We start from the raw sequence: 287,500 nt of genomic DNA on the forward strand, positions 1-287,500 counted from the left end.
TACACTATCAGTGACTGCTTTTAAAACAATACACCTACAAATTACACCAAATTTGTGCACTGTACAAAATACTAAACATTCTAACAGCTGGTTACACTTGAGATACCTTGGCTAACCACCTGGAAATAACAACCAAATCTGTTACAACAACTGAACATTGCCACAACTCATCAAAATCACAAATTAATTATACACATCAATATCTATCATACATCAATACACACTGCAAACATATGGTATGGCACTAACCTAGATATTATCCAATATGGTACTGAAATACACTCAAATACTATATTAGCATATATACTAATATACATTAATATTAGAATATACATTAATATTATAGAATATACATTACAAATATTTATATACACTAAAAGAAACTTAATTGAAAGTAAAAAAAAATCATAAAAAAATGCATTTTGTAGTTACCTACTTGTAATTACTGTACCTAGGTTATAGATAGAGGAAGAGAGCTATGTTCGTGGTGTTTTGTCTTCTTTATATACTTTATCAACTGCAATCTTAAAATTATCAGTAGATTTGGCACAGAACTTTCTCCTAAAGGTTTCCCATATTACAAATGCTCTATTACTGAAGACAAGGTTCTGACAAATGCAGCCCATGATGTGTATAAGTTAGGTTGTTGCAACAGCTGTTTAAGCAACAGCTCACCCTTTCTTAAACTTTACCCCAAAAAACACCCATTATTTTCCCTGTCTAACAGGAATAGATCAAATTGATAAAGAGGAATTCCTGAAACCAGCAACTTCACGAACAAGAGGACACGGATTCAAGCTAAGAAAACAGAGGTGCCGAGAAAAATATTAGAAAATTTTCTTTTGCAAATAGTGGTAGATGGCTGGAACAAACTTAAGCGAGGTAATGGTGGAGGTCAAAACCGTCAGTAGTTTCAAAGCGTTATACGACAAAGAGTACTGGGAAGATGAGCGTAGCTCTCATCCTGTAACTACTACACTAAGGTAATTACACTGCTTTTCAACTCCAAAACTGCTGTTTCAAATTTCAGCCACTGGATTTTCTCTAACTTGCAATTTTGTTTACAACTTGAAAAAAAAGGTTTGGGTCTGATGCTTTTTTACACAATCCCATTTTAAAGATTTTGCTTCTTTGCCCTCTTGGTATATTTTCCCGCTTGTTTGTATCTGATACATTTGGCGGGTTGGATGTTTCCTAAAATGTCTCCAGGCTTTTCCAGTGTGTCCTGTTTAATATAATGTGTTTCCATCTTTAGTAATCTTTGCATTGATTTGATATTATGTATGCAAAATGTGCATACATAATACTGGACATTAATTATCTGCAGCTCTCAATTCCACTTAACATCTCTAAAGTATTACTTTAATTCTGTATTCATTCCCATCTTGTAATTCAATTAACATTCTCCTTTCTACCTACTTTCATACCGACATGTTGAACAACATACTGTACTTTAATTACTCTTAGAACACAGACATACTTCTCAAATATTTCCTCTTCCTTGTGATGACTAGGGTCATCTCATGCGGGTCATCCTGCCTGCCTTGCTCTTAGGGCAACCCTTGGCCAATGGTGATACCATCAATGTGGTGGGACCTATCTCCTCCAACATAAAGAGGAGATAGGTTCAAACAAATCTCCTGTCTCCTCTTGCAGATTAAATCTGCAAGAGGAGATAGAGTCAAACAAAAGGAACAAAGCTATATTAGAAAGTTCAGTTGCAAACAGTAGTAGATGTGTGGAACAGTTTGAGAGAGGGGGTTGGTGGAGGCCAAAATCGTCGGTAGTTTAAAAGTGTCATGCGACAGAGAGTACTGGGAAGATGGAACACCACGAGCATGGCTCTCATCCCGTAATTACAATTAGGTAATTACTTAAGTAATTACACACCATTTGTGAATTCTTCATAGGACCTTAGTGACTTTGTTACTTTCACAATGTTGCAAATTTCTGTTAACTGCAAACACAAACACCCTCTTGTACAAGTGACAGTGCCCTATTTACTCCTATAGTAATTTAAAATGTCATATTTCCTAATAATAACTCATTATATTACTTCTTCATAAACTATTAAGACATAAGATTCATTAACTGGATAATAGAATGCTTAAAGAATATTTGTCAACAAACTATTTTCAATGTACTAATGCAATATTATGATTAAATCACATCTGCTGACAACCTATTAGATATGAATTCCAAAACAAACAAAACACCACATGAATATTCCTGCTATGCTTCCTACATTTAACTATTCTAAAATCGCAACACTTAAAAAAGCAAAAATACTAACGATGAATGTAATGAAAATGCTTCTTTCTATATGCAGGCGATGAGTCACAATAACGTGGCTGAAGTATGTTGACCAGACCACACACTAGAAGGTGAAGGGACGACGACGTTTCGGTCCGTCCTGGACCATTCTCAAGTCGACTGTGATGAGGAGGTAGGGTCAGGCAATAAATAGGCAAGAGAGAGCTGAGGAGGAAAGTCAGGTGTAGGGGATAGTAGTAATGAGAACTGCAGAAGGCCTATTGGCCCATACGAGGCAGCTCCCATTATAACCACCGAAGGAGATAGTAATAGGAATAAGAAGAGGAATGCAAGGGAGCGTAGGAGAAGACAATGAACAGAAAAAGGGATTAGAGAGAAAGAAAAGGAAAGAGAAAGAAAGAAAATGGAAGGGGGAAAGCTTATGTTAAGTCACGTTTGTTAGAAAGATTAGAGCATTTGAGTATATACTGTGAAAGGGAAGAGTCCACAGCAACAAAGCCAGGACTCCAGTTCATGTTGGGTACATTGTGTATAAGAGCCGATTCTACAAGACGGCGTCTGTGTAGAGTAGAGGCAGGAAAGATTATTTTGGAGGAAGACCAATCAATGGGATGATTAGAATCCCTCACATGGCAGAAGAGAGCATTGTTAGTGTCTGCAGACTTAACACTTCTCTTGTGTTCTTTAAGTCTGTCATTCAGTGTACGGCCAGTTTCGCCAAAGTATTGGAGAGGACAAGATGAACAGGAAATAGAGTAGACACCAGCAGCATTAGAAGCAGGAGGAGCAGTGTGAACTAGATTGCTACGAAGTGTGTTAGTTTGTCGAAAGGCGAGTTTAATGTCAAGAGGACGAAAGGTATTGGTAAAAGTTTTGAGTTCAGATATGAAGGGAAGGCATAGTACAGTGCTACTAGTGTTGGAAGCAGGTTTAGGATGAAAGAAATTTCGTTTAGCTTGAGAGTAGGCACAGTTGATGAAATGCAAAGGATAACCAAGGCGAGAGAATGATTTGTAGATAAAGGCAATTTCAGAATCAAGAAACTGAGGGTCGCTGATGCGTAGAGCGCGGAGGAAGAGAGAGACGAGGACACTTTTCTTAACAGAAGGAGGATGGTAGGAAAAGAAGTGAATGTACATGCCACTATGCATGGGTTTACGATAGACAGAGAAAGAGAACCCAGACACAGAGCTGTGAACATGCACATCAAGAAAAGGAAGGAGGGAATTAGATTCCCACTCAACTTTGAAATGGATAGAAGGAGCCAGATTGTTAAGAGAGGCGAGGAAAGACTGGAAAAGATTAAGGTCATGAGGCCATAAAGCGACGAAACGTCGTCGTCCCTTCAACTTCTATTGTGTGGTCTGGTCAACATGCTTCTTTCTAGTTTGGCCTTGGTGGCTTCCCTGTAGCTAGCTTACTTAGCACACGCGAGCCATATCAGTCTCGGGAGAACTTAATGGTCGACCAGAGACTGGAGCCAGAACCTGCTTCTCTCACAGAAGCTCAGGGACCAAGAGATTGTTCTGATCACCCTCACCAAGGAAACTGGTAAAGCAATAGCTGGCAGAGGGCAAACAGCCCAAACTTGATGGCCCTGACAGTGGCAGAACCAGAACAATGCCTGGAGCCAAACTCTGACCAAGGAGAATATCATGCAGGTAAAGTTTAAGATCCCACACAACCGCTCAACCAACTGGTCAGTAACCCGGGGCCAGTCCAACACCAGATTGAGGTAGTATTGCAGGGAAACAGAGCCACAGACGGCAGAGAAAGGGAAGCTACCGGGAATCCCAAACAAGAAACCCTAACTACAACACCAGGTGAACTTGAGCAAAAGCAGTCATGCAAAAAGTTGGAAAGGGAAAGAAGCTCTTCAAATTCAAGAAGTCAAGAATGTACCATAGGTCCACCAAGTCTCAAGTGAGGATCAGGAAACACCAGGGCAACCACTTTAGAATGAGGGGGGGTCAACTCGACCACACCAGAGACCAATCGAGTCACAATGACCACAGAGTTGAGGTGAGGACACCTGACCCAAGTCCCTGGAACCTCAAGAGAAAGTAGGTTGAAGTGGATCAATGCCACAAGAGACCTTGGGATACTACTTGTATAGCCTATGAATCGTGGGACACAGAATTGACAAAGCGGGTCAAACGTTACCTTGATAGTGGTGTCAAAGGGAGACCGTGAAAGGCCAGGAGAAAAAAGAAAACAGAGGAAGGACCAAAGTCTGGGAATCAGGCTCCACCAAAGGGCTACAGTATCTCAAATAATCACAGGCAAGGCCCTAACACAAAAATGAGTAGAGACCAAGATGAAACAAAAAGCCTGGGCGAGCACAGCCCGCCAAAACGTGTGATGGGCAAGGGAAGTAGGTAATAGGGCAACAACACCAGGCATCAATGCAAAAATAATCAGGCCGCTCCAGAGCTGATCAGAGATCGGCTCAACCACAGCAATGAAGTGAAAATGGCACCAACTGAGGACAGAACCCATGGAAACTCTGCAACCAAGGCTTCAGAAACCCAATACACCTGCCAGTGGGATAAAGTCCACCACTCACTCCACAAGCACCTGGATATGATAAAGAGCCATGCCAAATTTCCAAAGAAATCAGGGGGTTTTCCACAAGCCATGAAAAACATGAATCCCACAATGCAACCACAAGGCTGAAGCTGACCTGAACCCAATAAGAGGCTGGATCCTTTAGGGAGGAGAAGTCCAGTACCCAAAGAAGAAATTGAAAAAAGTGACTGAACAAGGTGGAAGACAGGAAGAAGGAATTCTCCTGAAACAAGATACAGTACATATAAGGACACAAATGGTACTAGTACACAGAGGGAATCCAGGGAGAAGCTGAGAAAGCACAATTAAACAGAGGGAGAATATATAATATACCTCAAATGAGCTGAAAAACTCCCTGCAGAGGGAACCAGATACTTGGGAAGGTTGAAGGGCACCCAGAGACCTACCTCGGGCTCCTCCCCCAGCAACAGAAGTCTGAAATGAAAACCCTGGCATAGAGCCCAGCTCCACACATGCTGCTTGAACAGACAGGAAGGCATCCCACAAACACTACAATTATCCAAGTCAAATACACTCCCCCAGAGAAAAAGAAAGGCTCATATATCTGCTGCAAAGCAACAGTTCAACTTTCCTTGGGGTCTTCTTCTCCATGGATCACGGCTATCTCTGGAGAAAGCCGAACTACACATACAGCTAAACGCAGCCTGGCCTCCAAAACCCTTAAAAAGACATTGGAAGAAGCAGCAGCTAACAGAGCACAAGTGGAAACACCAACCATTCCAACTCCAAACATGAAAACTACGTGGCTACTACTTGAGCACAAGCCACAACACAAAAACTGATAATCGAACTTGAAGCGGCCACTGCCCGAGGAGCCTCAGGCAGTGGCCTGAGGATCATATTACAAAGGCTTCACACTACAAAAAAAATATGAGGGTGAATCCACACATCACTGGTCTTAGGGTAGAGGGTAAAACCTACCCAACAGTAGCAGTGAGACAGTAAAAAATTGCTTTTTGGTTTGTAGCAAAACCGACGGACATACCTCAAACCTGCAAGTAACAAGTACGGGTCCACCAAGCTGATCCATAATGAACCCCATCAAAGACCCCCCAGGGCCTAAAGGTAAAGATCAAACAGGACACCCAGACACTACGGACTCTCTACCTCCCTACCTGTTGACTACCTGTTGAAGATTCCGTGGATCAATGTCCCCATGGTCTGGTCTCTGACCAGGCCTCCTGGTTGCTGGTCTGATCCACCAGGCTGGTTGATGTAGCTGCTTGCAGCCTGACATTTGATTCACACCCTGGTTGATCAGTTCTCACCAAAAGAACTGACACCTAAAGCAGCCTTCAGGATAAACATGGCTATGAAGGGTATCAGTGGCATTCAGTTAAATACAAGTATGCGAATCTTAGTGCACCCCTTAATTAGTAACTGCAGAACTCCTCCAACCACAGAACCTTTACAGAGGCATCAAAAACCCTTGCATTATTCAGGGTGAGGCACCCTACACTGTAGTATGGTCTCTCAGAGATAAACTCCTTAACCCAATAGAGAAGTCACACTGTTAGGAGAGGGACAATGAGGAACAAGTATCCACTGGGTACTTGTTCATGGAAGAAGGGAAGGGATGCCCTAATCATCTACAGATTGAGGTAAATCATACACCAAGTTCACACAACAAGTGAGGTATGGAAACATGCATATAGAGCAAACACTAAACTTGGAAACAATATGCAAAGCAATTGGCCCCCACAGTACAGAGTTCCAAAGATAGCCTCACTATCTGGAAAAGCTGGGATATACTAAAGCTGACAATTCAAGGAGCAGTCCACACATTGGGGACATCAGTGACATGACTGACCTCTGTTGACATGGGGGAGCTAGAGCTCCTGGTGGTACTGCCATCAGGCAATGGCTTGCTGGAACTAGGGGGTTCAAGCCAAGTGCAAAATTGTTTGCTGGGTCATTTTTCTTCTTTCTGAGAACCTTGCAGTTCAATCCATCCTTGCCAATGTTTATGAGGATAGGTTCATAATGCCTAACCACATCTTTATGAATGAAAAACGTTTAACATACAAATCACAACTAATGACATTAGAACATATCTTGAGGGGTGTTTCGATGGTGATGACCTCAGTTCGAATTGCACCTCTATAAATGCTTCACAAAGTACAGTACTACAATCATAAATAATTGCCAACATCACCTATACACAAAAGCTAACCTTCAACTAAATATGCACAATATGCTAAACAGTACAATATAAATTTATATTTGAGAAAATTCATATTTTGAATGAACATGTTAAATTGATGAATGTGTCTTTGGGGTCGGCCGCAGTATGGCATGAACTTCTTGTGCAGTTGTCTGTTTTGTTGAGCTTACTTTCTGGATATTTCCCATGGTGGCAGTGATTGTAATAACCATGTGCTCCCTGAGCCTCTTGTGAGGGAGCCAGGTTCTGGCTCTATTCTCTGGGAAGCCATTAAGAATTTCTAAGGCTGGGTCGACTGGTGACGACCGGGCCGCGGGGACGCTAAGCCCCGGAAGCACCTCAAGGTAACCTCAAGGTGACATGACACGTGTAATTACTTAATGTGGAGCAAGTTACAGTGAGCCACCATTCGGCTACAGGAGCCACCATTCGGCTACAGTGAGCCACCATTCGGCTACAAGAGCCACCATTCGGCTACAGGAGCCACTGTTCGGCTACAGTGAGCCACCATTTGGCTACAGTGAGCCACCATTCGGCTACAGGAGCCACCATTCGGCTACAGGAGCCACCATTCGGCTACAGGAGCCACTGTTCGGCTACAGTGAGCCACCATTTGGCTACAGGAGCCACCATTCGGCTACAGTGAGCCACCATTCGGCTACAGTGAGCCACCATTCGGCTACAGGAGCCACCATTTGTTATCATTGCACATTTAATTATAACAGCCAGCCATCTGATAAACAACTACTTGATTTTTAATTCATGAAAGCATTCAAACTTTTAATAAAGAAATTAATAAAAGCTAATCTTTACTTTCTTCAGTGAGCCAGTAAAATACACTTGGTTGATACTCTGTATAGCGGATACAAATACTGTATTCAGTTTATTGATTTAAGTAGCCTATCACCTATTCTCACACTCATAATAATTATTGTAAGAAAATCTAATTTTCTATAACTCACGTTTAGATACACTGAGATATGGTAAGACACTTTGATTCACATAATTTATATTTCTAATATTCTGCAAGACATTTTCTGTTTTCACAATTCTAAAATATTTCCAAACATAATATATGAGATTTAAATCAAGTGCACAAAATAAAGCTCTTCAAGGCTACATACAGATTATATGTAACTTTTCAAAACCCTGAAATTATATTACTATTATAATGTATAATGAACAGTTGTAGAGGAGATACAGGGTAACATGCCATGCATATCTAACTAGCTGCACTTACACACTGATTGTCTCAGTCACCTCCTTAACACGTCTTTACACGTATATAAGTATTTGGTACTTCATAAGGCTGTTCTGAAGTTGTATTACAGTTTATACCTATCCTTCCTCTACAGATCTCCAGTACAATTGCATCAAATGAAATCTACAATACTTTATCTTAATACTGTACAGTATTAACATTTCTCCTGTGACATTTTCAGAGGTTAAATTATAATAACTTTCCTGTTCTAATGAAAGCTACATGTAATATACTACAGACAAGTGAACTACAGTTTTAACATGTGGTTATATTTTGAAAGTACAGTAGTATATTATTTTCCACCAATGCACAATACAATGGAGAAATAGGCAGATATGAAAGATGTAGTAATATCTTTGGTCAAATGTAATTTCATTATTAATTAGTAATTTTCTAAAGACAGCTATGGGAGTTCTGAGGACAGACAGAAACAAGCAGCTATAAAAGTTCTAGTAATATCTTTGGTCAAATGTAATGTCATTATTAATTAGTCATTTTCTTCATAAAAAATGCAAAAGTGAGTACATAAGCACTGGTACTGTAATTAACAAACGAAAGTACTGTACTAAGGCTACAGTATATAGCACCTTCTGTGTTACAGCATATTTAAGAGTTCATAAATATTATTTAGCAAACTAATACAATTGCAGAAAAACTTAAGATGATCCATGTCTGATTTATCAATGATTTCACTGAAACATATGTGACTCAAAGGAGCAGTAGAAAAGAAATTTTTTGTTCATCCTGAAAAATTTGAACATTCTATGAGTAGGTGACCAACAGCAGAACACTGCGGTTCTGACAGTAAGGTGCCCAAAAGTTAATCATGTGTGACTAATATGAAACCTAGCCAGAAACATTTCCTCCCTTCCTGTTTCAGTGTCAGGAGGGAGACCACAGGAAGATGTCACATTTGACAGCACATATGTTATTTGCAGAAGCTTACTTTCTATCTTACCAACAGATGTGGATTCCATTAAGAATGACAGGGTTAGAGACGAGAAAGGTATTCTCTTCTGGGAGATGGGACAGCCTTGAGCAGCTTCTTTAGCAATGATGTCAACCAGGTTATTCCATCAAAATGGGATGAAACTGAAAGAGACCATCCACAAGCATAAACAAAAAGCTGTTGTGTGTGAAAAGTGCAGTCATACCCTGAGAAGTCAGAAGATGAGCTATACTCAGAGTACTGCCCCAGAAAGGAAGAGAGTAAATTGATCTCCTGCCCTCCCCTCCCCCCTCCCCCCCCCCCCAAATCATACAAAAATCAGCTAGAGAGTAGTTGGAGTGCAGCCAGATCATAGAGCCCCAAGGAAGACAAATGAGCAGCAGAACATGCCAAACCATTGCCAACCTACAAATCATGCCTCCGCCTAACAGGACCCAATCAACATCCCTGAGCCACTTGGTGAGCACTGGTCAAAAAACTCCAGCCTGGATCTAAGGTGTCTATTAACAGTGCAAGCACAGGAGAAAGACACTATAGAACCAAATTCCAAAAATCCCAAAAAGGAAACTGGCAACAGAGAAACTACAACTGCCAAAGGGATCCACACCTGAGGGGGTCCCCAGTGGCAAAAGGGGTTTCCTCCAGTATCAATACAGCAACTGCAGCCAAACCCGGTCTAGTGGGTAAACCACACAGTTTAAATTAAGGCAGCCACACAACCGCTCGAGCTGCCAACAAGAGATCCGAGTGCTCCTCAAGCCAAAATAATGTAAGAAAACAACCACACTAAGACTACCAACCTTGAGTCCCAGACCAGACCCAGTTGCAAACGAATTGCAATGGAACCAACTGGAGCTTCTGCCAACTGACCAGGAACCCAAACCTCACCAATTGGGAAAGAAATATGATCCCTGACCCACAGACAGGCAGGCTGGCTGGGAGCTAGTCATTGAGTTAGGCCAAGAAGCTGATCCCCAACAGATAAAGCCGCGACATCATGACCAGCATCAATCTGCAAAACATTCTGACCACCAAGTTCAAATTAAAGGGAAGGACCCTAAAGCTGTAATCAAGATGTCCTTTACGAGAACCTAGCCAGTTCCTGAACCCCAGATGAATTGGGATACCTCAATACACATCTTAAAGGTCCAGAAACACCAACCCATCCTGCAGAACCAAACTGCTCTTACTGAATATGGTCTCACAAATGGACAAAGAGGGAATGAAGCTGTTTAAAATTACGAGGTTGAGAATAATTTGAAGATCTAGTAAGTCCCACTTTGAGACCGGGAATAAATCTAACACCTGCCACAAGGAGAGTGTCAGCTCAACCACCTCCACATTCAATTGACCCACAATGCCCTTGTGGCACAGCACAGTAAATGGTTGAGTCCAGACCCCAAGACATCAAAAAAGGGATTGAAGACCACTCCCACTGAAGGACCTTCGACACCAGATGAAACGACAAGGCACCACAAGTCTAAGCATGGGAGAAAGCCCTCAACTGTCCCCACACTGTACCGTTAAAGGGGCAAGTTGCAAAAGAACCAGCACAAAGCACGTCATTGACCAGCTGCCTCCTGGAAAGACCAAGAACTGCTCCTCTGAGAAGAGGAAGCCAGGATTGAAATCAGCATTACAACCTAAAAGACCAGGCACCACAAAACCTCTACCTCGACCAAAAGGAACCAAGGCCCAAACCTCCAAAGACCACTAGCGTGCTAAAGAACAGAACCCAACCGTGGATATACCTGCATCAAAGCCTGAAAAGCAATAGCCACAGCAAAGAGATTCCAGGAAACCACCTCCTCCAGAACCAGAAGAGAAGTGGATTGGAGGGAAAGAAAGACCAAGCCAACTCCAAAACATGGAAAAAAACAGCCTCCTTACACATCAAATGAGTGTCAGAGAAATCCAAACAAATTCACACACAACATACACTATAACACTAAATAAAGCTTCACTAGCCATTTATTTGGTTGAAGTTGCCAGTATCACAGGCTAGGGAAACTAAACTCACCCAGGAAGTATGACAAAATGGTATAGGAGAAAATGTACACAATGGTTTCATAGCCATGTCATAAGATACATATAAAGTGTGCCATATAAAATGTTGCAGAAACAATGTACAAACCATTCATTTCATTATTACCTAACAAATTCCCGCCATACACGTAATCACAATAAAAAAATATTAATACCTGTATTAAAAAACATCGATCACAATAAACCAAATAAACATTTAGTCTTGTAAATGAACTAATACTAATATTATGCACACATGTCAATACACAATGATGACTGCTTTAATAATTGTCTAAGTAATACGTTTACTGTAAGAAAATACAAATTTGACTGAAGATCTTTAAATATATGCTATACCATTTTCAGTCTGAGGCCTTCTGACCATGTTTCAATATTTGTATTATTCTTAATTTTAAAGACTGGGGTATATTCTGTCAAGAACAAGACCTTCATTAACTGACTTCTTAAATGTCCTTCTAGCTGAGCGAGAGCATTGTCGAGACCATATGGTCACTCATCCAGTTACTGGTAAGATCCAAGAGCATTTAACTTGACTGAACACGGTAATGCCCAAACGATGAGTCACAATAACATGGCTGAAGATATGACAACCGAACCACACACCAAAAGATGAAGAGACGACGACATTTCGGTCCATCCTGGACCATTATTAAGTCACAATCGACTTAATAATGGTCCAGGATGGACCGAAACTTTGTTGTCTCTTCATCTTCTGGTGTCCAGGTTTGGTCATCAAGGTAATGCCTACATCATCTACAGCATGCTCAGTTTCACTATCATAATATTAAACTGCATTCACATCAATTTGGCACAATTGGGAAATACTGCATGTAAGACAGGATGCTAAAAAACCAAGATTAAACACATCCTTTCCTAGAGATGTCTTAACTAAGTACACTTAGTAGTCTCCTAGAAAACATAAGTTTCACTTAGCCTTTTTTCTCCCCCCATGTCTCTTACTTTTCATCACTCACATGTACTTGACTCGTTGATAAACACTCTACATGCTGGTGTAATTGTTACACTAAAATATAAAGTGCTTTAAATTCTGCCATCCAGGATTATTCCCCAGACAGCCGGGTGTGGAAAACCCACTTGTGTCAAGCTTGGAGCACAAGGCTACTATCCCCAGACAGCCGGGTGTGGAAAACCCACTTGTGTCAAGCTTGGAGCACAAGGCTACTATCTCCAGACAGCCGGGTGTGGAAAACCCACTTGTGTCAAGCTTGGAGCACAAGGCTACTATGGTCATCAGCATCAAATAATGTCATTAATTTGCTAAATTTTAGATCCATTTTGAAATAATTTGAATGGCCATTTGTCTACATGTAACAATAATTAGTAAAATGCAAACTTTTGTGAACATATTGCACTTAATTCAAAATTAATTCACAAAATAACATACACTGATAATACCAATAATAATAAATAATATATAATAATAATTAGATAATAATAATACAATAATAATAGTTTTGTTGTATGTTGTAATCAAATGTTATGCCTACAATAAGATTTACATACACAAAATAATTATGCTGTTAAATAGGGATTGAAAATATATATAAATATATATAAATATATATAAATAAATAAATATATATATATATATATGTCGTACCTAATAGCCAGAACGCACTTCTCAGCCTACTATTCAAGGCCCGATTTGCCTAATAAGCCAAGTTTTCATGAATTAATGTTTTTTCGTCTACCTAACCTACCTAACCTAACCTAACCTAGCTTTTTTTGGCTACCTAACCTAACCTTACCTATAAATATAGGTTAGGTTAGGTTAGGTAGGGTTGGTTAGGTTCGGTCATATATCTACGTTAATTTTAACTCCAATAAAAAAAAATTGACCTCATACATAGAGAAAAGGGTTGCTTTAGCATTTCATAAGAAAAAAATTATAGTAAATATATTAATTCAGGAAAACTTGGCTTATTAGGCAAATCGGGCCTTGAATAGTAGGCTGAGAAGTGAGTTCTGGCTACTAGGTACGACATATATATATATATATATATATATATATATATATATATATATATATATATATATATATATATTATATATATATATATATATATATATATATATATATATATATATATATATATATATATATATATATATATATATATATATATATATATATGTATGTCGTACCTAGCAGCCAGAACGCACTTCTCAGCCTACTATGCAAGGCCCACTTTGCCTAATAAGCCAAGTTTTCATGAATTAATTGTTTTTTGACTACCTAACCTACCTAACCTAACATAACCTAACTTTTTCGGCTACCTAACCTAACCTATAAAGATAGGTTAGGTTAGGTTAGGTAGGGTTGGTTAGGTTCGGTCATATGTCGACATTAATTTTAACTCCAATAAAAAGAAATTGACCTCATACATAATGAAATGGGTAGCTTTATCATTTCATAAGAAAAAAATTAGAGAAAATATATTAATTCAGGAAAACTTGGCTTATTAGGCAAATCAGGCCTTGCATAGTAGTCCGAGAAGTGCGTTCTGGCTACTAGGTACGACATATATATATATATATACATATATATATATGTCGTACCTAGTAGCCAGAACGCACTTCTGAGCCTACTATGCAAGGCCCGATTTGCCTAATAAGCCAAGTTTTCATGAATTAATTGTTTTTCGGCTACCTAACCTACCTAACCTAACCTAACCTAACTTTTTCGGCTACCTAACCTAACCTATAAAGATAGGTTAGGTTAGGTTAGGTTAGGTAGGGTTGGTTAGGTTCGGTCATATATCAACGTTAATTTTAACTCCAATAAATAAAAAATGACCTCATACATAATGAAATGGGTAGCTTTATCATTTCATAAGAAAAAAAATTATAGAAAATATATTATTTCAGGAAAACTTGGCTTATTAGGCAAATCGGGCCTTGCATAGTAGGCTGAGAAGTGCGTATATGTGTATATATGTCGTACCTAGTAGCCAGAACGCACTTCTCAGCCTACTATGCAAGGCCCGATTTGCCTAATAAGCCAAGTTTTCATGAATTAATATATTTTCTCTAATTTTTTTCTTATGAAATGATAAAGCTACCCATTTCATTATGTATGAGGTCAATTTTTTTTATTGGAGTTAAAATTAACGTAGATATATGACCGAACTTAACCAACCCTACCTAACCTAACCTATCTTTATAGGTTAGCTTAGGTAGCCGAAAATGTTAGGTTAGGTAGGTTATGTAGTCGAAAAAGCATTAGTTCATAAAAACTTGGCTTATTAGGCAAATCAGGCCTTGCATAGTAGGCTGAGAAGTGCATTCTGGCTACTAGGTACGACATATATTATATATATATATATATATATATATATATATATATATATATATATATATATATATATATATATATATATATATATATATATATATATATATTTATATATATATATACATATTTATATATATAGGTCATCAGGCCTCTCTTTTTTGGTGCCTCCCTCTGTGCTCTCAAAAAGAAGGACGAAGGAATCAGGCCAATCGCTGTTGGCAACACTCTCCGACGCCTGATTGCCAAGGCTGCTACGAGGGTTGTCAGCCAGCAAGCGGCTGAATTGCTGAAACCAATCCAGCTAGGATTTGGAATCCCCCAAGGCTGTGGGGGATTCCAAAGGAAAAAGCTTCTCAGAACTGTAAGAGGGGTAGAAGCTTTTGTCACGTGGGTCAAGGATTTGCAAAACATCGGAAGGGGTCCTCTCCACGGGGGCAAGGATGGAACAACACGAGGAGAAATACTGGCAACATGAAACGAGACAACCATACAGAAAAAGAGAGTTGATGAATGGGAACAGGATAATGATCAAAGCACAACATAAGCATGAGTGAAGATGTTGTAAAGAACCGTGCGAGGTAGCGATGTCAGAAACAATCACGACGATCCTGTAGAGACAGGACGCCAAGAGTAACCTCACAAGGGTTTCTAGCTGCCCTTCAACCCTGCCTGGTCTCTTATCCTTCTGCAGTGAATTTTTTGCTTAGGAAAGAGGATCTTACCTATTCTCTGTTGATGTTTGAGCTTGATTCCTTGGTTTCTCCTTTCCAGGAGCACTTCAAGTCCTGTTTGAGTCCTTGGATGCATCTTATTCCAGGTTTACATCATCCCGTTACCTCCCTTTTTCGGCAAGGTTGGACCCGTTTCAGCTCCTCTTGAGGGATCAGGACCAGTTTCCTTGACAGACTCGACATCTTTTGAATTCAGGTCGGCTTTGGTATTTTGGTTGCGTTATGAGGCTCCTCATTTTTCCTTATTTGTGGAAAACCCAGTTTGTCTTGGGGACTTCACCCATGTCAAATTTGGCATGAGACATATCTTTTGTTTTGATGTCAGGCAAATACAAAATGCCCTATCTCATTAAATATATTGTTTAGTAAGACTGGAAATTATTGAAATTCATGCAATTACTTTTTTTTTGAGATATATACAAAAGTTGTTACATTCTTGTACAGCCACTAGTGCGCGTAGCGTTTCAGGCAGGTCCCTGGAATACGATCCCCGCCGCATAGAATCGTTGTTACAACCAAGTACACATTTTACTGTTGAAACTTTTCACTGTGGTCTCCCATTAGGCAGTCACCCCCATGCTTCCACTTGTCACACAACTGAATAATCACCAACTTCCCTCTCCCATCATTTTACCTTTGTGTTTGTGTGTCTTTCTCTGACTCCTCCACGTTTGCTGTTTACATTGGTTTATGTCTGTCTCCTATTTTTTGCCTCCATATGTTATCAGACAAATTGTTAATCAAGACATTCATCCCTTCTTGTATATTTCATTACATTACAAATGCTCTTACAGTATACATGAATTTTGTGGTGGTGCATTTAACCCAATAACAATGACTTATTTTCTCTCTCCTCTTTTATTGTTCCTATTTTTCTATAATACAACATTTATTAATTATTTAACAAACCAGTATGTGTTAATATGCTGTACTAGGCATAATATATAATAGGCATTAACGGAGGCCTGGTTGGTCTCTACCAGGCCTCCTTCAGGTGGTGAAAACTTTGCAGATAACTTATACCTGTCACTCAAAGCACTGAAGTAAACACCAAAGACCTCCCTTCACAAGAGACAACACTGTGTTGAATGAGTAGCTCCTCAAACCCGAAGAAACTCGGCACTAAGCAAAGCATTGTCTATAATTATTTACCAACATTTCCTGGTTTACTTCATCTGTCAAATTATATTGGTACAACTTTTTATTGAAAGACCTGAGCAATATTATAAGATAATTTGTTAACTAGTAGATATTGTATTTCTCATATGAATCCAGCATTACATGTGCATCAGTTTAAACTATCATTACAGTACTCCCAGGTAAATCCTCAGTTACTAATGAGGCACATTATAAGTCACACGCATTTTGCTGGACACTAAATAAAATATACAGTATAAATACTGATAAAGAAAATTCTTTAATACCATGGAATAGTAACAATGTACATATTAAACGAACATTTGGCACTGACTAGCAATATAAGATGAGAGCCATAATTATCCCTACACCTACTTTCTATTGATCAAGATTAGAAAGTGATATAAAGAGTCATTATACATGTGATAAGTCTAAATGCCACACCTACAATATAGATACATTTGGCCAGTAATCAGAACGTTCTACTGCCCATTATCAAGTAGCATGTCGAAACATACGCAAAATTAAGGCAGACTACCTACTAATAAAAAAATTAATTAAATATTATTGTTATACAGTATTATTCACATGACTATAATAAAAAACAATAAAAATCTATGTCCTTGAACAATCATTTAAATACCAGTAAATTACAAAACTGTAGATGTATACTGTAAACAAAAACCTACCACTGATATGTAACAAAATGCCTTGGTGTCGTTGACCACTCAGTAGCTACCAATGCTACAACCTGGGAGCAGCCAAGTCTTGTCTTGGGGAACACACCAGGACTCTCTAAGACCTACAAACACTTATCTTGAGCCTAGGGATCAGAGCCTGGAGATCGTTGACCAGAGTGGTCTGGTCAACAATCAGAGATTGCTAAAGAACCAAGCCGAAGACCCAGTGCTGCAAAATCACCACCCAGATAGCAGCCCCTGGCAATCCTGGATTTTCAGCCAATCAGAGAAGCCATTCACACTCCACCATATAACACAATCTCCCAATTCCCATGGAGGAGAGAACAGAGTAAAGATGGGACATTACCGAGCTACCCACCAAAAGGAGCCTTCATTACACTCAATGTTGGAATTTTGGAAATGAATCTTCAGGATTTTCCTGATGTAATCTTATCACAGATCTTCAGCAGAGAAGCCAACCAAACTGAAAAAGAAGTAACCCCTAAAGAAAACAGAAATGACAAACAGGGTTGACCTACAGGAGGAAACGACAAAGGGACAGGCCAAGGAGCCAAAGAGCAGAAAATCAGAGCCAAGGAACTGCACCAGGAAGGAAGTTCAGAAGCCCTCCAACCCCCAAAACACAACAGCCAGAAAACTAAAAAACATCCTTATGGAAAACATCTAACAGAAAATGGCAGAGACCACATCTGAAACAAGAGGCCAGAACGACCATCAGCGAAATACAACCCAAAGACTGGAGACCCATCCGGTTCAGCAACCACCTGCCAGCAAGACTGAAAACCACCATGGTTTTCAGTCCAGGACTATCCCCCTCATACACACAATAACATCTAACACAACACACCTCCACCCATATTAACATGACCCAGTACTAATAGGATCTACAAGGCCCATAGGCCACTGGGCTAACATGGCTCATCAACCTTGTCATCAACCCTATATCAACAGGACCTACACGTCCACTGACACCCAGTTCAGAACACCCCAGCATCAACCAAACCAACATGACATGAGACCAGGCATCAACCAAGCCAACATAACATGGCACCCAGCATCAACTAGACCAACAGGGCTTAATGTCAGCCAAGAAAACTATGTCTTAATCTGCTCTGACAATCATGACACAAGACAGGCCACCAAGCAATTCCCATCAACATGCCTCACAGAGGGACCCAAAAACCCATGTACTCTATGAGGAAGCAGCTCATAAAGAAGGCAACCCAAATCCTGCAAAGATGATAGCCTGTGAGTGGCAGGAAACCAGAAAGCATGGAAGACAACACTGGCTACAGCAGCTGGAGCAATCTGGCAACACAGGACACATGTAAGGTGGATAGCACAGAATTCACACATGATGCAAAACAAGGAACAAATCCAAGCCCCACATCAAACTATTCTTCCAAGGAAAGTTAACACCACTCAGAAGTTGAATGCTGACAGAGGACTCAGTACAGCCAAGATGGAAGTGAGTACTGCTCAGTACTCACTTTCCCCTTCAGAGCAGGAGAGACTGCTGAAATAGAGGGAATACAGAGAACATATACGGTATACATAGACGCGATAAAGCACCGAAACTATTGGGATCGTCTCAAAGCTCTCCAAATGTATTCACTAGAAAGGAGACGAGAGATATGAAATAATATAAACATGGAAAATACTGGAGGGCCAGGTCCCAAATCTACACAGTAAAATAACAACATACTGGAGTGAACGATATGGAAGAAAATGCAGAATAGAACCAGTGAAGAGCAGAGGTGCCATAGGCACAATCAGAGAACACTGTATAAACATCAGAGGTTCACGGTTGTTCAACATCCTCCCAGCGAGCATAAGAAATATTGCCGGAACAACCGTGGACATCTTCAAGAGAAAACTAGATAATTTTCTTCAAGAAGTGCCTAACCAAATGGGCTGTGGTTGATATGTGGGCCTGCGAGTCTTTCCCAGCAACAGCCTGGTGGACTAAGCTCTCACAAGTCAAGCCTGCCCACAGGCTGGGTTTTGGGAGTAGAAAAGCTCCCAGAACCCCATCAAGCAGGTATGCCCCGGTTGTGCACCATACTTGTGAATGGCTTGGCTTGTTGGCAGAGATCCTAGGTTGCCTGGACTGCCATTTGGTGTTGGGCAAGTGTACCTAGGTGGCAAATTTCAATAACAATGATTATTTGTGTTGTTCCCTCTTAACCTCTTTGAGTAGGTCAAATTATCAGAAAAACCATATTAACCTTTATGAAGACAAAATCTTACAACAAAAATTGGATCATAGATTAAGTATACAGATTAAGTAATGTAAAAAAACTACATTTCATGTGTAATACTAGTTGACATTAAAACACTTGCAAGACCCAAAAATATAACACAGTTCATATTACATACATTTATCTTTCCTTTGTTGTTATTCTGTACTTGAATTTCAATAAACTAATAATTTAAATGAAAATTAAAAATAAATACATAGCACTGAATGATTCCAAATGCCTTAGCTAAATAATATACTCCTGATTAAAATAAACACTACAGATGAAAACTTGATTAATAATAAAAGCCTTACCTTCATATTAAATAAAATACACTGTATGTAACTAATTGCCATAACTGGCAATCCATTAAGTATACCAATAATGCTACCAACAATAAAAATGGTAGTACCTGTGGTAATAGTAATAATAATACTATATAACAATACGTACATAATAATAATATACACTTGGACAGGTTGGCACCAAATATAAAATCATGCTGGGCTACAACAAATATAAACAATTATACACAGGACAACTTTCCAAGATGTCAGGGACCCCTGCACAAGGCAGTTTCTGTTTGACACCAATGAAGCTTATTTTGAGTCTGTTTAAAGCTTTATTTCATTCTTAGTTTTATGGGGTGAAATATGTGCAAACACTATTTCTACATCTATTTTCAGTATCTACAATTACAATTACATTCCAATTCTCTGTACATTTGGCTTTACGATTCTCGTCTCATCCCCGATACATCTGATTCACTCTCTATTTGCCACAGTGATGTTAACTTTTGTCTTCACAACTGCTGTTATTTCTTTAAGCAAGCACTTAGCAGCTGCTTCATTCTACACAGTAGCTCCGCTAACAATGACACACATGGTATAGGCGTTAGTGCTGATGCTCCATATTTGGCTGTAGAGATCAAACTAACTAGATGACGATGAGTGTGAGAAGAACCAACTTTACTTGAAGTCTCACACTTGAGTGAGAGAAGTGGAGTAACATGATGATGATGATGATGTCATATACCTGAGAGTGAGGAGAACTGAAGTAATTTGATGTTGAAGCACTGTAGCTTGCATGTAAGGAGAACTGTAGCCAAGTGATTGTGAAACATTATACACACGGTGTATGTATGTATGTGTGTGTATATTATATATATATATATATATATATATATATATATATATATATATATATATATATATATATATATATATATATACACACACACACACTGCCATCACTATATGATGCAAAATACACTGTACAAAAAAATATTAGGAACAATATACAAGTCAATATGAATATTATTGTAATAATCAAAATCATGCTCACAAATATCGAACAAATGATTTAAATGTATCAAATGTGTTCCCCTCAAGTTGCACTTCATGGAGAGAAACTTCCATGTAAGGGGCACGTACTTACACCATAGTACACAGCATATCACTCAAAGCCGCACACAAATAACTACAATACTGCGTGTTCACTCCATGATCATTAGGCTATCTCTCTCATATATCTAAATACTGTGCTGTATTATGTATTTTGTAAATATTAATGCACAATATAGTGGAAGTATTTCCAGGGAAATAAGACTAAGACTACATAATGCTGCAGCATCAGCTGATACCGAAAGATTTCCTCGTGAAACTACCACAGTAGAGATTACTGTATTCACTTACCTAAGAACAAAGAAGAGTTGAATGATCAGATTTTACATTGACAACATCTGACAACATACATATTTTTGCTAAGCAAATTTATAAAACAAAATTATGGCCACATAACTTTCTTCGTAAAAACTGGCTATTTGATTGTACTTTCAGAAACATATATCACTAACTTACACACCATCTAGGCAGCATTTGGTTGGAGCCCATCATACTTTATTCTGCCATCTACATGAAGGTGAAAGGCATCCATGAGACAGATTTCTACATATGGAAACCCATCAAAAGCTGCTATAATCGGGGAAATGCAAGAACATTATTTTATGGGCAGCATTAAACAAAATGCTCATAAATATTACTGAAGTAGGTACAAAATTGTACACTTGTATCCTAATTAGCTGGAATCAGACATCTCCAGCTACCAGCAAAGTTACTGATCTAATCTGTTACTTCGCCTCAGTTGAGGATTTTTTCTCCTGCGCTGTACTTTAGCTGGTCCCTCGGCCTCATCATCACTGTCCTCATCTTCCGGAGTGCTGAGTGTTACAGTCTTACGGGGAAGAGACTGAATATACGAAGACACCCGACAGTCAGTTTCCGTGTCTTCATCAAAAGAATCTTCCTGTGAAAGAAATAATTCTCAGCTTTAGTTAACTACTTCATTAATACATATTAGCATTCCACACACCCCCAGTCTGCCAGCCTTTTAAATTCTCAAGTACTCGAGATTGAGATGTAACAATCAACTCTATACAGTGCAACATCGGTTATTTAGATCAATTGGTACCTCTGGACATTCAAAAAAACTGAAATTCTGGACAAGTGACATTGGGACTACCAGGCTGGTTGTGAGGAAGCTTCATCTCTCTCACTACACCAGCACTGCTGAATAATCTATACCATTTCACAACTTTTTTATTCTCACATAAGTAAATATTTTATTCCATCCATATTTCATGTTATTTACTAATAGAATAGCTTCAATATGATACTTTGATCAAGAGAAATGATGTTCATATTGAACTATATGGTTAACTTACATGATTCAAATTTCAAGTTATTTATACCTCCTGGCATTACAAGATCATGTAATGTATTGTGTATATGTCTACCTTTATTCATAAAAAAGTGAGTAAGGATTAATTAAATAGAAATATTGAAGGGAGTACAGCTGCAGCAGTAAGAGTGATGGAATATTGGTTTGTAGTTGGCACCTTTTACCCCTCATTCTCATGCCATACCCCCATCACTCCTCACTAAGGATATTGTGACGATAATCTCCTACAAGAGATTGAGCCTGCTCTTCCCTCCAAAATTACGTCTTCACAACTATATAAAAGACTATGGAAGAAATGTCCAACAACGCCAACAACACCAGCACCAGCAAGGCTTGCCAGGGTGAGCAGAAACGTATGCAGCCCGCCACCTGTTCGGACCCAAATCACCAAACTACCCGTTGATCGCTACGGCTCCGCTGATTGGTCGCCGGTCTGGCTGCACCTGCACTCGCCCCCAATACTACCTGATGTCTGGGGTCGCCCCAACATCAGTCCTCAGAATGTTCCGTGCTTTCGTAGCCAGCACTCCTCCCAGCTAGACGTTAGCGTGTACTGAGAGAGGTGGTGGCTTTAAGCCAATATTCCAGCACCTCCCACTTACCTTTTGTGTTGCACTTCTTATTATTTTGCCTTAACGTAACTTTCATTGTGTCATTTAAGTATTCTTATTATTTTGATTCATTGATTTTATTATACATATTTGTTTGTCCATATTTTCATGTTTTGATTTATTTAACGTAATTAAAATTTCATTGTTAAAGTTTTACTTGTGTTTTGTGTGTCTTCTCCTTACCTTACCACAGACGAAGTTCCAGTTTTTCTATTTTTTTTTATAACTATGTGACGAGGCCATACCCCTAGCCTTAAACAGCCGAACACCAACGCGTTACCGTCACAAGTTATATGGGGGCCTGTCCTAGGAGCTTCACTCAGGTACTGGTGCCAAGTGGTAATTTATGGTAAGCGTATTTAACTCTGTTAACGTAGCTTTACTATTTTTCATTCAATTTCATTTTTTATAAGGTGCGGTGTATTGTGCATTACGAGAGTAACATATAGTGAAGGTGAGACAACTTTGGATTACGTGGTGACTGTAGGCCTCAGTCATACTCTTAATTGGTCATCTCTCCCTCCTTGTTATTACTCGTATTTACCATCTATGTCCCTTGAATATTTCTCATTCTGACAGATCATCATATTGGTACCCTGGTACTGTGGTCTGCCCCGGGTCAAGAGTACCCAATCTTCTGCAATCTGACTGTAGGAGGACAAAGAGGGCCATAGTTCCTCTAGCTCGAACTTTAGTTGCTGAATTGGGACCTCAGCAGCAGTTCTCGTCACCAGTTGACACCTCGCACCCCTACACGTCAGTCAGAGATGATGATACATACAACGGTAGGGAATTAGCTTATTTTTTCAGAGCACAAAAGTTCGCTAATTCTGTAAGTATCATATTAAATTCAGTGGGAAAAACTTGCTTTATGTCCTATAGAGACTTGGCAAGGTATGCCTACATCCTTGGACTACCAATTTTACTTTTGAAGCATTTAACTGTTTCATTTGTTTTCGAAACTTTGTTTCATTTGTTAGTAGGATTTTCTTGCCCTTATTCTCTTACATGAGTACCGGGTACAAGATTTCCTGCGCCCTTGATTTAATTTAATCATTTAATATCTTTCACTTAACGTTAATTGTTAAAGATCACACAGGATAGGTGCCAGTTGCCACGTTGTCCTGTTTCTGACATTTCATTATTGAACATTCGTGTACCTTTATTTGCTAATTTCACCATGTTTCGTCTCCAAACTTTCCGTGCAAATCCAGCAGGTGAAATAGGGACTTTGAGTCGTGCCAAGAGGACTGAACTACAAACTCTTGCACATGAGTATCAACTAGAAGTTCCCTACCAAGCCAACAAAAATGACCTACACAACCTGTTGCTGGATTACTATTTAGAGCAAGGTAAGATAGACTCTGAAACTCATGAAACTTACTATATTGCAGAGAAAACTGACTTGGCTACGATGAAACTTAAACTAGAGCTGGCCAAGATTGAACGTGAGCAGCAAAGAGAAGCAGCTGCCATACGAAGGGAAGAGCACGAACGCGAAGCTGCTTTGAGGAGAGACGAACAAGAACGTGAAGCTGCCTTGAGGAGAGACGAACAAGAACGCGAAGCTGCCTTGAGGAGAGAAGAACACGAACGCGAGGTCGCATTACTCCGTGAACGTGAAAGAGTACAGCTTGAAACCAAACAACGCGAGTTGGAAATACAACGCGAACATGACAAGCAACAAGCGACTCTGGCTCTAGAGTGTCGTCAACGCGAAATCTCCTTGGAAACTTCACACTTCACCCAACGCCAGCAAGCTACTGCCAATCTTCCCGTCAGTTTTAATATATCACATGCAAGTAAGTTAATGCCATCCTTTGTAGAAGCAGAAGTTGATGTTTTTTTCACCACCTTTGAAACCCTTGCTAATCAACTCAGTTGGCCTGTCAACCAATGGGCCACACTTCTCAGAGTCCATCTTACAGGTAGAGCTGCAGTCACACTCAGTACTTTGGCGTCTGAGAATGACTACTACACTCTGAAACAAGCAGTGTTAGACGCCTACCTACTCTCTACTGAAAGTTATAGAAGGAAATTCCGTGACCACCTGAAGGCAAGTACCACTACCTTCCTCGAGTTTGCTAACACGAAACGGAGGTATTTCATGAAATGGCTGGAAGCAGCACATGTCTCTACTTTTACAGAACTCGTGAACCTGATGCTTGTTGAAGAATTCTTGAGACGTGTGCCGCCTCCTGTCCGCCTCTACTTAGCAGATAAAGAAGAAACCGACTACCTGAAGTGTGCTAAGTCGGCTGACACTTACAGCCTCATCCACCGGCTGACACCTGAACCATCCTCCAGTAAGAAGTCGTGGTACAGTTACGAGAAGGTGAGCCCCGATCAAGCTGGTTCACAACTGTACTGCAAATATTGTAGACTCTATGGACATACCATAGACAAGTGTGGTAAGTCTCAATACAAGGGAACCACTGACCAACAACGACCCAAACCAACTCCTCCTAAGTCCGGTAAGCCTGTGATGAATGTTGGTGTTGATGTTAATGATCTTTCTCTTTTCAGTAACCACCTGTATACTGGAACTGTCTCTGCCAACGGTTCAAATCCGGAGGGACGTTTCAAATTGAAGATCTTGAGGGACACAGCGGCTCTACAATCGATCATCTTGAAGTCGGCTGTGCCCAACATAGTCTACACCGGGGAAACGGTCTTCATCACTGACCTCACTGCTACTACTCCATACCCTCTCGCCAGAGTCCACCTGGATTGTCCCTACGTGAACGGGGAAGTCCAAGTCGCCGTCAGGGAAAAGCCTTTTCCCATGCCTGGAGTGCAACTTCTCCTAGGCAACGACTTGGCAGAAGACCTGCAACCGACCAACCTGATCGTCATGGACAAACCCCAGGTGTGTAACTCTGTGCCAAGTAACCCTATTCTTGAGTATGTTCCAGCAGAGGTTCAAGAGAGTGATGAAGTTTCTCCTCCGGTTCTCGTGACCACCCGTGCACAAGCCGCACGTCCACAGCCAGCCGACTCTACTGCTACCGCTGTCCCTCAAGACCCTCAGAAACTACCCCCGCATCTGACCAAGTTGGAGTTCCGTAAGTTGCAGAGGGAAGATCTTACTTTAACACCATTGTTTTTCCAGGCTGAGACTCAACCCGACAGTATTCCTGGGTTCTTCCTAGAGAACGACTTGCTCTACCGCAGATATAGACCCAGTAAACTGAAGGAGGAGGACGATTGGGCCAACACCGAACAACTTGTGATTCCCACCAGCCTGCGGCCCACTATTCTACACCTGGCCCACGGAGCATTCTCCCACTACGGCTTCAACAAGACTTACCATGGGATTCGTCAAGACTACTACTGGCCAGGTATGGTAAACAACGTCAAACAGTACGTAAAACAGTGTCATACATGTCAGATGGCAGGCAAACCGAACGTCTCCATTCCCAGAGCACCACTGATTCCCATACAGGTGCCTGCGGAACCTTTCCACAGACTCATAATAGACTGTGTTGGTCCTTTACCTCGGACCAGTTCAGGTAACGCCTACATCCTAACCATCCTGTGTCCTACCACCAGATTTCCCATAGCAGTTCCAGTGAAGAACATCACGGCTGCTACGGTTATCAAACATCTATTGAAGATCTTCACTCAATACGGATTTCCCAGGGAGATTCAAAGTGACTGTGGCACCAACTTCACCAGTGATCTCTTCAAAAGAACACTGGAGGAGTTCAACATCAAACAGGTATTGTCCAGCCCCTATCATCCTGCTTCACAGGGTTCTCTTGAACGTAGTCATCAGACCATCAAAGCACTCTTGAAAAAGTTTTGTAGTGAAACCTCAAAGGATTGGGATAAGCAGATTGACCTAATAATGTGTATTTTCAGAAGTCTCCCCAATGAGTCCCTAGGAGTATCTCCTTATGAGATGCTCTACGGCCGTAAGTGCCGTACTCCCCTTAAGGCTTTCAAAGACTCTCTCAGAGATGCCACCTTCAGTGAGCATCAGAATGTGCCCCAGTTTCTTCAAAACCTTCAGCACATTCTAGAGAGAGTCCACCGCTTTGCCCATGATAATCTATTGAAAGCCCAGGTGAGAATGAAGACTCATTACGACCAGACCAGCAAAGTAAGAAAATTCAAGCCGGGAGACTTCGTCCTTGCTTATTTCCCTATCCCAGGTTCACCTTTACAAAACAGATTTTCAGGACCCTACTGCGTCAAAGAGTGCAGGAATAATAATAATTATGTGATAGAGACTCCAGATAGGCGGCGGAAGACCCAGCTGTGCCACGTCAACCTCCTGAAGCAATATAATGGTACTCCTCCCACTGTCTTGATTAATTGTTCTACCTTCACAGAACCCTACATCCACAGTGAGACCATCCCGGCTTCTTCTCCCGAAAGCACTGACAAGGAGTCGGCGCTTTCTAATTCCAAAATCCTTAATGATCTTCCCAAATGCTTTCAGGATAATAATCGTGCTCCTATGCCCTCTTCTAATTCCACTCTCACCTCGTCAGATAAGCCCTTCATCCTCCATGTCGACGCCAATGGTACCGACGTGGGTGGTGTCGTGATGCAGCAACGAGGCGAGAAGAATACACCTGTCAGCGACTACTGCTACAAGGATCTACGGAACAATTGGCAAGGAGCTACTCTTCCTCATCCTAAAGCTTCAGCACTTCACTCCACACCTGAAAAGTGCTCGGTCCACCATCAATACGGACCACACCACCCTACACCTCCTGCAGCACGCCCACTTCTCATCTCAACGTCTTCTACTATGGGCTTGCTAACTGCAGAAATTCAACCTGGAGACACGCTATACCAAGAGTCTGACAACATCTTAGTCCATGATCTCTCCAGAGTTTATGAAGTAGAAGCGACTCCATCCATTACTCCACCACATAACGACGTACTTCTTCCAGAACCGCAGGCTTCGGGGGAGAGTTGTGACGATAATCTCCTACAAGAGATTGAGCCTGCTCTTCCCTCCAAAATTACGTCTTCACAACTATATAAAAGACTATGGAAGAAATGTCCAACAACGCCAACAACACCAGCACCAGCAAGGCTTGCCAGGGTGAGCAGAAACGTATGCAGCCCGCCACCTGTTCGGACCCAAATCACCAAACTACCCGTTGATCGCTACGGCTCCGCTGATTGGTCGCCGGTCTGGCTGCACCTGCACTCGCCCCCAATACTACCTGATGTCTGGGGTCGCCCCAACATCAGTCCTCAGAATGTTCCGTGCTTTCGTAGCCAGCACTCCTCCCAGCTAGACGTTAGCGTGTACTGAGAGAGGTGGTGGCTTTAAGCCAATATTCCAGCACCTCCCACTTACCTTTTGTGTTGCACTTCTTATTATTTTGCCTTAACGTAACTTTCATTGTGTCATTTAAGTATTCTTATTATTTTGATTCATTGATTTTATTATACATATTTGTTTGTCCATATTTTCATGTTTTGATTTATTTAACGTAATTAAAATTTCATTGTTAAAGTTTTACTTGTGTTTTGTGTGTCTTCTCCTTACCTTACCACAGACGAAGTTCCAGTTTTTCTATTTTTTTTTATAACTATGTGACGAGGCCATACCCCTAGCCTTAAACAGCCGAACACCAACGCGTTACCGTCACAATATACAGCACCCTTTCGGGACCGAAGAGCCAAAGCTCAACCCCCGCAAGCACAACCATGCGAGTACAATACAGTACTGCTCATCATATATTCAAACAATTACATGTTATTTATCATCCTTGCCTTAATGAGCATTATATTTCTCCAATCTACTTCATTATTTAGGAAGGCATAGTGCTTATTTACCCAGAGATGTAAATACTGTAGTGTACCTATTAGTGTGAAGGAGAAAAGCTGCACACAAAAATCTTTTTCTCTCAATATATTATGCATGATGCAATTTTTTTGTTGGGGACAGACAACCTGCGTGTGTATATATAAGTCAAGCTTACATTGAGGTCCCCCAAGATCGAACTACTGACCTTTCCTGGGAGGCAACCCCACAACAGTAAATTATTAAATTCTGGGGTACCTACTTACTGCTAAGTGAACAGTGGTATTAGGTGAAAGGAAACGTGCCCAACCATTTCTGTCTCGCCCAGGATTTGAACCCGGGATCACGGACTGTGAGTCAAGAATGAATCCATTTGTGTACTTATGATATTTTTTTATTTATGTTATAATAGTGAGCTTCCACTGTTTCAAAGAGTGCGCCAAATTCTGGTCCTGGTTCCTGGTAGACTCAGGTGGGTCTCAGAGGTTTTATGGAATTCCATAAATCAGAAAAATCCATAAATCAGAAATCCATATCAGAAAAAAATACATTCAAGTGTAAACTATTCAAGTGTATCTCTATAAATTACTGTATAAAGAATATGTAATTTAGGCAAGTTCTTAATCCAGTAAATAAATCTATATTTCAGAGTGAAAGTTAATGCAAGTTATTTGCTTCAGAGCAGATGTAATGAGCAAGGCTTTAGGATAAAGTTCTGCATGATCCACTAGTCACTTGTAACAATTATTATAGGAGGCAAATTGGTAATTTGCCTCCTTAACCCATGTTGTATCATGGTATCATTTATCCCAAAGTTTTGTGGGATTTTTAAAATTGCATATTTAAACACTATAACATGTTTTATATACAATACAGTACATCTAATATGCTGTTAAATAGATCTTTCCTCAAAACACAATATACACACTAATAAAAATCCCTAAGATGTGAGTTAATCTAAAATATTTGGAGATAAATTATTACTTAGTTGTTTGTGGAAAATTCGTTAGATTAACAAGATTACATGCTTCTTACCAAGATTTCTACAGTCATTAAAACAAAACAGAATCCTTCTATATACAGTAGGGGAAAAGCAAATCATAAAACATAAAAAATGTTGAGTGAAACTCTAGCTTGTCACTTGTCACTTACCCTTGACGACCCTAGCATTTCTGCAGCCTCTTCAGAAGGAATAATAAGATTACGTCAGATTTACCAAGATTAGTTATAAACACACAACAATTAATTATATGAGCCTTAATATAAAACTCAATTATTTCTTCCAAATATTAAAATATTAATAGAATTTTATTCAAAAGCAAGTACAGTATTGCAACAAAGGTAATACACCTATTGGAGCCAATCATCCAGGGAAGCTCAACTGAGCAAGTCCGCCTTCAAGCACTGATAGCTCTTTTTCTAAACTCTGGTGGCCATGCCTCTTAACACTTTCGCGCCCCCTTCGATGGTAAAAAAAAAAAGCGGTATGTGCGCGCGGCGTTTTTGCTGCGTAAGCGTAAAAACAATAATGTGTATACTCTTTTTACTCTCCTTACCTTAGTTCTTGAGCTACGTATTTCATTTTGGTACCAACGTGTTCGCAATAAAATTCTCTAGAAGAACATCAGTAAAAAATGTCACGAAACGTATAGGGATACCAGCACCAAATAAATAACTACGAAGATGACTCGCCGTGAGCGCCCAACAGCAACAAAATGTTTTTACTCTTGGGATTGTTATCACCTCCACACTTCTCCTACAGCGTTAATTTTGGTATCAATGGACTCGCAATGAAATTCCCAACACGGTGATATGAATATAAGTGTAGAATAATGATTGCGGCCCACCCGCAAGAGTGTGGGAAGTGGTGAAATTGTTACCCGGTATCGGTGACGGGACGATGCACGGCGCTTTGAAAGTTTATACTTATTTCACTCTCATGACATTAATTTTCTATGTACGTCATTCATTTTTGTGTCAATGTGTTCGCAATAGAATGTTCTATGAGCCCGTAGGTAAAAAAGATCAACAAAGCGTAAGATAGAATAGCGCCAAATATAAAACAACGCTGGAACATATTAGTGAGCGTCAAACACACACGAAATGTTTTTACTTTTGTTATGTTTGTCAAGTTTATACTTGTTGCACACAGTTATTTTTGGTTGTACATTGATCGGAATAAAATTCCCTAAACAGACATATGCATATAATACATGATATGGGGGAAGCATTACCAGTATAAACGGCTAAAGTCACCCACCTGCAACCCGTTTGGGACATAATACCATTTGATCGAAGTGGTCCACACCTTTCATGAACTTATTGTACCATGCAGCCTAGTGGTGAGAAAGAGAGCCTCATGGCGCGCAGTTTGAAACAAACCCAAAGTAAATCGGATAAAAATTGAATTTTATACAAATATTTTAAAAGAGGACATAACTTTATGTCCACCATGCGGGAGCGGTTAGCGAAACAGGACTCCTCGGTGCGTCCTGATCCAGCGAAAGTGTTAACAATCTTATTTTCTCCACCTCAACAATGCCTCTTCAGAAATAAATGGTACTGTATTGTTATGTTTCCCATGTACCTTCTCCTGTCTCTACCTCTACCTACTTTCTCACCTGGTATAATTGACCTGGTAAACATGCATCCCTTCTCACATGGTTATAATGTAAGAGAAATTTAGAAAGAAATGTACTATACAGTACTGCATTCATTCATTAAAATTTGCAGAATTTAGAATCTCATATATACAGTAATAACTGGAGAGATTAAATCAAACAAAGGAGCCTGCAATTTTGTTACAAATAAATATACAATGGCACCTCAAAAATCCAGACTGCACTGAAGACCAAACCACACACCAAGAGATGAGAAGACGACAACATTTCGCTCCGTCCAGCACCATTATCAAGTCCATTGTCAATTTGATAATGTCCAAGACGGACTGAAACGTTATTGTCTCCTCATCTTCTGGTGTTTGGTTTGGTCATCATATCTTCAGCCACATTATTGTGACTCATCGTCTGCAGACTACAGTACATTGTCCCAACCCCCATCCCAATTCATGACTAATCCAGATTTCAGAATACTTACTGTAAATTGCCATTTTTAGTTTTTAAATAATAAAAAATTAATTCTTATAGAAAATGATGCAACACATGTTTATGAACATTAAGATATGCAAATGATATATAAACAATCATTTCTTTATATCATAATCATATGATATACAATACTGTACTTTCCTTACCCTAAGGGTAACAAATTTAATGGCCAATAACAGTACTGTTCAGTACTTGTACACTGCTGTTCCTTGATGGTTCAAAGCTCTCTGCTGATCTAAACATTTAGTTTTTGACTTATGTATTGCTCTTTGTACCATCCATGGGTAGCCTCTTTTGGTGTCTCACTTGTGAATTTCATCATGGCAACAGTATGAGGTTTCTTGGCGCTCCTTCCATCTTTTTTTCTCTCTCTCTCCAAGTTGTTTGTTCTCGGTTTCTGTATCTGTGGTCCTATCATTTTTGTTTTTGATGTTTGTGGATAATCTCCTCATGCTAAATATTGTCGCCGCATCTCATTCAGCCCTGGTGGAGTCGTCGGTGTTTGGTGTTGACGTTTCCTTCACACCGTTTCACTAGTTATCTCGGATACTTTTTCACCTCCAACCTGGTCATGCTCCTGAGCCCTCTTGGTCACTGGACATGGTTTTAGTTTTCCCTCCTCTCCTCTGCTTAGTTTTCTGGCACCCCTTTGGTCTGGGTTTGTTTCTTTGAGGCTTTGTTTCTGTTGTCCCTTGGTTGACAGGTTTGAGCCCTTTCCAGTTGGGTCCTTTGGTAATTGATGCTTAGTTGGCTGGTGGTCTAGGAGTGCATCATTTATTATGTCCGGTTGCTGGCTGTCAGCGTTACCTCTATGCCACTAGAAATGTACAGGAAGATGCTCTGTTGGTCTTTGGTCCCTTGCTCTAGGGTGTATTTGTCCCAAGTTGTCAACGGTATCTTATCATTTAGCCAGCCTGCAGTGTACTATACCCTTACACCCATCATGTTCTTAAGTCTGCAACTTTCTTTGTGTTTTTGTCTAATATATATTGGACAGATTTTCAAGCTCAAGGGTTCAACAGGTTACTGATGCCTCGTTATCCATGGTGGACTTGTATGGCCTCAGAGCTGTTACCTCGTCACTAATGCCCCTTTTTTGGAGAGTTATTTTCTGCAGCTCTTCTCTACCCCTGTTGAGAGTACCCTTTTTTGTTTTCCCCATGGTGACATAGCACTAAGGACCCATCAGAGGAACCCTTGCAGAAAACCAGTGTCGAATGTAATGAAATACCTTTTTCTGGTGGGTCCTTAGTGATTCCTTGTGTTCCTTCCCATTCCTAAGTCAGAGGCTTCAGTTTTCTAACTTATTGGCTATATCACTCAAGCTGAACAAGGAGGAAGGTGTGCAGTCTTCTGGTGGTGCACAGTAGGAACTAACATGAGAATAGCTTTATCACCACTGAATCTTGGGACTTCACTCTCCTGCTTTCTATAGCCAGGTTTTTGCTTCTGGTCCCCATTAGGCTTATATAGATCTCACAAGGGTTTAACATAGATTAAATTGGGTGGAGCTTGCCAGGTAGCAAGCACCAAGGACCCACTGCAAAAGACCTCCCAGTAACACCAAATTGAGGAAAATCTGGATTTCATGCAAATTTGGATCGGGTCCAGAAAGATATGATTTAAACTTTGAACATACCACTACTATACCCAAAATACCGAATGAGAGGGAACAGAAGAGATTCCGTAATTAGAGTAGACCTTCAAAATAAAAGGAATGTAGTGTGCCACTGTGCATTGATGATATATTAGATCATACAAACACACAAGTTGACATAATTGCATTTGAGATTTGTAATTATAATGATAAAGTGATAATCATAAATGCCTACAGTCCACCAGCAAGTAATACACAGACAGGAGGAGCTAATTGACAAATGAGAAGGCCTCATAGCAATCATGAGAAAGATTATAGTAAGAGCAGATACAGCTAAATTATGATTGTTGGTATTTGGTGACTTCAACTGGAAATCAATAGACTGGGAAGACTATGAAGCAAGAACAGAGGACTTTTGGACTGGCAAATTCGTAAACCTTATCCTGGAGACATTCGTTGATAAACACTGGATGTTTCTACACTGCTGGATTTGATATTCGCCAAGAAAGAACACATTTAACATTCAGTACATTCCTCCAGTAAAGTACATATTTTATTTCCTAAAGGACATGGTAAGAGCAACCATGTCCTTTAGGAAATAAAATATGTAATGCATTCCCGCCAAACACACACCGAAACTACAACGTTGGTACAACGTTCGAACAAGTTTTAACACCTCCTAACCAGTTATAACAACCAATATAGCAAGTTGTAACAACGTTCTAATACGTCATAAACACGTTAAACCAAGATGTAACAACTTTATTACATGTTGTAACAAGCGGAAAATAGAGACACTTTCGGTTTGTGTTTCCAGGGTTACAAGCTAGAAGAGAATGAGGAATATGAAGTAACTGAAAAACTTGATTTCAGGAGAGGACACTATGCAAGACTTGGCAAGTTCTTTAATGATTTTGATTGGAAAGACTTGTTCTTAGACAAGGAAGTAAATGAGATATATGCCAAGTTTAGCAAGATATTTGATGAAGGCACAACAACAATTGATCCCAAAACACACTTAGGTAATTACAGCCTTAAGAGGCACATCAACAAACTTGGAAAGGTGCAAAACTTACAACTAAATGGCTCCCGGAACTGAAAGACAAGAGTTACAAGGAAAGGTTAGACGCATTAAACATACCAAAGATGGAAGATAGGAGAAAAAAGTGATATGATCACTACTTACAAAAGAGTAACAGGGATTGACAAAATTGACAATGAAGAATTTTTGAAAGTTGGAACTTCAAGAAGACACAGGTTCAAACTAAAGAAACAAAGCTCCCGAAAACATTACAAAGTTCACATTGGGAAAGTGAATTTGGAAAATAACATAGTTCTTGTATAAAAAAAAACAAGAAAAACAGATAACCCACTGAACTAGTATCATGGCCACTAGAAAAGACAATCAAATTAGAATGAGTGGAATATCTGGAAATAAATAACAATAAGAAGGTCAATGCATCTGTGTGCAAGTTGGTGCACACAGGAGTAGTATTAGCATGGAAGAAAACCCTTCCGTATATGTCGGAGGATGAGAGCAGCAATTAAGAGGCAATGAATCAGACAGGATTAATGTCATTTGCATAATTCCACAAGGCTCAGTACTAGTGCCAGCAATATTCCTAGTTTACATTAATAACCTACTTGAAGGAATACAGTTAAATGAACATATTTTCAGATGATGCTTAGCTACTGTGAAGAATAAATCCCCTAAATGACTGTCATACCCTTCAAAATTACCTATGCAAAATTACCACATGGAATTTACATAGTAAATGGAACTTAATGTGGATAAATACGTGTAATGGAATGCAGGATATGTGAAATCAGGCTACAATCAGCTTTTGAATTAGCAAAAACATCCTACAAAATTTTACTTTACAAAAAGAGACTAAAGATCTTTGACTATCTTGGATAGTACTATCCAAGATAGAGACTATCTATCTTGGAGACTATCTTGGATAGTACAAATTGTTGCCAGAGGGCCACATTAAGGGCTGCACTAGCCAATTACTCAATTGCCTTTAAACTAATGAAGAGGAATGGTTAAGCTAAATTCATGACATCTGTGAGACCTAAGCTAAAATATGCCACTGTCGTGTGGTGTCTACAACCCCTAAAAAAACAAAATAGAAATATCCAAAGGCATGCTACTAAATGGCTCCTGGACTGAAACAAAAAATAAAGAGCTAAATATAACATAATTGGTTGACAGAAGCAGAAGGGAGTTATAATCACTACATACAAAATTATGTCGAATACTGAAAGAGATAAGGAGGACTTTTTAAAACTTTCAAAACTACATAAAAACAAGACAACATTGGCACACGCAGGCGATGAGTCACAACAACGTGGCTGAAGTATGTTAACCAGACCACACACTAGAAAGAGACGACGACGTTTTGGTCCGTCCTGGACCATTCTCAAGTCGATTGTGAAAATCGACTTGAGAATGGTCCAGGACAGACCAAAACGTCGTCGTCCCTTCACTTTCTAGTGTGTGGCCTGGTCAACATTGGCACACATTCCAAAATCAAAAGTGGCAAAAATGTATAAATCTTCTCTTTTGCAGACGAGGTAGTAGACAGATGGAAAAACAATTAAAAATGTGATGTAAGCCAGCATCATTGGGAGCTTCAAAAGTATATTACAAGAAACTACAAAATAAGAAAGACAAACTAAGTTTGTAACTACACACATGCATCTGTACGTAGTTACCCAAATTTAGGCACAGGGATGAGAGCTTGGCTATAGAGATGCAAGCAAATGTGAAACCAAAGACCGCATATTACATAAACAAATACTTCAGAAAATTATTTACTTACCATGCTGACTTGGCGTTTCCGTTGCCACCTATGGTGTGTGACGCATAAATACACACACATCACTGATCCAGCTGCTTGAACCAACACCCACGCAATGATATTTCGGATCTGAGTGTGCTGAAAAATATCTGCTCCAAACTTGATACAGATCAGAGATTCAGTGCACATGCACAGAGCATACACCCAGCACTGTGTTCCTACACGCTTACACCTGGGGTCAGTCACGTAGCTGTAGTATTGCCTGTATGTATAAGAAAATCAAATTAATTGCATTACCTTGCAACAAAATTACTAAGATTAGCAATTATCAATTACATTTACTGTACTTCATTAAAACTCAAAACTATATATACAGCATATCTTTAGAATTCAAGAAAGCAGTCAATACGAAGTCTATGATGTTTTGAGCTCGATACCATACATTTAAGACCAATTTTTTTATTTTCCACATAAATGAAAACAATTTTTTTTTTTATCCATAAAAACAGGATACATGTTCAACATTGTTACCCATATTTTGCACATTCATCTTGTGCATATTTCAATTTTGTTCTCATGAAGGTAATGAACAATTTCTTTAATATTTCGCCAGCCATATTCAAAAGCGATTCTGGGGATGGAAAGCATCGAATAAGCTGCTCGCAGAATGTTTTTTATGCGGTCCTTAAGTGACAGTTTTCTATCTAGGACTGCTCCTAGATCTCTTTACCAGCATTCTTTAAAGACTTTTCACATAATTTGTATGTTGCATGTGACCTATTTTCTCCTATTCCTCATTCTATAATGTGGCAATGCCTCCAGGATGAGGTTTACAAATCTGCCAACAATAGTAATTTATTTTTATCTTTATTTTCCTCTACTATAGTCTCTCTCATGATCATTATGAGGTCCCCCTTGTTTGTTATCAGGTCCTCCTTTGTCCATGTGTTGCTTGCTAGTCAACTGAAGGCATTTATGATTATCAGTTTATCATCCCGATTCTAAACCTGGAGTGCCATTATGTCAACTTCTCGTGGGTTGGCAATTATAAATTCTCTTCCCTACAGGTGTTTTTTTCACCAACACAACCCCTACCCTTTCTCTAATTTTACTGTCATCTCCAAATTGAGTAGCTTTTCAGGAATATGTCCTCATTTAAAATATTTTCTTCAAGTTTCATCTGTCAGTGCAACTGTATCTGGCATCTTAAACTGAATTGTACCATTTAGTTCCATGCATCTGTGTAATTACCTAAGTGTAGTTACAGGGTTGAGAGCTTGAGTTACTCATTGTATCCCATCTTCCCAGCACCCTTTGTCTTAAATGCTTTGAAACTACTGATGGCTTTGGCCTCCACAACTTTTTCACTTAACTTGTTCTAACCATCTACCACTCTGATTGCAAAAGAACACTTTCTAATATTTTGGGGGCACCTTTGTTTCCTTAGTGTGAATCTATATCCTTTTGCCAGTTTCAGGAATTCCTTCTATCTTGAAATCCCAATTATGTAATAATACTACACTTACACCCACATTCTTAAAGGCACTCATATCTCAATCTTTCAAACATGCACACTAATGACTTATTTTATATTGTTAATGCTTTAGACTACAGTATGTTTATGTTTTGTGAATGTTAGTGAACATCGGCCTACAGGTTGTCAAGGACCGTAACTTATCCGTTAATCTTTGTAATAAGAATTCCAACAAATTTATCAATCTAGGCAGCGAGTAGCCAAGTTACCCAAAGATATGGATAAATAAGAGATTTGAATTACTGTGTGGTCAGTATATTGAATTACAGAAATTTAGGGTACAGTAGTTATTTATGTTTATATTAAATTTTGAAGTGTGAGGGTGAATTAAAGTTCTGCAGGCTGATAATGGAATATCAAAGCTTAGCATGGATAATCCTACCTAATCTTTTGGACAATCACATTATCAGCAGTAAGTTAGGAACCTATATACCCCTACTTCTTCTTGTTTTAGATTCAGCTTCTCGGAACAAAAGTTTTTAGTATAGGCTATGGTGAGCCCGTAGTGAACTTACCTGGCACAGGAGCAGGGCTGTAACTGATATATACCCTACTTTCATGTGTTTTATAAAGTTTTGTGTAACAGTATACTGTATTACTGCATCATTGTGAGCAATCTGGACTTCAGTACAGTATGTGCTGAACTTGTGGCTCGGAAATGGAAGGAGCATTAGACATTTATGTTTAAATATTTGTATTGGCTTGCAACAGGTGTTGAGAATTGTTGTTATTCTTTGTAATCATAGCTGGTGGCTGAGTGGTGCAGAGAGATGTCTCAACTGGCTTCCCTTCTCAAATATGTAGCAGTCCATTAGCAAAGATCCCTGCCATGTTAAGGGAGCAAGTCAACAGAGCCTGTCATGTTTTGTGGTCTGGGTGAACCATGTGGGGACATTACTCAGGGAGATACTTAATAGCCTCAGCTCACAAGTGTATCAGAAAAATGTAAACATTTGCACCTAAGCATCTAAAGTTTATAAAACATTTGATCTAGTATGCACAGGCACACTTACCTTATTGTTGGTGCAGATGTAGCTCCAAGCAAGAATATCCTCACAAAAACAAGTGGATGGCTTGGAGGCATTTGAAATATGTGCTTGAGAAAGAAGGTATTAAGCTCTGCAAGTTGCCAGAAAACCACAAGCTGTGATACTGCCAAAAAACGCATGTAAGTGCAAGCAGGATCTAACCATCTCATGGCTGTCCATGATTCAGGGGTGAACTGCAGCACAGCTCGCTTCAGCTTGCCAGTCGTGGTCTGAATGTCCCTGTAACATTAACTACATGTTATTACATTTCCAGAAAAAATACAGGCATATGCATGACTCTTAAATATAATTCAAATTATTTTAAAATTGAATACTAGTCAACTATAAATATTACTAACAGAATTTAATTACCAGTAGCTACCAACATACATAAAAAATATGGCATAGAAAATACAGTAGATTCTTGGTCTAATGGCATATCAGATACAGTATATCACTATGACGTGCTGAAATATGCCACAGTTTGTTTCCTTAGGCTTAGAATTCTACATTTCTCAGTATTGCACTGCAAATTTTAATCCATTGTTAAAGACTGTTTAAATTCTTGTGTAACATTCCTGCCCTAACCAAACCCAAACCCCTCATGGCTGGCATCACTGGTTGAGGAAAGAAAACACAGGCCAACCACCAGGGAAGGGAACAGAGGCTCACAAAAGGAGTGGAAAACAAGCCAGAGAACATGCAACATGGGTGATACAAAACACAATCACGAAACATAAATGGAAGAAAATTAAGCAATGGCCTCTTGGGGAACAATTATTCCAGCACCACTTGGTTGAAAAAAGTTGCAGTTCAGCTGTTCCTGAAGAACAGTGTAGAACTGCAGTTCACTTGAACCGCCATCAAATGATGGCCAGACATATCGGGGTTAGGTATAATGTTGTTTGCCCATAGCATAATAAATTGCCTTGTTTGCTTCAAGATCTTTTCCTTCTTTCTGACAGGCACATGTTTTGTTTCACCTAACCTTCATGGTTGGTTTATTCCGTTTTGGGTAGATCTCTGCTCCCCCAAGTTCCCTCGCCTAGTTGAGCACCAGATTCTGGTCCTGGTTCTGGTGGGCCCGAGAGCATCTCAAGAGGCCTGGTGTCATTCATGCCTAAGGCTTGGCTATAACAGTGTGCACGTTTCACGAAGCCACACAGGAGGCCCTGTAGGAACTTCAGAGAGAGAGAAATCTTCCCAGAGTGAAATATCTAAGAAATTCGTAAAACAGAGAACGGAATGATGCAGTGGAGATTGTCTGAGGCTGCACTATATAGGTAATCAATTGTATACTGTTATATAATAATTATCCCAGCATACAACACGTGTGTTGTATATATTGTCATCATTAATACAATCATGTATCCTTATCTAGAGGACTAGCACACATAAATGTTACCATTTCTCATTATTTCCTTCAAGCTAGCATGCATCCTCCTAGAAAACTTGAAGGTTTCTAAGATCCATGACATGTTGAAAAGCTAAAAATGAAGCAAATGATCTTACTTGATACTTTCCCAATTGTAGTACCGCATCTCCATTAAGTGGCATATCTGCATGCCACACCATATCCCAAAACCATTACACAGAAGAACATCCAGAATGACAGCATCCCACCAACATTCCATAAAGTTTGGCAGCAGATGTGAGAATGCAGTCTGTGAGAAATAAGGTACATATACATAAGCAAATTAACAACAAAATTCCACATCTTCATGTATTTTTTCCAACCTATGCATTTTAACTTGTAATATTTCACATTCTATAGAAACCTTCTTTGAAGAGATGCCCAAGAAAATGTAAGCCACCATGGATGCCCATGCTGTATTTGCCTTGTATTCCCCAAGGAAGATTACTTCATGTACTCCTCTTCCTGATTCCAATATACTTAATATTAACCCATCACTAACCCCTTTCTTCACCCTTATATTCTCCACAACCTTATCATTCATTGTTGTCTTAAGACTGCCTAAAGTATCACAAAATATTGCTCATAAATATTCTTGACTTGAACAAAACTTCTTCACGTTAACTTCATATTTATCTAAATAACTATCATTTAGTTTCTACATATGAATATCATTGCTTAACTCTTCTATATAGGATGCACTTTCTTTCATTCAAAAATACAGAAAAAACAAGGTCATAAGTACTTGCAATTTGTTATCTGCTTGCAATTCAGGCTTTTAAATGCTTCAGGGAGGCAAATCTTCATACATGAATTATTAGAATAAGATTTCCTAAAATAAATAGGCTTTGAGTGTACTGTACTGTATATGAAATGTACATTTCAAAGTAACCTCACTTCGTTGTCCCGTCAGGCATAATTTCACTTTCAATTGTGGAGCAAACTGTGCAGTCAGGAAGAGCAACATTTAAGATACTGTCACAAGAACTTTTCAGACATCCCCAGTCATACAGGTACTAGGCAGCACTGGAGGAAATCACCAGCCAAAGTGAACTACAGAAAAATCCAGTCATATACATAAAGAGCCTTTACAAGCCCATCTTGGAAACCTTGAGATCACACTACAGGTTGGCTAGTACCTCATCCACAACATGGTCCACCACACCAATTTCATTACAGTGTTTCTGATCAAAGAAACTGTATACAAGGAAGGCCACAAAGAAGGAATAGACTGTGGGTAACCAAGCAAGTCTGCTCAATGCAATTTTAACATACTCTTAAAGACTATTTTTGGAGCTATCCCGCTTGGTAACCTGTAAAGTAAACTTGGCCCGGTACCAAGCTGTAAAACATGCATTTAAACCTCTGGCTAAAATGTGATAAAAACTTTTGGAACAAGTAACTGCTGAGAAGACTTTAAGAGTTGTACACTACTAAAGGTTATTTGCACACACGCACACACAAACACACACAGATTTGGACTGACTGAGTTTTACCACTTTTCGGATGATTTAAGACACTCTTGCCTTTGTACACAAATATTGCATTGAAGGAAGAGGTTGTTGAAGTCAATTCTACCCACAACTATAAAGATAAAACTCATTGCCGAGGTCCTTCATGTTGCATTATGCAGCAGGCTGTAGATTTCCAAAGTGCTGTGCAAAACTGCCCAACATTCAGAACACACAGCAATAAGAGGTCATCATTCTGCTGCTCCTGACTGAATTACAAGCAGAAGTCCAACTGCCAAAGCAAGAGCTTTGAGTGTTCCATTACTTAAGGGTTGTCCTACTTTTGACAACAAAAGAAAAAAGGATACCATGATGCCGAGCCAAGAAATGACTTGGTGATAAACTAAACAGCATTCAACCATAGAAAATGGTGAGTAATATGCATCCAGTGTCCAGTTTCAATCATGAACATCCAAGGTTAAGGTACCAAGTACCTGAAGATCATGAAAGATTGGTACATACTCCCTGAGCAAGCCACTGCTGAACCAGTGAAAAAGCCAAACTAGCAAAAACCCAAAGAATACACATACATAAAAAACACATACTTGATACTTGTAAAACTTGATATACATATATATAAAAGTGTAATATAGAACAGCATGGACCTAATGTACCCCTGTACAATGTTCCAATGATGAACAATCCACTTAATTCCAGTTGTCTGGCTGCTGAGTGCACAATAGAGAGTAAGGAACAAATGTGAGGTGGATTGGTGAGGCCGACCATGTTGTGCCTTAAGTGTTGCCATATGATGGTGGAAGAGTAAGCCTGACGAGCCAAACAGTAGCCTGCTAACTCAGGGTTGACAAGGAATGCTTGGAAAGTCCTTTTATGCATATACTTTAAGCTTTCCAAAGCTTGTTTTAGCTGGATGATTTGTTATAGTGCTTTTAAATACTGTACTGTATCAGCAGCCTATGACCCTGCAGGACTGTTCAAATAGTTCTCTATGGCACATGTATTTTAAATGTCCCTTCTTGACTGCACAATTCACTTCTCCATTGACTGTGGAATCTTACTTTAAGGACAACCAAATGGGTTATCTCATATGTTTAACTGCAGATTTGAAAATATTAATTGTACATTTTCAGTGTATTCTTATTCTTTTTATATTCAATAAGATTAACTCCTTCAACAACACAAAAGTGAAAAACAGGCACATTTACCTCGGTGATCTCCCACATGACTGAGATAGTCCACAAGATGCCATAGTGCCGTACGAGCAGTGTCTTCATGGTCCACCCTGCGAAGTGTGCAAAGCAGAAAAAGTCTATGCTCTCCCACAGTCGCGCAAAGGTAAGATCATCACATTTCTCTCCCCATTCACCCTGTTCGGAAGGGGGTGGGAGTTTGGTGTAAAGGAAGGTTCGGAAAGGGTGTGTGATGTAACATGCTTTGCTAACAGTGCTAAAGATACATTTCTTTGCTTAAAATTCATGCAACTGTGTGCAAAATTAGCTTATGATATTGACAGATGGCTCTCAAAGATTAGTAAGTGAAAATAAAAATAACACTTTGAATAATCTTACATACAATCCCAAAAAAGAAAGATCCTTATGTGCTTCCCAATCCTTAGCCATTCACACCAAAAGCAACTAAATACAGAAAAGCATTGATAATTATTATGGCCCTTATAAACTCCTTGAGTGCAATGTGAACCAGGATGATAAAACAGACATTCACTATCTATACAAAAGATCATAATGAAAAATTCATCAACCAGATGAGAAATAGAGGGGCTGGCTTACCTTTGAGCAAGGCAACTAGGAAGCAAAGCCCCTTTGGCAAAGATTTATAATTTTTGCATTTAAACAAACTGCATTTCCAATACTTTAAAAATTTTAAATAACATTCAGTCTGATTTACTTGACACTCAATCTGAAAATCATTTTATCCTGCCATTTTTATTGGCAATAGGTTCTTAAAGACTACTTTAAACTGAGACTAGTTTTCTAAGTAGGCAAGAAGGAAAAGAAATGCTCCAGCTCAATACAACCAACAACTTTTTTTCAATCAATTTTTATTAAATGAGTCACAGTTGTATTAGGAATATCCAGAAAGCATTACAAGTACTGTAACATTAGTAACTTTTGAAGTTTTTGGTTACAAATTTATTCAATATTCAATATTTTGGGGATGAGGAGAAATAGTTGAAAGTCAAAATAAAAAAAAAAGTCACGAAAATTTTCATATAAATTATTTATAAAAGAAAGTTATTTATATTGTGAATAGGAGTTGTGTACCCCCATTCATTATTAGGTACACTTAACATTTATTAATAAATTTAACATTAGTTTTGCCTCATGTAAACTTCCTGGGTAAACCACAGATATGCTGTAGACAATGCCATAGACATCACATTTGCCAATGTCTGAATGTAATTAAAATACTTTTCCTTGTCATGGCCACATGACATTCAAACAATAAATTTTGGTTAAAATTCAGCATTGAATGTAATGAAATGCCTCTTTCATGTGGGCCACTCAGCAGCTCCTTGATGCTTCAACGTGCAAGCAACCAAGCCAGAGCCCACGAGATCACCGCAAGCAGAGATCACAGTACCAAGCATAGAGCAAACAAAAGCACCAGAGCAAGCAGCTGCTTGCAAAATTTGTAACCTTGTGCTGCCATTTGTTGGCATTCATGTGTGTATCTAGGCAGTGTTCTCATGGTAGAAATTATTGTTGGCATCGTTTTCATCTGGGTAACAAATTTCTCCAAACAGTTGCTCATTTTGCAATGTTTTCACTTCCTGGCAAATCTCTTGCTTGGTTCTGTGATTATCTTTTATTCCTAGGCTCTCTTTCATCTAAATCTGATTCAGGTCTTGGTAATCAGTTAAAAACATAAGAACATAAGAATGAAGGTAACTGCAGAAGGCCTATTGGCTCATACTAGGCAGCACCTATTTATATCCATGTAGTTGGTGCCGATAGGTCATGAAGTACTGGGGTATACCCCAAGGCATGGCTGCTGCTGCGTTGTAGTATTGGGGACCTGCTGACAGGGCCTTCTCAGAAAACTGATAAACCTTGATATAACAAACTTGAAAATTTGAGAAGGGTCAAGTCCCAATTACTGTACCCCATTTTACAGGGGTTACACTTGTATGTTTATGCTATTGTAATGCATGAAGTACAGTACTGTATAATAATTTTTTTAATCAATGGAAGAGAAATCCATTTAGGAAATTTTACAAGGCAATATCATACCCACCTTATCCATATCAATGGTGAAGTTTTTCAGCTCAGGAAAGAACCACTCAAACATACTTCGAACAGTTCTGTAGTCCTGATAAAAAATTAATACAGTATAGTAAAGTACAAGTGACTATAAATCCTGTAATCCTAAACAAATGGGGTATCAGTGAAAAGAATAATCAAAGAAAAAATTGAACCAAAAAGAGAAATTCAGTTATAGAGTACTGTATACAGGTATTATTAAAAAAATTCACTCAACTACAGAAAAGTAAAATTAACAGTTTTCCTTAAATTAAATTTTAACAATTCATGTAATATGAGTACTGTATTGTGTACGGCAAAAATAGAGAATTGAATAAAATGGAATGGCTCTTTTTCGGTGGCCTTTTAGTAGCTCACTAGCAAATGTAGAACATACTGGATACACTAGGCTCCTGTGACTATCTCAACCCACTGGGGATATGGGCCTTTGCAAATCCCCCTGCCTCCTTTACAGGGCAGGGAGCATATAGGTAACAGATCAACCCAGTTCTGAGGTAATCCCCAATTAAAGCATCAAAAATAGGTCACACAACATAACCTCCCTACTAGAATTATTTGGCGAATTAACCAAACTACGAAACAAATCTCTACCACCAGGTGGCAGCCGGAGAATTCCGAAGCAAAGCTAACCTCAGAGTCAATGCACACAGAGGCAGGGACCGAGAAGAACCAGTAAAAGCAATACAAATGGACACTGATTGCCAAGACCTGCCAGAGACAAATGTGCTAAAGGCCCAACCAAACCACAATTAACTCTCAATGTTGGAAGTCTGCCAAAAATGCAGGAACCACACTCCACATCCAGTATGATGACAACTGGAGACAAACCCCAGTCCAGATGTGACGTGCATGTCTTCAGCTCGAACCACTGAGAAGAGGATGCCGCAAAACTTGACTGTAAAGTGCCTTAAGAAGAAAAGTAGCAAAAGCAAGATTTTCCTCCTCAGAGCTTTTCGTACTCACTATGTGCACTATCTGAGCCAATGAAGCACTGACCACTACAGAAAGTGACAACATTTTCAAGATACACCACACAGGCAAAGTTGAGACATCTCAACACTCAAGCTGCCAATAGAAAAGTAGGCACTTGCCCAACACCAGACAGAAATGAGTGGCCAGATGCAGCAAGGTTAACTCTTACATGAAGAGGGAGGCACTCCTGGCATTCCACAACAACCCCTACCAAGACAGAGACTGAGCTGGTTCCATTGGCAATTTTCATGATTGACAAGGGAAAACAAAGCAGGCTAGGGAAGGGAACTATCAGGAGAAAGCACCACGCCATTATGACTATATACAATTGAAAGACCACACTTCTGACTAGCAGACAAGAACACCAACTGGTAACCCATATCAACTAGTAGTCAAGATGGAGCAGAACTCAGATACCTTGGAACTGTGGGCTCAATAAATGACCACTTGAGTTTGGGAAATGTTTTGGGTGCACAAGTCGAGTCAAATTGATAAGAGCCCAAAATTGGTCTATCCATCAAAATGGAAAGAGCCTATCCAATTGAAATCCCAGCCATTACCCTAACTTCCAGATGGATGAGCACATGTCAATAGGCAACTTTCAGTTCCAGAAAAATAAGCCAAAACTAACTCAACACCACCTGGCAAATCAAAGGAACGGTGGTTGTATGAAATGTCAGACAAGGTATGTGCCTGTTGAGCCTCTACAGATCTCATACTAGGCATCACAGACCACCTTCTTGGAACAAGAAACAAGCAGAACACCACCTGAAGAGAGGTTACTGCTATAAACACCTTGTCCAACAAATCTTGAGTGTTAGGAAGAGAAAAAATGAATGGGTAGGATACCAAGGCACCTGGGGAAGAGTGTGAATGCAACCAGACCCAGGTGAGACCATATGTAGACAACACAAAATAGCCCAGACATCATGGTTCAAACTTTCTGGAAGGTGCCCAAATATCCCCTAAAAATATCATTGCTGGGGCTTGCCATAAAAGAACTGCCTGGATGGAATCCCAATTCCACCAGCCATCTTTCTTACCCAGACAAAGGCGAAGGGCAAGGGCTAGCACTCACGCAAGCCACTGAGGCACAAGCACCATTACCTTGTCCAGGAACTTGAGACAGCCCAGAATGACAACACCCTGAGAAGCAGGCTGAACAGGTTTCAACCAAATCACCTGGTGAAAAGGTTAGAAGAATACACCTATAATAGTCCAAGTCACCCACAATCCACCTCCTCAGAAAAGAGCAGCAGAAAAGGGAGAGGCCAGCAAGAGGGAAAGTAATAATAGCTTAGAAACTGTCCAAGAGAGCATGCCTGCAGCCACAATGAGCACACAGCTGCCCGCCACACAGATAGTACCAATATACCATACATCTAAAACTGCCATACTATGTGATTGTGTCATCATAGTAACTAACATTACACTGAGCATTGTCCTGGTAGTGATACGAGAGTAATTAACATTTGTATAGTATATATATATAGTATAGTATATAATTAACATTATACATGTCCTAAGTGTGCTAGTGATGTAAGTCAAGTGAAGCTACTGAAGGATCTACCCAAAAATTAAACAATATAAGAAAAATGTGCACTTTTGTCAAGGATTAATTTGAATTTCATTTCTCTAGTTGAATTTATACAAAAAAATTATTACTTTATATTTTTAATTACAATTACTGTATTAACATTATAGTCTGCTGTATAACGTGTATCTTACCTGGAAAATTATGAAGAGCAGCAGGAGCATATACAGTATTGAGAGACCAAACACAACACGCCAGACAGCAGGATGTGGTCGAGTGAAAGGCCCATTTGGAAATGCCATGATGCTAATGATGAGGAAAAAGAAAACCATGGCTCCCAGCCCATACTGGATATTTGACTGGATGCTCTCATTTTCATCCCTAGAAGAAACAATTAATTTTAATGGATTTATTTTGAACATTACGACTAAAAGCCCATCAGTCCACAGAACTTTAAGGGAAAACTTAATTCTAATTATTAAAATAGATTTTTATATAGAATAATGGGGTTCTGTATTTAAATTTTGTCTATTACGATACTGCTATAGTAAAATATTTTCATATCATTGTAAAAATTAACATCCTCAAGAACAAATCTTTCAGCATTTAAATAAAAGGATAAGGTTATCCTGTAAAGCAACCTATCATTATATCAAATTTATGCAGAATATTATGAAAGGCATTATAAATGTTATGAAGGCTTATTTTACAGAGCAGGATAAAGTTCTTGTTAAGGTTAATGCATGAAAGTTGCAGAAATATAAATGATATGAACCCTAATTACACAAGTTTTGAGCAAGCAAGAATGAACAGTAACAAAAATCAAGTGTTAAAGTAATGAATTGCCCCCCTCCCCCCTGGTGAGCTCCTAGAAACTACCCAGAGCGCTGTTAAAGCCAAAACTTCAGGAACCGCACCAGACCTTGACACCCATACTCACCTACCGAAAGCCAGGACAAGAACTGTCTCTTTCTACAAACTGAGGACAGCTTCAAGATCAAAAATTTACCAAAAACTGAGAAAACCAATGAAAAACTTTAGGAAAACAAGTAAAAAAATTGAACAATAAAACAACCCAGCTGGTCCAGCACTTCGTGCAGGAACTTGCAGAGTTTCCACTTGAAAACTTCCACCTGTGATATGGCAATATTTCTTATAATGTATTTGATAGACAGGAAGTTGAAGAGCTACAGACCTCTGGTATTCATACAGTGCTTCTCTGATTGTGCTTAGCAAAATTGAAAAATTTTAATAGATACATTGTAAGAAAATTTGAAGAAAATTAGTAGGATTATCAATAGGTACATTGTAGCATAATTTGAGGATTATTTCTAGGTCTATTGTAGTAAAATTTGCATTCAATATAACAACGATGATATAAGATGATAGCAGTGATTACACTGGTAAAGTTGTATGGCTGAGGCACATATATCGGGGGGAGTGGGTAGCACAAGATACAGTGTGGGTTGGAAGCACTAGGTAGGAAACTGAGGATGAAATTAGGTATTTTTTTGTTTTACTGTTGAATAAGGCATAGGTTGGACAGCTTTTTAATTCCATAGGGAGTGAATTCCTGACTAGGTCCCTATATTTGCATAGTGTGTTTACACAGATTTAGTTTGACTCTGGGGATATCAGATATTTATTTCTGGTGTGGTGATTATGGGTTCTATTACATCTGTCAAGGAAGAGTTTCACATCAGGATTTGCATTTAGGAACAAAGTTTTATACATGTAAATGGTACAAGAGAATGTGTGGAGTGAGTTTATGTTTAGCATGTTTAGGGATTTAAACAGAGGGGCTGTGTGTTGTCTGAAGACAGTTTGTTATTGTTCAGATAGCAGATTTTTACTGAGTGATGATGGACTTGAAGTAGTTTTCAGAGGTGAGCCCCATGCACAGACACCATATGTAAGATAGGGATAGATTAGTGCATAGTATAATGAGCTCTGCTCTCCTCTAAGAGAGCAGAGTTTGGAACATAATACAATGTACAGTATCTGATTTTAGAAAGTATTCTAATCGTTTTTTAGACTTTTTGGTTTAAATAGGTTTTTGAGACGTATTTATGACTAGGTGAGCCAGAGGAATTAGGTGAAAGGAAACATGCCCAGTTATCTCTGTCCCACCTGGGAACTGAACCCGGGATTCCAGACTGTAAGTAGAGACCGAAGCCAACTGTACTACACGACCATTTCATCGTTCACTGGCATGAACCGTAATCGAGATATGGACAAATTGACCAGTGTGTAGCGTGATGACAAAACAATATCAAACTACAGTAGCAAAATATACTTCCAAATCTTATTCTTCCAAGAAGTTTAGAAAAGCTTGGCTAGCTCAATATTGAGGTTTAGGGACGAGAGAACCCGTCAGGTAAATACGGGAAAACTGTGGACTTAAACCGTAGATTCATCTGCAGCTTTTTGAACTGCAATTCATACTACACACTTCCATCATCATATAATTAATAGTATCTATTAAACTGTAGGCCTCACGGCAAAATAAAGGAGTCAAATAGACCACATGCAAGCATTTGTAGGCAAGGTTTGAAGACACCGAACCTCACCTGGTAAAAGCAAAATAAATCAAGCTGGAAATAATAACGATAAGCAAAGTGATGCTGTGCGGCTTGTAGAAGAACTCTAGAGATATGTCGTCCACGGGCCGCTCGTTAATTGAGATAAATCGGTCAGAAGCGTCCGAGCCAGAAGAGTAGGTCCTCCTCCGCGTAGCCATGGCTCCTGTTTACAGTGTCCGGGTAGGAAGCTTCTACGGAGGACCTCCTGCACCTGCCCTCTCCTTCCTAACTCACGCCAATCAACACAGGCATTCATAGTCTTAATTTTATTATTCATTTAAATTTTGTATTAAAATAATTTTTTTTTCAAAATTGCGGATTTGAGATTTTAGGGGACAGATATCTCCGTGCGAGTTTCCTCCATGACCTTGGCGCGCTGGTGGGCAGCAGACGACCTATAGCGACACTTCCTTCAATTTCCCCTTCTTCAGTCACCTTCCCCCCTCCTTCAGTCACCTTCCCTTCCTTCAGTCACCTTCCCCCCTCCTTCAGTCACCTTCCCTTCCTTCAGTCAGCTCTCCCCTCCTTCAGTCAGCTCTCCCCTCCTTCAGTCACCTTCCCCCTCCTTCAGTCACCTTCCCCCTCCTTCAGTCACCATCCCCCTCCTTCAGTCACCTTCCCCCTCCTTCAATCACCTTCCCTTTCTTCAGTCAGCTCTCCCCTCCTTCAGCCACCTTCCCCCTCCTTCAGTCACCTTCCCCCTCCTTCAGTCACCTTCCCCCTCCTTCAGTCACCTTTCCCTCCTTCAGTCACCTTCCCTTTCTTCAGTCAGCTCTCCCCTCCTTCAGTCAGCTTCCCCTCCTTCAGTCACCTTCCCTTCCTTCAATCAGCTCTCCCCTCCTTCAGTCACCTTCCCTCTCCTTCAGTCAGCTCTCCCCTCCTTCAGTCACCTTCCCCCTCCTTCAGTCAGCTCTCCCCTCCTTCAGTCACCTTCCCCCTTCTTCAGTCAGCTCTCCCCTCCTTCAGTCACCTTCCCCCTCCTTCAGTCAGCTCTCCCCTCCTTCAGTCACCTTCCCCCTCCTTCAGTCAGCTCTCCCCTCCTTCAGTCACCTTCCCCCTTCTTCAGTCAGCTCTCCCCTCCTTCAGTCACCTTCCCCCTCCTTCAGTCAGCTCTCCCCTCCTTCAGTCACCTTCCCCCTCCTTCAGTCAGCTCTCCCCTCCTTCAGTCACCTTCCCCCTCCTTCAGTCAGCTCTCCCCTCCTTCAGTCACCTCCCCCCTCCTTCAGTCACCTTCCCCCCTCCTTCAGTCACCTTCCCTTCCTTCAGTCAGCTCTCCCTCTCCTTCAGTCAGCTCTCCCCTCCTTCAGTCACCTTCCCCCTCCTTTAGTCAGCTCTCCCCTCCTTCAGTCACCTTCCCCCTCCTTTAGTCAGCTCTCCCCTCCTTCAGTCACCTTCCCCCTCCTTCAGTCACTCTCCCTTCAGTCAGCTCTCCCCTCCTTCAGTCAGCTCTCCCCTCCTTCAGTCGCCTTCCCCCTCCTTCAGTCACTTTCCCCTCCTTCAGTCACCTTCCCCTCCTTCAGTCACCTTCCCCTCCTTCAGTCGCCTTCCCTCTACTTCAGTCACCTTCCTCTCCTTCAGTCACCTTCCTCTTCAGTCACCTTCCTCTCCTTCAGTCACCTTCCCCCTCCTTCGGTCACTTTCCTCTCCTTCAGTCACCTTCCCTTCCTTCAGTCACCTTCCCTTCCTTCAGTCACCTTCCCTTCCTTCAGTCACCTTCCTCTCCCTCGGTCACCTTCCTCTCCTTCAGTCACTTTCCTCTCCTTCAGTCACTTCCCCTCCTTCAGTCACCTTCCCCTCCTTCAATCACCTTCCCCCTCCTTCAGTCACTTTGCTCTCCTTCAGTCACTTTGCTCTCCTTCAGTCACTTTCCTCTCCTTCAGTCACTTTCCTCTCCTTCAATCACTTTCCTCTCCTTCAGTCACCTTCCCCCTCCTTCAGGTACCTTCCCCTCCCCTTCTTCAGTCACCTTCCCCCTCCTTCAGTCACCTCCCCCCTCCTTCAGTCACCTTCTCCCTCCTTCAGTCACCTTCTCCCTCCTTCAGTGACCTTCCTCTCCTTCGGTCACCATTCACCTTCCCCCTCCTTCAGTCACCTTCCTCTCCTTCGGTTACCTTCCCCCTCCTTCAGTCACTTTCCTCTCCTTCAGTCACTTTCCTCTCCTTCAGTCACTTTCCTCTCCTTCAGTCACTTTCCTCTCCTTCAGTCGCTTTCCTCTCCTTCAGTCACCTTCCCCCTCCTTCATTCACCTTCCCCCCTCCTTCAGTCACCTTCCCCCTCCTTCAGCCACCTCCCCCCCTCCTTCGGTCACCTTCCCCCTCCTTCAGTCACCTTCCCTCTCCTTCAGTCACCTTCCTTGTGAGTTATACTCACAAGGAGTTATACTCACAAGGGTAAGTACAACTAGGTGAGTACATTATAAACCTCTGCGACTGGTGTTTACATCTAAAATGTGTTCGAGTGACCAAAGATTAAACTTATTCCAGATTTTAGCTGTAAACCCCGCCACTCTCCACCAGAGGAATGGTGTAGTTCTCTTGAGGAATATTTGCTTATATAGACGTTAATGAATGGGTAGAGAGGGAGAGGAAGGGAGAGAGGAAGAGAGGAAAGGAGAGAGGGAGATGATGGCGTGTCCGGACGAGTCCTCAGTACCAGACTCAGCTGCCGACGCTGTCAGCCTCGGTGCCAAGACCTGGCCTTTCAAATCATGGTGCACACTAAACTGAAAGTCTGTGAGTAAAATGCTTTTCCCACGAGAAAGGTGACACAGTAGAGGCACTGATGACTAACTACAGGCATGAAGTCTTGAGCAATGACTCTGGTGTCCCCGTGTCCAGGGCAGTCGTGGTGTTGGGCAGGATGTCATTCCAGTAACCTGTTACAAGCTGACAGTCGTGGTGTTAGGCAGGATGTCACTCCTGTAACCTGTTACAAGCTGACAGTCGTGGTGTTGGGCAGGATGTCACTCCTGTAACCTGTTACAAGCTGACAGTCGTGGTGTTGGGCAGTATGTCACTCCTGTAACCTGTTACAAGCTGACAGTCTTGGTGTAGGGCAGGATGTCACTCCTGTAATCTGTTACAAGCTGACAGTCGTGGTGTTGGGCAGGATGTCACTCCTGTAACCTGTTACAAGCTGACAGTCGTGGTGTTGGGCAGGATGTCACTCCTGTAACCTGTTACAAGCTGACAGTCGTGGTGTTGGGCAGGATGTCACTCCTGTAACCTGTTACAAGCTGACAGTCTTGGTGTTGGGCAGGATGTCACTCCTGTAATCTGTTACAAGCTGACAGTCGTGGTGTTGGGCAGGATGTCACTCCTGTAACCTGTTACAAGCTGACAGTCTTGGTGTTGGGCAGGATGTCACTCCTGTAACCTGTTACAAGCTGACAGTCTTGGTGTTGGGCAGGATGTCACTCCTGTAACCTGTTACAAGCTGACAGTCGTGGTGTTGGGCAGGATGTCACTCCTGTAACCTGTTACAAGCTGACAGTCGTGGTGTTGGGCAGGATGTCACTCCTGTAATCTGTTACAAGCTGACAGTCGTGGTGTTGGGCAGGATGTCACTCCTGTAACCTGTTACAAGCTGACAGTCTTGGTGTTGGGCAGGATGTCACTCCTGTAACCTGTTACAAGCTGACAGTCTTGGTGTTGGGCAGGATGTCACTCCTGTAACCTGTTACAAGCTGACAGTCGTGGTGTTGGGCAGGATGTCACTCCTTTAATCTGTTACAAGCTGACAGTCGTGGTGTTGGGCAGGATGTCACTCCTGTAACCTGTTACAATGTGACAGTCATGGTGTTGGGCAGGATGTCACTCCTGTAACCTGTTACAAGCTGACAGTCGTGGTGTTGGGCAGGATGTCTCTCCTGTAACCTGTTACAATGTGACAGTCGTGGTGTTAGGCAGGAAGTCACTCGTGTAACCTGTTACAATGCGACAGTCGTGGTGTTAGGCAGGATTTCTCTCCTGTAACCTGTTACAATGTGACAGTCTTGACATTAGGTAGAATGACATTCCTACTATTACCTATTACAAGATAACATTCTTGACACTAGACAAAATGACATTTGTGCTTTGAGCTTTTACAAGGTGACATTGCTGGCATTAGGCAGAATGACACTCCTACTATGACATTACAGTATGACAGCTCTGATATTAGGCAGTACAGTATAGCACTCCTACTATGACCTATTTCAAGGTGGCATTAGGTAGTGTGGCACTCAAACTACGATACTACAAGGTGCAGCCCTGACATTAGGCAGCATAACACTCATATTATGACCTATTGCACTACAAGGTGACACCATTGACATTAGACAGTGTGATACCCCTCAAAAAAAGTGTGTTGCTGCCCATTCGTATTTTAGTAAAGCATACCACTGATAATTACTTCCTAGTTACCTGACCATATACTGCACTAGAAGCATAGACATTATCACAGGACCTGGACACATCCATCACTATCTGATCAAGTGAGACTACTAATGCTGGCATCAAATTTTCTGCACATGCATTAAATATAGTACGTACTGTAGTATCCAAAGAAAGATTAACGAAAACCTCTTAAGTAGCAAAAGTTCAACCATAAACACAGGAAAATATATATGACTAGGACAAATCCTTACTGTGTGGTAGGACAGGGGTCAATCACAGAAAAAAAACATTCTACTACCTGTATTGTATCAATTTAATACAAGAAATATTTTCTAGTACAGAAAAGGTAACAATAGTACTCTAGCTGTAAAATTTTTGAACGAATATGGTTGATACTTGTCAAGTTGGTCCAGATTTTATGTATTGTGTATGCAGTATTACAAAAAAAAATCATCCAAGAACAAAACAACTCTCTTACCAGGAGTGGTTGAGAGCCTCATGACCAATTACCAATTACCAAATTGGTGGAACCAATTACCGCGTAACGTTGTGGAAGTGGGATCCCTCGATTGTTTCAAGCATGGGTTGGACATGTATATGAGTGGGATTAGGTGGTTATAAATAGGAGCTGCCTCGTATGGGCCAATAGGCCTTCTGCAGTTACCTTTGTTCTTATATATTCTAACACTACTGCAAACTAGTAAAAACAGTGTTTTTAGTGTTCCTGCATTGTGAACACTAAAAATTTGTGGCTCTCAGATGGAAAAAACCATATCCCACCAAATTATACTCAGAGACATGTCACAACTTCAGAAAATTCTCTAGAAATTATACAAAATGTTACTTCAACACTAGCAGATATAATTGTTGTCAGTACAATCTCCTGAAACAAAGAAAAGTTCTGAGAGAAGAAACTTTGATTATAGGAATCAACTCCTGATGTCTTTAACAAGGAAGATGTGTGGAGATACTTCACACATTGGTTACTGATTACACTGTTCAACTTGCTGTACTGTACTGTACCTGTACTGTATATAATATTTTGTTTATTGTTCATTTGAGAGTACAGTACGGTGTGTATTTATAAAACTATATTTATCGTCTGAATTATTATTATTCCTGTAGCCCGGTGAATCTCTAATATGTTGATTGCATGTACAGGTAATTAATTACAATGCTGGAAATCTATCACCATAGAGACTTAAGTTGTAATGACTCTATATAGTGTGTGCAGTAATGTTTACATTGCCTTTAATTATTCATATGTACAAAATAATGTCTGTACTGTAATGGAAAATTGAAGGAAATTCATTGAAGCTTTGTTATTTATTTAATGCTTAAAAAATTTTAAGGTGTGGTGGTGGCTGGGATTGGTTGGTGCGTTCTGCTGGTATATGTCATGTCATCTCTGAAATGGCATCCTGGAGACATTACTAACAGTCATCGGCATTCTTCACAGGCTAGCCAAGTAGACAATGTTCCTCTGGCTAGGGCAGCCAAAAGTCATGTAAGTGCTTGAAGGATATTAAATATTATTACATATGCTGAACATTGTGAGATTGATTACTTGTTTTATTTTAACTTTTTAATTAAAATATAATGCAATTTCACACAAAAGTGTAATTTGTATTGTTTGAGATTTATATTGTTACTTTACTACTACATGTAAATTATATTTGAACTGAAACAGCTTGGCATTCTTTTAAGGTACTGCTTGGTGAACTCATTGAGGCAGCCAAAATTAACAGTGGAAATCAGTCCAAAGTGAAAACAGTGCATAACACACTACCAATAATCAGTAGCAATGTTAGCAGCGCGCAAAACTCAGGTTAGTGTTGGAGTTTTCATATGTAGTGATGCACCAAGAGTTCTCTTTATTTTCCTTTTCATGGTAATACTCATTGCTTGTCAGTATTATAAATAATTAATAAGTATTGTAATAATAATAATAACAATATTTTATAAAATATACTGGGGATATGATTACAGTAGTTTCTTAATAGGTTCAGTATTTGTATAATTTATAAAGCCACTAATTACACACAGTGGATCGGGCATTTTAGTGTGTGTCCGAGTGACCTAATTCGTTCCTGAAATTCATGCCTGCCATATGTCATGCCTAGAATTTAAATCCAGACATGACAGGATGGATCTCATTGTAGCTTTTAAAATACTGTACTGAAAAATTTGGAGAATGTTGATCCAGACAAGTTTTTCTAAATGTCAACTGCTGGCTGTTGAAGCCGTAAATGCTAAAACTCTGTTAAATTTAAAATTCGGGTGGAAAAAAATCATCAGAGGCAAATGGGGGGACCTTTGATAAGCGGCCAGCTTCCTGTCTTCATTGAGGCCACTATAGTGTTAGTGGCAGTCAGGTAAATTCAGGTAAACTAAACTTTTTATATGCAATGAACAAAATTCTTTGACTGTCTTTGTTTTTAGGTAAAGCTGTGAATATTGTAATCTCTGGAGATGCTGAGACGTTAGTTGGTGTTACTACAGCTATGAATAGTATTGTATCAAACACAAAATCATCTGTCCATTTCTACATTACACTGCCAAAGATTGTCATTCCGGACTTCAGGTTAGTTGTTGAGTAATTTTTAATTTTGTTACTTTTTCATGTTAACTTCTGAGATGGACCTGTCAGTAGCTCTCCATACTTAACTCTAGTCCACCAAGCTTTTGCCAAATGCCTTCCAAGACCTACGTGTCACCTACTGGGAGCCAGGACCACAATCTGGATTAACATGTATTCTAGGGAAGTAGATCAGAGATCAACCACAAAACTGAGTACAACTCACCAGCAAGTATTGGTATAACGAAACTAGGGACTACTTGAAGGCATCATTACATAAACTGTAAAGTATGTTTACACATACAAGTTTGGGTGATGAGACTCAAACAGTTTAGTGGGTTTTTATATATAATATAATCTTGGTTACAGCAGTCAGTTGTTGGCACTGTAATGGCATGTTGTGATAGTTGAGACGAGGCCTGGAGCAGGAAACAGAGAGCTTGAGTGAGAACTGGGTAGAGAGCTCTGATGTGATGTGAGAGCGTAGAGCGTGGAACTTGAATACGGGATGAGAGCACGGAAGCTCGATGCAGCCAGAATCTGACTGTCTGCTCTATGACAATTGTCACATAATTTCCAAGCATAGCGGAGGAAACTGCCTCTTCCTTCTTACCTTCGTTATTCATTATTCTACATACCGCATATTACAACCGATATGGTGTTCAATCCAGACGAATGTTTGGACACCACCACCAGTACACCCTCCACCCCGCCCGAGAGCTCCAGGCAGGTGTTCAGCTTCCAGACTCATTGGTTCCTTGTTATGTCTATGAACTACCAGTTACGCCCTGGCTCCTTGTTCAAAGCCTCGATGACAAAGGGTGTGACGTCACCATTAGGGGTATAAATACCCATGACCTCGGTCACCTCCTCAGTCTCTCATCAGGTGCTCGGGAAATAAACATTACTGCCTCTGCACAACACTTGCCTCCTGCTTCTTCATGTGCAGGTTTTAGTTTTTGTGTAAATACTTTCAGTGTCACCCGTATTTTTGTGTTTAAGTAAGTTTATACATGTGTTATTATTACTTCTCTTGTGTGCTAGCTAAGTGTGTTCAATCAGGGTTTTTTTGGTATCTTTCTTGTTATTTGTTCATTTTGATATTACAATAAATTGTCTTAATTTTTCATCTGAGTATTTTTTCACTCCTGTGCAATTTTCACATTGCAAAGGCCAATGTGTGTGTTTTTTGTTTTTTTTTGTAATGGGAAGTGTGTACCATAATCTATCAGCCTGGTACAGCCGCTGTACCGTTATCATGTCGCACAAGGCTGTAGTGTCTTGAGAGAGGAGGAATTAGACTCGAAGAGTATTGCATTCTTGCTGGTGGATGTTACATGGTGTTGGAGATCTGTGGTATCTTTCAAGTATCTGTACTGAACCACTCTTGGAGTTAAACTAACTCTGATCTGCTGTGAGTGGCTTATATTACAAGCTTCTCCTCATCTTGGCAAATTGATCAACACTTACTAGGTTACCTGTTGGCTGGCCTGATTGATCCAATATCCTTGGGAAAGAGATATTACTTGTAATTAGTATATATAGGATTAGTGTAGAACTTTCTAACTTAAGGATAGGTTAAGTAGAATTAACAAGAACATGTAATTTCTTACCTTGAATTAATGAGAATTTGGAGCAAGTATATTACTTCTTAATATACCCTGTAGTTGCCACAAAACAATTCAGATGGTTGTTGCCATGGAGAAAGTTACCCTGACTGATGCGTTTGACCATCATCTGATGGCAGCCCAGATTACCTGAAGTCTTACAGTCCAGCCTTCAAGTTTGATACCACCAGTGTAAAATAGCCTCAATTTGGAGCTGCCTGTGCAAAATCCCCATAACCCTACAGGAAAGAAGGAAATAGGGCAGGAATGGGGAGTCACTGGGGGACCACCAAAAAATGGGTGTTCCTGAAGTTATAATGGTGCCTAAATTAAGGAAGCCAGCTTTTCAAACAAAATGAGAAAAAGCCGATTGGGCTGACCAATTGGAAAAGAAGGGGTACCAGAGCAAAGAATGACAGCTGTGCATCAAGAATGATGACCAAAAAACAACAAAGAATGAGAGGCCATTATCAGGATATTTCCAGAATCCTGGAATTAAGATATTCACTCCACCACAACAATTGTTTGCCTTGTTAACCTATTGGTGCCTAATTTCCTTCGAGCAATTGTTTATTGGTTGAACCTATGCTTTCCCCAAATTTGTAACTAATCCCTAATCTATTGTTCTCCTTGCCTCGTAGAGTGAACCAAATTCTGATCCTGGCTTCTATGTATCAGAGGCCTGATGTGCTGGGGTATTGCTTGGTGGACCCAGAGTTAAGCTCAGGGAACCACTGTTGGGCCTACCAGAAAAGTGCATTTCCTTATAGTCATTGCTTAATTTTTTATCATTAAGTTAATAAATGCTTATGAAAGATTTCTCTTCCAGTTTGATAGGCTACATTATAGTCCTAATAGAGGGACTTGCTCAGAAATTTATCTATATAATAGTTATCTGGTCTATTGCACTCTTTACGTTGAATTTGAATTACATAGTTTTCATGGCCATTATTAACAAATAAGCCTATTTTAATTTCATATGCATGTTTTTATTCATTCTAGTTAAAGATCCTTTAATCTATGTGTATTATTCTTATTGCAAAAATCTTGCTTCATTAAAGGAAATGGGTGCTACAGACAGTGTTGCACAGAGTCAACTACACCGTCCGCCCACATGTGCCTCAAATACCTAAGAAAAAGCCACACTTTGCCAAAATATACCTCAAGTCAATCTTCCCAGAGTTGGATGGAAGATTTATATATCTTGATACTGATGTAATTATCCAAGGTAAGGGTTCTTAGTTAAATTATGTAGAAATTTATATACATATTTAAATGTCTGACTGATACAATTGAATAATTTATGTATTGCTTCATCATGGTAAGTAATTTTTAAAACAAGGCATGAAACTAGGAAAAGTATGTAGCATCGTCTCTCACTGGATATTCTTGAAGGTGCTAAATATCACTCGGGATGCCCAAGAACAAAAGGACATAAGGCAAGATACATGAAAAGTATCGGCTTTACCAAGGATTCTATTTAAGGACAAGCGACCCGGAGAGGCATTGTAGTTCAGACAATAAACAGCAGGTCATTGTTCCATTAAGTACCCATGAGTTAAGTGTATGTGAGCTTGCATCAATGCCTCTTTCTCACATGGTAATGGTTAGATATAAAATCCCAGCCCACACTGTATGCATAGCTAAATGACTTAACTTCAAAAAGATCAAACAGGAAACCTCTGATAAAGGAAAACCTTAAGGTCAGGGGAGGTTTAACACTTTCGCGCTCTCGGCGCTCAAAAAAAAACAATACCCCAGATGCTTTCGGCACTTCGCGCGCCTACGCGGTAAGACCGAAAAAGTGTACACTCTTTTGACTGTCCTGACAATAATTGAAGGCGCACGTATTTAAATTTGGTATCACTGTGTTCGCAATGAAATTGTCTATAAGAGCATACCTATAAAATGCCGCCCAAGCATAAGGAGTATCAACACCAAATAAAAAACTATGCAGATCACTCGCCGAGAGCGCCAAACAGCAACAAAATGTTTCCACTCTCTTAATGGTTGCGAAGCCTACAGTTGTCCTACATCGCTAATTTTGGTATCATTGGAATCGCAATAAAATTCTCTACACGGACATATGCATATGAATGTTTAATATAGGTAATTGCCCACCCGCAAGAGTGTGTGAAGTGGAGAGTAGTTAGCCGCGAGCGCACTGGCGAAAACACAGGGGGGAAATCATGCTTGAAAAGTTTATACGTTTCCTGACCCTACTTTTCTATGTACGTATTTCTTTTTTATACCAATGTGTTCGCAATAAAATTTTCTATAAGATGAAATGTATAACATTTGTGCAAAGCATGTGTAAGAGAAGTGCCAAATATAGAACCACGTCGCTCAGTATGCGTTCGCGGCAGAAACGAACGCATTGTTTTCGTTCGTTTGATGTTTGTCATGTTTATACTTGTTGAAACATTTTATAATTTGTATGACAGTGATCGCAGTAAAATTCCCTACACAGACATATACATAACACATACAAATATTTCCCACGTGTTGGATATATCAACGACTAAAGGGAACCCACTGCCACACGCTCGCCACACCCCCAAACATACTTTCTGTATTTTTTTTTTACTCATAGAAGTTTATGTGATATAATATTCATTCTGGTACCAAAAAATTCGCAAATAAATTCTCTACAAAACGTATATAATCTGAGAGTATCCCCATCCATTTCGGTTAAAAAATGGAATTTATAGAAATATTTTTTCGATGGACGAGAAAAGTAGGCTGTTATGCGGAATCGTAAGAAAAAACGGCGACGAGTTCTCTAATCTAAAGCGCGAAAGTGTTAAAAACATGATTTCAGAACCAACAGTGGACAGTCAACCGAAGAAACTGATTTAGTGCCTTCAGCCAGATCTAGCCTAGAGGATATAAAGCACAATCAAAATTGAAAGGGTCCAGAAGGTGTAATAAGGCTGTCTCCAGATGGTAAATTTTGTCCTCACACTTTTCTATCTTATTCATTTCTGAGAAAGTTAGATTCAACATGTGTCTTTCCTGCCACCCAGCCCACTTGCTTTCTGCATGTGTGTGGTAGGCTCTTGGGTATTTGGTCTCCTAGATGAGGTATTGGTGATGGTACGTACATCAGTGGTCACCATGGATGTGACTTCTCTCCTCAACCCTTCTTGCTTTTGGGACAGGGAAGCCTCTATCTAGTGCTGGATTATATTGTTGAGCTGACTCTTGCTACTACTTCGTTCTTTAATGGTTAAGCCATGTGATAGGGGGACATTTGCACTCATTGGGAGCTTGGTCATGAGGATGCTTGGGCTTATTGTGTAGTCACCCAGGGTCTTCATTGGGTTTGGTGCCTTGCTCCTCTGCAGGTGTCCCCAAGAGCTGTGCTGCCTTCTACTCCACTATTCTACACCTGCTTCCATGAAATGTTGCGTATGATCATTATATCCACTACTTGTTCTTTGTAGATCATATCCTGTTTGACCCTGATGGCCAAGAAAAATACTCCCTGGCTTTTGTGGGTTCATAACTCATTGAAGATCAACACTTACATCCCCCCTCTCCTTCATTTCGGGTGATCGCTGTGTCCGTTGCTCACTGTGTTGGGTCAGTATTGGCTAGTTTCCATGGATCTCTGGGACACTCATTAGTTTGTTTCTATCCTTCTGAGGTTCAGCGATTGACTTGGGTTTCGGGTTGGTTGCACTTCGTACCACTCTTAGGTTCATTCCCTTAGTCTCTGTTTGATACCCAGAACATTTACCAGAATAAGCTGTGTGTTTTCTGGACACACACTCCTCGAGTTAATCTCTGATACCCAGACTCCCCTTGCCTCAAAGAAAGAGCCACATTCTGGTCTTGGTTCCTAGTGTTTAATGGTGGGTCTCAGAGGTTTGGTGTGATTTCCTAAGGCTTGGCAGTACCAGCACTTTAGCTTGGAAAGTAAATATGCACACATATACAACTTTTCATTACATTCGACTTGATTTTCACACCAGCAAATTCCTGTTCATTATTAGTCCAGTAATGCAGATGTATTTAATAAAGTATACTGTATCCATTTAGATGCCATAAATTATCAGCTTTAAAATTCATTTAGAGTTCATAGCAAAATTTTACATAGCATGCTTAGGTGATGTTTATCCTAGCCACTAAACCTTACCCTTAATATTTCAGGAGATGTAAGAGAGCTGATTGATGTGGCTATAAAAAGTTCTCATTTAGGCGCTTTCGCCGATGACTGTCAATTAGGCTCTAAACGGTTCAATTTAGCTAAACCTCGATATTCAACACACATCAACCTACAGCATCACAAGCTTAAAGGTGTGAAGATTAAGCCCAAAGCCTGTACCTTCAATACCGATGTCTTTGTGGGAGACATGACTGCTTGGAAAGCTTCTAATATTTCTAATCTGTTAATGGACTGGGTTAACAGTAGCAAAAGGTAAGTTGCTTTTCATTGTTATTAGAAATGTTCTGTGATACTATTAATAATAGGAAGTAGTTTATTACTAACAGTGGATATAATTGTAGTATTCAAGTTTTAATAATGCTCTGCACATGTACCTCATTTTATGCTGCCCTCTGCTATCCTAATTCATTGTTGCACTATTTCCCACAAAAATTTGTCTAAAAAACACTACTTACTTTATCCCTCCGGATGTGCATCCCATCATATGATGGGGGTAGCTTAATATGCTCAGACTACGCATCCCATCATATGAAGCATTAAGGAACGGCATCAGATTTAAAAGTCTTGCACATACATGGGGGCTTACAGTTGCTTTCTCAAGCCTCCAGTAACAATCCCCCATATTGAAAAAAAAATAAAAATAATAAATCTGAGTTCTTCGTTTTCCTTCTAGGAACTTAGTAAAAACATTAGGACCATATTTGGCAACATCACGATCCAGTGTCTGAATGTGCATGGCAGCCATACATCTGTATACTGTATATGTATATATATGTGTGTATATTTATACAAATATATCCTGTACATACGGTACTGTAATTGAAATCTAGTGGGATCAGAAATCATTGCATTGAACGACCGAGAATTGAAAGGGCAGGCAGACTTTCAAGCACAGTTACGTGAATACACAAACGTACATATACCCACAACCTTATCCCCAGTCCCTATTCAGCTTATAGAAACCTGGTTTAGAAAACCTGTCTAAAAACTACTTCTGTGGAATACACCAAATCTCCCAGCACTCTGTTGTGCAGTAGTTACCCCGTGGCATCTTCACCTGCTCCTCTCCCCGGCACCAACAACCTGGGTTGTTGAACCCGTGCAGTGTGGCACAGTTGGGCACCAGTCTTTCACTGTTTGTTCCTCTGCACCAGTCTTTCACTGTTTGTTCCTCTGCACCAGTCTTTCACTGTTTGTTCCTCTGCACCAGTCTTTCACTGTTTGTTCCTCTGCACCACTCATTCACGGTTTGTTCCTCTGCACTACTCTTTCATTGTTTATTCCTCTTTCACTGTTTGTTCCTCTTTCACTGTGTATTCCTCTGCACCACTTTTTCACTGTTCACTGTGCATATATGTGCATTAAATGTTATATTCACTCACTGAGTTAGTAGACATATATTTGTTACTAACTACTAACTTACACAATCCCCGTTGAACAGTGGTAAAGCACTCGCCTGGCGCTTCACAAGCGCTTTGGCCTGGGTTCGTATCCTGGCTGGGGAGGATTGACCAATCCTTAACTATAGCCTCTGTTCACCCAGCAGTGAATGGGTACCTGCTTGTTAAACGATTTTATGATTCGTATTCTGGGGAAAATTAGGATTAAGGACCTGCCCGAAATGCTATGTGTGCTAATGGCTTTACAATAATGTAAGAACTCTTGTACTGTATATATAAATAAATATAAAAAACTAGACATTTTGCTTGAACTAATTATATTTTATTTTTCATGTAATGAGCTTTAAGGGCAAAGCCTTCATTTTATTTGTCCACAGCGACCCCATCTACGGATTGGAACCAGAAGTAAACGAGGCTGAGGCAGCAATACTGATAGTCATGTACAACCGTGTCTCCCCGCTTCCACAACCCTGGCATGTAGGGGACCTAGGTAAGGTAGTTGTTGTCTCACTACCAACAAACATCCTTTTCTGTTGAGAAATAATACTCATATCAATGTTTTGGTACACAAATCTTTTACTAAATAGCTATCATAAATATATCATTGTGAAGCTATATGATGTTAAATTAAGAACTATAAGTTTTATTAGGTCTGTTTCTCGGGAAGCCCCTTGTGGCTCTCTGAATTTATATACAAAGATGGTTCCCATCAACCATGTCATATCAGCCATGTAGTTCTTAGGCCTACCAGGGAACAGAGCCAAAACCTGAACTCCTCAGAGGCACCAAAAGTGGTGACATTTCACCACTTCGCCGTGGAAGGCATCCAGAAAGTCAGCTACATAGTCGAAACAAACCAATGTTGGCATCAAAGTGACCAAAGCCTCACAACCCACCTAATGAACTCCCCCAGCCATGTAAACAAACTATTGAATCTCTTGAAACTAGTATGGCCTTTGCCCCACCTTCCCTACTCATTTGGGAGAAGGGGCTCACCACCTCCAGGGTCTAAGCTGTCAGTTCTTACACTCATGCATTTGGGGTCATTTGACTGCTGTTGTAGTTCCAGGGTTGCCTCTCTTCTCTGCAGGCTCCACTGTTCAGCTAAGTGGTTTTGGTGTTTGCCAAGGTTGGCTTTTCCTGTACACTGCGGTGCAGCATGAGCCTGGCTTGTAGAATGCTTGGAGCTGCATGTGCTCAAGGTTACCTTCCCTATGTGCTGTCTAGCATAGCCCTTGCATTGCCAGTGTTGTCTTTTGAGTGTTTGTGAGTCGTTTCATTAGAGGTCTTCCTCTCTTATGGTGGCCCTTGCCCAAGGTGAAGTCTTGTGACTTCTGTCTTAACCCTGGCTGGGTGTAACTTTGGCCGTGTAACCCCGGCTGTGTCCGCTTACTTTTAGGTCCAGTGTAGCATCTCCAGTGCCTGGGTGTCCTGCTTCATTTACCCTTCAAGCCCTGGTAATCCCCTGAGGGTTAGGTAGTCAGGTGGATATTTCCTCTGAACCTGCTTTCGCCTTGTGCGAGTTAGCGGGTTGCTCATTGTCTGTGTCACAAGACAACGATCACTTGTTCTGCCTCTGCCATGCTGCCTGTTGGATTGGAGACACCTTCAATCCTGAATCTTGCTGGGTCTCCTGATGATGTTAGGGCATATCAGGCAACTTCCACTTTGTGAATTCCCTTTGCTCAATTACAGCGGTCTAGGCTATGTGCCCAGGTGGATGCCTCAGAGCTGTCCAGTTAGATGTTTAGGGTCCTAGAATTGGAGTTGTTGGTGAACTCCACCTTGGCTCTGTCTTCACCTCCTCTTCCTTTCTTTTCAGGTAAGGTTCACCCTTCTGATCTTTTCCCTATGCTTCCAGCCCCAAAACAGTGGAGGGTTTCCAGGTCAGGGCAGGGTTTAGCTCAGGATGTGACTTGGTTAGCTCTTCCAAATCAGGTGAATAGGCAGTTTATCTGGCTATTCCTGTTGAGGCTTCGGGGTTTTCTTTCTAGCTAGCCATCCCCCCCCATCCTCTATCCCCACCCTTCTTTTGAAGCTTCTCCCCTGTACTACTCTTAACTATGGCAGTGGGAATGGGTGCTGGCTCCACCTCAGGGCCCTCAAGTGTGACTTCTGGGGCTTGGGATCTGATGTGGGCCCATGGGTCCTGTTCAACTCCAAGTGGTTCCTTGTTCCCTCCGAGACTAGGTCCTGGCTCTCATGTCCGCCTTCCTCTTCTCTCCTCTCCTTTTCTCTTTCCTGAGAAAGTTGTGTCCCAATTTTTCTTCTGCGGCTGCTGTTTGTAGGCCTATTTTGGACCTTCTTTGTTCTCGGGGATCTCATTCTCATCCTTGAAGGACAGTTGGGTAGAGCTGAGGCATTGCCTGTTATGGGTTGAGGTAGGCCTTCTATGGAGCCAGATTCCAGGTCACAAACACTTCACCTACCCTGTGCTCCTCCATCTGGTTTGTGCTATGCTTGCTCCTCACAGAAGGCACTAGTTTCTCGTGGTTTGCGACAGTCCATTCACAGTTCGTCCCCATCATGGGGCAGTGGGGGTGTACTTACCTAGTTGTACTTTCCTAGATGTGCTTGTGGGAGTTGAGCTCTGGCTCTTTGGTCCCGCCTCTCAACCGTCAATCAACTGGTGTACAGGTTCCTGAGCCTATTGGGCTCTATCATATCTACACTTGAAACTGTGTATGAAGTCTGGCTCCACCACATCACTTCCTAATGCATTCCAGTTGTCTACTACTCTGACACTGAAAAAATTCTTTCTAATGTCTCTATGGCTCATTTGGGCACTCAATTTCCACCTGTGTCCCCTAATGCATGTGCCCCTTGTGTTAAATAGTCTGTCTTTATCTACCCTATCAATTCCTCTGAGAATCTTGTTTTTGGTGATCATGTCCACATACACCAAATGTCCACATGTTTCCACATACAGGAAACAGATGTGTGTGGGGGTGGGGGTGGCTCACCCAGTTTGCCGATTCCTGTTCCTATGATTTGTAACCTTTTTGGGTAATTTCATGCAGCCTGTAGTGGAGTTGGTCAGTTGGTTCGGCCTCTGGTGTGGTCGAACCAACTCTGTCGCATGGGTGGGTTTCCTGTCTTTTCGTGATTCTGAAATGGGACTCGGCGGATTTCCAGTTCATCTTCAACCTTTTTAGGCTGAACCAGTTCATCCCTTGCCCCATGTTCTGGATAACCACCTTGTTCCAGGTTATTCTTGTATTAGATGAAGACTCTTAGATGATCTCCCTGGACCTCCAGAATTCCTATTGGCATGTCCATATACAGTATATCCGAGGTTCAAGAATTGGCTAGGTTTTGTGGTGGGGCGGCAAACTTACCACTTTCAGATTCTTCCGTTTGGGCACAATCAGGCTCCACATGTGTTTACGCACTTGAGTCGTGTTGACTCATCTTCGGTTGCTGGGCGTTTTGTGTTTAGCCTACCTCAATGACTGGTGTGGATTCCCAGTTGATCTGCACATCTGTTAGCCAGGAATCTGGTTCTTCCCCAGCTTGTCGAGTTTAGATTCCTGGTGATCTGGCAGAAGTCCAAGTTGGTTCCATCCCAGGTTTGGACCTGGCTGGGTCTCATGGGAGACTTTTGGTCGACTTCACTTTCCCTTCTTTGGGCAGCCTTGACCTGGCTGCAGCACTGCCTCTTGTTGGTGTTGAGTCACCCCTAGGTGACTCAATGGTTGCTCAAGGGGTTGTGCAGGAGCCTGAACTTTACCCGCATAGTATTTCCTCTAAGCAAAGTGTGGCTTCGGCAGTTGTTATGGTATCTCCGGTTCAGTCCCTATTGGGTGCAGGTTCCTTTAAATCTTTGCTGACTGCTTCACCACCGGCTTCCTCTTGGGCTTTTCAGGATTTGGTTCCATAGCACCTTCCTCTGCCCATGCTCAACGTCTTCACGGATGCCCCAGCTCTGGGTTGGGGCTCTGTGAACAATGCTCATCAAACCAGCCAGGGTCATTACTCTCCTCACATTTGTCAGGCTTAAAGTATGGTGTCAAAGTTTGCATCCAGCTCTGATTGACATTAATGACTTTAAAACTTTTGAAAGCTATATCTGGTCTCTGGTTATCTAGTACAGTGGTACCTCCCATAACGAATTTAATCCGTTCCATGTTCGTCATGTGAAACGGACGTCATACAAAACGAGTGTCCCCCATGTAACCAGTGTGATGCACTGTGTTTATTGTGAAATATCCCTAGTGTGCATGACATCAAATGTTCCCCAAAATATAATTTTTCTTTGTAAAATGATAAATTACCGTCCCTGAACATGTCTATGTAAAAATAATTACCAAATTCCACTTACTTTGGCTGTGAGGGCGTGGACAAGGTGCGCTGTGACGTCATCAGGGGCTGGTCGCCCGTGTGTGAAGCTCCCAGACACGGTCGCGCAGGCCATTCAAGCACCGCGTGTTGCCACAAATATATTTTCAAATATTTTTCCTATGCATTTCCAATGCGGTTTTATTTGTTTCTTTTATCGTATATGATGCATATTTGTGACCTTTACAATATGTATACAGTAGAATGTTCATAATTTTCCATGAAACTGTGATACATGTGTCAGTAATGTGTCCACAATAAATGTTTGTCACAATATTACGTGGTAAAAATGCACTAATATTACAATATGTACAGTTTCACATACTATTTACACAGTAACACACTGTATTACACACTCAGTACTTTGGAGGTGCGTAATAGTCAACGAAGTAGTCCATGGTACACAGCGCGACTTTGCTCTCCTTGCACCAGCTACAGATAGATTTTTGTTTCCTGTTTCATCGTTCTGTGTGCTTGCAAATAATGCACTCGCGTGCACCCTTGGCTTTAGTACTTGTAGGTGGTATGTAGCCAAGCTTGTAAAGCATAAGGTAGTATTGAAACGATTATAGGAAAAGCTCAATTTGTAAGGTAGTCTTGAAAAGATCGCTTTGTAAGGTCCCACACAGGAAGAGATTCAGCTAGCCTCAAAGAGTGTCCATCAGTCAGGAAGAGATTCAGCTAGCCTCAAAGAGTGTCCATCAGTCAGGAAAAGATTCAGGTATTCTTAAAAATATCAATGAACACCACCACCATGGAAGCCGCTAACACTGTTCATCTGATTCAGATTCAGATTCAGATTCAGATGTTTATTCAGGTAAGGTATATACATACAAGTGATGTTACATTAATGGATTGATATATAGATAGAGCTAGTACATACAATGCCTAAAGCCACTATTACGCAATGCGTTTCGGGCAAGAAAAACATTAATATCTAGAACTTAATACTAATTGAGCATAAAGAATAAAAAGTGTTGAGAACAAATACAAATAAAGATAAAAAAAGGGGGAACATGACTGAAAAAGCAGCACAAATACAATAGGTTGACAAACAGTGTTGATTAAAAAAAAAGAAAATAACAGACATGGGTTGACAATAGAGGAGTGAGGTAGATTACAGGGAATTTATTAGGTAGTGTTTAGTTTTTATCTTAAACTGGTTGAGAGAGGTACAGTCTTTAACATGGTTGGGAAGGTCATTCCACATTCTGGGCCCCTTGATTTGCAGAGCATTTCTAGTTTGATTAAGACGTACTCTAGGAATATCAAAACTGTATTTATTTCTGGTGTGGTGATCATGGGTTCTGTTACAACCTTCTATGAAGCTTTTAAGATCAGGATTGGCATTATAGTTTAGCGTTTTATATATGTATAATACACATGAGAGAATGTGCAGTGACTTAATATCTAACATATTCAGAGATTTGAGTAGGGGTACCGAGTGATGTCTGGGGCCAGAGTTGGATATTGTTCTAATAGCAGCTTTGTGTTGGGTAATTAGAGGACGTAAGTGATTTTGGGTAGTAGAACCCCAAGCACAAATACCATAGTTGAGATAAGGATAGATAAGGGAGTAATAGAGAGTCACCAGGGCAGGGCGTGGTACATAATATCTGATCTTAGAAAGAATGCCCACAGTTTTTGAAACTTTTTTTGATATATTTAGAATGTGTCCCTGGAAATTCAGCTTGTGGTCAATGAGAATGCCAAGGAATTTGCCATCTAATTTGTTACAAATTTGGGTATTGTTTATTTTGAGATTTATATGACTAGAGGATTTATTGCCAAACAGAATATAGAAAGTTTTGTCAATGTTAAGGGTGAGTTTGTTGGCAGTTAGCCAAAGATGGACTTTATTTAGCTCAGTATTTACTGTGGCATTTAGAGCAAGAGGGTCAGGACTGGAGTAAATGAAGGTTGTGTCGTCAGCAAGTAGAATTGGTTTGAGGTGTTGGGAGGCATTTGGAAGGTCATTAATGTAAATGAGAAAGAGGAGAGGGCCAAGTATGCTGCCCTGAGGAACACCAAGGGTGCCCTGAGGGTGGGAGAAATTGTATTATTCACAGAAACATATTGGAGCCTGTCAGTAAGGTAGGACTCGAGGTATTGTAGGGAGTGTCCTCTGACTCCATAATGATGTAATTTAAGAAGAAGGTTATGGTGGTTGACAGTATCAAAAGCTTTACGCAGGTCCACAAATAACCCAACAGGGAACTCCTTTTTATCAAGAGCTGTATGAATCGAGTTAAGCATACTAATAAGTGCATCGTTAGTGCTTTTTTTGGGTCTGAAGCCATATTGGCAAGGGCTAAGTATATTGAGTTTGGCTAGATATGAGTAAAGCTGCTTATATATAAGTTTTTCAAAAATTTTTGACAAGTTTGGCAGGATTGATATAGGTCTGTAGTTGTTAACATCTGTGAGGTCACCACATTTGTGGACAGGCGTTACTCTCGCTTTTTTTAGAATATCTGGAAAGGTTTGGAGTTCAAGTGACTTGTTGAAGAGCAAAGCAATAGCAGGGGCTAAAGATCTGGAGGCTTTTTTGTAAATTAAAGTTGGTATCTCCTCAAGGGCACCAGACTTGGTTTTAAGGGAAAGGATTATCTCATTGACGTCAGTGGAGTTAATAGGCTTTAGGTACAGAGACTGTGGATAGTTACCTGTAAGATAGTCCTTAATGTCAGTACTGGAAGATGGAATATCATTTGCAAGGGATGAACCAATGGAAGAGAAGAACCTATTGAACTCAATAGCAGAATCAGAGGCTGAAAGCTGACCATCGTTATTAGACAGGAGAGTCGGTTTGTTATTTAAAGATTTCTTTGATCCCAATATTTGTGAAATTGTGCTCCAAGTTTGCTTAATGTTGCTCTTTATTTGAGTAAATTTATCTTCGTAGTATTTAGTTTTGGCTCGTCTAATTATCTTAGATAGCAATAATGAGTAATTCTTTGAGAATTCTTTGGAGACAATTCCTAACCTATACTTCTTCTCAAGGTCGTGTTTTTTGTTAATGGATTTCAGTATTCCCTTTGTAAGCCAAGGATTGTTAAGCCTTTTGCTTGTGACTTGTTTTGTAAGCCTAGGACAGTGGGTGTTATAAAGGCTAAGAGTTGTTTGTAGAAAAGATTGCACTGCTAGGTTGATGTCCCCTATGTTACCTAACTCGGACTCCCAGTTGACATTATCAGCAGCAGTTATAAAATTGTTTATAGCAGTTTCATTGTGCAGCCTAAAGCTTAACTCCCTTGTTTCTAGAGGTGGTTTGCTAATGTTAGTTAAGAGAAATGTGGGGTAGTGGTCTGTAGTGCTATCGGTGATTATGCCTGAAGTAAGCGGAGAGGTTATGTTGGTCCAGATGTGATCTAGAGTCGTGGCAGTGCTATCAGTGATTCTAGTAGGTCTAGTGATTAAGGGTATGAGGAAGCAGGAATTCATACAGTTGAGGAAGCTAACAGCAGTAGGGTGTTCTGGCTCGCAGAGGTCAATATTAAATCTATGCTACTTGTATCAGATGCATCATCACTGAACGCAGAAAACGATTCATCTATGTATCATCTATATACATTAGAGATGGCAAGGGTGGGGCTCAGAGCTACACCTGGATACGCTCGCTGTATCGTCCTCATAGGTGCTGTATCACAGGCATCCGACTGTTGTGTTAAGCTCTTATTGCGCCTAGCTTCACCAATGTTATGACCCTTATGTTCTTCAAACAATAGGGTCTGAATTGCACTGACTGAGTACAGTCTTTCAACACCGTGTGGGACAGGTGTTTGAGAGCTAGAGGCATGTGTGCTACAAATGGTTGCTCACGCACTACTAACCCAGCCAGCAGCCCTTGTCTTTCATATTCGTTATAGCAAAAGGTTCGTTCAGTGTTTGTTGGGTAGGCTGCTCCATTATGACAATCTTTCTTTGTTTCAAATGTGTTCCATTTGTTTTGTATTTATCACTTACGTCTCAATAATGGAGCAGCCTACCCGACAAACACTGAACGAACCTTTATGACATTTGTCCATTTTTCAAATTGTTTCAACAGTTCTTTTATTTTTCGTTTTTTTTTTTTTTAAGAAACATGGAGCAGTCGACCTGTAGACCACCAAACGAACATTTTTGACATTTGTACTGGTTTTCAAAATTCTTCATATTTTTTATTATTTACGTTTTTTGTATGTAAGAAACATGGAGCAGCCTACCTGCCGACCACCGAACGAACCTTTTGCTATAAGACAAATGAAAAATAAATATTGAACACATTTGAAGAAAGGAAAATGTCATAATGGTTTATTCAGTGTATGTAAGGTAGGCTTCTCCATTATTGAGACGTAAATGACAAATAAAAAACAAATGGAACACATTTGAAACAAAGAAAGATTGTTATAATGGAGCAGCCTACCTGCCGAACACCGAACGAACTTTTTTGACATTTGTTGTATATCAGATATTTCATTTCTTTTTTCCTACAAAAACGTCAATGCTTTGCAACATCTCAGCAGTCACCCTTTTATATCCCAGCATCATTAGCATCTTTAAACAAGAACAACATAATTTATGTGCATCGTCGGAGGCGTCTAAGAATGTGCAAGCAGCAGCGGAACCCCACCATGTGGTGTTGACGTTACTCAAACCAGCGTTCGTCATACGGGACGATTTGACGCCGATCGGGCCGTTCGTTACCCAAAATATTCGTCTTTTGGGGCAATCGTTATGCGAGGTACCACTGTACATGCATAATTTGTTAGTTCCCCCTATGCCTTTGCACTATATTTTCCCAGGTTACTGCTAGATGAGCAATCATCTTGTTCTCTAAATTAGAGATGGGGAACTTAATGGTGAGCATACCTCAGTCCACCACTGAGGTAAAACCATCTGTTGTAACACCCATAAACATCAGACCACTTAACACCGTCCTCTAAACTATCCATGGCAACTTAAAAATTGCCTAGGATTATTCTGAACTAGAGTACCTGAACACCCATGAACCATCTCCAAAGGCTACCACTAAGTGGCTGCAGTGATGGATGACAAGGTTCAGAGAATTGATTACCTTAATTTGTATGCCTGGCACCCTTCAACCACAACACTTCTCTGAAGAAACCTATTACTTTCTGGGAGATCCCTTCAGTAGCTTTTCTCATTGATACATCACATTAATGTGATTTCTTTATGCAATGAGATACAGAATTCTTGACAAAATTCACAATCAACTTGATAATGGTCCAGGACGGACCGAAACATCGTCGTCTTCTCATCTTCTAGTGTGTGGTTTGGTCAACAGAATTTTTAACTGAACTGCACCATGGTAGAAATTTTATGAGAGTTTCTATTAAAAATTGTAAACATAGATTTAACTGGAATGTTGTATTTTCAGGAGTTACACCAGGAGCAAGATATTCAAAAGAGTTTATTAAAAAAGCCAAATTATTGCACTGGAATGGTCATTTCAAACCTTGGTCTCGTCGAGCTGCATTTATGGAGTCTTGGATTAAATATTACATTCCTGATCCTGATAAGAAATACAAGCCAGTCAAGATAAACACTTAGGACACCAAAGGATCATCAAAATGAGATTTGTTATGTTTCTATGTTATTGGTTGTAATAGTGCTTTACAGATATGTATGGTGAGATAGAGATAATTAATATGTTACTGTTAAATAATATATTATATATAATAGGATATTAATTTAAGGTCAAGTTAACATTTTAATAAATATCATATTTTCCAGCAGATAGGAAGCAGGTCTTGTAGTACAGTTGGCTTCATTCCTGACACAGAATCAGGGAGCCTGGTTCAGTTCCCAAATGGGATTGAAATGGTTTAGCATGGGGGGGGGGGAACCTCAATACAAGTCTAAAGTATATACGTTAAATGCACAGGTTTCCTGTCCCTGACAGAGAGAATTGTTATTACATTTTTCGGTCCACCACCAACTGAATACTGTATATTGTATCTAAGTGCACAAAATCCATGTTTTTCCTAACAACAACGCATGAAAATAGCTTTCAATAAATGTATGAAACAATGTAAACAACAAAAATTCCTTGTATGCTAGCGGCCTGAGAATATGTATGAAAGTACAGTAATATCTGTCTAAATATAATTTTTATTTTATTTTTCTTAGTATGAATGCAAGCATCATTAGATTTCCAGGTAAATGTAGTTTGGTTTGGCAGCTGTCAACATTTACTTACTCCAAGGCAGAGCTAAAACCAAAAACCAATATACAGTACCATATGAATTATACTCAGTTTTTAACCCTAAATGTATAATATGTCAGATATGAGAGTATGCAATTTTATCAGGACTTTCTAAACCAGAGAAGCAATTGTTTTTGCTCATGCCATATGTCATTGATGTTGTATCTGTCATCCTGCTTCCAGTCGGGTCAAATGTTTGTCTTTAATCCAGTTAGGTTCCAATCAGGTCGAATCTTTGTCTTTACTTTGTCGAATCTCAGAGTATCAGTGCATATTTCACCTCTACTTAACATTAAGGTATTGAATTTCAACGTTATACTATACTCTTGAAAATGATTTGGTTCATATTCACATTATAGTATGACCTCATTCTGAAGAGGAAGGAGTTTCTGGAAACTCCAGCTCGGAGCAAAGTTGGGTTACATTCCAAAGAAGTAAAATAGTCCATCTTTTTATACCTAATAAAACACTTACCTGTATAGTATATTGTTATTCAATTTGCCACTTTCTTGCTGAAATTGGGATACTGTATATATATTTTGAGATGCAGAGTGATTGGGTGGCACTGTGAGCTTGAATGTAATAAAAATAATCGGTAAAAATATAAATAATTGCGAAGAGTCATAAGGTCAGAGCATGGTATTAAGAAGTTTTTTCCAACAATCATTTTGGTTGTGCAAATCCAATATACAAAATAACAGGAGGGCACATCCACCTTCAAATAGTTTGAATTTTGTTGTTAAAAATGTAATTGCTAATATCTAAATTTGTTATTTGAATTCACAGAGCGAGAGAGAGTTTACTGTACAGGTATTAGAGATGCATATCGAAATTCTAGCCTCAATGCCAGCCTCTTAAAAACAAATTTCTACTTTAGTGTGAACTACATACATCGAAATGAATCTTGTAAACTAAAGTACAGTACTATAATGTTTACTTGTTTTATATGCTGCATATTGATCATGTGTTGCCATATGTCACCATGTTGTCTTTGAAACTTCCATTCCTTAACCTCAAACTGTGCACTCTATTTATATACAGGTCTGTCATATATAAGAAATTAAGAAATGTAAGAATTTTTTTTAATTATTTATTCTTTTGACATTGTTAATTAGTATCCAGGAAGCACAAAAATTCCAGTAACAACTCTCTACCTGTCGTGGTTTAGCTGTAATGGCCCAAAGAAGTTGCATTTTTTTGCTTAAAATGAGATAATGTGCCCCATGAGAATAGTTTTGTTGATTTATTCTTATTATTTCTCACTTTGTTTATATGAGTTTTTATTGCTAATATGTATTAATGTGTCAATAGTGGTGTTCTTTATAGATAACATATTATGTACAGTATCTGTGCATGGGGGTTCAACCACTGCAAATTACCTCAAGCCCACCATCACTTGGCAAAAATCCTCTATGAGAACTATAACAAACTCTGTCTTCAGACAACACACAGCCCCTCTGTTTAAGTCCCTTAACATGCTGAACATACACTCACACAACACATTCTCATGTGCTATTTACATGTACAAAACCTTGTTTATAAATGGTAATCTTGATCTGAAACTTTTCTGTGATAGGTGTAATAGAACCCATGAATACAACCCATGAATACCACTCCATAAATAAATATCTCTATGATATTCCCAGAATCAAACTAAATCTGTACAAACACGCCATGCAAATAAAAGGGCCCAGTCTTTGGAACTCACTTCCTGACGAATTAAAAAATTGTCCAACCTATGCCCTATTCAAAAGTAAAATAAAAAAGTACCTAATTTCATCCTCATAGTTTCCTACCTTGTGTTTCAAATACACTGTATCTTGTACTACCCACTTCCTCAATATTAGAACTGTACTTTAGACATATATCCTTACCAGTGTAATCACCTCTGTTAACTTACATTGTAGTTATTTGTTGATATAAAACCTTGCTGCAATGTACCTTTTCATCTTACCTGATATGTTAGATTAAAGGCCGGCCCGAAACGCTATGCGTGTTAGTGACTTTGCATGAATGTTCAAATAGAAATCTTATGTAATCTCACCAACCCATTGTACCTTCTTGTGAATAAATTATTGTTATATATATTTTCAAAGTTATAATAATAATATGTACAGTTACATGTCTATAAACATACGCACAACCAGCATCTATTCATACTAATGTCTATTCATTGCTGCATGATATATACCCTAAGGATGAGGTGAAGGTGAAACATCTCACTTATAGGTCCCTTGTATCTTGTCAATCTCCTGTTTGACAAGGAGATCGGGGGCAGTACATATGTTGTATGTTTCGTCTTGTTCTGGAAGTTGGCAAAGTGTAATTTGGTGCTAGTTGACTATTGGTACATGGCTTGGTTTGCTTGATGTATGGTACCTCAGCGATGTCCAGTCTTCTTTTGTCGCTGTATCTGTCGACTATCTTTCAAGACGCCTAACAGTGCACAAGCAGCAATACCCAATTAAGGAACATGTAATCTCTATACATAACCAAACCATCACCTGAGATATCCTGAGAAACTTATATACATTAATTAAATAAATTATATACATTTATACTGTATACATTATAAATATTATATATGTATACTGTATACATACCTATATCTCCAAATGTAGACATTTACTTATATATATTTTTAACATTACAGTAATGGTCACAAATTGCTCAGCTGAGTGTCCATTATGTCAGTTGAAATATACTAAAAATCTCAACAAAACAACTATGCAATGCAGAGGTCAGATGCCTTATCTCTACTAAGTATAGAAGTAGATGTGTTATGTAAGAGTTTTGAGGATCTGATCAAAGACTTTGCAAATAGAAAAAGTGGGAGAAACTTTACAAATACAGTATATATAAAGTGTAAGTATACAAAAATAAATATTATTTTCCATTTTGCTCTAAGTTTTGTTTCATTTTGTAAAGTGTGAAGTGGTTTGGATGAGTGTGGGTTTGGTGGAGAAGCAAAGAGTCTCTGGAATGTGAGAGGTCCAGCAGATATGTACAAAGTACATATGTACTATGTAATAGTAATAAATAAAATAATAAATGTTAGGTAAAAGTACATACATTCCATATGAGTAACAAACAGAATGTTGGCTTTCTAGATAGAGCTAGTACATAATACAGTATGCCTAAAGCCACTAATACACACAGCATTTTGGGCAATATGTGGGAAAAACGCTTAGATTAAAACTTAAAACTACTGTTCCTAATGTTCTTAGACACATCTACTGTTGAAGATGTATCTCTAACCTATTTGTAAGGAGATTTGGTCTACCAGATACTTTTTTTTTTTTTTTTTTTTTTTAGGTATAGTTGATGCGCTAAGTATCAAAAGAAGACACCAAGCCAGGAAGGCTATGTAGCACCAGCTGATGTTGTTGTTGACTTGTTGACCATGGAGGTTTGTGGTGGAATGTATGATGTGCATTGAGGTCTACAATAAAAATGGCAGGTTTCATTTTTATTTATTTTTTTAATTTATTTATACTGTATACACAAGACGGACACTTAATGGAGCGTTACCCTGCTCCTTATTGTCCTAACTGCATTGTCCCTCTTACAGATGTGCATATCCTTGTTGAGTATCTTGACTTCCAGGATGAGCGTGTGTCTTGCTTTTCGACCGTCCCTCGCAGTCACTTGTCCCTCAATAGAATTCTTGGTGAATTGGATACTTTTGATATCGTTCGCCTTATGCGTTTCTGTTCTCATACTGTATTGGCATCCTCAGTGATATTTAGCGCCCTCTGATTATTCCACACATTTGATGGTGCTGCATACGGATCCAGCGTCCGAACACAGAGAGCAGTGACGACCGCGCCATCTGTGGGTCAGCTCCCGATACCCCCTCCAAAAGGACGACGACACCTGGTGAGGACGCCGTGTACCAGCTACGAGGGCCAGTTTCCAGTCCCGTTCAGCACTCTACACCGCCGCCACTGACCTCTGGTGAGGTGGTGCTCAGACTACAACGCCATCTATGGAGTGGATATGTCGGGCGTTTGTGTCTGAGCCTGTAAGTGAGGTGTTTTAGTGTCCCTGTTATTGATGACGTGTCTGCTTCCAGAGTCGACCTGGGACTGCTGTGATGGAAGTTGAGGCAGCCAGTCTCCATACCTTGTACAGTACCTTGTTGCAGCCGTTGTGAAGTCGTCCCCCCGGAAGAACACTGTGGTGTGTTAGCCTGCCAGTGGAGTGGCAGTAAAAGGATTACCCGGGACCGACTGTTGGAGACGATTATCCACTGGGGTATTGAGGACAGGAGGGTGATTGGTGATATCACACGAGACTCCTGTCTAGGGTGTTTACCCTAATATCGTCCGTGGAGTGGCCTGACCAGCGTTGCGGGTCCGGAACCTGCCAGCAGACCGGCTGGATTTGTGGTTGACGGCCTCCACGGCGGTGCCCCCAGTGGACCTGTGTTTTGGCTGACCTGTGGCCAGGGTAGGCTCGGCATTCTCAGAGGACACGTTGTGAGGCCACGAAGAAAGCACCGAGGACTCAGCACCTAGCTTCTGGATCCAGAGTCTTCAGCAGAAGACTATATTGTGAATAATCCCCTTGTATAGTGTTAATACCCCTCCCCCTTGTGCACTTCTTGATTTTATATATTTAATTGGTGATGGTGATAATTATAATATTAAGTTCTTAACTTTCTTTCCCTACTCCCTTTAAGTTACTTGCGTCACGGATCACATCCCTTGATAGCCACTACTGGCTTGGGAACGGATATATATAACTTCCTCTAACAACATCAGAGTGAGAACCCCGTTGCGTCCCGAGAGGGCCGTAACAGTGAACAGGTGCATTAGGGTGAAAGAAACTCTATTTGTTTCCGCCTCCACCGGGGATCAAACCTGGACCCTTAGGATTGAGAACCCTGAGTGCTGTCAACTCAGCTGTCAGGCCCACAATACCTACCTGTCAGGTTTTATATACAATAAGATACATTGGGTTAGAGTACATAACAGTGGTGTTCTTACATTCTTGTAAAGGAATTCTTTCTTTCTTTCTCATTCTTTTATGAAACTCCCTCCCTAACTAATTGAAAAGCTGTCAAACTTTTGCCATGTTAAAAAATAAAACCAAAAAGTACCTAATTTCATCTTCATAGTTTCCTACCTAGTGCTTGAAACTTGCACTGTATCTAGTGCTACTCAATTCCCCAAATTATGTACCTATGCCATACAACTTTACCATTGTAATGATTGTTGTTATCTTATATCATGTTATACACATAATTTGCTACATTATATCTTGCAATATTCCTCAAATTATGCTAAAATGTACTTGTTGATAACCCTTAAATTTACTTTAATGTACCTACTTTTTTCTGTCAAATTTATTTATTTATTTATTTATTATTTATTTATTTATTTATGCATATACAAGAATGTACATAAGGAATGTGAGGATACAATTATGGTAATTACAGTCTTGTAAAGCCACTAGCACGCGCAGCGTTTCGGGCAGGTCCTTAATCTAAGAAAATTTTAAGGAGGTAAATACTTGCAAAATTTATAGACAAAAAAATGATAACAGATTACATGGAATGAAAAAAAAAAAAGATGAGAGAAAATTATAGGTACAGTATATTAAAGCACATAGGTAGCTATGATTGATTGCAATGACAGCTTAAAATGGTAGTTGACAACAAATTGGTAGGCACAATACAGCAGAAACAATATAAGATTGATTGCAATGACAGCTTGAATGGTAGTTGACAAAAATTGGTAGTCACAATACAGCATATGGCTAGCACATAAAAGAAGACAGCAATGAACACAATGATAAGGTTGTTTGATATTACATAAAAATTAGGAGATTGGGTACCACTAGGTACAGAGCAAATTTAAAGCTCAGTGTAGGAAACTAAATAGATGAAGTTAGGTACTTTTTGGTTTTGCTTTTAAATAAGGCAAAAGTTTTACAGTTTTTCAATTCACTAGGGAGTGAGTTCCATAGACTAGGTCCCTTAATTTGCATAGAGTGTTTACACAGATTAAGTTTGACCCTGGGGATATCAAAGAGATATTTATTTCTGGTGTGGTGATAATGGGTCCTATTACATCTGTCCAGGGAGAGTTTCAGAGCATGGTTTGCATTTAAGAACAGGGTTTTGTAAATGTAGTTGACACAAGAGAATGTGTGGAGGGAGTTAATATTTAGCAAGTTTAGAGATTTAAACAAGGGAGCTGAGTGTTGTCTGAAAGCAGAGTTAGTTATTATTCTGATAGCAGATTTTTGCTGTGTGATGATGGGCTTAAGGTGGTTTGCAGTGGTAGACCCCCATGCACAGATACCATAATTAAGATAGGGGTAGATTAGTGCATAATATAGTGAGAGGAGAGCAGAGTTAGGAACATAATATCTGATTTTGGAGAGTATACCAACTGTCTTAGAGACTTTCTTAGTTATGTGTTGAATGTGGGTGCTGAAGTTGAGTCTCTTGTCTAGGAATAGGCCAAGAAACTTGCCATCATTTTTATTACTGATGTTAATGTTGTCTATCTGTAGCTGAATTGCATTTGATGATTTGCTTCCAAATAAGATGTAGTAAGTCTTTTCGATGTTTAATGTTAGTTTGTTCGTTGACATCCATAAGTGGATTTTTTTTAATTCATTATTCACAACATTATTTAGTGTATGTGGGTTGAGGTTTGAGTAGATAAGGGTAGTATCGTCAGCAAACAATATAGGTTTGAGAATATTAGAGACATTAGGCAGATCGTTTACATATATAAGAAATAGAAGAGGTCCTAAGATGCTGCCCTGTGGCACTCCAACGGTAATTGGTAGAGTGGAAGAAGTTGTATCATTGATGGTTACATATTGGTGTCTGTCACTAAGATAGGATCGGATGTAGTCAAGGGCAAGGCCTCGGATTCCATAATGCTGGAGTTTAAGTAAGAGGTAGTTGTGATTAACAGTATCAAAGGCTTTTCTTAGGTCAATGAAGAGTCCAATCGGAAACTCATTTTTGTCAAGGGCTGAGTAGATAATGTCAAGGAGACTAATGATTGCATCATTGGTACTCTTTTGGGACCGGAAGCCAAACTGGCAGGGGCTGAGTATGTCGAATTTTACGAGGTAGGAATAGAGCTGTTTGTAAATATTTTTTTCAAATATTTTTGATAGAATGGGTAGATTTGATATTGGTCTATAATTGTTTATGTCCGCCGGATTGCCTCCTTTATGGACTGGCGTTACTCTTGCTTTTTTGAGGATATCAGGGAAGGTGTGACACTCTATAGATTTGTTGAACAGTAGTGCTATGGGTGGGGCAAGGGCATGGGAGGCTCTCTTGTACACAATGGACGGAATTTCACTGGTGTTCCCTGCCTTGGTTTTTAGAGAGTGTATGATGGACACAACATCTGCCGGGCTGATTGGTGAAAGGAGAAGAGAGTTTGGATAGCTGCCTGAGAGATATGTGTTAATATGTGTCTGAGTCTGTGGGATTTTACTGGCAAGATTAGCACCAACCGATGAAAAGAAACTATTAAATTCATTTGCCATTTCTAAATCAGTTGACGGTATATCCCCATCCTTGTAGAGTTTTATTTGGTTATGTGAGTGTTGTTTAGTTCCTAGGATACTAGAGATAGTTTTCCAAGTGTTTTTCATGTTGCCTTTTGCTTCATTGAATCTATTCACATAATATGCAAGTTTTGCCTTTCTTATGATACTGGTAAGCATTGATGAGTACCTTTTAGCTACTTCCTTTGAAACTAGGCCAATCCTAACTTTCTTTTCATATTCATGTTTCTTGTTGATTGAGTTGAGAATGCCACTTGTGAGCCATGGATTGTTTAATCTTTTGTCAGTTACTTGCTTTGTAAGAAGGGGACAATGAAGGTTGTAGAGGCTTAGAGTTTTGGAGAGGAAGAGGTTAGCTAATGAATTTATATCATGGGAATTATTGAATTCAGAATCCCAGTTAATATTGTGAAGTGCCTCTGTAAGATTGTCTAAAGCTGATTCACTGTGTAGCCTAAATGAAAGTTTCTTGCTTTTTGGTGGTGTTATGTCCATGTTCGCTATGAGAAAGGTAGGATAGTGGTCAGTTGTTCTGTCGTAGATTATACCAGATACAAGGGGAGCTGTTATGTTTGTCCATATGTGGTCCAAGGTAGTGGCTGATGTTTGAGTGACTCGGGTAGGTTTGGTGATAGTGGGGATTAGCATACAGGAGTTCATGCTGTTAAGGAAATAGTCAACTTGAGAGCAGTTTTGTTGACCCAGGTCAATATTAAAGTCTCCTCCCAGAATGATGTGGTTTTTGTTGAGATTGTTGTTTATAATAAGATTCCTTAGGTTGTCTGAGAAAGAAGCTATGTTAGTATTAGGAAATCTATAGATGGCTCCAATAGTCAAAGAGGATTTAAGGGATTTAATTGTAAACTGAGCAAAAGTATATTCACAGTAGTCATCTCTGTCACTAATAACACTGTTGCAGATAAATGTATCTCGGTAATATATAGCTGTGCCACCACCTTTTTTATTAGGCCTACAGTTATGAATGGCTTTATAACCAGCTAAGTTGTAGAGTTGGGTATAGTCTTTATTTAGCCAAGTTTCTGTTAAAATAATGAACGATAGGTTAGTACCTAGTGCTGTGAGTAGTGCATTTAAATCGTCAAAATGTTTACCAAGTGATCTAACATTTCTTATACAATGACTTTTTTATACTTAATTATAATGTATTTTTAGGCCTTCTTACAATGTAAGGAGTCATTTAAGTTTTTCATGCCCGAAACGCTTTGCGTAATAGTGGCTTTAGGCATTGTAATATACTAGCCCTATCTATAAATCCATCACTCTTTGTAAAATCTCTTGTATGTATGTACCTTACCTAAATAAACATTTGATTTGATGCACTTTTATACTTACAATGTATTTTTATACTTTTGTAGCGAGTAGATTATCCCAATAATATACTCGCTCCAAATGCATTGTTAATATTCCTGTCAACCTTTGGAGATGAATGTGGTGAGGCATTGCCCGGGCAACACGGTGAGGTGTTGCCAGAGCATATAAGCAGCAGAATAGCAAACATTAACAACGGGAGACATCTCCCGTCACGCTGGGTGCAGTCGCACCCAGTGCGCTCCACAGATCTCCAGTATCATCTATTGACACTGGTGATGGCTCAAAAGGGCCACCACTTACGAGCTATTCATGCCCGTGCCACCTTTTGGGTGGCTTCATCTTCATCTTAACACATTCACAAGGGACATCTCCCGTCACTTCGCACCTCCACAGATCTCCAGTATCAGCTCTTGATACTGGTAATGGCTTAAAAAGGCCACCACTTACGGGCTATTCATGCCCGTGCCACCTTTTGGGTGGCTTAATCTTCATCAATCATCAATCAATCAAACATTAACTAGTCTACTTTCAAGTGTGGTCTAGAGCAGACACTTGCGAGATACTGTACCGACTCTCAGTGCGCTCAACTCACACCAAAGTATCACCTGTGTACTTCTGTATATTCGACCAAATATATATATAGTATCTTAGTGTCTGTGTTTATTTGTCACCATACTTTACGTAACAATAGAACCGTTACACTTTACTACAATGTACCTGTAAACAGTTCAACCCGTTCTCGCAAATTTAATAAGTCAATATTGACTTATTAAATATGTGCGTAGGTGATATACTTAAATAATAGTTTCCCTTGAAAAGCTTCATAGAAAACACCGACCTTACCTAACCTACTTAGTATGTTAAGATAAGCATCTTATTGCTTCGTAATTACAATTATTACCTAACCTATACCTATAATAGTTTAAGTAACAATTGTAATTACGAAGCTATAAGATGCTTATTTTAACATACTAAGTAGGTTAGGTAAGGTCGGTGTTTTCTATGAAGCTTTTCAAGGGAAACTATTATGTTTAGTATGTCACCTATGCACGCAACTAATAAGTCAATATTGACTTATTAAATTTGCGAGAACGGGTTGAAACAGTTTTTTTTAATTTTGCTAGAAATTATCTTCTTAAAATTATATGTTAGATTAAGGACCTGCCCGAAACGTTATGCGTGCTAGTGGCTTTACAAATCAAATCAAATTTTACAAATTTTTACAAGACTGTAAAACTTCAATTCTTTGTACTCTCATAAACCAAATGTACCTTGTATATATATAAATAAATAAATATATAAATAAAGCCACTAACACGCATAGCGTTTCGGGCAGATGTTTTGGATGGCAGTGTCTGTGAGGTGTCTGATTTGAGAAATTAAGGCAGTTGATACAGTGAATACCGCTTTTGAGTTTAGGGTTTGCTACGGGTGGTGTGTTCGTTTTCTGTGGTGGTTGGTGAAGCTTGGCAGGTGGTGCAGGGCAGACTGTGGAGGATGCAATGTTGGAAGGCGTGTGAAATTATAGCCTGAATTTACCGGAGGGACACTAAAACACTAGTGACTCTCGATAAGGACAGAAAGCCAGCGGCTTGTCAAAGGTTCCCTAATGTGTCAGGATTTTTTTCAAGCTGGATTTTAAAATCTATCAGTATTTTGGCAATTACGTCTTCGGCGGGTAGATAGTTCCATGGGTTTATAACCCTGTTAGTGTCTGTCCAACATTGTGGCTTGTTGAAAATGAATGATGGTATTCAGTCCGTGAGCCCATAAAGTGCTTCTGTAACCCTTTCCACTACCACCCACAGGATGGGTATGGGGTGCATAATAAATGAACTAAACTAACTTGAGCTTGAAACCGTTGCTCTTAGTTTATGTTGTACCTGTATTTAACCTTTTTCAAGTTGTCTGGATCAACAGCCTCCAAATTGTTAAGTATTTTACAAGTTTCGATGAGATCCGCCGCCTTGTCATGCTTGGTTTGCAGCGTTGTTCAGATTCAGATTCAGATTCAGATGTTTATTCAGGTAAGGTATATACATACAAGTGATGTTACATTAATGGATTGATATATAGATAGAGCTAGTACATACAATGCCTAAAGCCACTATTACGCAATGCGTTTCGGGCAAGAAAAACATTAATATCTAGAACTTAATACTAATTGAGCATAAAGAATAAAGAATAGTTAGTCCTGTAGCCCTCAACCGTTCCTGTGATACGGGAGTTGACTTAGTTCTGGAATGATTTTTATTGCCCGGTGTTGAACTTTCTCCAAAGAAGTTATCTTTCCCAAGATGAGACTGAAGGTGTGACTAAAGGAGCAACGGTTTCAAGCTCAACAAGCCACAGTGTAGGACTGAGAACATGAGATGCTTTTTCACCCACAGGGTTATTAACCCTTGGAACTGCCTACCCGCCGAAGCCGTAAGTGCCAAAACTGTGCTGAGTTTTCAAATATACCTGGAAAAGATCAAGGCAAATGGGGGGAGGGACCTTCGAAAAGCCGCCGGCTTCCTGTCCTCGTGGAAGCCTCTAAGGTTTGTGGTCTCTAAGCCAAGTAAATCAGGTAAAACTACCTTCTTTTCTCTAGTCAATGGTTCGTTTGATTATTCTTAGGGTTATCTTTGTTTACTACGCCTCCCACTTGTTGTACAACTTTTAGTGAAAGATGGAGTCTGACTCCAAGATCCTTGTCTTCATCAGTCTGCTGCAAGGTACTGTTGTTAATTTGGTAGTTGAGACGTGGAATGTTATGCCCCACAAGCAAGGTCGTACATTTTTCAACATTCACCTTCAGTGTCGATCAGGGCGTTGATTCTGTCGAGGATATTGCAATCGTCGTTGCAATCGGAGATCCATGCGCTGATGTGTCTGGCAAACACAGTCCTGTCTGTCAGGTAGCGTCGTGGAGTGAGTGTGAGGCCGGCATCAAGCAGGGTGGTCGTGGAGGCGGCGAATAGCTTCTCTAAATCAAAAATCAAATCAAATGTTTATTCAGGTAAAAGTACATACATACAAGATGAGTTACAAACATAATGTTGGATGGATACATAGAGCTGGTACATACTGTGCCTGAAGCCCTAAAAATACGCACAGCGTTTCGGGCAAGGTGTGGATAAAAAAAAAAGGCTAAAACTTAAAAATATCCTCCAAATTGTTCAGTATTTTAAAGGTTTCGATGAGATCCGCTCTGTTTATTTTAGTTCATTTATTATGCACCCCATACCCATCTTGTGGGCGGTAGTGGAAAGGGTTACAGATGCACATAATGGGCTCAGGGACTGAACCCCACAATTCATTTAGCTAAGCAAGTTACAATCTAGATGAGCTAGTTACAACATTCAGTATAAGTTGTCACGTCATCAATGGGTTCGAGATCGACCACAAGTACAGTTTCTAAATTAAGCAACTGACATGAGGAGAGCTAATGTCACAATTGATATGTTTGTCCTGCACACCGCCCCCCATCCAGTGGGCAGCGGTGGATAGGTTGCAGTCACTTAGTTAAAATCTACAGTTAGCAAACTGGGGATATTTGGCCAAGATTTCTGGCAGCAGATCATTTTGAATGAAATGCCCTGTCATGCTTGGTTTGTTGTGTTGTTAGCCCTGTGGCCCTCAACCGTTCCTGATACGAGAGTTGACTAAGCTCTGGGATTAACGGCCTTCTATATATCCTATAATCTATGATGTTCTTCGTGGATTTATACCTTCTCCAGAGGTTCTGATTAGTTAATATAGCTCTTTTTACTGTCCGTGTTATCCGTCTGTATATGAGGGTTTTCTTTTCCTTCTTGGCACATATTTTTGAACGAGTTCAGTGATGACCTTTTTGACATTTTCCCATGATGCTTCCACGCCATGATCATCTTATAGCTCCCTATAGGAGATGTTTTGTAATTATTCTACCAGTCTCCGTGGTGTAGTGGTAAGACATTCGCCTGGCGTTCCGCGAGCGCTTTGTCATGGGTTCGTGTCCTGGCCGGGGAGGATTTACTGGGCGCAAATCCTTAACTGTAGCCTCTGTTTAACTCAACAGTAAAATGGGTACTTGGTTGTAACAACGATTCTTCGCGGCGGGGATCGTATTCCAGGGACCTGCCCGAAACGCTACGCGTACTAGTGGCTCTACAAAAATGTAACAACTCTTGTGTATATCTAAAAAAAAAAATCTCCCATTCTTTGATAGTTTCCTGAATGGTAATCTAGAAAGTCGTCATCCTGGATCGTTACATGGGTTGCTATAACTATAATCCATCTTAGAATATCGTGATCACGCGAAGAGGTGAGCTGCCGAGGCCGGGAGTAGAGAGCGTGAAAGAGGGCGAGAGCATAGAGCTCGAATGCGGGGTGAGAGCGGGTAGCTCAGATAACACCAGAATTGATGTCTTGTGATTCCCCATCCTTATAAACAAGGCCCAAGTCCATGCCATGTTTCAACTCATACCTCTTCTCTAATTACAGTTAACACTCCTTCCAACCTATGGACACTTCACATACTGCTCCTGTGCCAGGTAAGTCCACTACGGGCTCACCATAGCCCGTGCTACTTGGAGCTTGTTCCGAGTAGCTGAATCTATAACAACAACAACTTCCAACCTACTAGGTGAGGTGTGGTCCAATTAAATTAGCAATCGAGAAGCGAGTATATTTTTTTCGGGCTATTCGTGCCTGTGCCTCCTCTTGGGTGGCTAGGTAATCTTTATCAATCAACCAATCAAGTCAGTATAATTTCAGCAGTGGTTCAACACCCAATCACGGGAGACATCTCCCGTCACGCAGGGTGCAGTCGCACCTCCACAGATCTCAAGTATCATCTATTGATACTGGAAATAGCTCAAAAGGGCCACCACTTACGGGCTATTCACGCCCGTGCCACCTTTTGGGTGGCTTAATCTTCATCAATCAATCAATCAACACCCAATCGTTACTCTTGGGTGGCTTAATCTGTATCAATCAACAACCAATCATCAGTATAATTCCAACAGTGGTTCAGTAGAGACGCTTGAGAGTTGCCGGACATCTTCAACCTCAAGAATGTAGCACTCGACGCGTCCAGTTTCAACCGACCCCAAGACGCTTCAGCTTCCACACACAGTAGACAGCCAGACTCCGGACGCCTCGAACTCTCGTCCCGCTTCCAGCTTCCACACTCGTCCCTCATCCAGCTTCCACACTCTCGTCCCTCATCCAGCTTCCACGCTCTCGTAGAAAAGGCTTACGACACCACTTGGCGTTATCATATCCTATCTCAACTTCATTCTTTTGGCCTTCGTGGTCATCTCCCTCTCTTTCTCCGCAGCTTCCTCTCTCGTCGTTCCTTTCGGGTGCGCCTTGGTACCGCTCTCTCTCCCTCTTTTCAGCAATACGAAGGTGTGCCCCAGGGTAGTGTTCTGAGCACTACTCTTTTTCTGGTTGCCCTCAATGGTCTTCTTTCCTCTCTTCCTTCTGGTGTCTTCTCCGCTCTCTATGTCGATGATCTTACCCTTTGTTGTCAGGGTGATGATTCGCCTCTCCTTCAACGCCGGCTTCAACTTGCGATTGATGCCGTGTCGTCTTGGGCCACAGGTCATGGCTTCAAGTTCTCTACTTCTAAGACTTGTGCCATGACTTTTACGCGGAAACGGGTTGTTCTTCGTCCCTCTTTGTCACTTTATGGTCATCCCCTTGAATACAAAGATTCCGCGAAGCTTTTGGGGTTATTCCTTGACACTCGTTTGTCTTGGTCTCCCCATATCTCTTACCTCCGTGTTGAGTGCTCTAAGTCCCTTACCCTCCTTCGGGTCTTGTCCCATACTTCTTGGGGGGCAGATAGGCGCACTCTCCTTGCTTTACATTCCTCTCTCGTCCTGTCTAAGCTCGATTATGGTTGCCCTGCTTACTCGTCTGCTTCTCCTTCTACTCTTCGCCGTCTTGATGCTTTGCACCATGCTGGGTTGCGCCTCAGTTCTGGTGCCTTTCGTTCGACTCCCGTCCTTAGCTTGTATGTTGACACTGGCTTCCTGTCTCTCCAGGACCGCCGTGATCGCTACTGTCTTCGCTATCTTGCGCGGTCCTTGCAACATCCTTCCTCTCGTCTCTGTCGTGCTTTAACTTTTACCCCTCCTGCGGTTCCTGTTCCTCTTCACCACCTCCCTCTTTCTGTCCGGTTATCTCGCCTGCAGGATTCTCTTTCCGTTCGTATTTCTGATGTTTCTCCTCGTGTTGTTCCTTCTTTGCCCCCGTGGAGGGTCCCTCTTCCGCGGTTTTGTACATCCTTGACTCGTATCACTAAAGCTTTTACCCCTCCTACAGTTCTAAAACGCCTTTTCCTCGAGCACTTTTCTTCTCACTCCCGCTCCGTTTCTGTCTTCACCGATGGGTCTAAGTCAGCGGACGGTGTTGGCTACTCTGTTGTTTTTCCTGATCGCACTTATATGTGTCGCTTGCCTCCGGAGACTAGCATCTTTACAGCGGAACTTTATGCTATTCTCTATGCTCTTCGTCTCCTGCTTTCTCGTTGTCAGTCTTCCTTTGTGGTTGTTGTTGACTCTCGTAGTGCCCTCATGGCTCTCAGGTGCTTTAATCCAGTTCATCCGGTAGTTGTCGAGATCCAGCATTGGCTGTTTCTCGTTCACAGTAAATTTAAGTCGGTTGAGTTTTGTTGGGTTCCCAGCCATATTGGCGTGTCTTTCAATGAGCGTGCGGATGCTGCCGCTAAGGAAGCTGTCCGCTCTTGTCCCATCTCTCGTAAAGGCATTCCGTATTCCGACTTTTACCCGGTTATCCATTCCTCAGTCCTTACCCGTTGGCAGGCTTCTTGGTTGTCTGTTCCTGGTAACAAGCTACGTACTCTTAAATGTTGTGTTTCCTCGTGGCCGTCCTCCTTCCACCGTAACCGGCGGTGGGAAACAGCTCTAGCGAGGTTGCGTATTGGCCATACTCGCTTAACCCATGGTCACTTGATGGAGCGCCGCCCTGCTCCTTATTGTCCTAGTTGCATTGTCCCTCTTACGGTCGTGCATGTCCTTCTTGAATGTCCTGACTTCCAGGACGAGCGTGTGTCTTGCTTTCCGACCGCCCCTCGCGGTCACCTATCCCTCGATAGAATTCTTGGTGACTCGGATACTTTTGATATCGTTCGCCTTATGCGTTTTTGTTCTCGTATTGGCATCCTTGGTGATATTTAGCGCCCTCTGATTATTTTGCGTATTTGATGGTGCTACATAGCCTTCCCGGTTTGGTGCCTTCTTTTGATAATTACTTACTTCCACGCTCTCGTCCCACATCCAGCTTCCACGCTCTCGTCCCTCATCCAGCTTCCACACTCTCGTCCCACATCCAGCTTCCACACTCTCGTTCCACATCCAGCTTCCACGCTCTCGTCCCTCATCCAGCTTCCACACTCTCGTCCCACATCCAGCTTCCACACTCTCGTCCCACATCCAGCTTCCACACTCTCGTCCCACATCCAGCTTCCACACTCTCGTCCCACATCCAGCTTCCACACTCTCGTCCCTCATCCAGCTTCCACGCTCTCGTCCCTCATCCAGCTTCCACACTCTCGTCCGGCCTCGAGCTCCGCGACTCCGGCCTCACTCAGCTCTCTGCTCTGTTCCAGGCTCCGTCTCAACGTCGACGACACTATCAACAACCGACTGCTGTAACCAAGACTACCAAATAAATATGAAAAACCACTATAAACTCTGTGTATATGTAATCTACCCAACAGCGTAACATAATCGTACGTTACAAGGTCTTACAAACAGATCTACATGAACTCCAAAATGGTCAAAAGAATGTCAAATGCTTTTTAATAAAGATAAATGCAAGATGACCAGACCACACACTAGAAGGTAAAGGGACGACGACGTTGTCCCTTCGACTTGAAAATGGTCCACAATCGACTTGAGAATGGTCCAGGACGGACCGAAAAGTCGCCGTCCCTTCACCTTTTAGTGTGTGGTCTGGTCAACTTACTTTAGCCACGTTATTGTGACTCATCGGCTGCATAAATGCAAGACTTTGCGTATGGGGTCATAACAGTTCACATGTCAGCTTCCAAATTAAGAACAGGACAGTACCTTGCAACAGATTGATGAAGACAAGGACCTTGGAGTCAGAATTCACTACTCACTGAAAGTTGATCTCGAACCCATTGTTGATGTGACGACTTATACTGAATTTTGTACCTAGCTCATCAAGATTGTAACTTGCTTAGCTAAATGAATTGTGGGGTTCAGTCCCTGAGCCCATTATGTGCCTCTGTAACCCTTTCCACTACCGCCCACAAGATGGGTATGGGGTGCATAATAAATGAACTAAACTAACAACACTGCAAATGACAGAAATGTTTGGAGGATGTTGATCCATACGACTTCTTCATAAGGTCAGATGTAACACAAACAAGGAGCAACGATTTTAAGATCAACAAGCCACAACGTAGGACAGAAAACAGGAGATGCTTTTTCACCCACACGATTATAAACCCAAGGAACCGCCTACCCGCTTGCAAATGCCAAAACTCTGCTGAACTTTAAAATCCAGCTTGATAAAATCATCAAGACAAATGGGGGGACCTTTGACAAGCCGCCGGTTTCCTGCCCTCATCGAGGCCACTAGTGTGTTAGTGGTCCTCAGGTAAATACGTGGTATGTTACAGTAGCCATAAATTCTGGTAAATTTATAATTAAATAACAGCACGCTGATAGATTTCCACGTAGATTCTTTATTATTATCTATCAGCTACTATATTTAAATACAGTAAAACTCTTTTTATTACATATAAATATATTTAAAGATTCATTTGTTTTTGTTTTTCTCTGACGATAGTTAGGAAGCGTTCGACGTTGGGTCAGTGATTGACGCCATACTTTACTTAGGGGTTTTAACACCTCAAACAAATGGGGCAAATCAGTTTTTGATCAAAGTCACTTTAATATTGTGTAAGAAACACCAATTTTTAAATGATCAACGTTAAATAAAAGAGAAAAATATAATCAGAAGTAGACGCCGCCGCGTGTCTAGATAATTATTTTCCCAGGATGGTTACCTTTTCGTGCAGCCCTGTGCTTCTTGGCTATATTAAGGTACATATAACCCAATTAATTTATTATATAGTTGTAAATTATTATATTTAAATTAAACATATAAGTTAAAACATAACATCAGCTAATGGTTAATAAGACTTTTTAATGTCGTAGGGAGGTTATAAACCTATGGAACAGCCTACCCGCCAAAGTCGTAAATGCCCAAACGCTGCTGAATTTCAAAATCCAGGTTGACAAAAATCATCTGAGATCTTCATCAAGCCGCCGGCTTCCTGTCCTGATTGAGACCACTAGAGAATAGTGACCATGAGGTAAAATTCAGGTAAATATATATATATATATATATACCCAAAGTATACGCAGCAGTCCAGTATTTACAAATATTTTACTTACAAAAAATACGGATTAATATATAATCTCACTATATGTGTCAATATAATTAGGTGGAAATGAAAGGAATATTGAAATTGAATTGAAATTGAAATAAGTTTATTGAGGTAAAATACACACAAAGAGATGAGATAGCTCAAACTATTCTCACCCAGTTCAGTACAACGTGTTAATACATATATAAACACACATCACAAACAATAAACATATTGCCAAACATTCTGAGAGATAAATATATACATTTCCTAAAGGAATAAGAGTTGTGGGTGTAGTTCGTCCTGGGAGACGGAGGGTCGAGGAGTGTGGCGGCGGGTGTCTGGCCAAGAGCCTCCTGCTGCTGCTGCTCCACCTGTCACTGCCCGCGCCGCCATGGAGAATGATATCCTCGACTCCCTGGAGGACCTCGGGTAAGGTGGTGGCGGCGGGGGTGAGGGTAGCGAGGTGTTAGTGGTGTAGGCAAGGCAGGTATGGAAGCAGGTGTGTGGGCTTGGTGGGTGATGGTGGAGGAGGCGAGTGTGGGGGGCCATGCACCACACTGCCCCCCCCACCCCAACACACACACACATCTGCCACACACATGTGGCACACCTCTCAGGGCTTCCCACACCTGCTACCTCCACCTTCAAGCCCCAATATATATGTTGCACACTGACACATGTGGAAGGGTTGCATGCAGGCTGCAGAAATCGATACATTAAGCAATGTTTACCATGATAACATTTGAGGGTAAGACAGTGCTATGCCATGCACAAGGTAGCAACAGGCATTTGCTAAATATCAACTAATAGCTCATAATTATTTGTCTGAAGGTGTAATCAAGGAACATTGTCTTGTAAAACTTGTGTGAGGCTAATGATAGGAGCTCTCTGCACACTGGCATTGCTAGCAAGCAAAAGTTAATATATTTATCATTTCAACCCGGTGTGGAGGGTTCAGTGGTGTGTAGGCCTATGGGGATCTTAATGGAGTACTTTCCCAGTTGAATTATTCGTAGGTTCGTTGGAGAAGCAGCTGTAGAGGTTAGGAAGGCCATACCATAGTGTAGAGTATACTCTGGTAAACTAGGAGAGTATTGGGTACTCACTAGCTATGCTGAGGTGCAGTACGGCTTACAATCTAAGTAAACTTAAGTTGTACTAAGTTTACACAATTTTACGGGGAAAATGGCAACTTTCACAGAACTCTGATGTTGGGTCTGTAATCACTTTCTCTTTCATAGTTTGTGAGACTCTACACTTTGGAATCCTCAGTGATGTTTACTTGTGAAATACAGCAGTACAGTACTGTTTTGTTGGTTGTCTGCACTCTACTGTAATATTCCACTTGACATTTTTTAATTGTTCTTGATACAATGTAGTTGTTTCCAGTACAGTGGAACCTCGAGTGACGAGTGGCTCCAGTTATGAGCAAGCCACTCGTAGAAAATATGTCTTGACTGACGAGCTTTCGCTCGATTAACGAGCGTTCCCGCTGATTCTTGGACACCTCCGATGACAGTTTTGTTGTTGTTTCGCAAGACAAATTTTTCACATGACAAGCTCGGTGCCAGAACGGATTAAACTCGTTAATCGAGGTGCAACTGTATAACAAAGGTCATATTTAAATTATAGTCTTATTCTGCTTGCTTCTCATTGGGTGTCCAAGTGTAGTATTTTGTCATGTCCTCTTATAAAGGAGCCTTTATACACTTGGCCTTTATAAAGGAGCACACAGTACAGTATATGAGAACTACTTGGTCATATGAGCACCAAACATTTCATTAGCAGCGCTTTTTTTTTGTCACAGGGCAAATGCATCCCTTTAGCTTAAATTTAATCTCCAGTTAATTTAGAAAATCCACTGGAGCTCGAAGGTGACTCTAATTGACAGACTTCCTGTCAGTTTAGTAGAATCTCATGTTGTATAACTAATGAGACGAGAGTGGTTCAGTGGTAGAGGTTGCGGCTGGCAGTTTATTAGTTGCAGGGTCGAGTCGCCTGAGTGCTCCAGGTGATCTTCTCATTGATATATGTCACATTAGTGTGATTTCTTTCATTGCTGTTCAATAAAACTAAATTAAAGACCTATTTTGTACAGTATTTCACTAAAATTTATTATTTTGAGACCTTGCATGAACGTATGTAGATGTAGAATGAGTTAATGTTCATTGCTCTGGTTTTGTTTTAAGTTGTTTCATTCATTCAGGTATACTGGGGACATATCTGACGAAGCCAGCTTGAAGGCGGTGGTGGATGGGAGTGAGGGAGGACCGCACAATGTGGCTTACACTAAACTTGTCGCCTGGGTGACTGGTGAACTGCGCATCTTGGCCAACCTTGAAGAGATGGTTAATGCAACAACTTCTCCAGATGACCATTCAGCTTTCATCATGGAAGTTTCATCATTTCTTAAGGAGCTGAGTGAGCAATATATCTTTTCTGTTTGTACATTAGTTGATTTCTTTGAAGATTTTGTGCTTTTTTGTATTAAATATAGAAAGTAATGCAGTACGGTATTTAATATGGTTTCCTAATGTTGGGGAAAAGTTTTGAGAGGCTTAATCATAATGTTTAATCTTAATCTTGAGTTTGGTGATGGTCATAATTATCATTAACCTCTGTGCTGCGCGGCTTTTATTGTGACATTCTGGTGGTGCACAGAAATTGATGTGTTCCCCCAAATTTAGTTATTCTTATATAAACAAAAATTAAAATAAAAAAGCAACTTTGGCAGTGGTGACGTGGAGAAGATGAGATGTGACGTCACTGATAAGTGTTAGTCGTGCAGGAAGCTCCTAGAGGCAGTCGCGTGGGCGATTCAAGACTCGTGATTTGCCACAAATATATTTTCATTAATTTTTTAAATGCATTTTCAGTGCTTTCTAATTACTTTTTTTATCGTATCTGATGCACATTTGTGTTCTTTACAATATGTAAACAGTAGAACATTCATAATGTTCCAAGGAACTGTGATGTGTGTCACTAATGTCTACAAAAAATGTTATCGCAATATTGTTCAATATTCAATTTATTTACACTATGTGCACTCACACTATTTGCAGTCATACACTGTATTACACACTCAGTACTTCAGAAATGAGTGATAATCAAAGAAGCAATCCATGGTACACAGCATGACTTTGTACTCGATGCACCAGGTACACACAGATTTTCGCTTCCTGTTCTTTGTTCTGTGTGCATGCAAACAATGCACTCATGTACACCTTTGGCTTTAGTTCCTGAAGGTGGTATGTAGCCAAGCTTGTGAAGTGTAAGGTAGTCTTGAAAAGATCTAGGAAAAGATCAATGACAAAATTCTGCTCTGGTACAGAATACTGCTACACAATGACAGCCCCTTCCAAAGCTGGAGATATTGCTGACCTAGAGAGTGTGCAAAGATCCTTTACTGCTAGAATCCACTCGGTAAAACATCTAAACTATTGGGACCAACTAAAGGGCCTAAATCTGTATTCTCATGCGTGCAGGCGAGAAAGATACGTAATAATTTACACATGGAAATGTTTACACATGGAAATTAGTAGAGGGGCTGGTCCCACACAGAAATAACATCACATAAGACTAGAAGGCATGGCAGGATGTGCAAAATGCCTCCATTGAAGAGCAGGTGCAACAGGTACTCTTGAGAGAGAACTCTATCAACATCAGAGGCCTGAGACTGTTCAACACGCTTCCACTACACATAAGGGTCGGCCATAACTGGCCGACCCCTCACTGTGTTCAAGAGAGAACTTGATAAACACCTCCAAAGGATACCTGATCAACCCGGCTGTGACTCATACGTCAGGCTGTGACTCATACGTCAGGCTGTGAGCAGCCGCGTCCAACAGCCTGGTTGATCAGTCCAGCAACCAGGAGGCCTGGTCGACGACTGAGCCGCGGGGTCGCTAAGCCCTGAAAACACCAAGGTAACCAAGGTAAGGTACAAAGTACTGTAATCGTGGAATTTTTGTCTGATAATACTGAACACTTTTCACACGTAATTAATGATAATTTCTATCAACATTTGCAATGTTTTCAGTGTTGGCACCGTAGAAATATCAGAAACCTGTCTCATGACATGTACTTGTTGAACACTGGGCTTGGAACAGTGCAAAATTTGTTCCAATAATCCTGTATTACATGTTTTATGGAATGTTTCATAAACGGACACAAAGCTAAGAACACATACAATTCAGCCACAGTCGTGTCCTTCGATCGTGTCATACGTGAAGCAGGTAATAAGCCACCTGCAATAAGTTGCAGTTGCAATGCATACATGTTGGTTTCATCAACATGTTGCATGAATGGCTCATCAAAATAAGCCATAAAATATTCACTTTCACTTGTATCTTCACTTTTATATGGGAAAGTGTGTGCAACACCAACATCAGTACTGTCATCAAATTGTGGTTTGTGTGGTACAAAATTATCACAGTCCTCCCTCGAGTTCACCTGGTGCTCCTTGTACTGGCACCCACCACTGGCAAAGTAACACCACCATGGAAGCTGTTAACACTGTTCATCTATGCTACTGTATCAGAAACAACATCACTGAACCCAGAAAACGAGTCATCTATAGTATCACTTTTTGAAAAATTGGAGATGACACGGGTGGTGGTGATAATGGTGAGGGCGATGGCGTGGAGGCCCCAGCATTTCTGATGCTCGCCCTGTACTGGATATACTCGCTGTATTGTCCTCATTCATGCTGTATCACTTGTATCCAACACTGGTGTTAAGTCTTTATTGTGCCTTGCTTCATCAATATCACTACCCTTCTTCAAACCATAAGGTCTGATTTTCATTATTAGATAGTGATCTTGCGACACCGCATCCGACAGGGGATTGGGAGTCGGAGGCATGTGCACCAGTCATGGTTACTCACTCAGAACTGAGCCAACCCATGGCCCTGGGGCATGCTGGAATTTTTTTTTCGAGATGGCTGCCGCTCACTGAAGGTCTTGGGCGTCCATCTTGTACCCAACCTAACACCCGCGTTTTGAATCTTAGGATACCCTAACATAGCTCCTGAGTCGGGTGGCGCACCTCCATACCCTGTGTTGTGTCGAATGGCACAGTGCTGTTTGTGGCACAGTGGCACTAGGCCTTATAAATTTTAATTTCTAGCATATCCTGGAAGTTCTTAAAAGGCTTGTGTTATATAACAGGCAGAATGATAAACATTAGGTTTAATTGCATATCCTAGGGTATATCTGTGTAGCATTGTGTCACAGCAGCTTCCATTGTGAAGGGAAACATTGGGTTAAATTGAATTATCCTTACCCAAATCCACTCATACCACTTCTTTGAAGTGGTAGAGTGGATTGAAGCACCTGTAGGGTATTGAATATCTGCTGATGTTGGTGGAAGGTTCAACACAGATGCTCTATTGTGGCATATCTAGGGAAAATAGTATAAAGCAAGCTCTTGAAACAACCACTTGGGCTGGATGGTAGAGTGACGGTCTTGCTTCATGCAGGTCAGTGTTCAATCCCGACCGTCCAAGTGGTTGGGCACCATTCCTTTCCCCACATCCCATCTCAAATCCTTATCCTGATCCCTACCAAGTGCTATATAGTTGTATTGGCTTGGTGCTTTCTCCTAATAATTCTCTCCCCTCCGAAATTGCCTCCGTCCAAACAGTTGACATTGATCTCTGATAACGTTACCATAAAATAAGCTCAAAAGTACCAGTCAAGTTCATTTATCTTTTAATTGACAAATTATGACACTAGAAAAATTACAACTGCACCCCTCCCTGTTTTCACCGATTCAAATTGGTCTGTGATGTGGTCAAAGTCAGTGTTTCTGTTTCTTCTTCTACACTTAGCAAGGTCACAGGGTCTGCCTTGACCCATGGAGGCTGGCTCTTAAATACAAAAGTATTAGTTTTAACTTACTGAATGATTCTCACAACTGGTGATGGAAACTGTGATGATTAGCATTATATGAATAGCAATGTGAAGATTAGGAAAGTCGCTCGTCTCCATGCTGAACAATAAATTCGAGAAACATTTCAGATCCTGATATTTTCACATTGGCCTGACTTGATAGTAATTTTCTACAATCCATAATTAAGTCATTTATCTGCTGTCTATCAACATCAGAGCTGTACAGTTTGTCCAATTTTTCACACCTTGGATCATTATTGTCAGCGGTGGTGCTGAAACACATTACTGTATTTGTATTATATGTAGTTAAAGGAAATACATCCTTAAGCATATAATAATAATGTAATCAAAGTCAGATCATACATCTGAAGAAAACTTATTTTCACAATGAGGATAGCTTGTCTAACTTTAATAGAAAGTGCTCAGCTGTGCCTCCTTCATATGGTGCCATACTTGCCATACCCTAGATACCCCACTGGCTCTGTGCTTTGTACAGAACTTGGCATTTTTAAGTACGAACACAGTTTCTTTATGTTGGTTTACCCCCCCCCCCCCCAAAAAAAAAAAATATATAAAACTTGTTTTGTACAATTATGGTAATTATGATCTATTCATGAGAGAATGTCTCTTTCTGCACATATATATACTTATACCAGTACTGTATAGTCATATATAATTATAGAACCACATAACTATTAAAGTATTATAATAATTTTCAGAGTACAACATTTTTCTGTTGTATCAAGGTTATAACAGTGTTATTCAGTCCCATTGAGTAGAGCAATCATATGAAGCCATTTTATGTAAACAAAAATATAAATATTCAACAATAAATACTAGCCCAAACTTGAAAGTATTAAACATTTGTGTACAGGTACACCTCTAGCCACTCATGACCTGGTTCACTCTTTTGTTTAGTGCTTTGGATATAAATGTTAAAGTGGTATACTGTACGGTATATTGAATGCAAATGCACTTTTCAGATTGTCCTCACAGCCAGTTAACCGAAGGTGCCATGAGTCAACGTCTGAGCAATGCAAAGTCGAGACTACTATTGCTGGATTTTATTTTAGCTGAACTAATGGCTGCACGCATGATATCTGCTGCAAAACCTGATCAGGGCATGACAGTAGAGATGGTAAGTCTGCAATTTGTCATCAAATTTCCCAGTTAATCTTTTATTTGGGCAAAGATAATGTTCAGTGTATTACTTATAATGTCATGATTAATCAGTGTTCTTAATGACAAAACCCAGGAAGAATTGTGAGCTGAAATGTTTCTTTTGCCGCCTGTTTGCCTATACAGAGATGAAGTGTATAAAGCTTTTCACATGCCGTAATGTGAATTTCTCCTAACTGCTCTGTATGACTTGTGTATGTCAGGCCCTTGGTCACTTGGTTAGTTTTTTATCTGCTGTCTTGGGAGGGCATAATTCCAGTAATACATACATGTTTGCATTGTGATTTACAAATACATTTAATTTTTTTTGTTAGGAATTTACTTTTATTTATTCATCTTATTGTCTTATGATGATTATAGGACCCTGTTATTTACCATAGAATTTCTCCTGTGTCCATGTGTTGCATATTTATTTAGTTTACATATAATTACTTTTGTTTCAGCGTGAGAGCGAGCAGGCACGTGACCTAAAATCGTTGCTTATTTCTCTGGGTTTCCCAAAACCTCCAGCCAATATTACACCACAGCAACTCTTTGTAAAGGTAGAGCAAAAGGTAAGGGCTTTTTTTTTTTTTATTAGATAGTATTGGAAATCAGTTCAGCACTTTAATTTTAAGATAATATATTTTTGTACTCCTACCATGGCCAGTGTTAATTTTCCTAAGTTACAGTATATTAGTTGGTTCAGGGCTTTTCTGAATGCAGTTTACTTACACTTAATAAAGTGTAAGTAAAGTGTAAATACTCTTGAGTACTTTGTAATAATTATAACTTTTACTCAGGCAAAATACCTTTTGCTTGAAGTTGGGTTGCCAACTCTTATACCTGTGGAACTGGTAGAGAAGTAGAAAGGCCACATGGCTTTGGGGTTGCAAAACATGAGTTCATTGTTGCTCAGTCAATCTCTTTGGATTTTAGTGCCTGGTCTTGGTTGCTCTGGATGCCTTTTTCTTTTCTCCCATACAATAGAAACTGGATGCCTCCTCTGGATGCATTTCCAGCTCCATGTTCGTGGCCTGGTTTAACTTTTCCTTGAGCTGGTTTTCATTGTCTTGTTTTCCTTTTATTATGGCTCGGTGGGACTCATTACCTGTTGCAAAACTGGAACTGTGCACATTCACTGAATCTGTCCTCCTTTATGTGTGGGTCATCTTCCATTTCCTGGCTGTAGTGTTAAGTTCCAGCTTCATCCTGGCTGGCAGGCAATATTTTGTTTTCTTAGAGTAGGTGCTGGCTTAGTGTCACCTGCAGGCTTGGATTGTAGGAGGACGTCCTAATCTTTCTGATGTTTCTCAGGACACCTTTGTGATTGCAACAGTGTATGTTTGATCATTCCTTGCACTGAGCAGTGTTATTACCAAAGTGTAGTTACAAGATGAGAGCTATGCTCGTGGTGCCCCATCTTCCCAGCACTCCCATCTGGGAGTTCTCCCCAAGCCTGACCCCGGGGCCAGGCTTGACTTATGAGAGCTTGATCCAACAGGCTGTTGTATGGAGTAGCCTACAGGCCCACATATCCACCACAGCCCGGTTGGCCTGGCACCTCTTGTAGAAGTGGTCAAGGACTCCAGTGCCAGATTTGGGCAAAGTTGGTGTTCGTGCTTCTTCAACTCCTGGATGTGATAGAAAAGGCATCAACTCCTGGATGTCGCCAATTTCAGGTCTCGTGGTCTGGAGGCTGGCCAGCCGTTTTGTGGTATGCCCCAATGCCAATGTTTTTGTGAAGACCTGCCAACCACCTATTCCAAGTTTGCCAAATGGTTTCCATGCTTCTCTTGCTTATTTTCCTGGGTCTCTAGGCTTTCTTTTGGCATGTTCATTTCCTTCTTGTATTCAGGGTTTGGTGTTGGTGATATACTTCTTATACCACCTTTGGGCTCTGCCATTTTTGTTTTCCTTTGGTGCTCAGCTTTTCTCAAGACTGTCTTCTTTGGTCCTCTGATGTCTTCACCTTCAGAGAACCATATTAAGGCCTACCTTGGGGTTCTAGGTCTTTCCTAATTGGCTTCCTTGTTGTTTTTGGTCTACTGAAGGATATATTAACTGAAGGACATTTCAATTAATACTTTCAAAGGTCTTAAATTAGCAGGCCAGCCTACCTTTTCTATGGTCTTCCATATTGCAGCTACAACTCTGGACTCTAGATGGTGGTAGGGTGGTTTCTCCATTTCCATTAGGATTTTGTGAACATTTTGGGTAGCATTACCTTCACCTGTGTGGTGTTTCTGCTGGACCGTGGTTTGCAAAGGACAATTTCCCAGCTTTCTCCAGTGGAAGTTCTTTCAGCACTGCTTGGGCTGTGTGGTGCATGCCCCATTTTGTTTGAGGTGGATTGTGTCCCATCATCATTCTTTTCCTTTTTATGGGCTCTCATTTCCGTGGTAACCTTTGCCATCAGCACTTGAGCTGTTTCCGGTTGTGTCCTCCCTAAACTAAGGCATTTCCTCTGGCTCTGTCTGCACTGCTCATTGTTGATGGACTCACGGCCAGCAGTATCCACCCTTCCAGGTGTAGTATTTGGAGCTGTCTTGATAGCATTTCAGTGTATGTATCTTTTACAGTGCTTTGCTCTGCCCCTGCCATTCTGAAACCACTTGTAAGAGGGAGAGAGGGGGGATTAACTTTCTCTCCCTGTGGAGCTGGTCTCGAACGTCGACCTTATTTCTAGGTCGACTTCTTATGCTGGCTGTTTTCTTTTGAGACGTGTTGATCGTTGTCTCAGTCAGTCTCATTCTGTTACAACAGTGTGGGAGACAGATGGGATCCTCCTCTGGCTTTATGGGGCCATTAAACCATTTTCAGTGTGGTCTGCTTGTCTCCACCCAGTGTGGCTTTCAGTTTGTGTTGCTGCTGTTTATGGATTGTGGGCCATTTATGGTGTTCATTTTACTTGGCTTAGGGTTTGGCGGCATGCCTAGCCTCGATGGTTCGTGATTCTGCCAGTCAGAATCTGGCTTATCTCTTATCTCCTGTGTTAGTGGATGGCAAGCTTCATGGTGCCATATTGGCATCTGTTTGCTGTACCGTGTTTGCCCCTTATTGTGGCATCATTTTCCATCTATGGTGCCATGGCTGTTAGTACTCTTGTTTATCACTTTGTAGTTGATCTCTGATCTCTTTGCTTCTCTCCTGTTAAGCCAGATTTTGGCCCCGAGTCCTGGTAAGCAGTGAATGGATCAGAGACCTGGTGTGTTACACTCTGGCTTGTTGATGAAATCGGGCCTAAGCACGGTGAATCACTGGGTGCTCACCAGAAAAGCGTGTTCCATTATATTCAATGCATAATTTTTTTTATACATCACTAGATTTGTTAGATTTTGTATTAAAATTTAGAAAGTGCAGGTCTCAGAATTGTATCATATAGTAAATGTACAGAAGGGAAGGGAAGGAGGTAATATTTTTTTTATTTTTTTTTTTTATTTTTCATAATATTGCTGTATTGTGTGAGACAGACAGACTTGATGCTTCCCCAAATCAGCTGTGATTAAAACATTCCAGTTTTCTTTTCTTTACAGGTGAATGATGTTAAAAGTAAAGCTAATGCTTCTTTGATTGGTAAACCACTTTTCACTGGTGTCCTGTCAGACAAACAATGGAAGATGCTGGAAGAGATGCAAAAGGAAATGCAGAATGAATATCGAATGCGAAGAGAAATGATGATTAAGCGTCTGGATGTCACCATACAATCATTTCAGGTAAAATTTCACAAGTGATTTGCTTGTAAAATACGTGCATGCATTTTGTGTATTTTGTTGTAAAGAAAAACTCATTGAAAGTAATGAATTACTCTTTTCTGGGAGGCTTGAGTAGTTCCTAGTGAATATCCATGTGTTTCCTGTGATACCACATGGATATTCACAAAAAATATTAGGCATTTGGACTTGCAAAGACCTACCAAATACTGTGATCAGAATCCAGTGTGCTCATATGAGGTGAGGGAAGCATGAGTATCTGAGATCAGTTGTATAACTGAGTAAAACCAAAAGCAAAATTGTGTATCTTGATGAAAAATGGAAAGGATGGAAACAAAGAGAAGCAATAGTCTGCCAAATATCAATAAACCATGCCTTAGTATCTAGGTGCACCCTCAGCACCTCCAAATGTTGACCAGATCACACACTAGAAGGTGAAGGGACGATGACATTTCACAATCGACTTGAGAATGGTCCAGGACGGAGCGAAACGTCGTTGTCGTCCCTTCACCTTCTTGTGTGTGGTATTTCAACATACTTCAGCCACGTTATTGTTACTCATCGCCTGCACCACCAAATGACAGATGGCCTTGGAACAAGGCACGAAGGAAAAGGGGCTGACAAACAGTGCAACAGCTTGGGAAGCATGAGTAACATGCAAATAACACTTCTTGTCAGACATAGGAAAGTAATCATGATGCAATCCCGACTGGTCAAACCAAGGATCCACCACTAAGGACCAATGGGAAAACTTGCTTAGCCATTTTATTAGGACCTTTCCTTATAGTCCTCCCACCATTATCTCTCCACTCGCATGTCTCATTCTTGTTTGAAAAAGGACAAAGAAGGCATGAAATTAGTACTGTATATATGATTTCCAGAAGCAACCAGAAAGCCACCTCTAAAAATGAATTCTTTGCTTAAGGGGGGGGTGGTAGTGGGAGGACTAAAAGGAAAGGACCTAATAAAAGGGCTAAGCAAGATCTAGAGAAATGGGGGCTGGCTGAAATGATAAAAGGCCCTGGATAGCTTAAGTGTGAAAAGAAACATCCAGTTCAAAAGCAAGAAAGCAGCTCCTCCAAGGCCATATGGCTGGAGATGACAGTTGGGCATGACACTCCACAGAATGCCAAGACAAAGTATATGATGACTGACAAACGGTAAGAGAAATGAAATACCAGAAAGACTTGTGGTGCTACCAAAGGAGGACCCAAATGTGACACTGAAAGAGCTGTCACCTGAACCACATGGAAGTTACCATTACAAACAGCTCAAAACTCCAGACACAACGGTAGGTGGATTGACTGGAACTTTTCAGGCAAGTCAACTGGGAGAGGCAGAGTCAGGGAACAGAAGAAGAGGGAGATACTGTATACTAAATAATTGGGTAAATATTTGTTGAGATAGTGAGCAGAAATGAGTACAGATGACCACGATGCTCTCCAACTGTATTCATGCTGTTCTGGAGGATTTGCCGAGGTATTTGTAGTATGGTTGTCAGTGATACTGTGTGGTCTTTAAGATTTGATCAGTGTTAAATACTGTTCCATGCCTATACTGTGCCCCTAATTTTTCTCGAGCTACTGCATCTCTACCCAGTTAATGGAAAATGGTGGTGATGGTGATTGCTTTATATTGTAAAGTCATAAAAGGGTAGTATTTACAGTACATCAAAAGATTTGTTTAAGACATACATTCCACGCCATACTCACGCCCATGTGAGCTTTCACATTTTTTCAATTATAGGACTTAGATATTTCTTGTTAGATGCAGTTGTTCATTGGACAGTATTATAAATGTGATGATACTTTTGAAATTTTCCTTGGAGATGATCCCACTGTGCCATCACAAGCAGTCTTATCATATAGTCTCAGCTGGATTAATTAATATCTTTGACTTGTTTGTGAAGTAAAAGACACATGTGTAAAATGTTTTAATTGATTATAATTTAATTCTCTAACATTTTTTATATTTTCCCCAACAGTGGTCAGACAAAGCTAAAATGCGAGAAAATGATTTGACACAAGCCTTTAGGACAAGACGTAACAATATGAAAGAGGAACCCAACGTCTCAATTGGTGACATGCTTGCTGCTCGTGAGGATCTTGCTGTTCTAGAGAAAACAAGTAATGCTTCCGTTCGCAAGCAGACAAAATCTAATCTAAATAAAGTAAGTATATATACTGTATATATATATATGTGTGTGTCCCAAACTTCATTTATTCTTACCTATTGACTGGAAGTAGTATAGTGAATATTTGCTTATTTACATTAATTGCAGTCCCCATGGTGCAGTGGTAAAGCACTCGCCCAGCGCTTCACGAGCACTTTGGCTTGGGTTCGTATCCTGGCTGGGGAGGATTGACTAGGTGCCATTCTTTAACTGTAGCCTCTGTTCACCCAGCAGTGAATGGGCACCTGGTTGTTAAAAGATTTGGCGGGTCGTATTACAGGGGAAATTAGGATTAACCCTTAGACCGCGCAATACATACGTATATGATTTGACAAAAAATAATTTAACATAAGTTTTTAAAACTTGCACAAATACTTTCCAATTTTTTTTGCATAATCAACTAGGCAAATGCTCCAACTTTGTCTAAATGATCACAGCATAACTTGAAAAACAGAGAATCAAAATTAATTTTAAAATTGAATATTGAAAACTTTAGATGATTTTCAATTCAAAATAAAAAATATGAACTATCATTAGTCGATCATTTAATGTTGTTGTTGTCACAGAATAGCATATGATCTTCATTTTCATCAAATTAGGATATTGGTTTTCAGTATGGTTTACTGTAAAAAATTTTGTCAATAGGGCATTTGAAATATGCGGCAAATTTAGACCAAAAAAAATTATAACTCCAAATGTATAATGTTTATGAAAAATTCATTCTGATGGGATTGTAGAACAGACACCAGAGCACACAATATGTCAAAATAGTGAGAATTGGCTAATAACTGGAATTTTAGGATCCATTCAAAGTTGAAACTCTGCTTTCAGAGATAATTGAAGTTGAAGTTATCAACAATGAATGAAGGTAGTTTTAATTCGTCAATTTAATTGTATGTTTTAATAAACATTGTTTGGCATGCGTACTCGAATATGTGAAAGTTGTAGGTCAATGTGTATTGAAATGACGTCAAGAAAAAATAACCCCCAAAAACACAAAATATAGGGATAATTATAATACTGTAATTATAATGATTTAAGGGATATATTTAAAGTATACTTTATATAAGTGAAAAAGCCCTAATATGGTCCCTAATCATCAAAAAATCTAAAGACAAAGAAAATACAGTAGTTTGAAATCGGAGGAGCCCAAAAAACTTAACACTTTGAGGTTCCACAGACTGACTATCTCGTCACTCATTTTTCTACTGAATGTGTTCCAACGACGCAGTACTGAGTCACTCATTAAAATATTTTTTAAAAATTTAAATTTTATCAGATCAATCTGGTAGTGGTTTTAAAATAAGCGCCTTTAGATTGCACACAATTTGATACCAAAATCAAAGATATAACATGAAACTTGATGTCCAAACACTTGAAATATTATAAATAGGCCTATGGTCCGAATATTAAAATATTTGTTAAAATTCTATTTATTGTCCTATTATCTTGGGACTAGTTTTAAAATGCGCGCCTTTTTATTGCGAACAATTTGATACCAAAATGAAAGATGTAACACAAATATTTGTCAGAACACTGGAAAGTTATAAATAAATTTGTGATGATGAGCGTCCAGAATTAAAATATTTGTTAAAAATCCAGTTATTGCTCTATTGTTCTGGGACTAGTTTTAAAATACTCGCCTTTTTATTGCGAACAATTTGATACCAAAACGAGCGACGTAGCACGAAATTTGATGTTATCAAATTGAACGAGTTGAACATTAGGTTGCAATGTACAAAATGGTGTTCGTTCACGGGTAACTTTAGGCTTTTCTGTGGGGAGGCACTCCAGCCTTTTGTACATTTTATTCATACACATCTGTAGGGAATTTAATTGCGAACACAATGATACCAAAATGAGCAACGTAGCACGAGAATTAAGGTAAAAAAATGGAACGAGAATGCACATGTTACTGATTTTGTGCGTTTTTGCCGACTTTACGCTTTGCTGTTGGGAGTCACGCTAGGCTTTTGGACACTATATTTATACACACCTGTAGAGAATTTAATTGCGAGCACAATGATACCAAAACGAGCGACGTAGCACGAGAATTAAGGTGAGAAAGCTGGAACGAGTATACACATTTGGGTGTCACCGCTCGCTTACCCGCACGGAGGGGCCACGTTCCCCCTGTCAACCGCGAGTTTCCACGGAGCGCGAAAGTGTTAAAAGTCCCAAGTTTTGCGAGTTGTGACTGACTTATTTATTTATTTATTTATTTATATACAAGAAGGTACCTTGGCTTAGAGAAAATACATAGCATAGTATTTACAATCTTGTAAAGCCACTAGTACGCGCAGCGTTTCGGGCAGAAAAAACCCTATTTGTTGACCAATTTCATTCTATCTTCACATAGTTATGAAAACATATGCATTCTCCAGGATGTAAAGGTTACAACAAAATCAGATAATAAACAAAGGAGAAAAATCTAAAATCTTAAAAAAAATCTCCCCAAAAAATATTTTTGGGACATTGATGAAAGTAACATATATTAACACTTTGTACGGATCAGGACATCGTCTGGAGTCATGTTTCGTCTACCCGCTTCCGCGATGTGGACGTAAAATGATGTCCTGAAAAAAATATTTGTATAAAATTCAATTTTAATCCGATTTACTTTGGGTTTGTTCCAAACTGCGTGCAATGAGGCTCTCTTTCTCACCACTAGGTTGCATGGTACAATAAGTTCATGAAAGGTGTGGACCACTTCGATCAAATGGTATTACCATTTTACCAGGAAAACTCAAAAGTGGACCTAAAAGATAACTTTTTATTTCCTGCAAATGGCTTTGCATAATGCCTTTGTTTTGTACAAATACAACACAACTGATCAAAAAAAGCTAACATTGCTACAGTTCCACGAGGTGGCAATTTGGGCCCTATTGTGCTGGGACCCGGAAGATTGGCCTCAAACAGCAACAGTATCTCAACACTTGCAGCACGCTCCAGACATAAATGATGACACAGGTCCTGCCTATGCTGACGCCATGCAAACTCCTGGACCATCTGGTGTGAGGCGGCCCTTGTTCACTTCAACACCTCAAGCTGAAGCAGCAACCGAATCAGAACCCGAGATGTCTGGCACACTGCCATTTGACGAGACGGTTTTGTCAGATGACTCTGACTCTGACTCAAATGTTGAACCTCCAGTGATTCAGTTGATTCTGAAAATAGCATGAACTACAAACTGAAACGAGTATTTTGATACCAGAATGAACACTGTATCACATAAACTGCCATAAGTAGACTCGAACCTTCATAGATTTTTTTTTGGGTGTAGCGTGTGTCTGCATGAGTGTCCCAAACGGGTTGCAGATGGGTGACTTTAGCCGTTTATACTGGTAATGCTTCCCCCATATTATGTATTATATGCATATGTCTGTTTAGGGAATTTTATTCCGATCAATGTACAACCAAAAATAACTGTGTGCAACAAGTATAACCTTGGCAAACATAAAAGTAAAAACATTTCGTGTGTGTTTGACGCTCACTGATATGTTCCAGCGTTGTTTTATATTTGGCGCTATTCTATCTTACGCTTTGTTGATCTTTTTTACCTACGGGCTCATAGAACATTCTATTGCGAACACATTGACACAAAAATGAATGACGTACATAGAATAATAATGTCAGGACAGTGAAATAAGTATAAACTTTCAAAGCGCCGTATCGCACATGTGTCGTCCCGTCACCAATACCGGGTAACAATTTCACCACTTCCCACACTCTTGCAGGTGGGCCGCAATCATTATTCTACGTTTATATTCATATCACCGTGTTGGGAATTTCATTGCGAGTCCATTGATACCAAAATTAACGCTGTAGGACAAGTGTGGAGGTGATAACAATCCCAAGAGTAAAAACATTTTGTTGCTGTTGGGCGCTCACGGCGAGTCATCTTCGTAGTTATTTATTTGGTGCTGGTATCCCTATACGTTTCGTGACTTTTTTTACTGATGATGTTCTAGAGAATTTTATTGCGAACACGTTGGTACCAAAATGAAATACGTAGCTCGAGAACTAAGGTCAGGAGAGTAAAAAGAGTATAGACATTTTTGTTTTTACGCTTAAGCGACAAAAACGCCGCGTGCACATACCGCTTTTTTTTTTTTTACCTTCGCCGGGCGCGCGAAAGTGTTAACATTGGACAATGTATTTATATGATATACAGTGGAACCTTGAGTGACGAGCGGCTCCAGTTACGAGCATTTCAAATAACGAGCAAGCCACTCGCAGAAAATATCTTGACTGACGAGCTTTTGCTCGATTAATGAGCGTTCCCGCTTGTTCTCGGACACCTCCGACGACAGTTTTGTCGTTGTTTCGCAAGTCGAGTTTTACATAACATGACGAGCTCGGGGCTGGAACGGATTAAACTCTTTAATTGAGGCGCCAATGTATAACAAAATAGATCACATTAACATAGTTATTCATTATTATTTGTGTTATGTATTACTCAGCTATGATATAAAGTCACCAACTCCATATCCACTTTGTGGACTCTTCTTACTATTATTCTTCTTCTTTGAGCATAGGACAGGTGCTTGCATCTCTTTATTACTGCGCAATCCTTCAGTTCCAGTTATTAGGAGCTGTTCTCCTTATCAATAAAACGTTCTTATTTTTCAAAAATTCGTCTAAAATCAATTTCTGAAAATATTTTGATGAAAGTTTCACAACACTGAAGCCAATAAGTTGGAGATTTAACATTTTTAAGTTATTTTTACATAATTCAAATATTTTTCGCTACTATGTCCCCTACATTCGCGGTAATATGCGCTGTCTATCTTGGTTATCTTGGAAGTGATTTCTTGAGATGATTTCGGGGCTTAGCGTCCCCGCGGGTGGGTCCTCGACCGGGCCTCCTTTTTGCTACACACACCCCCCAGGAAATAGCCCATAACAGCTGTCTAACTCCCAGGTACTTATTTACTGCTAGGTAAAGGGCATTAGGGTGAAAGAAACATTTTGCCCATTTGCCTCTGCCCCCACTTGGGATCGAACCTGGGACCTCGGGACTATGAACCCGAAGCGCTGTTCATCCAGCTGTCAGGCGCCCTAACATTTCTAAGAATTAAGGACCTGCCCGAAATGCTGTGTGTGCTTTTAATTTTTTTAATTACATTTTTTTTATTTTTTTCAGATCATCATTGGTAGAGTTCCTGACAGAGGTGGTCGTACAAATGAGCTAGAGCCTCCCCCTCCAGAGATGCCGTCTTGGACACAGAGATCAGGTGGTGGTGGTGGTGGAGGAGGTAGGTTATGAATCACTTTATTTATCTTTAATGCAGTTAAATTTCCAGAATCATTAAATCTTTCATACTAGAGTGTTGGAAAGATTAATTTCCAGTGCTGTGTTATGGGGCTGCTTTAAGCAGCAGCTGATTTTACAAGACATGTTATGACGTGTGATGATATATGTGCAGAGTTACTCCTCAAGAGGTGACATACTGTTTGATGCAGCTCTATTGTCACAAGTTCATTATTGTCCACTTGTCCGATTTTAGTTTTTGGGCAGCTGAGGATGTTTTATTAATGTGTGGGGGGCTGATAGATACATGTCTCAAAATAATGATGAGTTTTATGTTTTCTTTTGAACATAAGATGTCATTCAAACAATATAACTACATACAAATGTTTCACAATCAATCAGTTTAGGTGCGTCCCTTGAAAAGTATAAGTGATTTGTCAATAACTAGCTTTGACCTGGTACATAGAAATCTTTGTATTTTCCATTCAAGCTAATGAATAAATTCTCTCTACAGCCTATCATTTACAATCTCGTTATCACTATTTTAAAAATGTTAAAGACACTTGAGAATTAGAAATTGCCTATCAGGAGCTCTATCTCCTGAATGCTGGGGTTGGAACAAGGCTGTCTTTGTTCCAACAATCCTGTATGATGTGTTTCACATAATGTTTCGTCGTATATAGTGAGCAAGTAAAACACATTTCCACTGTTGAGTGCAAGATATTTTATATAAAACAATGAACAGCGGAATATTCATTAATTAAAAACATATTAGTTATTTACATAAAAAAATAACTTATACATTTCACTAATTTGGAAGCTAGGTTTGATGTCCCATTTAGCTATCATAAGTGATTTCAGAATAATTCGGCAGAAAAGCACGTTTGACTTTCTTATTAACACTTTCGCCCGGGGACAAAAAAATGATGCACAGAATTTGACACAGAATGGCATGAAAAAATTATCAGACGAAGGTGCGGGAAGGACGCATCGGTGCATCAAAAATTAAAATGCTTTCGGCTTGGCTGCGGATGGGGTGTGCCGCGATTTTGGACATTATATGCATATACTCCTGTAGGTAATTCTATTGCAAACACATGATACCAAAATGAAAAACCTAGGACGAGAAATGAGGTGACCAAAGTGAAAAGAGTTTCCACATTTTATTGCTCATGCATGCTCATGGGTAATGCGCAACCAATTTATGGGTTTGATGCGGGTGGTACACCAGGCTTTTGGACTTTATATGCATATACTCTTGTAGGTATTTCTATTGCAAACACATTGATACCAAAATGAAAGACCTAGGACAAGAATTGAGGTGACAAAATTGAAAAAGAGTATACACATTTTATTGCTCTTGTGCGCTCATGGGTAATGCACGGCTCACCTTGGGTGGTCTAGCGCTCGCTCGCCCAAAGTGCGACAGGTGTTAAAACCGTAACCATTTTCTAATGTTACTTTTAATACAAAATGTATACCTTATCGTATACAATACTGACGGCTTCAACATGTATACATTACCACCTGCCTCCCCAAAAATAATGGTGTAATTGTGATGACTAACTTGGACCAGCATTTAAATGTTTTATTCATGTGGAATGGCTGTTTTATGTTGAAGGAAGACTTAATGCTGTTATCTTTAATGTACAGACATTTGCAAGTGGTCTGTGTTGCATTCCTGCCAAAAAATTAAGTAACAAATATTATTTGTGATTAATTCATGAATGAATTTGACAGTATTATCATTTGTCTTGAAAGTAACAGATTTCATAATGCCTCTTTAGAATAACACTCAGATAATGAGTCTTGTAAGTTCATTACATATTTGTGATACTGTACTTGTAATACTGCAAAAGGGTTCTTTTTTTATTTTTACAAATTCAGTAGTTTATCTTTTTCTTTGATTTTTATATTCTTATAATAATGAAGTAATGAAGTAGTATGAATAATATTATTCATAATAATGAATAATGAAGCAGATTAAAAAAAGTAAGTATTGTTTAATCACTGTTGGGAACATGTCGGTTATTATACATATGTGATTTTAATTATTTGTTTATCTTTTTCAGGAGGATTTGGTGGTGGTGGTGGTGGTAGTGGAGGACGTGGCGGAGGTCGTGGAGGAGGCCGTGGTGGGGGATTCAACTCTGGAAATGATCGTGTTCAGGGTGGTTGGAATCAGGGTGGTGGTGGGTATGATAACCGTGGTGGTGGTGGAGGGTATGATAACCGTGGTGGAGGCGGATATAACAGAGGGTATGATAACCGTGGCGGTGGAGGATATGATAACCGGGGTGGTGGTAGAGGATATGATAATAGAGGTGGCGGAGGATATGACAGTCGAGGTGGTGGTGGGGGCTATGATAACCGGGGTGGAGGTGGCGGTGGGGGTTATGGTTGGGGTGGTGGTGGCGGCGGTTATGATAACCGCGGTTATGACAACAGAGGTGGGCATGGGGGCAGAGGTGGCGGACGAGGTGGCAGAGGTGGTGGTAGGGGAGGCAGGTATTAAAATTACAAAAATTGTATGCACCATGTAATTGGAGATATCATCTGTGGCATTTACCAGTGCACCATCTAACAATTTATTTATATACGTTATTTAAAAAGCAGTTATACCCTACGATATACTTTTTAGTAAGAGGTGAAAATTTCATTATAGTGCATGATAGCCACTTATATAACATTAAATTGATACTTTTTTGTAAAAATATATAACATATGTACTCTGGAGGCACACTTAGCAGTTTTTATGTAAAAAACAGAATGTGATGTGATGTCTCCCTTAAAGTCAGTAAACAAGAAATTCTTCAGAGGTTAATTATCAATAACATTAAAAGATAGGCCAGTTCCATGGTGAATTCTGGTGAATGCTCACCAGTTGTTCTTTGCATGATCATTATTCTTGTGTGAAATGCTGTATCTCTAGCCTAACGGTGTCTGTATTCGTTAAGAATAACTTGCTAATTACATAAAGAAATTCATGTAAAGATTTTTTAATCATTCCTTTTTGTGAAGTTAAATCATAGAATTAAATCCTTTACAGAGGAATGTAATTGAATAATCTTGATATACTGTGGTATATAAATAATAATAATAATTACATACCAGTAGAGATTGTGATCTAATATGAAAGATCCAAATGTCATTTGCCGATGCAGTGTGGAGTTAGTTAATTTGTTGAAGATCCTTGCTTGCCTTTTGCCTCTTAAAGTGAGAAACAGCTTGCATTGCTGGTAATTAAATCCTTTTGCTTTGGCTAGGAAAGACTGAATAAAGTCTTTATTATAAAAATTATTTGCTGTAATTGTGAAGTAATTCTTCAGAAAATAATACTGTACTTTCTTCAAGAATTGTGAACTCTGACAAGGAAGAAGTTGGCTGGTAATACTTTCATTATAAGCAAACATTCACAAAAGTCAACAGTTGTTTTATGACCAAGATGTCATGACTTCCATCATTTCATAATAAAGTTCTAAGGCATTTAATATGGCAGTGAAAGTCATTTACAATACTTATAACCTGTTGCCTAAAAACTGTAAACACATTCTAAATATTTTTGGATTTTGAGCACTAAGTTGCAACTGATTCCAAAAACTAAAATGTCAAAATGTGGTAACACTGGACTTCTCTAAATGCTTATTCTGTAAGTTATTAGGGTTGTTTCAGGGCATCCTGTATCAGGAGAGCCTGTATAATTACTTAGAATTATTGGAATACTACCTGTTTTGATATTTGTTAACCATTGGTCAAGTTTACACTATATTCCAAATGTTTTGCTGGTGACTCAAATTCATGCCTAGTTGTAAATCCAGCCATACCTTACCTTGTGATGATTTTGGGGTTTAGCGTCCCTGCGGCCCTGTCGTCGACCAGGCCTCCTGGTCGACGACCATAAATATTTTGAAATTGAAATTACATACCACGTAGCCATATTGTTACTTTTGTGTTTCATAAGTAAGTTATGTCCTTGTAAAAACCATGGGTACAAAATAGGAACTGCTGTACTTGCAAGATATTACATATGCGTGTGTGTGATTGTTTCATTTATTGTTTAACTTTGTTTACTGTTACTGTGTACAGTGGTGAATCAGCTGGCATTACCGTCAATAAAAAAAAGTGTCCAGGTTCAGTTAATTTTCTTGCCACTGCAATTAAACTTCCAAAGAATTACTAGTAGATATTTTTTTATGGAATATATTTGTGCATGTGTGTGTGTGTGTTAGGCTTAAACTGAGGTCCCCCTCAAGGTCAAACTACTCTCCTTTAAGAGTTAGCACTGTTGTGGAGTTGCATCCTGAGTACTCATTAACTTGTGCGAAAGGAAACGTGCCCCGCTATTTCTGTCCCACCCGGGATTCCCAATCGTGAGTGGAGAACAAACCAACTGTATTAGAGAGAGACCTTGTATATATTGTTGTGGTTTTATGCTCCCCCTCTTGAAAGTGAGAAATGGGATACATTTAATCCCTTCCAGGAATGTACACAATACTAATCAAAACGTGCATCCCCTATCTTTCTCTGGTAATACTGTACATACAAAAAATACAGGGATAAATTGTGTATATATAATTATGAATTTGCAAGTATCGTTCAAGTTATGGTAATCTCATTTTATAACTATAACACTTATTAAAGGGGAAAATATGAAGAATAAGTAAATGGTTTGTATTTTTTATTAATATGTACAAATATATTCATACACGTCGCCCAAGATCCCAGAGTGTGGGACTCCCGCATGAACAGAAATCCATACACTGGAAAGCTAGAGGATATGTAAGAAGGTCGTTCCATTACTATGATTGTTAATGGGTTGTAGTGAGCCTTGCATCACCAGACAGGTAATTGGTGTCAAAATTTTAATCAAGCAGCTAATCTGTCCTGACATTGCTCAGAAATGGCATCAAAGTCTGATAGGAAAAGACCAAAATGTGATCTGACAATAATTGTAGGCCACTGGTGTATACCTCAAAACATTTAAGTAATTAAAAACGATAACATTTTTCCACGAGTTTAGGTTAGCTCCATTACATCTATATAAATGTTTTATAATATTTACAGGATTTGTATAAAAATAGGGCACTACTATTAAAATTGGCATGTGACAATAACTGCTCTTTAACCCTTGAATGATTTGGCTAATTAAAAAGTCTTACATCAAGGTTCATATGACAAGTAGTACAGTAGTTCACAAAACTAATGAAGGAAAATCACACTTGGATATTCGAGCACGAGAGGCAATCACTATCTGCATTAAAAGTTGTTTATATTCGAAGATTAAAAACATTGTATTATTTTTGCATGTTTCCATATTTTGTCAAATATTTTTGTGGTTTAGCTTTATCCAACAGTCAAATTACTCCAGTTTTATATTTGTTGTAGGTGGCAGACAGCATTTTAATTAATTTAATGCCTATTATGGCCCTATAAAGGAACATTTTGCACTTCAAAAAATACAAGATTAACTTTTGTTAAATCACATTTGCCTTTAAGATCATTCACAATGGCCATATTCAATAAAGGCATTTCAAGCGCATGGTCATTTTACCAAGCTTTATTGATAGTTTTCTTACAGCGGTCACACAAGTCTTCTCCACACTTAGCCGTAAATTTCCAACACCTTAAACACTTGTTCCCAGTACTCTCTGTTACTGTCAAAGAAAATCCTTCTGTGTCATCTGAAATACAAAAATTAAAATTTAATTTTTAGGCACAAAAAAAAGTTAAGTATTTTTTAATCTAAAAAATGGAATATTCACATTAAACATTATTTGCGTAGCCAGCTGAATATAAAATCACAGCAGCATATACTGTACCAAATTTTAACAGGAATGTCCATTTTTATAATAATTTAAAATTATTTTTAAAATCAATCTAGAGATCGATCAATCAATCAAGGTGATCAAGAGCACTAACCTTCATTTGGTAATAAAATTACTCTTGAAACTCTGAATATTTCGGTTAATCCAGATTCTGTTGCATCTGTACTTGTCTGCATCAACTGCCAAATTAAATAATAGTATTATTATTATTAACAAAACAAAGTTTTACATAATCAGGAATCCCTGGTAGGTTAATGGACTTATGCTTTCTGGGAGGCACATCACAGTAGCTCCCAGAGCTTGGTTCTAATACCAGGCCTCCAACACCCATCTGGCACCTACTGTAAATACTGTACTGCCAGGACCTGGCTCTCACTAGGAGGCGAGAGGGATCAGATATTAACAGCAAAACCAGAAAAATGAGAAGTATAGGTACAACAAATGCAGCAATTACTTCAAGGAATTTTGGCATTCTTGAGTAACTCAGGTAATTGATCATTGCTGCTAGTAAATACCCTAGCTGTGATGCCCAACAAATAGAAGCCCAGATCACCCCAAGATCTTCAGGCTACATGTGTAATTTCTACTGGGCCCATCAATGGTTTCTTGCTTTCAGTTAAGTGGTGTTGGATATTCCTGGAACATTAATTGTGTCAGGGAAGTTGCTTTTTGTTTATACTTTATGACTGTTTATGCCAGCCACAATGCATATGCCCTAGTACTCCATTTCTCTCTGGCCAGTGTTTCACTCCCTGGGGTTGGTTGTTTCCCTAAACACTGCCACAGATATCTGCATTAAGGGTTTGTGAGCTACCTCCTCAATGGTGCAACTCCTGTTATATTGGAGTGCCTCCTTTACCCTACGGTCTGTGGGTTTGCTGGGGAAATTTTGCTTTTACCATGATGGAAGCGAGGTAAATCCTTAAATGACAAGCTAACATGGGTATTTCTTGTGGGAATTTTTTCCATGCTGGGTGATTTTCATGTAGACTTGTTAGATATTCCCAGAGATTAATGAGTTCTCGCTGAAGCGGGAGCCCCACAATTCCTGGAAAATAGAGGGAAGGGAGAATTAGCCAGTTGTCCTCTGTTATAATAATGAAAATCTAGTTCTTTGTGCTAACTTACTTTCTGCATCTTGTAGAATTTTGTCTGAATAAATCTCATCTTTCTTTTGGGCAATGAGACTAATTCTTCTCGGCAGTACCTCTTGATATGGAATATCTCTATTTAGACTGTGTGCTGGCTGGCCTTTCTCCTGTGTTAGAAGCCTTGTACTTTAACCAAGGGCATGCCTGGATTGTGTACGTGATTTACGGTGCAGGTATTTCATTGGTGCTTACGCCTTCCATCACTAAGGAATCTGGATCTAGGTTTGACATCCACTTGTTGAAATGCTTTCCTGTCTGCGTGATGGTCCAGATAACTGATGTCCTTCACTGTGGAGTTTCATTGCAATGTGAAATCAATAAGATCATTTTAGCTTTCCCATTGAATTCCTGTCCCAGATGCAGCAGTTGGCAATTTTTTTAGGATGGGCTTTGGTGATTTAGACCCGAATGGTTATTCCTGTCACCTGTGTTTTCCAACCTACTAGGGTCCGGGGGTCATTTTTCATTCAGATGCACCATTGGTTGACATCAGACTTCAGTTTCAGGTGGGTGGCTGCCCCTTGGGCTGCAGCTGCTTTGTAATGTAGGCAGTTGCAGACCCTGCCTACAGTGGGTGGTGAGGATGCCGATTCCTGCTAAAGTTAATGAAAATCTAGTGCACAATAGTATAGCCATTACTCCAGCATGATATTCTGATGCTTTGCTTTACTCTGGACCTGTTTGTCTACCCTGGTTTGTTTTTTGGTTGGCCAGCATGTACTAAGTTTGCCAGGTATTTTCAAGTGTTTCTTGGTCCATTAAAAAAAAATTACATGATGCATACTGGCATGTCCCTATCCATTGTGTTCAGGGTTTGACTGGGGATCAGTGTAAGGTACCCCTCGAACAGTTTTTCAGCACTTCCGTTAGCTCTGTCTAAGGTCCCTGAATCTTGACCAGTCTACCTCGTGTGTATACACTTGGGCATTTGAAAAGTGGCTACAGTTTTTGTCCTGGGTAAGCCTAGTTTATTGTTAAATCTGGCCTCCTTTAGTGAGGCAGTGTTCAGTGTAAGCTCAGGGAGTTACTACAAGGTCCTTCCCATATATCACATATTTATGTTCAATGCTCTTTTTTTTTTTTATGCACTGCCATCAGTTACCTATTCCTGGTTTGTTCCAGTCTTTCCTATGGGGTGGTGTTTAGACAGGGGTTGGCTGGTTCAAACCCCAGATAACCTGGACTGCCATCTAGTAGTGGTGGTTAAGTGCCTCACACCTTTGGTATTCATTCCACCTCAATGATCCTTTGCCTTGTCTACCTAGGGATGCTTAATTTCCTTCAGGCAGATGCTTTCTGAAAGGCTTTCCTAGTTATGTGGGTGATCTCCAATACCCTTGCTCCCATCACCTTGTAGAGTGAGTCAGATTTCTGGCTCCAGTAGGTGACAGATACTAGTCTCAGAGGCCTGGTGTGTTGTGCTAAGGTGTAAGCTACTGGATGCCCATCGAAAAACCAGCATTGAACGTGATGAAACTCCTCTTTCTGGATGAGCCCAAGTGACTTCCTGAAGCAAGACAGCAAAAGGGAGCCACTGGGGCTCATCCAGAAAAAGGCATGTCATTACATTTAATACTGGATTTCCAAGCTACCTTTCAGAGTCCTACCCTGACTCCAAAACCCTCAGATATTTCAGAGCCAGAAGCAGGGCATACTATACCTGAAAGGGGAGGAAGAGGAGGCACTGATGGAACCAAGGTGGAATTTACAACACTTCCAATTCCGGGTCCCTAAAAACAAGCCGGGCCAACTCAACGGAATTCAATAGATCAATAAAGCTGCAAATGCTGAAGGTAGGTAAAACAAACCCACAAGGCAGCAGCTGCCTGATAAGCTTGCGCTTCATTTGGAGAAAAGCCACATGGTGGAAGCAAATCCTACAGGACTCAGGGTTGTGTGTGTTAGCTACCCAACAGGCAGCATGGCAAAAGCAGAAAGAATGATTGCTGCCCTGTGACATAGATAACGAACAACCCCTCAAACTCTCAACAAGGTGTGTGTGTGTCCAGAGGGGATATCCACCAAAACCCACAAGGGATTACCAAGGCCTGAAGGACTCACAAAACAGGACACCTAGGCACTGGGAATGCTTGCTGGGAATTGTATAAGTAGACTGACACAGCCTAGTACTAATGTGCTAAACACAGCAAGTGCTAATGAGCACCCCCTAGTTAACCCTTACACTGCTCAGGGGTCATATGGACATTTACACCCCTGTGCGCAAGAAAAAAAAAAATTCAAAATTTTTTTTTCGTCTTTTAAACATGTTAATTTGTGTCCCCTGAGCACGGAAAAAATAAAAAAAAAATCATAGGTGACATATTTTGGCCGCAATTGACCGAGGAAGTCTGGCAAAAAGTGGGCGTTGACAGAGCGGTCGTCAGACCCGGTCAGCGTCACCCGCGTTGACAGATGGGAGTTGCCACAAAGATATTATTACCTAATTGTTTCAATGTCTCTGATTTATTTTTTCTTAGGTTTTTTGCAGTAATATTATTCAATAGTGTGTATTGTAATATATTTATATAATAAAAGTGGTTAATAATCGCTATACTCAAAAGTATGATGTGCATATTAGTGATTCAATTATTATGTTTATAAAACAATAAACAAATAGTTTTGCTGCTATTACACTCTATACACAGGTTATATATAAGTATTGGCATGTTTTGGTCACCATAACGAACCACTAAGTTGGTATTGAGAGTCGAAAAGCAACGAGTAGTTACCGCCACACACCAGCCAGCCACTCGCTGCCACTCCCTCAACACACGCACTAAACTTTCTCCCCCAACAATACCAGTTGTGGTGTTATTACACTATATACAGACGTTATATATAAGTATGTGTATATTTTGTTCACCACAACTGTACAGCTAAGCTGATATAGTTAGTTCAGGCACTAAGAGTCGTCGCTATACACAGATGGCGGCTCCCTCACTCTTTCAAGGTCACACGCACTAAACTTTCTCCCCCAACAATACCTTTTGCAGTGTTATTACCCTATATACACATATTATATATAAATATCTACATGTTTTATGCACCGTAACTGTACACCTAAGCTTGTAGAGTGCCCAAAGAGCATAGTGGCCACCCTCTAAACAGCTAGAGAAATCGTGCAGACAACGTCAACTCCGTCACCAATATGGCTCCTCCCAGCATAATCCTTTTGCTGTTATTACACTAATACACACATTATATATAAGTATCTACATTTGTGTTCACCATAGAGAACCACTGACCTGGTATGGTGAACGCAAACAATAACAGGTGGCCACACAGTCAGTAAACGATGCTGTCTCCCTCCGTCTCTCAGCATCACTCCTCACACAGCGCTAATTATAATAATAATAATAATAATAATTTTTATTTAGGCAAAGGTACATACATAAAGAGATTTTACAAAGTTTGTTGGCTTTATAGATAGAGCTAGTACATACAATGCCTAAAGCCACTATTACACAAAGCGTTTCGGGCAGTAACATTATTACAGTAAGTTATAAGTAATTACAGTAAGTACATTAATTAAGTAAGTAATTAAGTAAGTACAGTAATTACAGTTAATAAGTATTATTACAACAATCCTGCTATTATCACAACCCTGGTTATTTATATCACAGTCATTGGTCATCTGTAATATTGTCATCGCTAAATAATAACAATTATATATTTATTTTGACATTTTTCGGCAATGCTGTGGTCACAAGCTGAACATCAATGCTGTTCGCTCATGCTGCGTGCGCCGGCCTTGGTTGCTCCAACAGTACTGTGCCTCTCACACCTGAGAATATTGCCCACAATTTTTTTTTTAAATGGCATCTGTTTATAAGAGCCCTGAGGAAGCTACTGTGAACCCCGTGTAGCTGCGGGCCATTTGAATCAGGCCTGGCACCCTATGGCGTATATATACGCCATGCGCACCATGGGACATGTTACTCAGGGCGTATATATACGCCATGCGCAGTTTAAGGGTTAATGCAGTTAATGTAGCTGTGAACCTGCAGTGCACCCCAACCAGTCAAAATGTTCACCCCCAACCAGGGGTTTAAACAGGGGGGCCAAAGACCCATGACAAACCCGAGGTAAAACCCCCATTCACGTGGTTCAGCCTCTAAAGAGCAAACTTCCAAACACCAAAGAAGGGAAACTCTTGTCAGTGCTAGGAGCATATAGGGAAGGCGGCTCTGAGCACGTGCAGCTCCAAGCACCCTACAAGCCAGGTCCACAGCACAAACTGGACAGAAAACATGCCTGTGATGCTAAGTAAAATACAGAATAAGACCAAGCAAATGACTCCACAGGATAAAGTCTAAGGATGGCTGGCTGGCATTTAGCCGAGAACCAGTGGGACCCGTGGGTCTTGTTGATGACCTGGGAACCCTACAGTGGACTAGAGCTCAGCTTCTTCCTCCCCTACTGGCAGGGGTAAGTGCTAATGAGCTCATGTTAGTTTTGTGACTACAGTTTCCTTAAACCTAGCAGTGGCCTGTGTTGGTTTACCGACTTTCTGGATCCCTACTCAGTAGGGGTGGCAGTGTCACCCACTCTGCACCTCATGAGGAAGGGGGCCAGATTCTGGTTCTAGCCCCACTAGGCCAAACAGCACTCCACTGCTCATGTGACCTAGTATGTTCACACATACTAGGTCACATGTTCAGAGAGCCACAAGAGGCACCCCCTAGAAAACCAGCATTAAACGTAATGAAATGCCTGTTTCTGGATGAGCCCCGATGGCTTTGTGATGCTATCTCGCTTCAGAGAGCCACAAGGGCTTTCCCAGAAAAAGATGTTTAATTATATTAAATTTTTATGTAAATTAATGAAACAGTTTTTATATCCACTATCCCAAGTTTTTCAGATAATACCTGTTCTTCCTTACTTTTGCTGGGTGGGGGTGAACATGGCTTTTCTTCTCTGATTCCAATTTGGGCTGGAGGCTCAGTTGTACCTTAGCTCCATGTTATTGCTGCTGCTGCATTAGCTACTCTTTAGGCTTGGCCAACTTTGACAATGTAATTACCTAAGTGTGGTTACAGGATGAGAGCTACGCTCGTGGTGTCCCGTCTTCCCAGCACTCTTTGTCATATAACGCTTTGAAACTACTGACGGTCTTGGCCTCCACCACCTTCTCACTTAACTTGTTCCAACCGTCTACCACTCTATTTGCGAAGGTGAATTTTCTTATATTTCTTCGGCATCTGTGTTTAGCTAGTTTAAATCTATGACCTCTTGTTCTTGAAATTCCAGGTCTCAGGAAGTCTTCCCTGTCGATTTTATCAATTCCTGTAACTATTTTGTATGTAGTGATCATATCACCTCTTTTTCTTCTGTCTTCTAGTTTTGGCATATTTAATGCTTCTAACCTCTCCTCGTAGCTCTTGCCCTTCAGTTCTGGGAGCCACTTAGTAGCATGTCTTTGCACCTTTTCCAGTTTGTTGATGTGCTTCTTAAGATATGGGCACCACACAACAGCTGCATATTCTAGCTTTGGCCTAACAAAAGTCATGAACAATTTCTTTAGTATATCGCCATCTATGTATTTAAATGCAATTCTGAAGTTAGAAAGCATAGCATAGGCTCCTTGCACAATATTCTTTATGTGGTCCTCAGGTGATAGTTTTCTATCTAGAATCACTCCTAGATCTCTTTCTTTATCAGAATTCTTTAAAGATTTCTCACATAATATATAGGTTGTGTGGGGTCTATGTTCTCCTATTCCACATTCCATAACATGACATTTATTAACATTAAATTCCATTTGCCAAGTGGTGCTCCATATACTTATTTTGTCCAGGTCTTCTTGAAGGGCATGACAGTCATCTAAATTTCTTATCCTTCCTATTATCTTAGCATCATCAGCAAACATGTTCATATAATTCTGTATACCAACTGGTAGATCATTTATGTACACAATAAACATCACTGGTGCAAGAACTGAACCCTGTGGTACTCCACTTGTGACATTTCTCCATTCTGATACATTGCCTCTGATTACTGCCCTCATTTTTCTATCAGTCAGAAAATTTTTCATCCATGATAGAAGCTTACCTGTCACCCCTCCAATATTTTCCAGTTTCCAGAACAACCTCTTATGTGGAACTCTGTCGAAAGCCTTTTTTAGGTCCAGATAGATGCAGTCAACCCAACCATCTCTTTCCTGTAATATCTCTGTGGCTCGATCATAGAAACTGAGTAAATTCGATACACAGGATCTTCCAGATCGAAAACCATACTGTCTGTCTGATATTATATCATTTCTCTCTAGGTGTTCTACCCATTTAGTTTGATTAGTTTTTCCAATACTTTCACTATTACACTTGTCAATGATACAGGTCTATAATTGAGGGGGTCTTCCCTGCTGCCACTTTTGTAGATTGGAACTATGTTAGCCTGTTTCCACCCGTCTGCTACGATTCCTGTACACAGGGATGCCTGAAAGATCAGGTGAAGTGGAATGCTGAGCTCAGATGCACATTCTCTCAGAACCCATGGTGAAACGCCATCTGGGCCAGCTGCTTTGTTCTTACCGAGCTCCTTGAGCATTTTTTCCACTTCGTCTCTAGACACCTCTATGTGTTCTATGTTGTTCTCTGGAATTCTTATTGTATCTGGTTCCCTAAAGATTTCATTTTGTACAAACACACTTTGGAACTTTTCGTTTAGTGTTTCACACATTTCCTTTTCATCTTCCGTGAATCTATTTCCCATTTTCAACCTCTGAATATTATCCTTTACCTGCAATTTGTTGTTTATGAATTTATAGAATAGACCTGGTTCTGTTTTACATTTGTCCGCAATCCCTTTTTCAAAATTTCTTTCTGCCTCTCTCCTCACTGCCGTGTAGTTGTTTCTCGCATCTTTGTATCGCTGGTATGTTTGGGGGTTCGGCCTCTTCCTGTATTGATTCCATTTTTGTGTCTTTTGGTCTCTAGCCCTCTCGCAATTTCTATTGAACCAATCCTGTTTCCTAGTTCTGCATCTCTGTTTTGGTATAAATTTTTTTGTGCCTTTATCATATATTTCACAAAACTTGCCATACATCTCATTCACTTCCTTGCCTAGCATCAAGTCTGTCCAATTATACTCACTAAAAAAATTTCTAAGGTCACCATAATGTCCTCTCCTGAAGTCTGGTTTTTCAACTGCTTCAACCTCCTTATTTTCTTCCAGCTTATAACGCATTGCATACTTTATTCCCAAAAAGACATGGTCACTTTTACCCAAGGGAGGAAGGTACTGAATGTCAAATATCTCTTCCTCCTTCCTGGTAAATATCAAATCTAGCATGGAGGGAACGTCCCCTTCCCTCATCCTCGTAGCTTGTTTAACATGTTGATACAAGAATGTTTCCAGGATGAGGTCTACAAATTTACAGGTCCAAAAATCTTCTGTTTTAGCTTCATATGCTTCCCAGTCTATGGATTTCAAGTTGAAGTCACCGACTATCAACAGTCGTGATCTATCGTTATCCGCTCTCGATGTTGTGGCCTTTTGCTGCTGCTGTTTCATTTTTTTGTTTTTTGTTTTATGGAAGGCCCTCAGTATTTTCAGCAGGATAGTTCACAGAGCTCGAGATCCAGGGCTTTCACCATCTCAAGCTACCTTGGGAATTGCCTCTGGCATCACTACCTTTGCTCGTTAACAGGGGATTTTGTTTTAGTGTTATTGAGCTGTTTTGGCTTTGTCTGAGGGCTGTTTTCCTGGCTCTAGCTTTTGTACTGTCAAATTCTACTCTCAACTGGCTTACTGATATGATTTGGCATGAATGGTTTAAAAAGCATCAAGCTGTACTGGTGTGACAGATGCTAACCAGTGGCAAGCACAATTTGTCTTAAGACCCAACTTTGTCTACTGCTTAGAAAAGTGATTTTCATTAGCACTCAAAACTACATTTTAATTTTAATACCTGCCTGATGGGGTTCTGGGAGTTCTTCTACTCCCCAAGCCCGGCCCGAGGACAGGCTTGACTTGTGAGAGCTTGGTCCGCCAGGCTGTCGCTTTAAGCGGCAGGCCCACATGATACTTGAGGTTATCTTGAGATGATTTCGGGGCTTTTAGTGTCCCCGCGGCCCGGTCCTCGACCAGGCCTCCATCCCCAGGAAGCAGCCCGTGACAGTTGACTAACACCCAGGTACCTATTTTACTGTTAGGTAACAGGCATAGGGTGAAAGAAACTCTACCCATTGTTTCTCGCCGGCGCCTGGGATCGAACCCGGGACCACAGGATCACAAGTCTAGCATGCTGTCCGCTCGGCTTCACAATACATTATATTGACAGCAAATTTAAATCTTTATATTACAGTTCTCTACTTAAGAATTTTGTAATAAATTAATTACATTAATTCTGATTTTTAAAAATTTGGCAACTCAAGAGATGTTCATTTTTCTGTACATAAATTGCACATTAGGCAATATTATTTTTGTTTGAGTTTCCTAAAGTGATGCCATGCAAATTACAATCTTATTACTGCCCAATGACGAGTCTCTGATTTGAAGTATATAGCGAGAAACACCAGGATACATCCGATTTTTAGGGAAGTAGCAATAGAACACACTTTACTGAAAATGTTAAGAAGGCTTTTCTCATACTGTACCTGGAGAGGGTTTCGGGAGTTCTCCTACTCCCTGAGCCCGGCCCGGGGCCAGGCTCGACTTGTGAAAACTTGATCCAACAGGCTGTTGCTTGGAGCAGCCCGCAGATAAGTCATAGACTTACTGGTATGTTTTTTCCATTATGCTAACAAATAGGGAGTACTGTACTGTCACTGCATAATATTCTATATAGAACACCCTTAGCAAGTCAGGCTCATGTTACTGTAATGTAACCTTTTGGAGAAAGGGACAATGTCGCATATAGCACTTAGTTGCAACTACAAAACATAAATAATACATTAAATTTGTTGTATTTACCAATTATGTTTTAATGAATAAAAATACAACTTACTTTAAGAGACTTAAGCATACTGCCACCAGCAATTATCTGAGCCTGCAGCTTGAGTGGGTCGATGGTTGAAATGTGTTGATGTAATTCATTTCGAACTGTGAGACACTGTTCAATATTATGGGCTAGCTCAGGTTGATTCCATGATGACGGGGCGCCATTAGTCTCTTGTTGAAATACACGCCAGCCTGGAACAATGTGCAAGTTTAAAAACTTTTTTTTTTTTTATAAAATTATTGAATTGCTGAATTTATTAAGAAAGTGACATTCATGTTTAGTTATATATTAATTGAAAATAAAGAAATTTTTTAATAATAATGAGGACAGCTAATATACATATATTGTCTGAAATAAGAATTTTTTTCCTCTAGCATTTTCCTGACACTTTCAATCTCACAGATACAAATGACTTAAGTTATTATTAATTTATTCATACCATATTGCATATGCAATACCAAATATTCAAACCATTGACATTATATACAAACTCCAAAACCAACACTGAGTGTAATGAAATGCTTCCCTGTGGCTATCTAGCTGAGAATGCCCTATACTGAATTTGTGGAAGTTCTGTTTGAACTACCATGAACCAGAGCTAGAACCTATTCCCCCTCCCCCCCCCCTTCATAGGGGTGAAGGCAGCAAGTGACAATCTGCCACTCTACCAGAAAAAGTTTCCTGAAAGTCAGCAAAGCTTAACAGACATCTGGACGGTTCACAGAAAACAAAGCTTCGAGACTACCAAACAACTCGGCAAATGATTCACATAGATTAGGGGACTACCGGGGCTCCTCCAGAAAAAGTCATTTCATTACATTCCATGCTGGGTTTCTAATGGGATCCTCTAGAGTTTTCAGGGAGCCACCAGGAACCCTTTGGTTTCCTGGTGGCTTCCTGAAGCTAACCACAGAGCAAAAACAGGACTAACCAGGAAAGAGAGGTGGCAGACACTAGGATGAAGAAGAGAACCCAGGCAAGGAGACAATCTAATACAACACAGGACTAACTGAGACCAAAGACATTGACTAAATACCAGGCAATTAGAACCCAGGTAGTATGGCAAAACCCTCGAGCTCAAATATCGGCCCAAGACTTGGAGAAGACTGCGGCCAAAGCCGCAAACTTGTAAAGAACTTGGGTCCGAGAGTATGATGGCTAGCCTCAATGACACTGTGGATGACCTGAGAAATGCAAGCTCTGGAACAGGAGACCAAGGAAACAGGGTCAACCAATAAGGCATTCACTGAGGCAGAACTGGTGGCCTGCAGGTAGTGGCGAAGTCGCCACCGGACACAACAAATGATGCACCCCGGACGAACCAATCAAGCAGCAATTGCTAAAGGACCCCTCCAAGAGCCCATCGACTCATTTCTCACCAGGAAAGATGGAGAAGGCTGCAAAGGAACAGATCTATCCCCTGCATCTGGAGAAGAGCCCAAAGCTCCCCAACCCTACATCCAGAGGCAAGAGCTAACAAGAAAACAGCCAAAGAAACATATCACAAGCTGAGGGGAAAATAGTAATCCAAGGTGATGAGAGAAACAAAAAACCCAGTGAAGAAACCAGGATGGCTTAAGACGAGCATGAGCAACGCAGAGATGAGAAAATGCATGAAACAACTCGTGAAATGGCATTATGGGGGTTTCAACACCAAACACATGCAACAGGGGTTCCGCTAACATCAAATGATAAGAGGCAACAGTAATAAGCATCAGACGCTGACTGAGAAATAACCAATCGGACAAACCCGACCGAAACATAGATGACAAAGAGACAAGTACATAGTGGCAAAACAAGCACGAAGAGCTACTGAGTTGGCTATCCTAAAAACCAGCCATATCAATATCCAACTCTGAAACAAGAATGTGTTTGGATCCTAGATAGACAGATGGTCATGTTTTAAAGCAGAGTCCAAGGAAGGCCTTGATGACTCACATGCAGAGGAAGACAGGACCACAGCTACCCAAGGATGCATTAGCCAAAGCTGTACCCAACCAAAGGGAAAAGGCTGAGAAGCTGATCTGTGGTCACAGCAAGAGGCATAGATGAGCAACCCGTCCGCTTAAAAATAACGTTGCTTTTCGCTCGTATGTGCGCTATGGCCAAAAATGAACGTAATTTTAAATGAAATCGGCTCACAAAAGTGATGTACTTTCCTCTTTGAGTCCTCTGGCTTACTTGGAAAGTTTAGGAGAGGAAACTTTCAAATAACATTTTGAAACTGAAGGAGAATTTCCTGCCCACCTAACCTATCAAAGGATCCTTAACTAACTGTTTTGGAAAAAAAAATCCAAAATTTATTTTCAATTTTTTTTTATTTTGAAATTATGATCATTATCGACCATATGGGCAAACGGCCAAAAGCAGATTAATTTTTAAGAAGACAGGTTGAGATGAGAGCTCTGCAGAAATCACACTAGAGCAAACACCACCCCTACTCAGAAGCTAAGGACTGCAATACCAGGATAGCAAGGAAAGGACACATAAGGTGACCACAGCCTGGAAATCACTAGTGCCAACAGCTGCTGCCACAAGGGCATATTTCTACACCTGCCACCACAAAGGTAAAGGCCTTTGTGGTACCTGTATTCCACTACTTGGGCAGCGGCCTACAGCGCTAAACAGTGGCAGTAAGAGGGCAGCCCTGCATCCAACAGGCAGAATGACAGCCATAATAGGAATAACTAACAGCACTCAAAAACACCAAATTACAACCTACTAAGTTGCAATCAGGCAGGCATGCCAGGTGCAAGACTAAGTGTCATCACATCACACACCTAACCCAGACCCACTTGCCTGGCAAGGAAAGGAAGAATCACTCACACAACTTGAGCACACACACCGGCCAAATTGCATTGCACAAAAATCAGGGCCAGGCACTATTTATACACAAGTAACAGTTGTTTACATCAAGTCCTTAGCAAGAAAAGAACAAGTCTCACACACTGCTTGGAGGTAGGATGACTCATTAGAGTCAATGGGCAGAGGAGCAGCCTTAACTTGTTAAGAACAGACATCTCTGGTGGGACAAGGGAAACATAAGCTGGCTACCAGGGAGGGTAATCCTGGCACACAGCCAGAGGGAAACAGCACACAGGGACCACACAAAATGGGTGGAATAAAAACACATTGATGGCTCCCTTGCAGAACTATTGTTCCAGGAATTGCCAATACAGCTGTACCAGTTAGCTGAAAAAAAAATCTCCTGAGTCCCAGCAGAAGAGTGCAACCTCAATCTTGCACTCAACAGAACAGAATGAGTGCACCACCCACCAGGTGAGTAAGGTGGGTGGTGGCTGGGGCCCCCAGGTGATCTATTGTCATGTGGTGGCATTTGGGTGCATCAAGGTTAGGGTTGTTCACCTGTTGCAATGATGACATATCTTGTTTGCCTCAGGTTTTATTTATTTCTTGAAGTAATAACATATTTGTCTAACTTAAGTTTTCTGGTTGAGTTTTCATTAGTTTCAGGTAGCTCTCCAATTCCCAACCTTCCCTTGCCTTGTTGAGACCACCAAATTCTAGTCCTGGAACCTGGTAGATCAGTGTGGCATCTCAAGAGGCCTTGTGCAATTCTTAAGGCTTTGCTACACCAACACAAAAGCCACAGGAAGCAACTAGGGGTCTTTCAAGTGAAATTTTAGAAACCTCTGGAACCAAACCCTATTTTCCCATAAACATTAAGTTTGATTCTGGTATTCTTCTATGCCGATTTTTTTCTTTAAAGAATCTTACCCCTGAGCAAATCAAGGTTCTTCTGTTCTGTACTAGTTATAAGGTCTCTAGGAACATTTTTACGCATCATATGATGAATACCGATTGAATTTATGACATCCAATAGCATTACTGTACTTTGAAATATAGTTTTAGCCAAAACAGGTACACTGCAAGAATGACAAAGTACAGTTCAGTCACCTTTATTGTTGTGGTGGTGCAGAGCCACTTCCTCAGTCAAGTGCGGTAAGACAGGAGCAAGTGACAGCAAAAGATGATGCAGAATATGATGGAGCACCAACAACGCAGACATGCGTGTGTTCCCTAACTGTGGCTCACAATAAAGTCTGAAAAGGGACGTCACATTACAATAAATTAAGTTTTTATTAAGCTTTCTACACAACTGGGTTATCATATTGTTTTTATGTACTAAAACAAATTTTCATGATATAATAACAAGGAAATGTTTGAGAAATGTTAAAGAAAATAATTAATAATTACATTTTTGATGTGGCATTCTTACGAAGAACAGCCAGGAAAAGTGAAAAATATTCATAATACTAAAAGGCCCAACAAATATTATTAGATTTGGGGTCAAAAGATGAAGCATATAAGGATACCAAAGACATTAATGTGCATTAACATGAATGACAATGAAATGAAATACTGTACATTTATTGATGTATAAATACAAACAAAGGGGATGAGGTAGCTCAAGCCATTCTCGCCCCAATGCAATGGAGCTGTTCTGCATGAGATGTATTCTTGTGGATGCCAATGACATTAATGTACATTAACATGAATGACAATGGAGGTGTACTGCATAAGATGTATGTCTCATCCATGTATACACATCCACTGACCAGTCTTCATGTACCTGGTTGCCTTAAGTACTAAATCCACACATTAAAGGAGAGAAATATGGCAATTGGAAACAACTAGGTCAGGTGTAGCATGGTTAGGAGTGGTGTGGTTAGTTATGGTATGGCTCAGAAACAAATGTTTACACACACATTTTGACAACATTCTTAAACATAGAAACTCATCATTTGCCCACTTGATTTCAGGAGAGGACAACATGGGGAACTTAGCAAGTTATTTAATGAACGTGATTGGAAAGACTTGTGGTTAGGCAAAGAAATGAGATGCATGCCAAATTTTGTGAGATACATGATGAAGGTGCAACCAGATTTATACCAAGACAGAGGTGCATAACTAGGAAAGCAGGACTGGTTCAACAAACTGTGAGAGGGCCAGAGAACAGAAGACAAAAATTTGTATCAATATTTGAAGAGATCAAACCCTCAAATGTACCAGCACTACAAGCAAGCAAGAAACAACTACACGGCAGTGAGAAGAGAAGCATAAAGAAACTTTAGGGAAGTGATTGCAGATAGGTGTACAACTGAACCAGGCCTCTTATATAAAGTACTAAAACATATTTTCACATATGTTTTAGTACTTTATATAAGTACTAAAAACATAAAAGAAAACATAAAAGAAATTCACATGTAAATGACAAAATTCAGAGGTTGAAAATGGGGAAGAAATTTACAGAGAAGGAAAAGGAAATGTGTGAAACACAAAACAAACAGTTCCAAAGTACTGTATGTTTGTGAAAAATTTGTTTTTCATAGAACCCGACACAATACAAATTTCATAGAATACCACAAGAGTACATAGAGGTGACTCAAGATGAAGTGGAAAAAATGCCCAAGGAGCTAGGTAGAAACAAAGCAGATGGAATTTTACCTTGGGTTCTTAAGAGAATGTGCATCTGACCTCGGCACTACACTTCAATTGATTTTTCAGTCATCTTTGTGTACAGGAGTCTTGGCAGATACAGTAAATGAAAAAAGCCAAACATAGTTCCAGTCTACAAAAATGGTAGCATAGAAAACACTCTTAATTACAGACCTGTACTGTTGACAAGTGTTGTAGTCAACCATTCAAGTATTGAATGTAATGAAACTTCCTTTTATGGTGGGCCTCCTGAGCTTAGCTTTGATACCACCAATAAGCCTTAGACCCATAAACCAGGCCTCCAGATCTGTCTCACTTTATGAGGCGATAAGAGCAAGAGGAGTCAGAGATCAACCACAGAACTAGGAAACTCCACCCAAATGAGGAGGGACACAAGCAGCAGGAAATCAGGCTGTGCCTGAAAATACTGAGCTCCAACTTGAAAAGTTGCTATAATAAAAAAGAGAAATAGTGGAGGTATTGGTAGACCTAAAGGAACTGGAGAAGGGGTTAGAAAGAGAGGAACAGAGATGCTTTGAAATTGACCCTGACAAAGATGCATATGGAAGGAGAAGAAAGCAAATAAAATGCTTTCAGGTTGGGCCAGTACAAGAAGATAAATTGGCTGGGAAAGATATTCACAAATGATATAATACTTAAAACATCTACAATATTACAAAGTATTTCTCAAAAGAGAGAGAGAGAGAGAGATAAAAAAAAAAAGGAAGGAAGGATAAGTGGGGAATTCAAATACATCATCCCATCGGCTCAATACCCACAGAGACAGCCACAACAGTAGCATAAATCATCTTTCTCAGCCTCGCCCACTTCTTGCCCTCACTCCATACTTATTTCCTAAACCCATGCACATCTCCCATCTTCCCCAATATGTGTTACACTTCTTATATCATAAAGCATAAGCAGCCCAAGGAGTATACTTGCACAGTACAGTACCTGTCTTTTATAACCGAGATATAGAATCCTGATATGTTTGTAGTGATGAAGGCAATTGATTCTAAAGTAACTCGGTGGTAGAGGAATTTCTCATAGTGCTCCCACACCTGGAATAAGATAAGTTATCATCAAGCTTAAAGAACAGTGCCAATACAGTGAAACAACAAGAGAGAGATAAATGTCCCCAGTTTATCTTAGTGAATGGAAAACAAAACAAAGAGTAATAAAAGCTGGATTACCTAACAGGCACAATATGAATGTGCCTAAGCATCAAGTCTAATATGCATAACAGTGTTTGGGTAAATAAATATATTTTACTTTATGGATACAAAAATCTGATGTCTCAAAAATTTGAAATGCTAATTTATATTGTTTATTTTCATTTTCTTTTAACCTTGGAATGTGGGGCTTGTACAGTACGTGTACAGTATATTAACATTTTTATGGATTTGACTCCTAATGTTTCCTATTGTGCTTCATGAAGTGCAGGTTCCATGCCCGAGCTGCATCCTCCAATAATGCTTTCAAATTGTGTATGTGGCCTGAAAGCCTCACTGTTCATAGTTGTAAATGCTGTTCTTATGTTAGCTAACTTCCTTTATGTCACTGACATTATCCATTTTTTGTTTCAATTCAATGGCAGTGTTGGGATTATATCCACTCACAAGATTTTCTATTTGACTGTTTCTCGGTTACTTTCCACTTAGTTGTAGTTTCCAACAGGTCTACCTTTACCCTAATAACCTTACAATTTTTTTTATTGATTTCTAATAACCATTTATCTATCCAATCTCACTTGGTTTGGGTCATCAACACATACACACACTGACATATACACTTTCACTCTCTCTGGTAGTTCGTTTACATAAATTAACCCTTAACATGTGGGTTAGGATTTAAATGTATATCTGCCTATGTGCAAAAGAAAAACAAAAATGAATAAAATATTTTTCCTTATAGAATGATTAGTTTGGATGCAAAATGTAAGGAAAAGTGGAAATAAACTGAATATTTACATTGTAACCAGTCTCGACCATTGAATAAGTTGAATGTGTGGCCGTCCCAGCCCCATCTGTCAGCACCAGAGTGCGCTGTCACCAACATGCACACAATGTTGACCTTCCATGTCTAGACCATTGTACGTATTAATGTATGTACTGTATTAATGAATCAATCAACCAATGTATTTATGAACACAGTGATAAATATGTATGTATTAATGAATGAATATATTAATGTATTTATGTATGTATCATGTATGAATGAATGTATTAACAAGAACAAAGGAAACTGTAAAAACAACTTGTCCTCTGGGAGGAGATCCACTCGAGGAAATGAACTGGGACCAACTACACGAATAGTGCTATTATCTACTCCTCTCTATCCAAGGTTACAGGTTCCAAAGATCCAGGTTTACAGAGCCTGTGTCCTGAGCACTCTCCTTTATGGCAGTGAGTCTTGGACACTCCGCGCTCGTCAGGAATGACAGCTGAAAGCCTACCACATGCTCTGCCTCCGATACATCTTGGACATCACCTGGCAGGACAAGATGACAAACAACAGCGTCCTGAGGAGAGCTAGAATCACCACCATGTACACAATGCTGAAGCAGAGACGAATGCACTGGCTCGGGCACGTGGTGCGAATGGGCGACGGCAGGATCTCCAAGGATCTCCTGTATGGAGAGCTGATGCAGGGAAAGTGCCCAACAGGCAAACCCTAGCTATGGTACAAAGACATATGCAAAAGGGACCTGAAAGCCATGGACGTCGATCTTGCTACGTGGGAAACACTGGCTGCAGACTGTTCAGTCTGGGGGCAGTCTGTTCAAAGAGGTTTCTCCAAGTTCAAGGAGCCACTTGCCAAATCAGAGGCAAAGAGACTGGGAAAGATAGCCGGTAGCCAGGAAGACAGACCAGAATCGGACTTCGTTTGTGTTCTTTGTGGGATGGACTGCCATTCTCGGATTGGCCTCATCAGTCACACCAGACGCTGCACCAGGATTGACAACCAGAGCGCAACTCCAGCCTCCCGAGACTGAAGGATGCCTACTATTACTATCCAAGGTTAGGTTTGGTTAGGTTTGATTAAGGTTTGCAAGGCTTGGTTAAGGTTGGATTAGGTTTCGTTACGTTAATATGGTGTATTATTGACGATAATGTGAAATATGGAATTCAATAACTATTTCCGTGTGTCTGAGAATTCCGTTTACAGAAAACCTAATTCTTCAACGAAAATGTTTTCAGCATACACTTTTTATATTTTAAATCAATGATTTATAATACAATAATATTATAACTTCAGAATGCTGAAAACTCTGTTTACAACTAAGATTAATTTGCCAGTCTACATGTAGACTATTACTGAAGCTATAATATTTTTTCAGATCATCAGAAATATCTAGATAACTATCCAGGTGGTAATGAATTTGCTATATGGGTCGGGTCACAAAAGGCTTATTGGCCCATATGAGCTCCTATTTATATTGTGGACATAAATAGCAGCTGCCTTGTATGGGCCAATAGTCCCATACTTGAGTTTAAGAGGATATATGGGCCAATAGGCCCATATATGAGTTTGGGAGGATATCAACAGGAGGGAATGATCAGGAGAAAGTACCAAGCCATTACAACTATATAGCACTTTGAAGGAGTCAGGATAGCTATTTGGGATGGGATGGCAGGAAGGGGGGGAAAAGGAATGGTGCCCAACAACTTAGAGAGTTGGAAATTGAATACTGTACATGAAGCGAGACCTGCATGAAGCGAGACCATCACTCTACCGTCCACCCCAAGTGGTTGGGCAATATAAATAGAAGCTGTTGTCTATTTATATCTTCCCAAACTCGTATATGGGTTTATCAGCCCATACAAGTTGCCTCCTATTTATATCCATGTTATATATAGGAGCTGCCTTGTATGACTCAAAAAAGATCTTCTGTAGTTCCTTTATTATACAATGGGGCCTCGACTTACGATGCTAATCCGTTCCCAGAGACGGATCGTAAGTCGAAATATCGTAAGTCGAAGCGATTTTTCCCATAAGAAATAAAGGGATTTGAATTAATCCGTTCCCCACCCTCCAAAATATTAACATACAAATACATTTTATACTGAATACAATGTTTTTTTCTAACTACAATACAGTACCAAAGTTTCACTTACCTTTATGGAGGGCTCTTGATGGCGTATGGAAGATGGTGATGAGGGGGGATGAGGAGAGTTGTTACTGTTTGGAAGGGGAGTCCCCTTCCATTATCACATCAGGCAGTGATGTTTTCTCTGGGGTACTCTCTCTCCTACGTTTTGCCTGAATACCACTAGGACCTGGTTGTGGTTCAGTGCTTGTTTGTCTCACTACAAATTTGTCAAGAGACATTTGTTTTTCCCTTCTTTTTAATGTTAGTTGGTAATGATGCATCACAGTGTCATTGAATAGGTTAAGGCAACAACATACTGCAGCTTGATTTGGGTGAGTCGTTTCAGCAAAGGTTTGCAATTCTTCCCATGCTGCACACATTTTCTTAACTGTTGAGGAAGAGACATTCTGTACTCTTGTTTCTGCTCTATGGTCATCCTTACATGGGTTTTCATATGTTTATCCTTATCACTGACTTTCCTGGCACTCATGGCGTGATATATAATAATTACTTTAATGTTCAAAATGCAAAAAATCACCACAAACGCGAAATTTCTTATAGGCACGATCGTCACTAAGTAGGCAGCTGTAGTAAACTGAGGCAGGTCAGCCACGTGACCGGGAACCAAGCGCTCGGTCGACCCGAACGTGTATCAACAAATATCGGAAGTCGACGACACCATCGGATGTCGAGTCGCATTTTTTATGAAATTTACATCGTAACTCGAAATTATCGTAAGTAGGGGCAATTGTATGTCGAGGTGCCACTGTATTTAAATAATGATTGGTTAACTTGGTATACTTCATTGCAACCACAAAGAGTTGTAAAAACCTTATGAAAAAATGAACATAATTTGTATACATATCATGTAATTATAATTAAATTTTATACCATGACAATTACTGCATTGGCATAGTAACATTTGTGATGATACCATTTTTCCATGTATCACGGCAAACTTCACTACATTTATATAGCTATTATATCCATATTAGCATCATTGGTATAAAACCCAGACAATAATAGTTTAAATCAATGTATGACGGTAACTGCATTACCCTGTGAATCAACACATGATGATAAATGCACTTGAAGGGTTAATGTATGAGTCCTGCACATACACCACCACTCCCAATCAGCTTGGTAAGACCTGTGGGCAAAACTCCAATCAAAGTCCGAAGCAGAAGCTGCAGGAGAGGCAAGCTGAAACTTGATGCAAGTGTCCAAGACCAGATGCTCAGAAATCTCCTCATGAAACAACGAGGATTGATAGCATCATCATTCAAGAAAGGTAAAGGATGCTGCAACTTATATCAGATAGCCAGTCACACAGCCCAATAAGAATCACAAAGGCAATGAAGAGAAGTGGCAAACTGCCCGTGGAGAGAAACGGCACACTGCCCGAGGAGAGAAGTGGCACACGGCCCGAGGAGAGAAGTGGCACACGGCCCGAGGAGAGAAGAGGCACACTGCCCGTGGAGACAAGTGGCACACTGCCCGTGGAGACAAGTGGCACACTGCCCGACAAGAGAAGTGGCACACTGCCCGAGGAGAGAAGTGGCACACTGCCCGAGGGGAGAAGTGGCACACTGCCCGAGGGGAGAAGTGGCACACTGCCCGAGGGGAGAAGTGGCACACTGCCCGTGGAGAGAAGTGGCACACTGCCCGAGGAGAGAAGTGGCACACTGCCCGAGGAGAGAAGTGGCACACTGCCCGTGGAGACAAGTGGCACACTGCCCGAGGACAGAAGTGGCACACTGCCCGAGGACAGAAGTGGCACGCTGCCCGAGGACAGAAGTGGCACGCTGCCCGAGGACAGAAGTGGCACACTGCCCGAGGACAGAAGTGGCACACTGCCCGAGGACAGAAGTGGCACACTGCCCGAGGACAGAAGTGGCACACTGCCCGAGGACAGAAGTGGCACACTGCCCGAGGACAGAAGTGGCACACTGCCCGAGGACAGAAGTGGCACACTGCCCGAGGACAGAAGTGGCACACTGCCCGAGGACAGAAGTGGCACACTGCCCGAGGACAGAAGTGGCACACTGCCCGAGGACAGAAGTGGCACACTGCCCGAGGACAGAAGTGGCACACTGCCCGAGGACAGAAGTGGCACACTGCCCGAGGACAGAAGTGGCACACTGCCCGAGGACAGAAGTGGCACACTGCCCGAGGACAGAAGTGGCACACTGCCTAAGAGAAGATGACACCACCACCCTAGAAGAGATGCAAGAAAGACATATGGTCATTAACCATTAAGAGGTAGAATGGTACAGGGGGAAAAGGGTAGACGCTTACACCAAGAAAAACACACATGATCATAGGCATATTATTAAAAAAAACTGCCGATATGTGTATACTGTACCTTATTCTCCAATCTATATCTAGGGCATATCTACCTAAATTTTGTATGCATTAATTGTTCAAAGAAGTCTTCTTTCTCTGAAGGAATGGATGCATGTCAAATTGCCTTCAAACATTTTAGACATTGCCACTTCAAAACACATACCTAAAAGACTGCAGGAAAGCTGAAAACATTTGATGAATTTATAAACAAACGAGATATTTTTATATACTAACTTTTTCAATATGCCCAAACAGTAAGTGCAGCATATACTGGTCCAGAGGCTTAAGATCCAATACAGGAAGGCTGTGCTCACTTGGATCATAATCTCTCAATGTTGCTAGAAGATATCTCAGTATTGCACGCACTTTTTGCACATTATCCTTGCTCTGCTCTAGGATTCGTTTTCCAATGGTCATATTGGTATGGTTAGTTGAATGTCCTGCAACCCACCACCTTGAAGGGAAAACAAAAACAAATTAGAACATCAATGAAAATCAAGCACCGATTTCAATGATATGTAATGAAATGCACATTCTAGTGGGTCCCTATAAGATCTGTGAGCTCTGGTACCACCAAGCAAACCACACCAGGTCTCTCAGATCAATCCTTCACCTACCAGAAGCTTGGACGTGAATCTGACTCACTATAAGAGGCAAAGTAAAGTTTAGGGATCAGAGATCAAACCTGAGAAAGATCCACCACATAGTACGTGCACATTGCAACAATAGAATGCTGGAATAGATTAGGCACTCATAAGTAAACATGGTGAATGATTATTGCCACAAGGAAAGTACTCTAACAGTGATGTACTCAACCATCACCAGATGGCTGCACAGGTCATCTGGCACCTTAGCCAGCCTGCCTCCCTCCCTCTGGAGCCATCTGTGCAAAACTCCAGCATGCACACACTGAAGGAAACAGTAAGAATGGGGAGCCATTGAGGGCCCACTAAAATTGACATTACATTGCTTTTGATATTTGATTTCTGGGAGGAACCTTTCGGTAGCTTCCAGAGCTTACTCACAATAGAACCTTGATAGAGGTAGCCAGCTTTTCGGGAAAACAGAAAAGGTGGACAGACTTGCTGGAAGACGAAAAGCAAGAGTGGAGGGTCTGAGGCAAAGAATGCCAGCCATGTAGCAAATGCTCAAGGACACACAAGCCTGCAACTTCAGGAACAAGACGCGATAAATTCTAGCTAAGAAAGTAAAGATGCCAAAAAAATTACAAAAGTTCTCTTGCAAACAGAGCTATAAATGGTGGAACAATTTAAATGATGTGGTGGTGGATGCCAAAACCATCAGTAGTCTCAAAGAATTACACGAAGATTATAGGAAATATGAGATACCACGAGCATAGCCCATATTCTTGAACTACACTTAGGTAAGTTACACAAGCATGGCAAAATTGAAGAAGATCCAAGGAATGAGAGGGTAACATCAAAAGGACCTCCAGAAACCCGAGCCTGAATATTAGCCATTAACAACCAGAAAACAGAAGTCGCCAAAGCAGCAAACATCTGCACATATTCAGATTGATAACATACAACTGGCTGGCTGGACCAAACAGCCACATAGGGGACCTGGAAAAGGCAAGCTCTGAAACAAGAAATGTGAGAAATAAGGGTGACAAAGAGAGACTAAACTCCCAACAATACGAGGAGTGTGCAAAAATGCCACACCACAGAGGACAGTGCTCATAATGGACCCAGCCAGAGATCAAAACCACGATAGCCAGAAAAAGAGATGTCACATTCCCCAACCCTTAAACATCAGTGTGAGAGGTTGTGATCTTTAACTATACTGTATTCACGGACCACTTACCTTAACACATCAGCTCCATAAACAGGGTCTTTCTGAAGGTTCTTTCCTCCATCTGTGACAATATCTGGATCAACAACATTCCCTAAAGACTTGCTCATTTTGTTTCCAGCCTCATCCAGTGCAAAACCATGTACATACAATGATCTGAAAAAATACAAAAGTTGTACCAAAACCTCAAGAACATTAACAGACTGCACATAGAGAGCAAAAATTGTGAAACGAATTGGAGAAGAATTAGGGGATGAAGTGTCAACGACTTGTTCATTAGACAGAGGTCACAAAATTGATTCATAAATGTTCTTTGTAAACCTGTTCTGAAGTAAGCATTTTAATTTACTTATTATGCACCCCCCTTATCCATCCCATGAGCATTGGTGGAAAGGGTTACAGAGCATTTTAGATAAGTGAGTAATTATCAAAAGAAGGCACCAAACCAGGAAGGCTATGTAACACCATCAAATGTGCGGAATAATCAGAGGGCACTAAATATCACCAAGGGAGCATTTTAGATAACTGAAATTAGTTACACTGACAAATTGAAAAACTGGTTTATATAAAAATTTCAAGAGCAATATGATTATCAGTGTATCTTAGCTACTACACCAGTACAGAAGACTCTCAGAGGTGAAATAACTGAGTGCCAATGGGGTTGTGTTACCTCCACCTTTTTTTGTTACAAATTATTAAGTGCCATTCATTGTATTTTTCCCTATTCTGTTGAACTGATGAGTCTAGTGAAAACTTCATAATTTATATAGCTTAATCAGGAATTTCATGATTTTAAAGGGCTTTCACGAACTTTCATTTTAATCAGCATGTATCTATATGGTGCTCATGCCAGTCCTTCGTGTTACTTTCTGACCTCCTCCTCATCATGTTATCTCAAGACAATGGGTGCTACTGATAAGAAATATTTGCATCTCATAAATAAATGTGAACTGATTGTATTTTTCTGGAATATATTTGAAGAGCAATGAATGACAATCAGCCAAATTGCCTCCAGGATGAGCAGGATGAGGTAATAAACTATAAGAGCACAAAGAAATCACATTAACACGATGTATCAGTGTGAAAATCAATAGGAGCCGTGAGGAGGAGTCGAACCTATGCATTGGGTTACTCCCAAGAACACTCCTTTGCCGACTAAGGAGCAAGCACAACTAGGCGAGTACTACACCACAACATGGTAAAAGCAATGCATCCTGGGATCCAACTGAATCCTCTTTTCTTAACTATAAGCAAATATGCTGCAGGAGCTACTCAAACCACAAAAGTCAAGGTTTGAGAGGGCCCAGGTCCTCAAGGGCCTCTCATAACACCTAGAATACAGGTTAAGAGTAAAGTTAGTAATTATTAACACTTTAGTCCGGGCATGACACAGCATTGCGTCATCCACAAAAATAATTGCCAAAAATCAGGTTTTTATCCAATTTTTTGGGGACTGTTTGGTAACTGTCAACAAGCCGAATGCAATCTGTGACTACAATACAAACATGAAAGGTGTTGATCACTTTGACCAAATGATCAAATATTATTCCTTCATAAGGAAAACTCACAAATGGATGAAGAAAATGACCATCTATTTTGTGCAAATGGCTATCTACAATGCTTATGTGATGTACAACTACTACACAAAAAATACTAAACTATAATAGTACATATACTAAAATACTAAATACTAAACATTTGTGGGCAGGAATTGGGAGTGTAGCTGGAAGGCGTCTGGGCGCTCACTCGCGGTTAACGCGTAGCCCGTCTTCAACTCGTCAGCGGGTGGAGCGTGACCAGGTCTTTTATTTTATATGCTAATGTTCCTCTAGAGAATTCTACTGCGAACCCATTGATACCAAAATGAAAGACCTAGGACGAAAATTGAGGTGACCAGAGTGAAAAGAGTGAACACATTTCATCGCTTTTGCGCGCTCCTGGGTAACTCGTTCGCACTTTCTCTGTTTGCTGCGGGTAATTAGCCGGGCTTTTGGAGTTTATATGCATTTAGTGCTGTAGAGAATTCTATTGCGAACACAATGATACCAAATTTAATCTCGTAGGACGAGAATTAAGGTGACAAAATTGAAGAGAGTATACACTTTTCAGAATTAACGTGCGCTCCCGTGAAACGCTGGGACCCAAATCGCACAGTTGAGGGGTGGCACGCGGGGCACGCCAAAGTGTTAATTAATAGAAAGCACTAAGTCAATATCACTCTACAGTGGAACCCAGCTCAAGTGAATCACAATTGACCAGAAAACTTGGTCTAAAGATCCAGTGTTAAATGTAATGAAAGGCTTCTTTCTGATGGGTTCTCAGTGGCACTCTTGCTGGATAGCATATGGTTAGCTCCACCCCAATTTCAGTTACACCAGGCCCTTAAAAGTCACCAAAAACTGGGATCAGAAGTCCAAACCTGGCCCTCCTCTATAGATGTGCAGGGAGCTGAAGGCACTAGATTGCTTAGATTGAGAAAAGGCCGGCAGAAAGGTAGAGAGAAACAAAGTTAGGTCATTCACCTCCTAGATGCAGATGCCCACCACTAGGTGGCAGCACCATGAGCATCTGGCTCAGCTGGGCAACTCTCCAGTCATGAGCCAGGCCAAGGCCAAGGCCAAGCCCAAGCCCAAGGCACCGGGAAGGGTAAAGGAAGGTCAAGGAGGCCATTAAGGCATTTCATTATGTTCAATTCTGGTTTTCTGTGAAGGTTCCTTCGGTGGCTCTCTATTTCTATCTCAACACAGAGAACAAAACAAACATGGGAACTCACCAGGAGCAGGGAACAAAACACATATGGGAACTCACCAGGAGCAGAGAACAAAACCCAATAACCCCCATAGTAGAGGGACTCAGTGAAAGGTAAATACTGAACAACACACACACACAAGCTTAGCATGGTCCCAAAACATTGACAAAGTAACTTGTCATCAGAACCCGTTAGAACACTAGAACCCACACCCCCAAGTCCAAGTATCAACCAAAGGCAAATTTCCAATCTAAATGGACAAAGCTGCAAATTTAAGGACATCGGGAGCCTGAGGATAGGACAAACAGAACTCCTTTATTAATGTACTAAACTTCAATTTTATGTAGAAAGATAATTAAATAATTAATTAATTATTACCCTGGACATACACCAGGGTGGACTTGCATCCTGTGCCAGACGCTGGAGACAGAAAGGCGTCAAACCACAGGGAAGGATCTGCACCAGGATTATTCCTGAGAAACAGTGGGCAGTGGATCCTCAGTGGTGGTGGAAGAGGAGAAGAAGTTGGGTCCCAGAGAAGGCGCAACTTCGCCTAAAGGAGAATCCTGTGCTGCACTAACGATCACCCAATGTTTACCAGGTTCTGAAAGTAAAAACCAATCAGGAACACTAAACACAGGGTCTGGTTGCCGAGGATAAACACCGAACACAGCCTAGGGGCAAAGATGACTGCGAAGGGCATAAGAACTGCATCGTGAAACGTGGAAGCAAACCACTGTGTTACACTTGAAGACACAAGAACGTTGACCACCCCTAACCTCAGAGCCTTGCAGAGGAGTCAAACATTCTGACACTACTCAAAGCAAGGTACCCTCCACAGGAGGCCGGGCTCTCAGGAACGGACACCTGAACCCACCAGGAAGGACAACCCTACCAGGGTAAGGGCAACACCAGCAAGCACCTAAGAAAGTAAGCCCTTAATGTATGCAGCTCAAGGTGAACAGTTTTTCAAAGTCCACATAACAAGTGAGGCATAAATAGGTAAACACATGCTTGTGAAGTTAATACTATAGGAAGGAATAAATACATAAGTTAATGGGCCTCTGTAGGACAGTCCAGAGGATGGCCTTCACTTACCTAAAAAACTGGGACCTAAAAGGCACGAGGCAACTTGAGGAGCATGAACGTCAACACATCCACACCCGATGAATGATTGGGGAACTGCACCGGTTGAGCTGATAGCTCATGGTGCTGCCACCTGGTGCTGGGCAGCTGCTACTAGAGAATGAATGCCCTAACTACTGGGTAAATCATATTCTAAGCTATTTAAATTCACCTTGTTATCAGTTTGATTTCGCTTAATCGTTCTGGTGGCCATTTCTAGGTCTGAGTTATCTACGTAGTATCCTCAGCTAGTATTATCCTCAGTATTATCTCTATACAGGGGAAAGGGGGAACAGGTTTTAGCCTCTGGTTCCAGGTAAGCTTTTAGTGCCTCACAAGGGCCTGGTGTGACTCACTGGGTAGAGCTAACTAGGCTCCCCTTCCCCCCACCAAAAAATCTTAACCTATTCTTATCAGACCTTTGATCAACAATACCTGTCAGTTCATCTAATAACCTGGGGCCGGATTCAGGAAGGTACTTACGAAGGTTTTTCTTCTTAGCTACGAATGTTTTCCTTCTTAGCGCCTTCGTGGTGGCTACGGCGGTATTCAAGTAGCTACACCAAGTGAAAAACCTTCGTAAGTTCATTCCGGGATCTAAGTGCTGAGCCCTGGGGTGCAGTAGTGTACGTACCTAAATGTGATTGCATGGTTGAGCAATCCTGTCCTATAGATGCTTAGTTGTAGTTAGCCTGTAATGTTTGTTCTAAGCCAATCAGCCAGCCAGACACTCAATCAATTGGTCAGCCAGTAAACCAATCAATTGGCCAACCAGTAATCCAATCAATCAGCCAGCCATCCAGTAAATTAGCCAGCCAGCTAATCAATCAGCCAGCCAGCCAATCAATCAGCTAACCAACCAGCCAGCCAGCAAACTATCCAACCTGCCATTCAGCCAAGCAGCCATTAAACCATGCATGGAACCAGTCATCCAGCAAGGCATGGAATCAATTGATCCTGGGTTTGCAGGAGATGGGTCACAATAACGTGGCTAAATTATGTTGACCAGACCACACACTAGAAGGTGAAGGGACGACGACGTTTCGGTCCGTCCTGGACCATTCTCAAGTCGATTGAGAATGATCCAGGACGGACCGAAACATTGTCGTCCCTTCACCTTCTAGTGTGTGGTCTGGTCAACGATCCTGGGTTTGCTTCTCAGACAGGTGGGAGATTTGGGTATGGCTTCTTACAAATGATGCCTTTGTTCATCTAGCAATAAATAGGTACTTGGGAGTTAATAAACTGTTTTGGGTTGCATCCTGGGAGTCCAGTCATTGGCTAGGGCGACCCTCATTAGCCTAGCAGTCTTCATGCTCCTGACAATGGGAAACTAAATCTGATTTCCTCAGAATCCTAGCCATTTGAAAGTAAACAACAGGTAACAAAATCTGACAGCAGTTAACACTGTGCTTGTTAGTGGTGGGATAAATCTGAGATTCTTTGATACTTTTGCAAAAACAGCCAAACTTCTATTTTATCACAATCTCCTCAGTATAAACAAAAGTTGCACAAACTAACTTGTAAGGTGCTTTCCCACTGACTGCAACAGAAGTGAGAAGGGATGACTGAAACCAGCCATTGAACTGATCCACACCTTCAAGGTATAAATCAGCTGAAGCACTTCCCAGGACACTATGCCATGATGCTCCTGAGTCAAACCATATATCCAAGATGTCCGTACCCTGAAGGCAAGAGAATTTTGTCATGAAACTTAAGCTACTTATACATTCACTTATACTACTTATCTCAATAGAGGCCAGGGGGAGACTAGGAATACTTTATCTCCCAAGACCAGGACCAAGAGGAAAAACCACCATATGAAACACCCCAAAACAGACTACTGCATAGAGAAACATTACCAATGCTGTCCTCTTAGGAACTTTTCCTCTTGGTCCCGGGAGATCAAGTATCCCATCATCTTGGCCTTTATTGACTGGACCAGTCAGGTCCTCGTCTACGATAAGCTTGACGATTCATAAGGGACTTGTGTGGCAACCAGGAAGCCACCAAAAGGCCCACCAGAATGAGATGTTTCATTACATTTAATACAGGATATTTATTTTTTTGAGCTTTTGTAAGGGCATATATCTGCACAGTATGCCTTCTTCACTGCCCTTTCCCACATTGTCATTGCCCAGGAGGCCGATATGGGATTGGATTCACGAAAACTTTATAGATTTATTCTTTGTTGCTGGTTGGAAGATTTTTAATTTTTTTTTTGTATGATTAAGTGAGGAATGTTATTCAATTGCCTTCATTACACTGGAAATTATGTGCTACTTTAAAAGATTGAAGAATTTTCATTAGTTAGGCCGTATAAACTGAAGCAGTGTTGACTGTTTGGCAGAGTATATACACTGTAGAGTACTATACACTGCAGTAGCAGTGCATAGCTATACTGTACATTCATTCTTTAATTTGCCTTGAAACTATCCATATATAAAAAAAAAAAAAATCTGAGCCAAAGTGAGAAATGTAATGTTCATTAGGAATTGAGCATAGAGTGTAATGAAACACCAATTTCTGTGCAGCACGACACTTCATGAAGATGACGGCACTAACACCAGAGCACTAGTGTGTCCCTCAAAGAGGTGAGAGGAATGGTTAGGCATCACAGACTGACCCATAACCAAAGTGAACCACTCAAAGTCAGAGACATCGCAAAACAAACTACTGCTCTACCAGAAATAAATGACATACATAAACAATTAACTGATAGTTTTAACAGGCAAACCCTGCAGCAACAACTCCTCTGGCAACCACCAGATAGCAGCCAAGATCACAAGTCTGGAACCCAGGGTGCCAGTCACTCTGTCCACCTTCTTATCAGTGATTACAGAGCAGTGAGATCTACCTCTTTATGCCCTGCCTCCTACCCTTTTCTGTGAAGGCCCTATCACTACCTCCGTGTGGCACTGGGGCTGCCAAGCCTGTGGAAATCACACCAAACCTCCGATATCCACTAAAGCCTACCTGAAGCCAGGACCAAAACCTAAACTTTTATGAGGAGTGAGGGGTAGTTGGGAATCTATGATCAGCCAAAAATTTGAGAAGAAACCCACCAGAAAGTAACTCTTAAAAAGCTACGAAGTAAACGTTGCCATGACAAGCAACGGGGGCGTGACAGCTGAGCGGACAGTGCTCGGGATTCGTAGTCCTAAGGTTCCGGGTTTAATCCCCGGCAAAGGAGGAAACATATGGGCAGTTTCTTTCACCCTAATGAAATCATCTCGAGATAACCTCAAGATAGATGATACACCAGTCTGCCACCAGATGGCTGCCCAGACCACCTGTGGTCCTTGTCAATCATCCACCTCATTCAAGGGGCCACTTGAACAGAACAAGCCCCAATGCCCACAAGTCAGTCGGGAAAGAGGGTGAATACACGACGCCTCGTAGTGGTCCACCAGTTGTTGCAACTACAATAATTATTTAGATAAACATCGCAAAATCCTTGCCCAGGCTGAAGGCATCAGGAAGCAGAGCTCAAAGGTAGGAGAGAGACTTTCCAGAGACCAAAATTTGAAAGCCACCATCCAGACTTGAACCAAGGAACACATTTCCATAGACACAGACGAGCATAATCAGAAGACTCTCCAGCACCCAGCGTGCATATATTTCTATGAATATAGTGTATATGTATATCTCTATGAATATAATTTATGAAAAGATTGGCACACGTTTTCCTAGCACACAACATACATACTTTCTTGGGTAGCTGTTTACCCTGCTGCTTCAGCTCCTTCACATATTCAGGTGGAAGTAGTTGCTCTTCTGGAAGTCTCCACCAACTATCACAGCCATCTTTAAGCAACACTTGTGCTACGTGTTCAACAATACTTCTGAAATAACAATCATACTATTAATATATGAAAAAACTTTGCACAAAAAAACCTGAAGTTCATCTTGAGTTTACTAAATATAATGCAAATTGCCTTTGATGTCATGTATTAAGGAAGTGTATGCAAAGGACTGTCATATACCTAAAATATGATTGAATATTTAATGATTCAAATTAATTGTTTAGAGGAGTGGAGTGATTACATAATTTGTTTCATTATTTTCCTCTTTTATTTCACTTTTATGTTTGTTTAACATCTCTTTTTTGACAACATTTCCATCTAACAGTCTGTCACTTCCCTCTCAGGATATGTTGGTCAAATACTGGACATTTCTGGCCTGGTATTATCAATTGAGAGCCCCTCTGTGCCAGATACATCATGTTCTTCCGTTTATGTACATTATGAATTCACCAAATCAAGCATTGAATGTATTGAAATACCTTTTGCTGGTAGTCATTCTTCAGCTTCCTGAGCTGAAGTGCTGGCACTGTGAAACCTTTTGAAATGCACCAGGCCTTTTAGATTCATTCGTGCCTACAGGGGGCCAGTAACTTAATCTGACTTTACAAAGGGAGAAAAGCTTAGGGATCGGAGATCAAGGAAAAAATCAAGGAAAAACTCACAAAAAGACATACTTGGCAGGCACAACAAAACAAGTTACTATTTGAAGAAAATTAGTAACTCTGAGGTAAACAGGCTCATTGGGGTTCCAACTAGTCTGCTAGTTGGGACCCACCACCCACCGGAACATTCTTCCAACACCCGCTAGAAAGAAGGGAAGAGGGTAAGAATAGGTAAAAAAAAATGAGAGCTTATCAGAAAATGACATTTCTTTACATTCAGTGCTTGATTTCTGCATGGGATTGCTCAGTAGCTCCAAGCCAACTCATAACAACATCTTCGCAGAGGGAACAGACTTCACTAAACAGAAAAGGTGGAATACTGAACAGAAAAGACTAATACTGTATATGGAAGAAGGCAGCACAAAGCCAGGGCTTATAGTATACAATTAGTTTTGTCAAGAGAAGCTATCAATATACCTTGACCTCATGTTTCTCACTCCAGTTGAGGTTAGCGAAGTGTCTGTTTACATACCAATGCAGTATCAAGGAAGGCCTACCTTTTAAAGAACAGTACAGCACCATACTTCAGTACCCAAAAATCAATCTAAGCATGTTTGAAACATTCATAATTATTTCTTCAAGGCTTTGTATCATTATGGCAGAGATATATAATTCAAGGATTTAGATTCAGAAAATATCAATCGTATGCTGAAGACCTGTGGCTCTATTTGGTCAGTGTTTGTCCATTGTGTGGTGTTTTAGTACAGGCAAATCATAGTTTAATATTAATACTTTTGTATTCTTTAACTTTCTTTTTCATTTATTTGTGCCTCTCTATTCTCCTACTTCTTTCAGACTACTTCCTCACCTGTATTTGCTTCCAAAGGCACTCTTCACTCTTTGCATACTTTTTTTTTTAATATACCGATAAGCAGCTGGCAACTGCTTCACTTGTGATGGCCAATATATAAAACTCTAAGAAATGCTTCAAGTCCTCCAATTCAATGTCTAACATTTGAAGGCAGCTAAAATGCTGGAGGTAGACTGTACCTGAAGTAAAAGCTTCAAGTATGAGTATCTCCCCAAACAAACAAGGTATCATTTAAGGCACCCTTAAGTCTTAGCACCTAGTAAACCACACACTTAACCCAATATTCTCCTGCAACTATGACTTCTTAAGTTTAAAGTATGTAGGTTTCACCATTAACATATTAACATACACTGAACACATATCCCCATTCATATTATTTTTATGGTATAATGGTGTATCATTATCATAACCATCGTGTGTTTTCCACTATCACGTGATGAGGAGGCTCACTAAAAATGATGGGCAAATATTGTAGGAAAATGGTGACCAAAAACATTTAATGACACCCCCTAACATTTCATAAATCATTCTACACTCATAACAAGAAAATAGTACTACCATACTCTACAGAATATATATCTATAAATGTACCTCAAATGCTTCTTAACCCTTTAACTGCGCGGCCTATAAATATGACACCCCCCAGTGCGTAGGAAATAAATTCTCTTGAAAAAATGCTTTTGTCTTTTTGAAGTGTCAAAAACCCTTCCCTCAGTATGTGTATGTCAAAAAAAAATTCAAACTTGTACATACTTTGGCTGCTATGGGGTCCGTAAGTTGGCGCGTGACGTCATCATTTCCCGTTCACTTGTGACGTACGTATGCATTAACTTGTACTCATACTATATCTGCTCGTTTTTTCTCCTCCTCTCTTCTTGTTATCTCTCAATTAACTCAAATGTACTTTCTTCATAACTTAGTCATCTACTTTATGTCAACATGACAAGTTCATCACATTATTCTATCCTCAATCTTTTGAGTTAAGAGTTCTGTACTCAACACCTTTCATATCATTCCATATTTTATCTGAACACATACTTATAAAGATAATAGTACAACACCTTGTCACAACTGGAAGAGATGTTACTGCATCATAGAAGACAGGAATGGGAACACCCCACACTCGTTGACGAGAGATACACCAATATGGTCGTTTCTCCAGTAGCCCAGTCATCCCTGCCTGGTTATTGCTAGGTAGGATTGAGACTTCTTCAAGAGCTGCCTATGAGATAATTTTCAAATTAACAAATATCATTATCTATATGAACAAGTGATATACTATATGCCACAAATATATAGTATATAAAAACACACATTTTTCTAGTTACCTCAAATTCTCCAAGTGCAACTCTTGAAATAGGTGAAGCTATTTAATTTATAGATAATGAACAGCATATTACTCTTGGTTTAGTGTTGGGTTTAAGACCCACCAACCTAAGGAAGATTATTAAGACCATGACACCAGTAGACTGTGTTTAAAACTGACATCAAAATAACAGACTAAATAAACAAGAAAATTCACTATATCTTACCAGAGCTTTCTCTTTCAAATTCTCGGTGTTAATGAACCACTGCTTTGATGCTCTAATAATTACAGCCTTCTTAGTTCTCCAGTCATATGGGTAAGAATGAATGAAGTTCTCATTTGACAACAGAAGTGATGGACCTCCAGGCCCATCCGGCTCCACTGTTCAAAATAAAAGTGAGAAACATGAATTTGCATTAACATGAAAACATACATACAGCTCACATCCTGCAGAAAGAGTAGATAAAGGAAAAACAAGTAAAAAGAAATAAAGAGAAGTGAACAAATCAAAGATTAATTGTAATTAAATGCCTTTTCTGGTAAGAGCCAGGAGAACCCTGAGCTTAGTTTGGCAACTACAAATGCTTCCGAGATTCATACTTTACCTACCAAAAGCCAGGAACAGAATCTGGCTCACTCTGAATGAGGGAGCTCAAGGAACAGATATTAACCCTAAACCAAGAGAAAACCCAATAAAAAGCATAGATGGAACAAAACGAGTGACAAATGAAGACAATTAGGCACTGCTAAGAAACGAGGCAAACTATCATGGTCACTGTAAATACCCTACCTATTATGTACCAAACTGCCACCAAAAAGCAGCTCAAAACAGCCAGTCTGCCACCACACCTGGAGCTGCCCCCTCCCCCCTTACCCAACCGCTTAGGCTGGACAGTAGAGCGACAGTCTTGCTTCATGCAGATCGGCGTTCAATCCCCAACCGTCCAAGTGGTTGGGCACCATTCCTTTCCCCCGTCCCATCCCAAATCCTTATCCTGACCCCTTCCAAGTGCTATATAGTCGTAATGGCTTGGCGCTTTCCTCCTGATAGTTCCCTTCCCTTCCACATAATGTATGTATGCTCCCTACCCCCAACTCACAAACCCCAGACCCATTGTCGGCAGGTCAGCGACATGGTGGGGAAGGGTAACCACTGGCAGTTGTCAGAACTTTGTTTTAGTGGTTCAGCACTTTCCAAAATACATCTTTCCTTGTTTTCATAAGTGTTTTTATAAGCCTTGGTAATTGGTTGATCTTTGATCTCCATATGCTCCCTGCCCTGTAGAGAAGGAAGAGAATTTGCATGGGGTTCCTGTCCTTGGTTGATAAGTCTCTCTCACCTGGTTAGTCAAACCCATAAGGTCAACAGAAACGCAAATGAAAAATACCGAGAGTCTGTCCTAAAATAAGAGAAAATGTAGAAGAGAGTGAAAAGAAAATCATGGGAAATCACAGTGAAATTGGTCAGTGATAAAGTGAATTTCATAATGGGGGGGGGAATCAAAAGCTTGGAGTATTTATGTGCAAAGAAGCTCATGGTTTAACAGATAATGGTTACTTAAGTGAATGGTTTGAGATTATTAAAATTTTCTAATAATTCAATGTGTTGGGGGAAAGAAAGCCAGAGTGTATTAATACCCATTAGGCTTATATCGAGGTTCCTGCTTCTTCCCAAGGTCAAATTATTGACCTCGCCCAGGATGCAACCCCACAACAAGCCGATTAACTCCTCGAGTACCGACTTACTGCTAGGTAAACAGAGGCATTAGGTGAAAGTAAATGTGCCCAACCATTTCTGTCCTGCCCAGGATTCAAGCCCAAAATTCTCGATTGTGCGTCAAGATCGAACCCGACTGTACTACCGAGACCCTTATTATAGGTATGTTAGGGTACGTACAACCTACTATTAGGGGTTGTATGTTACCCTACCTTGAGGTTACCTTGCATTGGTTACAAGGATCAATGTCCCCATGGCGCAGTCTCTAATCAGGCCTGCCTGGATGGTGGTCTGGTCAACTGGACGGACTGTGGATGCGGCTGCTCGCAGCACCGACATATGAATCACACCCTGGTTGATCTGGAATACTTTTGGAGGCATTCATCAAGTTCTCTTTTGAACATCATGAGAGGTCAGCCAGTTATGCCCCCTTGTGTTTAGAGGGAGAGTGTTGAAAAGTCTTGGGCCTTTGATATTGATAGATTTCTCTGTGTGCCTATTGCACCTCTGGTTTTCAACAAGGATATTTTGCACTTCCTGCCAATATGTGGATGAGAAACAGTACTGGGGCAAGCACAGTATCCTGGGAGACTGAGCTTTTCATGATGGATGATCCAGATTTTACTTTGTTGACTATTACACTCTGGGTTCTATTCGTTACGAAATTAAGATTCATCTTCCCACTTTACCATAATTCCTTTTGTGTACAATTAGCGCACAAAAATATCATGGTCACACTTGGTGAAATCTTTCAAGAAATCTGTGTATATTACATTAGCATTTTGCTTGTCCTCATTGGCAGTTAAGGCTATGTCATGTCAACCAAGTATCAGGGGGGGGGGGACCAACCAAAGTATCAGGGGGACCAGCCTAAGTATCAGGGGAGCCAACCAAAGCATCTGGGGACCAGCCAAAGTATTTGGGGACCAGCCAAAGCATTTGGGAATCAGCCAAAGTATCAAGGAGACCAACCAAAATATCAAGGGGAGGGGGGGGCCAAGCAAAATATCAGGTGGGGGACCAAGCAAAGTATCAGGGGACCAGCCAAAGTATCAGGGGACCAGCCAAAGTATCAGGGGACCAGCCAAAATATCAGGGGGACCAACCAGCAATAACTTCGGTTAACCACCTCATAACTTATGACAATGAATGCTCTGCCTGTGTGTATTTTCTCTACATTGCAATTTAACTGGTGGAAAAGTGTGAAAGTTATGATTATTTTCCTTTTACAGGTAACCATATGCATAAACTTCCATTTTTTATTTACAATGAAAATTAAATGAGGAACATTTAAATGTTCACAAAACATTTGTATATTCAGCACCTACGTGCACAATCTATTAAAAAATACACATTTTGTTTGCATCTATACTGTAGACTAAGCATGGCCCCAAGAGGCCTCAAATGTTTACACTCTGGCACTCAACAAGGTCGAGGGGCCAAATTCGCAAAGCAGTTATGCAAGCACTTACGAACCTGTACATCTTTTCTGAATCTTTGGCGACTTTGTTTACAATTATTAAACAGTTAATCAGCTCCGAAGCACCAGGAGGCTGTTTATAACAATAACAACAGTTGATTGGCAAGTTTTCATGCTTGTAAACTGATTAATAAATGTAACCAAAGCCGTTAAAGTTTGAGGAAAGATGTACACGTTCGTAAGTACTTGTGTAACTGCTTCGTGAATCTGGCTCCAGAACGCTAAGTGGCAATGCAAAAGTGGCGTACAAGACAGTGTACTGACAAACAAATATACGGTAGTTATTTAGATAAACTTATTCATGTTTATGGAATAACACATGTATGTATAAATGAACTGAATTTTCTTAAATATTTCCTTTACTTTTAAATCTTGTATAGCTTATATATAATTGAGTGTGCAACTCTATTATGGTTAATTCTATTAAAAAATTGTGAGTTAGGTTGAAGAGTATTGATAAATCAATGATTTAAATTGAAATATTCAACACAACTTATTCCAGACTGCATTAATACTCACATAACAACTGAATAACAGCTTCATTTCCATCCTCTAAAACTCTTTTTCCCTCTAACTGTGGGTATACTCCAGCCTGATAGCAGCCCCTGTCATCAATAATACACTCCTGAAATATAGGTAACATATTACCAAGAAATTCAAAACTTTACTCAAGGTACACAAAGGCCACAAAATAGGCCACACACAACATACTAATTATGTGGAAAAAGGCTTTAAAGAACTCTGATATAGAAAAATCTAGAGGAGGTAGTCCTAGACAGAAAACTGTCACCTGAGGACCACATTAAAAACATTGTGTGAGGAGCCTATACTATGCTTTCCAACTTCAGTATTTCTTTTAAATATTGTATATGGTTGGCCAAATATAAAAAAAAAAATTCAAGCTCCTTTGTGAGACCAAAGCTGAAATATGCAGCAATTGTATGGTTCCCATATCTTATGAAGCTCGTCAACAAACTGAATAAGGTACAAAGACATGTAACTAAATGACTTCTGGAACTGAAAGACAAGAGCTACAAGGAGAGGTTAGAGGTATTAAACATGCCAATGACAAAAGTTGGAAGAAAAAAAAAAAGAGGAAATATGATTACTATGTACAAAATAGTAACAGGAATTGACAAAATTGATAAAGAAGAATTCTTGAGACGTGGCACTTTAAGAACAAGAGGTAATAGATTTAAGCTAATTAAACAAAGCTGCTGAAAAGATATTAGAAAATTCACTTTCACAAACGGAGTAGTAGACAGTTGGAGCTGATGTGGAAGGGGCAAACCATGAGAGAGAGTACAGCCCAAAGAAACACCAACCCCAGACCCTAACTGCAGAACAGTGGAGCCCAGAGCATAGGGAATAAAAGGCCTGAAACACTAGAAGGGCCAAGAAGGAGGAAGAAAGGATGGGAGTAAACGGAGAACATGTAGAAACCACCAATCATCTCAACTCTACACCACTAAACACACAAGAGTTGACTCGAACATCCACATCAATTTCAGGCCGCAACAACACCCACAGAAATGCAGATACATAAAGCAGCAAATGCCCAATATGCTCCTGCCATGGGATCATTAGCACCAAAACCCTGCACCCACAGAAATGGGATGCCAAAATGAGTACAAATGCACAAAAACACACCACTTAAGAACTTAAGAGAAAACTACACGCAATCTTTGTTTGAAGAGTCGGGCAGGGCAGGAAGGCTCGGGAAGGAGTGGAGTGAGCAGAGAAATACAGGACACATTCTTCCCCAAAGACAAGAGACCTCATCATCCCGGACCGGAGCCTAATCATGACAATGACTCTGCAACAATGAACATCGAAGACCACAGGATCAAAGGGATCTATACCAGTCCACACTAGAAGCTTACCAGGACCCAAAGGCAAAAACCAGACACATAAATTGCTTGCCGAGAACCTAAACTCAATGCAGCTTGGGAACATGCACTACCCAGGGCAAGGCACCCTCCCACAGGAGGCCAGCTTCTCAGGAACAGACATCCTATTCCATTAGGTAAAGTAACCTTGTCAGGGCAGGGCAAACACCAGTGAGAACCTAGGAAAGGTTAAACATAAATGCACTCAACTCCAGGTGAACAGGAGCAAATACACATACATGAAGCAAATACATAAAAATGGAACAATACATAAGCAAAAAACCAGCGTTGAATGTAATGAAACGCCATTTTCTGGGTGAGCCCCGGAGGCTCCCTGGAGCTTATCGGGCTAATGTGTGTTATGTTAGACCGGGACATTAGCTATGGAGTTCAGACCTACCAGGGACCAGCGCCAGAACCTGGCCCCTTCAGAGAGGTTTCAGGGAGCAATGGCCCTGGAAAACCCCATATGGTTGGGGGTTTTCCTTATCTGCCATCGACCGGGGTTAGGCACCCAGAAAGGTAGGCGTAACAAAACAAACCCCACATGGTAAAAAACTACAACAAAAACCGAACAGAGAGGTAGAAAACTCCCTACAATCCCAAGGAAAACAATCAAACAATCAATTTACTGCCGCGCCGGTCGTCCGCGCAGCCCTCCCCTCCCCGGGAGGGGGAGGGAGGGGGCCCCGGACCTCACCGCGCCGGCTGCCGTCAGTTCGGAAACTAGGCTTCAACCAACGCGAAAAAACCCCGCCGACCGGATGGGAGGGAGGGTAACCAGGGAGCCTCCGGGGCTCACCCAGAAAATGGCGTTTCATTACATTCAACGCTGGTTTTCTGGGGGGAGCCCCTACGGCTCCCTGGAGCTACATACCCAAAGAGAAGGAAAAATGGGACTTACCCGGGAGGCGGTGGCCACAAACTCCTCAACTCGAAGTCGAGACAACTGGCTGCAACCTGCGACCCAAAGCAACACAAGAACGACGAGGAGCAGGGACATTCACCAAATAACGGGCGGCCAGGACCCTGTTCGACTTCCAAAATCCACGCGCCCGAATATGAGCCCAAGACATATTACCAAACACGGCAGCCAAAGCCGCAAACTTCCTAACGTCATGGGCGCGAGGATAGACCGCAGGCTGGCTAGATTTAATAACCCTGCGGACAACCTGGGAGACCCGAGCCCTGGAACAGGGAACGAGGGAAACCGGATCAACCCAAAGCGCATCCCCAGCCACTCCGGCCGAAGCGCGCAGGTAACGGCGAAGTGCAGCAACAGGACACAACACATGATGCACCCCCGGCCGAACCAACCAAGCATCAATGACCCACGGACCCCTCCGGAAAGCAGCCGTCTCGTTCTTTGCCAGAAAGGACGGAGAAGGCTGCAAACGGACAAACCTACCCCCAGGACCAAAAGAGCAGTAACCCCTGCGCCGGAGGAGAGCATGAAGCTCCCCTACCCGGCCCCCAGAGGCCAATGCCAACAAAAACAAAGCCTTGGAAAAACAATCAGGAACCGAAGGGGCCACCACAAACCGAGGAGAGGAAAGATAGGAGAGCACCCTGTCCAAGGACCAGGACGGCTCAGGCGGCGCATGAGCAGGCCGGAGGTGAAACATAGCACGGGAAAGCTTACGAAACGGGGCGGATGTGACGTCCACCCCGAAAGCGAGCTGGAGCGGCTCCGCCAGCGCCGCACGATACGAGGCGACAGTATTAGGCATCAAATGACGGTCCTGAAAAAGCCAAGTAAGGAAGGACAAAACAACCCGATCCGAGAGAAAAGACAACCTACGAAGAGCCAGAAAATGGCGAAAGGAACGCCAGGAAACTTCATACTGTCGCCTAGACGAAGCTCTCAGGTGGGACACCATCAAAGAAGCCACCTGATCACCATAGAAATGGTGATACACCCGCGTCAAAAAGACCAGACGCGAAGAGCAGAGGAGAAGGTCGAACCAGCCCCGTACCGGATCGGACCGACCTGCTGAAAGAGGCGGAGCCGCGGGAAACGTCCCGGGTTCGGGCACCGAGCCAGAAGCACCGGAAACCAAGGCTGGGCCGGCCACCAAGGGGCCACGAGGACTACTCTCCCCGGGAATGTCTCTAACCGAACCAGAACCCGAAGCAACAGCTGGACCGGAGGAAAAAGGTACAGGTAACCCCACCTCGACCAGTCCTGCCGAAAAGCATCCACCGCGAACGCCTCGCAGTCGGGGAAGGGCGTCACATATAGAGGGAGACGCCGGGACCACGCCGACGCGAAGAGGTCCACATCTGGGAGACCGTACGTCTGGCAGATCCAACGAAACGAGTCGTCGTCGACCGTCCATTCCGTGGACAGGGGAAGGAAGCGAGACAGACCGTCCGCCAGAACGTTGGACACTCCCCGGACGTGAACCGCACGGAGAGCCAAACCCCGAGAATCCAGCAGACGAACCACTCGAAGGGACCAACCCCAAAGAGCCAAGGACCGAAGAGAACCCCCGCGGTTCAGGCAATGAACCACCGGAGAACAGTCCGAATGGAGGCGAATGGTCGATCCCCGAGCGACCCGAACCCTCCGAAGCGCGAACCAGACAGCCGCGAACTCCCGAACCGTGCTGTGAGCCCGATGGAAGGACGGACCCCACCGACCCTGGCCTGCCTGGTGAGCACTGGTCACAAAGCCCCAGCCGAGAGACGACGCGTCCGTGAACACATCGAGCGAGGGCTCGGGAAGGCGCCAAGGCACCGAACCCCGAAAAATCCGAAGAGGAAGACGGTGACGCAGCAACCGACATAAGACCCCCGGAGGGCGAACCCAACGATCGCGAGAGAGGCGGAAAGGACGTCCCCGAAGGAACCAAAACAGACGCCGAAGCCAAACCCGACCCGGCGGGTAGACTAGCATGGCGAAGTTCAGACTCCCGCACAACCGCTCGAGCAACCGCCGAGTGACCCGGGACCCTCTCAGAAACAGCAAACGGCGGTCCCGCAGCCGTCGCAACGCCACCGGAGGTAGAGACAAGGAAGCGGTCCGAGAATCCCAAACAAGACCCAGCCAGGTCCGAACCTGGGACGGAACCAGATGGGACTTCCTCCAGTTCACCAGGAACCCGAACCTGGCGAGCTGGGAAAGAACCAAATCCCTGGCGAGCAGACAAGCTGACCGACTGGGAGCCCACACCAGCCAGTCGTCGAGGTAGGCCAAAACCCGAATCCCGAGAAGACGCAGACGGGTCACCACAACTCGGGTCAGACGCGTGAAAACGCGAGGTGCCAGATTCAGGCCAAAAGGTAGGCATCGAAAACGGTAAGCGTGACGCCCTACCACGAAGCCTAACCAGTCCCTGAACCCCGGATGAATAGGAACGTGCCAATACGCGTCCTTTAGGTCCAGGGACACCATCCAGGCACCCGGCTCCAACAGAAGCCGGACCTGAGACAGAGTAGTCATCCGAAAGGAGGGGCAAGGAATCCAGGGGTTCAGACGGGACAAGTCCAGAATGAACCTCAGATCCGCACAGTCCCGTTTCGGCACTGGAAACAGGCGGGAAACCCACCTGAGGGACGTAGTCGGTTCGACCACGCCCAAGCGCACCCACTCCAAGATGACTTGACGAAGCGCAGGAGAAGAGACCTGCCCTGTTAGCCCCGAACCCCCCAAAGGAGGACGAGTCGCCCAACGCCACCGCAGGCCGGATGACACGACCGAAAAGGCCCACAAATCGTGGGACCAAGCGTGGGCAAACAGAGCGAGCCTCCCCCCCATCGCCCCGTCAACGGGGCAAACTGCGAAAGGGCCGACGCCCCGCACGAGAACCCAACCGTCGAACAGGGCGAACACTGCGCCGCCCAGACGACGCTGGCCCCAAAGGGAACAACGGCTCAGAAACCGGCACCAAAGGCCCACCTCGACCAGCGGAAACCGAAACCCTGGCACGACCCCTCCGAAACTGCCGAGAACGACTGCTCCGGAGAATCAACAAGTCCGCCATAGGACGACAACTAGCCGAAGCCGCATGCAGAAACTGAGACACCGCAGACTCTGCAAACAGCAACGGACAAAAAGGAGACGAAAACCTAAGAGCCAGGGCCCAAGCGGAATCCAAAGAGAGGGCAAGCACAGCCTGACGGCACGCGAGGCGAGAAGCAAAAAACAGAGACACCGCTTCCTTCAGGATGGGCGCAAAGAGCTTCAACAGTGCAGCCGACGCCCTAGCTGCCGAAGAAAGCGCCCCGGACGAAGGCCCTTCAGCCAACGCTCCCACATCCTCCTCGAGCCAAGTAGAAGAGAGCTCGAGAAGGGAAAAGAAACGCAAGACCGAAGCCAAATGCCCACGGGAGCGCAACTCCTCCGCAACCAATGAAGCCGAAAGCTGAGGAACCTGCACGTGAAGCTGGAAAAGGCCAACATCCCGAGAAAGCACAGGAGCGAATAAGCACGCATTAAGGTGCTCAAACTCGCCCCCCAGGTAGACCTGCATAAAAGTAGCAGTCTCGCGCCAATCAAGCGTGCGGGTCCGACAGAACCCATGCCACGCCCCCAACGAAAAGAAAGGGCAGTCTGCTAGCCAGGAAGACCCCGGAACCTCCAAACGTACCCAAAAACGGGAAGAAGAACCGAACTCAAACGAGGACGGATCCATTGGGGAGGCATAACCCGGGTCTCGCAAGAGGTATGCAGCAAGAGCTTCCCGAGCCACCTTCGCAGAGAGACGGGAAGTAGCAAACCCCTGTAAAGACGGAGCCGAGGTACCCAAAGGCGCCCGGAACCGAACACGGGGAGGAGCCGAACCCAAATCATACTCATACAGGGAGGGAGGATAAGAAAACCCCTCCCCCTGCAACAATAAACCCCGTGGGGAAGGCAAAAGCACCCAAGCGGGGTCACAGGGGGCCCAAGGCCCCCAGGCCGACTCCTCCCCAGCCCCAGGATCCCTTACGTCGGGACCCGGGGCAGAGCCGTCCTCCAAACCCTCTACCCCTGAAGAAAAGGTAGAGTCCAAGGGAAAGGCAGACAAGGGGGCCTGCTGGTGGGACCCAGAAGCCTCGGCAGGAGGAACCGGCTCAAATGCCTCCGTCCCCGACCCGGATGGGGCAGCCCCCGAAGCAGCCCGAGTCTCTCCACCAACTAAATCCTGTGCCAAAGCCGAAAGCCGCATACGTTTCGGAGCCGGACACAGGGGGGGTGGTGCAGGAAGAACCACAGGGGAAGGACCAGAGGGCGTAGGAGTCAAAGCCATAGCAATCAACGCCCCCAGGTCAGGGTCCCTAAAGCCAAAACGGGGCAGCCTCGGGGCATCCAGGTGGGAAACCAACCTAGCGCGTTGCAATAACCTAAATCTAACATGCAACGCTGATGCTGCCTGTACTCTAATAGGAACATCCTCAGAGTAAAACCTGAGCACAAGCAGAGAACAGGACTCGCAAGACTCCGGGTCAAAGGTGTCATTGACCCAACAGGCAGCATGACGGAGGCAAAACAGGTGACTGTCACCCTGAGACAAGGGCACACTGCAACCTTCAAACCCGCACAAGGCAGGCTGGAACTCGGGAGACGCCTCCATGGGTCCCCGAGCCCCGACAGGGGTTTCCAGGGCCCGTAGGGTAGCAACTACGGGAAGCCCGGGCAAGGTGATGCTAACCGGTTAAGAAACCCAAACAAAACACGGGTAAATGATAATACTGAAAGCTCCTGGGACGTGTACAAGCACGGGGGCCTAGCAGAGGACCACCAAAACAATACCAGGGGAACTATGGGCCCACGAGGCAGCACCTCCACCAGGCAACCAAAAACAAAACAAAAGAAAAACCCCGCAAAAGTACACCGTCCCCAGAGCAACAGGAACCGGTCGCCGCTTAGGTGGCAGGCCGCGCAACACCTTGACGCCCTAACCAGCACAAAACCACTCCCTACCCAAGGCCAAACAAGGGCCCCAAGCCCCAGCTGGCCCCAAGGGCGAGGCAAATGCCGAGCAGCAAAAACCTCTACGGGAGCGGTTCCCGAACGCCCCAGAGAAGATAACCCTGACACGCAAGGGCAGTACTCACAGGGCGCCTAGGGAAGGAAGCCCTAGACGCATGCAGCCCCGGCACTGATGAGGTACTCCTGGCCACCGCACACCACAACAACAGCAGAGAACGCCACACGAGGCAAACACCGCCAAGGAATTTGAGGCCAGAGAAGCGTCTATCCCGGTTGACACTAGCTTGCGAACTGACGGCAGCCGGCGCGGTGAGGTCCGGGGCCCCCTCCCTCCCCCTCCCGGGGAGGGGAGGGCTGCGCGGACGACCGGCGCGGCAGTAAATTGATTGTTTGATTGTTTTCCTTGGGATTGTAGGGAGTTTTCTACCTCTCTGTTCGGTTTTTGTTGTAGTTTTTTACCATGTGGGGTTTGTTTTGTTACGCCTACCTTTCTGGGTGCCTAACCCCGGTCGATGGCAGATAAGGAAAACCCCCAACCATATGGGGTTTTCCAGGGCCATTGCTCCCTGAAACCTCTCTGAAGGGGCCAGGTTCTGGCGCTGGTCCCTGGTAGGTCTGAACTCCATAGCTAATGTCCCGGTCTAACATAACACACATTAGCCCGATAAGCTCCAGGGAGCCGTAGGGGCTCCCCCCAGAAAAGGCCCCCCACAAGACAATGTCCAAAGTATGGCCTTCACTTACCTGAAAACAGGGACTCGATAAGCAAGATACATTCTGAATAGTAGCAGTGCCAGCACCAGGATAATGACAGCCCACGCAGTTATGAAGAGGCCTGTAGTACAGCCGAGGTGTAGCCACCTAGTGATGTTAGCTGTACTTTTTTATTTTACCATAAAAGATTATCATCTGCATCAAGAACCAGTTAACAAACAATTACTAATTCTCTTGCACTTACTACTGGAAGTTTCTGTTGCAGAGCAACAACAAAATCATCATGGCCATGTGCAGGTGCAGTATGAACAAGTCCCGTTCCTTTAGTCATCGTAACATGGCTACCCGGGACACATGGACACAGTCGCTCGGTAAGAGGATGGCGATACTTTAAAGAAGACATCTCTGAACCTTTTATAAAAGAGTTGTCTATAATTAGTGGCCTTGTAAATAATAATAATACATAAACTAACAAAGATATGCAAAGTATATTTATTATTATTAATGTAACAAAGCAACAGTAATCTAAATAGTTTGCATAAAGGCTTTGTCTATGTACTATATTCATTTCAAAATGTTAGAATTGTAATTCAAAATTGAAGCATTTCAATACAGACAACTACACACGTCTCAAACACAGTTTTCTTGGATTAACAAATTTCTTGGCAACAATATGTCCTAATAAATTTGTTGGTTACAGTTGTATGGACAAGACATAAGAGAACCTTGAAGCACAGTTTCCCTTGCATGCCACCCAAGGTGTCACAAGCATGCACACAGCCCGGCATTAATATTTATGGTGAAGCACTCGTGTGTTCATTACAACTGTACTTCTCAATTTACCCAAGAGATTTCAAAATATCTTTGCACTTCAGAATACATGCGATACAAAATGGGGTTTCATTCAAAAGAAAATCGGTCAACCAGGATTTTGGGTGCAATGAGAAAATTCTGTTCTAGCTATCAGACTGATGCGATCAACTGCAATGGAAAATAATAGAAGCCACCAGAGAAGCAAGTCTACATGTTCCAATATACAGTATTGGAATTGTGATGCTGACATATATAACAAAATCAAGCACTGAATGAAATGAAACTAAGTTCTGGTTCAGCTGAGCCTTAGGTTTCACCAGGCCTCTGAGACCCACCATTGCCTACTGGGAGCCAGGGCCACGATCACTCTTTCTACGAGGAAAAAGTAACTTGGGGGATCAGAGATGAACTCTAAATCAAGGAAAATTTAACCAGAAAGCATAAATGCAATAAAACAAGCAAGTGCAAGAAGAAAACTAGGTTCCTAGAGGCAATAACATAAGCAATCATTGCCACACTAACTGTTATGCACCTAATCACCACCAGATGGCAGCCCAGGTCATCCGAGGTACCAACCAGCCTGTCCTTCATGTCCTTCATTTGGTCAAAGTCCCCAAAATCAAACTTCTCCACCCCACAGAAAAAACGAAGCACAGGGAGCTACTGATGGCCCACTGTAAATCCATCATTAGATGTAATGAGATGCCTAATTCTGCTGTGTCCCTTGGTGGTTTCCTGAGCTACTCACTTTGAACCTTCTAAATTTTGGGTACCACACGAGGCTCTAACAAATCGCGAGTGCCTACCGAACACCAGATCGACAATCTAGCCTGCTTAATCAAAGCAGGAATAGGGAAGTTTTGAGATACAAGATCACCAGAGCATCAGCAGAAAGACTACCAGAAAGAAAGATTGCACCAAAGCAAGCAACTGCTTGTACAACATTTGCAACCCTGATGCAAACTATGTACATTCCCATTGTCTAGATGTAACCACTGGTTAGCATTACTGTACTTCCTTGCCACCAGATGGCAGCCCCAGCAACCCAAGTGTCCTAGCCAGCCACCCCAGTCATTCACATACCACCCCAGGTAATAATCCCTCATTGCCATGAAAAGGAGAGTACTGTAATATGGAATCAAAGAGCCAACAAGAGATACAGAGGCATTTTATTACATTCAATGCTGTACAATATCTCTGGGGGGAATTCCCTCAAAGGCTCTCCAAGCTAACACACAAAAGAGAACAGAAAAAAACTTACAGTGGCAAGAAGGAAATGCCAGTAACCCTAGAGGGAATCAGCACCAAGAAATAATTACCAGTTGGATGGTTGGAACAAGTTAGGTGAGAAGGTGGTTGAAACTAAAACAGGCAGTAATTTTACAGCAATATATGACAAAGAGTGCTGGGAAGATGGGACACCATGAACGTAGCTCTGATCCTGTAACTACACTTAGGTAATTACAAGGTACCAAGTTGCCAAAACATGATTAGAATGGTAAAACCATGAGCTCAAACATTCCCCCAGAGCATACTGGAAGTGAACAGTGCTGTGAACCCACAGATACTGTACCATGTGCCCATGGATAGACAATAGGTAGCATCACCCTGTTAACACAGGTCACGTCGGGAAAGGACAAAGAACAAGCAGCCGAACCAGAAGAAAGAAATACAGATCGATAGCCTCACTTCATGTAGGTTCAATCCCCAACTGTCCAAGTGGTTGGGCACCATTCCTTTTCCCCATACCATCCCAAATCCTTATCCCTTCCAAGTGCAAATAGTCATAATAGCTTGGCACTTTCTCCTGATAATTCCTTTCCTTTCCAGTCCAGGCAATCCAGGACCTGGGGCAACATGGATTGTAAGCCTCCAAACCACACAGACATGAAGAGTGCCACCTATGAAGGAGCAAACAGCTTGCAAATTTGATGAAAGGAATAACACTTTCTCTGCCTCTGAATATTTGACAATGCCATTTGCAAAGGGGATAAATCAACCAGAGCCTAGCATGTGTACTGTACCCTAGGTGGATCATAAAGTTCTGGCATGAGAAGCAACCAACAAACACTAACTCAAAAATATTTATACAGGATTTGTTCACTAGAGAAAGAGCTACCAAAACTATCATGGGTATTAGCAATAATTATGGAGTTTAATTGTTATTCTAGCTTTTTCTTTTTCATATTATCTTTGTTCAATGCTCCCTCCATTCTGCTCCATAATACTTTACCCATTAATAATGTACTTCATAGCAGATCATCGAGTTAATTACGAAGTCTAGAGCTAGTTTCATTATTAATTCTTATTGTTAAAGCCTAAAAACCACTACAAACTTTTCTAATATATATTATTTAGTTCCACATTACATTTCAGAAGTGCACATGTACACTAATATACATGCCATGATAAAGGCCTAATGTAAACCCTACAAGAACAAGTGCTAGGGTTAATAAATACAGTATTAAGCTTTTTGCAATAAGATAAGACAAGATATTTATTCAGGTAATGATACATACATTGAAAATGAGTTCCAAACATTATGTGGGATTAATAGAGCTAGTATATACAATGCCTGAAGCCACTAATACACACAGCGTTTCGGACAAATACATTTCGGGGTTTTTGGGTTATGGTTATACTCAACTTACATATCAGAAACAACTATTGTCTACAGACCTTTAAAGGAACAGAATGGAACAATATCTTCACCAACAGCTTTCTTAAGTTCGTGTAGCAACTCTTCCGCCCAAATGAGAGCCACTAACTGCTTCTTCCATCTGGCTAGTGCTAACGTATATACTTTATCTGGAGCGTAGCAAATGGCCTCATTTGAGGGGAGTGTCCAGGGAGTTGTGGTCCATATTGCCACATAAACATTTGGATTGTTATATTCTGTTAGCTTGTCCTGCGAACAATAATAAAATATTTTTGCATGAATTCTGTTCAGCCTTTCGAATACTGTACTTTCAAAACAAGTATTTTAAATGTTATTTCAATACAGCTACAAAATGCACTTTCGAGATACATATACTGTACATGTACTCAGGTTTATTGGTTAGTGGTTTACAAGATTAACTTTACTGATAGGTTACCTGAAAAGTAGTGGCTAGTATTTTTGACTTACAACTTCAAGTTTCAACCCATTACAACCGAGTTCAATTCCCAAGCAGGGTGTGACGTTTGGGCATGCAATAAATACCCCAGATCTAGGCGACTGTTACAGGTTGCTTCCTGGGGAAGCAACCTGTAACAGGTTCTGTAACAACCTGTGACTTGGTTCTCTGAGTCTTTGGACTAGGAGAACCTTCCTATCCTCAACAATGGGTACACAAAGAGAACTATCAACATCAAAAGCCCAAGACTTTTCAACACTCCCTCTACACATAAGGGGCATAACATTGCTGCAGGAACGTTGATCCTCAGAACCAATGCTAGGTAATTGGATCCAAATGCATACTGTACTGTAATTTAAAGACAAAAGTTAAGAGTTAAGTCACCAGTTATTGTTTGCTCTGAAAACAAACTATTATCTAAAGTGTACCATCAAACTACATTAACAAAAACTTTTTAGAAACCCTCCAATTACACTGTACTGGATATTAGCTTTACAAGTGCAAATATGAAAAATATTTAAAAACAAAGTAATTTAATAATGTTGAACATATCCAATCAAAGAAAACTGTCAGTCGCAGATTTTCATAAAGTTCATTATGAGGGATATGGCAGGACCCCGAGTTGTGTAGCTTGGCCAACCTTTATACGTAGCGAGTTACGTGAAGTAGGATATCTTTAAATGATTTTACAATTTTATCTAGTAATTTAGTGCAAGCAGGTGACCTGACACTGGATTATACTCCAGAAGATGTCAGATGACGACTCCAACACCCAATGACATGATTATAATGTACACAAACACGATGACAATATTACAAAGGAAGGCAAGAATAATACAGTATAACCACAATATGCATGTTAGTACTGGCAAAATTATTATAAAAATCAAGCACTGACAGTAATTAAATGCCCTTTGTTGGTTGGCCTCCAGCAGCTCTGAGCTTAGCTCTGGTACTACCAAACTTTAGCTAAATACATCAGGCCTTCATGACCTATCCATTGCCTGCCAGAAGCCAAGGCCAGAATCTAGATCACTATGTGACAAAGGGAAGCTTGGTTATCAGAGAATAATCGAAAATGCATGGTTCAATCAAAAACCTCTGCAAGCAAAATGCTTCAGGAACATGTTCATAAACTGCAGGTTGAGGCTGCAACTTCAACCTTGGAGCAGGAGCCATGGCAAATGCTGCCGAGCCTACAGGGGCAGATGGCAGGATTGCTGGACCCAGTGTGGAAGGTGGGGAAAACCAGACCCCTCAACACGGAAACAGCACAGACTATTATAGTACTTGTATACACAATAGGAGACCCCAGTAACAGTGGACACTTGGCAATATACAATGTAAAAAGATCATTACTGTGCTGGTTTAGAAGGGGAAGAACCTCCGATGTACCTGCATCTCAGGGTTGGATAGCACAGAGGAACTGGATCCCCAAGGTCTCTAACCACCAGAGCATACATACATACATGACTATACCACCCTTTAGAATATTAAGAACCTCCCCACTGGCAAACTTCAAAGCCCTGGAACCCTTCCCCAAAAGAGCTATAGTTAAAGCCAAAATCCATAACAGAACCCAAGGAATGGGACTGGAAGAATGAAAGTACAGTAGTGCCAAACAGAGGTCTCTATCCCCTACTGAAGGACTCTCCAAAGTATCACAACTGCAAAGGTGTGTTAGCTAAGACTTTGTGGTGCCAAAATAAAGCTCAAGGAGCCACTGAGGGGTCACTCTTAACAAAATATATAATGTACCTAATGTACCACCAGATGTACCTAATGCTTTATTACAGAATAAAAAATACCGATAAGCTTTGTACAAATATCCATTCCATCCGATTTCCATAATTAAGAATATAAAACAGAAGAAAATAAAACATTTATATCCAAAGAAAATACTATAATATGAGCTACAAGTATGTTAGGGTCTATTAACAACAGTCTAAATACCTGTACTGTATACATAATATTTAATTGTATATCAATTATATTAGCACATAATAATAATTGATGACAGCAAATACAAAAAATATTTATTGGAGGAAACAGTGATTTGTCCCACCACTCACAGTGGCAAACCTTACCTGTTAGCCATCATGTAATATCTGCGTTCACCAAATATTACAAGCTATCTTACTAATTCACAGAAACTGCACTAATGTAAACCACTATATATAACTTCCAAAAATCATTGATATTTATGCTGTTATATTTGTTAGCATATATATAGTACATTATACAATTAAAACTGTTACTTTAAAAATTAATAAAACAGTTCATATCGACTCCTCCATTATATATGGAGGATCTGCATTGGGATCTGCCAGCCTCCTACTCACCATGGAAAGTCTTAGAAACACCTGGTAAAGGGAGGAGGAGGTGAGGCATGAACCATACCACTTTACCCAAATCGAAGCAGCAGAGGGTGTAAGGAGAACTGCCGAAACATCTCGCCCAGCCTGGGAATCTCACTCGGACAAATCCACTGTGAGCCAATTTCATTAACCATTATGCTACAGGCCACATGCAGTAAATACACATTTACTTTTTTCTTATAAATCAATTCCACCAAGTCTTGTTCGATGCCATATTCCATGCAATTTTTCTCACAAATAGATATCCATATTTCATGATTCAGTACACCTTTAGTATGCTACATCAAAAGTAAACCTATTTACCTGTATAAATTGAGGTATATTACTTGCTGGCAGAGCAACATATACTGATGGACTGCAATGCTGAGGATTATACTCAAGCTCAGCCTCAGCTAGAGATGTTCCCGAAGATGGTGAAAAATACACTGGTTTGTAGTCCTGCAATATGTTACACATTGAATTATATTATATCATTTCATTTATGAAGTACTGTATACAAACTAAATTTATATAAATATGAAATTTTAATCATTAATTTACAGTTACCTGTACTTTAAAAAACTATATTCTTTATCTCATGGTGTGGATTAAGAGAAATTAATTTCAAAGAGCAATATTGCTTGGCTTCACCAGAGCCACTTCCATTTCTTCCATTATTTGTGGCCACAACAATAATGTAGGAATGCCACTCAAAAATAATTTCTGTAGTATACAGAACTTATTTCCGAGAATGGTATATGCCGATTCTTACTCGATGTCTTCGTATGCTTTTTATTTTCTTGAACTTCGTGACCCAAGTGATGCATTATTGTTCCCAAATGTTACTGAATGAGCAAGAGCAAGATTCCATCCAAATATTTGCATGTGCCAAGCAGTGTCAACAAATGTGTTTGAACACCTAATCTGTAACCATTTAATTATGTTTAGCAGAGGTTCCCTAAACCTATATACAGTACAATAAGATAGCTAGGAATTGTCAACAAGGCTCATCAACTGGTAGCTTTGCCGAGCTGACTACAGTTGAATGTCAACAAATCAGAGTCACAGGGCCTCTGATGTCATGGCCACAGGGAAATATGGCCATGACAAGGAGGAAGTTGACTCTCTCCATGCCCCATGGCAAGGAGGGATTTCAACATGAGCAGATATAGAGGAAAGACCTCAGGCACGGATCGGTCTGTGTTTCCCTACAATAAATCAAGCCTAAGAAGACCTCTATGTCTATATCTGCAGTGCCTTACATATATGTACTACAACCAATAATGCACAAACAAGCAAGAGGTCATAGTAATAATACTGTACCTGGTTTGATCCTACTAGTTATGTTTCATCTAGTTAAATAAAATATATTTTTACCTACTCTTCAATCTGCCATTTTCCACACACACAAACACACGCCACCAGCCCTAGGGGGGGCTGGTGGCTGAGTGGACAGCGCTCTAGACTCGTGGACCCAGGGACTGGGGTTTGATCCCCAGCACCACCAGAAAAACAAATGGGCAGTTTCCTTCACCCTGATGCTCCTATTACCTAGCAGTAAATAGGTAGCTGGGAGTTAAACAGCTGCTACGGGCTGCTGCTTCCTGGGGGTGTACAGTTGATCGATTGATAGTTGAGAGGTGGGCCAAAAGAGCGGAGCTCAACCCCAGCAAGCATAACTAGGCGAGTACAACTAGATGACTACACAGTCTCCACTCTGGATCCGATTAGCAGACCTGGAATATCTTGAGTTCTTCACACATCTTGTTATTTTCTGTTTGGATGCTTCCTTGTCTCCTTGTCCTTATCATATGATCTCTTACTGCTGTTTTGCTCCACATATGGGAATGTATCAGCTTTGGCTAGCTCCTCGTCAATGGTACTAGTATATTCAAATAGCCGCTGTGCTATTCTCCGGAATTTGATGCACTAATTTCTGGGAATTTCTAGTGTCTCCTTGTTGCATTTCATGCTCAATATACTGCCATATACGACAGCCATATACAACCCATGTGTCGTCATGAAAAGTTGGGTGTAACTAGCCCCAAGCACATAGCTTCAAATCTTAGAGAGACAGACACATTCTCTTTCAAATAGATTAATCTACACCAGTTCATTAAATAGTCTAATGTAACTCACACAAGGTGCAACAGCTTCAAGCTAAACATGCAGGAGACACAATGGGAAATGCTCTCTCACCCAGTGTAATAAACCCATTAAATAGCCTACCAGCCAAAAGCATAAATACCAAGACTGCTCCAGTTCAAAACACAATGGGAAAATCCTCATGAATAATGTGGGGGGAGCCTTTATCAAGCCACAAGTCCCTAAAGAATAGAAACCTCAGAAAACAAATAAAGATGAAAATCCTTGAGGAGCGAGTCACATCACAAGACCAGACAAAACACATGGACAGGATATGTCCATTTACAGTACGGCACCCACAAAAAAATAAAATAGCGTTGAATGTTATGAAACATCAATTTCAGGAGCAGCCCTGAAGCCATCTTCCTGAGATTCTTTCATACTAAAAGGTCACATCAGCCACAGCCTGTTATGTTGGCCTACAGGGAACCAGAGTCAGAACCTGGTTCCCTGAAAGTCATTGCAGCTTTACAGACAACTGGAGAGTTCACAGAAAATGAAGCTTCTAAAAAGCACCAAAGAACTACCACAAACGAGTCACACAGAACAAAGGGGTCACTCGAGCTCAAAACTCACTAATACCAATTACCACTACCAGGCAGCCTGGCCTCAGCACCCGGCCAGCTCCCCCCATCAGTTCTGGACCCGATGAACATACCTCACAGCACTCAGGGTTGTAAACATCACCGACCCAACCAGTAGCATAGCAAGGAGGAGCGGGACGGAAAGAATGATAATCATCCAGTAGCAAAGATAATATTTAATACTGATATATTTGAATAGTGCTAAGAACATTACAATATCATAAGAACACTTCACCTGATAAATGTTGCCATTTTCATATAGGCTGGCGAAGAGGTACAGCTGCTTACTGACATACTCTGGATCATAAGTGCGATAGACATTATCCCAATTTGCCAAGATTCCCCAGCGCTCAAATGCTGAACGCTGGATCTTCACAGCCTCTTCAGCAAATCTTCTAGCTGAAAAAAAATTTGTCAGTCTTTTAGTTATGTATATTATAAACTCAACTCATAATTTAATTTGTGGTGCACAGTAATTATTTGTCGTTCAGTTCTGCAGAGATATTTAATGGCACTTACCAGCTGCTCTAATTTGAAGAGGATCCTTTTCATTAAACTTGTCTTGTGTTTTTTTCTTCCTTCTATTTTGCTGAAGTGCCTTTAGTTCAATTGGGAGGCCATGGCAATCCCAACCAGGAATATAATGCACTTTATACCCTCTCAGAAGCTTATGCCGCAGAGTTATATCCTTAAGAATCTGGGAATACAATCACAGATAAGGATTTGAGTATTTTATACTGTATATGAAAGGTGCTTATTGAACAAGCCACTTAATTACCCCTACAGAAAATGTCTTGCTCTCTCAAGAAAATGCGCAAACAACAGTCTGCCCATGGTAACAGTTATTCTTTGACATATCAATCATCTTTTAAAATTCAATCAGGTTGTTAAAGAAAAAGAGAGAAACACATGACTTTTCTATCCAGTCAAAAATGACCTCCAGAGGATTTATTCACCTACATTCAAAACCTCATCTAGGTGATACTCAGCCACAGGGTGACCACCTAAACATCGCTCTGATAACTGTTGGTCTTCCCACCTGTTAGTTACACAACCCGTTCTCGCAAATTCGTAAAGTCAATATTGACTTATTAACTACGTGCATAGGTGATATACTAAACATAATAGATACCCTTAAAAAGATTCATAGAAAACACCGACCTTACCTAACCTTGTTAGTATCTTAAGATAAACATCTTATTGCTTCGTAATTACAATTATTACTTAACCTATACCTATTATAGGTTAGGTAATAATTGTAATTACGAAGCAATAAGATGCTTATCTTAATATACTAAGTAGGTTAGGTAAGGTCGGTGTTTTCTATGAATCTTTTTAAGGGTATCTATTATGTTAAGTATGTCACCTATGCACATATTTAATAAGTCAATATTGACTTATTAAATTTGCGAGAACGGGTTGTAGTTACACCATACCACTATCAATGTCAACACCTACATTGTCAACAGAGTAGCGAGGAGAGGCCCACTTTACATTTAGCCTAACTCATCCTTTAAATGCAATGCCAGTTTTTCAGACTTATCCCTACCTAATAAAAGCCCCAATTGGTGGGAACAAAAGCCCCAAATGGTGAGAAATAACCAGATACCTGGAAAAGTATGCCAGACCTCATTCAGAGTGAGGAACAGATGAGGTCTATCACAGTCCTCAACAAGGCAGAGGACCTCTGAGGTGGGAGAAGGGCAGCCCTACACCAACAAGCAAGAAGACAGTGGTGTAATCAGGTATGAAAATGAAAGAAGCTAAACCAGCATGACCAAGAACATAAGATAGAACCTCCAATAGGGATGAGGAAAACACCCAGTCACCCAGACTGCCACATAGACAGGCGAGCCAGTCACCAAGGAAGAGTCAGAGGGATACAAATGCCAAATCTTTACTAAATACCAAGGATGGGAAGGCATGACTAGCCATGGATACGAACTGCGAGAGAAGGCGTAATCAACCATGCATAAAAACAATCACTTATTTAATCCAAGCACATCCTTGGTGAAAATGTAATGCCCAAGACATACAAGAAGAAGGGCAAAATCTGTTTGCAACACAAGCACACAGTTAACTGCTAAACTTCCAAAATCAAGCCTTGCAGAGGAGAACGAGTCCTGTGTGCTACCCAGAAGTGAGATGACTAAAGAGAGGCTACCCTGTACAGGAGAAGCCCAAACCCCTCAGGGCAGGTATCTCTGGTGGAGCAAGGGAAATGCAAGCTGACCTACGTAACCCTGACCCACAGTCAGAACAAAAAGTAAGGCTAGAGCACACACAATGTTGGAAACATAAAATGCAATTGTGAAAGGGAATGGAAACAATAAAAACATAATAAATCACAACAAAACTAATGTTCCATTAGTGTGAAGCAGATGATGAGTCTGTCAGAGATCATCTCCCACAAGAATTATTACACTACAGTAACCAGGTGAGCGAGAGTGAAGATAGGCTTAATGGGTTGACTTGTGATCCCCAAGTATCCCTTGCCTGAGAGAAGACAACCAGATTCTGGTCCTGGCTTCCACAGACAAGGGAAGCTACTGAGAAGCCCCTCCCAGAAATATACATAGAATCATATTACACAGTATACTTAATATTACAAGCAAATTAACTAATATTTCATGCATCAATCACTTACTAAAGAATCTATATTATGTGAACATACTCTTCTAGTAAATAAATTGAAAGTTAATGTAACATCATCTGTTAACAACATGACCAATATTGATACACTAAACAATGTAGTATTACTGTACCAATATTGTACAGTATACAGTACTTCAAACCTTAGTCAAATCATAGCTTATTTTTATCTACAAAACCTAGTTCCCAACATTAACACGGCACCAAACTTGTTTATAGAAGAACCAGTACGGTGAGCATCACACCTTGTTCACAGCATGACCAATATGAGGTCGTCCATTCGCATAGGGAGGGCCATCATGCAGGACAAACTCGTGTTCTCTTTTCTGCTTTCTCTGCCACTCGTAAAGTGATGCAAAATCTGCAGCCTGTAAAAAAGAAGCACAAAGTCACATTTATAATAATTAATAATTCACTGTGTCGGGCACAGGAAACCAGTGTATTCATACACGTTAGGCTTTCATCGAGGTTCAAGGTCAAATTACTGACCCCACCCACGATGCAACCCAACAACAAGCTGACTAACTCCTGAGTACCTACTTACTACTAGGTGAACAGGCGCATTAGGTGAAAGTAAATGTGCACAATCATTTCTGTCCCGCCCAGGAATCGAACCCAGAATTCTCGATTGTGCATCGAGAACGAACCCAACTGTACTACCCGGCCCTCTTTATGTCACAAATGCAAAAATAGTTACCATCTCAAAATAAAGTAATAATGACAAAACTGATTGCAGTATTGTACTTGCCATTTGCTGTAAGAAAGGCATGCATCATAATATATACAGTATTTTATCAAATTTAAAAAAATAATGAGTACAAAATAAACCTAAAATCTTGAAAACAGTACCAATAGTACTGATAACAATTGCTGATCCATATCATATGGGGTCAAAGCCTTTACAAGTTAGCCAGACATCCAGATTAGCAGTAATTCTTGCTAGAAAGGTAAATTAACATATTCACAATTTTGTGTATCACAACCAACATAATTTGTATTTTCACACACAATAAACTTGAATTTCCATTATTAGGGTAGATTATCAAGGTCTGTTTTGACTGTCAGTTTCGAAGGCTTCTTCTGTTGACCATAGATCTCCAAATGTCATTCAGTAATCTTGCCGAAACTCTCAGTAACCCGGATCTCTGTCTCAGTTTGGCAGACAAACTGACTCAATTCTGTTTGGATTACTAAAAGGTCTGGATTAACAGGGTATGGATTTGTGAGCTCTTAAAGAATCTTCATTACTTGATACAGTTCACAAATGCACCAGTAGCACTCCTACTGAGCCAAAATGGCATTTTATCCCAATCATTATGCTGTACTGTCTAAGCTCACTTATCCAGACTATGGGGAAGGGGCCCCTCAATTTAACTTTTTTTAATCTCTTCACAAGAGAAATTTCCTGTCGGGTTAATAATGTCATCATTCTCTGAACGTATTTTAATCTCTCTACATGCTCAAATGAGTTTATATTCATTCAATAACAGAGACCAAACTGAACTGCATAATCTACATGGGGCCTAACAAGGATAAGACACACCTGAAGAACAATATTAGTGGTCTTGCTACTAACACTTCTAGAAATTAATCCCAGTATCCTACTTGCTGCCTTATTACATATATAAGATAAGATGTTTATTTATATATATATATATATATATATATATATATATATATATATATATATATATATATATATATATATATATATATATATATATATATATATATATATATATATATATATATATGCACATATATATATATATATATATGCACATATATATATATATATATATGCACTGATTTTTTGGCTTAAGATCCCTACTGATCATGACTCCTAGATCTTTCTTGTAATTCCAACATTGTCCTGCTGCTATCTGGGAACTATTATTATTACACAAGCTCAGAACCATACATTTTTCAGCATTAAACTGCATCTGCCAATCTTTCGTCCATTTTTAAATGCTGTCTATTGTATATCACTTGTATTTCTGAATTTGTTTCCTGCTCTATTCTTGTATCGTCTGCAAATCTCCCGATGTTGCTGTTCAATCCTGTTTAAATTGTTTACAGACATGGTAAACAACATAGGACTGAGAACAGGAGATGATTTTTCACCCACTGGGTTATTAACCCATGGAACTGCCTACCTGCCAAAGCCATAAATGCCAGAACTCTGTTAACTTTTAAAGTACAGCTAAAAAAGATCATCAAGGCAAATGAGGGGAACTTTGACAAGCCGCCGGCTTCCTGTTCTCGTCGAGGCTACTAGTGTTAGTGGCTCTCGGATAAACTCGGATAAACAATTGCCCAAAATGTTATGAATGTTAGTGGCTTTACAAGAATGTACGAACCCCAAAGTTATGTACTCTCACAAACCAATGTACCTTCTTGTATATAAATAAATAAATAATAACTAAGGTTCGAAGACAGAGCCCTGGAGCACACCAACAAGAGCCCTGGAGCACACCAACAAGAGCCCTGGAGCACACCAACAAGAGCCCTGGAACACAACAACAAGAGCCCTGGAACACACCAGCAAGAGCCCTGGAACACACCAACAAGAGCCCTGGAGCACACCAACAAGAGCCCTGGAGCACACCAACAAGAGCCCTGGAGCACACCAACAAGAGCCCTGGAGCACACCAACAAGAGCCCTGGAGCACACCAACAAGAGCCCTGGAGCACACCAACAAGAGCCCTGGAGCACACCAACAAGAGCCCTGGAGCACACCAACAAGAGCCCTGGAACACACCAACAAGAGCCCTGGAGCACACCAACAAGAGCCCTGGAGCACACCAACAAGAGCCCTGGAGCACACCAACAAGAGCCCTGGAGCACACCAACAAGAGCCCTGGAACACAACAACAAGAGCCCTGGAGCACACCAACAAGAGCCCTGGAGCACACCAACAAGAGCCCTGGAGCACACCAACAAGAGCCCTGGAACACAACAACAAGAGCCCTGGAACACACCAGCAAGAGCCCTGGAACACACCAACAAGAGCCCTGGAGCACACCAACAAGAGCTCTGGAGCACACCAACAAGAGCCCTGGAGCACACCAACAAGAGCCCTGGAGCACACCAACAAGAGCCCTGGAGCACACCAACAACAGCCCTGGAGCACACCAACAACAGCCCTGGAGCACACCAACAAGAGCCCTGGAGCACACCAACAAGAGCCCTGGAGCACACCAACAAGAGCCCTGGAGCACACCAACAACAGCCCTGGAGCACACCAACAACAGCCCTGGAGCACACCAACAACAGCCCTGGAGCACACCAACAAGAGCCCTGGAGCACACCAACAAGAGCCCTGGAGCACACCAACAAGAGCCCTGGAGCACACCAACAAGAGCCCTGGAGCACACCAACAAGAGCCCTGGAACACACCAACAAGAGCCCTGGAGCACACCAACAAGAGCCCTGGAGCACACCAACAAGAGCCCTGGAGCACACCAACAAGAGCCCTGGAGCTGTAGTGAGAGAGGACCCACCTGCTGGACATGCTTCTCATTCAACACCCTCTGGAGGCCCTCCACACGAAGGGGCAAGGTCGTCGAGGGCAGGAGAACCGTCCCGCCGTACTTATTCCTTGCTGGTGGTGTGTCTGGGGCGCTGTCCTCGCTCTGGCTGAGAGAAGAGGTGAAGAGCGGCCTGGGCTGGATTAGGAACAAGCGGCGGGTGATGGTGTGTGTGGGTAGAGACTGACACAGCTGCCTCATCTTGGGGTTGATGGCCTCCTGCAGGAGCAGCGAAGCCCACTACTGCTGTCTCGCCCTCACACACTAACAACTAATCATATTTCGTAAATACAACGTTGTAATAATTTGATACAGCAAGTTCTACAAATCGTATCATTTAGTATTAAAGGCCTGCCATTTATTACTAGTACTTTCCTGTTATTGTCACAATATAAGCAGTAATGCAATGATTGAAATTCGTACGCATATTAAATCTTTATTTTGTCACTTTAAAATTGTCTAGATAAAACTAATCTCTTTAAAATTATAAATTACTGTATAGAAATATATGTATTAATTATCTCTAATTTCTTAGCAGTTAACATTATATAAATAAGGATTTACTAATGTTGCTAATTTGTTGGATGGTTTTATTTACAAACAAGTTGACACTCCTCGAGGTTGGTGGCGGCGGCGACCAGCGCCTCTCCTCTCTGGTGTTCACTCTTTATACATTATAAATATATCTTTATATATACATTCACTGAGCAGTATACCCCTCCTTCTCGGTATTTATACATCTGAGAGCTTATTATAGTTCTGGACTATGTTCAAGACTAACGTATACTTGCTGGTTGGTCAATCAGCTGTTGTGGTTGCCTTAATAACTCCTGCTGCGGTTGCAGCCTGACCTCGTCAACCAACCCGTCCTGAGACCTAGTTCATTCCATCCAGTGGTCAGCCTCAAAGACACATTCAACAGTTTTAACACCCTCTCTGATCAAAATAGGATTTTCCTCAAATATAAATTAATATATTTTAGTATATTGTGCATATTTAGGCATTGGTTAGGTTAGATGTTTATGTTCTGTCGGCATTTATTTGTTTTTGTGGTACGTGGGTAAAGTATTTACGGCGTTTTTCGAACAAAAAGTCGTCAGCGAAGCACTTGTTCCGGAAGTGTTCGGAACTCATCAGTTCTGATTCGTGTGTAAGCCATTTTTCATTCATAAACAGCAGGTTTGGAGGGCACATAGAATGGACTTTGGCCTTTGTTTATGAGGATGGGCTGCATCAACAAAGGTCGATGCTTATTCCATGCAACCGCCAAATCTCTTATATGAATGAAGAATTCTTTACACACGACTCACAACTAATGATTGAACATTGTTCGAAGAGTGACTCACTGGCGACTTCTGTTCAAATTGCAATTCTGTTAATGCTTCACCCTTGTAGTACAAATGCAAATAATTGCCATAGAACCCAAATGTCTAACCTAACCTAAGCCTAAATAGGCTGATGTGTAATAATAATATTTGAGATAATTAGTATTTTGAATGAAGAGCATGTTAAAATTGATGACTGTGTCTTTGGGGTCAGCTGGTGGTTGGAATGAACATGATCTGAGGACAGGTTATACAGTTGATATTCCTTAGGACCAACACCAAACCAAAAAGCAAACTGTTTAAATCAGTTACCCAGTTTTCAGGGGAAATTTTGCAACATGAACTGCTCTTGATCTTGTACAGTATATTAACCCTAAAGTGTGGGTATGATCAAAGGTATACACAAAATGTACATTACACAAAAAAAAAAAATTACCTGGTAAAAAAAAATCTTATAATATGACACAATCAAAAGTTAAGGAAAATGCAAAGAGCATAAATATTTATTTCTCTTTCCTTTCATGTGACTCAGGAGATTGCTTGGTGATGGGGTGGGGGGTTATTTGGATCATGAACTATGGCGATGCAAATTTACTGGCAAACCAAGTGAAGGACTGAGCCATAATAATAATGTTAGAGAATTTGTTTCTTGTTTCACTTTAGTTTACACAATAATGAGAACAATGTGAAATAACTTTATTTACACATAACATAAAGAATAGTAATGTGTGCAGTATGTAGGCCTTCAATAGAATATGTACACCTATATTGCATATAAATTTGTTTCTGGTACAGCTTAAAGGAATGTCTGGAAATGTAGCCCAGAAATAAATTTAAAAACTGGCAAGAAATGCCAAATTGTGATTTAATGAAAATCGCCATGCTGGTAGTACAAGATAACTTCGTCTATATTAAGGAATTAAAAATTATAAAAGTTTTCTTCATGGATCTTGGTTAGGTTAAGTTATAGGTTCTATATGCCGCAAGAGATGCCAACCTTGAATTCTGCTCAATACTCACTTTTCTTTCAGAGCAGGAGAGATTACTGAAAGAGGGGAATACAAAGAACATATACAGCGCACATAAACACGATAAAGTGCAAAATTATTGAGACCCTTTCGAAGTTCTCAAAATGTACACTCTGGAAGGAAACAAAAGGTATTACATAACATATACTGTACATAGAAAATACTGGAAGTGCATGCCTTAAATTTGCACAGTAAAATAATAACATACTGAAGTAAATGATATAGTAGGAAATGCAAAATAAAACCAGAGAAGAGTAGAGGTGCCATAGGCACAATCAGAAAACACTGTATGAACCTCAAAGGTCCCCATCTGTTCAGTATCCTCCCAGCAAATAGGTACAAGAAATATTGCTAGAACAACAGTGGACTAAAACAAAAATAAGAGTGTTTCTTGCAAGAGATGCCAAACCAACTGGGTTGTACTGTAGTGGATATGTGACACTAGATATGGATATGTACCATTAGATATGGATATGTACCATTAGATATGGATATGTACCATTAGATATGGATATGTACCATTAGATATGGATATGTACCATTAGATATGGATATGTACCATTAGATATGGATATGTACCATTAGATATGGATATGTACCATTAGATATGGATATGTACCATTAGATATGGATATGTACCATTAGATATGGATATGTGACACACTATGGGACACTCCAAGCAACATTCTGTTGACCAAGCTCGTACAAGTTAATTCTGACCCTGGGCTGGGCTGGGGGAGTAGAACAACTCCCAGAACCTACTCTAGGAACAATGTATGATGATGACTGCACTTTAAAGGCTAAATGGGACATTGCACTTTTAACCATAGAGGAATCTTTAATTCATAATACAGTATATAGTAACTAACATTATTAACTAATCAATAACATTTTTTATAAATAGGAATAAATTCCAAGTTTAGTTTGTAACTAAAAAAATATATATATTTTTGCAATTTCAGTGAAGGAATACATAGTGCCACCTCCAGGCCACTATGATCAGGAGCCACCTTAAGACCATCAGAAAATCAAAAAACTAAATTTGGTGGTAACATTCAGCAGCAGCATTCTGCGATCAACTTGTGACTGTGTGGGTACGTATAGTTAGGCAGTTAGTTCACCACATTTCCATAATCTCTGATAATTACTTTACTTTTCTACACTTTTGTAGGCCAGTATGGTAATTATTATCAATAGAAAATGCTAAGCCAATATAGCTACAGCACTATGGTACAAATATTGAGGGAGTTCCTACCTATTATTCAGGATACCAGTATAAGAGCAAAAAGACAAAGGAGTCAGATTCACCAAGAGTTTTTTCAGTAAATATGTGGAATATTGGAATAGGGCTTTCTACCAGTAGAAGAGTGACCGTAAGCAGAGCAATGAAGTTCAGACATTGGGGCTCAGGTCTCCGTTTCATAAAGTGGATATGTGACACACACACGTCCACAAGAGTTAAATCTTGTAAGGCCAATGCATAACCAAGCCACAGATGTTTCCCCCATGTCTTATTTCAGTGCTAACAGTAACCCCCACAGGAATAGGTCACAGTTGATATGGAATTTGTTGCTTGCAGTAGTTAACCATCTATCTGTTCAATAGTTGCAGATCATGTTGTGTGACTGTAAATACCTGAGCAAAGAATTGGTTTCTGAGACATGGAACAGGTACAAAGAGCTTCTTTAGCAGTGATATCTGCTAAGTCATTGGAGGCAACACCAATATAGCTGAAAACCAGCAAAATTTTATATCTGCCAAAGATGAGATATAACTAATGTTAAATTACCATCAGCACAAGATGGGAAGGATTATAACACTCCGAAGATATGAGAGCACTTCAAGTCAAGTCAATAACAAACAATCATTTGCTCATGAAATGTAATAATTTCAGAGCATGTAAAATTACATAAAGTTCTACAATAAAAATATTTGTCTCGGGGAAGCAGTACGTAAAATTTGGTCAAGAATATAATGAATAACCCAACTTCATCAGCAGATTTTGTGCCATTTGTAAATAGAGCATCAGATTACTACATTCCCATCATTACTTTTTCCCGGGTTTTAGGTTGATCTCTGATCGCCAGGCTCCCCCTTGCCATAAATAATGAACCAATTTTTTGTTCCTGGTTTCCACTAGGCAAAGGTTGATTTTAGAGGCCTAGTGTAATTAACTAAGGCTTGGCAGAGCCAGTGCTTAAGTTTGCAGAGCTACAGAAGTCTCACTAGAAAAAGGCATCTCATTACATGACTCATGTTAGCAGGCTCTCTCTCAGCTCTCCTTTCCCACAGCTCGTCGTAAACCATGCACCACTATTTTTCCCTCGTACACAATCCACAAATTAATTTATAACCATGTCCCCAAGGGTAATATGTTTGGATGCATGGTAAAGGCACTATTAACCATACAAGATGTTCAAAGTGCTAAATGACTCAAACATCCTATAGTTTGGCCTTAATCCTAATCAACTTCAACCTAGAGATGGACGTGATAACTGTATTTGTATGAATGTTTCCTAACATTTATCATGAGATAGTTAGGATATGTATTTTCAAGAATACTGTACTTAATACCTGTACTTGTTTTGAGAGATGCATGGCATATAGGTACTATTGACTGAGATTGAAAAATACAGTATACAGTAGTTCCAGTACAGTACAGTTTTACTGGTAATTATGTTTTGTGGGGGTATGTATAGTGTTATCAAAAAACAAAATAATAAAATTAAAATTTTCTTCTAGGTAATATGGCACTGTGATTTGTGAAACTGATCCACTTGGTAAATAATATATTATAACTTCAACATGTTCCGCATCCTTGGTTACGTATGTCATCGCAAATTAGTGTGCGGGACAAATCTACACAGAACGTCAAGACTGGCAGTTCGGCAGCTCCACGGTGAACCACAGAGGCATCGAAGTCTCGTACAGATTCAGGGGACAGAGGCAGCTGAATTCCTTCAGGGCCTTATTACAAATGACATAAATCATTTAGAAGATGGAGCTAAAAGCATGTATTCAATGCTCCTGAATACGCAGGGAAGAGTTTTATTTGATACTATAATATATAGAAAAGATGAAAAGAATTTCATTGTTGAAAGTGATAATGATAGAGTAATCCAATTAGTGCGACACCTGAGGATGTACAGAGTAAGAAGGAAAATTGATATTGATTGTATTGATGATGATTATCATATTTGGTGTGTGTTTGATCCTGACTTAAATTTTAAAGATATTACACATGTAAATTTAGAGTCATTGTACATGAATCCTAGAGGAGAGTCTGAAGCTCTCCTAGAAGTCTCGAATAATGTGGAAGATGTCATAATAACAAGAGATCCAAGAATGAAATATCTGGGCCATAGAGTAATTGTCCCATCTAATGGTTCTATTGATGATATTCTTCCCAGCATTCAACATGGTGAAGCGAAATTCATGACCCTACGTTACAGATTGGGAGTGGGTGAAGGTATGGTGGAACTTCCACCTACAAAATGTCTCCCTCTAGAGGCCAACTGTGACTATCTTCATGGTGTCAGTTTCCACAAGGGTTGCTACATTGGCCAAGAACTTACTGCCAGGACTTTTCATACCGGTGTTGTGCGTAAACGATACATGCCTCTCATATTCTCGGGTGATGCTACTGATGTGTCTTTTGATGCTAGCATAGTGAATGAAAAGGGAAAGTCTGTGGGAAAAGTACGAGGTTGTGAAGGTCAGTATGGCATTGGACTTCTAAGAATTGAAGAATGTTTGGAGGCTAAGTCATTAATGGTTAATGATGTGCCAGTTAGTACATTTAAACCAGCTTGGTGGCCATATGAAGCTTCTAAAGAAAGAATGAATTAAATCTTACATACTGCATAAGAGATAATTTATATCATTTATTGCACCAAATAATATATTGTCTCCAAGTTTTAAAAAGTTTTGCTTAGGCTATATTATTATTACCATTTATGAAATCTTTAGCACAAGAACAAAAGTTCACCATGCAGTGTATTATGCTTTGGTGATGCCTGAATTATTCTTAAAATAAATTAAAATTAGGGCTTGCATGGGTGTAAATGTGTGGTAGTAAATTATTCATATTTTAAATAGGAATTGGAAACCCATCCATAAAGTTTATTCAAGCTATGTAAATGTTACCATAGAAACTCAAATGCTGAAGTAATAAATTAATTAGCATTTCCCGATGTATATACATTACCATTACCTAATAATACTGTACAAATAAAAAAGGTTATATATATTAAAAAATTAAATGTCACTTGTCCATTCATTATTTCATTCAAACTACGTACTATACACAGTATACAGTACAGTAGCATCACAGATAAACAAGCAGTAATCCTCAACAGCACCCCACAACTTCGTAAATTTAGGTTCACGGCACTGCTTGTTAACAGTCTCATACAGTACTGTACAATATATACATATATGGTGACATTCACTCCCACCACAAACTACTTCCACTTAACCTTGTCCCTTACCATATCCTTTGTGTTGTTCACACACTTCATCCCAACCATCATCTATTTCGACCCTCAAATTCACATCAAAACACTACTGTATCTTCACCAGTGTGTCATCCATTTGTTCAACATATCCAGACCATGTCAGTACACTCCTAAATCTTGCACAAATTCCTCTTTTTATTGTTAACACGCCCCTCTCCCCTGATCATCTTCCAGCACTTCATCACACGCTTTGTAACCTTTCACACATGCCTGCTCCATAAACCGACTCAAATGTATTGATGATGACATTCTCACATTTCCTGGACTCTTCCAGTTTCTCTCCTGCCATACACTTTGTCCACTACAGTATACTTAGTAATTTAAGACCTCTATAATGCTTACCCTCTACTTTTATACAATGCTACAATCACAGCTCTTTTTTTTTTTCCAATCCTTGTGTAGGAACATTAATGTTGAGCATTTATATTGGTTTTTTCTTGTTACTGTAAATTGTTTACTGTACAGTACTTGAGAATTCATTTTAAAAGGAAATTTGCACATGTTTGTTATACAGTTTAGGGAGCTGGTCGGCCAAGCGGACAGCACACTGGACTTGTGATCCTGTGGTCCTGGGTTCGATCCCGGGCGCCGGCGAGAAACAATGGGCAGAGTTTCTTTCACCCTATGCCCCTGTTACCTAGCAGTAAAATAGGTACCTGGGTGTTAGCTGTCACGGGCTGCTTCCTGGGGTGGAGGCCTGGTCGAGGACCGGGCCGCGGGGACACTAAAGCCCCTGAAATCATCTCAAGATAACTCAAGAATCTCAAGAAGTAATCAGTAACCTGTGCCTTGGTGAATGTTGAGTATTTGGCCATTTTTAGTGTTACCTACTTCATCTAATACCTTGCAAGATCTAATTATTCCAAATGATATGAGAATCTTATATAATTTGGAATAATTAGATTTTGATATGATAAAAATAGCCAAGATAGGGCAATTACAGGGCTATGGGGTTGAAGGAGGCTTAATAATAAGTACCATTTGACCCAGGCTAGGCATTGGTATCAAAATTTTAGAGGCTGTTCATTCAGATTGATAGCCCTTTAATATCCTCCATTCCATTCTGAGCTGGATGCTCCCTCCGTTTTCCCCCAAGGTCGTTGTTCAGGATCTGGATTTGCCTTCTCTGCAAATTTCAGCAGTCCTGCCTTGCAACCAATCTGCTACCGAGTGAGCTGCTCAAGTTCTTACTCAGGAGCCAGTATTTCATACCACTTTTTTTTTTACTAGTTTATATTGGTTAGGTTCCTATAATATTTACCAAAAAATGTACAGTCAATTGCTAGTGTTGTAATTAATATTAACTAGCTCCATATTTCAGCTGGGTACAGGGATCTTTAGGACTGTTACAGCATTATCGTAGACAATTATAGTGCCAAGGGCCATTCCATTGTGCAGGTTCACACATTCAACTGCCGCACGTGGTAAATGTTTCAACTCCCACACATCCTTAAAGTCTTACTAAGAGCTACCTTCATTCTAAATATTTTTGCATGTCTCCCTATCTTTTCATTTGCTGTTTAGTTTTTTGTTAAATGATCTATTCTATAGGCTACCTTTTACTCTCATCGTATGCCAGCTTTCTTGCTTCTCATTTACTTTGCAGCCATAAAACAGTGTGTTCATTATCATTAACTGTTCTTGCCACTTCCTTATCAAGTCAATTGCTACACATAATGGTCACTGAATTCCATCAAAATTTAAAACAAATATTTAATGAGGGCAAAAGTATGTTCTATCATTAAAACATACTACAAATTTTCTCAAGAATCGGCTTGATACAAGTTATCTCGTATCTACTTCTGTAATATTAATATACAGTAATAGGATTTAACATTTATCAAATATTTGGTTTTTCACTTGAATATATGAAGCTACTGCCAGTGTTCTGATTTTTTGCATTCTCTTGCCCAACAGATTATTGCTTGTGTACCACCTGACATGGAAGTTGGAGACAAAATGAACTGTACAGTATACAGATAAAGCAATCTTACATATATGAGCATTTATGGTTATGTATAACTACCGAATTTACAGTATCTTTATATAGCCAATGTCTAACCTTAACATTTTACCAAGTATCGATATCTGACTTAATAAGGTGCTCGTACCCACTATGGCACATTTAACTAATGATACAAACTCTAAAAACGAAAAAGGTGGCACTTTTGTCTGTGAAGCCTGTGGCTTGAGAGAAGTGTATCATTATTATGGGTGTAAACCACCATTTCATAAGGGCGTTACTTTCCTAGAAAACTGCTACCTACTGAGAGATCCCTTCCAGAGTGAAGGTGGAGGATCCTTTGTACTCTTGGGAGGAGAATGTACTGCCTGTAGCCGTGTCGTGTGTCAGGGGACCTCCTGTAGTGTCTTTTATACCAAGAGGTTTTGTCTTAGTTGTGCAAATGCCAACATTGAAGAATTTCCTCAAGAAATGCAACTGCGGATTAAAAAGTGTCTTTTAAATACATGCTCCACTAAACACAAAAACTGAATATAAAAATTGGAATACCGTACACACAAACACCAGCTGTGTGCTTAACGAAATTGTTCACAGATTATTCCAGGTTAACAGTCATGTGCGTCAAACTAAAAATCTTGTATCTATGATGCCACGCTGCTTTGAAAACTTCTCATATTGAAACTTTCATCAATACTTCACATATTGTGCCTCAAGTGTTTTAGAGGCTTACAAAGTAGCAACCCATCCTCCTATTCAGATAGTATCTATTGTGACGATTGGCAAGTCAGAATTTGTATGTTCTTAGCTTTTAGACAGTAGTATACTGACTAGTATGGAATTCTTTTGATTAAAATAAATGAAGCTAAAACACAAACTTAAATATTCATAGGGCTAGTATAGCACACATACATACTGTTTTAGGCCTCAGATATCCTGTATTAGGCCTAGGGAGGTTAGGATAGGTTAGTTTAGTTTGTCAAAGCAACACAAGTAAAAAATTGTTTTCCAGTTTGTCCAACTCAATAGTACAGATTTCTACGTTCTAATTTTGTTGCACTGTACATCGGTATATATACTAAGGTCCTCATCATTTCTGTAAGTACCAGTACTACCAAAACAGGAGAATAAGTCGAAGTAGCACCCAAGAATTCTACATGATTGTTAAAGTTAGTCACCCAGAAATAACTGTGAAAAGAATGAAAACTACTCTTAGCAAACACAGGCTACAGAAAATTAATTATAAGAAATATAGCAACATAGAAATGTACAGTGTTAAAAAAAAAAATTGAAAGGAAAACTTTTTAATACAAGTGCAATGTAGATGGATAAAATGGTGTAAGCCAAATCAAATTGTAGCCAAAGAAAAGAATCAATAAGGAAAATGGGTGTATCCATTTAGTTCCCATGGGTGACAGGACAACCATGTACTGGACAATATACTGTAGCAAATTGAATGTCATTTTATTTTTATTACCTGCTAGCAGCAGTTTTAATTTTACCTTCAATTTGTAACAAGTTTTAATTCTCTTGACTACAACTATTTTTTAGCACGGCATCTAACCAGAATTGTGGATACAAAAAAAGTATACAGTACTAACAATTGCTGTATTTATCTGCTATCATTTACAGAATCATATTTATTTAGTTTTCCCTACAGTCCATATTCTATATTGAGCAAAAAATACAAGCACTATTGGATCTTTTAATTTTGATTTTTCATTCAGTGATCTATAGTACTCACGGTGCTGTAGTTAATTTTGTTTATAATTAACCAAATCTTTTTTAACAATTTTGAAATTAGATTCCATTCTCTTAAAAACACAATGAATTCTCTTTAAATTTTCCCTTAATTTAGTTATGTACTTGTAATTTGAACTCATCATGTTTTACTAAAATTAAAATGGAGGATTTTTTTGTACCTATTCAATTACATTCAACTTAAAAAGTGGGTAGCCATTCTGTTTAACCAAAAGTAACTAGTATATAAGACAAAGAAAATTTTTTGTACAGTATATTAATTTCATGATCACTTAACAAATCTGTATATCGCTTACTAAATAGCCACAATACTCAAGATTTGTCGAGTAATACAGATATAAATATCTGTACATATATAAATATGATGACTGTTTCTTAACCCACATTCCCTTTTTTGCTTACCCATTAAAAGGTCACTGATGTCTGTCTAGCAAGCTCAATATCTAATTTTTAGATGATAGCATTTGCTGGTTCCTTAAGAAACCTTCCTAGAAAACATAGCAAAATTAAGAGTCAGGTCTCATCCAACTCAAACTCTCCAAATGAAATTGCATTTGCCCTCTGGATTGTGACACTTGAGGCAACGGAACAGGAAACTGGCTGCTCTTGAAGCCTCTGGTTTACCCAATAATTTCCTTTTCTGCTTCAAGAACTTTATACCTATGTCAAACCATGCCAATTTATTAACATATTTTCAGATATATATTTCTTTGATATTTAGCCTTTAGAGCATAAGAATGGTTACTATTAAGGGGTTGGGACCTCAAAAATCTAAAACATATTCGTCCAAATATGAAATATAGTGAAAATTGTTAAACATCTAATATTTGGCATCACCATCATGAGAATTTCATCCCAATATGTTAGGAAATAAATTTTAGAAGAAAAAAATGCACAACTGGTGCTGATAACAATAACACCTAGTCAGTGGAACTCATGGATAATGCAGTGATAAGGAGATGCAAGCACCTATCCAACGCACAAGAGTAGTAATGGTAAGGAGTCCACAAAGTGGATATACAGCTGGTGCCTTTTATGATTGCAACCTGGAAGGCAAAATTTCACACAAATAATAATAATGAGTATGTTATGTTGCTGTATTTTATTATGTATCATAAATATATTGCCCAATGCCACTATTCTAATGGCCACCATTTGGGGGGGGAAGTTTCTCATCTGATTTTGTTATGGTTTCTACATTTTTGAGAATGCATACCAGTCACTATGTAAAGTTGGAACAAAATTGGTCAACATGTAAATCAGCCACAGGTGGCAGAACTTTACTTAATTTTTTTTTTTGGCCAAGTTATTCACAGATTTAAAAATATTTTCTTTGTCTCTCTAAGACTGTTTTTGCTGAATGGGGACCAGATGAGGGCTTTATCACTTTTATAAAGTACAGTGATATACCCCTAACCCATTATCCTTGTATTTTATTTGTTTTGGTTATTTTTTCTTGATGTCATTTCAACACCGACCCAAAACTTTCACATTCAAATACGAATGCCAAGCAATATTTAATCAAACTTACAAGATATCCCAAATTCGAACTCCTATATTCATTGCCGAGAACTGTAACATTATTTTTCTGCATGAACAGGATTTTCATCTTTTGAGACAACATACAAACTTCAGTTTCAGAGAGATTTCTCACCATTTGTGCATATGCGCAACGTTCTTAGTTCTAAGGTTTAATTAGTTCTAAGGTTTAATTGCTGTCGTTTATTCATAAATCCATAACTTTGGGAGTTATAAATTTGTCTCAATTTTGAGCACAATTTGAAGGCCATTGACTTTTTTTTACAGTAAACTATACTCTCGGATATATTTTAAAGCAATGAAAATTAATGTTATATGCCCTTCTGAGCCCACAATGAATAAAATAAAAAATTGCTGAAATTTTAAATTAGTTTAGTTAATTTGAAATTGTGAAAATGCTCAATTTTTTTCCTGGTCATGTTATTATATTGATCCATTAGGAAAAGTTGAAACATTTACCATGTAGATTATGCACAAAAAATTTGAGTGTTTGAGGAAGGTTGAAAATTGTGCACCTGGCCCCTTAAGTACACATAGCTACGGTAACTAACAGTCTAAGCCTATTGGCATGAACCTATAACAATGTCCTAGGCCCTTGTACTTACCAGTCATCTAGTTCTTCCTGACAGTGGCAGCCCCACCACCTTCAGATACACTACTGCAAATAGCTATCAGCCAATGTTGATGCTCAAGTCACTCACAACCTGTTTACCATCCTGCCAAGGTTGCAGGGCACTCGCCTAGTTGTGCTTGCAGGGGTTGAGCTTTTGCTCTTTGGTCCCTCCTCTCGACCTGAAGGGTGACCCCATCACGATGCTTCCGGCTGCCATCATGTCAGCACATTTGGGATCTCTTTGTGCTGGATACGTATTCTTAGCAGTAACAATGTTACAGGCAGGTGTATCAAGTGATGTACAGTATTTACAATTAAAGAAGTCTCATGTAACCAATGATTTAATGTTGAACATTATATACACAGTTTATAAGTAAAAGCACAAGATTCATTCACTGACCAAGACTCGCATACACATCAACAGTGTCAATATATTCACAAGTGCTATTTTAATTATACATATTTAAATAAAATTTTGTATAAGTATTTAGAAGCAAATTTCTAATTATTAATAATATACCACATAAATAATATATACATACCATGTATATACGCCGCCCGTCTTGGGCAGATATGTCAGATTTGGCAAGGCTCGTTCAGTATATTGACAAGATTTGTGTGATTACGTCAATAAAATTTGACATAAAATATCTTAAGTTATCAAAAGGAGGCACTAAATTAAACATCTTAAGTTATGCATTACTGTATAAGGAATAATTGCACCCTCCCCCCAATACTATATTGCATATTTAATGTTTCTTCTTTTTATGCAGATTGCTGACATTTCCCTTACATCTTGTATTTTTAACCATAGCAGTTACTTTAACCATGATATATTGTACAATATAATGCTGAACAAATTAGACAAAAATTGTAACAGATTTCTTAACCAAAGTCAACCTTGTCAAAATTTACATAATGATTGGGTTAACTTAAAAGTTACTATCTATGATTTGCATTATCTGCATATTAATTTTTTTTTTTACAATAATAGTAAAAAATTAATATAATTTATGTCTAATTGGCAAAACTATGTGAGGCCTAGCTAGCAAGTTCTGCCTAAAAGACCCAACAAACACTGTATACATACAGTACACATTACTGTAATAAGATACTGTACCTATAAACAGTTTCATGTACAAGGCAAATTAAAAATGCTGCCAAAATGTATGAATACACCATCCAACAGTCCCTTTATTCTTGTTTCGGCTTCTTCTTCTTTTTCTTTTTCTTTCCAACTTCTTCAGTTGGGTTTTCTATAACTTGTTCAGCTTCCTCATGCATATCTAGAGCCTGCCCTTCTAAGCTTACATCCTTCTTCTTTTTCTTCTTTTTTGGAACTTCTACAGCTGGCATCTCTTCCACTAATTCTTCACCACCATTCACCTCTGGCTCCTCTACTTCAATGTTTCCCGACTTTCTCTTCTTCTTTTTCTTCTTCTTCTCAACAGGTCCATTTTCTGCAGGCTGTGACAAAATTGTATTTAAAAACTTCCGAAGGAAAATCAGCAAGTCAATTGATGTGCTTAAGTGCAAACTGACTTGTGTCAAACATGTTAGCAACACACAAACACACGTGAGGGAAGGGTAGGGGGCGACAAGCAGCAAGTGGGGTCCCACGTTATGGTACCAGAACCACAACTGTTCTCCATTCATTTCATGGTCTTCAGGAATATATAGAAATGTGAATGAAAGCATTACTAGACAAAACTTTTCCAAAAGAGCTGCAGAGGACTACAAAGTACCATAAGAGGACCTAGATGGGCTGACTGTATGGGTGGATAAATGGTTATCGATGCTTAATTAATCCCAACAAATATTAAATACTGAGGGTTGGAGGAAGAGTTGATAATGGCAAATATTATTACCAGAAAGGCTTCTCTGAGCCAATACCTGGTAATGCCTGATATGATGTCCATGTGCAGGAAGAAGAAACTTTTGTACGAAGATAGTGGACCTAGAGCAAACTAAACATATAACAAAAGCCAATGATTTCTTCCCAATGGTTTCCCTAATTTTGGCATATTTTTATAATAAAATTAATCTGATTTGTATTTAACACTTTCGCGCTTTATATTAGATAACTCGTCACTGGTTTTTCTTACGATTCCGCATAACTGCCTACTTTTCTCGTCAATCGAAAAAATATTTCTATAAATTCCATTTTTTAACTGAAATGGATGGGGATACAGTACTTTTGTTTTGTAGAGAATTTATTTGCGAAGTTTTTGGTACCAGAATGAATATTATATCACATAAACTTCTATGAGTAAAAAAAAAAATACACAAAGTATGTTTGGGGGTGTGGCGAGCGTGTGGCAGTGGGTTCCCTTTAGCCGTTAATATATCCAACACGTGGGAAATATTTGTATGTGTTATGTATATGTCTGTGTAGGGAATTTTACTGTGATCACTGTCATACAAATTATAAAATGTTTCAACAAGTATAAACATGACAAACATCAAACGAACGAAAACAATGCGTTCGTTTCTGCCGCGAACGCATACTGAGCGACGTGGTTCTATATTTGGCGCTTCTCTTACACATGCTTTGTACCAATGTTATACAGTTCATCTTATAGAAAATTTTATTGCGAACACATTGGTATAAAAAAGAAATACGTACATAGAAAAGTAGGGTCAGGAAACGTATAAACTTTCCAAGCATGATTTCCCCCCTGTGTTTTCCCCAGTGCGCTCGCGGCTAACTACTCTCCACTTCACACACTCTTGCGGGTGGGCAATTACCTATATTAAACATTCATATGCATATGTCCGTGTAGAGAATTTTATTGCGATTCCAATGATACCAAAATTAGCGATGTAGGACAACTGTAGGCTTCGCAACCATTAAGAAAGTGGAAACATTTTGTTGCTGTTTGGCGCTCTCGGCGAGTGATCTGCATAGTTTTTTATTTGGTGTTGATACTCCTTATGCTTGGGCGGCATTTTATAGGTATGCTCTTATAGACAATTTCATTGCGAACACAGTGATACCAAATTTAAATACGTGCGCCTTCAATTATTGTCAGGACAGTCAAAAGAGTGTACACTTTTTCGGTCTTACCGCGTAGGCCCGCGAAGTGCCGAAAGCATCTGGGGTATTGTTTTTTTTTGAGCGCCGAGAGCGCGAAAGTGTTAAAAAGGGATGAAGAAAATCAGTCCAAAATACCAAAACAACATCTGAGGTACGCAAATGCAAAAATGGAAGGGATAAAGAAAAAAAAAAAAAGGTCCAAGTATGGATGTTACACCAGCTTTAACACCTGAAGCATAAATCAATAGAATAACATTAGCAGCATACAGTATTCAAAATATGCAAACACAATGACTGCATTCAAGATTATCAAAATAGTATACACAGCATGCATTAAACTCGGTACCAAAATATGTAGCACCGCCATGGAACCTATACCTGAGAAAGCACAAGAAGACAATTTATCGGGTCTAAAGGCATGCCACAAGACCATTACCATAAACAGGTGGACTGTCGAGACATGCTAATAAGCAATATGATCACTTATAAAAGATACTGAAGGGAATAACGTGGATAATAGAACTAGAATTAGTCTTTATAGGTGATAGAATATGGGATAGAACTAGGCTTTCCCAGGTGAGGAACAATACAATGAGACACAGGTGGATGTTTGAAAGTGGATGAGCCAAGATAAATTTAAGGAAATACTTCCCCTACAATGAGTGGTCAGCAAGTGGAATGAACTTTCTTTTTAGATTCGTCATCATCATGTACGTGTTTCTAAAACTAACAGCCTAAAACTGTGTTGTATTGACCACGTACACTACAATCAGACCAGTCCTGATCATGGGAAACAGGGAATAGGGAACAATCAGATCAGTCAGACCACCTGCTGTTGACCTCAGGACATGACATTATTCCAACTACAGGTGCCCCTGACATTGGACTACACTACCAAAGGCCATCATATACCTTTATGTGACCTCTCACTAGATTATATTGTACATTAATTTTAAAGCAAGTTTAACGAAAACCTACTCAAATCCCAGTAGCACTCATGATCCTGTGTTTTATAAACTTAATACACACACACATGCAGATGATGAATCATAACATGGCTGAAAAAATGACAAAACCACAACTCAGAGGATGGAAAAGCACGACTTGATAATGGTCCATTACGGACCGAAACGTCGTCGCTTCTCCATTTTCCGACTTGTGGTTTGGTCATCATAACACATACACGATATGGCAATGTGTAAGAAGATGATGCCATATGGTTGCAGCCGCTAATTACCTCTGCTACAGTCTCCTCTTCAGGGGCAGCGACAGCATCTGCCTCCTCTACAACTTGTTTTTTATTCTTCTTCTTTTTCTTTGGTACTTCCTCAGTCACTTCATTTCCAACAGCATCACCTGAAAGTACATAATGAAAGATAACTCTAAACATGCTCTTCCTACAATTCAAAAAATTTGACTCATGTGCAATTGAAAAGCTATTTTAGTAGCCATGGAATTCAGCCATCTCCATCAGGTAAGTCATACTGTTCCCATGTATGTGCTTAAGTACTGTCTGTACTGTGTGTATATGTACAGACAGGATAGATTAATAATCTGCACTGGAAAAGGAAATGATTGGCTTATCCAGACTTTCTACCTTTTCCCCCCCTCAATAATTTTAGCAAGCTCTGAAAGGTTTTGTTGCTAAATTATATGCCAATTCAGCCTCCCATTGTTATTACAGGCAGGCAGGACAGTTACTCAGTAGACAAAATATTGAAGTTCTTGTGAGACAGGATCACACATAACATTTGGGGTTTATGGCTCATGCTATGTAATATGAAACATTGGTTTACTGAGAATTATATAAACTATATAATATAGTTATAGTTATTTGTTAATGTCAAAGGACAATACAGCAAGTACTGTATTACAATAACAAACAAAATATTTAGTATAAATTTACCATTAACAATGCTGTCACGTTTACGTTTACTTGACTTGGTCTTCTCTTGTGCCAGAATATTTTTGTGTTCAATCAGTGCTTCACTCATCACTTCAACATTCTTCCGTGGTAAATCTCCAGTTTCATAAAATTTGAGCCTCTCTTCTACCTGGTCCCGAAGTTTTTCTCCAAATACCGTAGTTAAATTTTCTGGCGATGTAAAGAAAGGCAAAAATTAATTATAAAAGGTTCTTTAATTTAACTGTGAAGGATTCATAAGATTGTGTGTGATCACTTCAAAATGGCCAAGATAGTTCATACCAGTGGGACCAAAATATTTACAGAAAGACAGTAGCCATATAAAGAAGGCTTGAACAGTGATCAATACAGAGATAGAGAAACCAGAGAAAAGGTTAGAATATTATGTAAGAGAGAGGGAAGGAAGAGGCAATAACTGAACTGGAAGGGGAAATTAAAAGGAAAAAAAAATTACTGAAAAACACAGTAACTGGCAAGGGGGATAAGAGGGCAGTCGAGAGGAAAAACAAGAGAAGGCCTTAACAAGCACAAGTTAAGGCAAAACAATTAGTGTATAATTGAACACTTTCCCATTGCAATTAGGTTTTTTTAGCATCATCGGTACTCTGACAGTAAACATTCTGATGACACTAAAAGGTGTCATCAGACTGCTATTCATGAATCTTCATATATTTATCAATGCCATACAATCTACTATAAATTCAATTGTTTTCTAAATGCAAAACCTAGATTCTAGATTTCTATTCTCTAAATGCAAAATATTCTCTTATTCTCGTGACATTTACAAACATTGAGACACCAAATTTATAACTAATTTTTGTACATTGTCTAGTAACTCAAAATTAGACAATGTAAAAAAAAATGAATATTGTATATAATTTTTGTTTTGGTAAGTGGGACCCTAAGATACCCAGAACTGTTATGGCCGGCAACACACCTGCTGGCCAGAACATTTGTGTGTTAATCATTTCTTTACCACTGACACATCAGTAGAGTTGTACAAGCATAAAATTCAACCAAGAGAGGGAGGCCCAAGAGATAATAAAATAACAAATTATCAGTATTGCATACTCTCTCGGCTATTATGTATGTTATTCATGGATATGAAAAAACAATCAGGTGGTGAAAACCAGTGGCAAAGGCCAGAAAGAAAGTTTATGGAAATACTTGTCCCTAGTTAATTGTCTGTAACTAGCCTTTACCATAAGGATTGTACCTTACTGTATGGGTGTGTATTTGAGACAAAAGGCCTTTTCCCATCAAGAATACATGTTTACAAAAAATTGCAACTCACCTGTAAAGCAATCAATTCTAGAAGCAATGGAGCATTTATTTGCCAAGTAACGAGAGATTCTTCCTTTGTTGGCTGCCCCAGCACGTCCAATAAATGTAGAGTGATAAATTAAACCATATTTTGGAGTATTGCTCCTCGTCTTTATGGCCCGAAACAGTGCCTTTTCAGCTCCAAGAATCTGCACAGTTGAAGCGGGATACTTTGCTAAGTTGGTCAAGGATCCGGCATGAGAGATGAGACGGGCACCTACCCGCTCTCCAATGAGAATAGACAAATTAGGTGCGACTGATGCCATCTTACTTTTCAGGTATTCTGCCAGCTGCTTACGATATTCCGATAGTCCAATGACACGTTTGGCAAACCGTTCAATATTCATCAAATCAATGGGAGATATGTCCATACCTGAAATGGAAATTTAAGTGTTAATACTTTATGAAGTAAAAGTTGTGTGCTGATTTTCAAATAAAATTACGGTGTATAGAGTTTACCATTTCAGGAAATATTAGAGATAAAATATAACTACACGGTTCACTTGAACTAGGGCAACCGAGATAACCATTCACACACCTTCTCAAGAATACTGAGACAATTTTATATAATCTTCAACAAATAATTGCAATTGCCAAGTTCAACAAACAATTGTCTTCCCTCAATGCACTACAAAGTACCCAAATATAAATTTAGCTACTGTACTTGTACACAATGTTAAGGTAATACAATGTATGGAATGTATAGTTGATACACATTAAGGGTGTACATTCACATACAATAGAAAATTTAGAAAACTTTCTGGCCATGCAATTTTAACTAATACAAAATATTTATAAATCACAAAGGTATTCAATGACAGTTTGAATAACAAGAACCCATCAAATCAGAGATGACAAACTAATGATACTTTTTAATACTTTGACACCCTGATGATGAAATCTGTGGCATAAGAACAATACACACAGTGCATGCTAACGCAAACAGCGTCATCAATTAATAAATTTGTAAAAATTCCACTTATTGTCCGAATAATATGAAACTTCTTTAGTCACACAATGAACAGCCGATACATAATAGCCACACAATTTATGCACCTTTTATTTTATTTACAAGATCGAAGTGAAGGGACAAATACTATATAACATGACCTATAATCAAACATCTATTGAACAGTGTGACAGAACTTACCCATCGACATCCTAGATGCATCCAGTATGGCTTGTGCCTTAGCAGAATCCATTACAATCTCCTCCAATTCTTCCAAATTATCTTCTGAAATATGCTTGCGGTCTTTGATGAAGTTAGCGCACAAGCCATACTGATAATTGTCAGTAACTATTTTGGCAAGTTCTGGGAAGTGATAGGAGTACCATTCCCTGGAAGACAAATATATGATAAGCAAGATTGCAGCCGTTACTATTTTTTAACTGCAGGATTGTATGAACAATCCTAAAATTATTTAAGAATTAGTGTTATATTTAAAATATTTAACTGATGGAAAATAGTTCTTACAAACTGACCATTAAAATCAAATACTGTATTGATCAAATAAAAGTAGTGTCTGGCGATACATACTTGATACGCATTGCGAATGTGTTAATGTCTTTATCAAGCTGATCAACCAAAGCAATGCTTTGAATAATCATGTTATCCACTCTGTTGACATTGAATTTCACTTTTCCTCTTGAGTATGAGTGGCCTAAACCCAGCTCTGTTTGCTTCATAGAAGCTGGAGTCAGACCTTTTACAAACTGGTCCAAGTGTGTCCGGATACCACGTACAATCTGGAGCAAATAAATATTTGAGTCAAAATCTCCATGCCAACTAACTACAGTACAGGCATTCTTGCACAAACATGACAAAACATTCCATATAACCCTTTTAAATTAATGCCTATATGAAAGTGCCAAAAGCTGTGTACTTACCTCAGGAATAACTCCAATGTGTGTGACCGAGACATTTAACTGCTCATTAATGGCAGCCCCTAATTTAGCATCCGATACTCCTAACTGGACCTGGTTCTTCTTCCCTGTTTTTGGCAAGTTAGTCTCCAAAAAGGCACTAAGATCTTCTGTTACGAGACCTGAAAGAATAACGTAAATGGTACAGTATCTACTAAAACATGAAACCAGGAACAAAGCAGATGTCAATCACTAGGATCTTGCATAGTTTCTCAACCATAAACAAATTTTATAATGGCAAAGTAAATATAAACTAGACACTAATCACAGCCAATCAAGGCGGTATCCCTAAGGCCAGCATATCTCAAGACAGGAACAGTGGTGTAATGAGTACACAAGGAGTAATGAGTATACAAGGAATGATGAATACAAGGTGCTGAATTATAATAGTACAGTACTTATAATGAATACCGACTATAATGGACACCAAATAGTAACTATGCTTTCTCTTCTAGTCTTTTATACCCAAGGTGTTTATCAAATAATTGAGAGAAAAAAAGGTTGGCTAGTTATGCACCTTATATTTAGAAAGGATGTTAACTAGCTTTGGGCTCTTAATGTTTATCGCATTGTCTCCTAACTATATGCTATACAGTACTTTGACATTTTCAATTATGCTGTTTTACACGTTCAATGGTGTCCCTACTGATTACACAAGAAATTATTTCAATATCTAGAGATGGAAACTGTCCCTCTTAACATATTCCAGTTGCAAATTATTATGCATTTAGCATAATAATTTGCCATCATAAAAATGAGAGTTTGTCTACTCCCCTATAAGGAATTGTATTGCTTTCTCATCACTGAGAAGTCCAGTTATAAATTGCATTTATTAGTTCTGTATCTGTCAAGCCCCACGATTGAATGTTGGGAAAACAATTATAATATTTCAGTCAGTGTTAGATCGTTTTTCTAGTAGTAATAACCGACAGGCCAGGTGGGGGTTTTCTTACGAGAAACATAAATGCTAACATCGTAAACAAGTATGGAGTTAATGGAGTCAATGGAGTTAACCAAAGGGTTAAAGAACTTTAAGAACATTTTTATGCTAATAACAAGTGGATGAAAATACATGATGGCTATTGTAATTTTGAAGAATTTGCAACAAAGTTAAAAGGTTCATGAAAAAGTACAGTAATATAGTATTTTATATGGCACAGTTTAAAGACAAATAAAGATAAAATGAATGTCTATTCTTAAAAAAAAAATCTGTAGGTGTTCACAACCAATACTACTGGGGTTATTATTCGCCTTCATCAGGACATATGTATAAAACTTTGAAGCAGCTACATTATTAGTTTAAATATTGGAAGGCATATCTTGAGTAATGAGCTAATAAGTAACTTATTAACTCATTACTAAAGTCTGCCATGAGAGGGGTTACATATTCCAGTAACAAATGGATCTTATTTTATATTCATTTTATTTCTATTCTATATATTAAAATGGGATGGGATTTTCTAAATGGGATCTTCACTGCACCACTACCATTTATGTCTAGAAATTTTCAAGCCCAACATGTGATGGTAGTCTCCAAATATCACACAGGTACTAAATTTTAATTTTTATAAGTGTGAAATGATGTATGCCTTTGGAAGAAACAAAGGTCCCATTGCTCTACACTTCCAAATATATATAGGAAGCATACTTTTTGATCATGTATTAATGTTTGAAATTTGAAATCGTATGGATTGTAAAACATTTGTGTATGGAGATGTCAAGCAGGGAACTAAAGATTACAAAACCAAATGGTATCCATAGCAGGAATACCTTGATAATGACTATACTGAATGAGACAGGTTATCGCGAGGTTATCTCAAGATGATTTCGGGGCTTAGCGTCCCGGTCCTCGACCAGGCCTCCTTTTTTGTTAGACATCCCCCAGGAAGCAGCTGTCTTAACTCCCAGGTACCTATTTACTACTAGGTGAACAGGTACATCAGGGTGAAAGAAACTGCCCATTTGTTTCTACCTCCAACGGGGGATCAAACCAGGAACTCAGCACGAATCCTGAGTGCTGTTCACTCGGCCATCACCTGGCCTGGGGCAGTGGATGATTTGTACATTACTTAGTCAAAGACCAAGACTTCCTTACACTAGTGTAGTAGAATATCAGAAAGCAACTTACCCTCAGATATGGCATTAATATTTTCCAGAGCAGAGGCAGCAGAGGTAAAAGCCTTGAAGCCTACCAATTTGACCACCTGTTGGAACTTGGCGGCCTGAGTGGCTGCTGCCTCTACTTCAGGAATGAATGCTCCTACTTCTTCAAACTCCTTCACGCTAAACAGGCCATAGCCTGAAGCGTGCTCAAATAGCACATACAACTGTGAGCAAAAAAATAATTAAACATTAGCATTGAAAAAATAGTTAATCATGAAATTTATTGTATTTGTTAATTTTTAACTCATTTCTTATTGTTGAAAAAAATCAAACAGTATGGCACAAAGTATATACAAAACAATAACATTTTTATGCAACTGGCACCCATTATGGGCAATTATAACTGAAGACTGACCTAATGAAGATAGAAAGAGTTCATGGTACAGTTTCGTGTTAGTGTTATTACATCCTTTGATGCTTTAGGCATCAAAGGATGTACAGTGGTACCTCGGAATACGAGTGTCCCTGTATACGAGTTTTTCGAAATACGAGCAGGATTTGCTCGGAAGGCGAGGGTTGCCTCGGAAGACGAGTGTGTCGATACGCGTACAGGCCGACTAGCGCGTGGTGGCACGGCGATTGCGCCACAGTTTACCAGTGCCTCACGGCCAGTGACTATCCTGCCTGAATTCTTCACAAGGATTTACAGTTTTTTGTTAGATTTTTGCCCATTTGAGCATAAAAGTTGTTATTATATATCTCGCCATGGGTCCCAAGAAAGTCAGTGGTAAGGTTCAACCAAAGAAAATAGCTGTGAGTAGAGGCAGTAGAGGATGTCCCTTCTTCATTAAGAAAATGTGTGAAGTATGGGAAGAACTGCAAAGTTTTGTTGAAAAAACTCACCCAGATAAAGCTGTAGCAGGCCGTTGCATTGACCTTTTAAATGACAATGTGATGTCTTATTACAGACAAGTGTTAAAATGTAAAGAAAAACAAGTGTCTTTAGACAGATTCTTAGTAAGACAAGCAAGCAGTGAGCCACACGCAGGTCCTAGTGGTGTGCAGGCAAAAGTGTCAGAGTGCACACCAGTGAAGTCCTCACTGCCTGATGTTATAATGGAAGGGAACTCCCCTTCCAAACAGTAACACCTCTCCACCTCTTTACCATCTTCCATATGCCAACAGCAGTCATCAGCAAGGGTAAGTAATAACTTGAACATAGTTTTGCTGGTTTATTTAGATGAATTAGGTATAAAATTTAGTTTGAAGTGAGGTTTTTGGGTAGTCAGGAACAGATCAATTCATTTCCCATTATTTCTTATGGGGAAATTACCTTCGGATTACGAGCAGTCTCCAAGAACGGATTAAACTCAAACCGAGGTACCCCTGTAATTCTACTGGGTATTGTACTGGGTTGTTTTACAATCCAGCGGTAAAGTTGTTTGTATACTGACCTAGTTGTGCTTGCAGGGGTTGAGCTTTGGCTCTTTGGGCCTGCCTCTCAACTGCCAATCTACTGGTGTACAGATTCCTAAGCTTTGCGAGCTCTTTTCTCGAGCTTCTCGAGCTCTGTGCGTGTGTTAGAGAGAGAGACTTGTGTTTAACATTATCTAATCTAGCCTAGCGTACACAATCCTAAAACAACCGAAACATAACAAAATTAAGATAAAGCTTGGTGTTCTATATATTGTGTGCATGAGGCATGATAGTCACTATGATGCCAATATTTATCTTATTTAAATATATATATTTAATTATAAATATTTAAATATGTATACACACACACACATACACAGGAGAGTTCTTACATTCTTATAAAGCCACTAATATGCACTTAATTTTTCATAGGAATACGACCCAACAATAATTTAACCAGGTATCCATTCACTGCTGGATGAATAGAGGCGTACAGTTAAGGACTGGCACCCAATCAATCCTCCCAGGATATGAACCCGGGCCAAATCGATCACGAAGCGTGGGCGCCACAGGACTGCATTTTTAATGTGGACCTCTGATTTAGATCCTATTTGTGATCCTATCAGCCAGCTGTATAAGTAACCATCACAAAACACTGGCCTAGAGTTGGGTGTCAGGGTCGCATGTACGTGGGGTCGTATGTGTGTGTAGGGGTTGTATGTGTTTGTGTGTGGGTTTGTGTTTGTATGTAGGTCGTATGTGTTTGTGTGGGGGTCATGTGTTTGTGTGGGGGTCATGTGTTTGTGTGGGGGTCATGTGTTTGTGTGGGGGTCATGTGTTTGTGTGGGGGTCATGTGTTTGTGTGGGGGTCATGTGTTTGTGTGGGGGTCATGTGTTTGTGTGGGAGTTGTGTGTTTGTGTGGGGGGGGGTCGTGTTTGTGTGGGGGTCATATGTTTGAGTGGGGGTCGTATGTGTTTGAGTGGGGGTTGTGTTTGTGGGGGTAGTGTTTTTGTGTGGGGGGGGGGGGTTGTTTGTAGGGGTAGTGTTTTTGTGTAGGGGTCGTGTGTGTTTGTGGGGGTAGTGTTTTTGTGTAGGAGTCGTGTGTGTTTGTGAAAGGGTCGTGTATGTTTTCGTGAGGGTCGTGTGTGTTTGTGTGAGGATCATGTGCGCGCCTGCTGCAGTCACCACTCTACATCATGGCTCCTCACAACACACTTCACTAACTTATCCTCACCATTTTAGCGTCTAAAGTTCTTCTAGGTGGTACATGCAGTGTGCATGAAGGGTCCAAGGTTCAGTTCACGACACGGAGGCTTCTCCCGTCACCATGTGGAAGCTGCCCTCCATAAACACATGCCTGGCTTCCACAACGCTCCTCTGATTGGCTAATGAGCAGCTGGTTGTCTCCACCGACCAATCACGAGAGACTAATCAACTGTGTTTACGCTCCTACCTACGTGAGCATCACTTTGCGAAGCCCAAAAGGAAGCCTAAACTGTGGAAACCTTTTTATTTATTTATTTATTTATTTATTTATTTATTTATTTATTCATATATATGTACAAGAAGGTACATTGGGTTTATGAGAGTACATGGCATTGATGTTTTTACATGCTTGCAAAGCCACTAACACGCATAGCGTTTCGGGCAGGTCCGTAATCTAACAGATAATTTTAAATAGGGAATATATACCTAAATATATATAGGTAATATTTATATATACAAGAGTTCTTACATTCTCGTAAAGCCATTAGCACGCACAGCATTTCGGAAAGATCCTTAATACTTATTTTTCCCCGGAATTCGACTCGCCAAATCGTTTAAGAACCTCAAATTTAATGTATGTCATACAATAATAAAATCAACGGACTCAGATGTTAGCACTGCTCGGCTTAGACTCGGCTATAAATATATCTGGGAATTTGCATTACCTGTTGATGTATACAATGTAAATTGTGTCAACTAAATTATTCGCTCACACTCCATCACTATATGTGATGAAGCGCGAAAAGATACGTGAATTCAGAGAGAACTCTATAATAAATGTTCAAGAGATGTGTAAATATTTCATTCAAAAGTATCTACTGCCAGAAATTTTAGCCAAATATCCTCCGTTTGCTAATTGTAAGTAGTTACAGTGGTGATTGTAACGGATACTAGTCACTTGGTACACAAGACGGAAGCCACACACATATTTTTACCATTTCGGACACAAAATTAGTACCTTTTGTATATATCACTGCTCAGTATGAAAACCACAATATAATGCTATTAACAAATTAAAATCTTCTACTTAACAGGCATATAGTTATTAAATGAAGTGAAGTGATCCACTTGAAGTGGAGTGATCAAAGAGAAGTTTCCTGCCCGAAACGCTTTGCGTAATAGTGGCTTTAGACATTGTATGTACTAGCTCTATCTATGAATCCATCAACTTTTGTATTTCAATTTGTATGTATGTACTTTACCTGAATAAATAGTTGTATTTTGTATTTGTATTTGTAAGAAAAAAGTGAAGTGAAGGCACACAAACATGGTCGAACGCACAAAACACTTGACTGTGTTGATGTGATGACTTATATTGAATTTTGTAACTAGCTCATCAAGATTGTAACTTGCTTAGCTAAATGAATTGTGGGGTTCAGTCCCTGAGCCCATTATGTGCCTCTGTAACCCTTTCCACTACCGCCCACAAGATGGGTATGGGGTGCATAATAAATGAACTAAACTAACTGTGGCCAGTTTTGTGGGAGACTCCTATTACATTTACTGTGGTAGTTATACTTGTATATAATAATAATATGTATTAAGGTTGAACGCCTAACATGTAATATTAATTAATAACATCAAGGTCAGAAGCCACACGCCTGTCCCACATGTTTGTTGTGTTAAAGTATTTTGGGAGGGTGCTCTTGTACTTGTGCGCTAGCTGGTGTTCGCAACTGATCTCTCCTTTCATGGACTTGATTTAGTCAATCATAATGATTATATATATATATTATATTATATTATATATATATATATATATATATATATATATATATATATATATATATATATATATATATATATATATTGGTAGCAGTCTTTCCTGTAGACATATATTATTAAATATGACCGAAAAAGTAAGATTAATAATTCTAACGCGAATTTTCTCAATCTTTCGTACATTACGCTTCACTGTTGGAGGTAAATCAAAAATCACTTCTCCAAAATTCATTTTTATTTCTAGTCTGACGCGACACGGGCGCGTTTCGTAAAACTTATTACATTTTCAAAGACTTCACAAATACACAACTGATTAGAACTTACGTATCTCTGATTTTATATCTACATTTGAGTGAGGTGGGAGGGGTGATGTGGCATTAACACAGGACAAAACAAGAGGGGATATTAATAGGGTATTAAAAGTATCAACACAAGACAGAACAGAAACAATGGGTATTGAATAGAAGTGTTTGTAGAAAGCCTATTGGTCCATATTTCTTGATGCTTCTATATTGGAGCGGAGTCTTGAGGTGGGTAGAATACAGGTCTTTGAAAATGTAATAAGTTTTACGAAACGCGCCCGTGTCGCGTCAGACTAGAAATAAAAATGAATTTTGGAGAAGCGATTTTTGATTTACCTCCAACAGTGAAGCGTAATGTACGAAAGATTGAGAAAATTCGTGTTAGAATTATTAATCTTACTTTTTCGGTCATATTTAATAATATATATATATATATATATATATATATATATATATATATATATATATATATATATATATATATATATATATATATGTCGTACCTAGTAGCCAGAACGCACTTCTCAGCCTACTATGCAAGGCCCGATTTGCCTAATAAGCCAAGTTTTCCTGAATTATTATATTTTCTCAATTTTTTTTCTTATGAAATGATAAAGCTACCCATTTCATTATGTATGAGGTCAATTTTTTTTTATTGGAGTTAAAATTAACGTAGATATATGACCGAACCTAACCGTCCCTACCTAACCTAACCTAACCTATCTTTATAGGTTAGGTTTGGTTAGGTAGCAGAAAAAGTTAGGTTAGGTTAGGTTAGGTAGTCGAAAAAACAGTAATTCATGAAAACTTGACTTATTAGGCAAATCGGGCCTTGCATAGTAGGCTGAGAAGTTCGTTCTGGCTACTAGGTACGACATATATATATATATATATATATATATATATATATATATATATATATATATATATATATATATATATATATATATATATATAATATAATATAATATATATATAATCATTATGATTGACTAAATCAAGTCCATGAAAGGAGAGATCAGTTGCGAACACCAGCTAGCGCACAAGTAATATTAAAAACAGTCACTATACAAGGCACTTTACATCTGTGGTGAGTCACACACTATATAAAATCACCTAACATGTAATAGCTACGGTTTCAAGCTCCACAAGTTAGTACACAGTTACTAGTCTTGCTCCACACCCACCCATCTGGAGTATCCAAAATTATATATAGTAATCGAATAAAATTCATAGTTTAGATATACCAGAGATGAAACAGAAAGCCATAAGCTAGCGTCCATAAGGAGGCGAGACTTCTAGCAAATACCTTCCTGTGATTGGCTGCTGCGGGGATTGGCAACACTCTTTTTATGAATCAAATGTTAACTAAGAAATATACGTCCTTTTGCACAACAACCTTGTTGTTGTATTAAAGAACAACAAATTCTGTTTTGTACCTAACAGAAATTTACATCTAACTGAATAATTTAGTCCAATAAGAGGGCGAAGCATTGTATCATCAATGTTATTTGTGTCCAGGCAACCCCACTCATGACGTCACACATTAGGTAGCCAACAGGTCATTTTTATATAACACTTGTTATCTCTTGCAATATGTAATTATCACTAATTAACACTTTTTAAGTAATTAACGCTTTACTTTTTGAGTAGATTAAAGCTAAAACAGAATGTCATAAGTAGGGCTGGTGTTCTGAACTAAGATGATTTATTTAGTGGAGGGAACCTTTAGCTGATCCCTTCCTGTGATTGGCTGTTGTGAATGTCAACAAAGAGTTTCTACCAATGATATGCCAGCAGGGGAATTCTTACTTCGCCACAACAACCTGCCTTATGGGCTGCTGTTTGGCTGTTTGTAGTACATGGGCGACGAAATTGATGGCGTTAGCTGTATTTCGAAGGGTGGCATGTTAATAGTGTAATTTGATGTCAACAGATGGCATAAGCTGTATTTTATTGCTACTGTTGACCAGCCAGTTGATAGTGTTCTTTTCTGCCAACAGATGGCATCAGCTTTATTATTATTACTTCCGAATTACCTTTAAATACTTATCTACAAATCCCGTAGCTTATAATAAGATTTTATATCAAGCTGGCATTAGGAGTTCTGCAATTATTTTTCTTTAATCTACTGTTGAGGATATCATTATATAACGTCGTAGCTTTTTGTTGAGATGTAAAGTATTTCCAAATAAATTAAACATCAGTTCGTAATATTATTAAAAAAACGAATTATACATATAATAACAGCAATTCACATTGATAATACTTGGATATATAAAAATTTGGTAATTTTTTTGGCAGGGATACGCTCAAAACACTGAACTGTGGCCAGTTATATAATAATTAATAATTCATTGTGTCGAGTTAGACAGGTTAAATATCCCAAAAGGAATTCACAGGGAAACAGCAGTTCGGTTATATAGACTACGTCTAGGTTACAAATACAACTGGGAAATTGTTGAACCCAGAGAGAGGGAATGTATCTTCTGCCAGTCACAGAAAAGCCACTACTTCATTAACTCCTGATATGTGAAGCAACCAACTTCCTGAATCCCTGAATCTTCCTGAGTCCCTGAATCTTGCAGTATCCACCCTGAAGTAACCCCCAATGATCACCTATTAGCTCCCTCCAGGATTAGGAAAGACTTGGGTAAATACTGATTTGGTAACAGGGTTGTGGATTTGTGGAACCAATTACCGCGTAACTTAATAGATGTAGGATCCCCTTGATTGTTTCAAGCGTAGGTTAGACATACATATGAATAAGTTTGGGTTGATATAAATAGGAGCTGCCACGTATGGGCCAATAGGCCTTCTGCAGTTACCTTGATTCTTATGTTCTTATTATGTTCGGTTTGGGTTTCTGATGCCACACTGATCAGTTTGCAAATCAACAACTTTGTATATTCTTACAAAGAATATACAAAGTTCTTATTCAACTTTTTATATTCTTTGACCAAGAATATAGCTCAAAATTCTGCAGATTCTGAGGACCCCTTAGTGTTCAATTACTCATTGTCGGTTGCATTCAAGTCCTCTTTACATACAGTATTATATTTATAATAATACTAATTCATTGTGTCAGAAGACAGCCAGCCAGAGTGTATTCATACACGTTAGGCTTATATTGAGGTAACCCCCCCCCCCAAAAAAAAAAGAAGTCGAATTACTGACCCCCCCCAGGATGCAACCCCACAACAAGTGACGCCTTCGGCAGCAACAAATCAAATCAATCAACAAGTTGACTATCTCCCGAGTACCTGCTAGGTACACACAGAGGCATTAGGTGATAGGAAATGCGCCCAACCATTTCTATCCCTCCCGGGATTCGAACCCGGAATTCTCGATTTTGAGTCGAGAATGAACCCGACTCTACTACCGGGACCCTTGTTTGTTGTTCTGTTCTTTCTCGATGGTGGAGGTATCCAGGATGGCATTCCATATGTCGAAAAGACAGTTAGTTTAGTTCATTTATTATGCACCCCATACCCATCTTGTGGGCGGTAGTGGAAAGGGTTACAGAGGCACATAATGGGCTCAGGGACTGAACCCCACAATTCATTTAGCTAAGCAAGTTACAATCTTGATGAGCTAGTTACAAAATTCAATATAAGTCGTCACATCAACAATGGGTTCGAGATCGACCTCAAGTACAGGTTCTAAAAGACAAATCTGCCAATCCTGAGATCCACCCCAAAATCTGCGACCAGGATAAGTCATTCCCTCCACCATTAAAATGTTCATCCATTAAACCCTTAAGACCTGCTTGCATGAGGTACGTAGAGTTTTGCAATTATTTCATCTCTCCTCGTGTTCTGAAGGATATCCTTGTTAGTTAAAGTTCAAGTAAGTTTAATGAGAAAAGGACGCACATCTCAAATGGATAGAGTAGCTTAGGCTATACGCATAGAAATCACAATACCGGGATAATATATATTAAATATACAAGTTAGTTTCGTTCATTTATTATGCACCCCATACCCATCTTGTGGGCGGTAGTGGAAAGGGTTACAAAGGCACATAATGGGCTCAGGGATTGAACCCCTTGTGGATTTGCTCATTAGCTTAGGCTATTTCTACCCTCGTTCCTTATTAGCTGCTTGAAGTTTGCCAGTGCAGGCTAATTGACTGTTTGTCTCTTTATAAACAAATACGATGTAATTCCTGTAATTTAGGGTAGTCATATAACTGATTATATACCTGAGAATTATAATACCCGCGGAAGGCGCAATGCCAAAACCCTGCTACAATTTAAGATCCAAATTAATAAAATCTTCAAGACAATTTGGGGACCTCTGACAAGCTGCCGGCTTCCTGTTCTCCTCGAGGCCACTAGAGAGATTAGAGAGTTAATGGCCCTTAGGTAAATTCACCAATTCATGTAAGAAATTATTATTCGTTACACACACACACACACACACACCACACACACACACACACACACACACACACACACACACACACACACACACACACACACACACACACACACACACACACACACACACACACACACACACACACACACACATACACACACACACATACACACATACACACACACACACACACACACGCGCACACACACACACGCGCACACACACACAAAACACACCACATACACACACACACACACACACACACATATTCACACACACACATACACACACACACACACACACACTCACACACACACACACACACACACACACACACACACACACACACACACACACACAAAACACACACACACACACACAAAACACACCACACACACACACACACACACACACACACACACACACACACACACACACACACACACACACACACACACACACACACACACACACCTTGTATGCGCATATTCGCGCACGCATGCAGTTTAAGAAATACTTCTTTAAGAAATTCTTACATATTTTGCAAGTCCACCGTCGTAGAATAAGCAATAGAAAATTCCACCAACTGGCAAGAGGAAAAGAAAACGACGACTTTCATGCGAAATGTTTCTTGTTTTGCAAGTGAAAAATATATGGCGTGCATTTACAGGAAAAATTCTTCAGAGACTTATCGTACTAGTTGATACTATCGATAAATAATTTAATGACAAATAATCGTGTTTTAGTGGATAAAAAGAGGGAGGAAATAATTAACAAGCGCGACATAGCAGTTGTGCGCAGGGTATTGATTGAAGATATCTGTCAGGCGCAGCTCTGTCCAATAACAACAGTGGCAGTGGTTCATTCATGAAATACCGAATTCTGTGGAGTTTAGGAGTAAATTTGGACAATGTTTAATTAACTGGACCTTAAACAAAGCCTAATGACGATTTTGCGGAAGTACAATGGCCCATACAGCCAAATATAAGGTAAGAAGCAGCAAAATTCCTGTAGATTTCTAACACAAGTGGTTTCACTTATGCTGTGTAATCATACCTTCCATTGCCACTCATTATTTAAACTTAATATTTCCATATTAAAACAGGGCTTGCGTGTGTTGTGAACATATCCCATAGTCTGATTCGAAGTCCCATCTATAGGCTCTGGTGTTTACCTGTTTCAATGAAAGAAAACACGTTTTCCAATATAAACATAAATAAAACACACAGTGTTCAAAACTCTCGGCTACTATCCCCTTTACCAGTTTCCAAGAAATGCGGATACCAAGCAGAGAGCTTCAGTGTATCTCTGTAGCCCGGCCGGTCTTACCTAGCTCACTGTGTCTAGTCCACTTCAAGTGTTCATATTTCTAGATTCCCCAGGTAATATCTGTGTTGTTTTGAGTCCAGATATAATCATGAATAATTATTCATGTAGTGCAACAGTCAATTTTGGGAAAACATGGTGTAGTCTTCGCTTAGAAAGGATTCAGTTGAATTTGATTGCTGTTCTGCAAACTATGGCCGATCTTAATGTTGATCTAGAGTACACAATCAGTACAGTTAGTTGTTTTGAGAGATCACGTATAGACTCTCTTCAGTAGGTATCCTAATCTGATGTAGTCATCTTCATGGAAACGTGTGACTATATATTTTGTCAAGAGGAATGCAATTTTGGAGCCGATTTTCCGTGTGTTCATGATAGTCTAGTCTAGCTTTGTCATTCTTTAAGAGGTGCCCTAGAATCTTGTCGTCTTCGGGAAATATCCTACTTGTCCCTGACCTTCAGAATATACCCTAGCCTACTGTAGCCATTGTTTAAGCTGTAGCAAGTGCTCAGTATTAGGTACTTGCAAGAATAGGTTATCAAAGTGCTTATAGTAGATGTCAGGTGTTAGGTCCATATCAACATGAGCTTTCTGTTCAAAAGTACCAATGTAAAAAATAGCAAATAAGACAGCAAAGGTGAAACCCATAGCAACACCATCGACTTCTTTGTGTAATGATCTGGGGCTCAGATCATTGGTTCTCCCTTCTCCCCTCTTTTCTCTCCCCTTCTCCCCTCCTTTCCTTCTCCCTCTCCCCTCCTTCCTTCTCCCCTCCCCTTGGCCGTCATTCGTCTCCTCCTCTTCCCCCGCCCCTGTCGCCCATTTGTCAGGGTCAAGAGGTTGACCTGAGGGTAGGGTGGTCGTGGATACCTTGGCTTCTCCCACTCAACTTCCCCACTCAGATATTTCCCTCTCCACCCCCTCTCATCCCTCTCTGTCCCTCTCAGCAGCGGCCTTCCCCATACCAGGCAGAGTCAAATGTCCCTACTCCTATCTTAGAGGAGACAGGCTTGAACATAAATTATCAGTTTTGTAAACATTGCTCGCAGGTGTCTGGGCTCCATAGACGCGCCTTGTCCCCCTTCTCTTTAGCTGGAGAGAGCTGACTCAATCTTCAGGAATTCATGTAGCTTTCCACGACAGATCAGTGAAGGTGATTGGCCTGAGATAAGGGCCAAGTCCTTATTGGCCCTAGAGAGCCAGACCTCAGGCCTACGTGTTAAATGGTTGGCCAGTGCCAAAATAATGGGTGGAGCCTGGGGCTGTATTAGATGGTGGGAGGAGTAATCCTTCCCAGCAATAAGTTGGAAAAACTAAATTTCATCAGTGTGTCTTGGGAGTGTATTAGGAACAGGGCCGCAAGCCCGTATCCTCGGGCTGAGGGCAGCCATCAACATCTTGGCCGTGGTGCGGGTATTTAAGGTATAGTGCACTTGAGTTTTGTGTCCTCGGTAAATATCCATTGTGCCTCTAGGGAAATAGAATAGGTTATGTGTTCAAATTGTCTTAATTTACATGTTTCATAAAATAAATTGTATAGCTTGTCCAGTGGTATTCACTTAACTCCCCTTTGATATATTTTGCTACTTTGTCATTTTTAGGTGTTGTATTGGAAGCCCCCGGGTTCTCCTACTATTAATAGATACTAAAGTTGCCCTTGGATTCAAATAAGTTAACGTAAATTACACAAACTAATTTTCCAAAATTTATTCTGAAATTCATATTACCCGGAGTCCCTTGATTACTGATTCCTTGCCTTCCTGGGGGATCGGTGATTGACACATTCAGGTATGGTTGGTCAGGAAGGTGGTGGCAGTGTAAATGTGTTTTGTTATTTGTTTTTTTTAAACTAATAACCCTTGTCCTTGGTGTATCTTCCTCATTTAATATTCCTCTTACATACGTGGCAGTCCAGTGAGGGGTCATGCTGGACTGTAACAGCGTTAAGCTGGGGTATTGAGTGAAGAGAGACGGAGAATTACGACAGAGAGCGTATATTACGATTATGAGAGATCACAAGATAACAGGATTAATACTGGGGAACATTGGGTTATTACAATAGAGGCCGCGGTTATTACGACAGAGGGAAGCGGTCGTTACAATGGTGGCAGCGGTGGGATTCGAACCCACGCCTCCGAAGAGACTGGTGCCTCAATGATCTGGGGCTCAGATCATTGGTTCTCCCTTCTCCCCTCTTTTCTCTCCCCTTCTCCCCTCCTTTCCTTCTCCCTCTCCCCTCCTTCCTTCTCCCCTCCCCTTGGCCGTCATTCGTCTCCTCCTCTTCCCCCGCCCCTGTCGCCCATTTGTCAGGGTCAAGAGGTTGACCTGAGGGTAGGGTGGTCGTGGATACCTTGGCTTCTCCCACTCAACTTCCCCACTCAGATATTTCCCTCTCCACCCCCTCTCATCCCTCTCTGTCCCTCTCAGCAGCGGCCTTCCCCATACCAGGCAGAGTCAAATGTCCCTACTCCTATCTTAGAGGAGACAGGCTTGAATATAAATTATCAGTTTTGTAAACATTGCTCGCAGGTGTCTGGGCTCCATAGACGCGCCTTGTCCCCCTTCTCTTTAGCTGGAGAGAGCTGACTCAATCTTCAGGAATTCATGTAGCTTTCCACGACAGATCAGTGAAGGTGATTGGCCTGAGATAAGGGCCAAGTCCTTATTGGCCCTAGAGAGCCAGACCTCAGGCCTACGTGTTAAATGGTTGGCCAGTGCCAAAATAATGGGTGGAGCCTGGGGCTGTATTAGATGGTGGGAGGAGTAATCCTTCCCAGCAATAAGTTGGAAAAACTAAATTTCATCAGTGTGTCTTGGGAGTGTATTAGGAACAGGGCCGCAAGCCCGTATCCTCGGGCTGAGGGCAGCCATCAACATCTTGGCCGTGGTGCGGGTATTTAAGGTATAGTGCACTTGAGTTTTGTGTCCTCGGTAAATATCCATTGTGCCTCTAGGGAAATAGAATAGGTTATGTGTTCAAATTGTCTTAATTTACATGTTTCATAAAATAAATTGTATAGCTTGTCCAGTGGTATTCACTTAACTCCCCTTTGATATATTTTGCTACTTTGTCATTTTTAGGTGTTGTATTGGAAGCCCCCGGGTTCTCCTACTATTAATAGATACTAAAGTTGCCCTTGGATTCAAATAAGTTAACGTAAATTACACAAACTAATTTTCCAAAATTTATTCTGAAATTCATATTACCCGGAGTCCCTTGATTACTGATTCCTTGCCTTCCTGGGGGATCGGTGATTGACACATTCAGGTATGGTTGGTCAGGAAGGTGGTGGCAGTGTAAATGTGTTTTGTTATTTGTTTTTTTTAAACTAATAACCCTTGTCCTTGGTGTATCTTCCTCATTTAATATTCCTCTTACATACGTGGCAGTCCAGTGAGGGGTCATGCTGGACTGTAACAGCGTTAAGCTGGGGTATTGAGTGAAGAGAGACGGAGAATTACGACAGAGAGCGTATATTACGATTATGAGAGATCACAAGATAACAGGATTAATACTGGGGAACATTGGGTTATTACAATAGAGGCCGCGGTTATTACGACAGAGGGAAGCGGTCGTTACATTTGTACATGCGACCTTCAAGGCTCAGGAAGGGTGCTAATTTTTTAAAAGAGTACTATAAAATCTTTGTTATTTAGCATTTCTATACTGTTCCTCACTTTCTGCAAACACAACTTAACAATCCGTACTGTTACCTTGTTACAATTTTTTACAAAGTTGTTACATCTTGTTATTAATATTATTAACAGCTTTATTGACAAAATTAATTTGCAATGTTGCCTAATCTGAGTAATTCAATTGGGTCTTATTATAGTGAGGATGAAACACTTATTCTGTCCCACAAGGCAGAGGATCATACACCAATTTTTCTTCATTCTTTAAAAGGGACAAGCAAATTTAGGATAAATTGTTAGGATATCTTCCAGTAATCTAGATTCAAGGAAATAGTTACACAGCTCATTGTACAATAGGCCAAGAGGTCTAAAATCTTTCATGGTTTCACATTCAATAATGTAGTGTTGAAGTGAATGCCGTAATGGTTTGTTACAGTATTTACAAGCTGAAAATTCTGGTAGTGGTTCAGCCTTACTAACCTGCAACCTTTGAGATGTATTTTTTTTTCTTGTCTCAATAAACTTATTTGAATTTGAACCTGCCAGATGTGCCTATAGACAAGGCGAATTCGCGCAATGACTACATCACATTCCGATTACTGTGCTGACCATACAAATACAGATTATTACAGTAGTTGTCATAGCTTTTAATGCTGCAACTTTCAATTTTTTTGGACATTTCTTAAGTCCTCCAAAGCTGAAGTAATCTCTTTCGTTATAAAGTTTTTATGACGTGTTAGAAAGCTGTTACAACTTGCTAGATAGTTGTTACAACTTATACGAATGTTGAAGCAACGTTTTAGCTTCATCGTGTGTTTGACGGGTTATTCCTGTAACTTGTAACGATATTGTAATATTCATTCTATATTTTATAGTTGAATGTGGCATTTATAACAACTTGTTGACACCCAGTCAATATTTGAATCCCCAAATCAAATGAAAACTAAAATGTTTAGTGTTATATTGTCATAAGAAATGAGTGGGTATCTTGTTAGATCATCCTGTATATGCTCGTATCATGTTATGAAAATATTAGATGAGGTACCCGGCGGTTCCCGAGTCGACTCCAAAAAAGTCGTGCCATTTATGTGTTGGAAGCCACAATTCAATTTCTTTCTTTATTATACGCCCCATACCCATCCCGTGGGCGGTGGTGTAAAGGATTACAGAGCCCACGAGAATGCAAATTGGCCACCAAAACACTTTTTGTGGGTCAATATCTGAATTCTGAATATTATGAAGGGATGATAAAACTCCATAGACTCAACAGCCACCATTTAATCTCCACAGACTTCAAGTGGGTAGGCTCCGTCAAGCCTTTGACAGTCCCCGATTTCAACCAGTCACCTTGCAACGTTGGGTTAGGCTAGTCCCAGCGCCTGGCCGCCGACCTTGGACAAACACACAGATATTCTCTTTTTAGAGATCCAGATTGCTTTATCCACATGTATCACTTCTTTACAGGTTAGATTTCAAATTTATGATAGTGTTGTAATATACAGTATACCTTAATATAAATCCCTGAAGCCCTCAGAGGACATTAATTCATCATTAAGAGGTAACGCATGACCTGCTGTTCGATGGTAGGCTATTTACCTGAATTTACCTGAGGGCCACTAGGACTATTTACCTGTATTGCCAAGTTAATCAGAAGCGCTGCTCGCAAATACCACTTGTTACGAAGCTCTGGCATCCAGCCATAGCTATTACTTACATAAATTAATCAAATCAAATCAAAAGTTTTTTTTATGGTTGTACATTTACAATTAGGAATGTTTGCCTAAAAATTACAGTACATTAATTATAATGTAAACCAGACTCACAATGACAGACATTATCAGAAACTTTATTCGTTTATTATCAAAATTACAATAATATCTGGCCTGAACAGATGTACAACATTCTAAATAAAACTTCCATTTTTTGGCATCAAGACAAAGTTTAATCTGGATCTGGGCTGGTCTTCACGAGTTAAACTCTTCCGCGTTTTGGGGTCAAGTGGGGACTCAAGTGGCCGTAAGTCACAGCTGAGTGTTTGTAAACACTGCTAACTATATCAGCACAGCTTGTGATCATACTTCAAAGAGAATGTCCCGATACACCTTACACACACACACACACTTCCCTCTCCCTGTCCCAGTATGACATTATTCTATTCCTTTGAGATGTATTTTATTGTCTCAATATACGTACTTGAACTTGAATTATACTCCATGAACATACTCCCTGGACACATTTTACTCTCTGGACACATTATACTTACTGGACGCCTTATACTCACTGGACGCCTTATATTCCCTGAACAGGTCTACTTCCTGAGCAAATTATACTCCCTGAATATTATACTCCCTGAATAATTATACTCCCTGAACAATTATATTCCCTGAACAGTTATACTCCCTAAACACATTATACTCCTTAGGCACACTATACTCCATGAGCACACTATACACCTTAAACAATGATATTCCCTGGGCATATTATACTCCCTGAACAATTATACTCTCTGGGCACATTATACTCCCTGAACGCGTTATACTCTCTGAACACATTATTCTCCCTGGATACATGATTCCCCCGAACTCATTATACTTCCTGGATTCATTATATTCCCTGAACTCAAACCAAGGTGAGGAGTTAGTTTTTTTTTAATTTTTAAATTTTGCCCCGAGGGACGAGTTTATTGGGCAGCGCCACTCATCTTGTGAGTGGACACACCGCCATAGCAGCATGTACAACACTCCCCAAAAGGAAGAAAACCCGCTGGGTTGTTCATCCTGTCACTTGTACCCAGACACAGCTGGGACTTGCTTAACTGTCTCAAGTGAACAGCTCCTCAAACAAGAAGATTTAACATCTATCAACCCTTAAAAGCTTGCGTTATCTTGCGGGTGCAAAATGGGGGAAACTTTTAAGAACAGTATCAATATTTGACAAATAGTGTTTTCCTAACTTAAACAATGTGGGGTTTATTATTCTACACATACTTCTGATGTCTCTTAGGTGTTCACATTCACGTAGATAGTGGTCAAGGCGGTGTCCATCACTCTCACCACAGATTCTGCAACTTCGCTGATCAACTGTTGTTTCCATTCCATATCTCCATGGATATTTGTATCCAAGACGGATTCTCGCTATTACTGATTCTCTCCCTCGTCCTCCTCCTCTTCGGCCATAATGACTGGGATTGCCAGCTGCAACCATGTTGTACCATCGTACAGATTCACTGGTTTGTGCTTCTATCCTCCTTTCCTCAGTTACCTTGTCACGGTGATGTTGCCTGGCAATACCTCTAATTTGTAGTAGAGTCTTGGGTATGAAGTATTCAATATGGTCTCCTTCAGCGCCTCTCTCTCTCTCTCAGAGAGAGAGGCGCTGAAGGAGACCATATCTCTCTCTCTCTCTCAGAGAGAGAGAGAGAGAGAGAGAGAGAGAGTGTGTGTGTGTGTGTGAGTGAGTGAGTGAGTGAGTGAGTGAGTGAGTGAGTGAGTGAGTGAGTGAGTGAGTGAGTGAGTGAGTGAGTGAGTGAGGTGTTTGAACACCAAACACCTCACATTCGGCCATACCCACCACACACCTGTCCCACAGCCACACCCACCAAACACGTCACCAACAGCCATACCCACCACACACCTGTCCCACAGCCACACCCACCAAACACGTCACCAACAGCCATACCCACCACACACCTGTCCCACAGCCACACCCACCAAACACGTCACCAACAGCCATACCCACCACACACCTGTCCCACAGCCACACCCACCAAACACGTCACCAACAGCCATACCCACCACACACCTGTCCCACAGCCACACCCACCAAACACGTCACCAACAGCCATACCCACCACACACCTGTCCCACAGCCACACCCACCAAACACCTCACCAACAGCCATACCCACCACACACCTGTCCCACAGCCACACTCACCAAACACCTCACCAACAGCCATACCCACCACACACCTGTCCCACAGCCACACCCACCAAACACCTCACATTCAGCCATACCCACCACACACCTGTCACACAGCCACACCCACCAAACACCTCACATTCAGCCATACCCACCACACACCTGTCACACAGCCACACCCACCAAACACCTCACCAACAGCCATACCCACCACACACCTGTCCCACAGCCACACCCACCAAACACCTCACCAACAGCCATACCCACCACACACCTGTCCCACAGCCACACCCACCAAACACGTCACCAACAGCCATACCCACCACACACCTGTCCCACAGCCACACCCACCAAACACCTCACCAACAGCCATACCCACCACACACCTGTCCCACAGCCACACCCACCAAACACCTCACCAACAGCCATACCCACCACACACCTGTCCCACAGCCACACCCACCAAACACCTCACATTCAGCCATACCCACCACACACCTGTCACACAGCCACACCCACCAAACACCTCACATTCAGCCATACCCACCACACACCTGTCACACAGCCACACCCACCAAACACCTCACCAACAGCCATACCCACCACACACCTGTCCCACAGCCACACCCACCAAACACCTCACCAACAGCCATACCCACCACACACCTGTCACACAGCCAGGGGCGGATCTACTATGAAACTAATACAGCTTAAGCTTTTGGGCCCCCCCTAATTCCGGAGGGGATTAGGAGGCCCAGAAGCGACTTTAATCCATATTGCTTAAAAAATTTGGATCTACTGCATGAGTAATATTTATAATATAGTGTAAATAAATATAAAAATTAAAAGGTTATTAAAGAAAATTTGGATCTACTGCATGAGTAATATATATAATATAGTGTAAATAAATATAAAAATTAAAAGGTTATTAAAGAAAATTTGGATCTACTGCATGAGTAATATATATAATATAGTGTAAATAAATATAAAAATTAAAAGGTTATTAAAGAAAAATTTGGATCTACTGCATGAGTAATATTTATAATATAGTGTAAATAAATATAAAAATTAAAAGGTTACATACGAAGAAAGACTTTCTCTGAAAGTCGACATACGAAGAAAGACTTTCTCTGAAAGTCGACTTAAATTTTTTCGTTCTAAGCGTGCGACAATATTCGCCCGACTCAAAAGCATTACTATTTTTTGACTAAATTTAAAATTGTTTGAGATTAAGTGAAAAAAAATGTGGTAATCTGTCGTCTAACAGCACCATTGAAGACGATAACATTGTTATCGTGCGACGAGGCCCCTCATAACAATTCAGCTTCACAGCCTACAAAATGTAGGTAGCATTACGTAAGCAATGAAGAACTGTAATATGTTTACTTACTATAATGTTGGTGTTGAATGTAGAAGATGAAAAACATATTTTTATTTTGAAATAATATCATTTTACGGCGAAATTGGGTCCATCTAATTAGCCAAAGCCTCATCATTGTCACTTGGAGCGTCGACTTCCTATGGCGTCACCTGCCCCTTAGTTGCGTCTAATTTTGTTATAAAATTATATTATTTCAGAGTTAAAATATGTTTTTTCTTGTTTCCATAGTTACACCCACCACACTTCACACCCCCCCCCTCCATCCATACACACACACACACACACACACACACACACACACACACCTCTCCTACAGCCTAATGCATTTCACCAAGCACATACCTCAATCTCAGCACACACCTACCCCACATACACCTCTTCCACAGCCACACACCCACCTCCTCAACAACATACACCCAACACACACACCTCCCTCACAGCCATACACTTCTTCCGTCCGTGTAATATTCCACCATTTAATCTTCCTCTTTACCTGAATTTCATGTTTCTTGATCTCAGTTTACACTCTCCGGCCTCTGCTCACTACCCGTCTGTCCCTCTTAACATTAACTCGTCCATCCTTTTAAAAACCACTACCTTTCTACTTTTTCATTGTATCATTACTTATCCCTGCCCTCTTTTATCTTTATTTCCCTCTTCTCTGTTTAGCTATACGAGTCAATATTCCCCAGTTTCCTCCTCTTCCTCATTTGCCCTTATTTCCTTTTCCTGTTCCCAGCTTTACTGGCCTATTTTCCTCTCTCCAACTCCTTCCCCTCCCCAACCCTTCTCCCTCCCACTGGCCCTGTAGTAAAATAAGAGCAGCGGGAGGGGGGGAAAAGGGGCCTGGTCCCAGCCCCCTTCCGGTGCACTGGTCACGCCCTACACGACCTGCTGCCGCTCTCTACATTCACCTGGCTTTGTTTCCTTCATGTTGAGTTCCCTTATGTCCTCGTAGCCTAGTCCTCTTAATTCAGTCGCTAGTCTTATTGCAAACCTCTGTACCTTTTCAAGCTTTGTTCCACGAGGTGCGGATTCCATGCCGGTGTTGGGGTATTCTAGTTTTGGTCTGGCATAGGCTGTGCAGATTGCCTAGAAAGAGCACTTGTTTAGATTTGTAAAAGCCACTCTTATGTTTTCCGTTTCCCATGTATGCTGACGATGTTATATTGTTTGTGGGTGTCTCGATTGTTATAAATCCCGTTGTCGGGACAGGAAACTTGTCCTTAAGCTTATTTCGAGGTCTCCCAACCCCTAAGTCGAACTACTGACCTTCTCCAAGATATAATCCACAAAAGTTGCCTAACTCTTGGGTTGACAACTCTTCTCCAGGACCAATCTCTATCACCAAATCTTTCATTCTTTCTGATTCCTGCTATTGCCTTCCCATTATGGTGTAGTTCGTCTCCCATCTTATTTTGATGTTTTCATATCGTCTGCAAAACTAACCTGTGCGAGATAACTTTCTCGGGAAAGTTATTCACATAAGTTAGGAAAAGCAGTGGTTGTAGGACCAAAGCTTGGAGGATTCCGCTTGTTGGTGGATGTGAATGTTGCTGTGCATGACTGACTGTTGTTCCATTGGGGCGCATGGGTGGAGGTGGGCGCATGGGTGGACGTAGGTCTTTATATGGGGTGCATGTGTGTGTACTTCCGTGGGTGTGTCTGGGGCTGAAACAAACAGTAACGCACTGCTGATTTAAACAGACGTGTATTCAAGGGAAACTAGCGGGCAAGACTGACAATGAACTATAGGAAGGGAAAGTTCTCAGCCTGCTGACACGAGTCTGTTCCTGTGTAACACGGGGAGGGTGTCTTGTCTTTATCTTTCCTTCTACTCCCCCTCTACCCGTATTCTTACTTTTTATTTCTCTACAAGGGACTCCAAAACTTTTACTAAAGCCAACTCCACGCCACGTGGTCCTAAGACGATTGACCGACTTAGGATTCTACAACCCGTATGACGTGATATAGACTTTGAGCAAAACCCTAGAGTCGTCTCCGCCGCCACCACCAGACCAGTAACACAGAGCAATGATCGAGGTCTGGATCGATCATGCTAATTAATCAAAACCTTGGGGCTTGATCCCCACTATTACCGATGACCTTGGAAACTTAGAGTGTGGAATTAATTACCCACCCGTATAATAATAATAATAATAATAATAATAATAATAATAATAATAATAATAATAATAATAATAATAATAATAATAATAATAATAATAATAATAATAAGTGTAAACACACACAAAACGTCAGGATCTCGATATATACATAGCCTAACGATTTTGTATTTTTTAGTGTTATCATATTTCAACTTACTTTTTTTGGTTTAGTAATTTATTATTCACTCCATACCCATCCCATGAGCGGTGATAGAAAGGGTTATAGTGACACATAATGGGTTCAGGAGCTGAGCCCCCCACAGTCCTTTTAACTAAGTGATAAACAATCTTGTGAAACTAGTTACACAATTTTTTTCAAATAATTTTTTTTGTGTATATACATAATACACTAAGAGCAGGTAAACCATGGTTTTCCTACTGGTTGGTCAGTAAGCAAATGTCATTAGCTCACGGTCTTAATAACGCTCTAGAGGTTAATAGGCCTTAAAAAGCAACAGCAATTTGGCATACAGTTCAGCTCGACATGATGCACCTGTCAAGGATTTGTTGCACGTTAATAGCTAGCAACTGCGATACTATATCTCATTAATCCTATTATGCTCTATCATTGGTCGGATGAGGCCTACGCTGTCAAGGACGTCATAAAACTAATGAAGGAACAGAAGCTCCCATTGGTCCAAGTTCATGCAATAATGACGTCAGCAGGACGTCACTAAAAGAAACTTTTTCTATTGGTGGTGGAGTTGCTGGGTTGCCACGACGTCAATTACTGGCGGCTCAGATATCCCACTGGCTGGAGACCCGAGAGCTCAGTTACATGTAACGTGTGATGTGGTGAGGTGCTTGAGAGTGACGATCCTACACAGATTTACTACGACGCGTTGGAATATTATCACGATGATGATTAATTTCAAAATTGTTATCATAAGGATCACATTATTATTTTTTGTTTAAAACTTTCGTGAAGTGGCAAATTTATTTTGCAAGCGAAAATATTTGTGTATTTATTTTTTAGCTGCAGTTATGTTTCTGCCTGTCTTTCATTATACTCGTATTTATTTAACTTTTTATTGTTATTATTAGTATTATTAAGCTTCAGGCGACAGTAAGTTGTACGATATTACAACTTTTTTTTGTTTAATAGTTTGATGTAGGACGTGTTGATCTGATATATGAGGGAACACGTTGTTGAGCTGAGGGTACTCAGCATAAATAATACGCAGTTTATGTCCAGTAAACTCTTACGTTGATTATCATATGTTGTGTTGGGTAAACTACACGTAGAGTATCAGTTATCAACCATGGTAAGATACAGACACAATATGGTCATTTATTATGCACCGTATACCCATGCCTTGGGCGGTGGTGGAGAGGGTTACACAGGCACATGATGGGTTCAGGGACTAAACCCCATAGTTCATTTAGCTAAGCGAGTAACAATCTTGTGAAGCTAGTTACACAAATATTTAATTACACACACACACACACACACTAGCTAAACACAGATGCCGAAGAAATATAAGAAAATTCACTTTCGCAAACAGAGTGGTAGACGGTTGGAACAAGCTAGGTGAGAAGGTGGTGGAGGCCAAGACCGTCAGTAGTTTCAAAGCGTTATATGACAAAGAGTGCTGGGAAGACGGGACACCACGAGCGTAGCTCTCATCCTGTAACTACATTTAGGTAATTACACACACACACACACACACTCTCTTGAGGCTGACTCCATACATAGTTTTAAGTGTAGATATGATAGAGCCCAATTGGCATAGGAACCTGTATACCTGTTGATTGATGGTTGAGAGGCGGGACCAAAGAGCCAGAGCTCAACCCCCGCAAGCACAAATAGGTGAGTACACACACACACACACAAAATCTCGGTTTAAGCCATAGGAAGCAGAGAGTTACAGTGAGGGGCGAGACCTCAGATTGGCGTGGTCACCAGTGAAGTCCCACAGGGCTCTGTACTCGATCCTATCTGGTTTCTGATTTAAGTAAATGATCTCCTGGAGGGTATAGGCTCATTGCTTTCAATGTTTGCTGACGATGCCAAAATTATGAGAAGGATTAAGACAGATGAGGACTGCTTGAGGCTTCAAGAAGACCTTTAACTCAAGCAAATGTAATGTAATGAAGATAGGTGTAGGGAGCAAGAGGCCAGATACAAGGTATCATCTGGGAGATGAAATTCTTCAAAACTCAGAGAGGGAGGAATGATTCCTCTTATTCATTGCCAGGAATGATATTGGGAAGTCTCACGATTTCCCAATATCACCGACATTTTTACAGTCGGTGGCAGAGTGATTACAGTACTGGACAGCCATTAAGGGCTTTTCAGAGTGTATTGCTGTGCCCAAGAGAAAATTTACACCACCATGGGAGGATTGTAATGTAGATGTAGTAATTACTCCCTTGCATAAGAAAAAAAGTATGTATGAAATAGGGGAGCTGAGGGCAACATATGATTGTATAATTAGAAAACTGCCTACAGAAAACACTCTACATGTATATTGTGATGGGTCAGTAGCTAGGGATGGGAAGACAGGATGTGGAGTCTTGATCAGGGAGTACACTGACATCGGCACTGTAGATACTATTATTGGACGCCGCTTAACTGACAATGTCTCTTCAACGCAGGCTGAACTCCAAGGAGTATTAGCAGGATTACAGGAAGTAGTCAAATGTGGTAAAAATGCTTGCTTCTTTATTGACAGCAGAGGAGCGTTAGAGTCTTTAAATAGCAGACGCCCAGTATATCAGAATATTGTGATAGAGTGTAGAGAGAATGTTAAGAGACTAGAAAAAACTGGGTATAAGGTAAGATTCATGTGGATCCCTTCACATGTGGGAATACTGTTGAATGAGGTAGTTGATGACATAGCGAAGAGAGCCACTGAAAAAACTCTTGTTGATGTTGTATGTCAGTTAACCTTGAAACAAATAAAAACAAGAATCAAGATGATCCAGGAGGGTGAAGAAATGGTAAAGAGAATGGCAATGGTGGACAGTAATAACACACTTAAGAATTATTCCATAATAAATACAAATTCGTCCTTCACTTATGGTAAAGGAAAGTCTACTTGGAAGGATTCAATTTACATGAGATTAAGATTAGGATACAAATATATCTGGCAATACGGTGTTGATGTCAGTGAAAAAGATAAGGAGTGTAAATTATGTAGTATGCCGCACGCCCACACCTTAGAACATTATGTATTAGAGTGTCAACTTATTGAAAACTATAGAAATAAGGAAATAAATAGTGTACCACATCAAATTGTTTGGATGTGTGATAATGGTATGATAGACAGTATACTTAGGAGCTACAAGAATTTTGCCCCGAGAGTGTAACAATTATATGCTGTACTTACTATATAAACCTGCAATGTTAAATGGGATTCTTGTAATGTTATTTGTCTATTTGTACTCACTGAATTTGTGCGCCCCTTGAGGGACTTGAAGTAGAGGGGGGTAGAAATAGCCTAAGCTACTCTATCCCTTTGAGATGTATTTATTGCTTATCTCAATAAACATACTTGAACTTGAACTTGAAGGGCTTTTCATGCCCGTGCCACCTCTTTAGTGGCTTAATATTTATCAATCACTGGACTGCCATAGGGATATGGAGGCCCTGGCTTACCGGGTTCGAATCTTTCAGGGGTTTCCTTCTGTCCATTCTGGTCAAGAGTTTTCTATGCCAGCCCGTCCTCATAAACAAAGTCACAGTCCATTCCATACACCCACCAAACCCTCTGTTTATGAACGAAAAACGGTTTACACACGACTCACAACTGATGACACTGAACACTTCCGGAACTAGTGCTTCGCTGACGACTTTTGTTCGAACCACAACGCTTGGGGATATTTAAAGATATTTAAAGGTTACAAGATGTACATTGGTAGATACAATGGGTGCTTAAAGGTTATTGATCTCTTGAAGCTCCGCTTCCGGACAGGAACCGAGGATGCAACAGGCGTTTTCTCTCTGGATCGCCACACTGAGGCGCTGAAACAAAAAACTATATATATATATATATATATATATATATATATATATATATATATATATATATATATATATATATATATATTAGTATATTTTGGTAGCAGTCTTTCCTGTAGACATATATTATTAAATATGACCGAAAAAGTAAGATTAATAATTCTAACACGAATTTTCTCTATCATTCTTATGTTTCTTTTCACTGTTGATGGTAATTCAAAGATCAATTCTCCAAAATTCATTTTTATTTCTAGTCTGACGCGACACTTTAGCGCGTTTCGTAAAACTTATTACATTTTCAAAGACTTTAGTTTACAAACACACAACTGAAAGTGAATAGAGCTTTACACATCTTCGAGGTTTATATCTACATTTGGGTGAGGTGGATGAGGTGCAAAACGAACTTTCAACAATGGGTATTCAATGGGTATTAAATTCCAACACAAGACAGAACACGAAACAATGGGTATTGAATGGAAGTAATTGTAGAAAGTCTATTGGTCCATATTTCTTGATGCTTCTATATTGGAGCGGAGTCTTGAAGTGGGTAGAATATAGTTGTGCATTAATTGGCTGTTGATTGCTGGTGTTGACTTCTTGATATGTAGTGCCTCGCAGACGTCAAGCCGCCTGCTATCGCTGTATCTATCGATGATTTCTGTGTTGTTTGCTAAGATTTCTCTGGTAATGGTTTGTTTGTGGGAAGAGATTATATGTTCCTTAATGGAGCCCTGTTGCTTATGCATTGTTAAACGCCTGGAAAGAGATGTTGTTGTCTTGCCTATATACTGTTTTTTTTGGAGCATACAGTCCCCAAGAGGGCATTTGAAGGCATAGACGACGTTGGTCTCTTTTAAAGCGTTCTGCTTTGTGTCTGGAGAGTTTCTCATGAGTAGGCTGGCCGTTTTTCTGGTTTTATAGTAAATCGTCAGTTGTATCCTCTGATTTTTGTCTGTAGGGATAACGTTTCTACTGACAATATCTTTCAGGACCCTTTCCTCCGTTTTATGGGCTATGGAAAAGAAGTTCCTGTAAAATAATAATAATGTGTATATATATATATATATTATTATATATATATGTAATATATATATATATATATATATATATATATATATATATATATATATATATATGTAGAATTAATGTCAAGTTGCCTAACAAGCCGAGTTTTCCTGAAATTATATAATTTTCAAAATTGTTTTCATGTGGAATGATAAAGCTTTCCATTGCAGTATATAAGATTTGATTTTTTAATTTGATTTAAAACTAACACATATTTTATTCAAAACTTACCAAACCTATCCTAACATAACTAAGTCAGTAAGTAATTCATGTTCTTGATATACTATAATAATATTTATTGTAATGATCCAATTTAAAAAGAAATATTTGATAACGAAAAATCTTTCTGCCTGTTAGGTAAATCGGGCCTTGCATACTAGGCCAAGTACTGTGGTTCTGGCTATTAGGTACATCATATTTATATAAATATATACTGTATATAGATACGCTAATAAGTCTGTTAAATGAGCAGCACCAAGATATCAGCAGTAGCAAAGCACCATTAACTGGGATAGGCTTCCTCTGATAAGAGAGCCACACAGAATTTGCCAATTATGAATGGAGGGCAATTAAGGGTTGGGAATGAATGGCTCCAGTGATAGTGGATGAGACCTGATAATGAGAGTCTGGTGATCACCCACCCGGCGTCTGTCACGCCTCTCGCTAAAGCTTAGGTATTCATTCATTTTGTCATTTATTACGCACTGCACACCCATTCCGTGGGCGATGATGGAAAGGGTTACAAAGGCATAAAATGGGTTCAGGAACTGAAGAATGTTGAGGGGGAGGAGGTTGTGCTGGGAGAGGGGTGAATATTAGCTGTGAGTACGGTAACTGGGATAAGAGACAAGGGAAAATGAGAATTGTATGTAGATGAGGGAGCCCCTAGGAACCGCATTTGCAACGGGAATACTTGCCAGTTAAGGGCCGTGAATGATATAGGGGAGGCAGAGTGAATCACTTCTGGCAGCAGACAGTGGTGGGGCAAGAGATTGAAGGCTTTGTTACCAGGACATGCAAACAGTTCCGGAGCAGGGAAGAGGGTCAAGGGCTACTGGCGAAGTATTATTAGAGCTGATCACACTGGATTGACGTAGTAGTAGTAGTCGCCAGTGCTACACAAGTGGTTGTGGGGAAAACGCTCATCACGGTGATTCGTACTTATCACAGCTTCCTGCTGGTAAAAGTAAAAGAGTAAAAAGAGAAGTAGATTTTCCAGAGGGGGATGTTATGATGGACTCGTAGCCTCGTTCTCAATTAAAAAAATCATTTTAGTGCAAGAATAAGTCAAACTTTAGAACTAATTTGCACACCTTTGCAAGGTTTACAGTGATGATTATGTTGTTCATGCTGTAGTAAAGATGATATATATTGAGCATTTGTAAGCGTATTGTTGGACTGTAATTTGTGTTGCACATACGAAGTTGATCTAAACCATAAATATTTTATCATGAAATATTTCACTCAAGTACTTTACATTTTCACACCCAAGTCTCTTGAGACGCACCAGTTGGTTGAACTGAAACACATGTGACAATATAAGATTATATAAACCTTAGGTTAATGGGAGAGCAGAAGAGGTTTGTTGTGAGTGAGGAATGTTAGGTCTTGAAAAGGTTAGGTCAAAGGTCTAAAGAGTTAATTATAGGAACTATGCCATATGTGGTTTCTGTTTCTTTACAAATTCCAGCAACGAGAGATATCTAAGAAAAATGATAGTATTTAGATCCAATTTAAAGTGCAACGTTCGTAGCGCGAATTATAGGGGTGTAGCTAGGGTAATTAGGGCAGTTAAACTGGACCAGTGTGGGGACAACGATGTCGTTTGTTGAGTAGAGACGAGCGTGCAGTTTGCCAGTATGGTGTGGAAGACTAACCGGGTGTGGGGGTGTTGTAATGACGATTCAGACTTAGGAATAGAAGGAAATTGAAATAAGTTTATTGAGGTAAAATACACACAAAGGGATGAGGTAGCTCAAGCTATTCTCACCCCGTTCAGTACAACGTGTTCATACATATATAGACACATCCCAAAAATATACATATTACCGAACATTCTGAGTGATAAACATATACATTTCTTCCTTTCCACATGAAGTATATTACCAGACGTACACACAGACATTTTTATGACTAGGTATATAGACAATTTGCAATAGACATTCAGACAATTCAACAAAAGGTTACGATCTTGGGATGCAAAATTCTTATATCTCTCCAGAATATCATCAATCTTTCCGTTGGGGGATAGAGGATGTGGGTAAGAGTTATGAATGGTGACCAGATAGGTCAAGGGCAGATATTGGCAAGGTTAGACACGTAATAACAGTAGGAAATTGGTAGAATTGATTATAACTTGCAAAGTAACTAATATTTGCTAGCATATGCAAATTTGCCTAGCACTCGACAACATAATTTATAAGAACAGTCAAGGTTGACTTGCTATGTAATTTGCATGTTGCATTTTGCAGCAAGGAATTAGAGTATGCAATTGAACCTAAAGACGTATGGTTCTGTTCCTTAAACAGTAGAGCATCGTGTAATTTGCATTGCCTGATCTTAACATGTTGCATGCTATGTTTTTTGTATATTGATTATTATTTTAGCGTTTGTACAACCAGCAAACTCAGTAAATGTTTTATGAAATAAGTAGAATGGTCCAGGACGGACCGAAACGTCGTCGTCCCTTCACTTTCTAGTGTGTGGTTTGGTCAACATATTTCAGCCACGTTACTGTGACTCCTTGTCTGCAATAATATAAGTACTGTGTGTTGATTAGGCTGTCCCTGGAGGGGGAGGGGGGCATGTAACGGTTTCATTCAGCCCGTCCCGTCAGTCAGCTGATGCAACTCTGCCACGTATTAGACTCAAAACAAATGTTCTTAGTTAAGGCAGCCAGTATGGAGACTGTGTATAATTTCGGGAGAATAACTTATAGGCAAAATATATAAAACTGACTACTTTAAAAATTAACCTCGATATACTGTGTCTAAAGTGTATAATACACCCTTGTTGTCTGTCCCCCCCCCCCGACACAATGAATTATTATTATTATTATTATTATTATTATTATTATTATTATTATTATTATTATTATTATTATTATTTTATCATTCAGGACAGGGATGGGAGTTCATTGTGCAACATGTGCTTCTATAACATTTGTGATATATCGGTTACTTGATGAATAAAAACATGTGATCACACTTGCATCTTTACATAATTATATGGCAACATTTTCACCACAGACCAGTTATATATTTTAAAGATCACGAAAATCGCCTGCGCATTTGGCTGCTAGGCGCAAAAATTACTTATTAATGACTTGGATTTTACACTCAGATTAGCAGTGTAGTGGAATAATAGTTGTAGGTAAACAATGATAGAACCATCAGTGCCGGCAACGCCAGTTGTGAGGAATATAGTCAAGCCGCAGGAAGCACAGACCAACATGGAAGATGACAAAAACAGCACTAACGAATCCCTCCAGGGCAGTATGCTAAGTAGGCCCAGCAGGAGTAGTGAAAAGGGCAGGAGGAGCAGCGGGGGCAGCAGGAGGAGCAGTGAGAGCAGCAGGAGGAGCAGTGAAGCCAGCAGTCTGAGCACTACCAGCAGTAACATCAACATTGACGATCTCTCCCTGCTGTCCGAGTCCTTCCCGGCCATGTTGTGGCATCGATGGATCGGTCTCGTACGTTTTCCATGAATTTTTGTTTGTTGACCAGACCACACACTAGCAAGTGAAGGGACGACGACGTTTCGGTCCGTCCTGGACCATTCTGAAGTCGATTGTGAATGGTCCAGGACGGACCGAAAGGTCCCATCACTTTCTAGTGTCTGGTCTGGTCAACATATTTCAGCTACGTTATTGTGACTCCTCGTCTGCAATTTTTGTTTGGTCATTTCACGTGTCTATTTAAAGGTATGTCGAAGGATCTGTTTATCTTGTTAATGACATATACTGTATATATGAATGCCCGGGAAAGTCGTTAATCTATTATCTACAAGTTTGCATTATTTTTAAGATGTGTGTAGAGCTGAGGTATACTCCTCTCCGTCTCCATCCCCCTGATTGAATTTCTCAAATTCCTATCTTCTTTCGGTCATCTTATTTAAGTGGTGGACGGTAGAGCGTCGATCTCGCTTCATGCAGGTCGGCGTTCAATCCCCGACCGTCCAAGTGGTTGGGCACCATTCCTTCCTCCCGTCCCATCCCAAATCCTTATCTGATATATTTCCCCATCTTCTGATATGTGGTTTGGTCATCTTATCTACTAGTGTGTGTTTGCTTGCACTAGCCCCAGTATACACTTTCTATTGTTAGCTCTGTGATAAGTTTGCTGTTTGAGAAAACGATCTTCAAGACTTCCACAAATTGTTATGCCTTGACTCTTTCTAGTTTAATTGTCCAGCTTGGTTGAATTTTAAGTCGCCTATAATGCAAATGATATTACAATTAGCTTAGATTCCTAAGATATATTTTCCCAGATGTTCCTTCCATTCTGTCTAGGTTTGGAGGCCCCTATGTGACTTGTTATTAGGCAATAATTAACGTAATTTAATTCAAACCAATTTTTGTTTTGTACAAACCTCTGTTGTCATTCCAAGTTTGACACTGAATTGTAATATGCTTCTGAAAATTAGCGCCTTTTCCTCCTCGTTAGTTTCCTTTTCTCAACATTCATCCGTTATGATTAATGGGGGTAGAAATAGCCTAAGCTACTCTTTCCCTTGAGATGTATTTTTTCTTGTGTCAATAAACATATTTGAACTTGATTATGATTAATATAACATATCTATGTAGTTAATTCATCCATGTTATTTATAATATAAATTTACATATATGAAACAAAATGAAAGTGACGACGTTTCAGGCCTTTTAGTCTGTTCATATGTGTGGGTTGGGTATTATTTTTCAGCCACTTTGTGACGTTATCTGAAAATGCTTCTGTTATGTATAATATTACTTTAGGGTTATGATTAATTATGCCCCTGCCCCTGTTACCTAGCAGTAAAATAGGTACCTGGGTGTTAGTCAGCTGTCACGGGCTGCTTCCTGGGGGTGGAGGCCTGGTCGAGGACCGGGCCGCGGGGACACTAAAGCCCCGAAATCATCTCAAGATAACCTCTCAAGATAGAGGGTCATGTTTGTCTGTGTTCCTTTGTCCCCAATTGTCACAATTTTAATACTTAAAAAAAATATCATAAATTCTGTCTTATGTTCCCCAAACATTTTCCCTTAATTAATCGAGCTCTGGTATCATGTTTACAACTTGTCATCTTTCAGTTCACACGAATACCATTATCCTGTAGTGTTGTGATCCCTGACAAATTACACCATCTACTGCATTAGATTAAGGCTGCCACCCTTTCACTTAACAGATAAACCTCATCCCTAGCATACACGTTATATTTGGCATAAACTTTGTCTCGATTGAAAATAAGTAATATACTATTGTGATTTCTGTGTGTAGTGTAAGTAATATAACGTTGGCCTTGCAATATTTGGTTAGTTGATACTAACATCCATTAATACTCATTCATTGCTAATTCTTCTTCTAGGCAGGATACAACAATTGACTAAGATCTCTTTCTTGAAGCTAATTTTAACTAGGGTATATGTATTTTTGTAACTAGCAAGCATTATCTCACGCTTATTATTTTTTTTACATCACTGGCCCAAGTGTCAGGGCAGATAACAGGTTGGTTAGCACTTCCAACCTCACAACTTCTGCGTAACTAACAACCTTTCTGCTTTTCATAAACTATCTCTACCTTTAAGTTACAAAACCTCTGTATCTTTCCTCTCCCTTCCTCACAATGTTGTTGTTGTTTTTAGATTTAGCTAGTCAGAACGAAGTGGCCATGTAGCACGGGCTATGGTGAGCCCGTCTCTTCCGCACAACCTATATGTATCTTAACACCTTGCACTCGCTCTCATTACCTCACTGCAACTCTCCGCCTCACAATCTTTCCCTGTAACCAATCCCACTTTCATGCCTGCGTTGCCCCCCTCTCTGTATATTCCTCTCTTGACTTGCATATTCTACCACTCTCTCCTCCCTTCTCCATTCTGAAAATATCCCTGAACTATTCTTATGTACCACACTCTTCCCCCCCCCCCTTTCCACGCTAGTATCTCCTTTCTACATCTTATTCCAAGTGCACTGCTATCCTAACATCTTCCTCATCATACTCCCTTTGTTAAGAGACAAAAAAAGCAGACGAGAATAGAAACAATCAAGAAAACAGAAGACCGAAGAGAATCGAAACGCACAATAGAACAAGAATTGGTATAAACGTCAGAGGAGAATAAATAAACAAAGAATATGAAAATGACATTGCATTCAAGGCCAGTAAACAAGCGAAGCTGCTCCACAGCCATAGTAGAAAGACAAATTAGAGATGAGATTTTGACAAATATTGAGGTAACACTAGAGAAGATAGAGACGACTAGAGGTACTAGATGAAATGAAAGTTGAATGGCTATCTTGAGGTTGTCTTGAGATGATTTCGGGGCTTTTAGTGTCCCCGCGGCCCGGTCCTCGACCAGGCCTCCACCCCCAGGAAGCAGCCCGTGACAGCTGACTAACACCCAGGTACCTATTTTACTGCTAGGTAACAGGGGCATAGGGTGAAAGAAACTCTGCCCATTGTTTCTCGCCGGCGCCTGGAATCGAACCCAGGACCACAGGATCACAACTCCAGCGTGCTGTCCGCTCGGCCGACCGGCTAGACAGTGTATTACCATGGCTGCTGAAATATACTGCACATGCCATTAATCATCATGTTGTTGTTGTTGTTATAGATTCAGCTACTCGGAACAAGTTCCAAGTAGCACGGGCTATGGTGAGCCTGTAATTACCTGGCACAGGAGCGGGGCAAGAAGCACGGGCTATGGTTAGCCCTGAATCATCATGAATATAGTGCTAAATTAATACTGGTGCCACTGAAAAGCATACCATACACGGCACTAGAAAGAATATTAGGGATAAAACTAGAAGAAACATGACCAGACCACACACTAGAAATTGAAGAGACGACGACGTTTCGGTCCGTCCTGGACCATTCTCAAGTCGATTGTGTCATTCTCAATTCGACTTGAGAATGGTCCAGGACGGACCGAAACGTCGTCGTCTCTTCAATTTCTAGTGTGTGGTCTGGTCATCATACTTCAGCCACGTTATTGTGACTCATCGCCTGCATAGAAGAAACATCTTGTCAGAATTATATAAGTATCAACCCGGCTGTAAGCAAGGTAAATTATAACTCAAAAATATACTGGCGTTTAAAAAAAATGGCTGGAGTGAGGCAGGGCAGAATGCATATTTCTAGACAAGACTCTTTAGGCACAGTTCTGTATAAAAGACTCCTGTAGAAACTTCATAAATAAGTAGGTGTAGCTGGGAGAGCAGTGAACTGGGTGGAACTGTAGTAGTAGTAGTAGTAGTAGTGGGCATCCAGTCTCAGGAGACTATGGGGTTGCGCTCTGGTTGTCGGTCTAATGTGGCCTCTCCAGGGCGCAAAGCTTGGGAAGGTAGAAACGTAGAAGCTGTTACCCATGCAGCAAGACCCCCCTCTCCCAGTTAGGTACACGAAAGTGTTCCTAATAAATATAGAGCAAAGAGTAACAGCAAGGGAAACGTCGGAATGACGCTTAGTAAGAATTCCCTAAACGATCTGTCCTACTAATTGATTGATTGATTAGGATTAAACCAACCAGGAGGTGGCATGGGCATGAATAGCCCGTAAGTGGTAGATTTTATTTTTTATTTTAAGTGAAAGTATTAAAATGAAGTATTTTACTGTGTGTTGAGGTCGCATTTAAATCGTCAGGCTGGGGAGGATACTGCTTGTCCTAGTAATGTTGTTGTTATAGATTCAGCTACTCAGAACAAGTTCCAGTAGCACGGGCTATGGTGAGCCCGTAACTTACCTAGCACAGGAGCGGGGCAAGAAGCACGGGCTATGGTGAGCCCTGTCCTAGTAATCAAACTGTTTCTTATTTATATTAATGGCCTAACCTGGGGAAGGGAGAGGGATAATTAGCACTTTACATGACAGTATTAACAGATAACTCAACATTACCGAGAAGAGTTGGGACACACTTCAGGAAGGCCTAGACAAGGCTCAGAGTTAGTCCGAAAAATGACTATTGGAATTTAATACAAATAAGGTGATTGAATTGGGCATGAACGTAACAAGCGGCTATGCATGGAAACTAAACACGTCGTTGAGCCACAGGTATGTTAGCAACTACTTGTTCAGTGTAAGGGCAGTAAGCAATTGGAAGAAGCTAGGAGAAATAATAGAGGCTACCTCCATCCATCACAGCTCTAAATTGATATATGACAAAAGACAAAGGGGACTGGAATCATAACATTATGCCACCAACGGATTGAAAGGATGGGCCCAAGATCTGGAGCTCCGTCTAGCAAATTCTGCTAGACGAGTACACAGTAAAATACACAGGCGAAGTGAAGTGAATTATCAGGAGAAAGCGCCAAGCCATTACGACTATATAGCACTGATAAGGGGTCAGGATAAGGATTTGGGATGGGACGGGGCAGGGAAGGAATGGTGCCCAGCCACTTGGACGGTCGGGGATTGAACGCCGACCTGCGTGAAGCGAGACCGTCGTTCTACCGTCCAGCCCAAGTGGTTGGGGAGTATGCCTTGCTTTTCATAACGCTAATTAAGTGACCTTCTTGCAGCCGATGCCACTAGGAAAGATGTCGGACTACGGGTTTGAGGAGGATGACAGTGGTGGACTCGGGGGCCACCAAACCGACGCCGGCCAGAACTACATCACCGTCATCCCTGTCGAGTACCCGACCAGAAGACCTTACGCCGACTACGACGCCTTCCCGAGATCCGCCACCATATCCAGGTGAGGTGGGCGCTGTGGGTTAGGTTAGGTTAGGTAGGGTTGGTTAGGTTCGGTCATATCTCTACCTTAGTTTTAACTCAAATTTAAAAATAATTACCTCATACATAATAAAATGAATAGCTTTATTGGTGAAATTGGTGATAGCATATGGAAGAGGGCTTAGAAGGGCTCGCTCTAGATAGCAGGATAGCAGGGTGTCGTGGAAGGTTTGTGATGGTAGTAATAGGCTGAAGTAGAGTGACAATTGGTGACGATAACGTATAGGAATTATATATATATATATATATATATATATATATATATATATATATATATATATATATATATATATATATATATATATACGTGCAGTAAACGGTGGTTATGATGGTAGCCAAAAATCGAATAGAGAGATTATAGTAGTGGTGGTAATTGAGTTTTGTGGTTATAATGGGTGATGGAGACAAAAACTGGTTGGTGGTAAATATAGACAAGGGGAGGGTGAGAGAGGTGGCGGAAGCAGCCAGGGGTGGCAGATGACGCCAGGGGTGGCAGACATCGGGGGTGGCAGATGACGCCAGGGGTGACAGACGACGTCAGGGGTGGCAGACAACACCAGGGGTGGCAGACAACACCAGGGGTGGCAGACAACACCAGGGGTGGCAGACAACACCAGGGGTGGCAGACGACGTCAGGGGTGGCAGACAACACCAGGGGTGGCAGACAACACGAGGGGTGGCAGACAACCAGTGGTGGCAGACAACACCAGGGGTGGGAGACAACACCAGTGGTGGCAGACGACACCAGGGGTGGCAGACGACACGAGGGGTGGCAGACCACCAGGGGTGGCAGACCACCAGTGGTGGCAGACAACACCAGTGGTGGCAGACGACACCAGGGGTGGCAGACGACACCAGGGGTGGCAGACGACACCAGGGGTGGCAGACGACACCAGGGGTGGCAGACGACACCAGGGGTGGCAGACGACACCAGGGGTGGCAGAATAGGGTATGGGCAACAGAAGAGGATAGGACATGGATGGCGAATCTTTTTAAAGGTGCCGAAATTGGCAATTACTTTCTAAAAAAAAATATTTTGCGTGCCTATGGGAATTTTGAGCCGCAGATTAAAATATCATTATCATATTTGTATTTTAACCATTTTTATGGAGAAAGAGAACAAAATACTTAAAAACATTCCTAAACAAATTTCTTTAGGCAACCAATAACTTATGGATTGCTTTAAATGGTACATCTTTAAGAATTGCATGCTTTTAATAATTAGTAATTCCCAAGAGGCAAGGGGGTAGCAGAAGCACCTAAGTGTATCAGAAGAGACTATGAAAGGTGGGTAGGAGAATAGGGGTGAGAGAATAATCTAGGGGTGACTAGGAGTTACTGAAATGGCATGGAATGGGATTGGAGTTAAGACTGGATATTGGTGGTAAGGATAGTTACAGTAGTTCTGGCATTAGTAAGGAGCTGTTCGGTAGTAACAACCCTTTTTTGGGGCTTAGTAAACATTAAAACATTGAAACCGTTAATGGTGATTAACACTATAAGCTATTACAGTACTTGCGATATTGTAGGCTAGTACTTGAGATGTTGTACGCTATTTCTTGAGATGTTGTAGGCTAGTACTTGAGATGTTATAAGTTATTTGCGATATTGTAGGCTATTTCTTGCGATATTGTAGGCAAGTACTTGCAATATTGTAGGCTAGTACTTGCGATATTGTAGGGTATTACTTGCGATATTGTAGGCTAGTACTTGCGATATTGTAGGCTAGTACTTGCGATATTGTAGGCTAGTACTTGTGATATTGTAGGCTAGTACTTGAGATGTTGTAGGCTAGTACTTGCAATTTTGTAGGCTAGTACTTGCAATATTGTAGGCTAGTACTTCTAATATTGTAGGCTAGTACTTGCAATATTGTAGGCTAGTACTTGCAATATTGTAGGCTAGTACTTCTAATATTGTAGGCTAGTACTTGCGATATTGTAGGCTAGTACTTGCAATATTGTAGGCAAATACTTGCAATATTGTAGGCAAATACTTGCAATATTGTAGGCAAATACTTGCAATATTGTAGATTATTGCTAGAGATATTATAAGTTACTAAGACGTATAGTGATTGTTTTGTAGAATTAAATGCTGTAGGCCTATAATCATAGCCAATGTTGTGTATTAGAAATAGTGGTTGTAGTTAGTGAAAATGTCCACTACATGGATTTTATTAAGTACTAGTTACTAACTGTTAATTTTATTAGTAGTAACATATACCTAACAGTATATATACTTTCGGAATATAAATTTGTGTTTAAGAACATTTTTAAATCAACTCCTTTTTTATATGAAATATAATTATTTTAAATGTTATATATTCTGTTGAGATTTATCAATAGTTTTAACTAAATAACGCTGCTAAGGACTCGGAGGTAAGAATGGGTTAATGTCGGACTATTAAATAGTCAACTGGGCACGAATGTCACAATTGGGGGTCATAGGTCACAACTATTTTCAGTTTTTTGTTGTTGTTTCTCTTGGGTGTCAAGAAGTGGTGAGTGTGCATCATGTCTATAAAGCATTCATTGCTAAATGTTGTCATTTTGTTTTTAAATAAATAAGCATTTAAGTATGTGTTTGGACGGTAAAGTAATGAGTTCATGCGAGTTTGGAACCCCTAACCTGGAGGCAGATTCACGAAGCAGTTACGCAAGCACTTACGAACCTGGCCATCTTTTCTCAATCTTTGGCGGCTTTGTTTACAATTACTAAACAGTTAATGAGCTCCGAAGCACCAGGAGGCTGTTTATAACAATAACAACAGTTGATTGGCAAGTTTTCATGCTTGTAAACTGTTTAATAAATGTAACCAAAGCCGTCAAAGATTGAGGAAAGATGTACACGTTCGTAAGTGATTGCGTAACTGCTTCGTGAATCTGATTATTTTGAACCCGATTATTTGGTGTTGTTATTATTGTGGTTATGTTAATTTGAAGATACTTGCACTAGATGTCTCTGCTTGCGACACACACATCGTATACAAGTCCGTTTTCTGTTTATGCACGAAATTTTTATTCCTTCAGGAAATGTGTTATTTTTCACGGGTATTACTTGAAACGTCACCATCAAGTTGTTCAGTGTTTGTTAAACTTTGTAAAAACGAAGAAAATGTAATCAGCATAAATCTTGTTATTTTCCCCGACACTGCAATTGAAGTCATTTCCCGATTCACCTATAAATCCGTTAATTACAGGGATATAGTTGATAGACAGTTTGAAACAAGGTTATTAACTGACCACAAGGTATTCAAGGATGCAGAATTACCTCCTTATTTCCCCGTTTTTTTCTTTTTTAGAAGTTATTTAAGAATTGGGTGCGTTTAATTGTCAACAATATGGAGGTCTTGTAGTCGGTTGGTAACAATAAACAATCCAGAAAACTTGACTTGACCATCTTTTTTTCCCACTTAGGCGTCCTCGTGGCGAGACAGATGCCTTCCCGCGGTCTGCAACCATATCCAGGTAGGTGTAGTGTCCCGTCTTCCCAGCACTCTTTGTCGTATAACGCTTTGAAACCTACTGACGGTCTTGCCTCCACCATCTTCTCACCTAACTTGTTCCAACCGTCGACCACTCTGTTTGCGAAAGTGATTTTTCTGGGTGTGGGTGGGTGTAATTACTTAAGTGTAGTTACAGGATGAGAGCTACGCTCGTGGTGTCCCGTCTTCCCAGAACTCTTTGTCATATAACGCTTTCAATCTACTGACGGTCTTGGCCTCCACCACCTTCTCACCTAACTTGTTCCAACCGTCTATCACTCTGTTTGCGAAAGTGAATTTTCTGGGTGTGGGTGTGTGTTGTTACCTAAGTGTAGTTACAGGGTGAGAGGTGTCCGGTGGTGTCCCGTCTTCCCGAAACTCTTGTCATGTAAGGCTTTGAAACTACTGAGGGTTTTTTCTTCTACCTCTCATTTCTTCCAACCATTTTACCACTCTACAAAAATGAACTTTATAATGTTATTTTCGGCAGCTTTGTTTCTTTAGCTTAAATCCATGACCTCTTGTTCTTGAGGTTCCAGGTTTAAAAAATTCTTCTTTTGTCAATTTTGTCGACTCCTGTTATAATTTTGCATGTCGTAATCATATCACCTCTTTTTCTTGTATCTTCTAGCTTTGGTATATGACATATTGGCAAAGTCTCCACCTACCTAAAAAATAACAATAACGTTTTATATATATATATATATATATATATATATATATATATATATATATATATATATATATATATATATACATATATATACATATATATACATATATGTATATATATACATATATATATATACATATATATATATATATATATATATATATATATATATATATGTATATATATATATATATATATATATATACATATATATATATATATATATATATATATATATATATATATATATATATATATATATATATATATATATGTCGTACCTAATAGCCAGAACGCACTTCTCAGCCTACTATTCAAGGCCCGATTTGCCTAATAAGCCAAGTTTTCATGAATTAATGTTTTTTCGTCTACCTAACCTACCTAACCTAACCTAACCTAGCTTTTTTTGGCTACCTAACCTAACCTTACCTATAAATATAGGTTAGGTTAGGTTAGGTAGGGTTGGTTAGGTTCGGTCATATATCTACGTTAATTTTAACTCCAATAAAAAAAAATTGACCTCATACATAGAGAAAAGGGTTGCTTTATCATTTCATAAGAAAAAAATTATAGTAAATATATTAATTCAGGAAAACTTGGCTTATTAGGCAAATCGGGCCTTGAATAGTAGGCTGAGAAGTGAGTTCTGGCTACTAGGTACGACATATATATATATATATATATATATATATATATATATATATAAGAACATTTTTCGAGCAGGATGGCGGGATTGAACAGAATAGTAATTATTTACATGTAAAAACATTTAGAAGTTTTGTATTTTCAATTTATTATACTTTCAATATCTACTTATTTGGGCGGCTAATGCTTTCTTCACTACATATTTGCAATATAGATAAAAAAATATGTTTTCTTTCATGAATTAAAAATGAAATGCGCACTGCTAGAGCCTTGTTTATTAAAAGAATTAGACATAGTTTAACTCAACCAAACCTAACCCTACCCTAACCTCACCTAAGCCAACCTAAGTTTAAAGGTTGAAGAAAAATAAAAAAATGTTTCAGTGAACGATGCATTTGGTGCAAACCTATTATCAAATAATATATATAATCTTAAAATAGGAGAAGAAAATATAAAAGTGTTCAGTGAGGATCCATAAGGTCTTCTCTGAGTACTCTTTATTTTCTTCTCCGAGGCTATGGGTCCCTACATTTGCACCAGAGGTGGTACTCCTTATATATTTAAAAAATCTTAAAATATATAGAAGCAGATGTTACTTTTGTAACACTAGTAAATAAATAATTCAAATTCAAATGATACTGATATTAACATTTCTGTGATTACAAAGTCTATTGTAAGCTTTAAAACTAAATTATATCATAAAGCAGAACTTTTGAGATAATGTTACACCGTTCACAACCTAACTCAGTTCCGGAGTTATTTATACCGTCATTTTACTACCAGAGATTATAGCAACTTGTAGCAACTATAGAAGGAATGTATACAATATTTATTGTTGTACATAAAACAAAAATACTGTATTAATAATGTAGACATCCTAGGTAAGAATGCAACATTCTAGCCTAACCTTTGTTGGACTTAATGTAGTACATATATTTACTAAATTAAACCTAATATTGTGTTTATTTGGCTTAGGATTACTTATTTAGGCAGGTTAGGTTGTTGTAGTTTTTATTATGATGCCCTTAAGTATATCAATAGCACGAATATTGATATACTAAATATTGATATACAATAGCAAAGACTTTCGCTTTCCCAGAGAGTTCCTGCGGGAGAGGGCGGCGGCGGACTTCCTTCGGGGAGACTACAAGGGCAGCGCCGACCACCTGGACAAGGCGGCAGGCTTCTACCCGGGTCTCCCGCCGCCAGCCTTCGAAGTGCCGCCCCTCACGCTGGAGCCGGAGACCCGCAGGCCCTCCACCCACATGATGGCCACGCCCCCACATACCACCACCGCCTCGACCAACATGCCCACCCACACTCTCCCCACCACCACCACCTCCGTCATCCATCCATCAGTGCCACAGACTTCGGTGCACTCTGACGACTTCGACAAGACCATTAATAAGAGTGACCACGAGAGAAAAGCAACTAAAGGTGGGTGCTGAGAGAGAGAGAGAGAGAGAGAGAGAGAGAGAGAGAGAGAGAGAGAGAGAGAGAGAGAGAGAGACTAATGTTAGTAAATGCATATTAAATGTATTTTATGATAACTTTGCATGTGCCCTACAAATAGATATAGACATGCAGGAGCACACTGCTAAGAGGTGGAGCCCAAGAACTAGGTCTCGTTTCATACACACGTGGGTAAGTATATATAACCTACATTAATAAGGGAAAGAGACACATTAATTTAGCCACATTAACATTATGTTTGTGTTAAATGTGTGTATTTGGCATGCATGTATGTTGTATGTGACTGTGTATGTTACATGTGATTGTATGCATGTTGTCACAGGTCGTTGTCTTGCTGTGACTGGATGTATTTTGTGTATGAGTGTTTGTTGTTGCACATGAATGTGTTTATGTCGCCTTCGAGTGTGTATATGTTGCGTATGAGTGCGTATATATTGCATGTGTGTGTGTATATGTTTATTTGAGTATTTATATGTTGCATGCAAGTGTAGTCTGTGAGTGTATATATGTTACATGTGAGTAGGTGTAGGTTGCATGTGTATATTAAGTATGTGTATATGTTGCAAGTGAGTGCGTTCTGTGAGTGTGTGTATGTTTGCATGGGAGTATGCCAGTGAGTGTGGGTATGTGCATGTGGGTGTATGTTGTGACTGGGTGTATGTTGTATGTTGCACGTGAGTGGCTATGCTTTATGCGTGAATGTGTGTATGCTGAGTGGGTGTATGTGTATGTTGCATGGGCGTGTGTATATATATATGTATATATATATATATATATATATATATATATATATATATATATATATATATATATATATATATATATATATATATATATGTCGTACCTAGTAGCCAGAACGCACTTCTCAGCCTACTATGCAAGGCCCGATTTGCCTAATAAGCCAAGTTTTCCTGAATTAATATATTTTTTCAAGTTTTTTTATTATGAAATGATAAAGCTACCCATTTCATTATGTATGAGGTCAATTTTTTTTTATTGGAGTTAAAATTAACGTAGATATATGACCGAACCTAACCAACCCCACCTAACCTAACCTATCTTTATAGGTTAGGTTAGGTTAGGTAACCGAAAAAGTTAGGTTAGGTTAGGTTAGGTAGGTTAGGTAGTCGAAAAAACATTAATTCAGGAAAACTTGGCTTATTAGGCAAATCGGGCCTTGCATAGTAGGCTGAGAAGTGAGTTCTGGCTACTAGGTACGACATATATATATATATAATATCGTACCTAGAACGCATTTCTCGGCCTACTATGCAAGGCCCAATTTGCCTAATAAGCCAAATTTTCATGAATTAATTGTTTTTCGACTACCTAACCTAACCTAACTTTTTCGGCTACCTAACCTAACCTAACCTATAAAGATAGGTTAGGTTAGGTTAGGTAGGGTTGGTTAGGTTCGGTCATATATCTACATTAATTTTAACTCTAATAAAAAAAAATTGACCTCATACATAATGAAATGGGTAGCTTTATCATTTCATAAGAAAAAAATTAGAGAAAATATATTAATTCAGGAAAACTTGGCTTATTAGGCAAATCTGGCCTTGCATAGTAGGCCGAGAAGTGCGTTCTGGCTACTAGGTACGACATATATATATATATATATATATATATATATATATATATATATATATATATATATATATATATATATATATATATATATGTATATATATGTGTGTGTGTGTGTGTATATATATATATATATATATATATATATATATATATATATATATATATATATATATATATATATATATATATATATATATATATATATATATTGGTGTATACTGGCAGCAGGTTTTCTTTCAAACATGTTTCATTGAATATGATCGCATATTCTGTATTTATTATTTTCTGGTTTAGGGCTTCTATCCCTCTAACTATTTTCTTAGCATCAGGGCTTAATTGAAATAGGAGTTCTCCAAAACTCATTTTCGTACTTTTAAGGTGAAGAAAAGAAGTGATTTACTATAGAGTGTATTACACTTATTTATACAATTTGCACAACGTTTCGAACCTCCATGGTTCATTCTCAAGTGAACAGATCTTACAATGCTGGTTGATTTTATACCCGCACTGGGTCAGGTGATAATACAATAAATGTGAAAACATGGGGGGATACATAAGGGATAAATGTGAAGTGAAACATGGAGGTAACTGCAGAAGGCTTATTGGCCCATACGAGGCAGGTCCTATCTAAACACAAAGATTAATCCAGTGTAATTGGCCTGTTATGTTGGACATTGTCTTCTGTGTTGGCATCGTTATGTTCTGGTCTTGTCCTTACTCTCATGGTGGGTAGAGTAAATAGTTCCGTGATTTGGGTGTTCATGGTAGGTTGTTCTATTCTTATGTGAATTGCCTCAAGAATTTGTAATCTTCTTGCATCTTGGGTTTTGTCTATTATGCAGGTATTCTTGTTCAACATTTCTCTTGTTAGAGTGATGTCATGGGCTTGTCTCATGTGATTCCTAGGGGCACCAGATTGAAGATGGCATGTCAAACGCCTCGTCAGCTTGGTCGACGTCATACCTATGTACTTAGATTGAAGGTTACATCCTTCGTGGGGGCAAGTGTACATGTATACAACGCCTGACTGCTGTAGAGGGTTCTCCGTCGGCTTCGGGCTGTTTTTGATAAGGAGTTCGGAAGTCTTCTTGGTTTTGTAGAATATTATCAGGTTTATGTTTTGGTTAGGAGTAGTGCTTTTTACTCCTTTACGGATTATTTCTTTCATTATTCTTTCTTCTTTTATATGATCACTGTGCATGGTTGATTTATAATATAATTTTATTGGAGGTGTTGTGGTTTCTGTTCTAGGTTCTGAATTATACCAACGGTCCAAGTGTCTTCTTATAGCAGCGTTTATTTCCGCGTTGCTATATCCGTTGTTCACCAATACCTGAGTTACTCTTTCAAACTCTCTACTCACGTTGCTCCATTCAGAGCAGTGGGTAAGCGCTCGACGAATATAAGCATTGAGAACACTGGCTTTGTATCTTTGGGGGCACTCACTTCTACCGTTCAGGCATAATCCTATGTTGGTGGGCTTGGTATATACGTTGGTGCTTAAAGAGGTTCCTGCTCTATATATATGTGTATATATATATGTATATATATATATATATATATATATATATATATATATATATATATATGTCATATATATATATATATACATATATTATATATATACATATATATAATATGTTGCATGTGTGTCTGTACTCACCTAATTGTGCTTGCGGGGGTTGAGCTCTGGCTCTTTCATCCCGCCTCTCAACTGTCAATCAACAGGTGTACAGATTCCTGAGCCTATTGGGCTCTTATCATATCTACACTTGAAACTGTGTATGGAGTCAGCCTCCACCACATTACTGCCTAATGCATTCCATTTGTCAACCACTCTGACACTAAAAAAGTTCTTTCTAATTCCTCTGTGGCTCATTTGGGCATTCAATTTCCACCTGTGTCCCCTAGTGCGTGTGCCCCTTGTGTTAAATAGCCTGTCTTTATCTTCCTTATCAATTCCTTTGAGAATCTTGAATGTGGTGACCATGTCCCCCCTAACTCTTCTGTCTTCCAGCGACGTGAGGTTTAATTCCCGTAGTCTCTCCTCGTAGCTCATACCTCTCAGCTCGGGTACTAGTCTGGTGGCAAACCTTTGAACCTTTTCCAGTTTAGTCTTATCTTGACTAGATATGGACTCCATGCTGGGGCTGCATACTCCAGGATTGGTCTGACATATGTGGTATACAAAGTTCTGAATGATTCCTTACACAAGTTTGTAAATGCCGTTCTTATGCTGGCCAGCCTGGCATATGCTGCTGATGTTATCCTCTTGAAATGGGCTGCATCGGACAGGTCTGGCCTGATATCAATCCCCAAGTCTTTCTCTCTCTCTGACTCTTGAAGAATTTCATCTTTCAAATGATACCTAGTATCTGGCCTCCTGCTCCCTACACTTATCTTCATTACATTACATTTGCTGGGGTTAAACTCTTAACAACCATTTGTTGGACCATTCCTTCAGTTTGTCCAGGTCTTCTTGAAGCCTCAAGCAGTCCTCCTCTGTCTTAATCCTTCTCATAATTTTGGCGTCGTCAGCAAACATTGAGAGGAATGAGTCTATACCCTCTGGGAGATCATTTACGTATATCAGAATCTGGATAGGACCGAGTACAGAGCCCTGTGGGACTCCACTGGTGACTTCACGCCAATCTGAGGTCTCACCCCTCACTGTAACTCTCTGCTTTCTATTACTAAGTGTTCATATGTGTAGATAGTTTTCTTTGTGATATGTTAGGTTTAAAGTGTGTATTTGTGGGGTTTATTGGTGACAGATCAGTCATACGTGTTTGTTACTTAGTGTTTATGTATAGATGGTTTTCTTTGTGTTTTGTGATAGGTTTAAAGTGTGTATTTGTGGGGTTTATTGTTGACAGGTCGGTCCTCGGGTGGAGTGGAGGTGTGCGTGTTCCTACACTCCCGGCTGGCGGTCAGACTACGACTGGAAGATGGCGCCCACATCACTGCCCAGGAGCTCCAGGCCATGGTGATCGAGGAGGAGGACGTGGCTCTCCCCAAGCAGGCCATGGAGGTCTTCGCCATCTGGATGGTCTCCCCTGTACTAGGTGAGCGCTGGGAGTGAGCCAGTGAGTGCGTTAATGAGTGAAAGGGCATGTGGGAGGGAGGGGTCAGTAAGGGAGTGAGTGAGTGAGTGAGCCTGTCATACGAATATGAGAAGCTAGTCCATTAGCTTATTGGCTGCCGAGGTAGGCAGCCTACCTGCCAGCGTCATTAATATCTTGCAGCAATCTGGAAGATGGAATCTTCATGCAAACTGCACGCCCCCATACAGAGGAGAGAGAGAGAGAGAGAGAGAGAGAGAGAGAGAGAGAGAGAGAGAGAGAGAGAGAGAGAGAGAGAGAGAGAGAGAGAGAGAGAGAGAGAGAGAGAGAGACAGAGAGAGAGAGAGAGAGTTCTGACATAGTCGTCATACTGGAAACATTACTGGACGGCAAAACATTTGATAATTTAGCTAAGAATGATAAATATAACTCCCAGCTGAGTCATAATGGTAGCACAATGGTGCTGCAGTAAGTCATAGGTACTATGACTTATAAAGGTAGGACAATGTAGGTGTTATAGTAACTCATAGATGAGTCTCCAAAGTCAACTTGTCAATGGACAAAATAGACTCCTTGCTAGTGCAACTTTCATCACATTATGTATGGCTGCCTAAGCCATTACCTCTTACAGAGGGAGTTTTAAAGAATTACAGTTTTCCACCTGATAAACCTGACAGTTTCCTATCTATCTCTTAAACTAGACTCAGTTGTGACTGAGCCACCAGGAGTTGCTTGTAGGTTTGGAAAACTGGTCAGAACTTTGCTCGTTTATTGCAAGGGAATCGAGTCTTATTCCTGTGATGTGAATGGCCAAACAAATACCTCCACCAATTATTTAATAAATATGACACACAGAAATCACAATAGCGTGATGCATCAAATGAACAAATCCACAAGGGCCGTGACGAGGGTTCGAACCTACGTCCGAGAGGCTCTCAGACGCTGCTCAGTCTAGGGTCGATTAAGGCAGCGTCTGGAATGCTCTCGAACGTAGGTTCGAATCCTCGTCACGGCCCTTGTGGATTTGTTCATTAGATATCATGGCTCTCAAGCAAAATTATTTTCCTTCGCGGCAAGTATAAGAATTATTTCCGAAATAAGAGTTTTCAAGAGGCAATTGGATAAATTGTGGCAGCAAGTGCAGTATCAGCCTGCTGGCAGTGGGGCTCCTGCAGCCTTCGGGTCGCTGCCACCAACAGCCTTGTGGAACAGGTTATCATCAGACAAACGTGGCCTCAGGCCGGGCCAGGTAGACAAACTTGAAACCGACTACTGATAAATTACAGGTAATGTGACCAACCTGCAGATCATGCTTGGTTCATATATTGCTGCCGCGGTGCAGAGTATCTTGAGATGATTTCGGGGCTTAGTGTCCCCGCGGCCCGGTCTCCACTCCACTCCACCAGGCTTCCACCCCCAGGAAGCAGCCCGTGACAGCTGACTAACACCCAGGTACCTATTTACTGCTAGGTAACAGGAGCATCAGGGGTGAAAGAAACTCTGCCCATTGTTTCTCGCCGGCGCCCGGGATCGAACCCGGGACCACAGGATCACGCGTCCAGTGTTCTGTTCGCTCAGCCACCGGCTCCGGTGGCTGAGCGGAAACCATTTAGACCAGACAAGATCAGCTCAAGAGAGCTGCTGGGTTTTGTAGATCAGCTGACTCTCTCTTCCTTACTTCTACCAAATTTGCAATGCATAGTAAAACTGCCATTCATATAAAGAGCAAATATAGTTGCAGTTTACAAGAGAAAAATCATTAAGTAGCGACTACAGTTTGGTGTCATTGCTGTCAATTAATTACTGGTAAAATTTGTGAAACAACTTATCTCCCAATGACAATATTGCTATTGTTTGTAACTTTGTGATCTGTATTTTCCTACTGTGTCAATATGCTGGTCATTGGCAGCTATCAGCTGTGTGTGAGGCCCACCTGACTCATGGCCCAAAATACGGTGCTCTTGTTGTTGTTGTTATAGATTCAGCTACTCTGAACAAGTTCCAAGTAGCACGGGCTATGGTGATCCCGTAGTGGACTTACCTGGCACAGGAGCGGGGCAAGTAGCACGGGCTATGGTGAGCCCGTAGTGGACTTACCTGGCACAGGAGCGGGGCAAGTAGCACGGGCTATGGTGAGCCCGTAGTGGACTTACCCGGCACAGGAGCGGGGCTGAAACTTGTCCGCAATAAGGAGGCTCAGTAAGGATAAAATATATCAAGGCTCAAGGCTATGCCTACTGTTGCTCCACACCCACCTAACTGGAGGGAGTTTTCTAGCGATTGAGGGACAGGGGGAGGGAGGGGGGTTGAGGAGGGAGAGGGAACACTGTGAGGAGGGAGAGGGAACACTGTGAGGAGGGAGAGGGAACACTGTAAGGAGGGAGAGGGAACACTGTAAGGAGGGAGAGGGAACACTGTAAGGAGGGAGAGGGAACACTGTAAGGAGGGAGAGGGAACACTGTAAGGAGGGAGAGGGAACACTGTAAGGAGGGAGAGGGAACACTGTGAGGAGGGAGAGTGAACACTGTAAGGAGGGAGAGGGAACACTGTGAGGAGGGAGAGGGAACACTGTAAGGAGGGAGAGGGAACACTGTGAGGAGGGAGAGGGAACACTGTGAGGAGGGAGAGGGAACACTGTAAGGAGGGAGAGGGAACACTGTAAGGAGGGAGAGGGAACACTGTAAGGAGGGAGAGGGAACACTGTGAGGAGGGAGAGTGAACACTGTAAGGAGGGAGAGGGAACAGTGTAAGGAGGGAGAGGGAACACTGTGAGGAGGGAGAGGGAACACTGTGAGGAGGGAGAGGGAACACTGTAAGGAGGGAGAGGGAACACTGTGAGGAGGGAGAGGGAACACTGTGAGGAGGGAGAGGGAACAGTGTAAGGAGGGAGAGGGAACAGTGTAAGGAGGGAGAAGGAATAGTGTAAGGAGGGAGAGGGAACACTGTGAGGAGGGAGAGGGAACACTGTAAGGAGGGAGAGGGAACACTGTGAGGAGGGAGAGGGAACACTGTGAGGAGGGAGAGGGAACACTGTAAGGAGGGAGAGGGAACAGTGTAAGGAGGGAGAGGGAACACTGTAAGGAGGGAGAGGGAACAGTGTAAGGAGGGAGAGGGAACACTGTAAGGAGGGAGAGGGAACGCTGTGAGGAGGGAGAGGGAACAGTGTAAGGAGGGAGAGGGAACAGTGTAAGGAGGGAGAGGGAACACTGTGAGGAGGGAGAGGGAACACTGTGAGGAGGGAGAGGGAACACTGTGAGGAGGGAGAGGGAACACTGTGAGGAGGGAGAGGGAACAGTGTAAGGAGGGAGAGGGAACACTGTGAGGAGGGAGAGGGAACACTGTGAGGAGGGAGAGGGAACACTGTGAGGAGGGAGAGGGAACAGTGTAAGGAGGGGTGGGGTTGGTGAGGTATGGGTGCTGCGTGGTGGGGGTGGGAAGGAGCGGGGAGGGGGGGATTATGAGGTGATCATTAGACTGGTGTGTGGCTGGTGTGTGGGTGGGTGTAGGGGGCAAGGCCTGGCTGCTCCGGCTTTGCCCCGACACGTGCTGGGGTGTGTGGCAAGACCAAGGCAGCAATTGAACTCATAAACAACTTTGAGAAGCAATGGAAAATTAGCACCAACAAACAAAAGTTCCAAATAATACACATTGCGAAAAGAAACCCGGACCCCATCATCCTTGACAACCAGCCGATCCAATATACGGAGGTAGGCAGAATACTGGGACTTATGATAAATAGAACAGGGATACAAATTCATGTAAGGGACCGACCAAACAAAGCCAAAGCAGCATTAGGAAAACTGAGAAGATTCCAAAGCCTCAGTACTAACATTCAGATCCACCTATATAAGGCTCTAGTTCGGCCGCATCTAGAGTATCCCCCAGTACCACTACACACCATAAAGAAAACTAACATGCAGAAACTGCAAGCAGTACAAAATAAGGCGCTAAGGAGAGCAGCAAAACACCGTCCACCATATGATCAGACAATCCAGGAGCTCCATGAACTCCTGAACATACAGCCACTAAACATCAGACTGCAGCACCAAGCCATCAGGGTATGGAACACCATCGAAATGTTCGAGGACCCAATGTTTGAAAGATTACTCCAAGATGAGACGCCTCGCTCCCACAGCTGGTGGCCCAAGATGAGACGCCCCGCTCCCACAGCTGGTGGCCCAAGATGAGACGCCCCACTCCCACAGCTGGTGGCCCAAGATGAGACGCCCCGCTCCCACAGCTGGTGGCCCAAGATGAGACGCCCCACTCCCACAGCTGGTGACCCAAGAAGAGACGCCCCGCTCCCACAGCTGGTGGCCCAAGAGCCTCGATTCTCAGGACGAAAACCCCGCCCCACAGTATATAATCCCCAGATGAGTTATATATGTGTATATATGAACAGTTCATATATGTGTATGTATGAACAACTCGAGAAATAATATGTATGACAACTCGATAAATAATAATAATAAAATAAAGAGCCTTAAACAGAATAACATGTGTGGAAGCATCGGAGTGTGTATATATGAATGCTACACAGTATTCATCTATGGACATCCATATATGGTGAAACACATGTGAAGAACCTCTCACACACTCACAGCTCCCTGACAAGAGGGAGCCAGCTTAGCTTAGCTGCCAACACCCACACATCGTGTCAGCAAGGCGGACAGCCCGCCGCCTGCTTTCATACCTCTCACTGTATTTTCCACTTCTATACTTCCCTTCACCTATGCCTCTCCTTCCTCTTTACTCCCCCCCCCCCCCCAAAAAAAAAAAAAAAAGGTATGTGGCATTCCGCTTGCTACGAATTTGCCTGAGGCCACAGTACAGTTACAGCCCCGCTCCTGTGCCAGGTAAGTCCACTACGGGCCCACCATAGCCCGTGCTTCTTGGAACGTTTTGTTCCCAGTTGCTGAATCTTAAACAATAACAACAACTTGAGGCCACTAACTCTAGGAGCTTCGACGAGGACAGGACGCTCATACATCAATAAAATGTATTGAAGTATGGGCGTTGAGGTAGAATACACAGAGCTCGGGTGCATGAGGGAACTGTGTGAAAATCAGATTGGGCTTCGGAGTAGCTTCGGGATCCTAGTCAGGGCAGTAGCACTCCAGGTTGCAATTTTGTTTACCATGCCGAGGCACAGTTGACTAAGATGCAGCTGGGAATATCCTGTGCGTAGGCTCGAAACCTCATCACGCCCCTTGTGGATTTGTGCAAGGTGTTCTATTTTTAATAAACTTAGGTGAACAGTGAAATGATAATCACCAATATATATGAACTGAGATTCTAAGATGAGAGAGAGAGAGAGATGTTGAGAGAGAGAGAGAGAGAGAGAGAGAGAGAGAGAGAGAGAGAGAGAGAGAGAGAGAGAGAGAGAGAGAGAGAGAGAGAGAGAGAGAGAGAGTGAGAGAGAGAGAGAGAGAGAGAGAGAGAGAGAGAGAGAGAGAGAGAGAGAGAGAGAGAGAGAGAGAGAGAGAGAGATGTTGAGAGAGAGAGATGTTGAGAGAGAGAGATGTTGAGAGAGAGAGAGAGGGATGTTGAGAGAGAGAGAGAGATGTTGAGAGAGAGAGAGAGAGAGAGAGAGAGAGAGAGACGTGGAGAGAGAGAGAGAGAGAGAGAGAGAGAGAGAGAGAGAGAGAGAGAGAGAGACGTGGAGAGAGAGAGAGAGAAACGTGGAGAGAGAGAGAGAGAGAGAGAGAGAGAGAGAGAGAGAGAGAGAGAGAGACGGGGAGAGAGAGAGAGAGAGAGAGAGAGAGAGAGAGAGAGAGAGAGAGAGAGAGAGAGAGAGAGAGAGAGAGAGAGAGAGAAACGTGGAGAGAGAAGAGAGAGAGAGAGAGAGAGAGAGAGAGAGAGAGAGAGAGAGAGAGAGAGAGAGAGAGAGAGAGAGAGAGAGAGAGAGACGTGGAGAGAGAGAGAGAGAGAGAGAAAGAAATGTAGGGTAATTAAATGTCAATATATTACTACAGGGTAGATGCAGCATGACACAAGGTTAAAAAGTCCCGACCATTACCTTGAATAATACCTTGAATCACATATTAAGCACTAAGTTGATCATGTACAAAACCAGAAGAGAATTATACAGTACCTAAATTACTGGTCGAGGACCGGGCCGCAGGGAAACTAAGCCCCCGAAATCATCTCAAGATACTTACATCCACGGCGCATTTCACTCGATCTGAGGAAAGTTAATGTCTGTCCTTCCCAGAGATCCGCGACGCACATCCACACAGTCTAAAACCCTCAATCCCTATCTGTACTCAGTTTATCTTTCATCTTTTATAGAAGTATTGAGGCGTGTGTGGTCCTTCGGCGTCCTATTGCTGTAGGTTAGTGATCCTCCGGTTGCTGCTGTTCTCACAGCAACGTTGTTTCCTCTCCTGTATAGAGTGCCTGCAGGTTCCCGCCACGATGGTCGCCACCTCACAGTGTTGAACATTTGAGTGTGACTGAAGTTCACGTTTGTTTATAGTGGGCGTTTAAACTATAGCCACAGTTGAGTAGTTTGACCAGACCACACACTAGAAGGGACGACTAAGTTTCGGTCCGTCCTGGACCATTCTCAAGTCGATTGTGTGACCGAATCCAATGGACGGACCGAAACGTCGTCGTCCCTTCACCTTCTAGTGTGTGGTCTGGTCAAACAACTTCAGCCACGTTATTGTGACTCGTCGCCTGCACCACATTTGAGGTCTTTTGTGCATCCTTTTAAGGTGTGGTTAAGTTCTTCACATCTGAAACATTAAGTTGGACGTGGAATGTATAATTCTAGTGTGTGGAGACTGTGGATGGTCGCCCAGGAAGGTAAGGAAGGCTGTGTCTGTACCACTCAGTTCTTCAGCTGTTCTGCGCATAAATTTCTTTACGGTGTAGATCGGAAGTTCATCTATCTGAAGTTATGCTTGGATATCTTCTTCACTAATGTCTAGGACGTAGACATTAGTCACTAATGTCTAGGATATAGATTCTTCGATGTAGCTCAGTCGATTAAGGCAGTGTCTGGGATGCTCCCGGACGCAGGTTCGAATCCTCGTCACGGCCCTTGTGGATTTGTTCATATAGATCTTCGTTTGATTAGTCTGTTACTTAGCAGTTGGTAGCATCTTCATTTCTTCGGATTTGAGTAATGTCAGTGAGCATTGTACTCTGCTCGCTGTGGTTGTGGTCCACTGTGATTATACTTGTTATTTTATCTCTTTATCATGTGCTGTCATATTAAATATCTTCGAAATTGCATTACATATAAGGCTTTCAGTTCTCTTATTATCATAAACACTCCTATTCAAATTGTCTTCAAAAGAAGTGATCAAAGTTTTAATTTGATCAAAGTTTGTAAATGATCAAAGATTTCAGATTAGGAGAATTTGGCTTATGTTGGTTGAGCGTGTGTTGGGACAGGCCGCGTGGGCCTTTGGTCGAGACATTGAATTGAAATTGAAATAAGTTTATTGAGGTATAAATACACGTAAAGGGATGACGTAGCTCAAGCTATATAGCAGGTCTCTATATAGCAGGGGCCAGATTCACGAAGCAGTTACGCAAGCACTTACGAACCTGTACATCTTTTGTCAATCTTTGGCGGCTTTGTTTACAATTATTAAACAGTTAATGAGCTCCGAAGCACCAGGAGGCTGTTTATAACAATAACAACAGTTGATTGGCAAGTTTTCATGCTTGTAAACTGTTTAATATATGTAACCAAAGCCGTCAAAGATTGAGGAAAGATGTACAGGTTCGTAAATGCTTGCGTAACTGATTCGTGAATCTGGCTCCAGGTCCCTATAGAGCAGGTTCCCGTGGCGTAGTGGTAAGACACTCGTCTGGCTTTTCGCGAGCGCTTTGTCCTGGGTTCGTATCCTAGCCGGGGGAGGATTGACTGGGCGCCAATCCTTAACTGTAGCCTCTGTCTACCCAGTAGTAAAATGGGTACCTGGGGGCCGGATTCACGAAGCAGTTACGCAAGTACTTACGAACGTGTACATCTTTCCTAAAGATGTGTACTAATATATTGCATGTTGGTGTGTGAGGAAGTCGTACAAGGCTTTTGATGCTATGTAGGAATAACATTTTTAGAACAACATGTAGGAAGAACATTTTAGAACATAAGCCGACATTATGTCAGCTTTGGTTACATTTATTAAACAATTTATAAGCGTGAAAACTTGCCAATCAACTGTTGTTATTGTTATAAACAGCCTCCTGGTGCTTCGGAGCTCATTAACTGTTTAATAATTGTAAACAAAGCCGCCAAAGATTGACAAAAGATGTACAGGTTAGTAAGTGCTTGCGTAACTGCTTCGTGAATCTGGCCCCTGGTCGTTAAAGGATTCAGCGGGTCGTAATCCAGGGAACATAGGATTAAGGATTTGCCAGAAACACCACGCGTACTAGTGGCTGTACAAGAATATAAGAACTCCTGTGTATATACAAAAATTAAAAGAAATCCTCACCCTGTTCTTGGTCAGGAAGGATCTTGCTTCCTTGGTGGTGCCTGCGCCGCGCCCTAGACTTTTCTCAAGTCTAATAATAAAGTCTATTTCTTACTGTGGTAAACAAAGCGGTGTGGTACGGGCTCGCCATAGCCCGTGCTACTCGGGACTTACATTTCGAGCAGCTGAATCTAAAACAACAACGTAATGTATTTGTTGTGTATACAATCGCCTTCTTTATCCTTCTCAGAGGCGGGATAAAGATCATCGGCTTCCACATGCCTTCAGTTATCCTGTTTTTTACCAGGACAAATTATCCTGTTATCCAGTTATCCTGGTTTATACCAGAACAAATTATCCAGTTATCCTGGTTTTCAGCACGCCGCCTCCTGCGCCGTGGCTGTTCCCAGGGATAAATTCCTTCAAATATAAGATATTTGAATATGGGATATAATCCTATATTCAAATATAGGATATAATTCTATATTCAAATATAGGATATTTTAATATAGGATCTGTATTTTGAATATATAGGAATATATTTGAATATATCCCATCAAATATTGGATAGAATATAGTGGATAAATAAACTGGATTGAATTATCTTTTAATTGAAGATTGATTGAATTATAAACTGGATAAATTATAAACTGGATAAATTATCCCACTGGATAGATTTGTTGGTTTACAATTGCTGTCTCCATTTAGCTCTTCCGATAACAACCAGTTTGCATCTCTACCCAGTAACGTTATCTTGAGGTTATCCTGAGATGATTTCGGGGCTTAGCGTTCCCGAGGCCCGGTCCTCGACCAGGCCTTCTTTTTTGTTACACATCCCCAGGAAGCAGCAGCTGTCTAACTCCCAGGTACCTATTTACTGCTAGGTAAACAGGGGGGGGGGCATCAGGGTGAAATAAACTCTGCCCATTTTGTTTCCGCCTTCACCGGGGATCGAACCCGGAACCTCAGGACTACGAATCTCAAGCGCTGTCCACTCAGCTGTCAGGCCACGTTGCACATAGCCAGTTTCCTCAAGGTTTCCCCACCTGTCCCAACGTCTTGGAGAGAACCAGAAGACTGTTAATATAAGCCAAGACGGTCACACGTTTGCAGTTTCACTGTATGCACCTCAAAGACGGTCATCCAGCGGCGGCGTCACTCTATATGCACCTGAACCGCGGATGTCATTCCAGCGATTCAAGATATCAAGATATCTTCATTCAAGATATCTTGATATCTTCATTCAAGATATCTTGATATCTTCATTCAAGATATCTTGATATCTTCATTCAAGATATCTTGATATCTTCATTCAAGATATCTTGATATCTTCATTCAAGATATCTTGATATCTTCATTCAAGATATCTTGATATCTTCATTCAAGATATCTTGATATCTTCATTCAAGATATCTTGATATCTTCATTCAAGATATCTTGATATCTTCATTCAAGATATCTTCATTCAAGATATCAAGATATCTTCATTCAAGATATCAAGATATCTTCATTCAAGATATCAAGATATCTTCATTCAAGATATCAAGATATCTTCATTCAAGATATCAAGATATCTTCATTCAAGATATCAAGATATCTTCATTCAAGATATCAAGATATCTTCATTCAAGATAACCTCAAGATAACCAGCGAGCGATGTTCCCTTGGCTGAGTCGTATATGCCACATGTTCTCACAACCAATAAATGTGGGAGAAATCAAGTTATAAGATGTAGTATCTTGCACGAATATGCTCTAAATATTCCCCCCCCCCCCCTCCTCCTCTGACATGTGTAAGTGAAGCTTAGCATTTAAATCAGATAAACGCTTGTGCAACCACATCATGCAGACGATGAGTCACAATAACGTGGTTGAAATATGTTGACCAGACCACACACTAGAAGGTGAAGGGACGACGACGTTTCGGTCCGTCCATTGGATTCGGTCACATAATCGACTTGAGAATGGTCCAGGACGGACCGAAACGTCGTCGTCGTCCCTTCATTTTCTAGTGTGTGTGGTTTGGTCAACAACCACATCATATTAATGTAATTGCTGTAGCAAGGCTTTAAGATGAACGGAGATAATAACAAGCACGTGAGATGGAGATAGGGAAGAGGGAAAGATAAATTAAAATTTAGTTAGACGTAAGTTAGACGTAAGTCTTGTGCATATTGGTACACATCGTACCTTGTCCTCTGTGTCGTCACTCGTTTAGTATCGTTTCAATCACACTTCATCATCTGTCACTTTCAGCCAGTCACCCGCACCCTGATCTGTCAGTCATAATGGTTTCCCATTGTTGGGGGACAGGTAGCCTGGTAGGCTCTCTTAAGAGCTCTCTCGTGGCTATCTTACGACAATGACTGACTTTCATCATGATCTAACCGACAACAGCTGTCTACCACTTAACTACTTACTACTAGGTGAATAGGCGCATCAGGTAAAAGTAAACATGTCCAAATGTCTCTTCCTGCCCAGGATTCGAACCCATGACCATTGGGTTGTTAGCCGTCTGTGGTGATCATTGCGCCCTTCTTGCTCTTTGTGTACTAATTTGTTCCCCGTGAACTTACACGTAGTATATATATATATATTATATATATATATATTATATATATATATATATATATATATATATATATATATATATATATATATATATATATATATATATATATATATATATATATATACACTTTTTATTAATTATTTTTCACACATTGATGGTCCCCAGTCTTGCTACCTTACATTATTTACATTTCCCCTTGTGCTTTCCAGTGAGCCTTTCATGCGGCGGAACCACGTTCATTCCTGGTGTCTCCCACGACAGAGATCCAGTTGAAGCCCTACCAGCGGGCTCTGGAGGTCCGGCGACAGTGGGGAGAGTTGCTCAAGCGCTTCGCCCAGATCCCCATTAAGCCCCAAGACGCCCGCTACGCTCACGAACCCAAGATGGTGCTCAGAAGAAACGTTTTCTTTAGCAAGAGAGACGAGGTCAAGATCAGGTGAGGGGGTTTGGGGGACTAGGGGACAGATTCACGAAGCAGTTACGCAAGAACTTACGAACCTCGGGCCAGATTCACAAAGAAGTTACGCATGCACTTACGAACCTCGGGGCAGATTCACAAAGTAGTTACGCAAGCATTTACGAACCTGGGGCCAGATTCACAAAGTAGTTACGCAAGCACTTACGAACCTGGGGTCATATTCACAAAGTAGTTACGCAAGCACTTACGAACCTGGGGGCCATATTCACAACTCAGTTACACAAGCACTTACGAATCTGTACATCTTCTTTGGCGGCTTTGTTTACAATTATTAAACAGTTAATGAGCTCCGAAGCACCAGGAGGCTGTTTATAACAATAACAACAGTTGATTGGCAAGTTTTCATGCTTGTAAACTGTTTAATAAATGTAACCAAAGCCGTCAAAGATTGAGGAAAAGATGTACACGTTCGTAAGTGCTTGCGTAACTGCTTCGTGAATCTGGCCCCAGGTTCGTAAGTGCTTGCGTAACTGCTTCGTGAATCCGGTGCCAGGACTTGAGTTTGGGAAGCAACAATAGTTCTTTTTCTCATTGATACGTCGCGTTAATGTGAGTTCTTTATACTCACCTAGTTGTGCTTGCGGGGGTTGAGCTCTGGCTCTTTGGGCCCGCCTTTCAACTGTCAATCAATTTTTTTCCCCACACACACACATTCCCAGGAGGCACCCCGCAGCAGCTGTCTAACTCCCAGGTACCTATTTACTGCTAGGTGAACAGGCTCATCAGGGTGAAAGAAACTTCCCATTTGTTTCCGCCAATGCCGGGGATCGATCCCCGGACCCTAGGATTACAAGGTCTTTGTGTATTTGAGGAGAAGCATTGAGGGGTAGAACTCTTATACTACAGGAAGAGTGGACAGCGCTTCGGATTCGTAGTCCTGAGGTTCCGGGTTCGATCCCCGATGGAGGCGGAGACAAATGGGCAAAATGTTTCTTCCACCCTGATGCCCCTGTTCACCTAGCAGTAAATAGGTACCTGGGAGTTAGACAGCAGCTACGGGCTGCTTCTTGGGGGTGTGTAACAAAAAGGAGGCCTGATCGAGGACCGGGCCGCGGGGACGCTAAGCCCTGAAATCATATCAAGATAAGATATGCTCATAAGATATTTGTTCATAAGATGTGCTGGCAATGTGTGAAACCTTGACTTGGCTTCAGTGGAAGCCTCGGGAACCCCCTAGAGGATTCAGCAGAATCCCAGGTTCCATTACTTTAGTATATCGTGGTCGTGGTTTAGGGCATGTACTTGGGAGTACCCAGTGTGCAGGTTTGAATCCTGCCATTGGCTCCAAACTGAATTTCTCAACACTAGGTGGGTTATGTGAACACTAATGTCCATGATTAAGATTGGGTGATGCAGCTCACGTGTATCTCTTCTGATTCCTCCTTCTCCTCCTCACTCCCTCTACTGCTAATACTACTTTCCCTGCTGCTTTTATCTCTACTACTAGTACTCCTTCTCTACCCCATTACTACTTACTACTAGTACCACTAATAGTAATAGTATTACTACTCTTACTGCTGCTAAGCTCACTCGTTCAAACGTGGGTTGGACATGCATGTGAGTTGGATTGGGTGATATAAATAGGAGCTGCCTCGTATGGGCCAATAGGCCTTCTGCAGTTAGTGTCCCTTTTGCTCCCCTTGCCACTTCGGGGGGAAGAGGGTGTTGGAGCTTTGGAGCCCAGCGACCCAGCCACAGGGCATGGGCCGCGTAGGCCCCGCGGCAGTAACCTTGTTCTTATGTTCACTCCTACTATTACAACTAATCCTCGAAACGTGCACTAAGCCCACCACAACCACCAGCAGTTGTTTCTCTTGATCCACCAGAGATGCAAAGATCCTGGAGTTGCTGTACGAGGAGGCGCAGTGGAACATGCGCTCGGCGCGCTACCCTTGTGAGCTCTCTGACTACGAGATGTTGGCGGGCATCCAGAGCAGACTCGAACTCGGGCCCTACGACCACACCACCCACACACCCTCCTTCTTCAGGTGAGAACCACTATGGTGTTAAGGAAATGATGCTTTGGATTTCGTAAGCGTTTGTCCTCACCTTTCTCTCTTGTATCTTTTTTGAAATTTATCATTTTCTTTAAAGTCTTATTTTTCGCCTTTATAAACCTCGAAGGAGAGATTTACATATCAGCAAGAATATATTAAGATGCTGAAGACACCACACTCAGTATTCTGACAGTTATTGCCAGTTCCCTTATAGTTTGATTTTACAAATAAATCTTCCTACATATTCGCGTAATTTCTTCTAATGCAAATGTTTACTTTGATTCATATGTAACTCTACCTGATACTTTTCCCGTCGCCTGCAGACGTCGACTGTTGGATTACCTCCCTGAACACGCATGTCGGCTCAAGTTCAGCGACCTGGTCAGTTTTAGCAGTAAGTCGACGCCGGAGATCCGCATCATCGAGCAGTTTCGGTCCATCCCCAGCAACGTGACGGCCCGCAAGCTGGTCAGAAAATACCTGGAGTTCTCCTGGTCTCTCCCTTACTACGGGTACGTCCTGAGTCACAGGAGCAAGGCGGTGAGGGGTCTTGCTTCCCCTCCTTGCTGCGGGGGGGGGGGGGGCAAGGAGGGGGTATTGCGCCCCTCCTTGATGGGGGGGGGGGAGCAAGGAGGGAGGGGTTTGTGTCTTGGGCTAGAAATAGAACAGGGGAAGCTTTTTCACCCACAGGGTTATAAACCCATGGAACTGCCTACCCGCTGAAGCCGTAAATGCCAAAAAACTATTGAGTTTTAAAATCTACATGGAAAAGATCATAAAGGCAAATGGGGGGGACATTCGATAAACCGCCGGCTTCCTGCCCTCGTCGAGACCACTAGGGGGTTAGTTCCCCTCAGGTAAACCTGAAGCTGTAAACCCAACATTATTTGACAGGTAGAGCCGGGTCAGTAGAATCAGGTGGGGAGGAAGAGTTTTGGCTTACCTTCATAAGGCTCCATTTTCCAGGATATTTAATATTATATTAAAATCTCAAAATGCGATTATTAAATTAACCGCATTTTGCATAACTAATTACTCGCTGCACTTCCGGCACGTCTTTAAGACAAATTAAAATGTTATTTATGGTTACTCGCAGCAATTAAGGGGTTTATAAGACTCCGGTATAACCTAAGCTAACATTAAGGGGTTTATAAGACAAGTCTTTCGGTCCAGTCTTTCATTGCTTTCATGTCCTATGTGTGGGTTGGGATATTTGTTTCCATCCACGTTGTTGCTCATTCTCATGTTTAGAGTGTGTTAAAATAAGTACATAAATGCAAGAATGTATTAAATCCATATTTGTGGCGGGTGTGTTTGTGTGCAGGAGTGCGTTCTTCCATGGCCAGATCGAGCAGCCGACGCGAGGGGTGAGTTCGTGGCTTCCTCGTCCGGACATCGCGGTCCTCGTCACCATCAACGCCACCGGCGTCACCGTCATAGACCCCAACAAGTCGGTAGGTCTCAGTATACCATCTCCTCCTGCATGCTGCCTTTTACACATTGCAATATTATTTAGCTTTCAGTTGCAATATTATTTAGCTTTCAGTTGTATATATGAGCATTCGTACTTGTTTACCTGCTGTTATTATGGCAGACTGTGTTGCTGAGCTTGAGGTACGACGAACTATCGTGGGACTTCGCCAGACCAAGCAACGAACGGAGCGCCACATGTCTTCCCTGCCTCTTCCTGCAGTTCGCCGTCGTCGAGAATGGCAGAAGATACTCTAAGCTCCTACAAATCTTCTCCAAACAGGTGGGGGTTGGGAATATGTTACGTGAAGCTGATGTTTAACGATAACATGTAGCACTTTACCCGTGTTATGATTACAGACAAACTCAACCACACACTGTAGAATGGAAATGAAAGTAGGAAAAAAACAAATAAATTGCAATAATAGGCTTTCATACAGGAAAGAGGATGGGAAAAGACATCAGCTTTAACAGGACCTGTAAAAATATCTGCACAATACATACATTGCACATATTTCCCTCATGCAAGGCTCTCAGTACCCCCCACCCCTCCCACTATCACTCTCCCCCCCCATTATGAGTCCCCTATCCCCCCTCCACCAACCCACGCACACTTAGCATTCATTGATAGGAACCAAACCAGTATACACTCCGCCTAGACGTTACACAATTACAGACTAAAGCAACATTTGTGTCTCACTCTACGAGGCAGTTATATCATGTTTGTGTACAAAACAAACGACTGTCAAGTCATTTTGACGGAAATATATATATTTAAATGTTTGAAAATGTTTTTACGGTGAAAGTAATGTGAGATTAGGCAAGGTTACTGTGAGAATAGAGGCTGGCACTATTAACAACGCTATTTACAGGACATAACACATCAACTAATTTTAACTCCAGGTATAACTATTATTATTGATGCAGGTTATTAGCGGCTGCGGTCACCAGGGGCTGCGACTGCTCTCTATATATGTACGGAGTTATTGTTGTGAGGGACGTGGTGGGTAATATTATGGTGGTGCCCGCAGGCCATCATGATGGACGCGCTCATCAGCACCTTCGTGGAGGAGCTCAAGCGGCGGGCGGCCCAGTACCCGGACGACCTGGAGGGCCACATGCTCGACCATGGCACCGAGATTGATGGTCAGTGTGTGTATCTCTCTCTCTCTGTCTCTCTCTGTCTCTGTCTCTGTCTCTCTCTCTGTCTCTCTCTGTCTCTGTCTCTCTCTGTCTCAGTCTCTCTGTCTCTTTCAGTCTCTCTCTCTCTCTGTCTGTCTCTCTCTCTGTCTCTCTCTCTCTCTGTCTCTCTCTGTCTCTCTCTCTCTCTGTCTCTCTCTGTCTGTCTCTCTCTCTGTCTCTCTCTCTGTCTCTCTCTGTCTCTCTCTGTCTCTGTCTCTGTCTCTGTCTCTGTCTCTCTCTGTCTGTCTCTCTCTCTGTCTCTCTCTGTCTCTCTCTGTCTCTGTCTCTGTCTCTCTCTGTCTCTGTCTCTGTCTCTCTCTGTCTGTCTCTCTCTCTGTCTCTCTCTCTGTCTCTCTCTCTGTCTCTTTCTGTCTCTCTCTCTCTGTCTCTCTCTCTCTGTCTCTCTCTCTCTGTCTCTCTCTTTCTGTCTCTCTCTCTCTGTCTCTCTCTCTCTGTCTCTCTCTCTCTGTCTCTCTCTTTCTGTCTCTCTCTCTCTGTCTCTCTCTCTCTGTCTCTCTCTCTCTCTCTCTCTCTCTCTCTCTCTCTCTCTCTCTCTCTCTCTCTCTCTCTCTCTCTCTCTCTCTCTCTCTCTCTCTCTCTCTCTCTCTCTCTCTCTCTCTCTGTCTCTCTCTCTCTGTCTCTCTCTCTCTGTCTCTCTCTCTCTGTCTCTCTCTCTCTGTCTCTCTCTCTCTGTCTCTCTCTCTCTGTCTCTCTCTCTCTCTGTCTCTCTCTCTCTGTCTCTCTCTCTCTCTGTCTCTCTCTCTCTCTGTCTCTCTCTCTCTCTGTCTCTCTCTCTCTCTGTCTCTCTCTCTCTGTCTCTCTCTCTCTCTCTCTCTCTCTGTCTCTCTCTCTCTCTGTCTCTCTCTCTCTGTCTCTCTCTCTCTCTCTCTCTCTCTCTCTCTCTCTCTCTCTCTCTCTCTCTCTCTCTCTCTCTCTCTCTCTCTCTCTCTCTCTCTCTCTCTCTCTCTCTCTCTCGTTTTCAGTAATTGAAAGGTATAAAAAGTCGTAATTTGAAACTGAAAATAGGTGCAGAGAGTCAGAATTCAGCTCAAAAATCACGGTCAGGAGTCAAATTTCCGGCGTTTCAGACATTTTGAAAACTGCAGGGGGGGGGGCGTTTGGGCAAAATATGAAACGTTGCCGTTTTCAGTAATTAACATATTTTCGGTATAAAAAGTAGCAATTTGAAACTGAAAATAGGTGCAGAGAGTCATATTTTTGACTAAAAAATCACGGTCAGGAGTCAAATTTCCGACATTTCAGATATGTAGAAAACTGCAGAGGGGTTTGGGCAAAATATTACCGTCGCCGTTTAAAGTAATTAGCATATTTTCTGTATAAAAAGTTGTTATTTGAAACTGAAAATAGGTGCAGTCAGAATTCGGCTAAAAAATCACGATCAGGAGTTATATTTCCGAAATTTCAGATATTTTGAAAACTGCAGGGGGGTTTAGGTAAAATATGACCCATCGCCGTTTTCAGTAATTAGCATATTTTCGGGGTAAAAAGTCGTAATTTGAAACTGGAAATAGGTGCATAGAGTCAGAATTCGGCTCAAAAATCACGCTCAGAAGTCAAATTTCGGACATTTAAGATATTTTGAAAAGTGCAGGGGGGGGGGAGGGTTTGAGCAAAATATGACCCGTCGCCGTTTTCAGTAATTAGCATATTTTTGGTATAAGGAGTCGTAATTTGAAACTGAAAATAGGTGCAGAGAGTCAAAATTCGGCTCAAAAATGCAGCTCAGGGAGTCAAATTTCCGATATTTCAGATATTTTGAAAACTGCAGGGAGGTTTAAGCAAAATGTGACCCATCGCAGTTTTCAGCAATTGACATTTTTTGGAATATGAAGTTGTAATTTCAAAATGAAAATAGGTGCAGAGATTCAGAATTCGGCTCAAAAATCACGATCAGGAGTCAAATTTCTGACATTTCAGATATTTTGAAAACTGCAGGGGGATATGTGCAAAATATGGCCTATCGCCGTTTTCAGTAATTGGTATATTTTGGGTATAACGAGTCGTAATTTGAAACTGAAAATAGGTGCAGAGAGTCAGAATTCTGCTCAAAAATCACGCTCAGGAGTCAAATTTCCGATATTTCAGATATTTTGAAACTGCAGTGGGGTTTGGGCAAAATATGACCCATCGCCGTTTTCAGTAATTAACATATTTTCGGTATAAAAAGTAGTAATTTGAAAATGTAAATAGGTGCAGAGAGTCAGAATTCGGCTAAAAAATCACGCACAGGAGTCAAATTTCCGACATTTCGAATATTCAGAAAACTGCAGGGAGGTTTGTGCAAAATATGACCCATCGCCGTTTTCAGTAATTAAAATATTTTCGGTATAAAAAGTAGTAATTTGAAAATGAAAATAGGTGCAGAGAGTCAGAATTCGGCTAAAAAATCACGACCAGGAGTAAAATTTCCGACATTTAGAATATTTTGAAAACTGCAGGGGGGTTTGGGCAAGATATGACCCATCGCCGTTTTTAGTAATTGGCATATTTTCGGTATAAGAACTCGTAATTTGAAAATGAAAATAGGTGCAGAAAATCAGAATTCGGCTCAAAAATCACGCTCAGGAGTTAAATTTCCGACATTTCAGATATTTTGAAAACTGCAGGGGGGTTTGGGCAAGATATGACCCATCGTTGTTTTCAACAATTGGCATATTTTCCGTATAAAAAGTCGTAATTTGAAAATGAAAATAGGTGCAGAGAGTCAGAATTCGGCTCAGAAATTACGCTCAGGAGTCAAATTTCCGACATTTCAGATATTTTGAAAACTGCAGGGGGGTTTGGGCAAGATATGACCCATCGCTGTTTTCAACAATTGGCATATTTTCCGTATAAAAAGTCGTAATTTGAAAATGAAAATAGGTGCAGAGAGTCAGAATTCGGCTCAAAAATCACGCTCAGGAGTCAAATTTCCGACATTTCAGATATTTTGAAAACTGCAGGGGGGGGGGGCAGATTTTGACCCATCGCAGTTTTCAGTAATTGGCATATTTTCGGTATAAAAACTCTTAATTTGAAACTGAAAATAGGCGCAGAGTCAGAATTCGGCTAAAAAATCCCGCTCAGGAGTCAAATTTCCGACATTTCAGATATGTTGAAAACTGCAGGGGGGTTTGGGCAAGATATGACCCATCTCTGTTTTCAACAATTGGCATATTTTCGCTATTAAAAGTCGTAATTTGAAAATGAAAATAGGTGCAGAGAGTCACAATTCGGCTCAAAAATCACGCTCAGGAGTCAAATTTCCGACATTTCAGATATTTTGAAAACTGCAGGGGGGTTTGGGCAAAATGTGACCCATCGCAGTTTTCAGTAATTGGCATATTTTCGGTATTAGAATTCGCAATTTAATACTGAAAATAGGCGCAGAGAATCAGAATTCGGCTTAGAAATTACGCTCAGGAGTCAAATTTCCGACATTTCAGATATTTTGAAAACTGCAGGGGGGTTTGCGCAAAATATGACCCATCTCTGTTTTCAGCAATTGGCATATTTTCGATATAAAAAGTCGTAATTTGAAAATGAAAATAGGTGCAGAGAGTCTGAAGTCGGCTCAAAAATTACGCTCAGGAGTCAAATTTCCGACATTTCAGATATTTTGATAACTGCAGGGGGGTTTGGGCAAAATGTGACCCATCGCCGTTTTCAGTAATTGGCATATTTTCTGTATAAGAACTCGCAATTTGAAACTGAAAATAGGTGCAGAGAGTCAGAATTCGGCTCAGAAATTACGCTCAGGAGTCAAATTTCCGACATTTCAGATATTTTGAAAACTGCAGGGGGGTTTGGAGCAGATATGACCCATCACCGATTTTAGTAATTGGCATATTTTCGGTATAACGAGTCGTAATTTGAAACTGAAAATAGGTGCAGAAAGTCAGAATTCGGCTCAAAAATCCCGCTCAGGAGTAAAATTTCCGACATTTCAGATATTTTGAAAACTGCAGGGGGGTTTGGGCAAAATGTGACCCATCGCAGTTTTTAGTAATTGGCATATTTTCGGTATAAGAACTCGTAATTTGAAAATGGAAATAGGTTCAGAGAGTCAAAATTCGGCTCTAAAATTACGCTGAGGAGTCAAATTTCCGACATTTCAGATATTTTGAAAACTGCAGGGAGGTTTGGGCAAAATATGACCCAATGCAGTTTTCAGTAATTAACATATTTTAGGTATAAAAAGTCGTAATTTGAAACTGAAAGTAGGTGCAGAGAGTCAGAATTCGGCTCAAAAATCCCGCTCAGGAGTCAAATTTCCACAATTTCAGATATTTTAAAAACTACAGGGGGGTTTGGGCAAGATATGACCAATCGCCATTTTTAGTAATTGGCATATTTTCGATATAACGAGTCGTAATTTAAAACTGAAAATAGGTGCAGACAATCAGAATTCTGCTGAAAAATCACGCTTAGGAGTCAAAATTCCGATATTTCAGATATTTTGTAAACTGCAGGGGGTTTGGGCAAAATATGACTCATCGCCGCTTATAGTAATTGGCATATTTTCGGTATAACGAATCGTAATTTGAAACTGAAAATAGGTGCAGAGAGTCAGAATTCGGCTCAAAAATCACGCTTAGGAGTCAAATTTCCGACATTTCATATATTTTGAAAACTGCAGGGGGGTTTTGGCAAAATATGACCCACCGCCGTTTTTACTAATTGGCATATTTTCGTTATAAAAACTCGTAAATTGAAAATGAAAATAGGTGCAGAGAGTCAGAATTCGGCTCAAAAATCCCGCTCAGGAGTCAAATTTACAACATTTCAGATATTTTGAAAACTGCAGGGGGGGGGGGGGGTTTGGGCAAAATATGACCCAATGCAGTTTTTAGTAATTAACATATTTTCGGTATACCGAGTCGTAATTTGAAATTGAAAATAGGTGCAGGGAGTCAGAATTCAGCTCAAAAATCACGCTCAGGAGTCAAATTTCCGACATTTAAGATATATTGAAAACTGCAGGGGGGTTTGGGCAAAATGTGACCCATCGCAGTTTTCAGTAATTGGCATATTTTCGGTATAAGAACTCGTAATTTGACTCTGAAAATAGGTGCAGAGAGTCAGAATTCGGCTCAAAAATCCCGCTCAGGAGTCAAATTTCCGACATATCAGATATTTTGAAAACTGCAGGGTGGGGGGGGGGTGGGAAAGATTTTGACCCATCGCAGTTTTCAGTAATTGGCATATTTTCGGTATTACGAGTCGTAATTTGAAACTGAAAATAGGTGCAGAGAGTCAGAATTCGGCTCAAAAATCACGCTCAGGAGTCAAAATTCCGACATTTCAGATATTTTGAAAACTGCAGGGGGGTTTGGGCAAGATATGGCCCATCGCCGTTTTCAGTAATTGGTATACTTTCGGTATTAAAAGTCATAATTTGAAAATGAAAATGGCTGCAGAGAGTCAGAATTCGGCTCAAAAATCCCGCTAAGGTGTCAAATTTCCGACATTTCAGATATTTTGAAAACTGCTGGGAGATTTGGGCAAAATGCGACCCACTGCAATTATCAGTAATTAACATATTTTCGGTATAAAAACTCGTAATTTGAAAATGAAAATAGGTGCAGAGAGTAATATTCGGCTCAAAAATCACGCTCAGGAGTCAAATTTCCAACATTTCAGATATTTTGAAAACTGCAGGGGGGTTTGGGGCAGATATGACCCATCACCGATTTTAGTAATTGGCATATTTTCTGTATAACGAGTCGTAATTTGAATCTGAAAATAGGTGCAGAAAGTCAGGATCCGGCTGAAAAATCCCGCTCAAGAGTCAAATTTCCGACATTTCAGATATTTTGAAAACTGCAGGGGGGGTTTGGGTCAAATTTTGACCCATCGCAGTTTTCAGTAATTGGCATATTTTCTTTATAAGAACTCGCAATTTGAAACTGAAAATAGGTGCAGAGAATCAGAATTCGGCTCTGAAATTACGCTCAGGAGTCAAGTTTCCGATATTTCAGATAATTTGAAAACTACAGGGGGGGTTTGGGCAAAATATGACCCACCGCCGTTTATAGTAATTGGCATATTTTCTGTATAACGACCCACCGCCGTTTATAGTAATTGGCATATTTTCTGTATAACGAGTCGTAATTTGAAACTGAAAATAGGTGCAGAAAGTCAGAATCCGGCTGAAAAATCCCGCTCAAGAGTCAAATTTCCGACATTTCAGATATTTTGAAAACTGCAGGGGGGGTTTGGGTCAAATTTTGACCCATCGCAGTTTTCAGTAATTGGCATATTTTCGGTATAAGAACTTTTCATTTTAAACTGAAAATAGGTGCAGAGAGTCAGAATTCGGCTCAAAAATCACGCTCAGGAGTCACATTTCTGACATTTCAGATATTTTGAAAATTGCAGGGGGGTTTGGGCAAAATGTGACCCATCGCAGTTTTCAGTAATTGGCATATTTTCAGTATAAGAACTCGCAATTTGAAACTGAAAATAGGTGCAGAGTCAAAATTCGGCTCAAAAATCACCCTCAGGAGTCAAATTTCCGACATTTCAGATATTTTGAAAACTGCAAGGGGTTTTGGTCAAAATGTGACCCAACGCATTTTTCAGTAATTGGCATATTTTCGGTGTAGGAACTCGCAATTTGAAACTGAAAATAGGTGCAGAGAGTCAGAATTCGGCTCAAAAATCACGGTTAGGAGTCAAATTTCCGACATTTCAGATATTTTGAAAATTGCAGGGGGGGTTTTGGCAAAATGTGACCCATCGCAGTTTTCAGTAATTGGCATATTTTCGGTATAAGAACTGGTTATTTGAAACTGAAAATAGGTGCAGAGAGTCAGAATTCGCCTCAAAAATCACTCTCAGGAGTCACATTTCCGACATTTCAGATATTTTAAAAATTGCAGGGGCGGTTTGGACAAAATGTGACCCATCGCAGTTTTCAGTAATTGGCATATTTTCGGTATAAGAACTCGCAATTTGATACTGAAAATATGTGCAGAGAATCAGAATTCGGCTCAGAAATTACGTTCATTAGTCAAATTTCCGGCATTTCAGATATTTTGAAAACTGCAGGGGGGTTCGGGCAAAATGTGACCCATTGCAGTTTTCAGTAATTGGCATATTTTCGGTATATGAACTCGTAATTTAAATCAGAAAATTGGTGCAGAGAGTCAGAATTCGGCTCAAAAATCCCGCTCAGGAGTCAAATTTCTGACATTTCAGATATTTCGAAAATTGCAGGGGGGTTTGGGCAAAATATGACTCATGGCCGTTTATAGTAATTGGCATATTTTCTGTATAACGAGTCGTAATTTGAAACTGAAAATAGGTGCAGAGAGTCAGAATTCGGCTCAAAAATCACGCTCAGGAGTCAAAATTCCGACATTTCAGATATTTTGAAAACTGCAGGGGGGTTTGGGCAAAATGTGACCCATCCCAGTTCTCAGTAATTGGCATATTTTCGGTATAAGAACTCGCAATTTGAAACTGAAAATAGGTGCAGACAATCAGAATTCGGCTCAGAAATCACGCTCAGGAGTCAAATTTCCAACATTTTAGATATTTTGAAAACTGCAGGGGGGTTTGGGCAAAATATAATCCATCGTGTTTATAGTAATTGGCATATTTTCTGTATAACGAGTCGTAATTTGAAACTGAAAATAGGTGCAGAGAATGAGAATTCGGCTCAAAAATCCCGCTCAGTAGACAAATTTTCAACATTTCAGATGTTTTGCAAACTGCAGGGGGGTTTGGACAAGATATGACCCATCGCTGTTTTCAGCAATTGGCATATTTTCGGTATAAGAACTCGTAATTTGAAAATGAAAATTGGTGCAGAGATTCAGAATTCGGCTTAAAAATCACGCTCAGGAGTCAAATTTCCGACATTTCAGATATTTTGAAAACTGCAGGGGGGTTTGGTCAAAATGTGACCCATTGCAGTTGTCAGTAATTGGCATATTTTCGGTATAAGAACTCGCAATTTGATACTGAAAATAGGTGCAGAGAATCAGAATTCGGCTCAGAAATTACGCTAAGGAGTCAAATTTTCGACATTTCAGATATTTTGAATACTGCAGGGGGTTTGGGCAAAATATGACCCATCGTGTTTATAGTAATTGGCATTTTTTCTGTATAACGAGTCGTAATTTGAAACTGAAAATAGGTGCAGAGAGTCTGAATTCGGCTCAAAAATCACGCTCATGAGTCAAAATTCCGACATTTCAGATATTTTGAAAACTGCAGGGGGGTTTGGGCAAAATATGACCCATCGCCGTTTATAGTAATTGGCATATTTTCTGTATAACGAGTCGTAATTTGAAACTGAAAATAGGTGCAGAGAGTCAGAATTCGACTCAGAAATTACGCTCACGAGTCAAATTTCCGACATTTCAGATATTTTGAAAACTGCAGGGGGGTTTGGGCAAAATATGACCCATCGCCGTTTATAGTAATTGGCACATTTTCTGTATAACGAGTCGTAATTTGAAACTGAAAACAGGTGCAGACAGTCAGAATTCGGCTCAAAAATCACACTTAGGAGTCAAAATTCCGACAATTCAGATATTTTAAAAACTGCAGAGGGGTTTGGGCAAGATATAGCCCATCGCCGTTTTCAGTAATTGGTATATTTTAGGTATTAAAAGTCGTAATTTGAAAATGAAAATGGGTGCAGAGAGTCAGAATTCGGCTCAAAAATCACGCTCAGGAGTCAAACTTCCGACATTTCAGATATTTTGAAAACTGCAGGGGGGTTTGGGCAAAATGTGACCCATCGCAGTTTTCAGTAATTGGCATATCTTCGGTATAAAAAGTCGTAATTTGAAAATGAAAATAGGTTCAGAGAGTCAGAATTCGGCTCTAAATTCACGCTCAGGAGTCAAATTTCCGACATTTCAGATATTTTGAAAACTGCAGGGGGGTTTGGGCAAAATATGACCCACTGCAGTTTTCAGTAATTAACATATTTTCGGTATAAAAAGTCGTAATTTGAGTCTGAACATAGGTGCAGAGTCAGAATTCGGCTCTAAATTCACGCTCAGGAGTCAAATTTCCAACATTTCAGATATTTTGAAAACTGCAGGGGGGTTTGGGCAAAATGTGACCCATCGCAGTTTTCAGTAATTGGGATATTTTCGGTATAAGAACTCGTAATTTGAATCTGAAAATAGGTGCAGAGAGTCAGAATTCGGCTCAGAAATTACGCTCAGGAGTCAAATTTCCGACATTTAAGATACTTTGAAAACTGCAGGGGGGTTTGGGCAAAATGTAACCCATCGCCGTTTATAGTAATTGGCATATTTTCTGTATAACGAGTCGTAATTTGAAACTGAAAATAGGTGCAGAGAATGAGAATTCGGCTCAAAAATCCCGCTCAGTAGACAAATTTTCGACATTTCAGATGTTTTGAAAACTGCAGGGGGGTTTGGACAAGATATGACCCATCGCTGTTTTCAGCAATTGGCATATTTTCAGTATAAAAAGTCGTTACTTGAAAATGAAAATAGGTGCAGAGTCAGAATTCGGTTCAAAAATCCCGCTCAGGAGTCAAATTTCCGACATTTCAGATATTTTGAAACCTGCAGGGGGGGTTTGGGCAAATTTTGACCCATCGTAGTTTTCAGTAATTGGCATATTTTTGGTATAAGAACTCGTAATTTGAAAATGAAAATTATTGCAGAGATTCAGAATTCGGCTTAAAAATCACGCTCAGGAGTCAAATTTCCGACATTTCAGATATTTTGAAAACTGCAGGGGGGGTTTGCGTAGATTTTGACCCATCGCAGTTTTCAGTAATTGGCATATTTTCGGTATAACAACTCGTAATTTGAAAATGAAAATAGGTGCAGAGAGTCTTAATTCGGCTCAAAAATCACGCTCAGGAGTCAAAATTCCGACATTTCAGATATTTTAAAAACTGCAGGGGGGTTTGGGCAAAATATGACCCATCGCCGTTTATAGTAATTGGCATATTTTCTGTATAACGAGTCGTAATTTGAAACTGAAAATAGGTGCAGAGAGTCAGAATTCGTCTCAGAAATTACGCTCACGAGTCAAATTTCCGACATTTCAGATATTTTGAAAACTGCAGGGGGGTTTGGGCAAAATATGACCCATCGCTGTTTATAGTAATTGGCATATTTTCTGTATAACGAGTCGTAATTTGAAACTGAAAACAGGTGCAGAGAGTCAGAATTCGGCTCAGAAATTACGCTCAGGAGTCAAATTTCCGACATTTCAGATATTTTGAAAACTGCAGGGGGGTTTGGGCAAAATATGACCCATCGCTGTTTATCGTAATTGGCATTTTTTCTGTATAACGAATCGTAATTTGAAACTAAAAATAGGTGCAGAGAGTCAGAATTCGGCTCAAAAATTACGCTTAGGAGTTAAAATTCCGACATTTCAGATATTTTAAAAACTGCAGAGGGGTTTGGGCAAGATATAGCCCATCGCCGTTTTCAGTAATTGGCATATCTTCGGTATAAAAAGTCGTAATTTGAAAATGAAAATAGGTTCAGAGAGTCAGAATTCGGCTCTAAATTCACGCTCAGGAGTCAAATTTCCGACATTTCAGATATTTTGAAAACTGCAGGGGGCTTTGGGCAAAATATGACCCACTGCAGTTTTCAGTAATTAACATATTTTCGGTATAAAAAGTCGCAATTTGAAACTGAAAGTAGGTGCAGAGAGTCAGAATTCGGCTCAAGAATCCCGCTCAGGAGTCAAATTTCTGATATTTTAGATATTTTGAAAACTTAAGGGGCGGGTTTGGGCAAATTTTGACCAATCGCAGTTTTCAGTAATTAACATATTTTCGGTATAAGAACTCGTAATTTGAAAATGAAAATAGGTGCAGAGAGTCAGAATTCAACTCAAAAATCACGCTCAGAAGTCAAATGTCCGACATTTCAGATATTTTGAAACCTGCAGGGGGGTTTGGGCAAAATGTGACCCATCGCCTTTTTCAGTAATTGGCATATTTTCGGTATAAGAACTCGTAATTTGAAACTGAAAATTGGTGCAGAGAGTCAGAATTCGACTCAAAAATCTCACTGAGGAGTCAAATTTCCGACATTTCAGATATTTTGAAAACTGCAGGGGGGTTTGGGCAAGATATGACCCATCGTTGTTTTTAGTAATTGGCATATTTTCGGTATTACGAGTCGTAATTTGAAACTGAAAATAGGTGCAGAGAGTTAGAATTTGACTCAAAAATTACGCTCAGGAGTCAAATTTCCGACATTTCGTATATTTTGAAAACTGCAGGGGTGTTTTAGCAAAATGTGACCCGTCGCAGTTTTCAGTAATTGACATATTTTCGGTATAAGAACTCGTAATTTGAATCTGAAAATAGGTGCAGAGAGTCAGAATTCGGCTCAGAAATTACGCTCAGGAGTCAAATGTCCGACATTTAAGATATTTTGAAAACTGCAGGGGGGTTTGGGCAAAATATAACCCATCGCCTTTTATAGTAATTGGCATATTTTATGTATAACGAGTTGTAATTTGAAACTGAAAATAGGTGCAGAGAGTCAGAATTCGGCTCAAAAATCCCGCTCAGGATTCAAATTTTCGACATTTCAGATGTTTTGAAAACTGCAGGGAGGTTTGGGCAAGAAATGACCCATCGCTGTTTTCAGCAATTGGCATATTTTCGGTATAAAAAGTAGTAATTTGAAAATGAAAATAGGAGCAGAGTCAGAATTCGGCTCAAATATCCCGCTCAGCAGTCAAATTTCCGACATTTCAGTTATTTTGAAAACTGCAGGGGGGTTTGGGCAAGATATGACCCATCGCCGTTTTTAGTAATTGGCATATTTTCGGTACAACGAGTCGTAATTTGAAACTGAAAATAGGTGCAGATAGTCAGAATTCGGCTCAAAAATCACGCTCAGGAGTCAAATTTCCGACAATTCAGATATTTTGAAAACTGCAGGGGAGTTTGGGCAAAATGTGACCCATCCCAGTTTTCAGTAATTGGCATATTTTCGGTATAAGAACTCGCAATTTGAAACTGAAAATAGGTGCAGACAATCAGAATTCGGCTCAGAAATTACGATCAGGAGTCAAATTTCCGACATTTCAGATATATTGAAAACTGCAGGGGGGTTTTGGCAAAATATGACCCATCTCCGTTTTCAGTAATTGGCGTATTTTCGGTATAACGAGTCGTAATTTGAAACTGAAAATAGGTGCAGAGAGTCAGAATTCGACTCAAAAATCACTCTTAGGAGTAGAATTTCCGGCATTTCAGATATTTTGAAAACTGCAGGGGGGTTTGGGCAAAATGTGACCCATCGCAGTTTTCAGTAATTGGGATATTTTCGATATAAGAACTCGTAATTTGAAACTGAAAATAGGTGTAGAGAGTCAGATCTCGGCTCAGAAATTACGCTCAGCAGTCAAATTTCCGACATTTCAGATATTTTGAAAACTGCAGGGGGGGGTTTGGGCAAATTTTGACCCATCGTAGTTTTCAGTAATTGGCATATTTTCGGTATAAGAACTCGTAATTTGAAAATGAAAATAGGTGCAGATAGTCAGAATTCGGCTCAAAAATCACGCTCAGGAGTCAAATTTCCGACATTTCGGATATGTTGAAAACTGCAGGAGGGTTTGGGCAAAATGTGACCCATTGCAGTTTTCAGTAATTGGCATATTTTCGGTATAAGAACTCGCAATTTGATACTGAAAATAGGTGCAGAGAATCAGAATTCGGCTCAGAAATTACGCTCAGGAGTCAAATTTTCGACATTTCAGATCTTTTGAAAACTTAAGGGGCGGGTTTGGGCAAATTTTGACCAATCGCAGTTTTCAGTAATTGGCATATTTTCGGTATAAGAACTCATAATTTGAAAATGAAAATAGGTGCAGAGAGTCAGAATTCAACTCAAAAATCACGCTCAGAAGTCAAATTTCCGACATTTCAGATATTTTGAAACCTGCAGGGGGGTTTTAGCAAAATGTGACCCGTCGCAGTTTTCAGTAATTGGCATATTTTCGGTATAAGAACTCGTAATTTGAATCTGAAAATAGGTGCAGAGAGTCAGAATTCGGCTCAGAAATTACGCTCAGGAGTCAAATTTCCGATATTTAAGATATTTTGAAAACTGCAGGGGGGTTTGGTCAAAATATAACCCATCGTTGTTTATAGTAATTGGCATATTTTCTGTATAACGAGTCGTAATTTGAAAGTGAAAATAGGTGCAGAGAATGAGAATTCGGCTCAAAAATCCCGCTCACTAGACAAATTTTCGACATTTCAGATGTTTTGAAAACTGCAGGGTGGTTTGGGCAAGATATGACCTATCGCTGTTTTAGCAATTGGCATATTTTCGGTATAAAAAGTCGTAATTTGAAAATGAAAATAGGTGCAGAGTCAGAATTCGGCTCAAAAATCCCGCTCAGCAGTCAAATTTCCGACATTTCAGTTATTTTGAAAACTGCAGGGGGGGTTTGGGCAAAATGTGACCCATCACAGTTTTCAGTAATTGGCATATTTTCGGTATAAGAACTCGTAATTTGAAACTGAAAATAGGTGCAGAAAGTCAGAATTCGGCTCAAAAATCCCGCTCAGGAGTCAAATTTTCGACATTTCAGATGATTTGAAAACTGCAGGGTGGTTTGGGCAAGATATGACCTATCGCTGTTTTTAGCAATTGGCATATTTTCGGTATAAAAAGTCGTAATTTGAAAATGAAAATAGGTGCAGAGAATCAGAATTCGGCTCAGAAATTACGCTCAGGAGTCAAATTTCCGACATTTCAGATATTTTGAAACCTGCAGAGGGGTTTGGGCAAAATGTGACCCATCGCCGTTTTCAGTAATTGGCATATTTTCGGTATAAAAACTCGTAATTTGAAACTGAAAAATGGTGCAGAGAGTCAGAATTCGACTCAAAAATCTCGCTCAGGAGTCAAATTTCCGACATTTCAGATATTTTGAAAACTGCAGGGGGGTTTGGGCAAGATATGACCCATCGCTGTTTTTAGTAATTGGCATATTTTCGGTATAACGAGTCGTAATTTGAAACTGAAAATAGGTGCAGAAAGTCAGAATTCGGCTCAAAAATCCCGCTCAGGAGTCAAATTTCCGACATTTCAGATATTTTGAAAACTGCAGGGGGGTTTGGGCAAGATATGACCCATCGCTGTTTTCAGCAATTGGCATATTTTCGGTATAAAAAGTCGTAATTTGAAAATGAAAATAGGTGCACAGAGTCAGAATTCAACTCAAAAATCACGCTCAGAAGTCAAATTTCCGACATTTCAGATATTTTGAAACCTGCAGAGGGGTTTGGGCAAAATGTGACCCATCGCCGTTTTCAGTAATTGGCATATTTTCGGTATAAAAACTCGTAATATGAATCTGAAAATAGGTGCAGAGAGTCAGAATTCGGCTCAGAAATTACGCTCAGGAGTCAAATTTCCGACATTTAAGATATCTTGAAAACTGCAGGGGGGGTTTGGCAAAATATAACCCATCGCCGTTTATAGTAATTGGCATATTTTATGTATAACGAGTCGTAATTTGAAACTGAAAATAGGTGCAGAGAGTCAGAATTCGGCTCAAAAATCCCGCTCAGGAGTCAAATTTCCGACATTTCAGATATTTTGAAAACTGCAGGGGGGGTTTGCGTAGATTTTGACCCATCGCAGTTTTCAGTAATTGGCATATTTTCGGTATAACAACTCGTAATTTGAAACTGAAAATAGGTGCAGAGAATCAGAATTCGGCTCAAAAATCCCGCTCAGGAGTCAAATTTTCGACATTTCAGATGTTTTGAAAACTGCAGGGGGGTTTGGGCAAGATATGACCCATCGCTGTTTTCAGCAATTGGCATATTTTCGGTATAAAAAGTCGTAATTTGAAAATAAAAATAGATGCAGAGAGTCAGAATTCGGCTTAAAAATCACGCTCAGGAGTCAAATTTCCGACATTTCAGATATTTTGAAAACTGCAGGGGGGTTTGGGCAAAATGTGACCCATCGCAGTTTTCAGTAATTAGCATATTTTCGGTATAAAAAGTCGTAATTTGAAACCGGAAATAGGTGCAAAGAGTCAGAATTCGGCTCAAAAATCACGCTCAGGAGTTAAATTTCCGACATTTCCGATATACCCTACATCAGTGTTTCTCACCGGCACCACCCCCCATCCCTGGACCAATGTTTCTCACTCCCTCCCACCCTGTCTGCACCAATGTTTCTCACTCCCTCCTGCCTTCTTGCACCACTGTTTCTCACTGCCTCCCACCCTGCCTGCACCAATGTTTCTCACTCCCTCCTGCCTTCTTGCACCACTGTTTCTCACTGCCTCCCACCCTGCCTGCACCAATGTTTCTCACTCCTGCCCTTCCTGCACCAATATTTCTCACTCCCACCCTGCCTGTATCAATGTTTCTCACTTCCTCCCGTCCTGCCTGCACCAATGTTTCTCACTCACTCCCGCCCTGCCTGCAGATATATTTCTCACTCCTTCCCGCCCTGTCTGCACCAATGTTTCTTACATGGAGACCAGTAGCATGAGGGCGTGAGTGGGCGGGTGTTGACTGGTGTTGTCTGTCCACAGATGTGTTGGTGCCGCTGTCGACGGTGTCGCGGAAGGAGGTGCCGGAGTCGGTGCTGTGCAATAAGCTGCATAGGCTCTCCCTCGCTACCTTCACCGAGGATGGTATGTTGGGACGCCCTCTGCACCCATAGTCTCTCTATACCCTCTATGTCCATGCTCTCACTGTACTCTTTGCGTCCATACTCTGATCATGCCCTCTACGCCCAAGTAGGGAAGTTTATGACTAGAGACGTCCGCGGCCACCTGGGCAGGTGGTCCACCTAATCTCAGGTGGTGCGGGGCAAACCGTCTCAGCGCCGTGAGTGGTGCCCCTCTCGGACGTCTCTAGTCTTAGTGTGGGTACGAAAGTGTGTTGAAAGTGTGTGTTTTGAGTGAGTAGATTTATATCCTTCTCCGCGTGTGTACAGATGTAGGGGATGTGATGTAAAACGCTCAGCTGTTCGCCATCGTTCAGAGAGTGAGAACCATAGTTTAAGATTCAAATAATTTTTTTTTTTGATGTGCTGAGGATGTAATGAATAGTGATGTAAGTATATATTTTTTGTGAGGTGAGCAATCGAATATGAAGTTAAAGAAATTTACTTTTTTTTACTACTAAAGATAGGAAGGAGATGAGTGTGTGTAGGAGTGTAAGATAAATAGATAGATAGAATAATGTATTAAGGTGTGGAAGGGACAGTCAAATAGGCTCACCTCACAAAAAAATATGGTTACATCATTACTCATTACATCTTTAGTACATCCTTAAAAAAAACATTCTTTGAATCTTAAACTATGGTTTCCATCCTCTGGACGATGGCAAACAGCCGCGCATTTTGCATCCCATCCGAGTATTTTACATTACATCCAACATGTTTTGCATCTCGTCCGGGCATTTTACATTACGGCCCCTACATCTGTACACACACAGACAGGATATAAATCTACGCACTTTAAACATACTTTCGTACCCACACTATGACTAGAGACGTCCGAGAGGGGCACCACTCACAGCGCTGAGACGGTTTGCCCCGCTCCGCCTGGGATTAGGTGGACCAACTGCCCAGGTGGCCATGGACGTCTCTAGTCATAAACTTCCCTACTCTACGCCCATACTCTCACCGTGCCCTCTACGCCCATACTCTCAGCGTGCCCTCTACACCCATACTCTCACCGTGCCCTCTACGCCCATACCCTCACCGTGCCCGTCACCCTCCTTTACGCAGCCCGCGTCATCAACCACACCTGGAAGACGACACAAGCACAGTTTAACTCTAAAGTGCTGTGTGTGTGTATAGTGACAAATTGTTGTGTTTATCCATTCACGGGGTCTTTGTAGGTCGTAGCTTGTAAGCTGCTTGTATGGTGCTTGTAGGTCCCGTAGTTTAGGATGCTTGTGTATGTTATTAGTTATTTAGAGGGTCTTAAGTAGATTACCGGACAAGTTTTAACACTCAACACAAACAGAAAGTTCTTTATTGAAATTGATTTTGTGTACGTTCTTTCTACGTTGAAATTGATGAAAGCACAGATATAACTGTTTAAAGGACAACCTGCACTCTATACGTGACATAATAATGTGTGGAAATGATTCCAATAAATGGTGATGTATTTGATTTTGGTAGGAACGCTGGAGAGAGCTGAGTCTGGCGAAATTGAGTCTGGCGAAAAGAAAAGTAAGTCTGGCCAAAGATGGATCATCGCACCTTGATGGTTGGAAAAGCTGGTGTGGCTGCTTAGTTAAAGGAAAAACTTCTAGCTGTGAACATCATACATGAATTTTGCCATTCCAATTGTATTATTGCTAGTGGAGTAGTAAGAGAAATGGATAATGTCACGGATGTCACCATAAATACGACCTTAAGAGAGCACCAAGTCTTTACAACAAATTCTTCAACTGCTGAGATAAAATGAGAACCCCTCACAGACTGCTGTGTCACACTGATGGTCGCTATGTAAGTCGGGCAGCAGATTAATAAACAGCGCGGTAAGATACAGATTTGTGTAGAGCAGAAACCTTGTTTTCCTGGTGGATATCACAGAACTCTTAAATTAATTGAACACACAGATACAAGTTCTCAATAAATTGGTAAGTGTTTTATGACTGTGTTCATATATTCTTTGTTTACATAGGAGAGTACAGGAACAGAAGACTTCCGACTCCTGTTAGCAGGCTAAGAGCTTTCCCATAGCTCATGGTTTTTCCTAGAACACGACTCGCCATTCGGTTAACAACCAGGTTCCCAATTACTGCTGGGTGAACAGGTGATAACAGTTAAGGATTGGCACCCAGTCAATCCTCCCTGGCCAGGACTCTAACCCAAACTGAAACGCTCGCGATGCGAGTGTGTTACCACTACGCCATCGAGGACTGATTTTAAATAAAACTCCAACCTTTCTTAAAAGCAACTTGGAGAGTAATCTATTACACTTCCCATTTATAATCCCTGCACGATATAGTTTACCTAATACTGATACCTAAACAGAAGAGTATTGTAGCAAGATTTCTAACTGAAGGAATGAGTTTCACTAAACATTTATCGTCTTTAAATACCTCGAGAAAGATTTCTCAAATTTTCAGGACATTCTCTATCAGCGTTAATGGAGTCCCAGTACTTATTCTTTTATATAAACAGCCTTAGGTATACACAGCAATGTGCTGCTACGTTATTCTATAAAAAATATTACACAGTGTAGATCAAAAACTAGCTATAAGTTCATTTAATATTCCCATCTCACTGGATGGTTAGTCATACATGGAAGTCCCGGTACTGGAGTTTGTTCCGCTGGAAATAATAGTTCCAATATGATTGTTTTGAGGGCAGAGTTGGAGTGTTGATCTTGGCACATTGTACCACTAAGATTATGCTTGTGTTTGGAAATGTGTCTGTGAACTCTTCGGTAAAGAACATTAACAAATCTCGGCTTCGTTCTCAACTTGTGAACGCCTAAATTTTACTACTGTAGCGCAGTTTTTTTCCTTCAAACTTTGATGTATTGTGACAGACCAAGAGAGAGAGAGAGAGGCTGTCAGCAAGCAATACCAGGCTATAAGGTAATACTGTTTTAATTAGTGGTGGTTCTGTTGTGTGTGAGTTGCACAAGTGTTCCTTGAGGGTGTTGTGTGTGTTGCACTCTTGCTCCTTGAGGGTGTTGTGTGTGTGTTGCACTCTTGCTCCTTGAGGATGCTGTGTGTGTTGCACTCTTGCTCCTTGAGGGTGTTGGGTGTGTTGCACTCTTGCTCCTTGAGGATGCTGTGTGTGTGTTGCACTCTTGCTCCTTGAGGATGCTGTGTGTGTTGCACTCTTGCTCCTTGAGGGTGTTGTGTGTGTGTTGCACTCTTGCTCCTTGAGGGTGCTGTGTGTGTGTTGCACTCTTGCTCCTTGAGAGTGTTGTGTGTGTTGCACTCTTGCTCCTTGAGGGTGTTGTGTGTGTTGCACTCTTGCTCCTTGAGAGTGTTGGGTGTGTTGCACTCTTGCTCCTTGAGGGTGTTGTGTGTGTTGCACTCTTGCTCCTTGAGAGTGTTGTGTGTGTTGCACTCTTGCTCCTTGAGAGTGTTGGGTGTGTTGCACTCTTGCTCCTTGAGAGTGTTGTGTGTGTTGCACTCTTGCTCCTTGAGAGTGTTGGGTGTGTTGCACTCTTGCTCCTTGAGAGTGTTGCGTGTGTTGCACTCTTGCTCCTTGAGAGTGTTGCGTGTGTTGCACTCTTGCTCCTTGAGGGTGTTGCGTGTGTTGCACTCTTGCTCCTTGAGGGTGTTGTGTGTGTTGCACTCTTGCTCCTTGAGAGTGTTGTGTGTGTTGCACTCTTGCTCCTTGAGAGTGTTGTGTGTGTTGCACTCTTGCTCCTTGAGAGTGTTGCGTGTGTTGCACTCTTGCTCCTTGAGGGTGTTGCGTGTGTTGCACTCTTGCTCCTTGAGGGTGTTGTGTGTGTTGCACTCTTGCTCCTTGAGAGTGTTGCGTGTGTTGCACTCTTGCTCCTTGAGAGTGTTGCGTGTGTTGCACTCTTGCTCCTTGAGAGTGTTGCGTGTGTTGCACTCTTGCTCCTTGAGAGTGTTGCGTGTGTTGCACTCTTGCGAGGTCTTCCGCTAACCCGTTCAGCATTATGTGAACTTCTGAAATCTGGCATCCCATTGGAAGGGAGTTTGGCACCTCTGTATTATACCTTATACACCCAGTATAACTTGTATACACACCACACCCCACCAGCCACACCTACGCCCATACCCACCCACCCACCACCCACACCCACCCACCAACACCTACAGCCACCCATCATTTCTGCACCCACTGAAGAGGTCACCCACTAAAATAGGCACTTATCACCCATCTCCCACTTAAGTGGCCACCCGTCATTCACTGAGGTGGTCACCCACTAACATAATGATCCTTCATTCACCCATCACCCACTGAAGTACATGGTCACCCATCACCGACTGATGTGCATGGTCACCCATCACCCACTGAAGTAAATGGTCACCCATCACCCACTGAAGTATATGGTCACCCATCACCCACTGAAGTACATGGTCACCCATCACCCACTGAAGTACATGGTCACCCATCACCCACTGAAATACATGGTCACCCATCACCCACTGAAGTACATGGTCACCCATCACCCACTGAAGTACATGGTCACCCATCACCCACTGAAGTGCATGGTCACCCATCACCCACTGAAGTACATGGTCACCCATCACCCACTGAAGTGCATGGTCACCCATCCCCTCACTATCACGGTTGTCTATCACCCAAAAGCGTAATCCATCACCCACTAGAGTTGACACCCATCACTAAAGTAGTCACCCACTACAGTGACGCTTGAGGTGGTCACCCATGTTCCACTAAGATGGTCATCTGATACCCATTAAGATGACCCATGACACACTAATCTCCTCCTCCTCTTCTCCCCGTGCGGCCGACAGGTCGCTGCGTAGGCACGATGGGCTCGTGGCAGTTCAGCAGATGAGGGGAAGCCATCAACTACGTGTGACAAGACACCCGCACGGCCATCACCACCCCCGGGCTCCACACCTCACACTCCACCGCCTCATGGTTCCACACCTCACACTCCACCGCCTCCTGGATCTCCACCTCACACTCCACCGCCTCCTGGATCATCTCCGCGCCGGAGTCCACGCCTCTACTTCGATCCTGACCATCACAAACTCCAATGTTTACACCGGCACTCATTATTGTTTTTTTTTTACAGCCAGGTTTGTTTACAAAAAACAAATTTCGGGCAATATATTGTTGGTGACCAACGTGTGCTCATTGTGAGTGTATCGTCGATTTTGACCCCATCTTTTGAGATACGATCAAAGAAACTTTATCTCCATTGCGTTCTATTGACAATGGGAAGTTAAGAATTTTCCAAGCACCCAGATCGTGACGTCTCTCAAAGGTGAAATCCACAGCCTATCAAAAAGTCAGAAAGATTAGACACCGGTCTCCATATGCTCAATGGCCTTAGTTGCTAGGCTGCAATGGTGTCATTGATGTCTTGACAGCATCAACAGATAGCAGTGACAGGATGTAGGAGAGATCTCCATGCTGGTTTTCCTACCATGCAAAACTGGACATCAACAACGCAGTTAAGTACAAAAATTTACAAACCGGCAAAGTTTCAGGCAAGCAAACGGGCCATTGGCCTCCTGTGTGCTATTTTTCTCTCGGAACTGTATTGACGTGGTTAATAATGCTTAATATTTCGTTAATAATTCCAGGTTTAAAAAATATGAAGGATTTGAAAGTTGCTAATTTTTGTAATCTTTTGTATTGATGAAAAAGTTAAGCTGTTTCTTTAGTAAAGTGACCAAATAAAAATCTAAACATTTTAAAAGATTGAGGAATACATTACAAATCTAAAAGTTTGTAAATTTCAAGGAAAAATTTTAACTGTGGGGAATAACAAACAAAAACTTATTATTTACCCAAAAGATAAAACAAAAGTCACCCTAGAGATCAAATAAATTCAGAGTGAAGCACAAGAGCCAAATAATGATTGTACTTAAACATGCCTTGGGCATCACCTTGCCTTTCTTCCCTCAGTTATCTAGGCGGAGCCATTTATCATATGTATAGATCATGTTTACACAGAGAGCCTCACCAATAATTCTTGTACTGAGCCTCTTGAGGCTATGATATGATACTTGAGGCTATGATATGATACTTGAGGCTATGATATGATACGGTATGATACTATGATATTGACAATCTTTGATTTACATTTTATTGGTCTCTTTCTCATCAAAACGTTTACATTGACAGTAATTGCATCGATTTTGCTTCCATTTAACCGACATTTTCATTCACTGCTTATCTAACTACAGTGTTTCGTAAACTAATAATTTATGCGTTAATTAAAAGGGATCGTTTAATTATTAATGTTCAGTACATTTGCCCAGGACGTGATGAGTGATGCTGTTCATGTGTTACTAGTGCAGTTTAACAATTACAACGCAATTTGTATGTTAAAACTATTTGTGTGTACTCTGCTGCAACCCCGCAACTCTTCATTCTCAGCCGTCTTTTGTTTATATATATATATATATATATATATATATATATATATATATATATATATATATATATATATGCATAACCAGCGTGTTCCTCCAATGTCAATGAGCATTTAGTAAATAGGACCAATTTCCCCATTCTGTAACTTCGACGCAACAAATTGGGTTCGAGTTTGACCACCTTGTAGTATTTTCATTGTTACTTGCTGTACCGTGGTTCTACGTGGATGGAACAGCATATAGTAGAGATAGAAGCTGGCGTTCCAAAACACCAATGGCATATGCATTGCGTCGTAAGCTCATAACAAAACAGTTTGGAAATATCAAGTTGATCATTCCGCCAGCGAGCCAGCAGTTATCCCTGTGTACTTGTCTCATTACCGTGTAATGTTTTACTAACAGAATACGTGGTATCCTTAATATACTCTTTTATAACATCTATTGTGAAACTCCGTTGGTTAATAATGTTGACTGTACATTAGTAAGTTAATGAATGGGTATGCAGTGCTCATTAAATGGGATCATATGAATATATGACATGAAAGGACGAAAGGTATATATGTATGGGCGAGCATCTGTACAATAATTTTTCTACGTCATTAAGAAAGTGTACTTAAACCCCGATTCTTCCCAGTCATTAACTGTGAATAAATATGGTATTTAACAAAGCTTCTCTGTGAGAGAAACGTAAACAATTTTATAAACGGCTGAATCTGAACCATGGCGGCAATATAAAGCAGGGGCCAGATTCACGAAAGCACTTACGAACCTGTACATCTTTTCTCGATCTTTGGCGGCTTTGTTTCCATTTATTAAACAGTTAATGAACTCCGAAGCACCAGGAGGCTGTTTATAACAATAACAACAGTTGAATGGGATGTTTTCATGCTTGTAAACTGTTTAATAAATGTAACCAAAGCCGTGAAAAATTGAGGAAAGATGTACACGTTCGTAAGTGCTTGCGTATCTGCTTTCGTGAATCTGGCAATCTATACTCTCGTGATTGAAGCGTAGCCTATCTTGCTCTTCTGTATTTGATCTTTTCTGACACTTCTTGCACTTTCATCGGTAGCGTTGGTACAAATTTAGTCAATGTGTATTGGTGAGCACTATGCAACATGAATGTTAAACAAGTCTACCAGAAGAGCTCGGAGGTGTTACATTCCATCGCGACTGTGTGGTGTTGGGTTATGGCGTAGCCTCGTGCAAGTCACCACAGTGGTGCAAGTCTCCACAGTGGTGCAAGTCTCCACAGTGGTGCAAGTCTCCACAGTGGTGCAAGTCTCCACAGTGGTACAAGTCTCCACAGTGGTACAAGTCACCACAGTGTGAACCTGCTCTTATGATCGAGCAGGTTACAGGCCTCCAGATCAACTTAGCAGACCAACCAGCATTATTCTACCCACTTACAAATTAATTTTTATCTAAAATAAATCCGGAATACAGTTTGACTAGACAATCATAGCTTTTAGAATTGTTTATAAACAACGTGAATTTTGTTTTTTCTTTTATCCGTATCATAATTAACTCTTTGAGTAATTCTTGAAGAAATTCTTGCAAAAATTAGACAACACTAACATTATTAAAAGTTAGGTTTTAGGTGTGCATAGTATGTATATACCTTAACTGTTGGCCGGTTTTACGGATTACGATCCAGTGATAGCTTTTTAATATATAAATGCACCTTGTCTTTTGTATTATATTTTGACTTTGAGCGGGAAGATTCGGTATTGATGCTGCGGGCTACAAGGGCATAGTGCAACACTCATCTCTTAAACATGATGGGAACGCAACGTTGAAAGTGGTCAAATGAACGGAAGTTTTGCAATACAACTCAATACATACATAAAAACT

The 287,500-nt window shown here is 40.6% G+C and overlaps 7 protein-coding genes across 19 annotated transcripts in view; 4 read left to right on the plus strand and 3 right to left on the minus strand.

Moving 5' to 3' along the window:
* Positions 1–16,724: 16,724 nt before the first annotated feature.
* On the minus strand, positions 16,725–50,027 carry LOC123750243 (phosphatidylserine synthase). Of its 2 annotated transcripts, none has more exons than XM_069333721.1 (8): positions 49,845–50,027; positions 47,469–47,655; positions 44,743–44,817; positions 42,693–42,854; positions 40,114–40,265; positions 38,764–38,841; positions 36,061–36,301; positions 16,725–21,712 (listed from the first exon to the last, which is right to left on the minus strand). In XM_069333721.1, exons 1-8 carry the CDS (start codon positions 50,012–50,014, stop codon positions 21,521–21,523), a joined length of 1,257 nt encoding a protein of 418 aa, XP_069189822.1. In that variant the 5' UTR covers positions 50,015–50,027; the 3' UTR covers positions 16,725–21,520. The 2 variants fall into 2 exon arrangements, with proteins under 2 accessions (XP_069189822.1, XP_069189815.1); XM_069333714.1 differs by having other exon boundaries at positions 38,587–38,841.
* Positions 50,028–52,469: 2,442 nt separating this feature from the next.
* On the plus strand, positions 52,470–75,018 carry LOC123750258 (glycosyltransferase 8 domain-containing protein 1). The gene is made up of 8 exons (XM_045732379.2): positions 52,470–52,588; positions 55,585–55,739; positions 55,940–56,060; positions 56,675–56,816; positions 59,479–59,645; positions 62,573–62,840; positions 64,366–64,478; positions 73,707–75,018. The coding sequence occupies exons 1-8, from the start codon at positions 52,564–52,566 to the stop codon at positions 73,877–73,879; spliced, it is 1,164 nt and encodes a 387-aa protein (XP_045588335.2). The 5' UTR covers positions 52,470–52,563; the 3' UTR covers positions 73,880–75,018.
* An 18,086-nt stretch (positions 75,019–93,104) lies between these two features.
* LOC123750280 (protein FAM98A) lies at positions 93,105–115,134 on the plus strand. The gene is made up of 8 exons (XM_045732397.2): positions 93,105–93,243; positions 95,021–95,235; positions 99,689–99,843; positions 100,328–100,438; positions 103,400–103,579; positions 105,561–105,746; positions 110,896–111,007; positions 113,076–115,134. Exons 1-8 carry the CDS (start codon positions 93,206–93,208, stop codon positions 113,516–113,518), a joined length of 1,440 nt encoding a protein of 479 aa, XP_045588353.2. The 5' UTR covers positions 93,105–93,205; the 3' UTR covers positions 113,519–115,134.
* Positions 115,135–115,664: 530 nt separating this feature from the next.
* Positions 115,665–178,383, minus strand: IleRS-m (Isoleucyl-tRNA synthetase, mitochondrial). Of its 2 annotated transcripts, XM_045732388.2 has the most exons (19): positions 177,979–178,383; positions 174,720–174,842; positions 172,342–172,519; positions 172,058–172,221; positions 169,418–169,552; positions 166,300–166,528; positions 163,052–163,218; positions 154,807–154,912; positions 151,317–151,471; positions 150,846–151,006; positions 148,215–148,350; positions 146,027–146,190; positions 140,644–140,787; positions 139,054–139,273; positions 133,335–133,441; positions 130,839–130,984; positions 126,927–127,111; positions 116,923–117,007; positions 115,665–116,684 (listed from the first exon to the last, which is right to left on the minus strand). In XM_045732388.2, the coding sequence occupies exons 1-19, from the start codon at positions 178,204–178,206 to the stop codon at positions 116,551–116,553; spliced, it is 2,967 nt and encodes a 988-aa protein (XP_045588344.2). In that variant the 5' UTR covers positions 178,207–178,383; the 3' UTR covers positions 115,665–116,550. The 2 variants fall into 2 exon arrangements, with proteins under 2 accessions (XP_045588344.2, XP_069189848.1); XM_069333747.1 differs by lacking the exon at positions 169,418–169,552 and having other exon boundaries at positions 177,979–178,305.
* On the plus strand, positions 178,267–188,292 carry LOC123750302 (putative transferase CAF17 homolog, mitochondrial). 7 transcript variants are annotated; one of them, XR_011230013.1, is made up of 4 exons: positions 178,620–178,661; positions 180,362–180,488; positions 181,321–181,452; positions 186,793–188,292. XR_011230013.1 is itself a non-coding variant. In XM_045732428.2 (4 exons), exon 4 carries the CDS (start codon positions 183,164–183,166, stop codon positions 184,205–184,207), a length of 1,044 nt encoding a protein of 347 aa, XP_045588384.1. In that variant the 5' UTR covers positions 178,620–178,661; positions 180,362–180,488; positions 181,321–181,452; positions 183,101–183,163; the 3' UTR covers positions 184,208–184,625. The 7 variants fall into 7 exon arrangements, 6 of the variants coding, with proteins under 6 accessions (XP_069189903.1, XP_045588395.1, XP_045588384.1 ...); XM_045732428.2 differs by lacking the exon at positions 186,793–188,292 and adding an exon at positions 183,101–184,625; XM_069333777.1 differs by lacking the exon at positions 186,793–188,292 and adding an exon at positions 183,101–184,625 and having other exon boundaries at positions 178,657–178,733.
* A 2,781-nt stretch (positions 188,293–191,073) lies between these two features.
* Nop56 (Nop56 ribonucleoprotein) lies at positions 191,074–203,869 on the minus strand. The gene is made up of 9 exons (XM_045732408.2): positions 203,710–203,869; positions 201,084–201,282; positions 198,920–199,077; positions 198,570–198,778; positions 198,183–198,370; positions 197,004–197,405; positions 195,692–195,880; positions 195,023–195,141; positions 191,074–192,215 (listed from the first exon to the last, which is right to left on the minus strand). Exons 1-9 carry the CDS (start codon positions 203,710–203,712, stop codon positions 191,943–191,945), a joined length of 1,740 nt encoding a protein of 579 aa, XP_045588364.1. The 5' UTR covers positions 203,713–203,869; the 3' UTR covers positions 191,074–191,942.
* A 7,112-nt stretch (positions 203,870–210,981) lies between these two features.
* LOC123750348 (FERM domain-containing protein 8 Bili) overlaps positions 210,982–287,500 on the plus strand; it is a 77,696-nt gene continuing 1,177 nt past the window's right edge. Inside the window, exons 1-14 of one of the 5 annotated variants that reach the window (XM_069333834.1) lie at positions 210,982–211,136; positions 236,319–236,494; positions 239,949–239,999; positions 242,434–242,771; positions 247,277–247,465; positions 258,730–258,904; positions 260,773–260,934; positions 261,267–261,455; positions 262,268–262,397; positions 262,538–262,696; positions 263,445–263,559; positions 279,148–279,249; positions 280,752–280,802; positions 284,051–287,500. The exon at positions 284,051–287,500 is cut by the window's right edge and continues 1,176 nt beyond it. In XM_069333834.1, the coding sequence (XP_069189935.1) occupies positions 211,113–211,136; positions 236,319–236,494; positions 239,949–239,999; positions 242,434–242,771; positions 247,277–247,465; positions 258,730–258,904; positions 260,773–260,934; positions 261,267–261,455; positions 262,268–262,397; positions 262,538–262,696; positions 263,445–263,559; positions 279,148–279,249; positions 280,752–280,802; positions 284,051–284,094 (1,905 nt within the window). In that variant the 5' untranslated portion in view covers positions 210,982–211,112 and the 3' untranslated portion in view covers positions 284,095–287,500. Of the gene's footprint in view, positions 211,137–230,704; positions 231,296–236,318; positions 236,495–239,948; positions 240,000–242,433; positions 242,772–247,276; positions 247,466–258,729; positions 258,905–260,772; positions 260,935–261,266; positions 261,456–262,267; positions 262,398–262,537; positions 262,697–263,444; positions 263,560–279,147; positions 279,250–280,751; positions 281,557–284,050 lie in introns of those variants that run through there. The other 4 variants (XR_011230014.1, XM_045732473.2, XM_069333830.1 and 1 more) reach the window with 4 other exon arrangements.

The sequence above is a fragment of the Procambarus clarkii genome, chromosome 4 (assembly GCF_040958095.1).
Source record: "Procambarus clarkii isolate CNS0578487 chromosome 4, FALCON_Pclarkii_2.0, whole genome shotgun sequence".
NCBI classification, from domain to species: Eukaryota; Metazoa; Arthropoda; class Malacostraca; order Decapoda; family Cambaridae; genus Procambarus; species Procambarus clarkii.

Excerpts from the sequence above, each read along its gene's own strand:
- LOC123750243 (XM_069333714.1), bottom strand. The coding sequence starts at position 50,014 with ATGGCTACGCGGAGGAGGACCTACTCTTCTGGCTCGGACGCTTCTGAC. Across the intron at positions 40,266-42,692 it reads TCATGTGGGAGATCACCGAG|ACTGCATTCTCACATCTGCT; the intron begins GTAAATGTGCCT and ends TATTTCTCACAG. Across the intron at positions 38,842-40,113 it reads TACAATTGGGAAAGTATCAA|GGACATTCAGACCACGACTG; the intron begins GTAAGATCATTT and ends TTAATGTTACAG.
- LOC123750258 (XM_045732379.2), top strand. The coding sequence starts at position 52,564 with ATGGTGCACACTAAACTGAAAGTCT. Across the intron at positions 56,061-56,674 it reads TAGCAGCGCGCAAAACTCAG|GTAAAGCTGTGAATATTGTA; the intron begins GTTAGTGTTGGA and ends CTTTGTTTTTAG. Across the intron at positions 56,817-59,478 it reads ATTGTCATTCCGGACTTCAG|GAAATGGGTGCTACAGACAG; the intron begins GTTAGTTGTTGA and ends GCTTCATTAAAG.
- LOC123750280 (XM_045732397.2), top strand. The coding sequence starts at position 93,206 with ATGGAGAATGATATCCTCGACTCCCTGGAGGACCTCGG. Across the intron at positions 95,236-99,688 it reads ATCATTTCTTAAGGAGCTGA|ATTGTCCTCACAGCCAGTTA; the intron begins GTGAGCAATATA and ends TGCACTTTTCAG. Across the intron at positions 111,008-113,075 it reads TGGTGGTGGTGGTGGAGGAG|GAGGATTTGGTGGTGGTGGT; the intron begins GTAGGTTATGAA and ends TATCTTTTTCAG.
- IleRS-m (XM_045732388.2), bottom strand. The coding sequence starts at position 178,206 with ATGAGGCAGCTGTGTCAGTCTCTACCCACACACACCATCACCCGCCGC. Across the intron at positions 169,553-172,057 it reads AAAATGGCAACATTTATCAG|GACTACAAACCAGTGTATTT; the intron begins GTGAAGTGTTCT and ends AACATATTGCAG. Across the intron at positions 151,472-154,806 it reads AGCTGTTATTCAGTTGTTAT|TGGAGCCGGATGGGCCTGGA; the intron begins GTGAGTATTAAT and ends TATTTTGAACAG.
- LOC123750302 (XM_069333802.1), top strand. The coding sequence starts at position 183,164 with ATGTTCCGCATCCTTGGTTACGTATGTCATCGCAAATTAGTGTGCGGG.
- Nop56 (XM_045732408.2), bottom strand. Across the intron at positions 199,078-201,083 it reads TATTAATGCCATATCTGAGG|GTCTCGTAACAGAAGATCTT; the intron begins GTAAGTTGCTTT and ends TTATTCTTTCAG. Across the intron at positions 195,881-197,003 it reads TAGAATTGATTGCTTTACAG|AAAATTTAACTACGGTATTT; the intron begins GTGAGTTGCAAT and ends TTACATCGCCAG.